This window comes from Mastigoproctus giganteus, chromosome 4, assembly GCF_048544385.1.
Source record: "Mastigoproctus giganteus isolate SK-2022 chromosome 4, ASM4854438v1, whole genome shotgun sequence".
Lineage (NCBI taxonomy): Eukaryota > Metazoa > Arthropoda > Arachnida > Uropygi > Thelyphonidae > Mastigoproctus > Mastigoproctus giganteus.
Genome location: NC_143578.1, coordinates 75,822,236 through 76,051,096, shown reverse-complemented (window position 1 = coordinate 76,051,096; position 228,861 = coordinate 75,822,236). Strand labels below are relative to the sequence as shown.

Sequence of the window (228,861 nt, the reverse complement as noted above, 5' to 3'; positions counted from 1 at the left end):
TCTGATTATCAGTAGTGATTCTTCATGCATTAAGAATCTGCAGATAAAGGAACCACTAGGTGGCAGTGATCACAGTGTGCTGAAGTGGGATTTACTCAAGGAGGTAACTACCATCAGAGGTAAATGGAAGGGTTTTTGCTTTCGTAAAGGCGACTATGATGGTCTGAGACAGTATTTAAATTCTATACAGTGGGACCAACTGATGATGTTACCAACAGCAAATTCAAAATGGGAAGCATTCAAGGAACTAATCTTGGAAGCTACCAGGCTTTACATACCAACCAAGAAATACTGTTCAAGGTTCAGGCCTAAATGGTTGTCAGATGAACTAATGAGACATATGGCAGAGAAGAAAAATGCATGGGATACATACAAATTAATGGGTGACATAGAAGCCTATGATAGATATAAGTTGGTCTGTAACCAAGTCACAAAGGAGATTAGGCAGGGAAAGGCAGATTATGAGAAATCCTTGGCAAAGGATGCAAAGAAAAACAGAAAAGAGTTCTTTACCTATTTAAACTCAAGAAAGAAAGGGATGAATCAGATTGGTCCACTGGATGTTGATGATTCAACAGTTGAGGATCCTGCTCAGGTGGCTAACAATCTAAACGAGTATTTTGCATCTACATTCACACATGAGGAGTTATTCAGGAAGGGGAATGTCGTAGGTGAAGTAAACATTGGCAGTGAGCTAGATGATTTTCTAATAACTGAGAGGAAAGTGGAGGAGAAATTGTTGAGGATAAACATAAAAAAGGCAGCCAGGGTGGATGGGATCTATCCAGTTATATTAAAGGAGGCAGCAAAGGAAGTAAGCAAACCCGTAGCCATAATTATGAGAGCTTCTTTGGACTCAGGGGAGGTACCCGTAGACTGGAGATGTGCAAATGTAACCCCAATTCACAAAGGCTGACAAAAGTAATTATAGACCTGTTAGTTTAACTTCTGTTCCAGGAAAATTAATGGAGGCACTGGTTAAAGAAGCACTGCAGGATAGCTGGACAAGAATTCAGTTATAGCTCAGACACAGCATGGTTTTGTTAAGGGCAGGTCTTGTCTGACCAATTTGATTGGATACTATGATGTAGTCACAAAAGAACTGGATGCAGGGAATAACTTTGATATTATATATTTGGATCTTAGAAAGGCTTTTGATACTGTTGCACATGGAAGACTGCTGCACAAATTGCAGCAGCGTGGCATTGGGAGGCAAATTGCTGCTATGGATAAAGGGATGGTTGAGTGGCAGAAGACAGAGAGTGGTAATCAATGGACACTGCTCATCGTGGACTAATGTTATTAGTGGAGTTCCTCAGGGTTCAGTGTTGGGTCCATTGTTGTTTTCTGTATTTATAAATGATATAGATGATGGTATATCAAGCTTAATGTCAAGTTTGCAGACGATACAAAGGTTGGCAGGGTTGTTAAGGACACTACTGATGCTATGCTGCTGCAACAGGATCTGGAAAGGTTGAGCAGATGGGCTGAGAGGTGGCAAATGAAGTTTAACATTGACAAATGTAAAGTACTACATATGGGAAACAGTAACCCCAGATCAACGTATCAACTCTGGTACTAAGCTGACAGTGGTAGAGAATGAAAAGGACCTGAGGGTAATTGTGCAGGCAGATATGAAGTTCTCTGAGCAGTGCAGATGAGCTGCACTAGTAGCTCATGGTGTCTTGTCAATGATATACAGGAATTTTTCTAAAAGGGATAGGGATGTGATTATTCCCTTGTATAAGGCATTGGTCAGGTCACAACTTGAGTACTGTATGCAGGTCTGGAGGCCTCATTTCAAGAAGGATGTAAAGCTGCTGGAACAAGTACAGAGAAGGGCAACAAGATTAGTGAATGGAACAAAGGGTTGCTCTTACGAAGAAAGGCTTAAGTTTTGCAAATTACAGAGTCTGGAGACAAGGCATCGGTGAGGTGATCTGATAGAGGTGTATAAGGCTTTGAATGGCTTGAGCATGCTCAATGCCGATGGGATTCTTTCTCTTGCTCAGAATAATCACCTGAGAGGGCATAAATTCAAATTGAGGAAGGATGGATGTCGGATAGATGAGTGGAAATTTGCCTTTAGCCAGCGGGCAGTTGGTTTGTGGAATAGACTTCCATGACTTGTTGTTGAAGTTGATTGCCTAAACAAATTTAAGGCTCAGCTGGACAGGTATTTCAAACGAACAGAGGGGTGAAATGGAAGTAGTGGTTGTGCTTTTTTTTTTTGGCTGATGCTGAATAAGCTTGCTTTCTTGCATCATATGCCTCTACTAATGTTAATCTTATTGTTTAGAGGTATATTTAAGTGCATGTAGCTATAGCTAGAGAAAGTATGGTCAAAAAATCTCAACAGCCTTCTGAAAAAGCTAGATTTTAGTGTACAACTACAAGCGTTTGGTGTACAACTAGGCCAGACATACAATGAGGGGGCAACAATGGGAATGGCTGCTGAATTAAATACCAAGTTCGTTGTAATTTTAGGCCTTAGCCAGCTGCAGCCTCAATTTCAGTTAACAAATCCTTTAAAGCAGTGATGAACAAAATACAATCCATGCCCTCCTAATTTTACAATGCAACCTGATTTCAAGAACTAGAAACAAAAAATATTAAGCTCAGCAAATAATTATTATATTCCTATAAAAATATTAAACAATTTTATGTAAATATTTTAATACTAAAATAAAATATAAATCAAACAGAATCTTTCATAAAAATAACTATCACTATTTGATTTAAGTTTTCCTTATAACAAAACGTTACAGTGAGTGATAAACTCTTTGCCTCATTTTCAGCAATAATTTTGGGCTGAGTACTGCCCATCTCCTATCAGACTACACAACATGTGGACAAAATCTTCTTTCCTTAAAGAGATAAAACTCTGTAACGCACTCTAAACTTCAACCGCAATCCAAATTAGAAAAAAAAAACCAAAGAGCATTAAAAACTTTACCATATGTTAGATGCATTATGGCCATGTTGCTCTGGCACCGTAAATCCAACACAAACAAACATATAACAAAATTCAAGTACTTTCAATATTTTTATAAATCTTATTTTATATATAACAGTGACCGCTTTATTTTTTGGCACAACAGCCTGAATATATGCAAGTTGGCCTCTTAAAAGGAAGTAAGAGTTTGAACCATAAAATTAGCAAAGATGACTGTGACAGTAATATTGGCAAATTTTTGGAAATTTGTGAAGAGTAAAGGGTTCAAATTCTACACTGGCATTTTGTTTAGTAAGCACTCATGGAGCTACATTACAGATGCAATAAATCGTTCTAAAACATGGTTGCAACCATGTTTTAGAACAAATGTTCAGTTCTTTCTCCCACTCTTTTCCTCTTGTATATTAATGACCTTTTTCCACTGACTAGAAATCCTATCCATAGTTTTGCCGATGATAGCACATTGCATTCCAGTTTGAGAAACCTTGCCCTGCTCAACCAGCTTCAACTTCTCAAATATCCACTACCAATTCCTTAAATGCCAATCTCCAGTGGGGCAAAGACAACTTAGTTGATTTCAATCCTTCTAAAACTCAGTCTTTCTTATATCTTGCAAAAAGGATTCTTCAGCTCCTGTGCTTATCTTTGGTGATACTAATTTCTAGGCAAGATGATATCTCTTTTGGGGATTACCCTAACTTCTAATCTCTCTTAGCACAAGCACATTACAATTGCTTCCTCTGCTTAAAAAAAAAAAAAAAAAACACTTGGTTTCCTCTTTTGCTCTCGGCATTACTTTTCTCCCAAACAACAAATCTGTCCTACCATGGAATATTGTTCCCACATCTGGGGTGGCACCCCACAAAACCTCTCAGGCTTCTAGATTCCATTCAGCAGAGGGCAGTTAAGTTAATTAATAACTCATCTCTAACAGTGTCTCTTTACTCGCTGTCTCATACACTTTCAACTGCATGCCTTTCTACAAATACTTCCACTGTTCTTCTGAATTGGCTTCTATAATTCCCGCTCTTTCAACAGTCTGAACACGTGCATCACCAGCCAACATCCATTTACTGTCCAATTTCAAACTCACAGAACCAACTTTATCTTCCTCGTTTATTCATTCAATTGCCATTTTCTAGAACAACCTTCTTTCATACGTATTTCCTGAAAATTACAGTCTACAGAAGTTCAAGTCTAATGTCAACAAATATCTTTCTTCTCAACCTCCAACCCAAGCACGGTACTAAGTACTATAGGTTCTAATACCTCTCATGTTTGAGATTTTCATAAAAAACTGCTGTTTGCAGCAGTTTGCTCTGATCAAACAAATTGCTCTGATCCAGTGCACCTTACCATCCAAAACATATGGTACATCTCTCCTATTGGCATATACCAGTAGAACTGAAAATGTCTCAGAACTCATCTGTTATAATTAACAAGAAGAATATTTACCAAGACTATAATATTGAGAATTCGTTCCTCTATAAGTAGCAAAAGTTTTTTTGGCCCAGTTGGAAAACTGCTGTTTACATCATGTTTAGAACCACATGGGTTGGTGATATCCTTGACTTAGTCATAGGGACCGATCCATTAGAATCTAAAGTGAAGGCGCTGCTGGCATAGTGACATGAAATACTCAAAGGTTACCATTGTCATAGGTGAGGCAAGGGTATCAGCTCTTCTGGAGGAGGATTTTAAAGATGTCTTTACCCATTTAAATTCTATTTGGTAGAGGCAACTAGCATCACTTTAACATAGCAACTAGCAATGTTAAAGTGATGCTAGAAAGAGGCCACTAATAAATTGTCCTGTGCATGTGGGATTGGACTCTACAGAAGAAAAGGAATAATTCAAATAAGTTTTTAATTGTGACATGATGAATCTAAGGAGGTGGCTAAAGAAGTAAAAAAAAATTCACAACATACTTTTAAACCTGACAGTTTCAGCATTCTGGACACCAATTATGGCAAACAATCTGTAATCACTGAAACGAAGTTGGGTTCACCTCTTAATTATGAAAATGAATGCATCATTAAGTTCATATAAAGTCCTATGGCCTTAAATGATTCGAAAAGGTGGTTAGGATTTTCCTAGTGGTTAGAATTACTGGTATAATGAAGCTTTTATTCATGCTAGGTGCATCTACTTCCATTTTTTTTTTTTTTTTTTACCATCCAAAACTCCACAGCCATTTTTTAAAATTCTAAACAGCTATAATCCATAATCATTCAGAATCAGATGTATGTTTATTTTCTTACTCTGGATTTTAGGAAGCATCATGGAATAGGAAATTTAATTATCACTATGCATAGTGATAATTAAAATACTAAATTTGACTTTAATCAAATTTTTGATTTAAGTGGTTGCCCATCAGTATCTTGAAACAATCACTATACCAGTGAAGCCTGCACTACCATTCATTTAGATAAATGACTGACCATTGATAAACTGCTGAGGAGATGACTCTCTCTCTCTCTCTCTCTCTCTCTCTCTCTCTCTCTCTCTCTTGAGTGAGAATGTGTTCCACACATTCTCACTCAAGATCAGAGACAGTATCAAGCAAGCTGGGTAAAATTGAACATTTTAACAAAAATTATAACAGGCAATTAGTCTCAAGGGTATGGATATGACCTAGAGACAAAGATTCAAAGTTACCAACAAAAAACAAAGTTATGCTAAAAAAAGTATACCCCCTCATTACTATTTTTGATGAGGGGGAAAGTGTTATCAGAATCTGTTCCAAAAGTTTTCAGTTAGTGAAATGATTTGCTCTTTCACCACAATGTGCCATATCACACTCACCAACAGCAATTTCTGACTGATGAAAACATTCCCATTGTGCTGTACCCATCTTATTCATGATTTACACCATGAGACTTTTAGCTATTCTGAAAATTAAACAGCAGTACAAAATTAAAATGTTACTTTTTTGTTGTGTTAAATGGATAAAAGACACCACGCTATTTTTTTTTTTTTTTTTTCAAATGTTTTTATTAAGGGATCGAGAAACACTGTATACATTACCAATTTCGTTAGCTTTTCATGTGAGATAATAAATGAATAAATTGTACTCCTCAGACTTAAACTAATGAGCAAAGAACGTTCAGTCTTTCATCACATACAAATAAGAAGCTTAAATTCATCACAGGAGTACATGTTTTGACACATACCTCAGTCGTAACAAGAGCACATACCACAAGCAATGCATAACCAAAGCTCAAGCGATTCGTATTCGCCTTTAATTCGTCACTGGTAAATCGAGAAACATGTTACTTAACTGAAAAATAACGGAGATTAAAGCTCCATCAGCATTTCCGATTGAAAACTTAACATCAGAATTTCTTAACCAACAGGGAATGTTGAGAATTTACTATCAGGTGCGCAATTCTTCACAAATGCTTCACAGAGCTATTAAAAATATCGATCTCCAATCCCTCACACAATAATCAAGAAAGAGAAATTACTTTTGTGACCTCCCATATATGTAGCCTTAACTTAGGATTATCACTATATAAATTAAATTTCAGCCTTTAATCCGGTTTAAACTATTCAAACTATATTTCAGTTAAAACAAATGATTATATTATTAAAATAACCCACAAAAATCTCGAATCTCAATCTTTACTGAAAAATATATTTTAATGTAGAAAGCAAGGAGCGATACTAGTATTCATAATTACTTATGACACAAATTTAATACTAACCTATTATAGCCTATAGGAATATTTAAAAAGAACAAAAGCAACTATCACCGTAAATGAAGTGAAATTAAATTAAAAAAAAAAAAATCGCATAACCCTTACATATAAACTAGAAGCAGCTACTCAGAAACAGCGCTGGATAAAAATAAAGAATCCAACAATCGCTCAACGGATATGCTATATAGGTGACCCCAATGTCGCTGCTAACACATGACGAATCTCTCCCTAGCGTCAAAGGTTCAACAGCAGAAATGAGTAAAGAATTATTATTATTATTAGCCACATGGTGCAGGGAAGCCTGAGGCTTACGTTGCACCAGCCAAAAAAAAATTGCTGAATTACCCCAAGAGAGAGAGAAGTAGAAGGAAATCATCAAGAAAGAGAAGAATGATGATATCCAGCTGGGGACCCTGGGTGTGCCAAGCCCATACTCACCAGATGTGAGTCCCCTGGGGTTCATCATCATCAGCCATTTTCAATCCACTGCAGGATGAAGGCCTCTCCAGCAACTTTCCAGTTCCTTCTGTTTTGAGCACTGGCCATCTATTTCCTACTCAAAAACTCATGAATTTCATCTATCCATCTCCGCCTTTGTCTTCCAGGTTTTCTTCTAGCTCCTCTTGGGTACCATTCTGTTATTTTCTTAGTCCATCTGTCATCATGTCTTCGAGCTATGTGTCCTGCCCAAGACCATTTTAGTTCTTTAGTTTTGATAAGAATGTCCTTTACTTGAGTTTGCTGCCTAATCCATGTGTTTCTTTTCTTATCTAACAGTCTGATTCCCAATATAATTCGTTCCATTCTTTGCTGTGTAGTTCTTAGCTTCTCTTCCATTCTTTTGTTGAGTGCCCAAGTTTCACTTCCATAAGTCATGGTGGGGAGTATACATTCATTCATTATTTTACGTTTCAGACAAACTGGGATATTGCTCTTCAGTATGTGACTATGTTTCCTGAATGCTATCCATCCAAAATTTATTCTTCTCTTGACTTCCAGCCATTTATCATTATTACAGCTAATAACTTGTCCCAGATAAGTATATGACTCCACCTTTTCAATTACTGCTCCTTCAATCATTATTTCCCTTTCCGTGGCATACTTGTTCATCATTACTTTTGTTTTAGCCATATTCATCTTTAGTCTTACACTGCTTCTTTTGGAATGAGCCGCAGCCTTGAAAATAAGATGCAGGATATTTCAGAGACTGCTGGGAATCATTGGGGTACAAGTAAACACATGGGTTGTGTTAGGGTAGCTAAGAAAAAGAACAGGTGCATGTATACTTGTGTGTACACCAATGCTAGGAGTTTAGTAAATAAATTTGATGAATTTGAGGTATTGCTCAAAACATCAAAGGCAGATATTGTGGGGATTTCAGAGACGTGGTGTCACACAGATATAAGAAATGCAGAACTGGAATTTGGGGAGTACAATGTCTACAGAAAGGATAGACAGGATAAGAAGGGAGGAGGGGTTATGCTATTAGTTAAAAAACACATAAAATCCAAGGAAGTGAAGCCAGTCGACATCGCTGGACAGTGCAGTGTCGAGTCAGTTTGGTGTGACATAAGCATTGGGAGATCAAAATTGAGAGTAGGAGTGTGCTATAGGCCTAATGACTCTGATGAGTATAATAAGAAACTGTTCGGAGAAATAGAGTGGGCCAGTAAATCAGAGAGTCTTATAATGGGGGATTTTAATTTCCCAGATATTGACTGGAATTTGGGGGCTGGTCACTCACACAGTAGCAAGGCTTTTGTGGATTTATTGGATGATTGTTTTCTACATCAGCATGTTCGGGAGGCAACTAGAGGGAGTAATACTCTTGATTTGATTATCAGTAGTGATTCTTCATGCATTAAGAATCTGCACATAAATGAACCACTTGGTGGCAGTGATCACAGTGTGCTGAAGTGGGAGTTACTCAAAGAGGTAACTACCATTAGGGGTAAAGGGAAGGGGTATTGGTTTCGTAAAGGCGACTACAATGGACTGAGACAGTATTTAAATTCTATACAGTGGGATCAACTGATGATATTGCCAACAGCAAATTCAAAATGGGAAGCATTCAAAGAACTTATCGTGGAAGCTACTAGGCTTTACATACCAACTAAGAAATATTGTTCAAGGTTTAGGCCTAAATGGTTGTCAGATGAACTAATGAGGCATATGGCAGAGAAGAAAAATGCATGGGATACATACAAATTAACACGTGACACGGACGCCTATGATAGATACAAGTTGATCTGTAACCAAGTTACAAAGGAGGTTAGGCAGGCGAAGGCAGATTACGAGAGATCCTTGGCAAGGGATGCGAAGAAAAACAGCAAAGAGTTCTTTACTTATGTAAACTCTAGAAGGAAGGGGATGAATCAGATTGGTCCACTTGAGATCGATGGGTCAACTGTTGATGACCCTGCTCGGGTAGCTAACAAACTAAATGAATATTTTGCATCGACATTCACACATGAGGAGTTATTCAGCGAGGGGAATGCCAGAGGTGTATTCAACTCTAGCAGTAAGCTAGAGAAACTTGTAATAACTGAGAGCAAAGTGGAGGAGAAATTGTTGAAGATAAACACAAGAAAGGCACCTGGGGTGGATGGGATCTATCCAGTTATATTAAAGGAGGCAGCAAAGGAGGTAAGCAAACCCTTAGCCATAATTATGAGAGCTTCCTTGGACTCAGGGGAGGTACCCATTGACTGGAGATGTGCAAATGTGACCCCAATTCACAAAGGGGGATCAAAGGCTGACACAAGTAATTATAGACCTGTGAGTTTAACTTCTGTTCCCGGAAAATTAATGGAGGCACTGGTGAAAGAAGCACTGCAGGATCATCTAGACAAGACTTCAGTTATAGCTAGGACACAGCATGGTTTTGTTAAGGGGAAGTCTTGCCTGACCAACTTGATTGGATACTATGATGCAGTCACAAAAGAACTGGATGCAGGGAATAACTTTGATATTATATACTTGGATCTTAGAAAGGCTTTTGATACTGTTGCACATGGAAGACTGCTGCACAAATTGGAGCAGTGTGGCATTGGAGGCAAGTTGCTGCTATGGATAAAGGGGTGGTTGAGGGGGAGAAGACAGAGAGTGGTAATCAATAGACACTGCTCATCGTGGACTAATGTTATTAGTGGAGTCCCTCAGGGTTCAGTATTGGGGCCTTTATTGTTTTCTGTATTTATAAATGATATTGATGATGGTATATCAGGCTTAATGTCCAAGTTTGCAGACGATACGAAGGTTGGCAGGGTTGTCAAGGACACTATTGACACTATGCTGCTGCAACAGGATTTGGAAAGGTTGAGCAGATGGGCTTCGAGGTGGCAAATGAAGTTTAACATTGACAAATGTAAAGTACTACATATGGGAAACAGCAACCCCAGAGCAACGTATCAACTCTGTGGTACTACACTGACAGTGGTAGAGAATGAAAGGGACCTGGGGGTGGTGGTGCAGGCAGATATGAAGTTCTCTGAGCAGTGCAGACGAGCTGCAAGAGTAGCTCATGGTGTATTGTCAATGATATATAGGAATTTTTCTAGCAGGGATAAGGAGGTGATTATTCCCTTGTATAAGGCAATGGTCAGGCCCCACCTAGAGTACTGTATACAGGCCTGGAGGCCTCATTTCAGGAAGGATGTAGAGCTGCTGGAACGAGTACAGAGAAGGGCAACTAGATTGGTGAATGGGACAAAGGGGTTCTCTTACGAAGAAAGGCTTAAGTTTTGCAAATTACAGTGTCTGGAGACTAAGCACCGGCGAGGTGATCTGATAGAGGTGTACAAAGCCTTGAATGGTTCGAGCATGTTTAATGCTGATGGGATACTGCCTCTAGCTCAGAAAAATCACCTGAGAGGGCATAAATTCAAATTGAGGAAAGACAGATGTAGGATAGATGTGCGGAAATTTGCCTTTAGCCAGCGGGTGGTTGGTGGGTGGAACAGACTTCCATCCCTTGTCGTGGAAGTTGATAGCCTAAATAAGTTTAAGGCTCAGCTGGACAGGTATTTCGAACGAACAGAGGGGTGAAGTGGAAGTGGTTATTTTTATTTATTTATGTTACTTTTTTTTTTTTTTTTTTTTGGCTGATGCTGCATAAGCTTGCTTTCTTGCATCAAATGCCTCTACTAATGCTAATGCTAATGCTAATGCTAGTCCAAAATCCTTACTAACTGTGCATAACTGATTAAGATTTTCCTCTAATTCTTTGGGATCGTGGCTTATGACCACAATGTCATCTGCAAATCGTAAATGGTTTAGGTACTCTCCGTTCACATTGACTCCTTTCTGCGACCAGTCTAATCTTCTGAAAGCTTCCTCAAGGGCAGCAGTAAACAGCTTCGGAGATATTGTGTCTCCTTGTGGAACTCCTTTCTCGATTTTAAATTTGCTACTGTCTTTGTCTAGTCTAATAAAGGATGTAGCACTCTCATATATTTTCTTCAAAATCATAATATATGGAGTATCTATGCCTTGTCTTTCCAGTGCCCGAAACATTGCCTTATGCCGTATGGAGTCAAATGCCTTTTCATAATCCACAAATGCCAGACATAATGGTGTTTTGTATTCATTTGCTTTCTCCATTAGCTGTGATATTACGTGAAGGTGATCCATAGTTGAGAATCCTGTCCTAAAGCCAGCTTGCTCTTTCGGTTGATTCTCATCAAGTATTCTTTCTAATCTGTTAGTAATGACCCTTGTGAACAGCTTGTAGATGTGGGATAACAAGCTAATTGGTCTATAATTTCCAATTTCTGATTTATCTCCTTTCTTATGCAGCAAAACTATAATTGCATTATTCCACTGCTTAGGTGTCACACCTTTTCTAATGCACTTTGTGAAGAGCCTTGCCAGTTTTTGTGTTATGTCTCTTTCTCCCAATTTTAACAACTCTACAGTAACTTCATCTTCCCCCGGGGCTTTCCGATTCTTCATTTTCTTCAATGCATGTTGTACCTCATCAGGAAGAATATCGGGTACGTCGTATGTGTTGCTACTTTGCAATCCACCTTCCCCACTGCTGGTATCATTCCCTCGCTCTTTGTATAATTCTCTATAGTAGTCTTCTGCTATTTGAATTATGTCTTCTCTGCTGTTTATAAGTACACCATCGCTATTCTTCAGTTTCAGTATCATTTGTCTTTCTGCGTTACCGCTCATGGCTGCTGATTTAAATCCTTTGTTTTCCCTTAATGCTTGTTCTACTTTTCTTGTGTTAAATCTTCTTGTGTCCTCTCTGAGTCTCTTTCTAATGGCTTTGCATAACTCAGTATACTCAATTTTCTCCCTGTCAGTGTTTTTGTTGCTCTTCATTTGTCGTCTTTGGTTCATCATGACAAGCGTTTCTTGACTAATTTTTTCTTCTTTGGATTTCTTTTTCCCTATAGGTTTCTTGGGCTTTATCACTTTCAGAAAGTTGTAATATTCCTCGTCGATATCTGGGTCCTGAGCGGTCTGCAGAAGCTCAAACTTGTTCTTAAGTTCCAGTACATACTGCTTTTTCTCCTCTTCTCTTATCTCAAAAACCTTTGTATTATTTACTCGAGTCAGTGTTTTCCTTTCCTTTCCTACATCTATATCAAGTGTACATCTTACCATTCTGTGGTCACTTCCAACATTTACCTTATTCAGGACGGTAACATCATTCACAATATATCTTCTGTTAGTGAGGATAAAGTCGATTTCATTAGTTGTTATCCATTTGGACTCCTCCATGTTCACTTTCTGTTCACCCTTTTCTTGAAAAAAGTGTTCATTACTGACAGTCCCTGAGATTCTGCAAATTCCACAAGTCTTTCACCTCTTTTATTTCTTTCACCAATTCCAAAATTTCCTATAGTTCCCTTTCTGCGCTGTTTTGCCTTTTTCCAACCTTAGCATTGAAGTCCCCCATAATAATAGTGTAGTGGGTTTTCTGCTCATCTAGAAGACTCTCAATTTCAGTGTACATTTCTTCAACCTCTTCATCATCATCATGGCTCGATGTTGGTGCATAAATCATTATAATCTTTAGCTTGTACCTCTTAGAAATCTTGAATATTAGTCGTGACACCCTTGGTGATGTACTTTTGAATTCCAAAATGTTGTTTTTAAAATCTTTATGGACCAGAAACCCAACTCCACCTTCACTCCTTTCACTGTTTCCATTGGTGTACAGCAGATTTCCACTTGATAAACTTATAAGTGATTCATTTCTTTTTCTTGTTTCGGCCAAACCGATGATATTCCAATTCACATTTTCTAATTCCTTTTCCAGCTCTAATATCCTGTCTTCACCGATGAGTGATCGTACGTTATAACAGGCCAAGTTCAACTTTGAACTTGCTACTAATTAACCCCCTGGGGTTAATTAGTAGCAGTACTGGCAAATGATTCACCGTCATCAGTCTAATAATATGTAAAATGCTTACTTAAATTTATTCCGACTGTCCACTGCCACAACACCATATGGTAGTTTGTTCCAAGAATCAATAGCTCCCTAGTTGAAATAAATTTCAGCAAATTACAATATCTCGTTCCTCAGGCCACACTGTCCGCATTTATACAACAGTCTTTCGTACGGAATAGTGTCAAAACCATTACTGAAATCTAAATATATAATATAAAAATTATTTGCATCCACTCCCTTTGTTACTGCTTCATAATAGCTAACCAGATTTGTCAGACAGGATCTACCACACCCCCTAACAAACCCATGCTGTGATTTCTATATACTGTAGTTCCATTCCTGTTAAAATAATCCTCCAATACTTCTTTAACCTCTGATTCCAATATTTTTTCCCTGGAACAGCAATTATATAGGTTTATAATTGCTCACGTTGCCCTCTGTTCCTTCTTTGCAAAGAGGAGACACATTTGCACATCTCCAATCTATAGAAGCCTCCATGAATCCAAATATAGTCTCATAATTTTACCATGGGTTGCATACAACTTTTGCTGCTTTAATATAACCTGTTAGAGCTCATAAGCAGAGCATTGTTTGTTTAAGCCTCAGCATAATTTCTCTTCCACTTTCTTAGTTAAACAAAATAATTTAGTCCTAGTTATAACTTAGTATACTTTTGCTGCTGCCATCTCTAAAAAAATTGTCATGGGTGAATCTAGATGTAAAATTTTTATTTAAATTGTCGCCAACTTGAACTGAACAGTCAATAGTTATGTCATTCATATCTAGTGAGCCAATATTGTTCATCATTTCTTCTTAGTGTTAATATGAGCATGTAATTCTTTGCTACTTTTCTTTATATCTGCTTGCACAATTACCCCCATGTCCTTTTCACTCTCTACCACTGTCGGTGTAGTACCACACAGTTGATACTTTACTATGGGATTTCTGTTACCCATATGCAGTACTTTGCATTTTTCAATATTAACTTTTAGTTGCCACCTCTCAGCCCATCTGCTCAACTTCTCTAGATCCTGTTCAGCAGCGTACTGTCATTAGCAACCCTTCCGACCTTCGTATCGTCTGGCTGATATATCATCATTAATATCGTTAATGATTACAGAAAATAACAATTGTACCCAACACTGAACCCTGGGGGACTCCACTAATAACATTAGTTCACGAACAGCAGTGTCCATTGATTACCACTCTCTGCTTTTTCCCACTCAGCCATCCCGTTATCTATAGCATTAGCATTAACATTAGCATTAGTAGAGGCATATGATGCAAGAAAGCAAGCTTATGCAGCATCAGCCAAAAAAAAAAAAAACCCTTCCACTTCACCCCTCCGTTCGTTGGAAATACCTGTCCAGCTGAGCCTTAAATTTATTTAGGCTATCAACTTCAACAACAAATGATGGAAGTCGGTTCCACCAACCAACCACCCGCTGGCCAAAGGCAAATTTCCGCACATCTATCCTACATCTGTCTTTCCTCAATTTGAATTTATGCCCTCTCAGGTGATTATTCTGAGCAAGAGGCAGTATCCCATCAGCATTAAACATGCTCGAACCATTCAAGGCTTTGTACACCTCTATCAGATCACCTCGCCGGTGCTTAGTCTCCAGACACTGTAATTTGCAAAACTTAAGCCTTTCTTCGTAAGAGCAACCCTTCGTTCCGTTCACTAACTTTGTTGCCCAAATAGCAGCAATTTGCCTCCAATGCTCCACTACTCCAATTTGTGCAGAGGTCTTCCGTATGCAACAGTTTCAAAAGCCTTTCTAAGATCCGAATATATAATATCAAAATTATTCTTTGCATCCAGTTTCTTTGTGGCTACATCATAGTATTGAATCAAATTGGTCAGACAAGACTTTCCCTTAAAAAACCCATGCTGTGTCTGAGCTATAAATGAAGTCTTGTCTAGATGATCCGACAATGTTTCTTTAATCAGTGCCTCCATTAATTTCCCTGGAATAGAAGTTAAACCAAAAAGTCTATCATTACTTGTGTCGCCCTTTGTCCTCCTTTGTGAATTGGGGTCACATATGCAGTCCATGGGTGCCTCCCCTGAGTCCAAGGAAGCTCTCATAATTATGGCTAAGGGTTTGCTTACTTCCTTTGCTGCTTCCTTTAATATAATTGAATACATCCCATCCACCCCGGCTTCCTTTTTATGTTTATCTTCAACAATTTCTCCTCCCTTTCTCTCAGTTATTACAAAATCATCTGGCTCACTGCCAGAGTTTAATGCACCTCTGGCATTCCCTTCCCTTAATAATTCCTCATGCGTGAATGTAGATGCAAAATACTCATTTAGTTTCTTAGCCACCTGAGCAGGATCATCAACAGTTGAAACATCAATATCGAGTGGACCAATCTGATTCCTCCCTTTCCTTCTAGAGTTTATATAGGTAAAGAACTCTTTGCTGTTTTTCTTTGCATCCTTTACCAAAGATTTCTCATAATCTGCCTTTGCCTGCCTAATCTCATTTGTGACTTGCTCACATACCAGCTTATATCTATCACAGGCTTCCATGTCACCCATTAATTTATATGTATGTCATGCATTTTTCTTCTCTGCCACATGTCTCATTAGTTCCTCTGACATCTAATTAGGCCTAAACCTTGAACAGTATCTCATTGTTAGTATTTAAAGCCTAGTATCTTTCAAGTTGAATGCCTCCCAATGCAATTGAGTCTGTTAGGGTGATATAAACACTGGGAAAGGAAAAATGAGAGTACATGTGTGTTATAGGCCTAATGAATCTCATGAGTATAATGAGCAATTGTGCAGAGAAATAGAGTGGGCAAGTAAATCAGGGTGTATTTACTTGCCCACTCTGGGGATTTTAATATCCCAAATATTGACTGGAATTTGTGGGTTGGTCACTTTCACACTACCAAGGTTTTTGTGGATTTATTGGATGATTGTTTTCTACAGTATCATGTTCGGGAGGCAACTATACGGATTAATATTCTTTATCTGATAATCAGTAGTGATTCTTCATGAATTAAGAATCTGCAGATGACGGAACAACTAGGTGCATCCATGCGTACCCTCCTGGGTTTAACTTGATCCGGACAACGACCGAAAACTGGAAAAACATGACTCCAAAGACACCTGCGGCAGGCATGGCAGACCAGTTGGACGGCCTCGACAAAAGGGGAGATCCTAAAAATTTCATCCCGACAGCTGACAGGTTATATCTCAACTACCCGACCGACTCCACGCGACGTTCCTCCTCACGGGCCATGGTGCATTTAACGGGAAACTCAACTACTTTGGGATCATCCAGGACCCTCCATGTATCTGTGGAGAAGTGGAGAGTTGGCATCATTTGATGTTTGACTGAAACTCTACGATGACATCAGATGCATTCTCATCACGAAAATAACATACCTGCCACGAAACATGGAATCGCACCTACTGGACACTGCGGATGAATATAAAGCCTTTACGAAGTTTGCGCAAGCACTATTGTGCAAAGAAAAGCCCTCATAATGACAAACTCGTAACTCCCGAAAACGACCGCCCCCTTATCCCCGCTGCTAAATTCCTGTATATAATTGACAAGACACCATGAACTACTCTTGCAGAATTAGTAGAGGCATACGATGCAAGAAAGCAAGCTTATGCAGTATCAACCAAAAAAAAAAACCGCCCATTTCACCCCTCCATTCGTTCCAAATGCCTGTTCATCTCAGCCTTAAATTTATTTAGGCTCTCAACTTCCACAACAAAAGATGGAAGTGAGTACCACCAATCAGCTACTCGCTGGCTAAAGGCAAATTTCCGCTCATCTATTGTACAACTGTCTTTCCTCAATTTGAATCTATGCCTCCTAAAGTTCTTAATCTGAGGAAGTGGTAGAATCCCATCAGCATTCAGCTTGCTCATCCCATTCAAGGCCTTATGCACCTCAATCAGATCATCTCGCAGGCGCTGCAATTTGCAGAACTTAAGCCTTTCTTGGTAAGAACATCCCTTTGTTCCCTCACTAATCTTGTTGCCCTTCTTTGCACTCGCTCTAGCAACTCTACATCCTTCCTAAACTGAGGCCTCCAGACCTGTACATAATGTGTAGCCTGACCATTGCCTTGTATAACGGAATAATCACCGCCCTGTCCATTTTTGCACTGCTCAGAAAACTTCATATCTGACTGCACAATTACCCCCAGGTCCTCTTTATTCTCAACTACCCGAGTGTAGTACCACCCAGTTAATATGTTACTCTGGGGTTATGCAATACTTTACCCATATGCAGTATTTTACATTTGTGAATGTTAAACTTCAGTTGCCACCTCACAGCCCATCTATTCAACTTTTTCAGATCCTGTTGCAGTAGCGTACTATCATTACTGTCATTAACCACCCTGCCAACCTTCGTATCGTCTGCAAACTTAAACATTAACCCTGATATACCTTCGTCAATATCATTGATAAATACTGAAAACAACAATGGGCCTAACACCGTACCCTGGGGATGACAGTAATAACATTAGTCCAGAAGAGTAGTGTCCGTTGATAACCACTCTCTCTCTTCTCCCATTCTACCATCCTTTTATCCATTGTAGTAACTTGCCTTTAATGCCATACTGCTCCAGTTTGTACAGTAGTCTTCCATGTGCCACAGTATCAAAAGCTTTCCTAAAATCCAAGTATATGATATCAGTCTTATTTTTTTTGCATCCAGTTATTTTCTGACCACATCATAGTATCGAATCAAATTTGTCAGACAAGATTTCCCCTTATGAACCCATGCTGTGTCTGAACTATAACTGCAGTCTTCTCTAGACGATTCTGCATCCCTTCCTTAACCACTAATTCCATAATATTCCCTGGAATAGAATTTAGACTAACAGGTTTGCAATTACCCGTGTCACCCTTTGTGAATTGAGTACACATTTGCACATTAGGGGAGTTCCCCCATGGCTTCCTTGAACCCATGGGGAACCTTCCCTGAGTTCAAGGAAGCTTTCATTAATATGGCTAAGAGTTTGCTTACTTTCTTTAATATAAATGGATAGATCCAGTGGTGAGCTGTGAATATTTTAACAATGGGCTGGCAGTTTTGCAGACTTTTTGATGTGAAACATCCTTGCGGATTACGCCACTTCCGCGACGTCACCCGCTTCAGGCTCCCGCCAGTGGCACTTCCCACGTTCACACTATTAGTCAGCGCCGAGCACTCACTATTAGTGTGATTAGAGTGCGTGGCGCATTTTTGTGACCGGTATGATATCTGGAATCAGTTTGGTCATCCCCCCCCCCCCAACGATAATACCTGGATACGATAGTATCTCGATTTCTAACTTTTTAGAATTTTTGAATAGTATGACGGCACAATCATACTTACTTCAGGAAGTATCATGTGCAACAATACAAGTATTTGTCATATAAAAATAAATAAATTTTCTGTTTATACTCCAGGACGACCAAACAGTCAGAGGAGTTCACAAAATAGACAGAATACACGAAACAGCACCATATTTAGCAGTCACAGGCTTGAATCCGGGTTATTCAAGGCACGTGTACTTATGCAGTGTGCACTCACCACTCGGCTACGGCCGCCAATGTGACTGCAACAATACAAATATTTGTAAACAATTTATTTTTTCGTCTGGCATTAATTTTCGTAACATTCGATTGTTAGGTTCTCCGAACAGCTGCGTATGTCGTTTCAACTACAAGATCGGTATTTCAATCGACGCTGTTTTCTAGACATTTAGATACATTGCACTCTCAAGTATACATCTCTTACTTTAGTTGTCATAAATCCACTGTATCTTGTCTTCCAGAAATTATGAAAATCTGCGAATGTTGAATAAAATATTTACAATACAAAAGCTCTTTTATTTCGTAATCAATATACAAATCAAAATACAGGCAGGCCTCGCATAATGCGAGTTCGATTAACGCAATTTTCAGTTAACGCTATTTGAAAAATTATACCACTTTTCACTTTACACAATGCAAATTTTCAGTTAACGCAATCTTTTTTTTTTTTTTATGCGATAGTTGAAAAAGATTTGAATCGCGCATTAAGCTTACCGCGAGTCGTACGGGCAATAAACAAACGCTTGCCTGCTGCCCTCCCCGGTGTGTTCCATCAACCATCAGAAGACGTGTAACTTGTTTGTCTCCTGCTAATAAAGTCAATGCAAACTTGCATAAAAATTCAAATTTTTAAATGATCCAGATGAAAATGTTACCGCGAAGGAGATAACGGTAAAAGAATTAGATGAAATCTTTCGTATCGCAGAGAACCTCAAACAAAAGGTTTGAGGTTTTCTGCGATATTTATTTCGCCAGGGCCCAGAGAAGATTGTTGTCGGCTATCGGAAATTGATTGACGAAAAGAGAAAGTCAACACTGTTCAAATATTTCCGCAACAGTCATTTCTTCATTGTGTGTTTTATATCAGAAGTTCCCAAACTTTCTCGGTTCACGGCGCCCTTAGTGTCTCAGTAATTTTTTCAAGGCGCACCCAGACCAAAAGAAATACCTAACAGTTCCGTTTAGTAGTTAGGTCCAAACAATTTAATAAGAAATGCTGAAACTGTGAACTACCTCGAGCTAGTAGTTCGCGCGGTGTCCGACAGATGTCGAGTATCGCTGTGTTTCCCTCGAAAATTTAAAATATTCCGCGGCGCGCAGTTTGGGAACCGCTGTTTTATGCAATAAACATTTAATTCCATAATTATTTTCATTATCTTTTACATTGTATACAGTTAAAAAGTTATTTAAAAGGTATTTTTAAAATTCTTTATGGACATTCCAGAATATCAAGGACCAATTATAATTTTTCCTATTGATTATTATATTCGATTAACGCGTTTCCGTTTTGCGCGATGCATTCGCAGGACGAATTAATCGCGTTAATCGAGGCCAGCCTGTACCTAAAAGAAACGCAAAGGATTGACATAAAACCATCTACCGCGCGTGCTCAACACACGCGCCACTTTTTTTTAACAACTAAGGAAATATATTGGATACAATTTTTTTTTTTCATGATAAAATCTTAATATTGCGAATAAAAAATAACACTAAATTTTTTTCATATCACAAATAACAAAAACTGTCACAAAACATTCTACAGTATAAAAAAAATATTACATAAAAAACAAACTCTTCTGGAAACGGTACACAAAAATCACAGATTACATGAAAAAAATTATTATTTTATCCCCCACTTAACGATGTTTTCAAATCGCGAACTGGTTTACCGATTTTAAAACAGCTGGATGGGGGGGGGGGGGGAAACACTCTATCTCAGCTAAAGCCCTCTGAAAAGGACACAAATCAATCAGAAAGAAAGCGCCTTCACCGAATCACAAAATTCGACCCTGCAATCAATCCGTTCTACGACAACGCATACTGCACGGAGACAAGTGTTACCCAAATAATGGAGTTTAGCATTTGCTTTATTATTAATATTAAATATATTTTCTGTTTATACTCCGGCACGGCAACCAAGTCAGTAGAGTTTACAATAAATCGTCAATACAAATATTTACCGTATTTAGTGGTGCAGGGCTTGAACCCCGGTCCATTTAAGGAACACGTACTATGCACTTTCGCTTCTGACCACTCGGCTACGTCAGGCCTGTTATTATACTACTTAAACGTTTGATTATACGGTAATTTGTATGATTTTTTTGCAAATTTAAATTTGTGATTTTGATATAATTAAACTGTGATTACTGTCAGCAATGTGGTGTTTGTCAAATAATTGTATACTGTCATTATTTTAGCATTAAAAAATAAATATTTAATTTTGTTTTCTCATATTACCGTCCGCTAGCTGCAAACTACCCATCGTGGCCCAAACACACGACCGAGCTTTATGCAGTAGTTTCCACATCAAGTACTTTAGCAATAATCCTTAATTGGATATATAATATATCCTTAATTGGTGATATAATTCATACAGTTTTTTTTTTTTTTTTTTTTTTAATTATTGTCTGCATGCCATTATATTTTGGAACATTTTCTTCACAGTGAAAACCTCGACGCGGTTTCCAAATCTGCCAACATTTCATCTTCGGAAACTTTACCTCAAAGTTGTCTCATTCATCCCCGTCACCTCGACGTCGCTACTGCCACTAGTTCTTTGAATACTGTGCAAAATATCGGAATCACTCGGATATTCAGCTACTGTGACCGTGTAAATGTAGACAGGATAAATTTACTGAAACGTGTGGATCACTCACTTCTCCAAAAAACATATGACTTCTTGTCGGAGTAAAGGGGAAACCGTAACACAGGTTGACCAGAGGCTATTATCCGTGTCGGGAATATTTTTAATCCTCTGACTAGATAATGGAAAGCATATTAACTGGTGCGACTTCTCGGAATGTGGATCCATAGGTTTTACGGACACTACTAACATTGCGGAACGGTAGTCCCTTTCACCCTTAATTCGCACTTTCTAATTGCCTAAAGGCCAGAGGTGGGAACAATGCGTACAAAGTTGTCTCTCGTAATTCGTTATTCTACAGAAATTATTTTATATGTTTCGGTAGAAACCAAGGGGAATTCAAAAAAATTCGCTATGTAAAATAATTCTTAGTTAACTGTAATTAAATCAAAAATGAAGCAATTTTAAAATACATAACTGGTCGATTGTGCTATTAAAATGCTGGGGATGGGGCCGTGCTTGCCCCACCGTAATTCCGGCTCTGGATATTCAATAATTAAATTTAAGATTTCGTTTGTAAAATAAATAATCGTTTCAAAAATGGGCTCGGAAATTTTCAAAAAAAAAAAAATAAAAAATAACAATGAGCTCTCGCGAGCCCATGCGAGCCCGCTATAACCCACCACTGGATGGATCCCATTTACCTCAGGTACCTTTCTTATGTTGAATTTCAACAATTTCTCCTTCACTTTGTTCTCAGTTATTACAAAATCTTTTTATCCTTCCAGAGTGTGATAAGCTTCTGGTCTCCACTTCCCTACGGACCTCCTGATGTGTGAATGTAGGCGCAAAATACTCATTTAGTTTATCAACTACCTAAGCAGGTTCATCAACAATCGAACCGTAGATGTCAAGTGGACCAATCTGATTCATCCTCTTCCTTCTAGAGTTTACATAAGTAAAGAAGTCCTTACTGTTTTCTTTGCATTATTTGCCAAAGGTTTCTCGTAATCTCTGGAAAATGATGGTGGGGCAGGTCAGACCCAATAGATTTTTATGTACCCTGGCAGGCCCTTCCACCTAGTTTCTGAAGATTTCAGTGGCAAAGACCTACAGAAAAAGAAAAGGGAAGCATTGAGGTGAATTTACAGCAGAATTGGGGTACAAATGAGAGGGGTTATATTTTGTGCTAGTTCAATTAAGTTACTTTATGGGCATACTCCTTAAGTGAAGTTTGAGTAGGGGAGAGACTGAATGCTGGGGGAACAGACAGAGGGGACAATAAGGGAGGCGTCCCCGTGAAGATCAGTGGGGACAGCCCCACCAGGAGAAGAGGGGAAGGGAAGAGAAGGGAACCCGTCTACTCCCTCCTGCCAGGGGATGGGGATTTAAAGAAACCAGGTTAGGGCACCCGGTTTAGATCGCTAAATGGTGGAAGGTCAAATTCAGGATATGGTTCCTAACACCCCGACTGGGGGACTAGAGGGTTATTCCATTAGTTAGCATTTGTCATCCTTCAGTTGTATTTCCAGTTCTTCCATTTGCTAGTTTCAGTTTTGGTGGGGAATCTTGTACTACTACTTGGCGCATTGTGGGTAGTCAGTTCCAGTCCATCAGATATGAAGCTGATTTGGGACGTATCCATCAACAGTGTCGGGTCGCCATAGGCATCCTCCTCTTTGTTCATTGCCTTCTCTATTTAGTAGCGTCAAGTTTAGGTGTCATTTCTGGGTGTTCAGTTAGTAAGGATTTGTTGATAGGGCCATACCCTTATGTTCCTTGCTGCTCTTTTCTTGCTCGTTTGGTGCGGGTCTACGGTCTGCTTTGTTAATCTCCTGCATTGTTATGCAGCGCAATCAATGTTCTCCTCCTTCCGAAAAGATCCTGCGCGAACTTACTGAATGCTTTGATTGTTCTTCCGTGTCCAGTAAAAGGTGTTCTCGGTTATGGGGAAAGTATGTAGTCTTAGTTATCAGGATGCTTTGGAGATCCTCATACCCTGGTGTGCAAAGCTTAAAGACCAACACTATTTCTAAAGGTTACAACCACAAAATCTTTACTTAAGGTACTCTTTAGAGTAGATTCAGTCTCAGCAGCGATTCTGGACGTCAGCTAATCTGGCGAGAGATTGGCACACGGTATCACCCCGCAAACATCACTGAAATGTATAGATATGGCTGTCGAGGTGTTCTCGTCTGGGGAGGCGTTATCTTGGATGGACGTACACAACTCCAGATACTGGAAGGCGGTATTGTAACCAGTGCATGCTACTGTACTGAGGTATCCTTCCCCATGTGCGTCTGTTCCGAGGTGCCACTGACCCTGAGTTCGTGTTTATGGATGATAACGCCACACCCCATCGCACTGCAGCTGTGATATGCTTTTGGAAAGTGGAGACATTGTTCGTATGGATTGGCCTGTCCGTTTCACCAATCTAAATCCCATCGAACATTATATGGGACTCTCTGGGTAGGCTACGTCCACACCCACCAGAACTTATTCACCAGCTGAAGATGGGGCTGACAGAGGAATGAACGATATTACCACAAGAACTTATCAATAACATTGTTCTAAGTATGGACAGGCGATATAAAGCCTACATCGACATCAGGGGTGGCCATATCTCCTACCGAACACCACCTCCTCCCTTTGTTCCATCTATTGCTGTATCATTGCAGCCAGTGCTATGTTGCCATTTTTGAATAAAGTCCCTCTGTACCGTTTTGTTTCCGTTGTTGTGTCGGTGTTGTTTCTTTCATCATTTCTGTACCTCACGAGGATCTTTTGGCATGCTTTTTCCATATCCAGGCCACTCCTATGAGAAGCTACAGGTGAAAACCTGACTGGTCCTTAAATTTGCACAAGTGTATAGTATTCACATTCATACACTACGTGTTGCCAAGTCCCTAACCCTCCGCATCCACAATTTGGATCGTGTACAATTGTCATATTATTTAGTTTGGCATTATTGGCACAATAGCTCGTTAGTAGGTATGTAGTGTGTAATCCTGGGAAGAACCAATGTGGGTTTCTGGGTAGATTCTGCTACCCCAGTAGTAACACTCCAGCGTAGTGTAAATGTGTTAACTGTTTGACGGCTCCAAGGGTTCCCTCATCTCCGCGTTGTATACTCTGTTTGTGCGTCGCAGTACTCTGTGGAGGCCAGAGTTTTAAAAGTGTGTAGGGAGTGGAATATCGTGTAATGTTATGTTCTGTTGTTCTTCTGACCTTTTAGCCATTGGGTCCCTAATGGGACCCACTATTGCCCACAATTTGCCACAAGGAAGCAGGTCAGGCTTCTGGTAGATTTTTAAGTACTCTGGCAGACCCTGCCACCTAGTTTCCGAAGATTTCAGTGACAAAGACCTATATATATATATATATATATCCTTATCCTAACTGTTCCCCCCCATATATATATATATGGGGGGACAGTTAGGATAAGGGAACAAAAGGGAAGGCGTTCCAACGAAGATCAGCGGGGTCAGGCCTCTACTCCGTGATTCCAGCGTTTCGCTGGAATATCTCAAAGCTTCTTGTTATTCCCCCCCTCCCCTTTAAGTCCGATAACACCTCTTGGGAGGAACCTTTGGAACTTTGTGCTCACAGAGTAGTAATATTTTATTACTCTGTATTTGTACTAAAGTAGTCCCCTAAATTTATATTGTTGAACACTGTATATTCGGTATTCGAAAATAATGTCCATATATTTCGTGCAGAATTAAATTTAACTTTCGAGGCTATTTTGCTAACAGTTAATCGCATTCGCTTTTACCGGCTACGATGGCATTGGTTTACGTGTGTTCTGTGGCTTTAATATTATTTGCTACTTTAGCTTCAGGTTTGTATATTTTTTATGAAAATTTGTTCTTTTTTATTTGTTGTTTATACAAATATGAAATCGTAAAAGAAAAAAGAGTTGCACGTTGTGGTGAAAGTTGGACTTGGCTAGTTGAACCACGTTCCTCGGGAAATGGTTAGCCTATTGCATGTGCTCTCTAGACGTGGCAGTTTACGTGGTTCTTTGAAATATTGTATTACTCGATCTCAAGACGAATCTTCTTGAGATCGAGTTGTCAGAGAGAGAGAGAGAGAGAGTATTAATATTGTGGTGCAAAGAAGCCCCCACTTTTGGCTTCAGCAGTATCAAATAATAATTATAATAACAGTAAAATAAATAATATTAAATAAATGTACTACTGATGTGCTATCTTCCTCACCTAGATACTCATCCAGCCGACCTTTGAATTTCCCCAGCAATCAATCCAACACCAACCAAGAAGACAACTTATTCCAATAATTAGCAACTCTCTAGCTAAAAGAAAGCTTCGTAGGAAGTTTTCTTTTTCTGCGCTAAACCACTCAACTCTTACCACTCTGAACCCCTTCCCCCTGTAATTTGAAATTATGGCCTCTAGTTCCAGAATCATTTATAACGTGAAAATTTCACCTCCTTTAATTTTATTTTCTTCTCTTACGGCTTATAAACCTCAGATTTCCTCAAAGGCGCCTAGTTACCAAGGTCATAAGCCCATATTCAGTGTTTTTCCTTATATGAGCACCCTTTTTGATGATCTCACCCACTGGCAGATCCAGAAAAAAATGACAGGAGGGTCACCATTTGTGACACAGGGAGGGCACCATTTTGTGCCTTGTTTGACTATCCTCTATAGCAATGGTTCTCAACCGGTGATTTGCAAACCACTGGGGGTTCGCAAAAGTTCCAGGGGGTTTGCACTAAAAATTCCGTAATGGTGTCTGCTTAGATTTACATAGGTATATTATTGTAAACTACAAAATATAACTAATAATAAACAGTAAAGTAAACTAAAATTAAATAAAAAGTAAATAATTGCCAAAGAAATAAACCACAATTCCTTATAATCACTTTACTGTCTTACAGTATATCATGTTAAATAAATATCTAAAATTATTTCTTGACTAAAAAGTATGAAGGAAGGTTGTTCAAGAAAGCAGAAGTTGAATGAATAAATGAGGAGGAAGAAAAGTTGGTTCTGTGAGTTTGAAGTTGGACAGTAAAAGGATATTGGCTGGTTGCATTTGTTCAGACTGCTTTAAAAGAGAGAGTGGGAATTATAGAAGCCAATTCAGAAGAACAGTGCCCATGGAAGTAGCCATCGATAGAAAAGACGTGGGAGAAACAGAACGTGCATCAGACAGAGAGTGGACAGGCTCTGTTAGAGATGAGTCATTAATTAACATAATTGCCCTCTTCTGAATGGAATCTAGAAGCCTGAGAGAGGTTTTGGGGGCACTGCCCCAGATGTTGGAACAATATTCCATGGTAGGGCGGATTTGCGATTTGTACAGAGCGAACAGCTGTTTGGAAGAAAAGTAAACCCGAGAGCGAAAGAGAAAACAGTTTTTTAGATGCAGAGGAAGCAATATTTGTAATGTGCTTGTGCCAAGAGAGATTAGAAGTCAGGGTAATCCTCAAAAGAGATATATCATCTTGCCTAAAAATCAGAGTTTCACCAAAGATAAGCATAGGAGCAGAAGAATCCTTTTTACAAGATGTAAGACAGGACTGGGCTTTAGAATGACTGAAATTAAGTTTTCTTTGCCCCACTGGAGAATTGCCTGAAAATCAGCATTTAAGGATTTGGAAATGGATACTCGAAGTTGAAACTGTTTGAGCAGTGCAGGGTTTCTCAAACTGGAAGGTGGAAAGTAATGTGTTATCCCCAGCAAAACTATGGATAGGATTTCCGGTCAGTGGAAAAAGGCCATAAGAGGATATGAGTGGGAGAAAGAATTGAACCTTGGGGAACACCAGCATTAGTGGAGAAGTTAGAAGACAGAGAGCCGTCTACCATCAACCGCAGCGAGCAATCAGAGAGAAACCTGGATACCCAATCACAATGAACAGCTGGCAAACCATAGGATGGAAGCTTATTTAGAAGACCTTTATGCCAAACACGATCAAAGGCCTTTGAAATGTCAAGAGCAACGGCTTGAGTTTCACCAAAAACTTTCCCATTGAATTTGTCCATAGATGAACATCTTCTTCAAGAGGAGTGTTTCTGTTTACAATAGGTTTCCTCAGCCTACAAATTATTTTTTGGTAGGAATTTTTTCCTGACATAAAGTGCGGTTCAGTGTGTGTTTGTCAGTTAAACCTCTGGCTGTCATGCATTCCCGTACTCTATCTAGGTCTTCCTCTTCTCCTTCTTCCAGGATGTATCCATTCCAGGATAGCCTTTGAATATCTGGTTTCTTGCATCCGTTTTACATGTCCATACCACATTAAATGCTTTTCTTTGATAGTGTCAATAATATCTTTTTCACTTCCACATTCTCTCTCTTATGTCTTCATTCCATTTTATGTCTCTTCTAGAAGTTCTTGCATAGATGTACATAAGCCAGAATATCACCAGTGGAACGACACTGACAGAATCCATACTGGCGATTGTTAATCAGATGAAAGAATTCCAGATAGTTTGAGTTGGCAGTTAATTGATTTCTCCATTACTTTGGAAAGAGTAGCAGTAATTTGTCACCCTTTTTAGGAACTGCCTGGATGTGAGAAAATTTCCAAGCAGAAAGAAAAATATCTTTGGAATAAGAAAGTGAAACAAGACGAAACAAAACAGGAGTAAATTCACAGGCACAAGTTTTGAGAACAACTGGAGAAATACCATCAGTACCTGGAGCTTTCGTAGCATCAGATTCATTAAAATTCTTCTGACATTCTTTTGACGGAAAACCACAGGATTTATTGAATGGAGTGTACTGGAAATGGTTTGAGGTGATTTACCAAGATCATCAATATGTGAATTGGAAAAAAAAATAGGTTGCTAACAGGTCAGCTTTATCTTTGGCTGATGTGGCAACAGAACCATCTGGTTTTGATAGAGGCGGGAACAGAGATGGGCAAAAATTGTAGCCAAGCTTTGAAAAGACCAGAATGCTCAGCTACCATTAGGGCAAGAAGCAGGTTTTCTACTCTTAGCCTGTTCAAAATCTAGTTTGGACTAATCAATAACTGCTTTACAAAGTATAAATAATACTTTATAATAATTTTTATTACTCAATGTCGCTTATAAAAACGTAGTACTGGAAATATTTTATAATGAAAATTCAGTACTTTTATACGGTTTCAGAGAACATAGGCTCGGCAGTTCGCGATAAAAATATGTTGACAGGGGTTCGTGAGTCAAAAAAAATTGGGAACTTCTGCTCTATAGGATCTCATTTTAATAGTTTTCAATAAGTTTTTAATGATACAAAAGTAGTATTTGAAAACTGTTCAATTAAATGTTAAATCATAATCAAAAAATAAATTAAATAAATTCAGTAATAATCACAGTGTTACTTTTTTTTGTAAACATATATTTACAGCAAAATCTAGTTTCAAAGAACTTCTAAAAGGAAACAAATAATTTTGTTGTATTCACATGTCATTCTGTTTACTGTCACACAAAATTATTTTAAATGAACCATTATTTGTTGAAATAAGTTTTACTGTATTGTCAGTTTTGTGGATTTCTTTTTCTGAGAAAAAGCAATTCATATACATGTATGGAGTGAGAAATCCATAGCATGTGTAGATCTTCATTACAAATTGATCCCTTTTCTGAGAGCATATGAATAATGAAATTATAAAAATAAAGATGTTAATTCAAAAAAAAATTTATGAAATTATTAAAGAATGAAAAAGTCAGTTTGGTTTTTCCAAAGTGACTGCATGGTTCATCAAGAAACAAGCATCCAAATGATGTATATAAAAAAAAAATATGAAGATAGAAATTCACTCAAAAAAATACATACAAATTGCACGCACACAAATCCTACAGTAACATAAATCCATTCATATGATTATTTTGTGGGTAAACTTAAGTTTGGGATTTAGTTCACAAGAATTGGAATACCTTATGGTTTTGAATGGTTTGAGCAAACTCAATGCTAATAGGATTCTTTCTCTTGATTATGCATTTGAGGGGGGATAAATTCAAATTGAGGAAAGACAGTTGCAGAATAGATGTGTGGAAATTTGCCTTTAGCCAGCAGGTGGTTGATTTCTGGAACAAACCTCCATCTGTTGTAGAAGTTGATAGCTTAAATAAATTCAAGGAAGAACTGGACAAACTTTTGGAGTGAACAGTTGGGTGAGGGAAGGTTGTGTTTTTTTTTTTTTTTTTTTTTGGCTGATGCTATATAAGCTTGCTTTCTTGCTTTATATGCCACTACTAATGCTAACTTATCTCCTTACTGCTTGCTTTTGGTTAGAATGAGATTAAATTAGAAAGAAAAGTGTTCATAATAGCCTTCTATATGATTTTAATACTGAGAAATTTTCTATGATGAACACTAGAGAAAATTGCATTATGCTGTATAGGATTTAATTTTAATAGTTTTCAATAAGTTTTTAACATCCAAAATTCTTTCTAATTTAATCTCATTCTGTCCAAATGCAAGCAGTAAGGAGGTAAGTTTCATTAAATAAGGTGTTACAATTCTTCTTGTTATAGATTCCTTCATAATTGCAAATACATTCACTTTGGAAGACATACTATGGTTTCCTCTTATTAAGCAATTTTAGTGTCTTTCAGTAGACCTGGGTTTCACACCCCTGGTTGCTAAATATAGTCTTGCCAACCCACACCGGACCAGCGTGGCGGATTATGGTCCATTTCCCTCAACATGAATTGTTGAGGAGGCTTCCATCCTGCAGTGGGTTGATAATGGCTGCAGTTTACCCTTTTTTTTTTTTTTTTTACCTTTAGTGTTTGTTCCACTAGGATCTGCAAAATTTCAGCTGTTTTAACAGTTTGATGATTGTCATTTTGGAGGCAAATTGGAAATGCCTTTTAGGCTCTTCGTTCATCAGATTTATTGTAGGATATTTTTTGGTGTTGTATATAATTTTTAAATAGATTTTTGAATGCAATATGAGTGAATTTCTATATATGTGTGTGTGTGTATATATATATATATATATATATATATATATATATATATATATATATATTTTTTTTTTTATGAAGACCCCACACACGAGAGGTATTACAACCTATAGTACTTAGTACTGTGCTTAGGTTGGAAGATGAAAGAAGATATTTGTTGACATTACACCCCAGGGGCTCACATCTGGTGAGTATGGGCTTGGCACACCCAGGGTCCTGAGCTGGATATCATCATTCTTCCTTTTCTTGGTGATTCCCTACTACTTCTCTCTCTCTCTCTCTCTCTCTCTCTCTCTCTCTCTCTTGGGTAATTCAGAAATTTTTTTTTGACTGGTGCAGGCTTCCTTGCACCATATGGATAATAATTAGACTTGAACTTCTATAGACTGTAATTTTTAGGAAATACATATGAAGGAAGGTTGTTTCAGAAAACGGCAGTTGAATGAATAAACGAGGAAGATGAAAATTTGGTTCTGTGAGTCTGAAGTTGGACAATAAATGGATGCTGGCTGGTGGCGGCACGCATTCGTACTGTTTTGAAAGAGAGCGGGAATTATAGCAGCCAATTCAGAAGAAGAGTACCCATGGAAGTATCTGTAGAAAAGGCATGCAGCAGAAACAGTACGTCTATGAGACAGTGAATGGAGAGTCTGTAAGAGAGCAGTCATTAATTAACCTAACTGCCATCTTCTTAAAGGAATCCAAAAGCCTGAGAGTGGTTTTGGAGGCACTGACCCAGATGTGGGAATAATATTCCAAGGTAGGGCGGATTTGGATTTGTACAGACTGAACAACTGTTTGGAAGAAAAGTAACATCGAGAGCGAAAGAGAAAACAAAGTTTTTTTTTTTTTCATATGCAGAGGAAGCAATATTTGTAATGTGCTTGTGCCAAGAGAGATTAGAAGTCAGGGTAATCCCCAAAAGAGATATATAATTTTGCCTAGAAATCGAAGTGTCACCAAAGATAAGCATAGGAGCAGAAGAATCCTTTTTGCGAGATAAGACAAGACTGAGTTTTAGATGGCTTGAAATCAACTAAGTTGTCTTTGCTTCACTGGAGAATTACCTGGAGATTGACATTTAAGGAATTGGTAGTGGATATTCGAGAAGTTGAAGCTGATTGAGCAGGGCAAGGTTTCTCAAAATGGAAAGTGGAATGCAATGTGCTATCATCGGCAAAACTATGGATAGGATTTCCAGTCAATCGAAGGTCATTAATATGCAAGAGGAAAAGAGGGGGGGGAAGAACTGAACCTTGGGGGACACTGACATTAGTGGAGAAGTTAGAAGACAGAGAGCCATCTACCATCACCTTCAGTGAGCGATCAGGGAGAAAACTGGCTAACCAATTACAAAAAACAGTTGGAAGATCATAAGATGGAAGCTTGTTCAGAAGACCTTTATGCCAAACACGATTATAAGCCTTTGAGATGTCAAGAGCAACTGCTTGTGCTTCACGAAACTTTTCCATTAAATTTGTCCATAAATGAGTAACATAAGCCAGAATATCACCACTGGATCGACACTGACAGAATCCATACTGCCGATCATTGATCAGACAGAAGGTTTTTAGGTAGTTTAAGAGTTGGCAGTTAATTGATTTCTCCATTACTTTAGAAAGAGTAGAAGTAATTGCAATGGGACGATAATTGGATGGGAGGGATTTGTCACCCTTTTTATGAACTGGCTGTATATGAGCAAATTTCCAAGCAGAAGGAAAATCACCTTTGGAATAAAGGTGTTTGTGTGAAAAAAGTGAAACAGAAACTTTTTTCTCAAGAAAGTGAAAACAGGCGGCAAAGAACAAGAGTAGGTTTTGGAGCACAGGTTTTGAGTACATGTGGAGAAATACCATCAGGACCTGGAGCTTTCCTTGCATCAAGATTCGTCAAAATCCTTCTGACTTCCTCTTGATGGAAGACCACAGGAGGCATTCAATGGAATGTGTTGGGAATGGTGGGAGGTGTTTTACAAAAATCATTAATACAGGAGTTGGAAGGAAAACAGGATGCTAGCAGGTTAGCTTTATCCTTGGCTGAAGTGACAAAAGAACCATCTGGTTTGGACAGAGGTGGGAGCAGGGATGGGCAAGAAGCAAGTTTTCTACTCTTAGTCTGTTCAAAATCTATTTTGGAATGATTAATAACTGCTTTACAATTGTTGCGAGCTTTGGTGTAGGAAGAAAATGAAACTGAAGAATTGGAAACAAGCCAATTACAGTATGCAGCATTCTTCTCCTGAACAGCCTTAGCACATTTATTGGAAAACCAAGGTTTAGATAAAGGACAAGATTTTAAAGTGGGGTGTGAAATAAGGGATTCCATTCCTACAAGATTGATTTCACTGACACGATCTGAGCAAATGTTGATATCAGATGTTTTGAAACAGTAATCTGACCAATGAAAAGAAGAAAAGAAATCTCGCAGGTCATCCCATTTTGCATTCTTGTAATGCCAAACAATACAAGGTTGGGAATAGCCACAAGATAATGGCTCCATTGGAGAAGAGACAATCATCAAGTTGTTATCTGATGTGCCCAAAGGACCACTCACTTCGACTGTGTACTTAGAAGGGCTGTTTGTGAGAAAAAGATCAAGCGTATTGGCTGTATTGTTAAGATTGTCTGGTATCCTTGTAGGTAAATGAACAATCTGTGCAAGGTCATTAGTAATTGCAAAAGCCTCAGCATCTCGACCAGCTGAGTCAGTGTGACCAGAAAACGGAAACCAGCTGGATTTGTGAACGTTAAAATCACCAAGGAAAATTACCTCACTGTTAGAAAAGTTGGACTGTAGAAAGTCAAGTGACAAAGAGAGGAAGTTAAAGAGCTCCAAGTGATTAGTGGAGTTGGGAGAATGGTAGAGACAACAGATGAATTTGACACAAGGAGGTAGAGAGATTTTAAGCCAGAGAAGATCAAAAAGAGGAGATTCCAAATTACCAAGTCTCTGACAGGGAATGTTGGAACGGACATATGCACAAGCATCACCTTTGAGGCAAAAGGAATCATACAGTGAATAATTTGGGCAACTGAGATGAGCAGTAATTGAATTAACCAATAACTGAGATTCTGTCAGAAAAAGTACATGGGGTTTGGCAGACTGCAAGTGGAAATGGACATTGTTGAGATTAGAATTGAGACCACGTATATTTGTGAAATGAACTAGGAAGTTTTTGGGAGGTTTAGATATTTTCGCAGATAAGCTTACTCCATTAGTTTGACAATTCATGGTGTATTTTTTAATAGTAAGAAAAAGTGGGTGGGGCATGCTGTATGAAGTAATGAAATTTTTAGCTATGGCGTACACATATTCTTACACATGGTAAGAATATACCCAGGTCCTTGATATAACGTGGCCTCGACAATGCCCCCCACTTTAGCATTAGTAGAGGCATATGATGCAAGAAAAAAAGCTTATGCAGCATCAGCCAAAAAAAAAAAAATAAAAACAACTCTCATTTCACTCGTCTATTCGTTCGAAATACCTGTCCAACTGAGCCTTAAATTTATTTAGGCTATCAACTTCCACAACAAAGGATGGAAGTCTTCCCCCAACCAACTACCCGCTGGCTAAAGGCAAATTTCTGTACATCTATCCTTCATCCGGTCTTTCCTCAATTTGAATTTATGCCCTCTCAGGTGATTATTCTGAGCAAGAGGAAGAATCCCATCGGCATTGAGCATGCTCAAACCATTCAAGGCTTTATACACCTCTATCAGATCACCTCGCCGGTGCCTAGTCTCCAGAAATTGTAATCTGCAAAATTTAAGCTTTTCTTCATAAGAGCAACCCTTTGTTCCATTCACTAATCTTGTTGCCCTTCTCTGTACTCGTTGGAGCAGCTCTACATCCTTCTTGAAATGAGACCTCCAGACCTGTATACAATACTCAAGGTGTGGCTGACCATTGCCTTATACAAGGGAATAATCACCTCCTTATCCCTGCTAGAAAAATTCCTATATATCATTGACAAGACATCATGAGCTACTCTTGCAGCCTGTCTGCACTGTTCAGAAAACTTCATATCTGCCTGCACAATTACACCCAGGTCCTTTTCATTCTCAACCACTGTCAGTGTAGTACCACAGAGTTGATACGTTGCTCTGGGGTTGCTGTTTCCCATGTGTAGTACTTTACATTTGTCAATGTTAAACTTCATTTGCCACCTCTCAGCCCATCTGCTCAACCTTTCCAGATCCCGTTGCAGCAGCATAGTGTCAGTAGTGTCCTTAACAACCCTGCCAACCTTCGTATCGTCTGCAAACTTGGACATTAAGCTTGATATACCATCATTAATATCATTTATAAATACAGAAAACAACAATGGACCCAACACTCAACCCTGAGGGACTCCACAAATAACGTTAGTCCATGATGAGCAGTGTCCATTGATTACCACTATCTTCTCCCTCTCAACCATCCTTTTATCCATAGCAGCAATTTGCATCCAATGCAACACTGCTAGGTGCCTCTGTAGCCAGGTGGGAAGGAGCAGCAGTGCGTAGCACCCGGTTCTTGATTAGACCGGGGTTCGAGCCTGTCACCACCAAATACGGAGGATGTGGAAAGGTCAGTAATGACCACCGCATATTCACGGAGCAATATGGCCTTAGTTGCTAATGCTCCTAAAAATCAAATAACAAACAAACAAGCAACACTGCTCCAATTTGTTCAGCAGTCTTCCATGTGTAACAGTATCAAAAGCCTTTCTAAGGTCCAAATATATAATATCAAAGTTATTCCCTGCATCCAGTTCTTCTGTAACTGCATCATAGTATGCAATCAGATTGGTCAGCCAAGACTTTCCCTTTACAAAACGATGCTGTGTCTGAGCTATAACTGAAGTCTTGTCTAGATGATCCTGCAGTGCTTCTTTAACCAGTGCCTCCATTAATTTTCCTGGAACAGAAGTTAAACTTACAGGTCTATGATTACTTGTGTCAGCCTTTGATCCTCATTTGTGAATTAGGGTCACATTTGCACATCTCCAGTGTATGGGTACCTCCCCTGAGTCGAAAGAAGCTCTTATAATTATGGCTAAAGGTTTGCTTACTTCCTTTGCTGTCTCCTTTAATATAACAAAATAGATCCCATTCACCCCGGGTGCATTTTTTATGTTTATCCTCGACGATTTCTCCTCCACTTTCCTCTCAGTTATTACAATATCATCTAGCTCACTGCCGGAGTTTACTTCACTTCTAGCATTCCCCTTCCTGAATAACTCCTCATGTGTGAATGTAAGTGCAAAATACTCATTTAGCTTGTTAGCTACCTGAGCAGGATCCTCAACTGTCGAACCATCAATATTCAGTGGACCAATCTGATTCATCCCTTTCCTTCTAGAGTTTATATAGGTAAAAACTCTTTTCTGTTTTTCTTTGCATCCTTTGCCAAGGATTTCTCATAATCTGCCTTTGCCTGCCTAATCTCCTTTGTGACTTGGTTACAGACCAGCTTATATCTATCATAGGCTTCCATGTCACCCATTAATTTATATGATCCCATGCATTTTTCTTCTCTGCCATATGTCTCATTAGTTCATCTGACATCCATTTAGGCCTAAACCTTGAACAATATTTCTTTGTTGGTATGTAAAGCCTAGTAGCTTGCAAGATAAGTTCTTTGAATGCTTCCCATTCTGAATTTGCTGTTGGTGACATCATCAGTTGGTCCCACTGTATAGAATTTAAATACTGTCTCAGACCATCGTAGTTGCCTTTACGAAAGCAAAAAACCCTTCCCTTTACCCCTGATGGTAGTTACCTCTTTGAGTAAATCCCACTTCAGCACACTGTGATCACTGCCATCTAGTGGTTCCTTTATCTGCAGATTGTTAATGCGTGAAGAATCACTACTGATAATCAGATCAAGAGTATTACTCCCTCTATTTGCCTCCCGAACATGCTGATGTAGAAAACAATCATCCAATAAATCCACAAAAGCCTTGCTGGTGTGTGAGTGACCAACCCACAAATTCCAGTCAATATCTGGGAAATTAAAATCCCCCATTATAAGACTCTGATTTACTGGCCTACTCTATTTACCTGTACAGTTTCTTATTATACTCATCAGAGTAATGAGGCCTATAGCACACTCCTACTCTCAATTTTGATCTCCCAATGCTTATGTCACACCAAACTGACTCGACACTGAACTGTCCAGTTATGTCGACTGGCTTCACTTCCTTGGATTTTGTGTATCTTAACTAATAGCATGACCCCTCCTCCCTCCCTTCCTGTCCTGTCTATCTTTTCTGTACACATTGTACTCCCCAAATTCCAGTTCTGCATTCCTTATATCTGTGACACCACATTTCTGATATCCCAACAATATCCCTTTGATGTTTTGAATAATATCTCAAATTCATCAAATTGATTTACCAAAATCCTAGCATTGGTGTACAAGCAAGTATACATGCACCTGTTCCTATTCTTAGCTACCCTCACACAACCCATGTGTTTACTTGTACCGCAATGACTCCCAGCAGTCTCTGAAATACTCCGCATCTTGTTTTCCAGGCTGCTGCTCATTCCAATTGAAACAGTGCAGGAATCACTTTCACCTCTGCCAGTGGCTACTGTTAATTATTCACTTGGTGGAGTTCAACTAAACTCAGTACTGGAGGAAAGGGACTTGTGTGTTACGATACGATCAGACATGAAATTCTCTGAGCATTGTTAACAGGTTGCAAGGAAGGCCCATGGTGTCCTATCGATGATCTATCGAACTTTTGCATGTAGAGATAGGGACGTGATAATCCCATTATATAAGGCCTGTGTTAGACCAGACTTGAAATATTCTGTTCAAGTATGGAGACCACACCTAAAGAAAGACATCAAGCTTCTTGAAAGGGTGCAAAGACGGGTAACTCACCTGGTGAGATCGGCAAAAGGGCGTCCTTATGAAGAAAGACTTCAAATATGTGGGTTGCAGAGTTTGGAAACTGACACCTTAGAGGAGATTTGATTGAGGTGTTTAAGGCTGTGAGAGGCATCAGTAAAATGAATGAGGACGAAATTTTCAAGATTATAAATGATGCTAGAACTAGGGGACATAAATTCAATTTACGGGGAGAAATGTTTAGATTGGACTGCAGGAAGTTTTATTTTAGCCAGCGAGTTATAAATTACTGGAATAAGTTGCCTACATGGGTGGTTGAGTCATCTGGATAGTACCTTTGGGTCATTTGGCGCATAGGATGATAGGTTTAATTTCCTTTTCTTTTATTAATTATTTATTTATTATTATTATTTTTTATCATTGTTTTATTCAGGATTTTTTTTTTTTTTTTTTGTGCTGGTGCAGCGTAAGCCATAGGCTTTCTTGCACCATGCGGCCATTACTAATACTAATAATATTCCTCTTCAAAAACTTTATTTCTGAATTATTCTGATTAATGAATTGTGTTGAAATTTGCTTCTTGTAAGCAATGTTTTCACTCTCAAGTTGTGTAATTTCACATAGCTATATTTTCTCCCTGTACATCTTGTTTTTCCATGCATAGATTGAAAAATATTGTAATAAGTCTCCTGAAGTATTGTGTTAGCACCCATACTCAGTAGATTTCAGTTTCTCATATCTTATTTCCTTCCTTATCCTTAGAAATTGACAGCATTGAATAAACTGGAGTTTACTGAATTTCAAATCATAACTGTCCAGGGGCTGACTGGCAATAAGACTTACCCGAGACACCGATGGAGGGTGGTGTGATTTGGGCCATTAACAATACAGTCATAAACACTAGTATTATTCCCCTACAAGTTTTCCCTGGTAAGAATTTTTGATCCTCCCCCCGTAACTGACTATTGCTTCTGCTCCTGAAGAACAGTCATGCAGGACATTTAAAAATTAGAGAAAATGTTGCTTATAAGTATTAGTTACCATAGATAATAAAAATTGCTATTTGAAGGAGTTCATAATTATACCTGTCCTCTCCAACAATTTACAAACGTGTTTATAATTTAAATCTTATGTTTTATTTTGAATCAGGTCAAATATGTGAAAATCCATCCGTCAAATCTCATGTATATTCTACTACAGATGGAACGGTCATTACAAATGTTGCCTTCATTGCTGAATTTTCAGTGACATGTGCAAATGGAATTAAAGTAAGTAATTATATGTTTGATATGTTTGAATGTGCATTTGTAAAAAAACATAAAGGAAAGCCAAACTGACCTTGGCTGTGCTGTAATATTAGAATTACAGCACAGTAGAATAAATCATTAGCATTTGGGACACATGATGCAAGAAAGAAAGCCTATATAGCATCAGCCAAAAAAAAAAAAAAAAAAATCCTTCCCATTTGACCCATCCTTTTGCACAAAAAGTTTGTCCAGTTCTTCCATGAATTTATTTGAGCTATCAATTTCCACAACGGATGGAAGTTTGTTCTAACAATCAACCACCCACTGGCTAAAGGCAAATTTCTGTACATCTATTTTGTAACTGTTTTTCCTCAATTTCAATTTATGCCCCTCAGGTACATAATCTGAGCAAGAGGAAGAAACCATCAGCTTGCTCAAACCATTCAAGGCCTTATACACCTCAATCAAATCATCTCGAAAGTGCCTAGTTTCCAGATGCCACAATTTGCAGAACTTAAGCCTTTCTTGGTAAGAACAACCCTTTCTTTCCCTCACCAATCTCATTGTCCCTCTCTATACTCGTTCCAGCAGCTCTACATTCTTCCTAAAATGAGGCTCTAGACCTATATGCAGTACTCAAGGCACTTGTCTGCACTGCTCTGAAGACTTCATACCTGAGTGCACACTTACCCCAGATATTTTTCATTCCCCACTTCCCAGTGTAGTACTGCATAGTTGGTACATTATTCTGGGATTATTGGTACCCATATGCAGTACTTTGCATTTTATAAACCTGCTACACCTTCATCAATATCATTGATAAATATAAAAAAACAACAATGGTCCCAACCCCAAATCCTGGGGAACTCCACTAATAACATTAGTACATGATGGTCAGTGTCCATTGATTACTGCTCTGTCTTTTTCCCACTCAACCAACCATTTATCCATAGCAGCAATTTGCCTTTAATGCCATACTGCTCCAATTTGTACCAGGCTTCCATGTGTAACAGTATCAAAAGCTTTCGTGAAATCCAAGTATATGATATCAAACTTAATTTTTGCATCCAGTTCTTTCTGACCACATCCTAGTATCCAATCAAATTGGTCAGACAAGACTTCACCTTAACAAACCCATGCTGTGTCTGAATTATAATTGCAGTCTAGTTTATATGCTCCTGCAATGCTTCTTTAACCAGTGACTCCATTATTTTCCCTGGAACAGATGTTTAACAAGTCTAATTGCTTGTGTCAACTTTCGATCCCTCTTTGTGAATTGGGGATACATTTGCAGTCCTCAGGGGGTGGCATCTCCAGTCAATGGAGACACCATCCCCTAAGTCCAATGTTTGCCCTCATAACCATGTATTGAACCACAGTTCCTGATACGTGGCTAAGGGCCTACGTACTTCCTTTGCAGGCGCCTCCGTAGCCAGGTGGAAAGGAGCAGCAGTGCGTAACACACACTTCTTGATTAGACCGGGGTTCGAGCCCGTCACCACCAAATATGGAGAATGCGGAAAGGTCAGGGAATGACCACCGCGTATCCCGGAGCAATATGGCCTTAGTTGCTAATGCTCCTAAAAACCAAATAACAAATAACTTCCTTTGCTGCCTCCTTTAATATAACTGTATAGATCTCATCCACCCCAGGTGCCTTATGTTTTACTTCAGCAATTTCTCCTCCAGTTTGCTCTCAGTTATTGCAAAATCATTTAACTCCCTGTTAGTTTGATAAGCTTCTGGCCTCCACTTCCATACAGAATTCCTCCTGTGTGTGTGAATGTAGAAGCGAAATACTCGTTCAGTTTGTCAGCTACCTGAGCAGAATCATCAACAATTGAACCAGTGATATCAAGTGGGCCAATCTGATTCATCCCCTTCCTTTTAGAGTTTACATAAGTAAAGAAGTCTTTGCTGTTTTTCTTTGTATCCTTTGCCAAAGATTTCTCATCTGCCTTTGCTTGCTTAACCTCCTTTGTGACTTGATTACAGACTATCTTATATCTACCACAGGCATCTGTGTGTCCTGATAATTCCCCTCTAGCTCAGAAAGATCACCTGAGAGGGCATAAATTCAAATTGAGGAAAGACAGATGTAGGTTAGCCAGCGGGTGGTTGGTTGGTGGAACAGACTTCCATCCCTTGTGGTGGAGGTTGATAGCCTAAATAAGTTTAAGGCTCAGCTGGACAGGTATTTTGAACGAACAGAGGGGTGAAGTGGAAGTGGGTTTTTTTTTTTTTTTGGCTGATGCTGCATAAGCTTGCTTTCTTGCATCAAATGCCTATGCTAATGCTATGCATCCCATGCATATGTTTTCTTTGCCACAAGTCTCTCTCTAGTTCATCTGACATCCATTTAGGCCTAAACCTTGAACAGTATTTCTTAGTTGCTATGAAAAGCCTAATAGCTTCCAAGATTAATTCCTTGAATGCTTCCCATTTAGAATTTGCTGTTGGTAACATCATCAGTTGGTTCTACTGTATAGAATTTAAAAACTGTCTGAAACCACTGTTGTCACCTCTGTGAAAGCAAAAACCCTTCTCTTTTCCTCTGATGGTAGTTACATCTTTAAGTAAATCCTATATGAATACAATGTGATAACTGCCACCTAGTGGTTCCTTTATCTGTAGATTCTTAATGCATGAGTAACTGTTGATAATCAGATCTAGAGTATTACTACCTGTGGTTCTCTCTTTAACATGCTGCTGCAGAAAACAGTCATCTAATAAATCCACAAAAGTCTTATTAGTGTGTGAGTGATCAACCCACGAGTTCCAGTCAATAATTGGGATCCGCCACAAATTACACTTCGGACTCGAAAACAACCCAATGTGTGCATGTGGATTTACTGGCCCACTTTATTTCTCTGGACAATTGCTCATTATACTCATCACATTCATTAGGCCTATAACACACACCTACTCTCATTTTTCCTTTCCCAATGCTTTTGGTGTCACACCAAACTGACTCAACATTGTACCGACCACCCATGTCAACTGGATGCACGTCCTTAGATTTTGTGTTTCTTGACTAACAGTGGAACCCCTCCTCCCTTTCTATCTTGTCTCATTTTGAAACAAAAAAAAAAAAAAAAAAAACTCCCCAAATTTCAATTCTGCATTACTTATATCTGTGTGACACGACGTCTCTGATATTCCAGCAATATCTGCCTTTGATTTCTTGACTAGGACTTCAATTCATTGAGTTCACCTTGCTTTCCTGGCTGCTGCTGCTCATTCTAATAGAAGCAGTACAAGAATCACTTTTACCTCTGCCTGTGACTAGTGTTAATCTGTTAGTATGTGAATCTCCCTAGCCAGCAGTTTCTGACCCACCTAACTAGCATCAACGAATATTCTTGTACCTTTTCTATTTAAGTGTAACCCATCCCTGTAGAAGCTCTTTCTCCTGCTAACAAGCACAAACCATACTGAGTGAGAAAAATTCTACTCTATGAGCTGTGCAGAATCTGTCTAGGGCCGAATTGATTGACAAGGCTCTCATCATATGCTCCCTCCTGTCATGTCTCGGCAGAATTGCAGATACTTTCAAATTTATCCCTAACTAGCAGTTTTTTTAATATCATTAGTGCCATGTGCAACAATATCACCTTTTATGCCCTTAACGGATGATATCTGCTCTACAACGTCATAAACATTTGCCCCTGGTAGACATACCTTGGTCGTATTCCACCTGTCCTTTTTGCACAATGTATTTCCCATTTCCCTTACAATAGAGTCAACGACAATAACTAACTCCTATGGGACTAGCACATTCTGCTTTGAAGATTGCCGGTGTGTTGCCTGATGCACAAGAGTGAGCTCTGGCATTGAGTTAGACTTCTGAGAGCTTAATGACCCCCCCCCCCCCCCAATTGTTATTCCTGTATACCAACTGGTGACATCAGCTAGAGCATACCAACTGGCGACATCAGCAGTATGATTAATATGTAATGAAATTAAAATTGAAAAGACAGACGTATATTTTTTTTTTTTTTTTTTTTTTTATGAAAACCCCAAACACGAAAGGTATCAAAACCTATAGTACTTAGTACCGTGCATGGGTTGAAGGAGAAGTATGAGGGAAGGGGAATGCCGGAAACTTTGCTCTAGAGACTAAACATGGGTTTCACCACTTCAAGCCTCCAATAAGCAAAGTGGTGGTATTTCACCGGTTGATGAAAGTCATCTACCACCTACAATTAGTTTACCAAGGTTATTTTAGAGGTGTGAAATAGAAACTCATCAGTCATTAGGCCTATAACACATTCCTACTGTCACCCTTGCCTTCCCAGTACCTATGTCACACCAAACTGACTCAACATTGTACTGACCACCCATGTTAACTGGATGCACTTAGATTAATCAAGATACAATAGAATTTGAGGCTAGAAAATTGAATTCAAATTAACCCAACAAAATTAATTAGGAAATTGAAATTGCGTAAATTAGGAAATTGAAAGAATATAAAATGTGAGAACCAAATAATTATAAGAATCTAATTAAAAACCAAAAGCTAATTGAAGAGCTGAGTTAAAACCACCAAAAAAATGGAAAATGGACTGCCAAAACTGTTAAAAAAAAAAAATGAATAAATAAAAAAAATGGATGCATATAATTTCTGTCATCATTCAGAAAGTGACAAGTGGTGATGGGTTAAGAGTCTTTGTTAGTAGACTCAGCCATTATGAGGGAGGTGTGTGCCTATTTGCCAGATGAAGTTGTATGAAGCATGAGAATAATATTTTTATTACTGATATTGTAAAATAAAAACAAAACACTTAAAAACAATTATAGGATCAGGAATCACAGCACAAGCAGACAATGTTTATATAAATATAATATAGTATACATAGTAAATATAATAAATGTAAATATAGTTGAGCTAGGTTCCAATCAATTTAAGTTGAAAATATTCAAAGCAACTCCAGAGTGAACGGTAATTGTGACTATTGGAACATGACACATTAGACTAGTGACAAGAACTGTTTTTAAATGCTTACTGTATAAATTGTGTAGAAATGGTTTTTGTCACTGTTCTAGATGACATGTACAGAAAATAACTTTAGTTTGATGTATGGTTGCATTGATAAAGTCAAAGTGTCCATGAGTTATTGTGAAATCAGGTGCCACTCTTGTGTAAGTGTTATAGGCCAAATAACCTTGATGAGTATAGCAAACAACTGTACAGAGAGATGGAGTGGGCCAGTAAATCAGAATGTTTTATAAAGGGGGATTTTAACTTTTCAGATATTGACTGGAACTTGTGGGTTGGTCAATCACACATTAGCAAGACTTTTGTGGATTTATTGGATGACTGTTTTCTACAACAGCATGTTAGAGAGGCAAAAGGAGGAACCAGTACTCTTGATCTGGTTATCAGCAGCAATTCTTCATGCATTAAAAGTTCTGCAGGTAAATGACTCATTACGTGGCAGTAATCACAGTGTACTGATGTGGAATTTACTTAAAAACATAACTACTGTCAAGGGTAAAAGCAAAGATTTTTGCTGTCGTGAAGGTGATTACAGTGGTCTCAGATAGTTTTTAAATTCTATGCAGTGGCAAAAAAAAACTATCTGATATTACCAACAGCAAATTGTAAATGGAAGCATTCAGGGAAACAATTATAGAAGCTGCATTTCTCAGTATTTCATACTGAATCACAAATCACATTGGGCTACTTGAGTTAAATGGTTTAACTGTTTGATGATCCTGCTTAGTTTGCTAACAAACTGAATAGGTATTTTGCATCTACATTCACACGAGGAATTCTTTAGGGAAGTGGATGCCAGAAGTTAAATGATTTTGTGATATCTGAAAGGAAGGTGAAGAGAAATTATTGAAGCTAAACATAAAAATGTGGCTGGGATCTATCCAATTATATTATGATAGACAGCAAAGAAGGAAGTAAACTCTTAGCCATAATTATGAGATCATCTTTGGATTCAGGAGAGGTCCCTGTTTACTGGAGAATGTATCCCATGGAGAATGTATCCCAATTCACAAAGGAAGATCAAAGGGTGACATGCATAATTACAGACCTGTTAGCTTAACTTTTGTTTCAGGGAAAATAATGGAGTCACTGGTTAAAGAAGTAATGCTAGATCAAGGAGACAGGAGTGCAGTTATACTTCAGTCATGGCATGGGTTTGTTAAGTTGAGATCTTGTCTGATCAATTTGATAGGATACTATGCTGCAGTGAAAAAGGAACCAGTTGCAAAAAATAATTTTGTTATCATATACTTTTAGAGGGGAACTTGATAACATATCCAGTGTTCTCCCCCAGAAAATTTTGCCAGCCAGGTGGCATTATGAAGTAGTCGGGTGGGGAAGTGTAATACTTTGCAATATTATAAAATTTTCTGTTATTTATAAATGTGAAAAGTGATACAGAGCAAAAATTAATTGTATAATTTAACATTATATTGATTTGATGATAATTTGTATAACAAACATTGAAAAAATTTAATATTGGCTAGTGTTATATTTTTTAACTGAAAAATGAAAATTCCAACACATATACATAAACACACTAAATTTAATAAATAAGGTACTTTTTATTTAAAAAAGTAGGATGTTTTAATAACAAATTTAAAAAAAAAACAATTTTATTAGAATTAGATTTAAAAAAATAATGAAAAGTGTTTAAATCCTTATACTGATTTTAACTCAAGTTTGACATTTTGTATATTAATTCTTCTCTTCTTCTTAGAGGCCCAGTTGTCTGCAGCTTTTTTATAATCAAATTTTGAAACACTGTTTCACAAGATAGAACAACCTCTGCAATGTCCTTGTCGGAAATTGTGGGCTCTGTTGTTGTTTTCCTAATTTAATTTTTCTTAAAGAAACTTAAGAGTGTTGTTTTCTGATTTAACTTCTTACTCATTATGGGTTTTTATTTTATTGCAATATATATTATTATATTTGTGCACCTGTACGGAGACTAAGACAAACAACGCATCCAACTGTTCACAGAATTTAACATGGTGTACTAGCTTGCCATAGAGATAGCTACAGAGTGAGTGAGTCGATACACTGAGTCGACCCAGTGAATCACAGAATTCAACCAACACATTGACGGCATCAGCTGACTGGCATCTGATATCTCAATATAAAGCACATGACAGTATTCTCGGTAATCTGGATTTTGCAGCGTCAAACTATACGATAGCTGCATGACATCGGTGTGATGGTTGAATAAAATGTTTGGTGCCTTACATTGTGATGGGTGTGCCAGTTTACTGGAAATGCTAGAGATTTAAGTGTGTGGATATTGTACAGTGTACTGTTATGTACCGTTCATCTGGCCGTTTAATCGCTGGACCCCTGCTAAGGCCCAACGTTGCCCTACTTTTGCCCCTTGGAGGCAGACAATGAAATCCAGTAGTTTTAGTTGTACTTTGGCAGGTCCTGCCACCTAATTTCCTGAGATTTCAGTGGCTAGGACCTAAAAAAAATTATGCACTCGCGTGGAATGGCTGGTTTTTGCTGCATTTGACACATCCATTCAAGGTTTGCAGAGGAAGGAATGGTCGTCTGGCATACAGGTTCTTGGAAAACTTGGTGAGTGTTATATATGAGGCTTTGTCTTCCAGTAAGTAGTGTTCCCGGTTTTTGGGGTTCAGGTGCACTTGGGTGATTAATTGAACACGAAGACCTTCATAAAGTTTGCAGTCGTGCATCTGGTGTCCCCAGGTCTCCACGGAACCACATGCACAAATTGGGTTGTCCTCAAGTCCCAGAAGGTGTAGTTTGTGGCGGGTTGCTCTGTGTTCTGTTAGGAGATACGTGCTGTACAATCCATTGAAAAGCCATGCTGGATACTGTGGGTATATTTGCTCTAAATCGGGGAGGAACTTCCGCATGACTTCCCCTTTTGTGGAGGTTGTCCAGCGCTGCTACCATATTGATCGCAATAGATCTGGAGTCTTTCCTTCTCTACTGTCCGATTTGCAGTTGGTTCTGTGTTGTGATCCTGGAAGGTAGTTAGATTTCCGCATCCAAGCTGCTGTAACACGCCTAGGCGAACCACTTCAAGATCAAGGGGGAGGGTTCCAGTGAGTACTTGCAGGGCATGAGTAGATACGGTGCAGTGCGTTCTGGTGAGAGTTAATAAAATCGGTCGGTGAATGATATTGAGTAGCTGAAGATTTACCACAGTACAGGCCTTATGGTGCCAGACACCAGAAGCATACGCAATCACAGGGATGATGGCTGCTTTGTAAAGAATTGCTAGGGTTTGTCTTTTCAGCCCCAAGTTGCAGCAGGTAATCTTAACAAGCATGGCAACATATTTTTTCATTTTCTTCTGGATGTATTTTAAGTGGGGTGTAAATGATAAATTTCGGTCCAGGATGACTCCTAGGTACTTGAGTTCTGTGGCCAACGTGATCGTTCTGTTGTAGATCTTCATCTGCAGTAGTCTGGTAGGGGTTAGACATCCCTTTAGTACAATAGATTGGGTTTTGGTGGCAGAGATATTAAGGTGATGAGTTTCAGTCCACTCTCATAGTGCGGAAAGTGTTGAGTTGGCAAGAGTTTCCAGTTATCTTGAATCAGCAGAGAGGATTAGGGAGAGATCATCTGTGTATGCGAGCACTTGCATACCCCCAAGTTCCAGGGAAAGGAACTCATCCAGCATGTAGTTCCATAGGAGGGGAACCAGTACATAACCCTGAGGGCAGCCCCTGTGTACCTGGCACTCAATCTTGCAGTAGGGAGCCTGCACTAGGACCCTCCTATTGTTCAGGTAACTCTGAATGTATTCATATAGGTTTGTTGGCAGGTTGGCTGCTCTTAGTCTTGCGAGAACGCTCTGCCACCGGAGGGCATCGAACACTCCCACAAAGTCTATAGAGATGAGAAAAAGGTACTTTTGTTGGCAGTTTTCTGCGGCATTCTTGATATATTCTAGTGCATCCAGAGTGGATTTCCCTAGTTTGAAGCCAAATTGTTTATTTATTGTTAAATTTGCTGCGCCGTAATGTAATTCAAGCCTCTGTCTAAGAATTTGTTCCAGGACTTTGCTGAATGCAGACAGGAGGGCTATAGGTCGGTAGGACTCTGGTATATGATGGTTGAATAAAGTGTAAAGTGTGTTTGGTGTCAAGCGACACCAGGGGGGTTCCCCATCTCCATGTTGCTTGCATTTGTGATGGGTGTGCCAGTTTACTGGAAATGCCAGAGATTTAAAAGTGTGTGGATGTTGTACATGTGTGGTGTTGTGTAACATTGTTCATCTGGTTGTTTAGCTGCTGGATCCCTACTGAGGCCCAATGTTGCCCCATTTTTGCCCCATGGAGGCAGACCAGGAAACCCAATAGTTTTAGTTGTATTCTGGCAGGTTCTGCTACCTAATTTTCTGATATTTCAGTGGCTAGGACTGAAAAAAAAAAAAGAAAAAGAAAAATTGTGTTCGGGTGGCAGGGAGGCACTAGGAATGGGAGGCCGAAGGTAGTGGGCAAAGGAGATTTTAGATTGTGTAGGGCATTCACTTGTGTGCAGGTATAGTGGGGGGAGGAAGGCAGAGACGGGGAGCTTATAGGGAAGACAGCTCCAGTTTACAGTAGGGTATGCCCATGCCTCACCAGATAGTAAGAATGGCGGTGGTGGGGGGGAAATGGCACAACCATCACCTCCCCCCACCCATGTGGAAAAGGTGAGCCAGGCAAGGGAGCTGGCTCAGGTTGCCAATAGGGTGCTGCGTGCAGAGACTGCGATTTATCCATGTGGCATTTGGTAATAGACCAGTAGGATTCATTCTCTTCCAGGATTTAAGTTCTCTTCTCTGATGTCAAGTTTTGTGAGCCAAGTTTGGCTGCCTATTTGGAGGTCGCTCATTGGAGCTGGGTACTGTCTAGTTAAATCAGATTTTAGCATCCATAGGATATTGTGTAGAGGGCTGCTTGTTGCTTTTGGTGTATACTCCATCTGTAGGTCAGGATTGAGTATTCAAGAACCAAGTCCAGGTACATATGATGCTGGAAATGTAGGATCAATAAGTCCAGGTCCATACAGTGCAGTCAATGCAAAGCCATTTGTTGAGTAGTCGCTCGTGGGACCTGTGTCCTGTTCATGGATATTTGGAAGGGTAGGATTTATTCGCCATTGGGGCTAATTCCGTTGATGTTTGGGAGAACAGAGCTGTCAACTAGGATGCAAGTCCAAGTTGTATATTGTGCATGGAGGCTATGCTTGCTCTTTTGTTTGGAGGTTGCACTTGGAAGCCATGTCCTGTCCATGAGTCAATTTGCAGTGGAAAAGAATTGGGTGAGTTCCAGTTCTGCCATGATGTCCAGCGTTGTCCACTGGGGTAGAATTGGGTGGTTCTCTCCCACACTTTCCCTGTGATACTTATTCTGTTTGGTTATAATTGGTGAAGAGTTTGGGATATGTTATGGTCCTAACCCAGTAGTCTGGTATTGATGGAATTATAAGTTTCCACTTGAATCATGGAGCTTTCAGATTTGGAGTACTACATTTGTCCTTGTTGTACCTGGTTTGCAGGCAGTGGAAGGGTTAGTCGTCTGGTGCATAGGTGCTGAGCAAATTCAGTTAAGGATTTGTAAGGATGCGTAACAGAATCTGCTTGCACTTTCATGCTAGCAGAACTGTTAGTAATACTCGCTATATCCACCATGTGTAAAAACACTATCTGCTAAGCCACACTTTCTGTTTCTGACAGATTCTTGGTAATCGATTGTCTCAACCACCACTCTTATTTGTCCTAATTATTCACCTTGATTCTTTTTGCTTTAAAGGTTGTACTTTTGCACATGTCTATTCTGTTAGTTTTCCTAATGTGGAAACTCCTTTATTTGATTTCCTTTGGCTTAAAATCTCTTTACTCTGTTAAGTCAAATTCATTTGTCCCGTTGTTCTCCCAACTCTACAGTCGCTTAGACTTTTTGGACTTTGTTTGAAACGCTGCTTTCTACAGTCTAACTATCCTAACAGTTTCCTTCTTCAATGTTACTTCTTGTTTCCAGTCTTACTCAAGGATTTCCTTATTTTTGTACAGTAGTAATTCTGGAAGAATTTCTTAAGTCACCTTCAATCGAGGCTGTAATTAGCTGATCCTAAGCAGAGGGGACAAAGTTCCCCCAAGTTATTCTTTGTTTTTCAGCCTACACACAACATGCAAATCAGCCTATAAATGCCTACTTGTATACATTTAATACACAGCAGGTAATATGGTCTAAATCATTAATGCACTTAAAACCCAACAATCGTAGTAGTAGGTATTGCATTTTCAGTGTAACAGTGATTGTAAAATAACTGTTAGGAAACATAATGATGAAATAAATTTGTTAATAATGATGGTGATAATAATGATGAGACATATCTGTTAGTAACCCAGGATATAACCCCCGTGTGCAATCCCAGTTATCGGTTGATTCAACCACTACTCATCTCAGTTGTCCGAATTATTCGCTGCTGTGGTTCCTTTTCTTCAAAGGTAGTACTTATGCATATGTCCGTTCTTATATTCCCTGTCAGAGACTTAATAGTAATTTGGAATCTCCTCTTTGATCTTCTCTGGCTTAAAATCTCTCTACCACGTTCTGTAAAATTCATTCTTCCTCCCAACTCCACTAATCACTTGGAACTCTGAGTTTCCTCTCTTTGAAACTTTACTTCTTAACAGTCATGTAATTTTTCATGCTGATTTTAATGTTCACAGCTCTAGCTGGCTTCCATTTTCTAGTTACATGGACCCAGCTGGTCGAGATGATGAGGCTTTTGCAATTACTGATGACCTCGCACAGATTGTTCATTTACCTAACAGAATATCAGGAAATCCTAACCATGCAGCCAGCATGCTTGATCTGTTTCTCTCACACAACCCTTCTAAACACACAGAAGTGAGTGGTCTCCTCAGATCACAAAGTTGTGATCTGAGGAGCCTAGAGGGCCACTGCCTCGGACTACTCTTTTTCCAATGTGAAAGACATTCTTCTACAATGAAGTAGTCTTTCTCTCATGGCCATTCTCAACCTTGTGTTGTTTGGCATTACAAGAATGCAAAATGGGATGACCTGCAAGATTTCTTTTCTTCTTTTCCTAGGTTCTTATTATTGCTTCATATCAGCATTAGCCCAGATTGTGTCAGGAAAACTATTCTTGTAGGGAAGGAATCCTTTATTCCACACTCCACCTTAAAATCTCATCCTTTATACAAAGGGTACTAGGAAAGTTTTGCAATATGACGCAACAATGAATCACAGGAAGCTGCTTGTTGCTGCATGTTGAGACATGTTCATACGTGCATAGTAGCCGCCACGCCAAGTCGATGGGCTCAGTTATTCATTAGTAGTGAGAGTGTAAAGTGCTTGCGATGGCATCGTGGTCACGAAATGAGATAAGGACAGTTTTGCGGTATAATTTCGTGCGTGGTTTAACCATAGACCAGTGCTTAGAAGAAATGACTCTTGCACTAGATGATGATTGTCCACATCGTACAACGATATTCAGGTGGTATAGAGAATTCCAAAGGGGAAATTTCACTCTGGAGGATTCTGAGAGGCCGGGAAGGCCACGAACGTCAGTTACGGAGGAAAACGTTACTGCTGTGAGGAAAATGCTTGACGAAAACAGGCGAGTGACCTACCAACAGATAGAGGATACTTTGGGCCTAAATGCACCAGCAATTCGTTCGATTCTGCAAGATCATTTGCACGTGAAGAAACTTTGTTCTCTCTGGGTACCGCATCAACTGACTGAAGAGCAGATGACACGACGTGTGACTTGGTGCCGGGAGATGTTAAAAAAGTTTGATAAGGGACAATCTCGGTATGTGAACAACATCGTGACAGGTGACGAGACTTGGCTGTACTATTACGATCTGCCGACCAAGGCTCAAAACAAAGTTTGGGTCTTTGATGATGATGACACACCCGTAATTGTCAGAAAATCCCGATCTGTAAAGAAGAAAATGATAGCTGTATTTTTCAAATCGAGTGGAATTGTGGAACGTGTCGTTTTGGACACGCAGAAGACAGTCACAGCTAAGTGGTATACTGAACAATGCCTACCTAAAGTCATTGGATCTATGAAGAACCTGCGGCCAAAGTCAAGAATGGACACCTGGTACCTCCATCACGAAAATGCTCCAGCTTACCGCGCCAAAGCCTGCACCGAATATTTGACCACGACAGGACTGAAACTTCTCGAGCACCCTCCCTACAGTCCAGACCTTGCTCCCTGCGACTTTGCACTGTTCCCGCATGTGAAAATGAAGCTAAAAGGGCGGCGGTTTTCCAGTGGTGAGGACCTTCTACGGGCTTGGGACAACGAGTGTGCTTTACTCCCTAGTGTAACTTGGCAGAACTGGTTTAAAGATTGGTTTCGGAGGATGGAGAGGTGTATTGAATGTAGAGGAAATTACTTTGAAAAAATTAAATAAACAAAGCTGTATTGCAAAACTTTCCTAGTACCCTTTGTATAAACCTTGGTTTTCCAATAAATGTGCTAAGGTGTTCAAGAGAAGAATGTTGCATATTGTAATTGGCTTGTTTTCTGTCTGCACCAAAGCTTGCAATGATTGTAAAACAGTTATTAATCAGTCCAAACTAGATTTTGAACAGGCTAAGAGTAGAAAACTTGCTTCTTGTCCAAATGATAGCTGAGCATTCTGGTTTCTTGCCAAAGGTATTGGCTGCAACTTTTGCCCATTTCTGTTTTCACCTCTCTCAAAACCAGATGGTTCTATTGCCACTTCAGCAAAAAAATAAAGCTGATCTGCTAGCATCCTATTTTTCTTTTAACTCATGTATTGATGATCTTGGTAAACCAGCTCCCACCATTCCCAGTACATGCCATTCAATGCCTCCTGTGGTCTTCTGTTAAAAATTATGCCAGAAGGATTTTGATAAATCTTGATACTGAGAAAGATTGAGGTTCTGATGGTATTTCTCCACCTGTTCTCAAAACCTGTGCTCCTGAACTTACTCCTGTTCTGTGTTGCCTTTTTTCAATTCCTACTATTAGTTCACACTCTCCCTATATATATCTTGTTCAAATTTTCAATCATTAATAAAATACTTTTTATTCATCCACTCAAGTTCAAATACATTTTTTTAAACTTGTAGTGGATGACACTTGATGTTAATACAGTTTTTTCAAATATTAATTAATTAATTTTAGTTTTATATGGGAGAAAAAAAATTTCTCTTATATAAGATATTTAGCAGGATATAAATTTAGGAATAAAATTGAAATCAACAGGCAGTAGCTCAATTGGTAAAATGCAAGGATTTCAGTATTTTTCACGTGAAGGTGAAGAATGCGAGTTCAATTCTTGTGAAAATCAATAATTTTTTGATAAATTTTTGAAGTCGAAAGTCGAAAGTTCGTTGTTGACCTAAGTAGGAATTGACTTTTTAAAAAAAATTTTTTTATATTACTTGTTCAGTTACTTATTCCAAAGCTGTTTTTCCTTCTGCTTGGAAATTTACTCATAACCAGCCAGCTCCTAAAATAGGTCACATATCCCTCCTGTCCAGTTACCATCCCATTGCACTTCTATTCTTTCTAAAATAATGGAGAAATAATTAACTATGAACTCTTAAACTATCTAGAAACCTTCCATTTGATCAATGATTGGTAGTATGGATTATTTCATTGTCAATCTACTGGTGATATTCTGGCTTTGGTGAAACAAAACTCAAGCAGTTTTGTTTCACCAAACATTTCAAAGGCTTTTGATCATGTTTGGCATAAAGGTCTTCTAAATAAGCCTCCATCTTATGGTTTGCCAACTCTTTTGTAATTGGGTATCCAGTTTTCTCTCTGACTGCTCACTGCAGGTGATGGTAAATGGCTCTCTGTCTTCTAACTTTTCCACAAATGCTAGTGTTCCCCAAGGTTCAGTTCTTTCTCTCACTCTTTTCATCTTGTATATTAATGACCATTGACCGAAAATCCTCTCCACAGTTTTTCCTGATGATAGCACATTGCATTCTACCTTCCATTTTGAGAAATCTTGCCCTTCACAAACAGCTTCAACTTCTAGAATATCTGCTACCAATTCCTTAAATGCTGATCTCCAGTGGGGCAAATAACTTAGTTGATTTCAATCCTTATAAAACTCAGTTGTGTCTTATATCTCGCAAAAAGGATTCTTATGCTTATCTTCGATGATACTCCGATTTCTAGGCAGGATCATATAACTCTGTTGGGGATTACCCTGAGTTCTAATCTCTCTTCACATAAGCACATTACAAATATTGTTTCCTCTCCATCTAAAAAACTCTTTTGCTCTTTGTTTCTTCCAAACAGCTGTTTACTCTGTACAAATCCGCCCTACCATGGAATATTGTTCCCACATCTGGGGCAGGGCCAGCAAAACCTCTTTTGGGCTTCTAGATTCCATTCAAAATATTTAATTTAATTAATGACATTTCTAACAGAGTCTCTTCACTCTGTCTCATAGATGTTCTGTTTCTGCTGCATACTTTTTTCTATAGATAGTTCCATGGGCACTGTTTTTGTGTGAATTGGCTTCTATGATTCCTGCTCTCTCTTCCAAAACAGTCCGAACGCATGCGACAATCAGTCAGCATCCTTTTACTATCCAGCTTCAAACTCACAGTACCAACTTTTCTTCTTCCTCATTTATTAATTTAACTTCTGTTTTCTGGAACATCCTTCCTTCGTACGTATTTCTCAAATTACAATCTACAGAAGTTCAAATCTAATGTCAGCAAATATCTCCTTTCATCTTCTCAACCTTCAACCCATGTATGGCACTAAGTACTGTAGGTTCTAATACCTCTCGTGTTTGGGGAATAAAAAGAAAAAAAAAAAAAAAAAAACACTAGGAAAACAAATGAATGGAAAGATCAGACATTTTAATGGCAGATTAAATTTTCGTGATGTTATTTGTTGGAAAATAATGCAATAGCTAGGCAACTGCTATTGTTATTTAGGAGTTTCTTTGTTGTGAATACTAAGACCATGTAATTGTCACAGGTTTCATACTTCTGTTTTTCATTTATTGTTCATTGTGTCATCATGTAGACAATTCAGTCATTGCATAAAGTCCTTTCAACTGCATTGAAAATTGGAATCTTGGGATTTTCGTTTATGATTTCCTTTTCATAAAATTCCATTACGTGAGAAATAACCGTGACAATAGTGTTATATTTTTAACTTTTAATAAAATCAGTTTTTGTACAGAATTCCGGAACAAATAATCAAATAATCACTCCTTTCAGCATGAATGAACTGGGCTACAGACTCAATTCTGATTGGGTTTACTTCTGTATGCTTTTCTTTCTCTGCCAAGAGAAGTTGCACTACCTGTACATGAGATGTGGCCACCTCACACAAATTCAAAAAAAAAATAGAAAAAAGTAAAAATAATGTGTCTATTAGGTGCTTTTTGATCCTACTTTGTAACTTTTATCAGTAAAGGTTAAGATCAAAAACTTCCTGGACTGAATTTGTTAAAAATACCTGAATATAGAATATGGAAAAACTTTTTATTTTGTAATCCAGAATGTCTAGAAGCCATGATGAACCAATGGTACACATTCTGCTAAAGACATGCATAGGAAGATATACCAGCATGCGTCAACCTGGTGGCACCTCAGTAGCCAGGTGAGCAGGAGCAGTAATGCGTAGCATACGCTTCTTGATTAGACTAGGGTTCGAGCCTGTGACCGCCAAATACGGAGGCTGCGGAAAGGTCAGGGAATGACCACCTCATATCCTCGCAACAATATGGCCTTAGTTGCTAATGCTCCTAAAAACCAAATAACAAACAAACAGTGTCAACCTGATAAATATTTTTTTAAAAAAAAACCTGTTTTATTTGAAGAAAATTTGCTTTATGGTCTGTCAGATTCATCTAACAGTGTAAGTGTGAATGTAATTGTTTGCAAAATTATGCAGCAAGAAAATTCTTGTTAGAAATTTTAAAATATCATTTTATAATATCAAAAAAATTTTCAAATCGTAATTTCAAATTATTATTTTTATATTGATATTTATCAATCAGTAAAATAAATATTTTATCAATACAGTGAAACTTCCCTTTAACGGACAGCCATGGGGAACGAAAATGTGTCTGTTAGAGAGAAGTGTCCGCTAACAAGAAGTCTGAGGGAGAAAAAAAAAAAAAGAAAGAAAAATCGTTAAACGTTTAATGTAAAATTAAATTAAAATATATACAGATTTTGAACAATATTTTTGTAAATAATATACAATTACATACATAAGAGATAAAGAAAAATCGTTAAACGTTTAATGTAAAATTAAATTAAATTATATACAGATTTTGCACAATATTTTTGTAAATAATATACATACAATTGTGCTATGCATATCATGACTTTATCTTAAGAAAAATGCATACAGTAATCACTTATTTTCTTCTGCACCTTCTTCCGGCTGATAATTTTGTTTTCAACATTTGTTTGGTTTGGAGTGAAGAAACCATCGAAAGTCCTTCAGTATCTTCTTCAGCGACGAAAAACATTTTTAAACAATTGATTTGTATGAGCGCTTCTTCTATTTTCATCGGTGGTTCGTCATTAATATGTTCTTCAACAGAATGACCTCCTTCCATTTCTTCATCCTCATGAGGAACTTCTTGAAAAATATCGATGATAATGTCGTTGATATCTAGAGCACCATCTTCTGTAGTGAGGTTTGAGTCTATATCTTTGTAGCCAGGGTCACTTGTAGCGGAAGTATCGTACATTATCAATAGATGTTGAAGTTCTTGTTCTTCTTGGTGCTCCACATTGCTGTTCACAACTTCAATTTTTGCGTTTGAGAAGCTTTACAAAACAGTTCACTACAGTTTGTTTTCTAATTGCGTTTACTGAAGAGGAAATCCATTGAATCGCATCTAGGATGCTGATTTTCTTTGCAAGGTCACTCGCACATGTTACATCGTTCATGTTTGCAATAAGATGTCTTAAAACATGTTTTCTGTAGTGAAGTTTAAAATTTTTTATTATCCCTTGATCCAAGGGCTGACACTCTGCAGATGTGTTTGGTGGCAGAAAAATGATTTGAATGTTGGACAATTCAATGTGCGGGTGAGATGCAGCATTATCCATGAAAAGAATAATTTTTCTGTTTTGACGAATCATATTTTGGTTAAAGTGACTTATCCATTCGCTCATGATATCTCGTGTCATCCACGCTTTTTTATTAGACTTCCAGTCAACATCCAAAAGATTCGACTTTATGCCCTTGAAACAACGAGAATTTTGTGGGTTTCCTATAACAAGAGGTTGTTCAAAGTCTCCTAGCATATTTGTACATAATAGTACAGTCAAGCGTTCCTTAGAAATTTTTCCGCCCTGGCACTTTTCGTTTTTTAGACTCATTGTTTTTTCAGGAAGAGCTTTAAAAAAACAACCCTGTTTCGTCACAGGTGTAAATATCCTTAGCTTCAAAATCACGACATAAATCTTCCAATTTGATGGTCCACTCTGTTACAACCCCAGTATCAACAGATCCACCTTCACCACTTATGGTTTTCCAAGAAATTTTATGCCGAGTTTTGAACTTGTCTAACCATCCCACAGAAGCTTTGAACTCATTTACTCCCATAGATTTCGCAACCTCCAAAGCCCTTTCCCTAATAATAGGCCCATTAATGGGAATTTTTTTAGCACATGCGCGACAAATTTGAAGTCCAACAGTTTTCGGGAATGATTTTTGAACCCGATCATTTCCGTGTTGCCAAAATTGTTTGAGCAGTTCATTTTTTTCCTTCAGGATGTTGCTTACCTGCGTCTTCCCGATTTTGAATTTTGTAGCGAGATTGCGAACACTATTTTTTTTCCGATCATACGCATTAATGAGTTCGACTTTATCTTTTAAAGTTAAATGTTTACGAGAAGACATTGTGCACTTCACACGACACTGAACAAAACTGAAAAGACGAAAGGCCGGCCATATTCTCCCCCCCCCCTGCACACACCGAATTCATCAGAAGTTTTACACGTGCCTTAAAATTCTTGAAAAAGGGTTTAGAACCGCGACGTAAACCTTGATAAAATTCAGAGAATCGGAAATAGAAAATAAACACACGATTGAGGCAATACGTGGAAGAAATGTTCCTAGAAAAAAGGGCCGTGAGCTCGCCTGCTGTCCGTTATGGGGAGATCAAATTAAGTGCTAATCTAAACGAAACAGTGCAGATTGCCTGTCCGCGTCCGTTAAAGAGAATGTCCGCTAGACAGAAGCTGCAAACACGTTAAAACCAATGGAGGTGAGTTGGGAAATTTGAAAATGTCCGTTGTAGAGAGATGTCCGTTAACGAGAGGTGTCCGTTAGGAGAAGTTTCACTGTATTTATAATATCATATCAATAAAAATAAAAATATCACAAACAGTTTTTATTGATATTATAATATCAATAAAAACTGTTTTGCTAGTTTTAGTCTGTCTGCCTCTATTCCTCCTACCTTCCCATGGCATGTGAAAATTGTTTGTTTCAATTTGTTTTTGCCATGCAAAAATTGTTACTTTTTTATTTGTCTGTTTTTGGCATGTGGAAATTCTGTCTGCCCAGCCAATCATTATATATATATTTTTTAACATTATTTTTGGAATGAAAGCTGAAGAAGGTTTACCATTACTGGCCTAGAATTTTTTCCTGTAGGTGAAATTTTGGTTGCACACATCCAATGGTTTATTTTTATTGCTTGTTTATGGTAATTAATTTTGTAACATTATTTTTTAGCGTTGGTTTAAAAAAAAAAACTATAACATTGTCATTTTGTTGGGGAAAAAAATCAGATGAAGAGTATAGGAATTATTTCTGAAACACAGTGAAGAATCTTTATCAAGAGGTAGGATATCTGAATGGTACAAGTTCTACAAAGGTGAATGAAATATCATCGAGATTGATGCTGCTTGTTAAGAGACCTTGCACGTCAACAAATGATGACCTTGTCCCATCCATTAAAATAATTAATTCTTTGTTCTCAAGTTTTTAACTGCAAACTGGATGGAACTTTCAAATAAACTGATTGATATTTCTAGTTGTGATCCATGATTTCTGAAAACAATAGTGACAGGAAATGAAATAAGAGTCACAAAGACAATGTATTTCATTTCCCAGTAGCCCAGTTTTCGAGGAAGAAAAAAACTGGGATTACACAGGTCTAAAGGTAGCAAGTTATGCTAGAATTACATTTTCACTATAAAAACATTCATACTTGTTAATAAGATTTACATACTCTGAAATCATTAAGCACTTGAGCTATGCAATCTGAAGGAAGGGATCTTAATCTGTGGGCACAAAAAAATTGAAAATTACTCCACAACAGTGCTCTGCTCATCATGCAGTTACAATTTCTGAATGCCTTTCTGAATACTCTGTAACTGTCTTACAGCATCCTTCTTGTTTATCTGACATTGTGCCATACAATTTTTATTTCTTTTTCCAAACTGAACTCATAAGTGACAATTTAAGTAGCTACAACAAATGTAACCCATGAAACTTTCAAATAAAGGACTTCAGGGAAGTTTTTTTTTTTTTTTTCTGCAATTGTATAACTGATGGAAACAATGTGTAAATAGTCAAAATAGTTATTTTATAAAATTCAGTGCATAATTATTTGTAAATTATAGTTGTTTAAATGAGAATTAATTTCTGGAACTCTGATTTTCCCTTCTGTATTAACTAAGTGATTTTTAAAATTAGGATTTGACATTATATGCTGACATCAATGGCAAAACAGTACCTGCTACAAAATCCTTGGATAATAATAAATATCAAGTAAGTTTTTTTTTTTGTTTTTTTTTTATTTTCTCTTTTTTGTATAAATTTGGCATTATATATTTTTAACTTATCCATTGTGACCGTAAAATTGACATAGCTATAACCAGTGGCTTACTCATTCCATAATACAGTTCTGGAACAATGTGTTACAAAACAAAATCTGCCTGAAGTGACCACTTGTGGGACTGCTCAAAAGTGCTCACCTGAGGCAGAGTGTTACTACATGCAGGATCTTTAATTTTTATCCAGAAAGTTACTTTTAGGAATATTATATGATAGCCAAGAAAAAATAAGAAAATGTGATTCTGTAGTGTGTTTCAAAAGTCTGGCATAAAATTAAAAATCTATTATGGGAGAGCTATTAGTTGAAGAGAAAAATACAACTTTTACAAAATACTGTACAAGGGATATTTTTATGAAATAAAAACTTATTTCCAAATATCATAAGTGGATACTACACAAAATAACAAGGGAGGGTATACAGGTTACTTTAAAGGGCATATCAGCCATTCGTTTTCCATTAATCACTATACTAATTTAACCAAGCTTACAGAAATTTGTTCAGAAAGACACGACAAGTTGAACCTAACCAATATCTGGATTATCCAGACTAAAGAGGTTAGAAGAAACTGGCACTTGGCAGCTCATTCACAAAATGGGTAACTATCAACATCCAATATAAAATGCAGGAAGAACAAAACTGATATGGCACTGTCTTGAAAGTAGAGATGGGCAAAATCAAGTCATAATCAAAATAATTGATTATGGAATTTTCATAATTGATTCTATGCAAATTAGGTGATTGCAAAATTGACAAGAAAACTGGGGGGGGGGAATAAACAATAGAAGAATTTGATCTGACATTATCAAAACTGAAGATAAAGTGCTGTTACCATTCAACCAGTAGTTCCATTAGTCATTATATATATATAATGGTAACAGCACTTTATCTTTATTTTTGTTATGTATATATAATCAATTATTATAGATTGTTATAGATTTCATAGTTGACTAATTTGTATATAATTGATTATTTCGATTATTAAAATAATTGATAATTAATCATTGATTATGAAAATCATTCAATTGTGTCCACCTCTAGTTGAAAGAGCATAATAAAGTGAAACTGGATATCTCAGGGAATGCTCCTTCTCTGGGTACTACATAACTGCCATATTAAAATGTTAACATGGAAAAAATTTCGAAAACTGAATTCACACTGGCACTACATGTTGCTACCTCTAGCTAAAGACAAAAAATACTACAAGGTACAGAAACAACAGAGTCAGTTAGACAAAGGGTTCACTTGATTAAGGAGAATACTTAATTGGTAGCCTGTGGGTTGTCGGGAGCCATATCCTTGTGGCAGCCCGGTGTGCCAAGCTTCTGGGATGCGGTAGATGTGTGAATTTTTCATTGCTGTTGTGTGATGGCTAGGCTCTGGGAAGTCAGTGTATCAGTTGTGCAGACTGGGTTTGTGATCTAGTAGATTCTTCAGTTATTCTTTGTCTGGCAATGGATTCCTGTAGGAGCTGAAGTTATGGAACAGGACCAACAGCAATATAAGCAGAATTACCAACCACCCACTCAAGGATCACTCTTTACTGAAAGAACTCGGACACAATCAACAGGCATAAACTTCTCCATTGGAGTAATGTTTTTTTATTTAGAGTGGTGCAATACTAGGTAACTTGAGGCAAAGTGTCTCTACAATTGAGTAGTAAATGTAGTTTACTCATTGTTAAACATAGAATGAGGCTGTGCCCTATTTGTATAATGATTTAAAAAATAAACGTTATGGTGCAAAGCTCTCCGGCTCTTGGTCACTTTGAAATTTTTCCATATGGCCACCTGCATAAAATTAATTGCCCACTTCTGAGTTAGACATCGCAAAATTGAGTGTAGAAACTTGAACATAGAGAGATAATGGCGATATACCACCACTGAATGCCCAGCATCCCAGGCTTGCTGCCTAGAAATAATTGATTAGTGGCTACTTAGCCAGGTGCACAAATATCAAATATTTTAATGATGATGTTCATTTTGATGCAGCCTCACTACAGGAGTCAATAGATAGTCATACAATTAGATCATTCTGACACGTCGTGCTATTATTATAACAAATAACATTCTGGATTTGTCAAAATTACTAGTTTGACTGGTCAATTTGCAGTCTGCATCAGTGTTTCAGCTCATTTCGTTCACTGTTCCTTGTATCTCTCTAGTTTTTAATTTCCAATAACTTTACGTGCTTAACCTTAATCATTATATATTAATTTACACTATGCATCATTGTATTCCCACCCACCCCAGGTGTGTGAGAAAAAGGATGAACGAGTGGGAAAAAAACAGATAATTTAACAGAAAATGTAAGAAAAAAAGTTAAAATTATTATAAAATGTAAGAAAAAAAGTACAAAATTGGAATGAAGTAGAGTGTGAATGAGGATTGAGTGCAGTAAGTGTCTCCCCCCCCCCCCCCCCCGGATAGGATGATTACACCAAGCAGACACCATGCTGTGGCTATTTAGCCAGCCTGGTGTGGGATGCTGACACTGGCTGGCGTGGCCTGCCTCTTGGCCAGTGTGGGATAGAGCACCAATGCAGGCACTCCTACGTAAGGATCCTTTCCCTATGTTCTTTCATTTCTACCACCTGAGTTGGTTGATTTCACTCTCCAATCACCTTCCCCCCCCAACCTGGGTGGCACTAAGCATTTCAAAGACTTTTGATCGTGTTTAGCAAAAAGTTATTCTAAATAAGGTTCCATCTTTTGGTTTGTCAACAACTGTTTGTAATTGGGTGTCCAGTTCTCTCTGGCCACTGACTGCAGATGATGGTAGATGCTCACATCTGGTGAGTATGGGCTTGGCACACCCAGGGTCCTCAGCTGGATATCATCATTCTTCTCTTTCTTGGTGATTCCCTTCCCTTCCCCTCTCTCTCTCTCTCAGGGTAACTCAGAAATGTTTTTTTTTTTTTGCTGGTGTATCATAAGCCTCCAGCTTCCTTGCACCATATGGCTAATAATAATAATAATATCTCTCTCTCTCTCTCTCTCTCTCTCTCTCTCTCTCTCTCTCTCTCTCTCTCTCTCTCTCTCTCTCTCTGTGTGTGTGTGTGTGTGTGTTTTCTAATTCTTCACTAATGTTGGTGTCTCCAAGGAAGATGATAGCACATTGCATTCTACCTTCCAGTTTGAAAAACTTTGTCCTGCACAAACAGCTTCAACTTCATGAATATCCACTACCAATTCCTTAAATGCTGATCTCAAGGTAATTCTCCAGTGGGGCAAATATAACTTAGTTGATTTCAGTCCTAAAACTCAGTCCTGTCTTATATATCACGAAAAGGATGTTTCTGTTCCTATGCTTATCTTCAATGACACTCCAATCACGGTACTAAGTACTAGGCAAGATCATACAGCTCCATTGTGGGATTACCCTGACTTCTAATCTCTCTCTCTCTCTCTCTCTCTCTCTCTCTCTCTCTCTCTCTCTCTCTCTCTCTCTCTCTCTCTAAGAAGCATAAGCACATCACAAATATTGCTTCCTCTGCTTCTAGCAAATTGGGTTTTCTCTTTCTTTTGCTCTCAGTGTTAGTTTTCTTCCAAAATTGGAATGAAGGAGAGTGTGAATGAGGATTATGAGAGCTGTTCACTGTACAAATCACAAATCTGCTCTAACATGGAATATTGTTCTCGCTTCTGGAGCAGTGCCCCCAAAACCCTCTCTCAGGCTACTAAATTCCGTTCAAAAGAGGGCATTTAGGTTAATTAATGACCATCTCTAAGAGTCTCTCCACTCTGTCTCATAAATGTTCTGTTTCTGCTGCATGCCTTTTCTGTAGATACTTCCATGGGGCCCTGTTCTTCTGAATTGGCTTCTATAATTCCTGCTCTCCTTTTCAAAGCAGTCCAAATGCATGCCACAACCATTCAGCATCCTTTTACTGTCTAACTTCAAACTCACGGAACCAACTTTTCTTCCTCGTTTATTCATTAAAAATCTTTTCCGGAACAACCTTCCTTATGTATTTCTTGAAAATTACACTCTACAGAATTTTAAGTCTAATATCAACAAATATCTTCTTTCACCTTTCCAATCTTCAACCTAATCACGGTACTAAGTACTATAGATTCTAATACCTCTCATGTTTGGGGGTTTTTATTAAAAAAAAAAAAAAAGAATCCTCAAGTCACTTTGGGCATTCCATATGGGATAGTTGGGTTCGACAACGATTCACGCTTAGTTGTGACCCACCTTGTGGTGTAGATGGGCAGTAGGCAGACTTTACAGGTGATTGCCTTCCCAGTGGCAAAGTGGCTAGAAACAACTGAACAAAACAAACACACTGCATAAACATAACATCACACGCATTTCTGGCCATTTTACAGAGTTATCTATTACCACAGTGAACCATGGTAGGGGTGACTTAGTAATGCTAGGATATCTGTGTTGGATATTTCGATATTACTAATTAAAGAGCGGATGTGGGTAGGCTGTATTCTGTGCACTAAACTTTGAAAATTTTGAGAGAGGTGATAACATTTTTATGATGTAAGAGGAAAGTTAAGCAAATGCATAACTTCTGTACAACACAATAGGTCGCAGTGGTTTATCTGGTTTATGTAGTTTGATAGTACTGAAGATATGTGGCATAATATTGTTCCTAATATCCTATAAATTTTAGTGTGTAAATTAATTTATTTTTTGATAAGTAAATAAGTAAACCATAGTTAAACCCAAACTTACAAAGCAATACATTTTCTAACAAATCCATTTTCACAAACATATAATTAAAAATCAAATGTCTTCATTGGAATTAATCTTTTTAATTAACCTCATTCATTAATACATAAGCAGTTGAGAGGTAAGTTTCAATATTTTAGGTTTCTGATCTTTTTATTGCCAGTTTATTATTCCTATTAAATAATGCAGTAGCTCTGATTCCTATAATTTCCATAGAATGATAGTTGCCACCATTAAGCTAAAATATTAACCTATACTGTCTGATTGGTCCAACGAGTAACATACTTGCCTGAGAAATAAGTTTGTGGGTTTCAGTGCTGTCTCTGGGTGGTGCAATTGTACAGTATTTTTTAATATGAGTTATAAATTGGGATATGATTTCAGCAATTGAATTCCTAAATATATACTACTGTACTATTAGTATTAAGTACTATCCGCAGAACTAGAATTCTAGCAAAATGAATGATTTTATACACTGTGAATTCATTGTAATGATGACATATAATTTAAGAAATATGTAAAACAGAAAGAAACTGGTGCCGAAAAATTGTTAAAGAATAAATCCATTACCTGTGGTACTTTTTTTTTTTAAGCATGTCTAGCCTACCCCCACCCCATTTAAACAATTGTTTTTGTTGTGTTTATTTTGAAAATTATATATCAGTACTCATAATATAACCAATATCACTAAGATGTGTTTATTGCATTCGGTATCAGACACTGGCAACCAACAATTGATCCTGGTTCTAAAAACATGGCAGCATACCTTTTTTTTTCCTTTTGTAAACACTTTGTAAATATTACTAATAAGAGTGAAATGAAACTGAAAATTATTAAATATGACCCTAGTATGGCATATTTATAATTATTCTGTTATATATATAATATAAACTGTTTATTTAATTTAAATTAATGGGCATTAATTTCATTTAAATAAGTAATCCTTTTTTTTTAATAAAGACTGGCTTACTGGCACTTTCAGTGTTTCAACCCGTTTGGCATTTTGCTAAAACTGTGTAGTTACCAGTCCAGGGAACATTTGTATATACAGTCAGTCCTTGTATAACCCAGGTGGGAAGGAGCAGCAGTGCGTAGCACACGCTTCTTGATTAAACCGGGGTTGGAGCCCGTCACCACCAAATACAGAGGATGCGGAAAGGTCAAGGAATGACCACCGCATTTCCGGGAGCAATATGGCCTTAGTTGCTAATGCTCCTAAAAACCAAATAACTAACAATCCTTGTATAACACGTGTTTACACTACACTAATTCGATCATACACGATTTATAAATAGGGGAACAATATCTTATATAACACGAACCGAATTCGCTTATGCACAATTCGCCTTTGTGTTTACAAGAAATGACAGTCGAACGCGGAATCACCCCAACTGAACGCAACACAACGTAAAAACCAACACAATTCCAGCTAGGCGCCTCCGTAGCCAGGTGGGAAGAAGCAGCAGTGCGTAGCACCCGTTTCTTGATTAGACCGGGGTTCGAGCCCGTCACCATCAAATACGGAGTTTGCGGAAAGGTCAGGGAATGACCACCGCATATCCCGGAGCAATATGGCCTTAGTTGCTAATGCTCCTAAAAACCAAAATAACAAAAAATAAAATTCCAGCTATCGGTATAATCGCAAATGCAATTAGATCAAGTTTACTACCAGTTTATAAGATTCCACTAGCAGAAACGCAACTGGAAATTGTTTTTATTGTTTTATGGTAGTAACCCCTAGAAATGTGCTTTAGTAAAATGTGAGGTGTTAATAGTGTATCTCTGTGTATCAAGCGTGCCTCCTCGTTTTGTAATTGTGCTTTATTTCCTGAAAATGAGTAAAATACTTAAAAGGTGTGAAAAGAAAGCGTCCTCTTGAAGACACTGCAGATTCAGAGAGAAAAAGAAAAGCGATATCAATAAACAGAGGCGGACTGGGTCAAAAATTATTACCCGGGAAAATTTGTAGTGGCTTCATACTAGCATTTAAGGCCAAAATCACACCGGCCTCCAGCCCACTGGGGTTTCCCCCGGTAAGGTTTATGGCCAGTCTGCCTGTCGATAGAGAAAAAATATGAAATTGTGAAACGCTTTGAGCGAATTGAAAGACCATGTGATATTGCACGTGCTACAGACCTAAATGAGGCAACGCCAAGAATTAGAAAGAATGCAGAGAAAATAAAAACAACTTTCATAGCAGGAACAACTCAAAGTGTAATTAAAATCCATTAGATTAAGACACAAAGAATTGGAAAAGATGGAATGGCTGTCATCTGTTTGGATAGAAAATCAAACAAAGTACAAGTTTGTTTACGATAGAAGCAAAAGCATTAGCAATATTTTATTACGTAATAGTCATAATAAAATACGTAAGTATTTTATTACGATTATTTATTGTGTTTGGTTATGTTTTGGTTTCAAATGTGTGTTCAATTTTGGGTGGCCGGCACCTAACCTTATTTTTCCCATAGGGCCTGTTGTTTATATTGCACGATTTTGCATTGCATGAGGGTTTCTAGAAACACAGCTGTCGTGCTATACTGTACAAGGTGTGTTCAAAAAGTGGACTATGAAGTAGTGACAGTAAGCACACTTACAGGTTGGATAACTTAGCACCCTTAAAAATAGTGTCCGTCTGAGGTGATGCACATAGCCCAACAATTTTCCCCCTCTTGGAAGTGTTTCGGGAAGATTGATTTTGAAATAATTTTATTTGTTGCTTCTCGTGTTATCATTTGTCATCAAATTAGCATCCTTTCTGTTTTCTTTCAGTCTGGGGGGGAAACAAGTCTCATGGCTCCATATCTGGAGAATTAAGGGTTGTGAACTGGAGCATTATTGTGGTGAAGCAACCAGTCTTCTACTTTTCCAGCCTTTTCTTCAAATTACATCATGAAGATGTTTCAGAACTTCAACATGGATTCTTTGTTAATTATTTACTCCTCGTAAGTATATTTGTGGATAGAAAACGCCCTACATTTAAAAAAAAAAAAAAAAAAAAGGCTTTATTTTGCTGCATTCTTTTGGGTTGGGGAAAGAGTCTTCCACTGGTATGGCACTGTTTAGTTTTAGGATCATACCTATAAATCCATGTTTCATCTTCAGTTATGATACATATGAAAAATGTTTCATATTCACTTGTTCCTTTGTAAACAGCCACAGCATGAACTTTGTGAAAACTTCTCATTTTCAAAGTTTTTGTTAAAATGGAATGGCATTACTCAACAGAGAAACAAGTTTCACCAGAAATTTCATAAACAGTTAATCTTTGGTCATTTTATACCAGAATTCTCACCTGAGACATGATTTTGTTATTTGTTGAAGTTGAGGGATGTCAGATTGCAGATCACTTTCAAAAGATTCCCTGTCCTCTTTGAAATGATGGTGCCAGTCAAAACTTTGTACAGCCCATTATAGTTTCATATGCTATTGTAAGGTCTCGTGATTTTTCCAGTTTTAAAACAAAATTTCACAAACACGCACGTTCAGTGTATTCCAACCATTTTGAAATATGACAAGATGTGAAACCACATCTTCGTTATCAGCTGAAAATAGACTACCTTAAGTGAATGACTTACTGTGTTGGAGGTAAGGATGAGAAATGTCTAAATGTGTTATTTGTTGCAGTGCTTTCTATTGTACAACTTTGAAGAACAATCTCCATAACTTGGATACTTTTTGAGCAGATTTCATATTGTGTTTATATTATAATTAGCATCCATGAATGGAATGTGGTAGGTTAATATAGACAAAAAAAAAAAATTAGATAGATATATATTTAAAAAAATATATATATACATATATATATAAAATAAAAGAATAATATTAAGAAGCTAAGTAATCATTGAGTTTAGAGAATATGAAAAGGAAGATAGTGGATAAAGGAAGAAAGTGGAAACCTTTACACTTTCTTCATACTGTGTGTGTGTGTGTGTGTGTGTGTGTGTGTGTGTGTGTGTGTGTGTGTGTGTGTGTGTGTGTGTGTGTGTGTGTTTAAATAATGGCTTAAACGTTTAACATAAAATAAGAAAATAAATAAATAAATATTAAGCTATCATTAGAGGCAGCAAAATGCACCTCCTACACATGAAGCCCATATATATCCGATAATTCAAAATAAAACAACATAAAACATAAGCCAGTAGATGGCAAAAAATGTAGAGCAAAAATTAACATAAAAGAACGTAAAAATAAACAAACAGGGAGGGGGAAGTAAAGGTAAAATATAAACAGTAGCCGATAGTCCCCTATATAATTTAGCACTTTAATTCCAATTAATAAAACCGATTTAAAATAATGCCAATTATAATATGATTTAGCGGTACCCCCCTAGAAGGTACCAGTTCCGAAAAACGTGAAATATCACCAAAAAGGGGTTAAAAAAACTACTGAAAGATTATCAAAATAATAGACTGACCATTATGCCCCATATCGACAGAGGACAACGAGGCCAATAATGGTCATGGAATTGCTGCATTTCGTTTGTTATTTGTTATTTGTTATTTGGTTTTTAGAAGCATTAGCAACTAAGGCCATATTGCTCCGAGATATGCGGTAGTCATTCTCTGACCTTTCCGCATCCTCCGTATTTGGTGGTGACGGGCTCGAACCCCGGTCTAATCAAGAAGCGTGTGCTACGCACTGCTGCTCCTGCCCACCTGGCTACGGAGGCGCCCACTGCATTTCAATTGCTATACAAATCATCGCAAAGGCGAAAAGATCGAAGAACCTAACCACCCATTCCTCCTCCGATCAATCCACCAATGCAGAGGATTTGCACAGCGGTGGTCCTTATGCAGCGAGAAATAATTTATAGAACAGACAGCACTCTAGATCAGAGCCACACCACTGACATAATGTAAGCTTAGCCAGCTTATATAAAAGAAAAGAAAGGGAATAGATGGCGGCACAGGCGCTGCTTATTTAGCATATCATGCTGTCTGTTCTATAAATTATTTCTTGCTGCATAAGGACCACCGCTGTGCAAATCCTCTGCATTGGTGGATTGATTGGAGGAGGAATGGGTGGTTAGGTTCTTCGATCTTTTCGCCTTTGCAATGATTTGTATAGCGACTGAAATGCAACGATTCCATGACCATTATTGGCCTCGTGGTCCTCTGTCGATATGGGGCATAATGGTCAGTCTATTATTTTGATATTTTGTTTTTCTTTCAGTAGTTCTTTTAACCCCTTTTTGGTGATATTTCGCGTTTTTTGGAACTGGTACCTTCTGGGGGGGGGGGTACTGCTAAATCATATTATAATTGGAATTAAAGTGCTAAATTATATAGGGGACTATCGGCTACTGTTTATATCTTACCTTTACTTTCCCCTCCTTGTTTGTTTATTTTTACGTTATTTTATGTTAATTTTTTGCTCTACATTTTTTGCCATACTATATTTTGAATTATCGGATATATATATATATATATATATATATATATATATATATATATATATACACACACACACATAAATTAGCCTAATGAAGTAGTTAAAGTAAAATAAAAAATGGTAAGAATATAAAGCTATCATTAGAGGCAGCAAAATGCACATTCCTCCACATGATGCTCAATATATAACTGACATTAATGATATCAAATGTACATCAAAATTAATGCTAGTAGCATGGCATTAATTTTACCATGTTGAGTGAAAAATAATAAATTAAACATAATAATGAATCAACAGGGAGGGAGAAGAAAAGGTAAGACTAAAAATTGTAGCAGAAAATCTCCAAATAAGTTTAGAAAATCCAATTCAGAATAATAAATCAAATTTTAAAATTTAGAGCCAATTACATAAGAATTTAGCACCATCCCCCTCGTAAGGAGTCAGTTCCGAATTACGTGAAATATCACAAATTTCACATAATTCGGAACTGGCACCTTACGAGGGGGATGCTGCTAAATTCTTATGTAATTGGCTCTAAATTTTAAAATTTGATTTATTATTCTGAATTGGATTTTCTAAACTTATTTGGAGATTTTCTGCTACAATTTTTAGTCTTACCTTTTCTTCTCCCTCCCTGTTGATTAATTTATTATTTTTCGCTCAAGTTTTGCCATGCTACTGGCATTAATTTTGATTTATATTTAAAAATCATTAATATCAGTTTTTTATATATATACAGTCCATTCCGGTTATTTGGGACACATCGGAACTAGTGCATTTTGGCCCGATTAAGCAGCTGCCCCAATTAACCAAAGTTTCACGTAAATAGTTAAAAATACAATGTACCCTTCCCCCTTTTTTTACATTTGGTTCACAGTACAATCAAATCACGTTACAACAAACTCAACATAGTAAAGTACCGCTCACTATGCAATGTGCAGTAAGCGCCGGTCATTGTGATCACGTTTGTGAATTGAATTTTAATTCTATTACACAGCGATTCTAATTAGTGAAAATAGGGGGAATATTATCCACAGGCTATAAAAGCAAAGATATATTAAGCACAAATTTACCCTTTATTACCTTACCAATTAAAAAATATGTGAAAATCGGAAGAATATACGTGATAATCGGAATAATTAATATGTACTGTAATATGTACATACAAACTAGTTGACATTTCTGTTCACTGACATTTGTGGGTGGGGGTTAAAATTTAAAACAGTAAAAAGATAAGCAATCAATAACAAAGAACACAGCACACACACAAATTGCAAGTAACACGATACGCACAAGTGAGAACGGAGTAATGAGTTACAAAGCTTTAAAAATAGGAATGAAGAGAAGATTTGAAAATTAATTTTTTTATTTGATTGAAAATTTCATGGAAGTGTAAACACATTTCACCATAATAACCCACAGAATTCCCAGCTGTCTGTATTATCGCAAATTCAATAAGATCGAGTTTACTGTCAGTTTATGATAGATTTCACTAACAGAAAAGTGCAATGAGAAAAGTGAGGTGACTGCTAATTGTTTTATGGTTGTGACTTCCAGAATTTCGACCAAACCATGTGGTACCGTCGGAGACAGTCGTAGGGTAATCTCCAGTGCTGCGGTCTCCTGCTCCAATTAAACAGCATGCTGTCCCAATTAAGGGAAGTAAACCCTGGCTATTTTCTCGATTGGTTTCTGTTTTTTAAGATTTGCCCCAAATGAACGGCTGCCCTGATTAACCGGTGCCCCAAATAACCGGAATCCAGTGTGTGTGTGTGTGTGTATTCAAAAACCTTAATCTAAATGGATTTCAAGGTTTTAGAGCACAAAAAACAGAAAATCATTTGTACTTTGGTATAAAATGTACTTTGTAGATATAAATAAAAAGATATATTCTGCTTTTAATTATGTTTTTGATTCAAATTCTCTTTTTTTTAAACACTGGATATATATAAATATGCTTTTCTAGGTTAGTTGGACTGAGGAATCTGGAAATATACCTTCAGGAAATTATCCTGTGAGAATATATGATGATGAAGGGTTTTCAGTATTAAGAAAGGTAGGAAAACAACGTTCTTTTACTCATAGAAGTTTAGATTTTAATTCAGCCACCACAGAATTTTATTTGTTACTAATTCATCATAAAATTTAATTTAAAGAATGATGATTATGATGATTAACATTGGAATTATTGAGGTTCCATACTTGACTCCCATTATTGTGCTAGGTATAAGTTTATTAACCTTACACCAAGCACATTGGCATATAGAATACAGTAAAATAATAAGTTGAGCTTAAAAATTAAAATGTATTAGAATCAAAACAAAATAGAAATAAAATTACACTGGTGTCAATTTTAGTATTTCTTCAGTATGGTCTTGTCTTCAATCTGCATCATTGATTGTTGTAGAATTGCAGAAGTATAGCTCTGGAAAAAATAAATAAATAAAAATCGGCCTTCTCAGTATTGTACAAAAGTAAACCTCAGTATTGTACAAACCTAAACATGGTTGATATGCAAAATGGTGATAAATGTCCCTTAGAAGAATATCAAGATGCATAGTATTTGCTTAGTTTATAGAAGAACCTCTAAAAGAGGATGAACCACAATGAAGTTCCAATACATGTAAAGCCTCTTGACAGTTGGCAGGAGAGCTCTGTCATCTAGTGAATTGTGTTTTCAAGGATTGTAGGAGGTTTGGGTTAAGAGTTGGTAGATTAATTTTTTTTTTTTTTTTTTTGCTTAATTTTGGTAATCTTTTAATTGTTTAAATTTTATAAATTTAATTCTTAAGTTAATTCTTTTAAGTAAGTTTTAAGCATTCTCAAGTTTGATAGTTTTATTTTTTGTTAGTTTGTAAACTTAATTCTGTAATATTTTGTAAGTTTAATTCTTACCTCAACAATGGTTGCCGCAGATCCACTTTGACTTTGAATATTTTGTCCAAGGATATCATTACTCAGGCAGGAATAATTGCAGAGAATACATGAGTCATGAGTTCATCGCTTATGTAGTCTGTGACATGTATTCCAAGATCAGTATAATAAATAATCCTAACGGAACTGACAATTATTTTCTTTATTCTTGGTGTAAGAAGTATACTGATCTCAAATTAAAACTTGATGCATTATTATATGACATTATCACTGCGGGAATAGATCGATGCCCTAGAGACAAATAAAACTGGGGATTTATCAGAAACACAAATGTCTAGTTCAGTGGTTCCCAATCTTTTGTCACTCAAGTCACATTTTAAGTTATGAAATGAATATTAACAGCACACCGAAATAGTGATTGCCATTGAACTCAGTGAATTTTTCCTAATCTTGCAGCACACTTGAAAAGAGTTGTGGCACACTGGATGGTAACCATTGAGGTTCCCAGCCGGTGTGTAAATCTGATGGTATGGGATGCAAGCTGCAAGCTGCATCTCTGATATGAGTCCTCAAGAACAGAATAGTCAATGCATACTGTTCTGGTTAAAGAGAATTTAGTTGTGTTGGGAGATTCCACTGCCAGTGAAATGGATAACATTTTTGTAATAAAGATAGGCAAATTACAACCATAATGTCTCTGCCAGCCACAGTAATTAGTGATGTTACCAGTAGATTGTCAGATTTTAAGAGGTATAAAGAGAACATTATTATTCCTATTGGGGGAATAATGGTATTAAGCACACATGAACTGACAATTTTTTGGATGAATATATAACAATGCTGAAAAAGTGCCATGAGTTAGGTCAGAATGCGTATTTTCCTGTAGTTCTTTTTAGGCATGATAGGAGGGCCTGTATGCTAAAAGCCTTGCGAATTAACACAAGATTTGAGGTACTCTGCAAGGCTTCTTTCGAGAAGAAATTTTTATCAGCATCGTCCACCATAGTAGATAGAAGAAATCTCTTTTGTAGAGGTGGAATACATTGAACAAAGGTTGCAAAAATCTGTGCCAATATCATTGAGAAGACATTAATGGTTCAGAGAACTGCTAGTTGGGAGAAGGGTTAATATTGATGTGTAAATCTGATGACATCTCAAGAGTTCTTGTTTGTGGCTGCAAAAAGCTGCCCTGAATTCAAGATACCCTAAAGGTATTAATTTTTCAAACAAACTGAAAGCTAATTCTAAGCTTAAATAACTTCAAGGAGTTTATTGGGATAGTAAATTATACAAGAACACTTAGTCTTAACTGGGTCTGCAGTAATATCAGGAATGTTGTCAATAAAATGATTTAATTCAAACTCCTGGTTAGGAAAACTAACACTGACATAATAAGGCTAATGGAAAATGGAAATGTCAACAAGAAATTGGGGCTAGTGTGTTTCACTATGGTATGTAATATGTATTTAGGAAGGAGAGGGACAGGCAAGATAGAAGTGAGCAAATGTCACTGTATTATTGTGTGTGAGATTAATATGGGCATATTAAATGATTGTTTTCTGCTGCAGCATGTTCGGGAGGCAACCCAGAGAGGGTAATACTCTTGATCTGGTTATCAGCAGTGATCATTCGTGTATTAAGAATTTGCAGATAAAGGAACCACTAGGTGGCAGTGATTACAGTGTACTGATGTGGTATTTACTTAAAGATTTAATTACCATCAGGGGTAAAGGAAAGGGTTTTTGCTTCCATAAAGTTAACTATAGTGGTCTCAGACAGTTTTTAAATTCTGTACAGTGGGATCAAGTGATGATGTTACCAACAGCAAATTCTAAGTGGGAAGCATTCAAGGAATTAATTGTGGAAGCTACTAAACGTTTCATACCTATTAAGAAATATTGTTCAAGGTTTAGGCCTAAATGGTTGTCAAATGAACTATTGAGACTCGTGGCAGAGAAGAAAAATGCATATAAATTATCAGGCTACACAGAAGCCTATGGCAGATATAAGCTAGTCTGTAATCAAGTTACAAAGGAGGTTAGGCAGGCGAAGGCAGATTATGAGAAATCTTTGGCAAAGGATGCTAAGAAAAACAGCAAGGATTTCTTTACTTATATAAACTCTAAAAGGAGATGAATCTGATTGGTCCACTTGATATCGATGGTTCAACTATTGATGATCATGCTCAGATAGCAAACAAACTGAATGAGTATTTTGCAGCTACATTCACACATGAGGAGTTATTAAGGTTTGAAAATGGCAGAAGGTTATCAAATTATAGCAGGGTGCTTAATGATTTTGTAATAACTGAGAGCAAAGTGGAAGAGAAATTGTTGAAGTTAAACATAAGAAAGGCACCTGGGGTGGATGGGATCTATCCAGTTATATTAGAGGCGGCGAAGGAATTAAGCAAACCCTTAGCCATAATTATGAGAGCATCCTTGGACTTGGGGAAGATCCCCACGGACTGGAGATGTGCAAATGTATCCCCAATTCACAAAGGGGGAATCGAAGGGTGATGCGAGTAATTACAGACCAGTTAGTTTAACTTCTGTTCCGGGTAAAATAATGGAGTCGCTAGTTAAAGATGCACTGCAGGATCATCTAGACAAGACTGCAGCAATAATTCAGACACAGCATGGGTTTGTTAAGTGAAAGTATTGTCTGACAAATTTGATTAGATATTATGATGTGATTACAAAGGAACTGGATGCAAAAAATAATTTTGATATCATATACTTGGATTTCAGGAAAGCTTTTGACACTGTTGCGCATGGAAGACTACTGTACAAATTGGAGCAGAATGGTATTAAGGGTAATTTGCTACAATGGATAAAAGGATGGTTGAGAGGGAGAAGACAGGGTGGTAATCAATGGGTGCTGCTCTTTGTGGACTAATGTTATTAGTGGAGTCCCACAGGGTTCGGTGTTGGGTCCACTGTTGTTTTGTATATTTATCAATGATATTGATGAAGGTATATCAGGCTTAATGTCAAAGTTTGCAGATGATACAAAAGTTGGCAGGGTTGTTAATGGCAGTGTGCTACTGCAACAGGATCTAGAAAATTTGGGAAGATGGGTTGAGAAGTGGCAACTGAAGTTTAACATTGACAAATGCAAAGTACTGCATATGGGTAGAAGTAACCCCAGAGGAACGTACCAACTGTGTGGTACCACACTGAGGGTGGTAGAAAATGAAAAAGACCTGGGAGTAATTGTACAGTCATATATGAAGTTTTCTGAGCAATGCAGACAGGCTGCCAGAGCAGGGCATGGGATTTTGTCAATGATATACAGGAATTTTGTTAGCAGGGAAAAGGAGGTGATTGTCCCTCTGTATAAGGCAATGGTCAGGCCACGCCTTAAGTACTGCATAAGGTCTGGAGGCCTCATTTTAGGAATTATGCAGATTTGCTTGAGAGTGTACAGAGAAGGGCAACAAGATTGGTGAGGGGAATGAAGGGATCCTCTTACCAAGATAGGCTTAAGTTCTGCAAATTGCAGCGGCTGGAGACTAGGCACATGCGAGGTGATCTGATTGAGGTGTATAAGGCCTTGAAATGGGAGCACGCTGAATTCTGATGGGATTCTTCCACTTGTTCAGATTACGAACCTAAGAGGGCATAAATCCAAATTGAGGGAAGACAGGTGTAGAATAGATGTGTGGAAATTTGCCTTTAGCCAGCGGGTGGTTAATTGCTGGATCAAACTTCCATCTGTCGTTGTGGAATTTGATAGGTTAAATAAATTTAAGGAGGAACTAGGAACTGGACAACATTTAGAGTGAATGGTTGTGTGAATTTTTTTTTTGGTGATGCTACGTAAGCTCATACGCTTGCTTTCTTGCATCACATGCCACTATTACTATTATTGATTGGGCAAATTGAAATCACAGTGGAACAAGTGGGTGGGAAACTTTCCATGAGGAACAAATTTTTTTAAATAAACTAGATAATTATTATTTGCATCAGCATGTTAGGAAAAATACTAGGGGCAGAAATATTCTAAATCTGATCACCCACAAACTGGATGATGATTTAGTGGCAGACAGCAAGGAGTATTAGGAAGGAGTGATCATTAATTTCTTAGTTGCATAATAGGGGAGAAGTCACAGTTGTTAAAGAGAAAGAAATGGGTTTTAATTTCATGAAAGGAGACTGTGATGGTTTAAGATGTTACACAGATCAACTAAACAGTTAGCACAGGGAGGCAACGTACATTAGAATTGTAGAAGCTACAACTATACAGAGGATGGACAAAATAATGGAAATACTTGATATGAAAGTAGTAGTTTTTGGAATGGCTGTGATATATTTATGAACATGCAGTTATGATTTTTTTTTTTTTTTTTTGTTTGATTGTTTCTTTTTTGCAGGTAGTAGTGTGAAGAAAAGATGATAAAATCTGATGTTTATTTAGAAGTGATATAAAAAGGTACATGATGAAAATGACCAACCTGTCTGAATTCCATAGGTCAAAACGTTGGCATGTATTTAGCATGCCAACAATTAGGCATCGGTGACTAAAACTACTGTTTAACATATCCAGAGCAACTGTGTTGAAAGTGGTGTCTGCATCCACCAAGAATGGAAAAACAGAATTTGATAAGACAAAATGTGGCAGAAAATCAAAGCTGACTGAAAGTGACTACTTTACTGCCAGATGCTGAAATGGATTGGAGCCCAAAAAAAACCCCATGAAACTACTGCCTTAAAAATAGCTGCAGAATGTAATGAGTCTTAATCTAGTTTCTAGCAAAGCAGTTCAGCAAGAACTTCATAAAAACTGAAATTTTTTTCAGTTTTTATGAAGTTAACTTTTTAGGTAGCAATGTCTTGGTATTCTTTAAGTCAAACCACTTTCAAACCACTCATTACTGATGGTAATAATAGAAAGAGGATGCATTGATGTAAGGAGCACAAAAACTGGACACTTGATGATTGGAAACAGATTTTCAAATGAATCATCATTCACACTTTTTTATTTTTCCAACATCAGGGAGAGTTTACATTTAGTGAATGCCAAAAAAAAGCATCATCCTGGCTACCTTGTACCAACCATCAAACACGGAGGAGGAGGGTTATTAACGTTTTAGGTAGCAATGTCTTGGTATTCTTTAGGTCCTATCATCACCTTGAATGGGCAAATTATTGCCACTGATTACCTTGATATTCTGAGTGATCTGGTTCATCCCATGGTGCAAATGTTGTTTCCCACAAATAGTGCCATGTGTTAAGAAGATAATATTCCAATACACACTGCCAGATGTGTCCAATCATGGTTTGAGGAGCATACAACTGAGGCTAATCATATCCCATGGCCTGCACAGTCACCAGACTTCAACTGTTATTGAGAAACTGAGTGTATTTGGAGAGGACAGTGAGAAGCAGATTTCCTCCACCTACATCACTGTAGGAGCTTGAAATGTTCCTCCATGAAAAATGGTCCAACATTCCTCTTAAAACAGTTGAAGATTTATTTGAACTGTTTTAAAGTTCAAAGATTTACTTGAATCTATTCCACATAGAATACATGCTATTTAAAAAGCAAAGGCTTTTAAAAAGTTTTAGTCTGAATACCTGTAACCCTTATCATATTTGTTTCCATAATTTTGTCCACCCCCCCACATAATATTCCATTAAGAAACCATAGCACAAGGATGGTGCCAAGGTGGATGAATATATAGCTGACAAGTTTAGTAGAGAATGAAAAGTACTGAATCCTATAGCAGCTCTAAGTTGGTCTATAATAATACCACAGAAAAGTTAGGCTGGAAAAGACTGCATATGAAAAATTGCTGACTAAGAAAGCAAAGAATGGGAATAAGGAATTTTTCATGTATACAAAATCTATACAAATAAAAAAAGAAAGAATCAGATTGGACCCTTCAAAATTTTCCCATGCCTTTTAATGAGTGTGGAAGTCTTTGATAAAGTCAGATAATTCAGATGTTGCTGATGAATATTGAACTTTTAATTTGTATTGACCTTTACAGATGAAAGCCCTTCATAGTGATGTGATGAGAGGCTATGTGAATGAGTCTGAACAGTATGAAATTAGTGATATTGAAATTGCAGAATTTTGTTTACTAGAAAATATTTTTGATCCTAAAAGCAAGTTATGACTCCTGGAGTTGATGGCATCTACCCAGTAATTTTAGGAGAGGTGGTGATAGAATGCATTGAATTATTAAGCTTAATTAGCAGGGTATCATTGTTGAATGCAAGTGAGATTCCTGTGGATTGACAAACTGTTAATATATCACCAGTATGACTGCTACTGTTGGTGCTGTACAAAAACTCGTACAGAATTCCACAAATAACAGTAAATTACCAATAAACGTACTTTTACCTGATGGCTTTCACTTGCCTTCATCTGTATCCATGCTTTGATATCCATAATAGAAAAGCATTGAAAATCCAAATCTGCAGCGTTCATGATCCTGGTCGATATTTGCCATCTACTATCAGGCCGAGCTGCCCAGAGACGTGGACAAGTGTAAAGTGTATTAGTTGTCTGATGGCACCAGGGGTTCCCCCCATCTCTGCATTATATTCTTTGTATGTATGACACAGAACTCTATGGAGGCCAGAGATTTAAAAAATGTGTGGGGAGTGGTTTGTTGTATAGTATTCTGTTCTGTTGTTTCTCTGACCATTTAGCCGTTGGGATCAACCATTGCCCACACTTTGCCACGAGGAGGTGGGTCAGGCGCCCAGTAGAATATTTAAGTACTCTGGCAGGCCCCGTCACCTAATTTCCGAGGATTTCAGTGGCAAGGCATATATATATATATATATATATATATAGGCGCCTCCATAGCCAGGTGGGAAGAAGCAGCAGTGCGTAGCACATGCTTCTTGATTAGACTGGGGTTCGAGCCCGTCACCACCAAATACGGAGGATGCGGAAAGGTCAAGGAATGACCACCGCATATCCCCGGAGCAATATGGCCTTAGTTGCTAATGCTCCTAAAAACCAAATAACAAATAAAACAAAACAAGCACAAATTTTCCGCAAGCCGAATTCCTCCGTCAAAATATTGTGAACGGTTTGGTGATTCAAATTCAACTCACTACCGATCATTCTGACTGTCAAACATTGATCAGACCTCAGACGAGCCCCCTCACTTTGGTCACATTTTCGTCCATTTCTGACATGCAAGGTCTTCCAGAACGAGGAAAACCTTGCACGTCTTCCAGACTCTCACGACCACCTAAAAACCCGTGCCTTCAATAGAGCATGCTCTCCATAAGCCTGTTTTAATTTTTCATAAGTTTCTATTGCGTTTTTGTTAAGTTTGATGCAAAATTTGATCGCGCAATGTTGCTCAAGATTTAGTTTTTCCATTTTCGTAAAGCATCACTACTACACACACACAACTTGCTGTCAAGTTGAAACTCACTGAACATCAAGTGAAAATGTACGTCTCAGTTGTTGTCAGAGGCGTGGCTACAGTATTGCCAGTTTTCGAGCCACTCATTCAATCTCATTACTTTTTAGACACACCTCGTATATTGTTTGATTATGATTGGTTGGTTTTGGTTAGTTGCAAAACAGCCACTCCCCGATTAACGTATGGATTGCATTCCACAGAACTATGTAAGTAAGAATTTCCCCCATGCTTGTGCAGCACTCGCAACTCTGCTCACTGAATTGATTGAATCAAAATAAATGCTTTATGAACATGTGAATAGAATTATTTATTGCATTTATTCAGTTTTTTATCTCATGCACAGGAAAAATTACAAAAGCATGCAATTTAAAAATTATAAAATTACCAAAAAAGAGAGGAGACAGGCATAACATAAGTTTTACCTCTTGAGCATTGTTGCCAGAATTGATGTCTTCAGCTGTTAAGTACGCTGCTGCAGAGGTTGAGGGCTGTGGAGATTTAGAAGAGGTTGGTCGCTCAACCTTACAAAAGAACATATTAATGGATGACTGGACAGTGGCTTTTTTCTTTTCATCATAGATTTCTTTGTAGCAAGCAAGCATATCATTTACCCTTTTGTTAACTTTTAAGAATTGTCCGCTGTCAGGATCCTTCTTCTCAAACCTCACCATTACCAATGCAATTTCACGAAATGCCATTGCCATCTCTCTGGTGATGAAGTGTCTCGGCTCCTCATTTGGTTCATATTGAGCTTTATCGGCATTTTAGAAGAACTCTTTATTGCATACAAAAGGTCACATTCCGCAGCTATAAGCCAGGGTTTACAGTAAAAGCTAATACAATGTAATAAACAAGGATGAGAAAAGAGAAAAAAAAAAACAATATTATTACTAATTATACAAGGGTAGGATTAAACATTTGAGAAAAAAATTACATTTATATATGAAAATATATACACAGCAGCATGTTATCAAGTTAAATTATTCTCCGGGGAGCAGTCCTTTTACAGTACTGGAATCATCTGAGCAGGCACAGAAAGTTGGAATGATGTAGTGATAGATCCATGGCAGTGATGGACAGGTCCTCTGGAGCAGGTTCTAATATCCTGTGATGTGGTCCTGAGAAGGAAGCTGATGGAATAATTTCTGCATATTTTATCGATGCAAACTTGTAGAGGTCGCCGTCCAAGGAGTGTATGAACTGCAGTATTTGCACGGGTAAGAACCGATTGGATAACTTTAACCAGTTTGGGGTCACCCCAAAGGACTGGATTGGCCTGAAGGCTTGGTACCAGGATTCTTTATCCGCAGTTAGCCCAGGAATTTGGTTCCAAAATACTGCTAACCGTTATTTTTACGGCAAAGATGTGTGTTCTCTCATGGATAATGGCAGGAAGATGTCTAATGTTTAGAGCTACCGCCATTTGAGTGGTCCTTAGTGCAGGGGGGGGGAGGGGGAAGCCGAAATTTCCATATAGCCCACTTCAATAGCAAAATCCATCTCAGATGCATTGTGGCAGTTGAGGACCAGACTTCTGCACCATAAAGTATGACCGGATAGACATGTCTTAATATAACTGCACCCAACAGCCTGGTCATGGACATGCATAAGTTGTTACTTAAGCATCCACCGTAGTCAACAGAACTTTATTTGCAGGTGGTCTGTTGGTAGAAAGGAGAACTTATGGTCAAAAATAACGCCCAGATCGGTGTGTTGCTGAATGGCAGAAATTGCAAATCCTCTTAGATTGGGTTGCATTATTGTTGGGTTCCGTTTGAGCGAGAAAGTCAGCTGTTTCAACTTCTCAGGATTGATGTGAAGGCAGAAACCGGAGAGGAAAGCTTGAGGTTCCGGATTTTCTTCTTTCACTATCGCTGCCTACAAGTCAATAAGTTCTTTGTTAGATAATTCCTTCTCTTCTTCCTCTATTAACTCCTCTGTCTTTGACATCAACCTCCAACTGAAGTAAGTAGGTGCATTATAGCCATAGTAGCTTATGCACCATTAAACTCCCATAACAACAACCAACTGAAGTAGCTCTGCAACCTTTACAATCTTATCTGTAACCTCTTCATATGATTCGTCTTTTTCAAAGCCTTTTACGTGCTGTGGGCATATTTTCTTTCATGTGCCATTTAAACAACTTTTAATAATTTCTGCCCAAGCCTTATTAATGTTTAAAATGGTGTGGTAAATATTGTAAGATTTCCAAAAGTCTCTTAACATAATTTTTCTCATTGTCTACTGCAGACAATGCCTGAGCAAATGTTGTGCATAAATAGTATGCTTTTCAATTCAAAATAACATCCTGATCCATAGGAGGTTGGATGAGTGAAGTCGTGTTTGGCGGTAGAAATATGACTCTCACGTTCGAGTTGAAATCATCTAGATTCTTAGGATGTCTAGAAGCAAAATCTTGAAAGGAACGTCATTGTCGTTATAATATTTTTCAACCTCTGGAATTGAAGCATCATTTAAACCAATCATCAAAGAAATATTGTTATCCATGCTCTCTGGTTCGATTGGAAATGCACGAGTAGGTTGGCTTTATTGATGCCCTTAAATGCAAAAGGATTTCCAGAATGTTACACAAGCAGTGGTTTTAATCTGTAATCTCCCACTGCATTAGCCCCAGGCAAGAGCATGGCCCTATCTTTTGATGCCTTGAAACCTGCATTGTATTTTCCTCTTTGGCAATGTATGTTCGATCCGGCATTTTCTTTTCTTTTTTTCAATACAGAGCAATCTCGTCTACGTTAAAAATTTGCTGCATTGAATAGCTGCCTTCATCAATAATTTTTTCCAACGCAGAAAAAATTTCTCTGCAGCTGCAGAATCGGCACTGGCAATTTCACCTCATACTTTAATGTTTTGGAAACCAGTGCAATGCTTGAACCTATTAAACCAACCGTTGCTTGCCACAGATTTGGCTAGGGGTTTGCCATACTTATCCTTAATATCTTCATAAATACTTCTTGCTTTTGCTTGAATGGCCATTGGACTCAGGGGCATTTGCTTCTGAATCTGATTTTCCATCCATATTATTAATAGCCTTTCCATCATCGATATAGCACCTGAACGCTGTTTTGTGATCAATGTTGATCTTAAGTGCATTGATCCTTTGACATGTGTGTTCTTTTATATGCACACTGTCCCTTAAAATACTATTCACTGTTGAAGCAGCAAGACTTAATTCTGTGCAATAGATGACAAACTTTGTCCTGCTTCGTGCTTCTTAATTAATCATCTTCATTTCTAAATCAATTTTGTTTCTTTTCCTAGCACTGCCAGCACTTGCACTTTCCGTTGGTCCCTTTCCCTTCACCATTTTAATAAGTACAACAGGCCCCCCCCCCCGTTATAACACGGTTACGCTTTACACTGATTCGCTATAATGCTGTTCCTATATTATAACCCATATCTGACTATAATGCTGTCACAGATCACTATAACGCTCTTTTACAGATTGCATTTTTGGCATATTTAACGAAATCGTTTCATTTGATGAAACGATTTCGTTAAATATGCCAAAAATGGCATATTTAACGAACTTGTTTGTTAAATATGCCATTAAATTTAACGAACCAAAGAACTTGTTTGATGGAGTCAATAGCTTGAAAATGAATAGCAAAACAGCATTAAAACGTTTCCCACGTTTTTCAAACATTTAAAAAAATGTTTTTCAACATTTTAAAAAATTATCAAGTATATTGCTTGTAATATTTGAATTATATGCATTTATCTGAAGTCTAGTCATCACTCAGTACAGTATTAGACATCGTGCGTAATGGACGGTTTACTTGAACATTGTATCATAATTAATGCAACCAACGCAGTTACATTTTCAAAGAGTTAATAATGGCCGATAAGAATGAAAAAGCAACGTCTGGGCACAGTGCGAAGATATAAATGTCAGAAAAAGACTGAATTTGAAAATTAAATTAGACATTTTGAAGCGAATCGATTCCGGTCAAAGACAAGCGGATGTGTCCCATAATTTAGGACTTGCAAGTTTAACTGTAAGAACAATTATAAAAAAAAATAAGGAATTAATTTTAGCAGCAGGAAAGATAGCTGTTCCACTGCAAGCAACTAGGGCTAGGCCGGCTATTAGGATTGAAATGGAAAGACATTAACTAATTTTATTGAAGATAATATCCAATGCAGAATTCAGTTAAGTTAAATATTATAAAAAAGAGAGAGAGAGAGAGAGATTAGCCATTATAATGACCTGAAGAAAACTCACCTAAAAAAAAAAAAATGTAGAACCATTTAAAACTAGTAAGAGCTGGTTGAATAGATTTAAAATCCAGGGAGAAGCTGCAAGTGCAGTTCAAGGAGCCGAAACTTTCAAAAAGAACTTGTTAAAATTATTGAAGAGGGGTATATGTGTTATATTTTTCAACAAGTTTTTAACATAGATGAAGCGGGACTTTTGTGGAAACGAATGCCTAAAAGAAGTTTCATATTGAAAGAATAAAAAAACATGCCAGGTTTCAAAGTGGCGAAGGATCGGTTGACTTTATTGTTGGGTGGTAACACTGTGGGGATTTAAAATTAATACCCCTTTTAGTTTATTTGGAAGAGGGCCAAAGTTCAACCCAAATACTTCAAAATCGACACATTTTTCATGATTAAATTTATCAATTAAATTAAATCAATTTAGATCAATTGAATTCATGATTTTAATTGGAATTTTGAGTTTAATTTTGATACGTAAGTAGTTACCACATAATTATATACGTATGTAATGCAGAATATTTTATATGTACAAATATTTGAATATTAAATATTTTGACCGACATTTGTGCATCTTTTCACTACCATTTATTATTGATTAGGAAATATCCTATGGCACCGACCGCAACTCACAAATACATATGCTACCTTATGGGAATGCGGCGCTCACTTAATGCGGATTCACTTAGCGCTCTGTTTTTCCGGAACAAATTATCAGCGTTAAGGGGGGGGGGTCACCTGTAAATAGGAATGAAGAGAAGATTCTGAAAATTTGTTTTTTATATGATTGAAAATTTCAGTGAAGGGGAACTCATTTCACCATAATACCATAACATAAAAACCCACACAATTCCAGTTATCGGTATTATCGCAAATGCAATAAGACTGAGTTTACTACCCGTTTATAATGGATTGCACTAACAGAAAAGCCCAATAAACCAGAAAGTGAAAATTGTTTTTATTGTTTTATGGTAGTGACCTCACGAAATGTATTTTAGAAAAATATCACGAAGGCATTCAAAATCGATCCTTATAATGGAATAAATGATAATGATGAAAGTGTAGTGCAATTTTCATTATAAAAATGACCTTTTAGAGTCATTAGAGTCATAGCAAAATTTTCAACTTCCAAGGACTTGGAACGAATTTAAAAAAAAAAAAAAAAAAATTGTGTTATTGGGTTCACAGTACAATATTTTCACAATACCTACAAATTTATCCCTACAGATGCAAAATACATTTCCATATTTTTTCAGTTTGCACCGGCTGGTGCAAAACCGACCCAAAAATGTACGTAAAGTCAAATATTATGTAAGTCTGGGAGTTCCTGTACTTACTGTGTCTAGAGTTGCTAAGTAGCCCTTGGGAATACAAATTGATTTGATTTGTATTAGCTCTTTTAGTTTTTATTAATTAATTTCTGTTCCTGTCTATTCATTTCTGGTTATATTTCAGACTACTTCATTTTTATTTAAATTAAAGGAGTTAAATCTTTATTATAACAGCAAGAATACTGCAAAGAGATTCCATTCTTCTTCTGCCGTATTATTTTCAGCCTTTTCTCCATTTCTTTAAGGTAAACAGAAAATATACAGTAAACAGTAAACATATACAGTAAACCCTCAATTTAATGGACTAATAGTGCAGAAGGGGTGTCCGTTAAATCGAATGTAACCTGGTGGGGCATTTTTTTATTGTTCTTAATGAAAAGCTTTAATACAATATACAGTACTGCACAATATAAAATTATGTTGCAATTTGGCCTTTGATTTACGGATATCAGAAACAGTTTTTTTACGCCATAAATTTACACCTTGTTCTAATTTCTCAATTAGCTCTAATTTCTGTGCCACATTTAAGTTCACATGCTTTCTTTTAACTCTTCTATCACTTGATTGATGCCATTTTAAATTGTAAAGATTGCAAAATTATTTAATAAATAGTCACAATTCAGAAATCACAGAAACACTCTGTATATAAAACCTAACTGCACGATAGGTTGAGGCAGACTGATACCGAAGTGAGTCGGTAGACCTGCAGTTTGGTGTCCTGAGTCACGTTCAGCTTGCAAGTCATTGCTTGCTCTTATCTGTAATCTGGGAAAACAGCTATACGAACATGTTTTCAGAAAGAATAAAAAACAATTTCCTGAATTTGATTATAAGATAAAAGGTAATTATAAAGTAAATTATTTTATTTATTTAAAAAGTTACAATTATATTATAATGGTAATTATAAAATAAACGGTAGGTAATTATCAAAACAATGGAAATAGGTAATTTTATTAATTTTTAATTAATAATAACACTGGAGTTTTGTATGGCACCTCCATAGCCAGGTGGGCAGGAGCAGCAGTGCGTAGCACACTCTTCTTGATTATACCGGGGTCCGAGCCCGTGACCACCAAATATGGAGGATGCGGAAAGGTCAGGGAATGACCACCACATATACCCGGAGCAATATGGCCTTAGTTGCTAATGCTCCTAAAAAAAAAAAAAAGTTTTGTATAACCTAAAAAAAATAATATGGTCGAGATTAATATGTACATTACTGTATTATTATTTGTCAGGTCTGTTATATCGGTCCATTAAATTGAGGGTTTACTGTGTGTGTGTATTTTTTATTATTATTATTTTTTTTTTTTTTTAATCCAACTATACTGTTTGTCCTTTTCAGTTGTCTGTCAGTTTGAAGGTCAGCTCTTCATATTTTAGTATTGTAATTCAGAGTAAGCTTTTTAATTCATTTATGATACTTTTTTTTTTTCTTTTTTTTTTTCATTTGAACCTAGAGAAAACCATATATTGGTTTTATTTTTGCTTACCTCTTATTCTGTCCAACAACAGACCCTACAGGTATCGGAGACTAAATTTTTGGCGATCATAATCAATGGTAAATTGAAATTTAACATAATTCTAGCTTCATTTAAAAAGAAAACTTATGACTTCAAATTAAATCAGGAGCTTCATTTGAAGAAGAAATTATATCAGCTGAATATTAGAGAGAAGGATATCTTCTAAAATATCATAGTCACTGTTTGCTTGTGATACTGTGATTTGTTTTGCTGTTAATATTGATAAGTTAAGAAGCCTCTTGGGTTGTGAATCCTTGATTTTGGAGTAGCATAAAGTCAGGTGGCTCCTTTTCTAAATTCAGAAGATATGTCATTTCAACTTGGTTTATTCCAGTTATTTGCAGAAGAAATTTCTGTTGGTTCTTCCTCTTGCTCAGATTCTGCACCTGATGGGGCATAAATTCAAATTGAGGAAAGACAGTTATAGAATAGATGTGTGGAAATTTGCCTTTAGTGAGTGGGTGATTGATTGCCGGAACAAACTTTTGGACAAACTCGATAGCTTTTCTTGGGACTAATGCTTACATAAAATTACATAAAGTCTGCTGTTCAATAGGTATGTGGGTTATTAACCTTGCTTATAGTCAGATCAAATACCTATTTGATGTGACTTTAAGTATAATAGTTAAAATTATGATTTATATATGTAATTTTATACTGTATTCATCATAAATTTAGTTGCTGGGCACTCTGTATTTACCTTGTAATCATCTATAAAAAAATGTGTAGTATACACATTACTGAATGCATTACTGTGATCTGAATTCACACCAGAACAAAATTATTGGTCATGACTCAAGTTTCATGCAGATAGAATTCCAAAAATTAAGAAATTTTCCATTACCTTAAATAAACTATAATATAACAGCAGACCTGCAAACACAAGTTGCCATACAGTTATTTCAAAATATTATTTAGCCAGTAATATAATTTTGAAAAACAAATGTTTTTGAAAAGTTACATAAAAGAGGATAAAATTATTCACATTTGGGGTTTACCACTGGCATTGCTGCCTCTGCCAGATGGCAACACAAATTAGATGGAAGTTAAATTTGGACTAGTTACAATATTTCAGATGATGTAAAATAAACTGTTACAGTATTAATGATTCATCTCTAACAGAGTCTCTCCACTTGCTGTCTCATAGATTTACTGTTTCTGCTGCATGCCTCTTCTACAGATACTTCCATGGGCACTGTTCTTCTGTACTGCCTTCTATAATTCCCACTGTCTCTTTCAAAACAGTCCGAACACATGCTGCCACCAGCCAACATCCATTTACTGTCCAACTTCAAACTCGCAGAACCAGCTTTTCATCTTCCTCGTTTATTCATTTAACTGCCATTTCCTGGAACAACCTTCCTTCATACGTGTTTCTTGAAAATTACCATCTACAGAAGTTCAAATCCAATGTCAACAAATATCTTCTTTTGTCATCTCAACCTCCAACCCAAGCATGGTACTTAAGTACTATAGGTTCTAATACCTCTTGTGTTTGGGGTTTACATAATAAAAAAAAAATAAAAAAAAAGTCCCAAATCCAGCAACTTTGAGAACTAATCTCATGAGATCTAGGAATTTGCCAGATTTCTAGATACAGTCACATCCTTTAATTTCAATTGGTCATATTATTAAATTGAGGGTTTTCAATATACAGTTTTAAAATACAGGCAGTTCTCGGGTTTACGAGTTTTTTTTTCCCAAGTATCAACAAAATCGAAAATATTAACATTAATTGCAAAAAATGAATGTTGAATATTCATAAATACCGCATTCCAAACCACGTGCATAGCTATACAATACAGTGTACCCTGCTTTACGATATTAATCAGTTCCAGAGACACCATCATATTGTTAAAATACCGTAATGTGAACCCAATAACACATTGTTTTTTGGTAATTCATTTCAAGATCTCGGAAGTTCAAATTTTCGCTGTATAACTAAGCTATTTATCTCTCTAAAATGTCATTTTTAAGGTCACGAGCATGGTTTGTAAATTGTATTAGTTACCAATTCAAATCATTAAAATGCACTATCCTTTCATTGTTATATTTTCTGTTATAAGAATAAATTTTAAACAGCTTTGTGATATTTTTCTAAAGCACATTTCTGTAGGTCACGACCATAAAACAATAAAAACAATTCGCACTTTCCAGTTTTTTTTGCACTTTTCTGTTAGTTCAAGCAATTATAAACGGGTAGTAAACTCTATCTTCTTGCATTTGCGAAAATATCAATAGCTGGAATTGTGTGGTTTTTTATGTTATCATGGTGAAATGTGTTTCCCCTTTACTGAAATCTTCAGTCATATAAAATATATAAATAAATTTTCAGAATCTTCTCTTCGTACTTTTTTTTAAAGTTTCATAAACTTGTTACTCCATGCGAATCTGTTAGTTGCAATTTGTATGTGCTGTTAAAAAATGCTTATGCATGCAATTATGAAATTTATAATTAAAAGAAGATTATCTTGGAAACAAACGCCTCTTGAAACATTTCTGAATAAGGTGACTCCTTGTGCAACAAACCAACGAGTGCAGAGCCAATAATGAGTGATCAATGAGTGTGCATTTAGTCGATGATGAAGAATAAACATTCTTTAACATTTGTAAATCGTAAATAATTTTCTATTATTATAATTTGCTTGATTTTGCAGGCTACGTTTTCATTTTTTTTCGCTAAATCAATCATTCTTTAAACATAAACTAATTAGCTATTAAATTTCATTGTTGAGAACATAACCCCTATTTTTAACCTTATGTCTATGGGAAATAAATTCCCACTTTACGGTTTTTCGCTTTATGAGCGTGCGCTAGGAACGAATTAACTCGTAAAGTCAGAACTACCTGTACTGCACCTTATTGTAATTAATATTATATTGTACAATACAGTATAAATAAAATAATTTCTCTTTCCATATTCTGTACACAGTTGATGAACTAGTGCATATTTTTTAAGCATATATTTTACAGTAAAGGTAATCTCAAACTGTAAAGCCCCAGACAAGTACAAATAATGAATGTAATTTCTTAGCATGTTATTTTATTACAGTATAACCCCAAATAATGCACATGAATGAACTTTGCCATCCTGCCTTATTTAAATAATTGGATGATGAAAGTTGATGTGGGGATGTTATTTCGTGCTACTGTTGGAGCAAACAACAAAATATTATCAAACCTAGATAGGCTATACTATATTTGTGGTTGCCGAGTAGCACAGAGTTGTTCACTTCCCTGCCCCACAGAAATTTTTTAAGATGTGTCTTGTTAAGAAGTGTGTATCTTGTTTGCTTGTAATATTTATACATTATTATATTCTTTTAATTTTTTAAATAAGAATTTTTAACAAAATTTAAGAATTAAATAATTTCTAAAAATGTTTATGCTTACAGGCACAGCGCAGTGGTGAAGACACTTCAAATATTAAAGCACTTTTCACTGTTGACATCAGTCATCCCGTAAGTAGTTAGTTATTGTTATCAGTGAGCTGCCACTTATTGAAATATGGTAGAACCCGGATAAGAAATTCCCACATAAGTTTTCCCCTGTACTAGGTTTGGTTTCTTAAGTCCCAATTTCAACTCTACATGTTGCAATGTATTATTTTCCCACATTAGAAGTTTCTCGGGTAAAAAGTTTTCCCACGTAAAAAAGTTCATGATAAAGAATACACAGTGTATTATTATAATGATGTTTTCCCACTTAATACGTTTTTTAAATATAGAAATTATTTATTTTTAATATTAAAAAATATTAAACAATATAAACATTTGGTAATCGAACAGGTTAGTGCCAAGCATCGTTTTAGTTCATAGTAAACCACCAAAATAGGTGGAATTGGCATCGTTTTTGATATACATTTATCCATATTGTGAATGCCTTCACAGTGAGTTGCCCTGATATTGCAACAATGGAGCCCCCACTTCCGATGGTAATTTGTTCCTCACATAAATTAGGTATTTCTTACATGTTATACTTCATTTTTAAATTAAAAATGAGTGTTTTATAAAGATTATTTAATAGCCATAAAACATCTTAAAATAAAAAAAAACAACAATAAATTAGCATTTACCTTAGACTTGAAGTTTAAGCTGATGAAATCATTGGTGGCGTAGTGGTGGTGGGACAGTATCAAGCATCAGGTGTCTTTTCAGTCTATTGTCTTTTGCTGTTACTTGCAAAGAAACAGAGTGGACTGTTTTTGACAACTTTTTTGTAACTTCTTGAAGTAAGAAATGACTTCGTCTTCCATTTTGTCCATCATGAGTTCAGTGTTTTCAATGCTGGGGTGCTTTTTGCTTCTTCTCTTAAACGCTCCCAACAAGAAATGACAAGTCTTCAGCTGACACTTTCAGGTGTCTTTCTTCCTCTTCCTCTCCAGTGTCACTCTCCGTAATTTATTTAAATTCTTGTAGCTTTTCTGTTGTTAGCTCATACCCATAAGGTCAATAAGGTCCACATCTTCTTTGCCAACCTCCAGACCCATTGATTTACCAAGACTGACAATATCATTTGTCAAAGGACCATCATATTCAAATCCGTCAACGTTATGGATAATTAAAGGCCAAATGTTTTTCCAGGCTGAATTTAAGCACTTGGTGGAAACATCATTCCAGAAACTTACAATCAGCCTCACAGTCCAGCATGTTGAACTTCGACCTCCAAAAATCTTTGAGGGTGACAGCATTTTTACCAGAGGTCACTTCAAAGCAACTTGTGAACATTTTCATGGTGTAGATTTTCTTGACGTTTATATTTTTTTTTTTTTTTTTTTTGTAAACCCCAAACACGAGAGGTATTAGAACCTATAGTACTTAGTACCGTGCTTGGGTTGGAGGTTAAGAAGACGAAAGAAGATATTTGTTGACATTAGACTTGAACTTCTGTAGACTGTGTAATTTTCAGGAAATACGTATAAAGGAAGGTTGTTCCAGAAAACAGCAGTTGAATGAATAAACTAGGAAGATGAAAAGTTGGTTCTGTGAGGTTGATGTTGGACAATAAATGGATGTTGGCTGGTGGCGGCACGTGTTCGGACTGTTTTGAGAGAGAGAGAGAACGGGAATTATAGAAGCCAATTCAGAAGAACAGTGCCCGTGGAAGTATCTAGAAGAGGCATGCAGCAGAAACAGTATGTCTCTGAGACAGCAAGTAGAGACACTCTGTTAGAGATGAATCATTAATTAACCTAACTGCCCTCTTCTGAATGGAATCAAGAAGCCTGAGAGAGTTTTGGGGGCACCACCCCAGATGTGGGAACAATATTCCATGGCAAGGTGGATTTGCGATTTATACAGAGTGAGCAGCTGTTTGGAAGAAAAGTAACGCCGAGAGCGAAAGAGAAAACCAAGTTTTTTAGATGCAGATGAAGTAATATTTGTAATGTGCTTGTGCCAAGAGAGATTAGAAGTCAGGGTAATCCCTAAAAGAGAAATATCATTTTGCCTAGAAATCGGAGTGTTAGCAAAGATAAGCATAGGAGCAGAAGAATCCTTTTTGCGAGATATAAGACAAGACTGAGTTTTAGAAGGGTTGAAATCAACTAAGTTGTCTTTGCTCCACTGGAGAATTACCTGAAGATCGGCATTTAAGGAATTGGTAGCAGATTTTCGAGAAGTTGAAGCTGATTGAGCAGGACAAGGTTTCTTAAAATGGAAAGTGGAATGCAATGTGCTATCATTGGCAAAACTATGGATAGGATTTCCAGTCAATGGAAGAAGGTCATTAATATACAAGAAGAAGAGTGGTGGAAAGAACTGAACCTTGGGGGACACCGGCATTAGTGGAGAAGTTAGAAGACACAGAGCCATCCACCATCACCCTCGGTGAGCAATCAGGGAGAAAACTGGATAACCAATTACTAAAAACAGTTCGCAAACCATAAGATGGAAGCTTGTTTAGAAGACCTTTATGTCAAACACAATCGAAAGCCTTTGAGATGTCACGAGCAACTACTTGTGTTTCACCGAACCTTTCCACCGAATTAGTCCATTAATGGGTAAGAATATCTATCACCAGTAGATCGACACTGACAGAATCAATACTGGTGATCGTTGATCAGATGGAAGGTTTCTAGATAGTTTAAGAATTGGCGATTAATTGATTTCTCCATTACTTTAGAAAGAGTAGAAGTAATTGCAATGGGGTGATAATTGGATGGAGCGATTTGTCACCCTTTTTAGGAACTGGTGGGATATGAGCAAATTTCCAAGAAGAAGGAAAAACACCTTTCAAATAAGAAAGTGAAAAAAGGCGGCAAAGAATAGGAGTAAGTTCAGGAGCACAGCTTTTGAGAACAAGTGGAGAAATACCATCGGGACCTGGAGCTTTCTTAGCATCAAGATTCTTCAAAATCCTTCTGACATCCTTTTGACGAAAGACCACAGGAGGCATTGAATGGAGCGTGTTGGGAATAGTGTGAGGTGTTTTACCAAGATCATTAATACATAAGTTGGAATAAAAATGGGATGCTAGCAGGTCAGCTTTATCCTTGACTGAAGTGACAACAGAACCATCTGGGTTGGACAGAGGTGGGAGCAGAGATGGGCAAAAGTTGCGGCCAATAACTTTGGCAAGAGACCAGAATGCTTGGCTAACATTAGGGCAAGAAGCAAGTTTTTTTACTCTTAGCCTGTTCAAACTCTAGTTTGGACACTGATTAATAACTGCTTTACAATTGTTGCGAGCTTTGCTGTAGGCAGAAAATGAAACTGAAGAATTAGAAACAAGCCAATTACGATATGCAAAATTCTTCTCTTGAACAGCCTTAGCACATTTATTGGAAAACCAAGGTTTAGATAAAGGACGAGATTTTAAAGTGGAGTGTGGGATAAAGGATTCCATTCCTGCAAGAATAATTTCACTGATATGATCTGAGCAAATGTTGACATCAAAAGTTTTGAAACAGTAATCCGACCAAGGAAAAGAAGTCTCGCAGGTCATCCCATTTTGCATTCTTGTAATGCCTTACAACACGAGGTTGGGAATAGCCATGAGATAAAGGTTCCATTGGAGAAGAGACAATCACCAAGTCGTGATCTGAAGTGCCTAAAGGACCTCTCACTTCAACCGTGTACTTAGAAGGGTTGTTTGTGAGAAAAAGATCAAGCATATTGGCTGTATAATTAGGATTGTCCAGTATTCTTGTAGGTAAATGAACAATCTGTGCAAGGTCATTAGTAATTGCAAAAGCCTCAGCATCTCGACCAGCTGGGTCAGTGTGACTAGAAAACGGAAGCCAGCTGGAGTTGTGAACATTAAAATCACCAAGGAAAATTACCTCACTGTTAGGAAAGTTGGGCTGTAGAAAGTCAAGTGGCAAAGAGAGGAAGTTAAAGAGCTCCAAGTGATTAGTGGAGTTGGGAGAACTGTAGAGACAACAGATGAATTTGACACAAGGAGGTAGAGAGATTTTAAGCCAGAGAACATCAAAGAGAGGAGATTCGAAATTGCCAAGTCTCTGACAGGTAATATCAGAACGGACGTATGCACAAGTACCATCTTTGAGACAAAAGGAATCGTACAGCGAATAATTTGGGCATCTGAGATGAGCAGTAGTTGAATCAACTGATAACTGAGATTCTGTCAGAAAAAGTACATGGGGTTTGGCAGACTGCAAGTGGAAATGGACATTGTTGAGATTAGAATTGAGACCACGTATATTTGTGAAATGAATTAGGAAGTCTTTGGGAGGTTTAAATCTTTCTGCAGATAAGCTTGCTCTATTAGTTTGACAATTCATGGTGTATTCAATAGTAAGAAAAAGTGGTGGGGCATGCTGTATGAAGTAATGAAATTTTTGGATATGGCGTACAAATGGTAAGAATATACCCAGATCCTTGACATAACGTGGCCCCGACAAAGCTCCCCTTGACCACATACACAATACTCGGACTCCCTCCAGTCACTATCTGGCAGAGTAGAGGTAGTAAGATTATACACTAGCTGATCTGGAAGCCTCCTAGAGAGTTACCAATAGGTTCGGTCTGGTGTACTAACTAGCGCTGGCCTGCGAACACTGTTTTAGAGCTGCACCCTTGAAATGTAAGGAATATTGGATCTTGCCACAATGTTCATCATAACCTCAAAAGTCATCAATCATACTGCATGATGGAAGAGATAGGGAAGGGGTTGACCGGAACTTGGCTTTAGAGACTAAACATGGGTTCCACCACTTCAAGCCTCCAATAAGCAAATTGGTGGTGTTCCTCCATGTGGTGTGGCCGCCACACCTTGACCCCTGCTTGCGTTGGTTCACACCTGGGTTGTCACCCATCATGTACTTGTGCATTGTGCAGGATTACCAACACAGTCCCACCATCATGAAGGTGCAAGCAGAGGATTTGGCTGTCGCAGACCATTCAGACTTCGCCGAAATTGGGTCCACTTGACTTGAGTGTCACCCGAATATCAGTTCCATCAGCGTTTTAGACTCCCAGGTAGTAAGTACAGCTTGTCTGGCATATCTGAGAGAATGTCTGTGACAACCTCAAGGACCAATTACTTGCTGGTACATTGTTTGAAGAAGAAGAGTGGTGTTTGGTGGCAAAAATTTGACTTGAACAAATTCAAATTGTGCCTCAAGAGATTGAACAACTTTGGGATCATGGCCTGTCTTATTATCCAACAGGAGCAGTGCCTTCACAGGAAGCTTATTTTTCTCAAGGTAACACTTCACTGAAGGACATAACTTCAAGCTACCATTGATTGAAGACATAACCGGTAACCCAGGCCTTTTTGTTACTGTGCCAAAACTCCCAGCATGCCTTTGTCAAATCTGGGGATGTTAGTGATACACAAGCAAAGGCTTCAGCTTAAAATCTCTAGAGGCATTGGCACCCAACAGGAGAGTGAGCCTATCTTTCATAGGCTTATGTCCAGGTAAACTGCCTCATCCTTAGTGATGTACGTTTTCCTGGGGATTCGGTTCCAGAAGCGGCTGGTTTTGTCAATGTTAAAAACCTGGGGAAGATAACCCTCCTGATAAACAAACTCTCGGAATTCAATTTTAAATGTCTTAGCTGCTTTTTTATCAACACTGAATGCCTCCCCATGCCTTTTGAACACTTGATATTTGCCCCTTTTTTTAACCGCTCGAACCAGTCCCTGCTGGCTTTAAAGTCTTCAAAGCACACAGCACTACCACTGGTTGACGGAGTTTTAAGTTTCTGATCATCATAGATCTGAAACAGTCTCATATACTAGTGATGTATTAGACCGGGATTCGAGCCGGTGACCACCAAATACGGAGGATGCGGAAAGGTCAAGGAATGGCCACTGCATATCCTCCGAGCAATGTGGTGTTAGTTGCTAATGCTCCTAAAAATAAAAACCAAATTATTCCGCACGCCACACATTGAACAATAAAAAAGACACTGATTGGTTGAGAACAATCATACGAGTGATGTTCTGTGCGCCACGCATATGAAAATTTTCACCCAGGTATCGTTTCAGCTATATCGGAAAGGCATCGGTCCCTAAAATAATCGATCGTATTGAAGGTATATCGGATGTCGATGTCATCGTAAGTCGAGGCCCCACTGTATCTCCAATAAGTAACACTTCGCCAATGGAAAAGACTAATGTTACTTATTCTAGGCGGATACCACCACCCAGGAATGGTGGGGGGTATCCGCTGAGAATCCATTGTCGAAGCGTTGCTTATTCGAGGTAGTTCAATATCAGGGCAACTCATTGTAAAGGCATTCACAATATGAGATATAACAGAAATTATACCATTTGACCTACTTCGGTGGCTTACTACGAACTAAAATGATGCTTGGCACTAACTTGTTCAATTAGTGAATTTTCCATGGTTTGAGGCTTTCGGCTCTAAAACTATTTTAGTATAAATATTTTGATATAATGGAAGTGACATTACAATTGTTTTCATCGATAACCATAATTGGATATGTTGACCATGTTAAGCTTTAAGTTGTGATGGTAGTGAACAGTTCTGAATTACTTAGTTGATTATTGCTCTGTCTTACTGTAATTATGACCTTTTAAGGTATATTGAAACTCCAAAGGAGCTCATTCTTCTAACTTGGTAATAAGTTTAATGGACAGAATGTTAAGAAATCCTCAGTTTAAAAATGTTTCCCATAGGCACAGTAAAATGTTTGTAAATTCTGAAATAGTACTTAAAAATGATCTTTAACTTATGTATGTGTATCTTCATTTTTCTTTGTGTAGTCAATATTTCATACCCTTAGGTCATTTTACCTTCTAAGACGTTTTCCCGCTTAAGAAGTTCTAAACCTCCAGTCCCTTGGAAAACTTATTATCCTAATTCTACTCTACTTTCAAATAAGTAGCACTCTCTATAGTGAGGAGTATGTTGTTTTAAGAATTTAACTGCACAGCTGTTTTGGCAGTACTATCACCACATTAGAGAAACCGACAACAGTGAAATTTCCCTCAAGATGGGCACTAGTGCATCAACAATTTAGGCCATTTTATTCCAGGGACACTTTTGTAGCTTTGGGTTATACCACTTGGCATTTTAAATTTGTTCATAATTACAATTAATATAATTGTAGTTATGAAAATCCAAAGTACAGTTAAGCAAGTAAAGATGTAAATTCAAGTAGAATAATGTGGCTGTTTTAAGCCTGGTATGGAAGGGGGGGGGGATTCTTAACGTGGTTTCACTTCTGACATACTTTTGATTACACCATTAAACAACATATTTTTTTTCTAATAAAATATAAGGTTTTTAAATGGATTTTTCTTGCTGATTACAAAAACAGCTGCGAAATATTCCTACCACATCAGGTTTTTGAAAAATTTCATTGGTTTCTATTAAAAGTTATGCTAAGTGACAGAAAATAAATTATAATTTGCATTTAAAAATTTCATTTTTATTAAAAACTGACATCACATGTTAGCCTTAAAATCATTAAAACTTATTGACTCTAGGTGACACTCATTACTGTGTCTGTTTGCAACATGTGACATATTCTGACCAGTCGGGTTACAGATTACATTAGCACCAAACTCTAAGGTGGAAGTACTACATTAAATTCTATATTTGAAATTAATGATTTGTATTTAATATACAACTTGAGGTCAGTTATTTCTGTCTGGTTCATGTGTGTATGAAATATTTATTGTGTGAGAACTGAAATGACTTGTCAGTGTGTTAATAAACCCCTTAGTTTCTGTTATATTAGTGGCAAGTATATAATTAAACATACAAAAGAACAGTTACTCCTATGATCAAAAAAACTTATGATTTGTATTTTGGTTGCAAAATAGGGGATCAGGATAAATCTTGGTCCTTGCATATCTTTTTGCACATTGTACAGTGATGTTTCAAGAATGGTTAAATGGAAAAATTAAATGCCTGATGTTTGTAGTGCCAAGAATATCATGGGAACAAAAAGATTGTTGTGAGGAATATACTTTTCTCCACCATTGGCTTTTCATATATTAAATTAATAAGATTTAATATCCCAATTTGTGTTCTATAATATGTCCAGTGGCTCATTCTCACAACATACCAGTTCGTAAATGGAATTGGGTATGTTGTCATTGAGTAATTACACACCAGTTAGTTTAACTTCTGTTCCAGATAAAATAATGGAGTCACTGGTTCAAGATGCATTGCAGGATCATCTAGACAAGACTGCGGCAATAATTCAGATACAGCATGGGTTTGTTAAGGGAAAGTCTTGCCTGACAAATTTGATTGGATATTATAATGTGGTTACAAAGGAACTGGATGCAAAAAATAATTTTGATATCACATACTTGGATTTCAGGAAAGCTTTTGACACTTTTGCACATGGAAGACTACTGTACAAATTGGAGCAGAATGGTATTAAGGGTAAGTTGCTACAATGGATGGCGTCTCCGTAGCCAGGTGGGAAGGAGCAGCAGTGTGTAGCACACGCTTCTTGATTAGACTGGGGTTCGAGCCCATCACCACCAAATACAGAGGAGGCGGAAAGGTCAAGGGAATGACCACCGCATATTCCCAGAGCAATATGGCCTTAGTTGCTAATGCTCCTAAAAACCAAATAACAAAAACAGCTAGAATGGATAAAAGGATGGTTGAGTGGGAGAAGACAGGGTGGTAATCAATGGGTGCTGCTCTTCGTGGACTAATATTATTAGTGGAGTCCCACAGGGTTCGGTGTTGGGTCCACTGTTGTTTTCTATATTTATCAATGATATTGATGAAGGTATGTCAGGCTAAGCATTGAAGTTTGCAGATGATACAAAGGTTGGCAGGATTACAGTAATGGCAGTGTGCTACTGCAACAGGGTCTCGAAAATTTGGGCAGATGGGCTGAGAAGTGGCAACTGAAGTTTAACATTGACAAATGCAAAGTACTGCATATGGGTAGGTGTTGTTGTTATTTGGTTTTTAGGAGCATTAGCAGCTAAGGCCATATTGCTCCGGGATATGCGGTGGTCATTCCCTGACCTTTCCGCATCCTCCATATTTAGTGGTGACGGGCTCAAACCCCGGTCTAATCAAGAAGCGTGTGCTACGCACTGCTGTTCCTTCCCACCTGGCTACGGAGGTGCCCCCATATGGGTAGAAGTAACCCCAGAGGAACGTACCAACTGTGTGGTACTACACTTAGAGTGGTAGATAATGAAAAAGACCTGGGAGTAATTTGTGCAGTCAGATATGAAGTGTTCTGAGCAATGCAGACAGGCTGCCAGGGAAGGTCATGGGGTTTCGTCAATGATATACAGGAATTTTGCTAGTAGGGAAAAGGTGATTGTCCCTCTGTATAAGGCAATGGTCTGGTCACGCCTTGAGTACTGCGTACAGGTCTGGAGGCCTATTTTTTAAAAGGATGTAGATTTGCTTGAGCGTGTACAGAGAAGGGCAACAAGATTGGTGAGGGGAATGAAGGGATCCTCTTATCAAGAGAGGCTCAAGTTCTGTAAATTGCAGCGGCTGGAGACTAGGCACCTGCGAAGTGATCTGATTGAGGTGTATAAGGCCTTGAATGGGTTGAGCACGCTGAATTCTGATGGGATTCTTCCACTTGTTCAGATTACGAACCTAAGGGGGCATAAATTCAAATTGAGAAAAGACAGATGTAGAATAGATGTGCGGAAATTTGCCTTTAGCCTGTGGATGGTTAATTGCTGGATCAAACTTGATCTGTTGTTGTGGAAGTTGATAGGTTAAATAAATTTAAGGAGGAACTGGACAAACATTTTAGAGGGAATGGTGGTGTGAATTTTTTTGATGCTGCATAGGCTCATATGCTTGCTTTCTTGCATCACATGCCACTATTACTACTACTAAACCTCCACAAAGTAAACTTCATTTGATCACTCAAGATCAAATGGAACTGAATTATTGATTTAAGGTTTAAATTTTTCTAAGAGTCGAGCTGAATTCTTGCATTCTGGATTATAGGGATGGAACTTGCTTGCATGACACACACAAGCATATCTGGATATTGCAATCACCAAAAATTTAATACAGATTTTCTGTGAGATCTCACTTTCTGCAGCATTTCCCAAACTGTGTTCCGTGAAAAATCGTAATTAATAATTAAAAAAATAAATAAATTTTGCATATTTGTAGCGTACACCACTTTAAAACAGAGGGATGGGGGAAAGTTACAAATTATCATTATAATTTGTAACTTTTTTTTTTTTTTTTTTGTTATTAATATACTGTCATAGACTAATCAAAATAAACCACGGAACACTTATTTTAGCGGGCTTTTGCATAGAGAAGTATGCATAGAAGTAATGACATCTACGAAAAAGTAGCAATGTAGTGATCTAATATGCCATTTGTATGCGAATTAGCCTGGAGTACGTGGGTTGAAGGAGAGGGAGAAGCGAACCGATATAACTAAACTTGGCTAAACTCCATTATTTGGGTACCACCCTCTGTGCAGTGGGTGTGGTTGTAGAATGCCCATTGCACCGAGTGATTGTATGGGTGAGTTCTGTAATTGGATGATTATTGTGAAGGCGAGGTGGGGGATGCTTAGCTTAGCTTAGGTATGGTGTTCATCCCCCATCCCTCTGTTTTAAAATCAGAAAATATGTTCCTGATAAATTTTATTTCATTTATTTAATTATTAAATAATTTAATACAAAATCAGCAAAAAGCAAAAGCACATTTCTGATATTGAGCTGAAAGTGTCAAAAATTCTTGTTACACTACACATGGCATTTCTAAAGGTTTACTTGATTCCATAATACTTATATGAAAAGTGATTGAGATAACACTAACAGGTCAAGTTTGTTAGGAAAGTTTTTTTCGTGACATGCAATAATTCAAGTATGCAGCTCGTTAGATTCTTTACAAAAATACTGCAAGTCTCCATGAAATATAGCTGGTATGAGATTTGCAACCCAGTGATTTGTGATACATTCTGAATTTTTTAGGATAGCAAATCAGGTCTGAAAATAGCTACCCAAGGTTGTCTTTGCAAATGAAACCATTTATCTGGCTAAGGAAATGTTCACAATCTTCCATTTGGGTGGAAAAGGAATAGAGAAGCCGTGCTCTGTGCACTAACATGTAATAAATTTTTTTATTCATTTCTCCCTCCCTCCAATGGTCATTTAAATGAAAATTGCAAAACCAACATAAAATGCATATTGTTCAAAATATAATTATAATCTTGTATCAGATTGAAGTCTTTTAGAAACACAGTGCGTGATGACATCCCTGACAGTCATGCATCAATGTTGTGTGTGCGTGCATGCGTGCTCCATGCTTCTTGGACAATATGACTAAACAAGATGCCTTCTTAGAACACACAGAAGATAAATCCTTGGGTACAGTGTTACACACCATAAAGCAAACACTCAAGTTCAGAGTGGCACCATACAGGCTCGCCCCGGCCACAGAAAACCCATACCCAAACATCAACTGGGAAAGTTTCTCACTATATTCTGAGATCATAAAGGGATAATTCTGGAATGTTATCTGGAGAGAGGAGAAACAGTCATGAATACTAAATACGTGCAGTTCTTTTTTCAAGTATCAACAAAATCGAACATGAACATTGATTGCAATTAATGTTCATGCAATGCACGTAGCTATACAATACTATGATAGTATTGTATACTTCTGTGCACTCGTTTGTTTGTTCAGGCAAATCAGAACTCTGACTGACTTTACATAACATAAAGCAGTTACCACACTGATGTTATGAAGAATGGTTTTGTTGCTCTCATTTTCGCTGTCTTATTTCAAATTTATCCAACTTTTTAATACTGTACAGTATGCCAAAATGAAGTAATACTATGGAGAGTGATATTAATAAAAAGAAACAGCTAAGAAGAATAACATTCTTCTTCTTCTTGGAAACAAAATATGAGATCATAAGCAAACGTGATCTTATTATTTTTCATCATCGTCAGTCGATGATGAAAAAAATAATTTGTATGATATAATTTCTTTATTATTATAATTTTTCTTGATTTTAAAGTCTATGTTTTCATTTCTTGGGATAAATTAATCATTGTTTAAGCATAAACAATTGTTTTGTTGACCTTTATTTAACATTATTATGGTCAAATTTCATTGTTGAGAACATAACTCCCATTTTTAACATTACATCTATGGTAAATGAATTCCTGCTTTACGAGCGCGCTAGGAATGAATCAACTCGTAAAGGTGAGAATTACCTGTACTGTGATGTATCATGAACAAACTAAAAAGCCAGCAGTTCAAAAGAAATGTAGTTTGTTGTCCACAGTTGTGTGCCTGCAACATGATAATTCCTGTTCTGAGTGAATCAGTTACAGATGAATTTTGAGGTATTACCCCATCCTCAATATTAATCACACTTAGCTCCACGTGATTATTATCATCATTTTTGGCCACTGAAAGATGCACTAAGAGAATATCGTGTTTGTCAGATGTAGAGGTCAAGATGGCAGTCCACAAATTTGTTTCAACACCAACCACATTACCACAGAATTTCTTTTCATGAGGAATTAAATAAGGAAATAAGCCATTAGTGCAGAATTAGAGGAAATGTGCCAAATTGTAATAAGTGCTACATTGTTGAACTGATATGTATAGCATTAGTAGTGGCATATGATGCAAGAGAGCAAGCTTATACAGCATCAGCCAAAAAAAAAAAAAAAAAAAAAAAAAAAAATTCTCATTTCACCTATCCATTCATTCCAACAGTTTGTCCAGTTCTTCCTTGAATATATTCTACTGTTGGCATTCTTGGCGAGCAGACGTCATTCATAGAGACAGTAAAGAAGATAAGATAAGAGGGGATTAGAGCAGGATTTCAAAGGTTATTTAGTATATTGTAAAGTTTATTTCAATAATTTTTTTTTTTATTATTATTTGAAAGTTCTTTTATTAATAATTAGTAAATTTATAATGGTTATTACAAGATCTGCCTTGAACACTTCATCAGAGGGTGCTTATATGGAAATAGCTGATGGCAATTTCCGGGTGAGTCATGATTTTATCCTTTGCAGAACCTGTGGCATATATTCCAAGGTCAGTCTAGTGGATAATCTTAGCTCACTTGAAGATTCTTTTCTTTGTCACCATTGTAAGGCGTGCACTGATCTTAAGTTACAATTTGGTGCATTGCTAGAACAATTTGAGTCACTGAAAAAACAGGTGCTTGCCCTTGAGAATAATGTAACTGGGAGCTCTTTAGGGACTCAAGACTCTAGTAACATACCAAGTGATACTCTCCTGATTTGGGCCCCAGAACAGAATAACCAAGTGCAAACTACTCTGGTTCAAAAGGACTTAGTTTTATTAGGAGACTCCATTGTTAGGGAAACAGGGAAATATTTTTTGTAATAAGGATAGGTGGACTAGAATCAGGGTATGTCTACCGGGAGCAACTATTAATGATATTAAGCATACACAATCTGATGATTTGTTAGACAAATGTAGGACTATGCTGAAGAAATGCTGTGAGTTAGGTCAAAATGTCTGTATCTGCAATTCTGCCCAGGCATGATAGGAGGGATTATATATTTGCTGAAAGCCTTGTGAATTAACTCAAGACTTGAAGAACTTTGCAAGGCTTTGGGGGAAAATTTCTATCAGCTTGCCCTGCACTCATAGGTAGAAGTAATCTGTTTTGTAGAGACGGGATACATTTAAACAAAGGTGGTGCAAGAGTTTTTGCCAGTATTATTGAGGATAACTTAAAGGTTCAGGGAAACTGCTGGTTTGGGGAGACAGGGGTAATATAGATACAATTATATAGATACATTTATCTGATAATATTAGTCAAATTAATGCTTGCACATATCTCAAGAATTCTTGTTTGTTACTGCAACAGAACATATTAGTAAGATGTTCTGAGTGTGGCAATGTTTCAAATGAGCGGGTAGCAAATTCCAGGAAAGCGAGCTTAAATAACTTTAAGGGGTGTGCCAGGGTAGTTAGCTATACAAGAACACTAAGTCTTAATTGTTTATACAGTAATGTTAGAAGTGTAGTCAATAAAATGAGTGAATTCTAACTGCTGGTTATGAAAAGTAACGCTGATGTAATAGGGCTTACAGAAACATGGTGCCACCTGGAGATAGGGGATGATGGTTTCAATATGGTATGTATAATGTATTTAGGAAGGATAGGGAAAATAGAAGGGGTGGTGGGGTCATGCTTCTTATCAAAAGCAGCCCGAGCACGGTGAAAATTTTCCCGGATTCAGATGTTTTGCATGCTAGTATAGAATCTGTATGTTGTAAGATAGTTGGAAGCAAAGGTATAATGAGAGTGGGAGTAATCTACAATCCAGGTGATTGTGAAGATTATGATGAGAGCCTTTACATGCAAATGGCATGGACAAGTAAGAATGAATGTCTTATGGGTGATTTTAATTTTCCTCTAATTGATTGGTGGAAATGGGAAGGAAACTCCACATGGGGGATAAAATTTTTAAATCAACTAGATGATTGTTATTTGTATCAAAGTGTCAGGGAAAGTACTAGGGAAAAGAAAACTCTAGACCTCATCACCTGAATCAGATGACATAAGGCTGACAGTACAGGAACCGGTAGCAGGAAGTGATCATGGAGTTCTACAGTGGACGATGAAGAGAGGGGTAGCAGTGGTTAAAAGCAAAGGAATGGGTTATAATTTCAGGAAAGGAAATTATGACAGCTTAATATGCTACATGGCCTCTGTTAGCTGGGTAGATATCTCACAGATAGTAAATACAGTTGAATTATGGTATACCTTTAAAACATTAATCACAGAAGCCTTGAATGCGTATCTCTCTCTATACATTAAAAAAGTTTTCCTCCTAGTGATATTTATTTGAGCCAGTGGGAGAAGAGAGTGAGGCAGTTACATCACTACAAATGCAATTTAATTATTGACAACTGCCTCCATAACGTTCACCAACCTCGTGCTTCACTGTCTAACATTTGATGTTCCATTGTAACGTTTTTATATATTAATGAATATTGTATATATGTAAATACAGTAGTTTAATATTTTGTAAATATTTCAGCTAAATGTTTTAGTCCTGCTCTTTGGGATGCAACAATATTCCTCATGCATTATGAAACCCCGAAGCAAAAGGCCTTTTCCTAAGTGACCTATGTAAATACAGGTAAATAATTACATAGTAGTTGAATGCTGCACACTACAAATGCACAGGTAAATAATTACACATTATTTCCTGATTAGGTATCGATCATAGTGACATAGTGTTTTTTGTCTGGCGGCACCGGGGCTCTCCCCAACTCAGCATTTTTACTCTGTGTAGAATACAATACTGTGCATAAGGCCAGGGTGCATGTTAGTGTGTGTGTGTGTTTTGTGAAGTATTAGTGTGGGTTGTGTTGTTCCTCGGGCCACTTTATTTAGTGGAGAGCCACTAACACCCACACCCCGAGGAGTCGGGCCAGAACACATTAGGAGAGACGAAAGCTCTGGTAGGGTGAATCCTGGTGTAGCCTAGGCATCCAAGGAGAGCCCAAAAAAAAAAAAAAAAAAAAAAAAAAAAAAATTTATTGGAAAGGAGATAATGGGAAGATAGGAAGAGGGTAGGATAAAATGGGCAGAGAACAGAAGGGGGGGGGCAGTAGTTGAGGCACTTGCCTGATTTGAAAGGGGAGACAGTAAGGGGACCCCCCTGGTACAGGATGCCCATCCTGTTCCAGAGGGTGGGAGTTGAAAGTGGTTGATGGGATGAGCTGCCACACAAAAGGGGGTAGGGGCCACCCAGGGTAGGGGAAGGACACTCAATCACCCCAGGTGGTAGGAATAAAAGAACATAGAGAAAGATTCTTATGGTGGAGCTTGCTTTTTGCAGCTCTGGCCATTGGGGGTTACCCTAATGGCCAATGTCAGCATTTCACCGCACCATACCATCTAGGAAAAGATACAGCATGGTGTTGGCTTGAATAACATTGAGGTTCCTGAGGGTCTGTATAGCCATCAGTCTGTCCATTGAAGAGGCTAAGATAGAATTTCCATTTAATAATAACTTTCATTCACTCAACATTCACACAATTTTACTTTTTACAGTTTTTTCTTACATTTTCTGTTTTCTTTTATATATTAGATTAGATATCGATTGGTGCATTTCGACAGGTGTGTTTTTACGTAGAAAACATTTGACTTACTCTGTCATACCTCTACATATTACGTAGAAAAGCATGCACGAGGAGGATTCCAAGTTGGATGAATAATTAAGTTGCCAAATTACTTGAGCAGAAAAAGAGAGCATGGAAAAGTTGCAGAGCAATAAAAAGTACTGAAGCCTATAACAGCTACAAATTTATCTGAAATAGTGCCACAGAAAGGGTTAGGCTGGCAAAGGCAAATTATGAGAAATCGCTGGCAAAGAAAGCAAAGGAGTACTTTGCTTGATAAGGAATTCTTCACATATATAAATGCAAAGAAGTACAAACTAGATTGGATCCTTATGTAATGAACGTTGGATAGTATTCAATACTCCAGCTGAAGTTGTAGATGAACTCAGCAGTTACTTTGCATCGATATTTACAGAAGAAAAACCCTTTATGTTAACGAGAAATTATGGGAATGAAGGGGCTTTCGAGCCTAGAGGCCAGTAAGGCTCCTGGGGTTACTATTATTACTATTATTACTATTAGTAATGGCCACATAGTGCAAGGAAGCCTATGGCTTATGCTACACCAGCCAAAATAAAAAAAAAATAATGAAATAAAATAAAATAATAAGAATAAAAACAAATTAATAATAATAATAAGAAGAAGAAAATTTAAAAAAATAATAAATAAAAATTAATAAGAGAAAAGGAAATGCATTTCCCTCTTCCCTTAGGTAATTATCCCGCTGACCTTTGAATTTCCCCAGACTGTGAGCCTCTACCACCCATATAGGTAACTTATTCCAGTAATTTATAACTCGCTGGCTAAAATAAAACTTCCTGCAATCCAGTCTAAATAACTCCTCCCTGTAACTTGAAATTATGACCCCTAGTTCTAGAATCATTTATAACCGTGAAAATTTCATCCTTGTTCATCTTGCTTATGCCTCTCAGAGCCTTAAACACCTCAATCAAGTCTCCTCTAAGGTGTCTAGTTTCCAACTCTGCAGCCCACATATTCAAAGTCTTTCCTTACATGGACGCCCTTTTGCCGATCTCACCAGGCAAGTTACCTGTCTTTGAACCCTTTCAAGAAGAACAATGTCTTTATTTAGGTGCAGTCTCCATACTTGAACACAGTATTCCAAGTGTGGTCTAACAATAGCCTTATATAATGGGATTATGATGTCCTTATCTCTACTAGCGATTGTTTGATAAATCATCGATAGGACACCATGGGGCCCTCCTTACAGTCTACAATGCTCAGAGAACTTCATATCTGATCATATCGTAATACCAAAGTCCCTTTCCTCCACTACTGGTTTTAGTTCAACTCCACCAAGTGTATAAGTTATTTTGGGGTTACTGTTCCCCAGGTGCAATATCTTACACTTTGCTGGATTAAAGCATAGCTGTCATTTTTCTGACCATCTCTGAAGTCTGTCTAGGTCATTCTGTAGAAGTTTGGCAGAATCTTAACTACTCTACCAATCTTTACATCATCTGCAAATTTAGACATCACGCCCTCTATCCCTTCATTGATGTCATTTATGAAAATCAAAAACAACAATGGTCCTAATACTGATTCTTGGGGAACCCCACTTCTTACATCAACCCAACCTGAGCAATAACCATTTATCATAACCCTCTGCCTCCTGCCCTGAAGCTACCCTGCTATCCATCTAAGAATTTTCCCTGTGATTCCAACCTGCCATCTTATAAAGTAACTGCTCTTTTGAGACTGAGTCAAATGCTCTGCTGAAATCCAAATAAACATTGAAATTATTCCCTAAGTCCTGAGTGCTCTTGAGTGACCCTGTCAAAATAGTTAAACATGATTTTCCCCTTTACAAAACCATGCTGAGTATCATTCAGAATTCCATTTCTAAGTGATCCTGAATTCCACCCTTGATCATAGTCTCCATGATTTTCCCTACTACTGAAGTTAGACTAACCAGCCAATAATTTCCCACTTCACTCTTAGAACCGCACTTATGTATTGGAGATACTTTGGCACTTATTCAATCCAACAAAATCACTCCCGAATCCAGTGATGCTCCCATAATTAGCTTCAATGGTTTAATGCACTCACTTAAGATTATAGGGTAAATGCTATCAACCCCAGGAACCTTGCTGGCCTGTGGGCTCAAAATTTTTTCATTCAATAAACTTGTTAAATTACAACATCATTAATTTTCAATCCACTGCAGGATGAAGGCCTCTCTCCAGCAACTTTCCAGTTCCTTCTGTTTTGTGCAATGGCCATCCATTTACTACCCACAAACTGATGAATTTCATCTGTCTATCTGCGTCGTTGTCTTAAAGGTTTTCTTCTAGCTTCTCTTGGATACCATTCTGTTATTTTCTTAGTCCATCTGTCATGTCTTTGAGCTATGTGTCCTGCCCAAGACCATTTTAGTTTAGTTTTGATAAGAATGTCCTTCCTTTACTTGAGTTTGCTGCCTAATCCATGTGTTTCTCTTCGTATCTAACAGTCTGATGCCTAATATAATTCGTTCCATTCTTTGCTGTGTAGTTCTCACTTTCTCTTCCATTCTTGTGGTGAGGGCACAGGTACATTGGTTTATTATTTTACATTTCAGACAAATTGGGATATTGCTCCTCAGTATGTGACCATATTTGCTGAACACTATCCATCCAGAATATATTCTTCTCTTGACTTCCAGCCATTTATCATTATTACAGCTAATGACTTGTCCCAGATAAGTATATGAATCCACCTTTTCAATTACTGCTCCTTCAATGATTATATCCATTTCTGTGACATACTTGTTCATCATTATTTTTGTTTTAGCCATATTCATCTTTAGTCCAAAATCCTTACTAACTCCACATAACTGATTAATATTTTTCTCTAATTCTTTGGGATCATGGCCAATGATCACAATGTCACTGCAAATTGTAAATTATTCCTCTGAATAATTTACAATTTGGAATAATTCCATCAGCATTGAGCTTGCTCAAACCATTCAAAGCATTATACACCTAAATCAGGTTATCTTGCAGGTGCCCAGTCTCCAGAGGCTGCAATTTGCAGAACTTAAGCCTTTCTTGGTAAGCACACCCCCTTTGTTCCCCTCACCAATCTCATTGCCCTTCTCTGTAATTATTCCAACAGTTCTACATCCTTCCTAAAATGAGGCCTCCAGACCTGTATTCGGTACTGAAAGTGTTGCCTGACCATTGCCTTATACAAAGGGATAATCACCTCCTTATCCGTGCTAAAAAAGTTCCTATATATCATTGGCAAGACACCATGAGCTGCTCTGGCAGCCTATATGCATTGCTCTGAAAACTACATATCTACACAATTACCCCAGGTCTTTCATTCTCCACTACCCTGAGTGTAGAAATGCAGAGTTGGTACATTACTCTGGGGTTACTGCTACCCATATGCAGTAATTTGCATGTGTCAATGTTAAGCTTCAGTTACCACATCTCAGCCCATCTAGCCAACTTTCCTAAATCTTGTTGCAGCAGTGTACTGTCATTAACAACCCCACCAAACTTTATATCATCTGCAAACTTGGACATTAAGCCTGATATACCTTTGACAATATCATTGATGAATGTGGAAAACAACAATGGTCCCAACACTGAACCCTTGGGGACTCCACTAATAACATTACTCCATAAAGAGCAGTGTCTTGATTACTGCTCTGTCTTCTCTCACTTAACCATCCCTTTATCCAAAGCAGCAACTTGCTCTTAAAGCCATACTGCTCCAATTTGTACAGCTGTCTTTTATGTGCAACAATATCAAAATCTTTCCTGAAATCCAAGTATATAATATCAAAATTATTTTTTGCATCCAGATTCCACAACGCCGATAATCCAATAATAATCCAATTTTAGGTAATATTATATATGAGGGGATAAAAGTTCTTCGGATAAATGGTCAGTGCTGCAGACTGGCAATGGATGAGATTAGAATAACAGCATTTGAAAATAATTTTGATATTATTTGCATACAGAAACCCTTTCTGTATTTGCATACAGAAAGCCCCACAAAGTTATGGGTTTTCCCACCTCAGCAAGAATTATTCATTTGCTTGACAAACCTCCAAAAAGTACCATAGTTGTTATAAATAATGATCTGGTCGTTACCAACATTACAAGTATGTGCCTGGACACTGACCTGTTTAATGATTTCTACAACTTTCATAAATTTTTACATTGCATCTGTTTACTGTCTGCCAAGTGAAGACATACAATTGACTCTCCATCATTTGGACAATATATGTACTAATTTTGCTTCTAAAAATCTTATAACAGCTGATCTAAATGCCAAATCCAACTTCTGGCATAGCGGTTTGACCGACCCTAGAGGATTAGCTCTCAAGGATTTAATTTCATCCTACAACTTAAGTGTGCAAAACTTGCCTGACAAGCTGTTCACATTCTCTACTGTGAATGGTGAATCAAACATAGATGGAATTCTAACTGACTGGGATGTTATTCCAAGCCTTGTGAATAGCGACCACTGCACTATTGTATTTGGTTTGAAGCCTCGACAGCAATATTAATGATTCACAACCACACAATCTTAGACATTTCTTATTGAATACCATTAAATGGAACAAATTCAGAGTTACCTTCTCACTGTTTTCTCTGCAGATGTTGTAGATAGTTTAAATGATATGACAGCAATGGAATTTACAAATTTCGTCCAGACCCACCTGTATTTGGCAGTGGAGTACTCAGTCAAAAGAAAGCAAACCAGAAGAACTTCTGTTCCTTGGTGGTCTTTAGACTTAAGTAACCTGCGAAAGAAAGTTCAACAGGCTAGAGAAGAATTCCAGCAATATAGGCATCTTTCTGCCTAGGATGTTCGGACCTTCAGGGAAGCTTAAGGTACTCCAAGGAAAAACTATCAAAAGGCAATTTCCAACTCAAAAGAAAGTCATTGGAAAAATTTTGTAATGGATATAGGAAATAAAGATGGGGCTTGGCTTACCAGATATCAAGGAACAAAATGGCTTGCAGAGATGTTTATAACACAGTTAAAGTAGATGGTCAAGAGACTCAAGACTGGATGCCTACAGTGGATTCCATAATTAACAACCTATTCTCCAAAGATATATTGGATCTAGATTCACCTGAACAAATGCAAATATGTCATGATAATGAAAAGTATGAAGGACCATCAGGCATTGAACCCTTTTCACTGGATTTGGGCTCTGCTGTGGCAAGGCCTGATTGAGAATACAGTCATAGTTAAATTTTTTGAATTTTTTCCACACATTCTTTTAAATTTGATGAATAAGTGTTTACTAGAAGGAATATTTCCTTGTCAATGGAAAATAACTCTACTAAAGATACTGCACAAGCCTGAGAAATTAATATCAGATCCATGGGCCTATAGACCTATTTCACTTTTAGCAAACCTGGGGAAATTGTTTGAGCGAATGTTAGCCCCAAGAACCCAAAAAATGCTAGATCATCATCAGTTATGTTCAGAAGCACAATATGGCTTCAAGAAAGGACTGTCGACTGAAGACTATAAATTTTCTGACCAACTATGTGTCCAGCTCACTTACTAAATATGTACTTGCTGTGTTTGTGGACTTTCAGGGCACGTTTGACACTTTATGGTGGGAAAGTGCCCTCAGGAGCTTGAGATCCACAGAGTGTGATGCGTATATCTACAGTATTATGGAATCGTACTTTAGCGACAGACTTATTAAGGTCGTGGCAAAACATCTTATGTACTGGGCTCGGATTTCAAGAGGATGCCCCAAGGATCAGTATTGGGACCTCTCTGGAACGCTGTGCTGGATCAGTGGTTAACGAGGGAACACAATGGTATCAGTAAGTTAGCCTATGCGGGTGACTTGGTGATCGTTGCTGATGGAAGCACAAGGAGAATAACTGAAAAGAAAATACAGCCTATCTTGGATGACTTGATGTCATGGGCTACAGTCAACAAACTGAAAATATCCCCCAGTAAAACCAGTTTTATGACTTTTAAGAACCATTTTAACCACAACAGATCGCCCAGAATCCGACTAAATAATACCCAAATCCCCTATGTATCCCAAACTAAGTATTTGGGTATCACCTTAGATGATAAACTGTTTTCTGCCTTATGTGTCAAAATTCAGGGACAAAATCCGTTTTTTCAGATAACAGCCTCAGTTATCAACGTCTCCAGGAAAGAGTGGGGATTATCAAAGAAAACCTTGAACCTTTACTATAAAACCATATTTTTGCCTGTTATATCATACGTAGCAAGTGTTTGGTACCAAAAAGTATCAAAGGTAAAAGTGAAACAGAAACTTATTTCCATGCAAAGATCAGTTCTTCTGACGATCAATAATATCCAAGGACTGTTTCAAACAATGCACTCCAAATACTTGGCGGTACGATTCCTGTAGATTTATACATTGCTTTTCGGGATTTGATTTACTATCTAAAAAAGGGACAATCTAAGACAATGCTTGGAATTACAATTGACCCAGCCAGCGACTTTAAAAGGGAGAAGAAAAGGCTTTGGAAGGAATTTACTGTTGTCTGGCAAAAAAGATGGGATGAGAGCGAATTTGGGCTTATAACAAGAAAGTATATTGCGCAAGTGGAATTCTCAACAACCCCTGGAGTTATTTTGTGGTTTAGACCTTCTACAACTTCTTATCTGCTAACAGGGCATGGGTCCCTCCGGGCTAAATTATTTGAGCGTGGCCTGGAGTCTGGTCCGTTCTACATGTGGGGAATATGAACGTGGATTCATGTACTTCTGAACTGTCCATTGTACTCTCAACTTAAAGCGGATTTAATGTCGGTTCAAAACTTACTGGAGAACAATGTAAATATCTTAGTTGAAGACCATACTAACTTTACTGCTCTGCAAACCTTCTCAAGATCAGTTTTCATATTGAGGACTCAGCTAAGAACTTCAGCTTCTTCTGGAATTGACTTCACAAATCACCAAAAGACAAAAGGTTTTGTGTAAACAGAAGATTTAAGTTAATTGTTATTGTATTGACTTATATGGATCGTTATTGTGTTGATTTATGTTAATTAATGTTGCATTGATTTTGGCCAATTGTTATTGACAAAATTGTTATTGTAAAGATTGGTTTCTCAGAAACACAAGGTTTATGAGAATCATTTCCTGTTAGTAGCTATCTCGGTGTGCTTGTCAACAGATTTGAAAGTTCCAGCGGGCAGAGCAGACAGTGTTGTTAATTGTCTATTATATATTGTTTTCTTGGTTCTCAGGAATTCAGAGACTGAGCATATTTAAAAAAAAAGTATTGTATATATCTGTTTAATACAATAATTACTGGGTGTTAGTGAGGATAATTTGTGGAATTTCTCCACTAGTAATTCATTTGTTGACACCCACTGGTATTGCACTACATTTGGTGGGTGCGGGACTTGTGCATTCGGTACATAACGTAAACCCGGGCCTAGAGAAGGGCACCGAGCAATAGCTATTTTATATTGGCGGTGGTAAAATACCTCACACATGTTTTTAGACTAGATTTGTTAAGTTTACAAAAGCCCATCTCCACCTCAACTAGGTGGAGATGGGCTTTTGCCTAGGAGCCACCCTTGACTCTGGGATACATGTATGCAGTGCACCAGGAAGTCAAATATATGTCTTATATATGTGTAACGAAATGTTAATGTATATAAAATTGTATATATATATCTTTTTGTAAGTATTGTATGTATATTTATGTAATAATTGTGTGTACAAATAAATGGAAATGACTCTCTCTGCCTTCTAGCTTAAATCTTATTGTCGTATTGACCACATTGTATCCAATAAAATTGGTCAAGCAAGACTACCCCTTAACAAACCCGTGCTGTGTCTGAAATATATAACTGCAGTTTTGTCTAGATCAGGGGTGGCCAACGGGTCGATCCCGAATTTAATTTCGGTCGATCACGACGAATTTTAAATATACAGTCATCTCTCGATTTGTGCACCTTGTGCAATGAAATTTTTGAGATGGTAGATCGCATCACAAATTATTGGCCACTTCTGGTCTAGATGATTCTGCAGTGCTTCTTTAACCCGATTTGTAGTGGCCTCATACTAGCGTTTATGGCCAAAATGACACCGGCCTCCGACCCACTGTGGTTTCCCTGGTAAGGCTTATGGACAGTCCACCTCTGTCAATAGAGAAAAAAATATGAAATTGTGAAACACTTTGAGCGAAATGGAAGACCATGTGATATTGTACGTGCTACAGGCCTAAATGAGGTAACGCTGGGAATTACAAAGAATGCAGAGAAAATAAAAACTTTCATAGCAGGAACAACTCAGTGTAAAATCCATTAGATTAAGACACAAAGAATTGGAAGAGGTGGAATGTCTGTCATCTGTTTGGATAGAAAATCAAACAAAAAAGTTTGCTTACGATAGAAGCAAAAGCATTAGCAATATTTTTTGTTACATAATAGTCGTAATAAAATACGTATTTTATTACGATTATTTATTGTGCTTGGTAATGTTTTAGTTACAAATGTGTGTTCAATCTTGGGTGGTCGGCATCTAACCCTATTTTTCCCATAGAGCCTGTTGTTTATATTGCACGAGGGTTTCTAGGAACACAACTATCGTGCTATATGAGGACTGACTGTATGTTCGTGTTAACTGAAATGATCAAACTTATCAACTGGAGCAGTGTTCCAGAGTGTTCTGGCTTATTGGAGTACTGTTCTAGATATTAAATCTTGATTGTTATTCTAAGCACAGTTTCACATAATTGTTGTAAAAGTATGTTCTTTAAATGTTGACATCATTAATGTTAGAATTTATCTGATTTTGTTCTAATATAACTTAATTTTTTTTTTGTTTTAGGGCACGTATATGGGTCCCTGGGTACAAAGTGAATTTGTTGCAGTTCTTACGTCAATTATACTGTGGTACCTTGCATATTCTGCTAAAGCAAAATTACAAGCATGAAATGCAGCTTAAGTGAAGTGCACTATATGAAAGTGGATAGTGTAATTGGACTAATAAAATTCTCATTTTATCATGTTAAAAGTGATCCAGCACATGTATCAAGTATGTGTTACATCAAAAACTCACGTAGTGTTTATAAAAGAAAAATTTGGCCAATTTCACGTATACCACCAAAAATAAATGAGGTGTAGTTATACTTATGTTTCAAAAAAAAAAAAAAAAAAAAAAAAGCTTTTCACTAATATGATTTTGGTCCTCTAGAGTAGCAGTTTCTGCACTTGTCACTAATTGCAAGGAGTAGCAGTTTCTGCACTTGTCACTAATTGCAAGGAGTGGGGGGGGGGGGTCTGAGTTTGAATTCCATTGAATACTGTCAGAATTCTTGAACTCTTTAGTCAGAGCTGTAGTTAGATCTTAGGTGGCGAGAGTAGACTCGGTGTCATGAGTTATTCTATGCTTTTCAGCTCACATAATCTGCAAATTGGCTTATGGGGGCTGAAAACAAACTGAACTGTAGTGCCATAATGGCCTGCACAAATTCTGAAGTCAAGACATAGATTTTCAAATCCAGCAGGTGTGTCCAAAAAAAATTGCACCTACAGATGTGTATGAGTACTCCATATAATACCAATGAAATATTTGGAATAAAGGCACAGTCATTTAAAATTGGTTTTTACTACACATACTTGGAAATAATGCAAATTTTGAAGCATTGTTTAGATACTTGAAGAGCATAAATGTATATAATGGCCTCTGACAACAATTATATTAATAACTCAGTCATAAGTTAATAATGAAAAGGCACAATATGGCCCAGGATTCCCTTGTACCAAAAAACCCAAAACAACAACATTTAAAATTGGGCACTTTTTAATATTTGCAGTATCTTGGCACAGTAGATTTAAAAAGGTGTGTGTGTGTGTGTGTGTGTGTGTGTGTGTGTGTGTGTGTGTGTGTGTGTGTGTGTGTGTGTGTGTGTGTGTGTGTATTAGTAATAAAAAAAAAAGTTAATAATTATAATGACTGTAACTAATATTTATGGGTCAATCCAGTTGCAGAGCAATCATGCATTACAACCATAATGCGTATAAAATATTGAGGATAATAATAGAAAAGGAAATCAATCAAATAATACCATTCAAGGATTTAGGAAAACGCTAAGGATTTAAAAAAAAAAATCCCTTTTTACCCACAATCCAGATGACTTCAGCTGGGGCCAACCACCCAGACTGAAGGAAAAAACGACAAGAAGTTCTCTGTTTCTGTAATGATCAATATATGCTAAGTAATTTAAATCTAAACCAAATATAATAATTAAATTATTATGCTTACATTTATAATTTATTTATAATTTACTTATATTTTCTTACTTTTGATTCTAAAATCCCTAAAATTTCTTAACCATTTTTAATTATTATATTTGTTTTATATTTAAATTACTTAGCATATATTGATCATTACAGAAACAGAAAACTTCTTGTCATTTTTTGCCTTCAGTCTGGGTGGTTGGCCCCAGCTGAAGTCATCTGGATTGTGGGTAAAAAGCGATAATAATTTTTTTTTTTTTAAATCCTTAGCGTTTTCCTAAATCCCTGAATGGTATTATTTGATTAATTTGCCTTTTCTATTATTATCCTCAATATTTTATATATATTACATTATTTACTGATGATATTTTAAGGAGTCCTTATGTGCTGTGATGTAATGACTGTATCGTAGATATAGCTTAGCTTAATTTTTCAGCACTCACCTTATAGTAATCCGCTTAGTTGGTTGATAGTTTTACCAAGTACATAGTGGTTATGAGATCCTAATAATTTACGGGGATTATAAATTTAAAAACTAAATTATGGGCTTTAAAAATTTTTCTAAGAAAAGAAAGTGCACCTTCCATTCTATGGTTGTCTAATTAAAAAAATTAGATGAAGGGAGATAAAAGCTGATAGCCGCGCATGAGTGACTTTCAAAATCATCTTCAGTTAGATATGGTAGGGAGGGAAGAGCGCGCGAGTGTGTTATATACAGGTTGAGTTCCCGAAATGCATTTCAGTGCGCGTGGAAACTTAATACGTGCTAAATTCCAAATAGGGGAGAAGTTGGCGGGAATCTTTTTGTTTAATATGTTAAGTGATGTGTGGCGCTTAAACCACTCAATGACGAGGGCTTTGTTTTGAAGGATTTTTATAACTGGAATTTAGTTTAACTATTGTGACACTTAAGTCAAGACATAGACAACAATCTTATAATCATAACCCACTCATCGATTCAGCAATCGCAATATGTAAACTAAATTCCAGTTATAAAATCCTTCAAAACAAAGCCCTCGTCATTGAGTGGTTTAAGCGCCACACATCACTTAACATATTAAACAAAAAGATTCCCGCCAACATCTCCCCTATTTGGAATTTAGCACGTATTAAGTTTCCACGCGCACTGAAATGCATTTCGGGAACTCAACCTGTATATAACACACTCGCGCGCTCTTCCCAACCCATTATAGCTAACTGAAGACGATTTCGAAAGTCGCTCATGCACGGCTATCAGCTTTTATCTCACTTCATTTAATTTTTTTAATTAGACAACCATAGAATGGAAAGTGCACTTTCCTTTCTTAGAAAAAATATTTAAAGCCCATAACTTAGTTTTTAAATTTATAATCCCCGTAAGTTATTAGAATCTCATAACCACTATGTAATGTGGTAAAACTCTCAACCAACTAAGCGGATTACTATGAGGTGAGTGCTGAAAAATTAAGCTAAGCTATATCTACAATCTAGACATTACATTATTTATTAAACAATACTAAAGGTAACTATACAACTGATGAAATTTAATAATAATTTGGAATATAACTATTAGAGGTGAAAAAATATGAGGCCATAGAGCCAAGTATTTTGGTAACCTAAATTAATTTCATTGTTGTACCCTATAAATAAACACACAGATTATAATACAATAGTAAAATTAAAATGATGTAGCAAATTATTGATAATTGGATACATTGAATGGAACATTAACTAGGGCTAGATCTACTCAATATATCCTAACAATAATTGGCTGAGGCTATCTGTTTCTATTTGCCAGTTTGTCTAGGTCAAAATATACTGAGAATATATTTTCAATATAGTTTCTATACTCTAATATAATAATTCAATATACGTTAAATTTAGCAGCAAACTGGCAGAATAACCGCTAGCCCAACAGATAGCAGTGAAAATTAATAATAAAAATAATGGAAGTGAATCAAGAATAATAATAAAAGGGAGTAACAACTATTGATTAGTACAATTTATTTATGTAGTGAAAAGGAAAGGCTTATGCCAAAATTAAGGTTAATAGGAGGAGGAATAAGGATAGCAATAGACCTCAATCTCCCTCGAATTGCTCTAATAGATTTGAGGTTTAAAAATTTAGAGTTAGCAAGCTGAAAGCAAAAGCATAGAAACAGCATATTATATAGATACTTCGGATTTACCGGGAATGTAACTGCCTGACCTTATAGTAAGGATCCTGGTATTACAGTGTGTAGTGATATTTCAAGTTAATTGGAAGAAATTTTAGAATACCCGACGTACATTTTATAAATCCAGTAATGAATAGAAAATTACCAGATATAATAGTTTTATAAATAAGATAAAAATAATTTTAAATTCCTGATATAATAGAAGTTTTATGAATCTTATTGCAATATCTTATTGCATTTGCGATAATATTGATAACTGGAATTCTGTGGGTTTTTACGTTATTATGGTGAAGTGTGTTTCCCCTTCCATGAAATTTTCAATCATATAAAAAACAAATAAATAAATTTTCAGAATCTCTTCATTCCTAATTTTTAAGCTTCATAAACTTGTTACTCTATATCTGACTTGCACATATCATGTTAGTTGCAATTTGTGCATGCCGTGTTCTTTGTTATTGATTTTATCTGTGTTAAATTTTACAACCCAGAAAAAGAAAGTCGGCGAACAGAAATATTTTTATTTTGCTAACCTGTGGAAAATATTCTTCCGATTTTCACGTATCATTTAATTTTGTTAATTGGTAAGGTAATAAAGTGTAAATTTGTGCTTTTATATCTTTACTTTTATAGCTGGTGGAAATATTCCTTCTGTTTTCACTTATTAGAATCGCTGTTTAATAGAATTGAAATTCAATTAGCAAACGTGATCACAGTGACTGACACTTACTACATATCGTATAGTAGAGTTCATCGTAAAGTGATTTGATTATGCAGTGAACCAATTATAAAGCAGGGTCCACATAAGTTTGAAACAAAATTACATAAGCTAAGTAAAGCTTTAAAAATTTTAAAAAGTATTTTAATAAAATTAAGTAATATATATGAATTATAAATTTAATTTATTTATTTTTTGTAAATAAGCACTAAACAGAATTAGTTGATTTCCACACATAAGTTGAAATAAAAGTAAGTGATACAGTTTAAACTCTATATATTGACTCCCCCCCCAAGGGGAATGAGAAAAACAGTCATTATTATATTGGAAGAATATGCAATCAGCAACAAAACAAGTAAAAGCTTGAATATTTAATATAATTCTACTAATACAATATAGCATAATCTTATTTATACTATGTACTACAGCAGTGGTCTCAAACTGGCGGCCCACAGGCCGCATCCGGCCCCCAAAGCAATTTTACACGGCCTGCGAATACATTTCAGTTATGTATTTGTTGTAAATACGGTGCTTATAGTTTTAGAGACAGAGAGATATGGACTGAGCTTATGTGCATGACTGCTATTGAAGGAAAAAGAGATAGAATGAATAGGTTAGGGCTTTGTCTTTGTCACTATGCTTGTATATATTTATATATTTTCCTTGAGTCAGTCCTAGTTGGTTAGCTGGATGCACAGCTGCGATGTCATATTGCTATATAGATTAAGACAAACTAACGTATACAGCTTATAAAACCTGTTTATTTGTGCTTGTTGTTAGATCTACAATGTAGATCTAATGATAAACGATAGGTATTGATATAATATAGATTCTACATTATATCAATACCTATCGTTTAGAATTGTGTATAACTTTTGAGTGTTGCTTTCATACGAAAATTCATCTTGTTAAATTAAAGTTGTAAATAAAATTATAATAGTGATTTTTATTAAGAGATTAAACTGCAAGCCATGTCTTTAATAAAGGGTAAAAGAAAAGTGAACGAAGGACATGTTTTTCAAGATAAATGGGAAATTATGTACTTTTGTGGTGTTGTGCGCAATAAAATTGTATGTTTTATTTGTAATAAGGGAATATCAGTTCCAAAAGAATACAATTTACGTCGCCATTACAAAACAAATCATAAAGAAAAATTTGAAATGTTGGAAGGCAAATTGAGGGAAAAAAAATTACAGTTTCTGAACTCTGACTTATAACGACAATTTTTTTACTGAAGCAAATAAATCCAGTGAAGCAACAGTTCACGCAAGTTTTGCTCTCGCACACATCATTGAAAAACGATCAAAACCATTTACTGATGGCAAATTTCTTAAAGATTGTTTGATTAAGTCTGCTGAACTTCTTTGTCCTGACAAACAACAGTTATTTAAAAATATTAGTTTGTCAGCCAATGCGGTAGCAGAACGTATTAACGAAATCGCTAGTAATTTACTATGTCAGTTAAAAGAAAAAAGTATAGATTTTGTGGCATTCTCAATAACAGTTGATGAGAGTACTGACATCACAGATATAGCACCACTTGCCGTTTTCGTATGAGGTGTTACTGGTGAATTTGAAGTAATTGAGGAATTATTGGAAATAATTCCTATGAAAGGAAAAAGTGGTATACAGGATATTTTTTCTGAAATAAAAACTGTAATAGATAAATATAAATTAAGTTGGGGTAAAATTGTTGGATTTGCAAGTGATGGTGCAGCTGCTATGGTTGGTAAAAAAAAAAAAATGGAGTAGCAGTAAAATTAAGAAATATAGTGAAAGAAGAAAAATTTCAGAATAATTTTTGCACTATACATTGCATTATTCATCAAGAAGCACTTTGTGCCAAAAGTTTGCAGATGGATAAAGTTATGGGAACAGTAAACTTTATCCGTGGATGAGCTCTGAATAATCGAGAATTTGTTGCATTGCTTTAAGAAATTGAAAGTGAGTACGGAGAAATGATTTATTATAGCGAGGTGAGGTGGTTAAGTCGGAGCTGTATTAAAACTGTTTTTTGATTTAATAAATGAAATCAGAATTTTCATGACACAAAAAAAATAAAACCATTGATGAGCAACATAATGATACATGGATAACAGATTTAGCAGTTCTTGTTGACTTAACCGGCCATTTAAATATTCTCAATAAAGAGCTGCAAGGAAAGAATAAACTTATCATTGACATGTATGCTTGTATTAAAGCTTTTAAAGTTAAATTGCAGTTATGGGAAACACAACTGGAATCAAAAAATTTCGTACATTTCCTACATCTTAAATCCTGCCCTATTATTCAAATGAAAAATCTCAAGAATATGCAAGAAAAATAGCATTATTACGATAAGAATTTGAAGAAAGATTTAAAAATTTTAATGATTTGGAGTCCGATTTTACATTATTTTCATTACCATTAAAAACGAATGTGAATAACGCAGCAGAAAATCTACAAATGGATTTAATTAATTTACAGTGTGATATAAATCTTATTCAAAGATTTGAAGATACAGATTTGATTAACTTTTCTTCGTACTTGTCAAAAGATAAATACTCACAGTTACGAATTTTTGCAATAAGAATAATGGTAGTACATTTATATGTGAACAGGTTTTTTCGCAGTTGAAAATTAATAAGTCTAAGAAAAGAACCTGATTGACCGATGAGCATCTACAATCCGTGATGAAGATAGTTTCTAGTAATTTTTCTCCAAGGCTACATTAAATGGGATAGCAATTACAAACTTTATCAGAATTGAAACGCCATCAAGTGTCAAGTTGTAGTAAGAAATAAAGAAGTTATAATTATTTACATACAAACATATGTATTTTTTCTGTATGTGTCGAAATAAATTTTCAATTAAACCATGTTCGAGGCAAATTAAATTTTAAAAGTAAAATTCCCAAACTTATTATAAACTTACATGCAACACACACGCCCGTGTGCATCACGGCAGGTTATAAAGGGGTGGTATCCATACATTAGGGGTAAGTGCGGTGCAATATATATATATTCACTCTCATTTTGTTAAAAAAAAATTCCGACCCGTCAGCTGCTTTTAGATCATGCATTCGGCCCGCATGCAATTTGAGTTTGAGACCACTGTACTACAGCATTGAACAAGAAAATCATGATTGTAAATTTTGCATTGATTGTAGAGTGCAGTATGGTTACAATTAAATTGTTAATTTCAGTACATTGGCTACATACCTATCAAGGTCTAACAAGAGAATTGTTTGATACTTATCTGTCAAAACATGCTGTTGCAATGGTAGAGCATGAAGGTGCACGATAGCAGTTATTTCACTTTCACTGTTAGGCCACGCTTTAAAAAAATCAATGTACAAGTTCTAATCCTTGATGAGCATCTTTCACTGAAACTTGTTCAACCACAGCAGGTTCCTCATCACTGCAAATTTGAAGATTCCATTATGTCTGCAATGAGTTCTTCAATTTTACTTATCCTGAAACATTCAATGTCCACATCCACTTCTGTGTAACCTTTGGAGCTCAAGTTTTCTGTAAGTTTGGGTGATGATGCATATGCTCAAATACTCATATTTCTTTCATGTTATTGGACCGTTCTTCACAATTAATAGAGGAAGAGGCATGCAAAACTTCACAAATTGCATCATTCAAGGCAGTAAATCCAGCATGTTTGAAGCAGTTGGCGATCACTTTTTCATCAACTTCATCCCACTGCTTTAAAGACATCGCATAATTTTGTTTAATTTCATTCTCTGGTAGTTTTTCTTAAAACATTGGATTACTCCTTGATCAAGTGGCTGAAGAACTGATGTCATATTTGGTGATAGGTGATTGCACATAGGTCATTTACTTGACAATGAGGAGTTATCCACAAACAGCAAAATTTTTCTCACTCATCCTGCAGTCTAAGCCTCTGATCCATTCTTCATAGATTTGTGATGTCATCCATGCCTTTTGGTTGCTCGTTACACAGTCAGTAATGTCTTCAAACTTTTAAAGCATCAAGGCTTCTGGGCTTTCCCAATGATTAAAAGAGGAAGCTTCTCTGTGCCAGACATGTTTGCTTCTAGGAGAACGGTAATCCATGTTTGGCCTTTTTTCCAGCACTACATTTCTCACCTTTAAATGGGATAGCAATTTAAAAAAAAAAAAAAAAAAAAAGTCCAGTTTCATCACCATTGAAGATTTCACTGTAGTTGTATGTCAGAAAAACATTTTTTAAACTATTTTCCTTCCATTTTTTTGTAGTGTCAGTGTTCACGGCTGCACTTTCACCACACTTTTTTGAAAGACAGACCATGACAGGTTAAATTTCTGGAAACATCCATCTGAACTTTAAAATTTTTCAGTATCCATCCAGTGCACAAAAGATTCAGCCTCAGCTTTTAAAATACCATTTACATGAACGTTTTTTGCATGCATTGTCATTAGCCATTACAAAAGTACCTTTTCAAGATCCAGATACTTTGCCTTTTGTGCTTGAATCCTACCCAGTGCAGCAGATTACTCTAAACTTTCAATCTTTTCCGATCTTTCAGAAAGTGAACAGAGTACTCTTAGGAATGCCGAGATGTTTTGCGGTGTCAGTCTTAGAATGTACACCATTATCTACAGCTTGCAAAATCCTAATTTTATCTGTGATCGGCAGAGCTATCTGCTTTCTTGGAGCCATTCCAATAAACATACACTCTAACTAATGAAATTAAATTCTAGCTGATGTTCATTATATTACTTCACTGCAAGAAAAGAGCATGGAAAATCTTAAATGATTTCTCACAGTCAGGCTGCAAGCTTGTCAATTACTTCAATATAATTCGAAGGATTCTGTCATTAAACACGAATATTGTAATAAAAAATAAAAATTCAGATTAAGAAGTAAAAATTTATGGTCATTATAGAGAAATCCTTTTATTTTCAATGTCATTATACAGAATGTAAAATAGTATTAGGTTAATGAGGAATTGGCCAGATCAACCACACAGGGTGTTATAACATGTTGAGACATTAAAAAGAGGGTTGCTGTAAAGAGTTTTGACTAGTTTTAAAACACTTGTTTCAGCACTCTAGTTGCATGCATTTACAAGCCACTGAGTGACTGCTTGTACTCACAGTAATGTCTTTTTTTCCTGCATACAGATTTTTGACACACTGACTGCATTTCAGTATGGTATACATATTTTTGGAGTGATCATAGATGATTGCTCCAAAAATATATCAGCCTACTGCATTTTCTCATTGGTCACTTCTGTTGATGTTAAGTAGAGAAATTTTTTTCTCTTGGCAAAGTACTTATCTCACACATTCTCTTAGGTGTGATTTCATTAGACAAGTTTTTCCGAAATGTTTTTTGAAATGACAAGTTTTTCCGAAATGCTTTTCTGTCCACTTTTTCTAATGAAAAGTACAGAAGAGCATTTCTGAATATCTCATTTATGTGATAGAGAATTTCAGCATTTTACCTACTGTGTCCATTAATGGGGAAAAATATAGCCAGTAGCCATATTTGGTACTGTTGTGCTTGATGATCATGTCATGTTTACTTGTATCACTGCTAATTGTGCCAGAGTTGTGCATTGTTGATAAAAGTAGCACTGTTTTGTTTGTTTCTTAGTATTGTAAGGCATGTTATTTTCTTCTCTACAAAGATTTTACTGAAGGGTAACTTGTATGCCAGCTATTGATGGTTAAATTTCTTTTGGAACCTTTAGTGTTCTCTGTTGGTCTATTTACAACTTCAGCTAGCAAAATTTATACATCATATGACTCTTTTGGCTGCATGTTGCGATAAACATCTTAAGTTGTGAATAAAAATACCTTGGCATCTCAGTGAAAATATTTTGATCCCATGCTTTACCAGTTTACTTGGCATGTAATGCATGGAGCTACATCAGCCTCTAAATTGTTATAAATTCACTTAGTGTGCATCTCATTCTCAAAAATGAGTCCAGTGTGCTATTTGCACTGGAGCAAGTTTGTTTGTTTCTTTCTCTTTTATCCTTGTATCACCTTTCTGAATCTATTCCATCCACAGTTCAACAGTTCTGAATCTGTCCACAGTTCAACAGTTCCAAACATTCGTGTCAAGCATGTTTTTTGCACTGAGAATTGTACAATATTTCCAGCAACACCATGATTTCGTATTTTCTAGTTTCCTTGAAATCTCTCTCTCTCCCTAGTATAATCAATTTTCCTCCATGTGAATTTATTATCATGTATAGCAAGAAAGAAATCAGTTTTTCTTCTTTACTGACAAATCATTATGATCTCTTGGGTTCAAAGTAATGTGTTTAGTTTGGTGATAATTTCCTTATCACTGGCATTTGATTTGTTACTAGTTTCTCTTTCTCTAGCTTGTGACAGATACTGAGCACATCAGCAGTGACCATTGAACTTTTTTTGCATTGAAAAGTCATTTATTTTTAGAATATTTGCTTAAATAAATAGCAAATCAAATAAAATTGATAATCTTGGATGCAGATATAAAGTAAGGTTTACTTTATTTCTTAGACTTCTGGATAATGACTAATATATGCAAAATGAAGTTTTTTTTTTTTTTTTTTTTTTTTAATGTAAAGATATCATTTGATATTTTTACAAGTGCATTTTAAGGAAGAATTGAATGATTTATGCAGAGAGCTGTGCTTATAAATAGAAATCCTGAGAAGTCCTTTAGTTTTAGTGCTCATAGATCATTCATTGCAGAAATGGATTTTACCCTAGTAAACTCCCTAAGGTTGTAATTATGTGAACATACTTCCCTTACTTATAGGGGAGATAAGCAAAACAATGTGAAGTTTGTTTGGGAGCTGTTAACAAAATAATCAAGCTGAAACATGAGAAAGGCTCAATTTCAACTCAAAATAAAGGTCAATATGAAAAGAAAAACAAAACCGAAAACTGTGACTCAGAAGCAAAATAGATTATTTCTGACTTACAAAAGGATTTGGCTGGAATTAGTGTGAAAATACATGTGTTAACAATCTGTTGCAGTCTTTTATAGGTTGGCCAAAGAACTCATAAGCCAGTCATAATGCAACTTTTGACTCAAGCTATGAAGATAAGAAGACTGAACTGGGCCAAAAGGCATAAAAGCTGGACTAAAGAAGATTGGAACATTCTCTTTCTGATGAAAGCCATTTTGAAGTACAGGGAATGATACTTACATATATAAGGAGGTCAGATGGAGAAAGTGAAAATATATGCAGCAGACTACTAAACATCCTATTTAAAAAATGTGGGTTTTTTTATTTTATTTATTTATTTATTTATTTTTTTTGTAACAGGGTATCGAATCCCTTGTACTTAGGTGGCATGATGAATAGCAACAAAACTACTAGATACAATTGGAAATTCCATTTCTAGAGGAATCAATATAAAGTGCCTGGAATGTGCAATGACAGAGAAGCTGATTTTTTTTTTTTTATGTTCCATTATAAAAAATAAATGAATTTGCAAAAAAAAAAAAAACTGATTTCATGCCAAAACGAGTAAGATGGTTATAAAGACCAAAGGATATAATATTGAAAAGTGATAGTTCTTTGTTTTTTGTATTTGAATTATGAAATACATGTAACTATATTTTTCTCATGGAAGTTAGTCTTGACTGGTGATGGCTATAATCTAGAGGTCATAATTGATTATCTTGCAATTAAAATAATCAGTTATGACATTTGCATAATTAGTAATGGATATTTGATAATCAAATGGAAAGATATAATCGGAAATATGGTGTTGGGGGGGGGGGGGGAGAACGCACATTTACACAATTAGCCGTGTGGTAAAAGGAACAGAACTTAGCTTAATTTTGATAACATAGTTTGATTCCATTCATTGGCATGTTTTTATCACAAATTTAAGATTTTAATAATTCATTATGAAATTATCCGATTATGCCCATCACCAAGGATTTTTACGCCTTATATCTCTCAAATATCTACTGCAAAATTGAAATTTGGGATCATTCCTATATTAGGCTTGCACTTTCAGATATCTGCAATTAGATTTGCATGTGTGTATTCTGCTAAGTCTGGGGATGGTGTCTGTTATTAGTACAAAATACGGTACTGTTTCTTATACTCTCTCGATCTTGTGAACTCCTCTCACCGTGTGGTCGTCCCGGAGTATAAACAGAAAATTTATTTAGTGAAGAAGGAATGAATAACTAATATTGTGTCCTTTTTGCTACATGAACACATGCACAGACATGTGTCCACTTTAAGACCAAAATTTGAATATCATTCGTATCTTTCGTTTATTCAACCGAGCAGGTTCCGGTTGAATAACCAATTTTTATTTTCCCCACCGAAGCGACTAAGTGACGCTTTGCTTAGCTGTGCATGTCATCGAATGCCCAACAGCGAAAGTTTTACGAAAACTTTAGTGTATATGATCTATTTTCAGTGAGCAGCGAATCTTGGAGAAAAGACAAGGCAATTAAATACTACCCCATCAAAAGAATCTTCTTAATATGACCCGGGAATTATTTGTTACTGAACAAACAGAAGACAGTTCGAGTGAAAACAATTTGTATTTAGGTGAAAAGGTAAGCATTACTAATATTTTTGTGTATGTTATTTATATAGAATAGCCAGCTGCACTAACGATTTGAAATGCACGTTTCGCGATTATCGAAGTTTATATATATAACTATTATTTTTGTCATGTCTGTTAATTGCGTGTGTTCGTGGTCGATTTATGTTTTGCTGGGCGAAAAACCCCAGTTTCTGGGGGGGGGGGGGGGACTTGCTGTCTACTCCTGAGACGGAATAACTCAGCCACGGAGTGAAAAAAAGCTCATTGAAGTTTTTCGCGTTAATAACGATTATAATGACCAGAGGCCGGGCACACTCATGGTGATGGACTAGCGGTATGGTGTTTTTTCCCCCATTGGATCTAATATTTCATGAAGATGAAAAAAAAAAAAAAAATTATACATGCCAATAGCACAATATTATATATAATGTATATAATAATTGATAAGTACTTTTTTTTTTTTCACTAGAACGTTAAAAACTGAGAAGCCGACAACGAATTCTACAATGCCTGTAAATATGACTTCTAAAATGATGGGTCGCAGATTTCTTTAAAATTAAGTGGAATGCGTTGTAAAAATAAATAATAAAATAAGAAGCACTGGGGTACGGAATGTTTCAATTTATTACATAATGGTCATCAGTTGTAACATCAGTGGCACCAATGAAAATTCCAGGAAGTTCATCATTAATAAGCTCACGGATCTACTTACGGCTCTGCATAAGGTCACAGTCTTAGCATAACTGTCTTTTCGTGTTAGGCATTATTATTAGCCGTATGGTGCAAGGAAGCCTGAGGCTTTTGCTGCAACAGCTAAAAAAAAAATTTGAGTTACCCTGAGAGAGAAGTAGAAGGGAATCACCAAGAAAGAGAGGAATGGTTGTAGTCTTCGATTAGAGTTCGTAGGCAGTAGATACCCTTCATTCCGAAACCTCACTACATTATATCAAACATGAAAATGCCCTTGCATTAAATCTGATTTTTAAAAAATTCGAAAGTCTTTCTGTAAATTTGGTTTTGAAATTATTTCCAGAACATTTATTCCAGAGCTAACTTACTCGCAATAACGAACTTTGATGACATTGTTAATGCTAACTGAAAAACCGGAAGAAGAATTTATCTTAGAAATCTGTATTTAAAAATTAGTTTGTAGAATTTTATTGTTGGAATAAAATCGTTCAATTATATTTTTTCGGGTTCCTGTTATTTCCCAAGCTCTAGGCACAGTGCCTAATGAAAAAAATGACCCTGGACTTAAGATGTTATTCGTATTTGTTATTTAGGTTACAACTGGCTTTGGTGATGCAGTGTATAGCGTCCTGCTCCTGAAAAAACAGTGTTCGATTTCCATGTCTACGGAAGGAACTTTTATGGGCATTTTTCTGGTTTTGTTTTTCCCCGACTAACCCTCTTGGAAATTTCGGCTACTCATTCTGCAAAACAAGCAAAGAACACGCAAATTACAGACACGATATACTGATACTTCATCCCTTATTTGCCTTTGTTTATATTCTGAGGCAACCAGAACTAACAGATGCCCCTGCTCTGGGACAAAATAAAATTTGCGACCCACCAGCTGCTCATAAATAAACATTCTAAATGTAACAAAAAAATAAATAATATACTGCAAAATGGGCGTCATGCTCTGTAGTCACCCAAATCCTGTCTAGAAGTGGTCTGCCGTCTGCATCACAAGAAGTGATTCAAAGAATTGATCAGGTACAACAATAAGCCGGTTGAATATTTTTTGAGATTATTTAGTGCTCTCCATACACATCTGTTGTGACGACTAGTAGAACACTGAGCAGGATCCAAAATGTTTATTTGACAACCTAAGGGCGGATGAAGCACCTTTCACCTGTACGATATGCAAGAATTGCCGAATTTCGAGTAGAGAAAACTGCCATGTGCACGTCGAGGAATTGCTACACCCATTAAAGTGGTGTGGATTTACGATAATACTATACTGGTCCCGGTAATACTCCAGATCTTGGGTACAACTCCATATTTCGACTAACGGTCAGAAACATTGACTGCTGCCACTCACTGTTTTCCACGCCAAAAGTCACGTGATATCGTAATAGATCAAAGCCTGAATAAACAAAGAGAAACTACAATACGTTATTAAAATACGCAAAAATAATTACAAATTTTGAATAATTCCGTTTTTTAATTAAATCTCTTCCGAAGTTTCGTAAAAACCTAATCTTTGGTTAAAATATCTTCTACAGCTCTTTTTTTTTAAATAGGGATCTATTTTTTTCGCTATAAAAACAACGTTGAAGAGGGGAACAAAAAGCTTAACTAAGATTCCAGATAGCGAGGGTTCGGCATAATCTTTGGTTAGAATATCCGTTACCGCTGTTTTTAAATAGGGAACTCGTTTTCCGCTATAAAAACAGCGGTAAGGAGGAGAATAAACACTAACTAAGACTGCAGACAGCGAGGGCTGGGCATGTCAATTACTGCTAGTCACAACGATCAATCAACCGGAAACAAATTAAAACAACCCCAGGGGCTCACATCTGGTGAGTATGAGCTTGGCACACCCAGGGTCCTAAGCTTGATATCATCATTCTTCTCTTTCTTGGTGATTCCCTTTCTACTCTCTCTTTCTGGGTAACTCGCGAATTTTTTTTTGTTTTTGTTTTTTGTTTTTGGCGGTGCAGCATAAGCCTCAGGCTTCCTTGCACCATATGGCTAGTAATAATAATAATAATAACTTACCTCATCAATCCTCACATGCAAATGATAACTTCATACTTCCCTCAACCAAACTAAATTCACATCCAATAAAACAATCAGAAACAAAAATTACATTCACAGTAATCACAGAACTCAAACACACTATATCTCCAGTGGGCGTGGTTTAACACCGCGCAGAGAAAACTTGTATCCAAATTCTGGATTATAGCCCTGGTTCCTTTTTTGAAACCATTAACAGTCGAAATTTTTACATGAAAAAAAATCACAGCCTACTGGCGCTTGTAAATCGATGTCAAAGTACTGGTATCTTTGCGACGATGTTAACTTTATGGGTGCTGCCCTGCCTGCGTAATTATGTCGCCTCTACTCAATATACACTATTGTTTCTGCGTTAATTCGGTAAACCATAAAATCCGGCACAGTTTTACAAGAAAAAAAAAAAAAAAAATCGACATTTTACAATCCATAAATATTACAAAAGTATTCGTGTCAACGACTGCATTGTCTTTAAGAAACCGTATAAAAAGGGTGACAAATCTCTATAACATGCAGTACTAAGAGTACCTTATCTTGAATCCCGCTAGGACTTTGCTGCCCATGGTCAGATGATGATCTCCAATTGAATGAATAAATAATTTGCTTTTGCTGCCAGCAAGATTTAAATTGCATAAATAATGTAACGGTCTTAGTTCTCACAGCAGAACAAACTTGCCTTTGCAAAAAGTTACTCTGTTATTGCACTGCCATCGCAAAAAGATTAACTGGCCATTTACTGCCATGACAGCCTGTTTCAGGACGAACTGGTCCCTCATTAGATAACATGTGGACTATAGTGACAACGCACAAGGCTACGACGTAACCGAGTGATCAGGAGCGAGAGTGCAGTGGCACGCGCTCTTTGAGTGGACCTGGGTTCAAGCCTGTGACTGCTAAGTACAAAAATGTTCGCATTGATGTTGGATGAAGGAAACACCAAAATAAAACCGAGTAAAGCCTGGCCAGCTGGCCAGGCCTTGCACTCGGCTTGTAAATATTCGGGTGGGCAAATCAACATGGTGGAACGACAAGCTTTCCATTCATCTACCTCTAACCCGGACAGACAGCGCAGATATTTTTTTATTTATTATTATTATTATATATATTTATAGTGACAACGCGCGCAAGAAAGTTGTAAAAGAAGTTGTTCAGTGTGGTCTGCAGTGCCAATTTTTCAAGTTGTAATATAGCTAAATCTTAAATTGAAAGTTGTACAATACCAGGGAAACTCGTTACAAAGGCAAGTTTGTTACATTGTGTGAATTAAGGGCGATGCAGTTTAAATTCTGCTGGCCAAAAATAGGTGAGAAGGTAAGATAAATGGGAAATTATAAATGTTAACAGATGTAAATAAATTGTTTGTGCTTAATCTCATTTTGATGTGCATCTCTAAAACTATACCATGTCTAAAATCTCGCACCTCTTAAACCTCGAAGGCGCCAGATTTTAAACATTTTACTGTACATATAATGTGACACCCTTGTGTACCGTACTTTCCGGACGCACCCCATACATGCCATAAGTTAATGTAAAAAGAGCCGTGAGATAACGAGTTCGTCCCTCTAATGGCAAGTATATGTATGACTCATTAGTGAAACAGGATGGAGGAAATGTATTTAATTTCTTTATACTTGTATGTTCATTTCTAATTCAGTGAAATCTGCGACGTTGTCACCTATCACAGTTAATGGAATCTTTTGTAGTTAGGGTGTTTAACAAACCCAACTCTCAAACAACGCTAAGATTGAGGGCGGCCATGAGGCGTCATCATAGGATGTTCAGTAACATTGAACACCCAATGGCCGTACTTTCAGGATCAACTCGGGATCTGAAAACAATGAAAAAAAAGTTCGTGTAAGCATGTCCTGTTCTAAAACGATTATACTGTCTGAATTTTAAAAAATGGGCCATGGAGGTTTCAGTGGTAAAAGTAACAAAACAATAAATAAGAATAAGCAGACATACCCAGTGAAATTTTTATTCATACAAATTTTGCATTTTCTTTTTTAATTTTTTTTTTCTGTTTTTGAATTTAAAAAGCTATAGCTCCGTAACTGCTTATAATTGGACGCATGTTTATACTTTTTTTTTTTTTTTTTATTGTTTTCAGGTCCCGACCCGCGTGTTATAGAACACCCTGTACATTATTGCTTTGTAATAACTGCGCATTGTGTAGGTGGTTTTCTACATAAACAGGTTAGTTAATACACGCAGTGGCGTTACATTTCAGGCGTTCGAATTTTTTCTTAAATTATTTATTTTATTTTTTTTTTTTCCTGTGATATTAATAGAAATGAAAAGTAAATGTAGTTACCTCCCCATCAATTAATTACTAAGATTATAACTTTATAGAAGTAAATTCTGCTGGCCAAAAATAGATGAGAAGGTAAGATAAATGGGACATTATAAATGTTAATAGACGTAAATAAGTTGCTTGTGCTCAATCACATTTTGATGTGCCTCTCTAAAACTGTACCATCTCGCACTTAATAAAACTCTAATTTTACGTTCGCCGCCAAGCTCTTTTTTTTTAAAGTTATCTCTTCACAAACGACACCACGTTTACAAGCCTTTATGTACACTATGGCTTTATATACGCGAAGCGGCGTGCACAGCTGCCTAAAGCCAATAATACTACATTAAAACTACATTTAATCTATGACTATCTTTTTTTCCATACGAATTGTATGGCAAAAAGAATTAATAATGGCTTGACAAATATTTTTAAAAGCCCAAATATAAAATTTCATAAAAAACCACTGGAAGTGAAGCTGTTACATGCGGACGGACATGGTGAAGACAATAAACGCATAGGCATATATCATATGTGCTTATTATATGCAAACATGCCTAAAGTAACTCAAGTGGAACCATGCAGTCCTCTCCCAAGATTTGGCTTGTAGAGGGAAGGGGGAAAAAAAAAAAAAAAAACTGTCCGTGTTTTTTTTTTTTTTTTTTTAATTGCCGTTGCTTATTCTTTATAATTTGACGACTGTCCTGAATCCCGACGATCCATCCGATACAACATGATTTTTGAACATTATTAGCTCTTTAAGTTTTCTAGTAAGAAAATAAGGAACTCGTCACTTCGTGGAGAACAGCTATAATGAAGAAAAAGTCGATGGTGGTTGTGCAATTTTGTACGCAGAAAAAGATGAAGTCCAACGCAAAGGAAGAAAAGGGAATGGGTGGCGGAGACGATGATCTTCAGGTGTTCTTTTAGCTTGTTTGCGATCCGAAATGCAAGTGTTAAATGCCTACAACAACTTTTTCCACTGTATTTGGATTTGCATTTATCTAATTCATTATTATTAAATAAAATAAAATAAAAAACATCTCATCACATAATCAGTTAGCCGAATTAGTTTAGTGAACAGAAAAAGAAGCTTCGGAAATAATTGATAAGCGTTTAACTAGCGCTGGCTAGCAAAAGAGTGGAATCGCGTTGGAAACATTAAAATATTAGTTTTGTTTTAAATATTTGGAAGGAAAGATAGCAATAATAACAGAAAACAGTCTAATCCTTGTTTCTAGAATCCGTGCACAGTAATCGTGGTTATCTGTCGTTTGAGTTTTTACTGGGGGGTGGGGGATATGAGTCATTTTCACGAATTTCATATGACATTACTTTTCGGATTTCTGCGTACGTTTTGATAGCCCGCCGAACGCACAGATAGCTTTCATTTCGCAGATGTCCTACTGCATTCATGAGCCTACACTGACAACAGGTAGCTAACTTCACAGATTTCACTAAATAAAGTTTTCTGTCGAATTATTGCATACTTTTATGAGGAATAATATAATTTTGAGATTTTTTTTTTTTTTCCCCTTTAAGCAATGTTGAAAGAAAAGACACTTCTTCTGCTTGTATTTTCCATTTGTTTTTTCGGAATGACAACACATGGAACATCGGATCAAGAAGCTCAGCATGATCCAAGGCCTGTTATTTATTCGGGACAAATGAACATCGCCCTTCTCACTGATATGCATTCATCTAACGGAAATAAATCTGGCTGTGGCCCTCTCCGTCAGCGAGCCGTACAGAAAGCAATGGCAGCGTTGTGGGCAGTGAACCAAGCTAATTTTCGAAAGGATGCCCATGATTTAATTCTGGGTAGGTGATAGTTGCTATTGCAACGCTGATAAGTATCGCTTCTTATTCCATTATTTTCCTTATAATGATGTGCATTATTTGCCCCAATTACTGTTTAATTTTGGAAATGTTATCATTAAGTTTCGGTATAAATTTAGGTACCTCTTCCGGAACCTTTTCGCTTTTATATTTCAGAGTTTCCTACGGAAAGTACCATCATGTACAAGGGAACGTTGATTTATTTTCAAGTAACGACATTTTTCCACATTCAGGTCAAATCTCTTTGCATTGAATTCCCTCACAACAAAAATTCTTTAAAGTACGGTTGAAGTAAGAACGTATGAGAATGGCATTCCCTCAATTAAAACAGACAGAGGTTTCTTAAAATAAGTCGTATGCTAAAAATTAAACTACTTGTATTAATAATACAGCTAATAATTAATGATGTCCATTCCGTAATAATTCATTCTGTATAAATAATTCCGAATGGACCGAGCGCAAGGAACGCCATTCTGGTCACACTCATGACTAAAATCATGTTACATACGATAATTTAAATTAAAAATAAGATTTTATTTATGAGCATTCCACTCCAGCCCCTCTATATTATTTTATACATTAATGGTTTTACAATATAAATTCACTAACACTATTAAATTACAAATATTGTACAAACGTATCATATGAGAATAGAGAAGCCTACGATATGCATATCTATCAGACTTAGAATATGCATGCCTATAAAAAGTAATGAATCGTATGCCACTAGTTTCCCTTAAATCTTGCATAGTTAGTTTTAGAAATTAAGCCTTAGCCAATTAACCATGGCCGGGGTTATAATTTTTCCCGAACAAAATAACTTCTACTAAAAATTATGAATTGTTATTGTTGTTGGGAGAGGCGCGTGTTTGTTAAGCGCCAAAGCGATTAAGGCTATGAGGCGTTCGTATACGGTGTCTGTATATTGCGTGCATTCTGTGGTCGATTTGCCCATCGTGGTGTCGCTAGTGTTGCTGTTTATGTTTAGTGAATATGTGCTCTTCAAAATGATCTATTTTTGGACGTCTTTTGCCTGCCTAAAAAGTGTCATTATGCATACATAAATATTTGGTTGGGCAGCCTGAGGGCTCCTGGCGTTTGATATTGCGCTGCTTCCATTGGACGACAAATTGGTGCAGCAGCACTAGATAGAAGAACCGGGCACGGCTCATCGACAGGGTGTTGATCGCTCACTGCTGGCGTAAAGGCCTGAACACAACGTAAACCTACACATACACAATATATGAGGAGGTGCACGTCCACCAACAACGCTACCGCGAAGTCAGGAACGAGTACAATGCCAAAATTAAGCTCAGAAAGAAATGCTCCTGGGAGGCATTGGTCTCCACTGTGGGGAACACCAACCCCTGGGGTGAGGTATATAGAGTAACCACAAACAAACTCCCCAAAGGAGAGGTGGTATCAGCGACTAGAACACCACACGGCACCTACACCAGGACTTGGGAATCCTCGATTGAGAACATCCTGGACCACATACTCTTGCCATACAAGGAGCTGCAGACAACAGAACAAAAATACTATGTTTAATGTTTAAACAACGACAAATACTGGACAGCAACGGAAGAACCTCCGTTTACTTTAACAGATCTCAATTTAGCTGCTGCAAGAATAAAAAACTGGAAAACTTCGGGAGAAGACTATATTGAACCTGAAATAGCCAAGAAAACAGTGGAATACATACCTCACATAATACTGGACCTGTTCATCACTGCCTCTCTGAGGGCGTCTTCCCCGACGTTTGGAAGTCTGCCAGGGTTCGGCTCGTTCTTAAGAGCCGAACCCTGGCTCTTAAGAACGAGCCAGGGTTCGTTCTCACTAACCAAACCACAAGACCAACCCGACTCATATAGGCCTATTGCCCTGCTATTAGTGCAAAGCAAGCTCTTCGAAAGATTGCTACACGACAGGATAGAAGCACATTACCAGCAACAGGACTCATGTCACAGAAGCAATTCGCGTTCAGAAGAGACCGATCCACCATAGACGCACTAGAAAGAATTGCGGATGTCGCCAAACGCTGTAATAGAAAATACTTTCTCCTTATCTCGGTGGATTTTGCTGGTGCCTTCAATTCTTTATGGTGGCCCAGCGTGCTGGAAAGACTCCGACAGGCAAAAATCCCGAACAACCTGTATCGATGCTTACAATCTTACCTCCAAAATAGAAGTGTCCATTACTACTCCTTGCATTCTTCCAACCTGGCTGCAACCCGGACTTTACACGACCTACCTCCTTACGGGTCATGGGGCTTTCAATGCAAAGCTTACAGCATTGGGAATAGTGGAGGATCCGCGTTGTACTTGCGGGGAACAAGAAAGCTGGGTGCACATTATGTTTGAGTGTGTCCAATACGAAGACCTTAGATGCAGACTAATAACTAGAGTTCACTATTTACCGAGGGATCTCGAGTCACATCTACTAGATACACAAGAAGAATATTTAGCCTTAACTGATTTTGCCCAGGGATTATTTAGCAGGCGCCAAACACTAGCCGCCATATACCGAAGACCTTAACGGAATGAGACAAAACAAAACTGCAAATAGCTGCGAGACGACACAGAGGAACCGACTATACAGACCTTGGACTGACTACAAAATGCACTAGGAAAAGACAAGTGACAATAGATTGTCGAACTACAAGAGTCATGATTACCGCCAATAGAAGCGAAAAAACACCTTTAAATAGTCGTGACATCAGAACAAAGGGACACTGCCCCAAGTCCATGCAGCATAGACCCACTACATAATGACAAAAGGTAGTGTAAGGACTAGCAAACATCACGGAAGGGATAAAACCCCATAATGACAGCCAGTAGACTTGATTATGACCCCAAGATAATGACCAGAAAATTAGCCCCAGACCACATGCAGTCTGGAAGGATGACATCCAGATTTAATCCCCTATTAGTGTCCCACCTAGATGAGACTCAACGGCCAATTTTTTAGGGCCTGCAAACTGATGGAGACGACATACGTGGCACTCTCCCGCCGGAACAGCCTATTGGCGACCCAAATCCGCACTCTCTTGAGCGGATCTTTCTTTCCAAACTCCTGGGGAGGAGAGGCTTGCCTCTCCTTGCCTCCCCAATTTTTTCACTCTGGTGGGGCACGGGCATGCCTCACTACCTGCAGGGGCCATCTACTCTGTCGGCCCCTTATTTCCAATTTCTTCCCCCCAGTCTTCATCCTCCCCCCAAACTTTTGTCTTGCACAGCGTTTAGCCCTACATGTCAAAATCAAAAGAGAACATCAAAATTCTTGCCCGAACCTATTTGGTTTTTAAAACTCACTTTCACCGCACAGCCCCACGTCGCGCAATATTAATACTAACTTGTATCACTAATATCAACCTCGATTTTTTTTTTTTTTTTTTTTTGGTCCTAGCCACTAAAATCCCAGGAAAGTAAGTGGCAAGACCAGCCAGAGTACAAATATTGGTAACACCCGGCCGGCCTCCCTGTGGCAGGTATTGGTAACGTCGGGTCTCACTAGGGGCCCGGCGGCTAACAGGCCGGACGAACAATGGGCACAACAAACTACACAGTACATATCCCACACACTTTTAAATCTCTGGCTTGTCCGATACAGAGAACATACGCGGAGATGGGAGAAATCCCAGGTGCCGTCAGACCCCGAACATACCTAATACCTAATACCTAATAATAATACTACTCCTTGCCAAAATCAAAAGATACTCTGGATTGGTGGCTAGGATCGTCAGGCGGGACTGGGGGTTAAACCAACGCACCCTGTCATTGTTTTATAAAACAACCTTCCTACCGATCATCACTTACGCCTCAGCAATATGGTTTTCCAAAACAGGAACTGTAGTAAACCGACGCATCCTTGATGCAACGCAAAGAACAATCCTACTGACAGTTACACGTGCTTGTAGGACAACCAGTACCCACGCGCTGCAGGTCTTGGCCGGAGCTCTTCCCCTTGACTTAGAGATCATGCGTAGGGGAATAAACTACCACATAGAGAAAGGAATACCTTGTACATACCATGGCTATACTGTGGACGTTAATGCACCACAAAAAAATGAAAAGACAAGGCTGCAAAAACACCTGATGCAAGTTTGGCAGGAGCGTTGGGCCAACTCAAATAAGGGAAATATCACCAGGAAATTCATTCCGAACATCGACAGGATGTACCCCAGTCCCCCAACTTGGTTTCAACCTGGCTTATACACCACCTATTTATTGACTGGTCACGGGGCCTTTAAAGCCAAGCTGGCAGCGCTGGGGATTGAGGTGGATCCGAGATGTGCCTGTGGGGAGCTTGAGTGCTGGGAGCACATTATGTATGATTGCACCCATTATGAGGACCTCAGGTGCAGACTGATCACTGCAATACACTACCTCCCCAAGAACTTGGAATCACATCTATTGGACTCACTTGAGGAATACAGGGAGCTAAAGGAATATGCCCAAAAACTATTTGGTAGGCGTAAAACACTGATAGCCATCTACAGAAGAAGATTAAAAAAAAAAAAAAAAAAAAAGGAGACACAGAACACGAGTGGAGAGGACTCAAGGAGAACCAAGCCCAGGAACCTGCTTACTACTAATCATCTAAAACCAGCGATCGCAAGAATAACCCCATGGAGCTGCGGATCTTTCCATGATGAAGAGAACCACAGCCATAGCTAACAGACCAACAATGGACCTGACCAGTGTTCCTAGCTGAGGAAAAATATGGCTATCAATGACAGAGAAGACCAACGAAGATAGAGAAACTCCAAGTTGCTGCCTCAACGGAGCCATATTGGCTCTATGCTCTGCACTCTCTTGTGCAGTGCAATTCTTTTACTCCCACTCCCGGCAGGGGAGAGAGGTGACGGCTTGCTGTCGCCTCTCTTCCCTGCCACACCATTTCTTCCCTCTGGTGGGGCATGGGCATGCCTCACTGAAAAATTGGGGGTAACCTACCCTATCGACCCTCTTCTTCCTATTTCACCCCCCAGCCTTCACTCTCCCCTCCCAGCACTTTTTCTAGCACAGCGTATAGCCCTACACGTCCAAATTTAAAATACACCAAAAATTTTCGCCCAACCTTTTAGGCACTTTAGAAACAGGCTTTCAGCGTCAAACCCCATATTAGTGCTTTAATGTAAGTGATTTAAAATCAACCGCGGTCGTTCCAATTTTATTTTAGGTCCTAGCCACTAAAATCCCAGGAAAGTAAGTGGCAGGACCTGCCAGAGTACAATTGACTCAATGGTAATACCCGGCTAGCCTCCACGTGGCGAGGTATGGGCAACGTCTGGTCCCATTAGGGGCCTGGCGGCCAATAAGCCGGATAAACAATGGGCACAACATATAACACTACTCATGACCCACACACTTCTAAATCTCTGGCTTTGACAGGGTACTGTCACCGATACATAGAACATTCGCGGAGATGGGAGAAATCCCAGGAGCCGCTAGACCCTCAATACCTCATACCTCATACCTCTCCTTACTGCCGTGTTACCAGACCGGTTCACGGATTATGCCCCCAGGGTTCTGTCCTGGAGCCACTCCTGTGGAACATGGTTCTGGATGGATTCCTCAATCTGGATCTTCCCCTTGTTGCCTCCCAGGCTTATGCCGATGATTTGGTGCTGCTGACAGCAGGGCACAGCTGGAACTAAATGCAAATCGCACAATTAATATACTCCAGGAATGGACCAAGCTGCACCATCTATCTCAACAGTCAAGACAAGTTCTATCAAATTGCAGACACAACTGAAGTACTTGGGGATTGTACTAGATAAAAACCTATGCTACACCCCACACCTAGAGCACCTTAGAACAAAAATTAGAAAACTATTAGCACTTATAGCCAGAATAACCCGCAGAGACTGGGGCCTAAAAAAGATCCCTCACTCTCTTATATAAGTCAGTCTTCATCCCAGCCGTGACATATACTGCGGGGGTGTGGTACACCAAGGCAAATACGGCGGTGAACAAAAAGCTTGAATCCATTCATCGTTCCATATTACAACTACCAGAGCTTGCTGCACTGTCAGCACCCACGTGCTCCAGGTCCTGGCTCGATCCCTTCCCCTGGACCTGGAGGTTTTGCGCTGTGGGCTGCTGTACCAACACTCGAAAGGAAGAGCGGTAATCCACTTGGATTTCACTGTTGATCCAGCAAAACCTTACAACACAAAAGGCTTATGGAACACCTAAAAGACACCTGGCAGAACCAATGGAATTTATCCACCAAAGGAATCATTACCAAGAAGGTCCTCCCGGATATCAGCAGGGTGTATCCACTCTCCCCAGCATGGCTATCTCCCGGATATACACCACATTTTTACTGACTGGGCACTGCTCCTTTAGAAGAAAGCTACATGAATTTGGTCCCACAGACACCCCATTCTGTGCCTGTGGACAAGAAGAATCCTGGGAGCACCTCCTTCACGAGTGCGACCTCTTCGAAGACCTGCATGCACAACTATACACGCCTATCCACTCACTACTCAGAAATGAAGAGTACGTCATTTTACAGGAGCAGGACAACTACAGGGCCTTCACCCACTTTGCCCAGCTGCTGTTTACAAGACGAAGAACCCTTTTACCTCCCTAAAGAAAATGACACAACGTAATAGGCATAGAGCCCATCTTTTGGACCCAAATGCTGGACAAGACACTATCAAGGTAACATCTTGCGACGTATAGGCCATTTGTCGCTCTCTACCCCGCACTAGCAAGCAAGGTTTTAACCCCTTCCTCCGGTGGGGGGAGAGGAACTTGTACCCCATCCCCCTGCCTCTCCCATTTTCCTTCTGGTGGGGCACTGGCATCTCCACTGCTAGCAGGGACCATCTACTCTATCGGCCCTTACTTCCTTTTCCTACCTCCCCCCCCCTCCCCCGGCCTTCAGTCTCACTACCCTTCTTTCACTTCACACCCCGTCTTCTCCACACGTCCAAATTAAATTAACACCAAAATTCTTGCCTGACCTATTAGGCCTCAAATCTTGATATTTCCAGCGCATAACCCCATCTAGAGAAATTTCTAAAGTTATCGGCAGAATAGACCGCGTTCATCTTTTACTTCTTAGGTCCTAGCCACTGAAATGTTAGGAAAGTAGGTGGCAGGACCAGCCAGGGTAGATTTCTCCTAATGGTACACCTGGTCGGCCTCCCCGTGGCTGGGTATGGTAACATCGGGTTCCACCAGGGGCCCGACGGCTAACAGACTGCATGAACAATGGGCACAACGCACTACATATCACATGATCCATACACTTTTAAAATATCTGGCCTTGACAGGGTACTGTCACTCGATACATAGAACATACGCGGAAATGCGAGAAATCCCAGGAGCCTTTAGACCCTCAACATACCTATATCTATATCAGGCCCGTAGACTTACTTTTAAATGCAGATTTTCCAAGATGGAGTTCGACTAAACGTCTAGGGTGCCACCCAAAACAAGTAGACATACTACATGGTACGAGTATATGTTTTTTTGCTTTTCATGGTTTGTAAGTCAAGCTTTATAATTGAGTTTCTTACACAGAAGCGCATGATTGTAAATAGAAAGCGTTTATATCTATTTGTATATGTAATAAAAATGTATGTAAATGTAATGTGGTCGATTTGCCGTTATTTGTGTTTCCACGTCTGACTGGGGTTTATCCCACAAGACTTGTTTTATTATCAGGCTGTATTTCTCCCCATGACAACATACTGTATATGCAGCAGGTGCTTGGTTTCATCGTGCTGTGGTGGTGAGGTTCCAAACAAAACTCAATTCCATATAACGATCAATGCTTCTCAGCATGTTGAGGGTGTGTAGGACAGTATCTACTGCAGCTATTCAAGTGTTAGCCGGGGCTAGTCCTTTGGACTATGTTATAGGATTAAAAATAAGATACCTGCCACGTTTCATAACATTACACTTGATACCCAGGTAGATATTAAAAGGGAAAAGATGCGTTGTATGAACGAGATAATTAACCTATGGCAAACGAGATGGGATACTAGAACTGCGAGAAGAGTGACAAAGTTTTTTTTTTTTTTTTTTTTTTTGTCCTGCAGTAACGTTTCTCCTAGACAAGAGAAGCCAAATGGTTTATCCCTAGGTTGGAGTTGCTATATATAATAATAGGCCATGGCTCATTAGATGAGAAAGTATTTGCCCTCGGATTAACAGATACTGAATTGTGTTTATGTGGAGTCAAGGAAAATTGGTTTCACTTTTGTTTGAATGTAGTATCTATGATAGTGCGCGATCTCTAATTATAGTGATCTCCTTGTCAGTGTGATTCCTGGATGGGAGTTTCATATTTTGATTGGAAGGAGATTACAAACTTTCGCTAAAACCGCATTTGATCTGAGAAATATGCTTCCACAATTAATTGTTTTACCTTCGGTTAACTCTGATAACTTGGTATTTGTAGTTATGGCGAGTTTTATTTTAACTCTAGAGGATTTTTTGTTTTGTCTCAAACTGAGACCTTAGGCATTCCATCTACTGGAACTGGCCCACCTTCCCGTGGTGTGGACAAGTATCTGGAAGCAGACTTCCTGATCCCTGCTTCTAGGTAGCCAAGAGGCAGCACAAATTAACAACACAACATACATAAAATACACAAACATTACACTACTATTCGCCTGGCCTATTTTACAGAGTGTTAAAATCTACAGTAATACGAGGCGGATTTGAACTGACATTCTAGGAACCGGCCTAACAACAAATGTCCATATGGTCGATTTGCCTGTTTGCTGGACAAAAAAAAAAAAAGTTTTCTGGAGAAAAAACATGCAGCCTTCGCCCGAGATCAACTAATTCAGCCACGTTGTGAAAAAAAAAAAAAAAACCCATACATTCCTCGTGTCATTGACGGGATTCTAACCAGACCGTTTCCACCTGGTGTGGAGAGTGGTGATTTTTATTCAATTGCTACCGGTGAGAGCTTGTGGTTAGAACGGCATTAAAGCTGTAAAGACCATACTGCGCTTGCCCTTGTCAGTCCATGTTTAAAATAAATGGGAAATCAGATTAATTATTTATAGGACTGAATTCGTTGAGATTGATTTAGTCTCCAATGGTATACTGTTAAAGGGTCTCCTACGGTTGAAATGGTTAATAAAGTTGCATTTTTATATTTCTGATAATTGTGGACATTCAAAAATTACGGCCGACCGGTCTAGCCGGGTGGGTAAAGTGCCTGCCTGGCAACCCAAAGGTCGCGGGTTCGATTCCCGCCTCGGGCTTGGATCAAAGTACTGCATAAACATTGGGAGGTGCATTATGGCCACAGAAGCCGATGCGCCAACGACTACAAAAAAAAAAATTATTACATGCTCGACTGCTAGGGTGGAGTTACAGTTGGGTACATTGAGGCAGTTCATTTCGAATTAGCTGGTAAAGGCATGTAAGATGAGTATATCCAGTATTTTTTTCCTTGAAAGAGTACCTTTTTGTTGGCTTGGGTGTGAATTGGATACCCAAACTGCGGATCTTGTTTGATCTGCTTAAGTTTGTTATTTATATGTGTATGCCATATACTCTTGCACAATAAAGACTGCTGTAAATTTGGAGCACTGTGGCATTAAGGGCAAGTTGCTCTTATGGATAAAGGCAATGTGTTTAGTGGGAGGAGACAGAGTGGTAATCAATAGACACTGCTCTTCGTGGACTAATGTTATTAGTGGAATACCCCAGAGTTCGGTGTTGGTAGCATTGTTATTTTCTATATTTATCGATGGTATATCACGCTTAATGTCCAAGTTAGCAAATTTTTACGATACTACTGGTAAGTGGATGGTGTGATTGAGAGGTTTATGGTCTGAAGGATCGTTTCTGCAGAAGTGTATAGCTAGTGTTTTTTGTTGAGTGAATAGCCATTGTACTCAGTTCAAAAGTAATTCATTTAATGAGTTTTGATGGTGTCTCTTTATGGTAGACCCCTTTAGAATAGCAATAAATAGACAAATTATCTGCATCGCGGTAGGTTTCTATTGTGCTTGAGAGTTGGTGTGTCATATAGTTTATTTCAAGGACAAATAAAGTGGTACATTACCGATCCATGAGGTAAATCTTCCTGGATAAAATTACGTGATAGGGACTTTTGGTAATGGACCTAGAATGATCAAAAAACCCCAGACCCTTTTCATTCTCCACTAGCCTATCTTGCCCCTAGGCAAACAAGGCAATTGCCTAGGGTCTGTAAAATCATGGGACTTGGTCCCCCTCGAATCATAAAATAATTTTTTTTATTTACAATTCAAAAAAACAATATTCTACCATAGTGCCTTCTGCCGCTGCGAGAACTTAAACTTCGGATAAGAAGACGCCAACTGTTCTTCCTCGGCAATTACGGCCGCACGAAGTGTCTTCCATATTCATTCTGCACAATTTTGTTCTAGCCATCGGCGAGTCCGCTAGAGTCTAGAAAAGTGCAAAAACCGAGTTATTGCTACTGCTTGTATACGCCAGTGGCGTTATCGGACTTTAGCCCAGGTGTCCCAACTTTTTCTTACTCGCGACTCCGAAATTATACATGATAATCACACGCGACCCCATATATTTGCCTTTGAATGCGCCATGACTTCACAAAACGGCACCAGAGCTTATCCATTTATTATTATTATTATTAATCCAAGAACATTAAATGTCCTTTCATAATAAACATTTTTACAGGGGCCCCAAAAATACTTTTGCCTAACATATCCTCAAGATAGGCCCTGCTCAGAGTGTAGCACCGCACAAATGGAGCACTATGGCATTAAGGGCAAGTTGCTCTTATGGATAAAGGCAATGTGTTTAGTGGGAGAAGACAGAGTGGTAATCAATAGACACTGCTCTTCGTGGACTAATGTTATTATTGGAGTCCCCCCGAGTTCGGTGTTGGTAGCATTGTTGTTTTTTATATACTCTGGTGTTACTTCTACCCATATGCAGTACTTTGCATTTGTTAATATCTTCAGTCTCCACTTCCCAATAGAGTTCTCGTGTGTGAATGTAGATGCAAAATATTCATTCAGTTTTTCAAGTGGACCAATCTGATCATCCCCCTTCCTTCTAGAATTTACATAAGTAAGAAGTCTTTGCTGTTTTTCTTTGCATCCTTTGACAAAGATTTCTCGTAATCTGCTCTCGCTTGCCTAACTTCCTTTGTGACTTGACTAGCTTGTATCTACCATAGGCTTCTGTATCGCCTGATAATGTATTTTCATCCCATGCATTTTTATTCTTTGCGATGAGTCTCATTTGATTGCAACTAATCTCCATGCTATAAAATTCCGTCGCAACGCACGTGGTTTCAATTTCCTCTGATCATGACCCTGGTCGAAAAGCCCCGTTCGTTTCAGGAAAGTAACAAAATTGTTTAGTTTCTTAATGTTTTAATATTAGTTCCTAAAGTGCTAAAAGTATGGATTCATTATTTATTTGGTTTCCAAGCATTTAAATTGTTTTAAAAATACGGACGTATTGTATTCTCTCACTCAAAGATTAGTTAGGGTTGGTGGTTCGATGTATTTTGGGGTCCGCGAGCCTCGGAATCTGGGGTGCATTGGATCATTGATTTTGTCTATGAGGGTGTGGAATACATGTAAACTATTTGTATAGTTGTCCAACAACGGAGAGTATCAGCACTGGAGAGATGTTCTACAAGACATCATAGAGGTAATTCCTCCATTTCTTAACTAATTGATTTTTAACTTAGAACGTATTGAGCCTTTGCTGCTCTGTTATCTATTAAATAAATAATAATTAGTATTATTGTACTAAATAATACATATCAACATGTCAAAGTTTGCAGAATAGCCATAAATGGAAAGCATATTACATTTTAGAATTTGTGGACCTTTTTATTTGTGGACCTTTTTATTTGTAGACAAATGCAATATTCGAGAATACCGTGTGGTGCTCTTAATATTCCTGATAACCGGGAAACGGCCGTTACAAATTGAAATTATTTTTCAGTTTATTACTGCAAGTGTATATATACAGAACTATCACGTTGACAGCACAATAGCAGCATACACGAGTTTTGAGTAAGTATATTTGTTATCATATTTACAGGCTTATATATTTACGACACATGTGGAAAGGAAGAGATCTCTCAGAGGCAGGTTTTTCGTTTAATACAACGCGTTAGATCATCTACTTCTTTAGGCTGTTTAGAGGAGAGAAATGGCCCAGTATTTGGTAAGTATCATCGTTTATTACACTATTTTCCCAAATGTCATGATACGGAATACCCATATGGTTGCAGTAAATTATGTGCTATTATAAAATATTCAAATATTTTGACTTATAAACGTGATCAGCAGTTAGCCTGGAATTGATTTCAAAGATCTACACTGAACGATGAGCATACGGAAAGAGCTAACGGAGTTTCGAAGGGGAAATGGTCGATGTATGTCATTTGGAGAAAATGTCTGTGCCTGTGCATACTATTGTTTAGTAATTAAGCATTCCCAATTCAACAACTGGCAAAGTGCTGAGGAAATGGAAGTCCAGAGGTGACACTGAACCCGAAGAAATGAGCTGATACTTGTAAATACTAAGCGACTGGTTAACTCTTCATCAGACTACTGAAAACTTCATCAGAAAACCTCAACTGATGTCACGAACGGTCATAGGTAAACTTTTATGGCTTTCACGACACGTAGCGGGCTGCATGCCATGAACTTTCATGGAAAAGCCGCAACACATAAGCCTTTAATACCAAAAATGAATAAATTATATTTCCACCAAAGAGGGGTAAAAATACAAAGGAAATGTTGCCCCCCCCCGCCACGTCGAGCAAATCTGGTGAGGTGGAATTCAACAAAAATAAAAATAGCTATTAATCCGTGTGGATCTACAAAGTATCCATATGTGTGTTACAAATTTGATAATATATATAATTAAAATCAGTTATCTTAATTATCTCTTTGTAGTCCTTAGAAATAAATCATAAGTATAAATCAATGTTAAACTGGTTAAAATCCAGTACAGCACATTTTATATATGTAAAGTCAAACATTCTATAGAGGCCAGGATGGAGCGTTGATTTTGATCCGACAGTTCTTAGAGGGTGTATCCAAGAAACCATATTTCGGATGGGGCAACTGCCAACAACTCCATACAAAAGATTAAGCAGCTTTTTGATAGTAATGATTATCCATCTGGTATGTTTTGGCATAATTTGCAAGTTCAAATATTAACTTAAGAGAAATCGCTGGAGAAAGGTGAAGCGTACAGTTTATCCACCAAAGAAGAAAGTATTCAGCTTTAATAAGAATTATTAAAAAGAATACAGGTTGAATCACATTCATTGGAGCAGTAGAGCAAAAATTACAACATAGAGAAACACTGGAATAACGTAGATTTCCATATATCGTAAGACAACTTTTTTTGATTCATATCGTACCGTTTTAGATTTCGAACTGCAAGCGGCATCGTCACTTAATGCAATGTTTATTAAACTGTAACTTGGCATTCAATAACACACTCAAAAATGGGAGAAATAAAAATTTGAAGCAGCCTAGGAACCACAGAAAGAAGGAAAAAAAATATCTATATCCGTAGCCGAGTGGGCAGGAGCGGGAGTGCAGTAGCACACGCTCTTTGAGTAGACCGGGGTTCAAGCCCCTGACTGCTGAATACGGTCGATCTGCCGACCCGCACTGGACCAGCGTGGCAGATTATGGTCCATTTTCCCTCAGCATGAATTGTTGAGGAGGCTTCCACCCTGCAGTGGGTTGATAATGGCTGCACTTAACTTTTGGGGTAATCAATAACCCAGAAAATGAAATGTATTTGACATTAATTAATTGTTGAACAGTATCCGAACACGTACCATATCAGCACTCTTCCATACGACTTGAAAAGAAATGCACACCGTCGATTGGTATGATGCAAAATACCAAAAATTTAGACTGTGGCCAATAGAAAACGGACTTATGTATTGAAAGAGGAGTAACGTTGCACGCCTTTCCAAACTGATGGTCGGTTATGGTCGGTTTCCTCTGTGTGTGTTGTTTCAAACTGTGAAGTTGAGAGGAAGAACAGTCATTGTCTGGGTGTGTTTCTTGTGGTATGGACTAGGTCGCACTGTACAGAACCATGAATGCTGAATCTTACAGTGATGATCTGGACGATTCTGCGTACCCTACAATTGCGACACTTTCACCTTCCAGTACTACGACAATGCTTCATATTGTAAAGCAGTTATTGTGAATACGTGATTTGAAGATACTGGAACATTGCAGAGGCAGCACGGTGAAACTAGTTCCAAATCGTTCTGGATTGAATTGGATTACACGAAGGATAGCCATCGTGGCCTTTAGTGTAGCTTGAGAATGCTTTAAAGATTGAGCACAGTACCTTCAGCTTTCTACCAGAAATTAATAGAAAGTCTTCCACCACGCATTGAAGCAGTCGTATGGCCACAGGCGAGTCGACACTATTAATTTCTTTGAATAAGTACGCTTTGTTCATAACTACAAGTTTCCTATAATTTTTGGCATGATATAGCGTATTTCACTGTGTGATTTCTTCATCAGCTTTACAGCCTTCATAAATGAAAACAGTATTTTTTTTGTTTTGTTTTCTTTTCTTTAGGAGTTATAGGACAAGGAGACATACACATCCTCAAAATACCAGCAAAGACATTGGAGGCGTTTTCCGTTCCACTCATTGTAACTTCAGATCGAAATGCAATGGAACTTCGCCACCTAGACAATGTGTTCAGCACCGCGCCATCTTTCATATCCTTAGCTCGGGTGCGTAAAAACAATTCATATATTTTATTATTTTACTTGTACCGGACGTTCGTGTAGCTTTGATTATGTCTTATATGCATTGCTTCTCTCTCTCTCTCTCTCTGTTTATAGTTTCTGCGTGTTCAGGAATATTAAAAAAAAAAAGAAAAAGAAAAAGAAAAATCAAATTCTCTCCTGGATAATGTTTTAAAATTAAGAGATTCGAAAACTGATTTAGATAAACTAAGCCTGTAATTCCATCCTCTGGGAGTACAACCAGTATAGCGAAGTCCAATTCAAAGATGCTACTCCAGGGGGAAAAAAAAATAATAATAATAGGCAAGTGTGATTTATCTTTGTCTTCCATGTCATAGTTAAATTTAGAATCGTACGAGCCTGCTTAACATTTGATTTTAAATTCTCTTCATTTTAGGTTTCCCTTACAAATAAAATGAATTTCTTTTAAATTAAATGAAATATTTTCTTTTTAAAGGCTGTAGTGAAAACTGCAACTTATCTGGGTATAACAGACATTGCAGTTTTTGTACCCGAAGAGACACTTCCAGTGGAATTATTCCAAGAAGAGGCGAGCAGAAATGGCATGGAGATCTATGTGGTAAAGATAACTTCCAAAGAGATGAGGGATGATGACATCATGACGGCAATAGGTAATCTCCAGCGGAGAATAAAGGTAAGGTTAAAATAAGCAAAAACGCCCATCATCTCAGGCTAGATTGTGTCAGTGTTTGTTAAAGTGGAGAGGAAATATGAATATACAGTCAATTTCTATCTAATATTTCTCATTGAAATTTTGTATTGAATATATCTCAAACAAATCAAATTATTGTTGATCTGAAAAACTCAGTATGGGAATTCTGTGAGCTGTGTAGGATTTGGCATCGAAAGTAATATAATGACAGGATACATAAAGAAAATAAACACAGATATAATAACTCGAGAGATGATGTAGGATAAGCTCTGTGATAATCAATGTACAATGTAATATAATCAAATGAAATATCCAATTACCATCAAAAATATTTGCAATATTTGTGGCTTACAAATACTGCAAAAAAAAAGTGTTGGGAATTTGCATTTTTTATATGTAGCCTGAAAATAAAACACGGTATCATGAAAACAAACTTCCTTTTACATGTAACAAGGTATTGAAAATGTAGTTGGCATCTACATATCACCCAATCCTACAAAGGAAACAATGCAAGAGGTGACCAACTGGATCCTTCACCACCTCCACACCTCACCAATGAAATTTGTCTGTGGAGACTTCAACCGCCCTCCATGTCTGGATCATATGAAAAGATTGCTCCTATCATGGCTAAGCATGGCGGGCCTAATATAGCCAATGAGGGTCCCACAAGGGGTACAAACCAACTTAATCTGATCCTCACATCAATTCCATATACACTTGAGACTCTTCAAGATGGTTATTTTAACTCAAACCATGACCCAATCCTAATACAATTGGAACCACCAATCCAAATTTTTAATGCAAAACAATAGGTGATACGGAGAACAATTTGTAGTCAAAAATATCTCGATGTTTCCGAATGCATTACGGCGGCATCTCTCATCCCATGGTATGTCCTTGAGTCATGTGATACCCTACTAGCAGCCGACCTGTTAACTAAATCGATTTATCACGGTAGCTCAATACATGGCTCAAAGACAGTCACAACCGCTCCCCACTCTAGAGCATGATAGACTCCACATCTAAACTCCAGCTTTCAATTAAAACAGCAACTCCATAAGCAGTGGAAGCAATCTGGCGAAATTAATGATAGGATAGCCTTTTCAAGAGCACAAGCCATTTTCAACCACCAAAAATCCCAGTCCATCAAGAGCTATTTTGAATGATTGCTAACAGATGGAAAGACACCATACACAAAAGAAACTACTAGTTTCCCAGAGAAACTTTACCCCCAGAGATGGATTGACTTCATTACCCAATATGAAGACGTTGCGGCATCCATCAATAATTTCGACCACATATTCAATCGTAGTAGACAGACTCGCTGACATCCATCACTATATCTAAACACCAAATCTTAGCAGCGTTGAACTCAACCCCATCCTCTACAGCTGTAGGTGCAGATGGAATACCCCAGTTCATGCTGAGATGCCCGAGTCCATATGTCATCCAGCCCCTTGTTAGCAAGTTCAATGCAGTACTAACTGAACACCTTTCCCCATCAATGAAATGTCTATTTGGTAAGGCTGCACCCTAAAATAAGAACACCATAATTAGAGAAACACTTCAGACCCATCTCCAATATCTCATGTCTCCTGAAATTACTAGAGAGTATCCTCCTGTCAATTCTAACAGCTCACATACTTTCAGATGTGCCACCACAAATTCATTCATCACTACTAAACAGGTCCACCATTACCAATCTCCTTGCCACCACCCACAGCATCCTTACAGCTTTTGAGAAGAACTCCTCATAACCTACCTCGACATCGAAGCAGCATTTGATGCTGTTCAAGTACCTGCCCTCCTACGACTGCTTCAAGACCACTACTCCATAGGTGGGGATGCATTGCATTTCCTCTCATCACTCCTTCAGAACCATACAATCATACTCCATAATTCTGACAAAAGCTATACTAAGCAAATATCTACAGGAGTACCACAAGGGGAGTCCTCTCCAGCTTCCTCTTTACTGCCATTATCTCCCCTTTTATAATTCAGAGACCGGATATATTTTCTTATGCTGACCACCATCCAAACAAATGCAGACCCCAATATGATCACAGAGGAAATTAACAGTGTGCTCCTTGCACTAGTAGGCTATCTCAAACAATTTGCCCTTAATATCAACCCAGCAATGTCTAAGTGCATGCTCTACTCCTTGAAGAAAGAGCCCCCAACATGGGCGTCCACAAAAAATTTTCCCGAGGGGGCAAAGCTTGGAGACGAATAATTACGTCAATAAGTTTTTATTTAATTATACAAGTAGATTATAGAATACAGTATTGCATCAATACAAAAACACATACATAATGTATATACATTTAAAATATAAAGGAAACAAGAATTAATATAGATAGATAGATTCTTTTCTTCTTTACCGCTTCCTCTTCTAGTTTCTTCCTGTGCACACTAATCATACATATACATAAACCTGATAAGCGAGTTTCTGAGACAGTGGATACCTTAACCATGTTTTAACACTGCTGGAGGTGCTGAAACTTCTTTCAATGGTACAGGTCGTAACAGGTAATGTCATACCAATAGTTATTGCCGAATTAATAGAAGGGAAATAGTCGCAATGTTCCAAAACTTTTGGTAAAGTTTGGGGAATATCAGTCGATGAACCAAAAACAGGAACACGTGTTTTATTGCTGCAATAGGTGAAACACGTGTTCTATAGTTACCCCGCCAAGGACCTAAACCGGCCAACCCGGAATAAAATTTTAAGGCAGACAAAGCGTCCCATGGTCGAGGGTGTACGGTTACATATCTCAATCACTTTTACGATTATAATTTGTGGAATTTTTTACTCGATTCCAGGGAGGGGGCAAGTGTCCCGTTTCCCCCCTCTGCGGACGCCCATGGCCCACAATCATCTCGCCAAAGATTAATGCAGTATCCATATTCCTGTTTCATATCATTTGATTTGGAGGTGGTTTATAACACAAAGCTGACATTTAACCATCACATTGAAAACTCATCAGGCGAGCGGCGCACCTGAAATGGAGGCGAAGCAGCACTTTCATTACGCCTCAGACAAGGTTACTGCAACAAAATATGTCAGGACCGTCATATACCCCCCGCTACTTTATGCAGCAGAAATCTGGGCGTTGGCAGCACCCACGAACACAAAACCCATCTGGGCAGCAGAGTACTGGCTCCTCAAGTGGGTAACCTACAAACACAGGATACCACCCCAGGCCGATACGACTGAAATGGCTCTGGGAATTCCCAGGCTGCCCTCTCTCATTGAACAAAGGAGACTGGTAATCACGATAAAGATGTTGACCGGTCTCATCACATCTCTTTCCTTCTGAGATCTCTGTGCCCAATTTGCCTTCTTCACTCACGCCTCCATTTATCAGATTGCTTCCTACCGTACCAGATGCTCGGAATAATCCAGGGTATCGATGCCGACTTAGAGAAATTTGCTGTTAACCGACACTATAGGAAGAGGATTCTGGATACCACACATCCCATGCTCTCCAATCACTCAGCGTAGACAGAGGGCGTTCTCGATGCAATCTAGTGACATGCAAATTCATCCCAGGTTCCCTCCGGTAAGGAATAGTCAACGACTGTCCCAACAGTCTGCAAAATGAAAAGCCTTGCCTTCTCTTCATCGCATCCAAGCCAACATGCCCTGCACTCGCCACTTTAATGCTCCGATTAATTACTGAGCATACTGGGAAAGGAGCCGGCGGTGTGTGCATCAACTGCCTCTGTTCATGCTGTTCTGTCCCACGAGCTGCGAAAACGAAATTCGGGACTTTCAAGTGTCATTTTGTTAATTTAATCTAAATGTTACGTTACACCAGTATTTATTTAATGTAATTTCATTTCATTTAATTTTTATGTAATCTTAATATTTTTATGTAACTTAATGCCATTACGGAAGTCATTGTATTGTCTTATTAATGTTTTATTTCACTTGATGTTATTTCATTTAATTTGTTTTATGTCCTATATCGCTTAATGGAAATTTATTTATTTCTGTTATATATCTGCTTGTTATCATCTCTATAAGTGTTAACTCCTGGCTTTTTTGCCGTGAAGTGACATTGCAACACGATCCAATCATGTAACTGTCACAATTGAAGGTGGTGCAACAAAAGATTCTCTCTCTTTCACACTAATTTTCCCGAATCACACAGTGCGTACCGCGAAACAAACCTGACTTTAATTATGGCCACTCTACAGGAAAAGGTTGGACACCACTGGTGTAGAGTACCATAATAGCCATTAGTTGAATTGGCATTGTTTATTGTTAATCCTATAGGCTCTATCTAGTTTAGTCAACATAACTTTCTCCGATTTTCCTTCAGGATCACACTGAGTATTCGCACAGATACAATCCTGAGAAAAAGCGGTAAGTTAGTCCCACTCGTTAACATCAACTATTGAATGACACTGAATGTTTCTATTATCTGTATTTGATGCCTCAGAACTTAAAAATAAAATTTCTCCAATAACTAAAATTAGCTGTTTATGAAATTTGTAGCTTTAACTTTGTATAGTTAATTTTTTAAAAAAAGGTGATTCTATACCATACCATTTAAATTATTTTATTGCATAAAATAATAGCTAGATTAAATATAAAATAAATAGCATATATAAAAAAAAGCACAAATCAAATTTTGGGTTACTAAATAATTTTTTTTAATATCAAACATTGACTAGTTGATAAAGTAATACTGTATAGCAGCACTCTACCACTCAGCTGAAAAAGCGTGTTGACCGATCGTTTGGTTTTTCAAAAATGTATCGTCATGTGCACCCAGAACGCTAGATGCAGGTGGTATCCTCCAGACGCGGATGCCACCCGGCTTGTCGTTTTTAACGGTCATTACACTCCAGCGTGTAAGACGCGATTATTTTTTGCTTGTGTTGCATTGCCTTAAAGCATAGTGTGGGTATTCCTGTCTTTCTCATTTTGCTTGTGTTGCATTGCCTTAAAGCATAGTGTGGGTATTCCTGTCTTTCTCATTTTGCGAGGAAGAAACTATAATATTAAGGGTAATGTGCTGAGCTTTCTGAAATCCCTCCTGCAGAATAAATCACTGCAAATGATAGTTAAAATTCAGATAATCACAAATCCCATTAAAACTGGTGAAAGAGGAGTCAAGATAACTTCTCCTTGTGAAAAAGTTATCTGGACTCCTTTTCATAGTTTTAATCATTCCTTTGAAAATGTGTTATATCGATGATTTTGAAGTGTTTGGTCCAGATGATCATGATAGTTACCAAGAAAGTTAAGCTCAGCCTAGCAGACCTGGCAAAATACCTTCAGTTTAATTTTAAATTATTTCAAAATAGGTCACTGCGAATGACAGCTAAAATTCGGTTGATCACGAAGCCCATTAAGACCGGTGTTCCACAAGGAGAAGTTATGTGTACAAATGCTGTTTTTTCCCCTCAAGCCTGTCCACGCTGTTGATGAAATTTCACGCCATCATGGACGATGATGACGACAGTGTTGGGTGATGATGATTAAATTGACAATGAAATGAATTCAATTCATCCCATTATCAATTACAAATGACATATGCTAGTTATTTGGAATAACCCTAGCTGTCGAGAAATACACAGAACGTTGGATAGTGTTTTATCCAAAGTTCCAAATTAACTATCATCTCTAGTGTCTACGCTTAAAGGCCAGATGCTTAAGAAGGCAAATAATAATAATAATAGCTTAAACAACAAAATCCTTAAAGCAAAGCTTCGTTTTTTTTTTGTTTTTTGTTTTTTATATACAATTTTTTTTTTTTTTTTTTTTTTTAATACAAAAGATTCCATGGCGTCAGACTGCAGATTCAAAAGGACATGCTCTTATCACTCTAAACAAGTCCTAGCCAGTGCAAAATGTCCAATTACATATGGACTCCTGCTCACAAAAGTCAGTCATGTTTCAGTTATTTTTACTATTATATTATATTATATTATATTATATTATATTATATTATATTATTCAGTTATATTATTAAGCATGATTATGGTAATCTGTCTTACATGCCATCATTTTAAAAGATCTTTAAAGAACAACATAATTACCAGAAGGTAGTGCAGAGCTTCGGAGGTTTTAAAGGGACATTTTTGGTTAACTTCATTTATTGCTGCGTTACTTTGAATTTTTCATAATCAAATGGGCGTTATCATACTTTTTCTGACAGAAGAAAGAGGTTGACAAAACAGTCCAGAAACGACCAATAGTCGTAGAACACTTACAGAGGGAACTGGAAATCCTTGCTTGAGGATTCATTTGGCGGCCTGGACTATCGATAGAGCGTTTCTAACTGTAAGAAGTTAAATAATGTCTTTTCTACGATAGAACTGCAGCTCCTAAAGCATAAAAAAAAAAAAATTGAAAAAAGCATTAAGTATTATATAGTATGATGTATTATATCGTTCGTGGACTCCAGAGCAATGGAAAGAATTCCTTAGAACAAGTTACACTAGACACTGCTCAGATTTTATGGTTGCTTGTGGATTTGTAGACCGTTTGCAAAATGTTGTTGGGAACGTGTTATGTGAGGCGTTTCTTGGGGGAAAAAAAAATCCATTTCTTTGCAAAATAATGATATCCGAACACGTGCGCGCGCGATGCTTATATTCTTGTAGTGCATAAATAAATCATATTATTACTAATTAATTCCTTTTATTTTTCATGTTAATTTTAGGGCATAGTCCTCTTCCTTAAAGAAAAGGAAGCGACAGAATTTTTGGGTACAACAAACCTCACTCAATCAAAAGAGTTTACCTGTATCGTGGCGACTCCAGCTGATATGTCCTTCGTTTCGGAAAGTGTAAATAAACCTATTCGCAGAATGCAACACGAAACAAGAGCAGTAATGATTTCTCCATCTTCTAACCCAATGCCGGAATTCAGAAGATTCGTTGAGCGTGTGATGAAAGGGGATAGACTATCAGACCACACAGCGCGAACTGGATCATCTGAACGGTTACATTTATCACTGTTCATGGAGGCAGCAGAGAGTGCGAGAGGTCCAAGTATGGCTATGGCGAAAGACATGAATAATGAGATGAAATATTTCGTTGATGAGGAGGAAGTTGATTTCGGTACGAATAATGACATCCCGGCAACTATACAAGCAGTATGGGCACTGGACAAAGCATTGAAAATAGTACAGAATCTCTCATCCAGTCCCAAGATAGACTGTATTCCATTCAGTAGTCGGACATTAGCAACAACAGTATTGCATGCAATGAAAAACGTCAGCGAATCATCCAAAGATATGATGCTAAGATTTGCAGATGACAGAACTTTACTTACACAGTTTGATGTATTAGAGGTCGTGCATTATGGTGATGTTCGTCGAGTAAGTATTAATCGGAGAAACATATGCTAGAATGTCACTGGCTAGAATAGGTCCATTTTCCCTAATAAAATCTCAATTATAATTTACTTTTAAAGTTTCGAACTTTGAAGCTGTTTATTATAATTAATTTTCTTCATTTTATCATAAAAAAAAATTATGATGCTAACAGTTCTTAAGTGTAACTTATGTAGTATAAATATAGTGTGTATTCACAGACAAATTTGTACTTTGTGCGGGCTGAAAAACCCCGAATAACTCACGGGGTTTTTCAGCCCGCCTTCGACTAGCCTCGATTAAAGAGGATTTTAGAAATTCCTCTAGTCGGCGACGGAAATCGTACCCAAATCTCTCTAAACGGTGGACTAGTGGGGAAAGCACTATAGTAGTTACTGTAATGTGTGTGTGTGAACTACTATACACATTACGGGTTCGTGAAGGATTTTTTTTTTTTTTTTTTAATTTCCTCCTCATAAGGAAGCTGTAATGATTCTGGAATTAACATAGCCATTATAATTATGAGGGTACTTAAATAAGGGGGGGAAAACGTGTCTCGTGGTCGGGTATATCAGATAAAAGGATGGTAGATCTTCCGTTTCTTCATGTTTGACATCATGCAATTGCACCACATGCGTGGTATTGCCGCACCGTCACTCACGACGGTAAAAAAAAAAAAAAAACTATTAGGGTCACTCGGAAAGTTATTTCATCTACCCACATGTATTGTGTCTGTAAATTGCGTGTATTCTCTGGTCGATTTGCCTGATTTGCTGGACGAAAAATCCCGGGTTCTGGGGGAAAAACTTTGCTATCTGCGCCTGAGACCGACTAACTCAGCCAAGAAGTGTAAAAAGCCCATAAGGTTCTCGCGTCATTCTTCCACACCGGGTAGATGGTGACGATACCACTGTCTACCGCGCAGACTCGCACGACGGTAAGATTACAACAAACTGGTTAAACGCAGAATTGAACAACGCAATTTGATTTCTGCATATTAAGGGTTCCGACTGGTTGATGTGACAAATGTAATGTTATGATAACAGGTTTGAGTTTGATGAACTGTCTTTACTAACTCCAGACCATAAACACTGACAGTCGCAACAGTGAGTTCGTAAGACTCTACAGTCAGGAGTTTAGGATTACCCACCACACAGACCCGATTTCGCACCGAGTGATTTCCAACTCTTCTGGGGGGGGCGGATCTGATGACAGGCGATTTGCAATGTACTGTATGTAGATTTGCAACACATTGTCATTTTCTGGCTAAAGGTGCTTGACATTTATTTCTTCAACACCACACACTGATGTTACAGATGGATAAATTTTTAAATGTGTGACTGTATAAAAGTAGTTTGCATCAAAATGTTCTTCCTCACGGGTAGTATATATAGTGGCTATAATCGCTGTCTTCCTACATGGAAAAAGTAATCGGACAGTTGATGTAGATAATCCAACCCTATTTAAATACAGTAATGCATTGTAGAACTAGCTGATTTCATGTGTTTGTAGACTAATTTATAATATAAAATAACAATTGTAATTTTAAAAAGAAATTTAATATAAATTATATCAGAGTAACATTTCTTATCATTCGTAAAAGTAATTAAAAGTTGAATTTTAAAATAGTCACTTTATTTCAATCGACAGAAATGTAACAAACAATTTTCAATTTATTTTTCAGACAAACTTTCTTCTTTTACATCTAACTGTAACCTGAGTATCTATCAAACAGCTACACTTTAAATTGAACTCAACTGATTAATTTCTAGAGTGAAAGATGTTATTTGTAGAAATGTTACCTCTCTCATTGATTTCAAAATAATAACAATAATAATAAATTTCTTCCCGCAGATTGGTTGGTATAGTGACGAAAATGGACTTGTCCTTGGGAGTGAGAAAAAGGTGAATACAATGAATCCCCACGCTATGGCCCCAAATAAAACGGAGAGAACTTCAACGTTTTCCGAGAACCAGAAGGAAATCGAGGATTTCGAATTTAAAACCACACATAGCAATGATGAAGCTGCCAACATAAGTGACATTCGGATTCAAGAAATGGGTAATCGGCCGATCGTTTTTATAGCAGACAATTCATCACTAGCTGACTGGATAAGTCGCCCATGGTCGATATCTGTTTTAGTTCTATGCTCCTTAGGAATATTGTTTGTCATATACGGTTTTGTTTTCTTCCTGTTGAATTTATGCGAAGGAAAACTGAAACGAACCCATCACACCTTGGCTTTCATCCAACTCCTAGCGCTGTTTTCGATGTATAGTGGTGCCATCATATTAACTTTTAAGCCCACAGCGGTAATGTGTGGCATCAGACGCGCAGTACATAACGTGACGTATGCATTCTGTTTTGGGTGTCTACTCCTAAAAGCTTTCCATTTGCGTTCAAAGAAATTCCTTGGACTGGGTGGTCAAGTAAGCCATTTAAATCACATCCTCACCTTAACTTTTATTGTCGGTCTACAAGTGGCTCTTGAAATTCATTGGTGGATGTTGCAGCGGCCGTCCCAAGTGAATTCTGCTATCTCAATTTTTTGTTTTCTTTCCAGTTTCGACTTTTTGGTTTCTCAGATATACATCATAGTGATTCTAATGGTGACTCTCTTGTTTACTGCTATTGTATGTCGTGCGCCTGGTAGTTATCTAGAGGCCAACAGTCTGCTTATAACCGTAATTGCGTGTTTATTAATTTTTCTTGCTCGTATTGCTGCTTTCTGTTTAGTTCATAATGGTGAAAGTCAAGATATCACTCTTTGCTTTGCTCTAATAATAACTGCAGCTATAATTTACATAGGAGTAACGGGACCTTTAATTTATGCTCTTCAAAAACAGGGACAAATGTTGGAATCACTTTCCAACGCCGAATCTTTACCTACTATCTCTACCACAAATCGCGATTCAGACTCTAATATGGACAGTAGGAGAAGGTTGTCCCTCGCAACAATGCCACTCCCTCATCCAGATGATATCATAATGACTCGTTGTCCTCTCCACAATTTTGATAGGCTAGACCAATTCAACGGACCAAGAGCAGAGTTTTCATTCTGACCCCTTGATATTATATTTTTAAGCAAAAAAGGCTTGTACGAGTGAATGCGACATTTTCTGTAGTGTTGCGAAGAATTTGATTGTATTCTTAATCTAAGATTATTAAATATACTGATGTTTCTTTGGCTTAATTTTCCTTTACTGCTTGGTGGTCAACAAAATTATGTATACTTATTTAATTTAAAGGAAAACCATATAAAATTAATTTTTTTTTCCTACCTGTGGTCTTTGATTTGCGAAGTAATGACCAAATTACGTAACCAGCCGAAATTTTAGAAACGCTAAAAATACAAACGTAATAATATAAAATTTTAAAAAAATTTAATCAAAATCGACTTTCTTCAGAAATAAACATCATTAAGAAATTCGAACACAACTTTAATTCTGTGATAGTATTGAAATCCAAAAATCGTTTTGCCAATTCTTTTAAAATTTATGCCTAAGTAGGTCGAACCGAAATTCGAAATATTCGATCAACCATTGTTATAAACCCTTAACTAAGTAAGGTGCCATCCGTTTAAGTAATCTGTGGATTCCATTAAGATGCCCATTGTATCAGTGAATACCTACATGATATGTTTCGGGATAAAGGGGAAAAAAAAAAAAAGTAAGTGCCTTGTAGGATATGGCGTATATGGATTGGTTTGTAAGTGTGTGAGGTCGTTCGTATCATTGAGCGAGTGAATAGTAAGTAAGAGTTGTATATATGAGGAGCCGACCGGGCTAGCCAGGTGGGTAAAGTGCCTGCCTGGCAACCCAAAGGTCGCGGGTTCGAATCCCGCCTCGGGCTTGGATCAAAGTACTGCAAAAACTTTGGGAGGTGCATTATGGCCACAGAAGCCGATGCGCCAACAACTACCAAAAAAATATATATATATATATGAGGAGTGTATGTGTGCGCATGTGTCTCTCTTTGGGTGAATGACAAAATCTTCCCTTCCCCACTAACATCTGCTCACGCCAACCATAATCGGTTTTCACTCCTTTTCTGAATATGACATAATCTAAGCAGTTTTTTTTTTTTTTGAAAAATATATCACGTTTTATGCACAAATTCCTTTGCCATGTTTGCTCACAAAGATCACCGTCCTCGTCGGCCTCAACTCACTAGGCTGTATAAGCTATGGAGGAAAGTATTTCCATGTGGCTGCTTCTCCCTACCCCGAGTGTCAACTCACCTTCTATAACAACATGTGAGAATTGACAATGCTGTGAAATTAAATATATTTCCGGAAGTTATTTCAATTGTGAAGGTCCAAAGCTTCTCATCACCTGCCGGCTACAAGCCCAGTCTGGAAAAGTGCATTTTCAAAGTTGACGCTCGTTGAAACCGACCTCAGTATGACATATAATATGTATCTCACTAGCAAGAAAATTTTATTTTATTTATTATTATTATTATTTTTTTTTTTTTCTGGAAATGGATAGTAGTTTGTTTTCAACCTCGGCCAAACTTCCAAGTGAATCATATTAATTACACTGTTAACCAAAAAATGTAAAAAATAATAATATAAAATAAAACTATGCATATCAAAATCAATGATTATCTATCTGCAAGCACTTTCGGGCTGGAGAACAAACGTGGTTCTTAGTACTGTTTTTTTGGTTCGCGATGCCACTTTGCATTCTGCGCAGATTGAACTCCTCCCAGGGGGTAGACTGCTATGTATGTATGTATATAGATAAAGGCGGTATCCAGAACAGAAGTTCAAATCCGCCTCGTGTTATTGTGATGGTACAAACTAGATAAAAAAAAAGGACAGACATGTGAATTAAAGTGTAGTGCTCGATGTCTAACGGCTCCAGGGGTTTTCCCCATCTCCGCGTTGTGTACTCTGTTGAAGGCCAGAGGTTTAAAAAATGTAATGTGTGTGTTAGCTTTGTGGTGTGTCGTGTTATGTTGTTCTTCTTCTGACCATTTAGCCGTTGGGCCCCTAGTGGGACCCCCGTTGCCCAGACAGCCCCGAGGAGGCATGTCTGGCAGTAGAGGGATCGCTTAAGTACTCTGGTATGTGAATTATGTTGTATCGTTGTGCTGGCCTCTGGGTACCTTGAGGCAGCAATCTCCTGGACCGCTGCATCGTGTTCATCACAACAGGAAGGTGGGCCAGATCCAGTAGCAGGGACTCCTACTGTCAAGCTAGGCGAAAAACTCGCCAAAGTCTGACTCCCACCACCCACCTCTGGTGGACGAAGCCAGAATGGAAAAAAAGAGGGAAGAAAAGATGGCAGCCAAAACTTACCTATTTGTAGAAATAAGCCATTAAATTAATATAACACAGGATCCTCAAAGTTAACCAACAGACTTCCTAAAAAATAAAAAGAGACGATTATAAAATAAATTTGAAGTACAATTAGTAATATATTCCCTTGAATGTCCAACTTAATCTTCTGTCAAAGAAAAAATTTCATTTTAGTTACTTCACAGTTTCACCTGACGAAGAATCTCTTCATATTGACCAAAAAATATCTTCTTACGATAAACATCTAAGATATGAAGCATTATTTAATGAGCACCTTATAAGATCAAAAATCATCCGCAATAAAAATGTGAACAACATGAATATGTAACCTCTTGGAAGTATAGTATAAAATACAAGTATGATGTGTTACACAAACTAAAAACAAAACCCCGACAATAACCATAGTGGTATACACGCAAAATATCATGCAGCAAATAAATTAAACCATTATATTAAAAACTAACAGAAACCTTCAATACAACGAAAGTAAATAATAAAATTTGTATGCAGCAAATAAATACAAAAATCACGAATACGCAATGCATCCATGCAATACGAACATAACTTAACTGAGTGAGATGAATACCATATATAAAACTTAAACAACATAAGTAGGTAACCAAATTAACATTTTACATAAGACTTTAGTAAAACATTATTTAAACCATACATCCAGAACGTAAAACTTCCAATCAGCTACGAAAAAATTTCAACTATGATAGTAACCAAAAACATCATAATAATGTAATGAGTAAAACAAATAAAAGATCCAAACCATATCTATATACGCCGATGAGCCATAACGTTATGAGCACCTACCTAATATGATGTAGGTCCTCCACGTGCAGCCAAATCAGCTCGTACCCGGCGAGGCATGGACGCTGCAAGATTTCTAAATGTGTCTTGTGGTATCTGGTACCAACACGTAACCAGCAGATCCTTTAATAAGCCCGTTTTCCGAACAAGTGGAGAAGTATCCCCCATTAAGCATTTGTTGTACAACAACAACATGAGAACATGCATTTTCAGTTTAATAAATCTTAATTATAAAAATATTCTCCACCAAGTCTATTCCAGGACGCTTCTTAACGCTATTTTTTCTAGCAGCATTACTTAATTCATCACATCCAAAGAATCAGAAATATATTGCGAATTGTAGAATGTTTCTCAAAGTCAATTACAGAATTATCCATAGGAACTAATTTGTCCAAAATATGATTCACTGTGTCGTTCCAATCAGTTGTTTCTTCTGTATTACTAATAACCTTTTCAAAGCTATTAGTATTAAAAGTTCTATTATTTTTGTATAAAAGAACCCATGGGTTCTTATTTCCAGAAGTTTGAATAAAATTAGTCAAGTTTAATCTTTTCTGAGATGCAATAGTTTTAACTATTTATTAGGGTCATCCAGAATGTTAATTCGACTACCCATGTGTAGTATTGTGTCTGTGAATTATATTCTCTGGTCGATTTGCCTTCTTTGCTGGATGATAAACCAGGGTTCCATGGGGGGGGGGGAAATCTTGCTATCTACGCCTGAGATCGACTAACTCAGTCATGGAGTGAAAAAAAAAGCCCATAAAAGTTCCTCGCGTCATCGACGGGTTTCGAACCCAGGCCTTTCCCACTCGGTGTGGGGAGAACGGTGAGGATACCAGTCTGCTATACGCGCAAACATGCAATGGCTTTAACATAATTATTTTTCAAATTGATATAATGCCTATAGAAAACACCAACCTTATAAAACGGCAAATGAGGTTGATGACGATACTTCCTCCTTGCCTGATGCACCCTTTTGCGCAATGAAGATAGTTCGGTTGACCACCAGAAACGTGTGATGATGGATACATTGTATCGTACTTTTATGTATAATAAAGATTAATTAATATGCACGCTTTGTTCTAATATTCTTACGTTAAGACTTATGCACTTTTCATCAGAGATTTTTGAACCATCTCAGCAATTTGAGATGCGGACAGGTCATTAAGGACTTGCAAGGAATTTTCGGGATAATCCACAGTTATAGAACTATCAAAGGCTATGCAGTCTATATTCTTAATAGAAAATCTTATCGATTGTGGAGCAATCAAAGATCTGGAATCAGCAGACAATATCTGTAATATGTTAAAAAGCAAAACCCGATGATCACTGTCCAGTGAGAAACTACATCTCATTTCAAAGTTAGCACCAAATGCCGCATTAACAATAGTAACATTAATGTTGGTTCCCCTGAACAACTAAAATATGTGGAAAGTACAGGAGGTTTATTAATAACTAATAATTACGAATGATGAAATCTTGCAATAATTGACCACACGTGTCAATCCCACTATGGAACCATAAATTGGGTTTCGCATTTCACATCTAATTGTTGTTATTGTTAGCAGAAAGGTTTTTAGGAGCAACAGCGACTAAGGCCATATTGCTCCGTGTGTACTGCTTGCAAATTGCGCGTGTTCTATCGTCGATTTTCTGTTTGCTGGACGAAAAACCTGAGTTTGAGAGAACAAAAAACTATGCTACCCTCGCCTTAGACAAACTATCCACTGGCAATATTCTTGCTTATGTTACCCATTTATGGACTAATTCAATGGAAAGGTTCGGTGAAACACAAGTAGTTGCTCTTGACATCTCAAAGGCTTTCGATCGTGTTTGGCATAAAGGTCTTCTAAACAAGCTTCCATCTTATGGCTTGTCAACTGTTTTTAGTAATTGGTTATCCAGTTTTCTCTCTGATCGCTCACTGAGGGTGATGGTAGATGGCTCTCCGTCTTCTAACTTCTCCACTAATGCCGGTGTCCCCGAAGGTTCAGTTCTTTCCCCCACTCTTTTCATCTTGTATATTAATGACCTTCCATTTACTGGAAATCCTATCCATAGTTTTGCCCATGATAGCACATTGCATTTCACTTTCCATTTTGAGAAACCTTGTCCTGCGCAATCAGCTTCAATTTCTCGAAAATCTGCTACCAGTTCCTTAAATGCCAATCTTCAGGTAATTCTCCAGTGTCTTTGCCCCAATTGTCCAGTAGGGCAAAGATACCTTAGTTGATTTCAACCCTTCTAAAACTGTCTTGTCTTATATCTCGCAAAAAGGATTCTTCTGCTCCTATGTTTATCTTTGGTGATACTCCGATTTCTAGGCAAAATGATATATCTCTTTTGGGGATTACTCTGACCACTAATCTCTCTTGGCACAAGCACATTACAAATATTGCTTCCTCTGCAACTAAAAAAAACTTGGTTTTCTCTTTCGCTCTCGGCGTTACTTTTCTTCCAAACAGCTGCTCACTCTGTATAAATCGCAAATCCGCCCTGCCATGGAATATTTTTCCCACACCTGGGGTGGTGCCTCCAGAACCTCTCTCAGGTTTCTTGATTCCATTCAGAAGAGGGCAGTTAGGTTAATTAATGATTCATTTCTAACAGAGTCTCTCCACTCGCTGTCTCATAGACGTACTGTTTCTGCTGCATGCCTCTTCTACAGATACTTCCATGGGCACTGTTCTTCTGAATTGGTTTCCATAATTCCCGCTCTCTCTTTCAAAACAGTCCAAACACGTGCCGCCACAGCCAACATCCATTTACTGTCCAACTCCAAACTCACAGAACCAACTTTTCATCTTCCTCGTTTATTCATTCAACTGCCATTTTCTGGAACAACCTTCCTTCATGCATATTTCCTGAAAATTATAGTCTACAGAAGTTCAAGTCCAATGTCAACAAATATCTTCTTTCGTCTTCTCAACCCAAGCACGGTACTAAGTACTATAGGTTCTAATACCTCTCTTGTTTTGGGGTTTACATAAAAAAAAAAAAACTAACTCAACCACATAAATGAAAAAGGGCCTGTGGTACTGGATACCATGACTAAAAGAAAATAACAATACAGTATACATCCAGTGACAAATTTGTCACTGGATGTATACTGTATTGTTATTTTCTTTTAACTCAGCCCCGTTATGAAAAAGGCCCATAAAAATTCCTCACGTTATCGACGGACTTTAACTCAGGTCTTTTCGTCCCGGTGTGGAGGACGGCGATTCTGCTAACTGTGCTACTCACGAGGACTCACATCTGATGTTATCACAATATTCTTCAGGCGGCGGACCAATCATAGTAAGAGCAAAATCTAAGAAATTCATAGTATCATTAATGTCCTCAGAAGGAGAGAAGTATATGGACAAAAGAGAAAATTATAATAAAAAAATTAGTAATGAACACGTAGCACAACTGTTGTAGAGACCATTAATAACTGTGACATCGAAATTGTCATTCATAATAACTATACAAGCTTTTGGATTTAAAGATTCAGGTTGTATTACCCTCGTGGTAATGGCAAAACCAATGATTTTAGTTAACTGTTATGAAGGCAATTTAATATGGCTCTTGTATCGGCATAATGTCAATTGAGTTTTGTTGCGCTTAGATTCTAATCTCATTAGTCACACTTTTTGACTTTTGTCCATTTATCTCCATAAATAAATTTTAATTGCTTACAGATAATATCACCATTGTTAACATCTCTACAAAAATTAAAAGGGAAACTAATCATAATTAACCTTCAGGCTTGCCTATTCTAGTGCTCTGATATATTCTGGACAAAAGGTATCTCTTATAGAATGTTGGTATTGCCTTTTACAACACTTACAGTTAACACAACACGACGATTCCTCTTTTATCTAAAAAAAAAATAATAAATAAAATAAATGTCCATTCCTGGAACAATGACCGCAAACTGGAGACTCGTGAGTGCAACGTTGTGTTGCATGGTCAAAGCACAAACACAAATAGCACTTTGTAAGTACTGTAATATTTCAACATTTGTGTGATCCAAAAGGAAGACAGATTCTGCTCATAGAAGAAATACATTTTGAAATTTTTTGTGGAGAAACTAATAACCCAGTTAGTATTAGTAACGGCCGCATGGTGTAAGAAAGCCTATGGCTTATGCTGCACCAGCCAAAAAAAAATCCGAACAAAACAATGATAAAAAAAAAAATTATAATAAAATAAAATAAATAACTAAATAATAATAATTAATAAAAATAAAAAAGGAAATTAAACCTATCATCCTATGCGCTTCCCTTACCCGAAAGTACTATCCAGATGACCTTTGAATTTCCTCAAACTGTCGTCCTCTACCACCCATGAAGGCAACTTATTCCAGTAATTTATAACTCGCTGGCTAAAATAAAACTTCCTGCAGTCCAATCTAAACATTTCCCCCCGTAACTTGAATTTATGTTCCCTAGTTCTAGCATCATTTATAATCTTGAAAATTTCGTCCTCATTCATTTTACTGATGCCTCTCAGAGCCTTAAACGCCTCAATCAAATCTTCTCTAAGGTGTCTAGTTTCCAAACTCTGCAACCCACATATTCGAAGTCTTTCTTCATAAGGACGCCCTTTTGCCGATCTCACCAGGCGAGTTACCCTTCTTTGCACCTTTTCAAGAAGCTCGATGTCTTTCTTTAGGTGCGGTCTCCATACTTGAACACAGTATTCCATGTGGTCTAACATAAGCCTTATATAATGGGATTATCACGTCCCTATCTCTACTTGCAAAAGTTCGATAGATCATCGATAGGACACCATGGGCCTTCCTTGCGACCTGTTTATAATGCTCAGAGAATTTCATGTCTGATCGTATCGTAACACCCAAGTCCCTTTCCTCCAGTACTGGGTTTAGTTGAACTCCACCAAGTGAATAAGTTTTTTTGGGATTACTGTTTCTCAGGTGTAATACCTTACACTTTGTTGGATTAAAGCACAGCTGCCATTTTTCTGACCATTCCTGAAGTCTATCTAGGTCTCTGTGAAGAAGCTCAGCTTGACAGTGATCATTAACTACTCTACCAATTTTAACATCATCTGCAAATTTAGACATCACGCCCTCTATCCCTTCATCAATGTCGTCTATGAAAATTAAAAACAACAGTGGTCCTAATACTGATCCTTGGGGAACCCCACTTCTTACATCAACCCAATCTGAGGAATAGCCATTTATCACAACCTTCTGCCTCCTGCCCTGAAGCCATCCTTCTATCCATCTAAGGATTTTCCCAGTGATTCCAACTTATAAAGCAACCGCTCATGTGGGACTGAGTCAAAAGCTTTGCTGAAATCTAAATAATATCGAAATTATTCCCTAAATCCAGCTCATGAGTGACCCTTTCGAAATAGCGAACCAGATTTGTTAAACATGATTTTCCCTTTACAAAACCATGCTGAGTATCCTTGAGAATTTCAATTCGATCCAAATGATCCTGAATTCCACCCTTGATCATTGCCTCCACGATTTTCCCTACTACTGAAGTCAGACTGACAGGTCGATAATTTCCAACTTCACTTTTAGAGCCACCCTTATGTATGGGAGACACATCTGCATTTTTCCAATCCAAGGGAATCTCCAAGAGTCTAGTGATGCTCGCTTAATTAGCCTCAATGGTTCAATGCAGTCGCTTGCCGCCTCTCTTAAGATTATAGGGTATATTCCATCAACTCCAGGAGCCTTACTGGTTTGTAGGCTCGAAAGTTTTTTCATTAAATAATCTTGCGAAATTTCAATATCATTAATTACATATTTTTTAACTTCGCTCCCACAATTTCCCATTGCCACAAAAGGCTTTTCATTTGTAAATATCGATTCAAAATAACTGTTGAGTTCATCTGCAACGGCAGCTGGTGTATTTATTACTATCCCCTTACCCTTACGTAAAGGTCCGATCTGGTTTGTCCTGCTCTTCTTGGCATTTATATATGTGAAGAATTCTTTATCCCCCCCCCCTCTTTGCTCTGTTTGCTAGTGATTTCTCATAAACTGCCTTTGCCTGTCGAACCTTTTCTGTGGCTCTATTGCACATCACCTTGTAGCTGTTATAGGCTTCAGTACTTTATATTGCTCTTTAACCTTTCCATGCCACCTTTTTCTGCTCAAGTAATCATCCACCTCGTCATCATCCACCAGTTCACAGTTGATAGAGATCTGGATTTAATGGTAAAGCGGAACTGTACATCACGTTTAACTTCTTCCTCCTTAAAACCATAATCCATTGAATCCTTGCATTATATATCTTTAATGATTTATTCATTCCTTTGACAGTTCTTTAGGGATATCGTAAATAAGAAGTGAAGGACTTTCTTTTCTAGCAGCACTAGAAGTAATACCAGCAGAAGCATATGAGCCAAAAGCTTAATTATGTTCAGTGTCAGTTTTATAAGCTTTCTCAAAATAATTCCATAGTTTCTAGGTAATTTAATTTTAAAGATTTCACCTTTACATTTTTAAATTCGGATTTAAGTGTTTTGTTAACTAGATTCTTAACATCCATTCTTGTCTTCAAATCACTACTTTCATTAGCTCAAAGAATAAGGCTGTTTTCATTTATATTTGATTACTTTTTCTGAGAAGGAACTCATCACACTATCTAATAAATTAGCTCTATAAAAAATAGCATTTTAGCAACAGTCTCAAGGTTTTACAACTTTTCCATTGTCAAGTTTCTTGTAACTTTAGTTACCTTATTAGTTTTACTAAACAAAACAAAACAACAAAAAAAAAAAAAAAAACCTCCTGATATCTATTCTCATACGAGAAATTTCCCATATACCAAGGATACATCCCGTACAATATCAATCCCCAAAGGCTACAGTCCTGTATCAATACCTGATTTAGAATTAATATAGCGGAAGAGTCCAAGGAAAAGTGTTTATCTAACAACAATTGTGACTGTGTATTTATACCTGTAACAGTCCTTCTAACCTCTCCAATAACGGGTCCTCGAGCATATCTAAACTCAGACAGTTTTCTTAAGTCAGATTGAGATGAAGGCACTTTAGGGGATAATAATGGAGAGGTCCCCTCTACCTTCCCCTCTGACCTTATATTGCCAGAGTTTGAATCCACTTTAAACCAACTACTACTACAAAAGAGTATCTATAATATTAAGCAAATTGAAATTAAAATATAATTATTATAATCAATGTACAAAATATTGCCAACTAATTCAAGCACACTAAGTAAGAAAAGCAAAAATAAAAAAAGTACAGCAGAGGGGATATATTCCGACCTCCTCAAAAATACCAAACAAACATTTTTAAACCTAAGCAAATTTATAAATTCCCAAAAGCTAGCAGGATCAAATGAATCCCACACAACTACAAATTAACTCAAAAAAATAATTTAATTAAATATAAATATTTAAATATTAAACAAATTTACTAGATATTAACTCTGATATCAAATATAACGGGTGCTTGGGCAGAGTGGTAGTTGTAACCAACGGCTCCCCACAATTCGGCTCCCTTCTTTTTCGATGGTAACCCACAGCAAATGCTACTGGCCCCGGCTGCGATAGCTGTCAGCCGCCCGGTCCAGTCTGCCCCTGACCTCTTCTCCTTTAACACTACTACTACTACTATGGGTTCTTGAGGAAAGACAACAGTTTCTCTACGAGTCTGCGCAATAGTACAGTGGTTATAGTTACCGTCATACCCACAACGGGTGGAAAAAGGCCTCGGTTCGAATCGCATCAATGACGTGAGGAACTTTTATGGGTTGTTTTTCATTATGTGGAGGAGTTAGTCGGTCTCAGGCATGTAGATTGCATCATAGCAAGGTCTCAAACGTAACAGGTCGATTTGGCAAATGACTTGCCAAATGATCCGAGAACATGCAATTTATGGGCAAATAGGCTTGGGTGGTCCTAATGAGACCGTTTCTCTTACGAATTGCTCTTCCCCATGGCTAATTTTTATAATTATTACGGTTAATATTTCAACAAAATAATTGTTGCTGTGGACACTTCTTTTCACTAGCCTATGACAGTTACTTAATGTCAATACTGCCTCTGTCTAGTCTCATGCCAAGGAAATTACCCTACCTGAGCAGTGTAGACATGCTACCAGGACGGCTCATGGGATATTGTCAATGATATACAGAAACTTTGCTAGCAGGAATAAGGAGATGATTATCCCTTTGTATGAGGCCATGATTAGGCTGCATCTTGAATACGGTATATAGGTCTGGAGGCCTCGCTTTAAGAAGGATGTAGATCTGCTGGAACGGGTGCAGAGAAGTGCAACCAGATTGGTGAAGGAAACAAAAAGATGCTCTTACCTAGAAAGGCTTCAGTTCTGCAAATTCTAGCATCCCGAGAGCAGGCACCTGCGATTAGATCTGATTGAGGTGTTTAAAGCCTTGACTGGATTGAGTAAAGACAAATTCTTAGAGGGTATGGATTGGTGAACCTGGTTTTTTTTTTTTTTTTATTTGGCTGATGCTATATAAGCTTACTTTCTTGCATCATTTGCCATTACTAACTACTACTACTATTTGTTTAGCATCCCTGTAGAAGTAAAGTCCTAATTTTCTGAAACACAAAAAATTTCAATCGCCAATGTTGTATAATGGAATAATGTGAAAGAAAATAATAATTTTAGAACATACGAAAGAAACAAATAAACTGTTTTCTTCAGGGTTTCTAGACATATTGCTGTCTGAAATGTAATATGAATATGGTTTCCCTTATCTGAAGTCATCAAAATTTTGTACGACTTAATTTTTCTAAAAAATACGCGTATGCAACATTTTTCCACGTTTCCAAAAGTTTCCCACGATGATATGACAGTGTTCCAACGTCCTTGATACTTCTAGAAGAATCGATGGAAGTTGTCCACTATAAACTGATTGAGCTCCTCTTCAACACTATTATATCTTTGCCGCCTCAGCTTTATTTTTGGTGTATGAAAGAGAAACCATCACATGGGTGGAGCAAAATCAGGTCATATGAAAGGTGGATATTCGAAGAATGTTTGGCCAAAAATTCTTGAAGGGAGAGCACAGTATGAGCAGAAGTATTGTCATGGTGGAGATATAACCCAGCATTTTTAAACGGTGGCGGATTGTTCTAACCTTTTTTCTCAATCGACTCTGAACCTCTTTATAATAGATGTAGTTTATCATCTGACCATTCTGAACCTAATCATAATGAACAATATCCAGAATTTCGAAAAACAAAAAAAAAAAAAAAAAAACAAGCAATATTGTTATCACATTTGACCAAATTTCTCTTACTTTTTGCCGATGGCACGAGTTGGATGATTGCTACTAGGTTGACTGTTAGTTCTTTCTGTATCGTAGCTGTACATCAGTATTGAACCAATAACTATGCAAAGTAACAAAGTAATGAAATCGAAGTCCGTTTCTACCCCATTCTCTTTTACTCTTTTCCTAACATAGTTCTTGACGATAAGCCTTTTGGTCATCAATCGACAGTCAGTCCTTGATACATGCCAGGGGTTTCGGGAAAAATCGCTTACAACAATCGAAATGCTCAGCTCATCGTCAATTTCGAATGTTAACGACCGGCCGATTGAAACGAATGTTTTTCACGTACTCCGGGACCATTTCTTCAATGCTTAAGGTTGAAGGTCAAACTAAATGTCAGCCCTCTTCCTTTCATCCACTGAAAAAGGAAAGCATCATGAAATGCAGTTCTCAACGTTTGAAGAATTTTCGTCCCGTTCTTCACACAAACTTATTATGCCTTGTGCTTTTAGTCTTCAAAATATTATCATTATCTTCACCATTTGGCATCTCTCATATTGTGGAATTAACTTCGCAATCGTGATGGCATGTATGCATTATCAGGGTACCTGCCAACCCGCCGATGAGTGCGCCAACAAGCTCCGAAACGCGTCTTAGTGCTGCCTACTGAGAATAAATAACAATAGTCTCTTCTACTAGAGAAGCGTGATTTATTCGAAGTAGTGCAATACCTAGTATCTCGTTGTGAAGGTAGCTACAATATGAAATTAGCATTAGCATTAGCATTAGTAGAGGCATTTGATGCAAGAAAGCAAGCTTATGCAGCATCAGCCAAAAAAAAAAAAAAAAAAAAAAAACCCACTTCCACTTCACCCCTCTGTTCGTTCAAAATACCTGTCCAGCTGAGCCTTAAACTTATTTAGGCTATCAACCTCCACCACAAGGGATGGCAGTCTGTTCCACCAACCAACCACCCGCTGGCTAAAGGCAAATTTCCGCACGTCTATCCTACATCTGTCTTTCCTCAATTTGAATTTATGCCCTCTCAGGTGATTTTTCTGAGCTAGAGGAAGAATCCCATCAGCATTGAGCATGCTTAAACCATTCAAGGCTTTATACACCTCTATCAGATCACCTCGCTGGTGCCTAGTCTCCAGACACTGTAATTTGCAAAACTTAAGCCTTTCTTCGTAAGAGCACCCCTTTGTTCCATTCACTAATCTTGTTGCCCTTCTCTGTACTCGTTCCAGCAGCTCTACATCCTTCTTGAAATGAGGCCTCCAGACCTGTATACAGTACTCTAGGTGTGGCCTGACCATTGCCTTATACAATGGAATAATCACCTCCTTATCCCTGCTGGAAAAATTCCTGTATATCATTGACAATGCTCCATGAGCTACTCTTGCAGCCCGTCTGCACTGCTCAGAGAACTTCATATCTGCCTGCACAACCACCCCCAAGTCCCTTTCATTCTCTACCACTGTCAGTGTAGTACCACAGAGTTGATACGTTGCTCTGGGGTTGCTTTTTTCCCATGTGTAGTACTTTACATTTGTCAATGTTAAACTTCATTTGCCACCTCTCAGCCCATCTACTCAACCTTTCCAGATCCTGTTGCAGCAGCATAGTGTCAGTAGTGTCCTTGACAACCCTGCCAACCTTTGTATCATCTGCAAACTTGGACATTAAGCTTGATATACCATCATCAATATCATTTATAAATACAGAAAACAATAATGGATTGTTTTCTGTATTTATGGAAATAAAAATCAAACGATGCCTTTACACTACTTATGTAGTTAAATTTATGGGTAAACTATGGTGTATTTACATCGATATTATATAGATAATTTCAACCCATAACTTATTATGCCTTGTGCATTTAGTGTTTAAAATATACCCATGTGTGTATGGTGTCTGTAAATTGCGTGTGTTCTCTGGTCGATTTGCATGTTTTTCCTGGACGAAAAACCTTGCTCTCACGCCTGAGACCGACTAACTGAGCCACGGAGTGAAAATGCCCATTAAAGTTCCTCGTGTCATTGACGGGATTCGAACCCGGGCCTTTTAAACCAGGTGTGGGGAGGACGGTTACGATTCCACTGTGCTAGTGTTACCCTCACAGACAAAGGTAAAAGACACGTCTGAACTGCAACAAGCACTGTTGAGTTATGTTTTGGTGGAGTGGTAAGAGGCTCGAACCAGTAAAATCTAACTCCTCCTCTGCACATACTCATAATCTTGCCTCTACCTCCATCTTTTTGCTTTTATAATAATTTAAAATTTTTTTGATCAGACCTCACACAGACATTTCAAATCGCTCTCAGGAATGATATACGACCAAGAGTTTTAGTGCCTGTGACCAAATACCAGAAATACGCCTTTGTTTTTTCATTAATTGCTTAATTAGGACAAGTACTGTATGCAGAAAAATTCGCAATGATAATGTTTTGTTCGTAGGACTGTATATTAATTTATTCAAGTGCCAGTCATAATCATAATAATTTACAAATTCTATTATTTTGAGCGTCGTCTTTAACTCCATATGACGCTCTATAATGGTTGGCAGCTGAAATGCCGACAACCACTATTGTTTATCAAATACCCATTCGTCATATCCTAGTTATACCACTGCAAGTCATCACTTTTTTCATGCAATGCCGAAAGTCGCTTTGTTGCCTCACCCATACACAATTTTATCGCATTTTATAAGCGAATACACGGAGACAAGCCGATAGGTGTAGCTGTAGCAGAAGATTACTAGTGGCTCCTCTGGCCGCCCCACTTGTTAAAGGCGCCAAACTTTTAATGTTTAATTAACAGTATATTAACAGTACAATAATGTACAATCTGCCAATAGTCTCGAATCTAACTGTAGCTATGAGCAAACTAAATTTTAATTTTCCTGCGAAATGCATTTATCTCTTATTACGAAGGAAAGTTGCTATGAGTTACCTCTATATTGCTCTTGCATTTCGAATAAGAACTCTGTTACCATGGGACTACTGCTGATACCGGTTGTCTTTTTGCTTATTGGTGTCTCATTACCGAATAAGCAAGTACAGCCAGTAAAAATAGGTGATAACTCAATCTCATCACTTGATTATCACTGGATTAATATACACTATCCAGACAAAACATTACGACCACGTACCCAATAGTGGGTATGTCCTCCTCTTGCGGCGCACCGTAGCCAGGTGGGCAGGAGCAGCAGTGCGTAGCACACGCTTCTTGATTAGATCGCGGTTCGAGCCCGTGACCACCAAATACGGAGGATGCGGAAAGGTCAAGGAATGATCACCACATATCCCCGGAGCAATATGGCCTTAGTTGCTAATGCTCCTAACAACCAAAATAACAAACAACAAACAGCAATCCTCCTCTTGCCGCTAATACCTCCGCCACACGGCGAGGTATGGGCTCTCTAAGCCCTCTGATCTTTGGAGGAGGTATACTGAACCACGTGCGGTTCCCGTAGCTCTGCGACAGGGTGTGTTGGGATCCAAACGCCGGATCTGTCGATTCATATAATCCCAGAGATGTTTTATGGGATTCATATCCGGTGAACTGGGAAGGCTATCCTATAATGTCATTTTTATTTGCAGCTAGCTGGACCTAAACCGCTTACATTAGTGACTTATACCACATTGTGCGTGTGTTCTGTGGTCGATTTACTTCTTTGCTGGATGAAAAGCCCGAGTTTCCGGGAGAAAAAAGTATGCAATTCTTGCCTGAGAACGATTAACTCAGTCACGTTGTGAAAAAAGCCCAAAAAATTCCTCACGTCTTTGATGGGATCGAGACTGAGTGTTTATATGCACTGTGCTACCGCGAGGGCAACTGCTAATTAAATTCAATGGATTAAATGCTCACTACAGAAGAACTGTGCCTTCACAACGAATTGCCGTGGTATTGCACTACTTCCAATGACATTTGTTTGAAACTTAGAGCGTGCAATTGGCAGATAAACCTTTTAGAAAATATATTACATCGCCAAATGGCTAATTTAGCCATTCTATCATCTTTTAAATAAATGGCAGACCAACCTTTTGGTGACGTTATTTTTTGAGGAGAGTGCCGTAATTCGTTGTGAAGACAAAATTTGTTCTGCTGTGAGTATGAAGTGCGAGTTGAAGACCGAAGCAACTCCTGACCACGTTTAAATCGTACCGGTTGCAAAGAAACATCAGAAATAATCCGCCAAACTTTATATAGTTTAATAATTATTTTACATTATTTGATTTGTATAATCTCTTGATTTTACCTTTATAAGTTAATTAATTTAATATTAATAACTGAACTAAATTAATATTAATTAATTAATTTGTTAATTATTAATGAAATAAACTCATAATTTCGTTTATTTAATAATAATTATTATTATTAGGTATTCCCTTCAAGTAAATAAATGGTATACAGTATGTTTATTTTTAATATTCTTTATATTGAAGTCATTTTGTCCCCTGATTTGAAAGAGGTAACTCTAATTTAGAAGGCAATATATTTGGAATTGTATAGATGTGCAACTGTATCCACCAGGGTGTGCATGAATATACATGTGATCACAGAGTTGTAACGTCTAGCTTCTCTGTGTATGCGATTATGTCTGATTTGAAGCTTATTTTAGCGGGGTTTTATTTTAATTTCATTATGCTTATATTAAAGAAAACTGTATCTTTAATGTTACATGAGTTATGATTGTGATTAGTTTTCGTTGCTTTTCCAACTTTTTTTAATGCATTTTGTGCGGTGCAAAGTTGGAGCGTTTGTACAAAGAAATAAAAGAACTCTAGCTAAGTGTGAATGGCTATGCGTATATTAAAGAAAACTGTTACTTGAGTTATGATTGTGATTAGTTTTCTTGATACTTTTGACTTATAAATTCTGTGATGCTGCCAGAGCTGGAGCGTTTGTACAAAGAAAAAAAGAAAGCTGAAGCTAAGTGTGAATGGCGGGAAGTTGCTACTATTTGCAATTATATGGGTGAAATTTTATGTCGTGCTGGACGCTTTGAAGAGGCACTTACTGCACACGAAGAGGAACTTAATTTGAATAAACAATTAGCCGATATTCTGGGTATTGCGGTTGCACATAGGCGCATTGGTGAGTGCCTAAGTGAGTTAGGCCGGTATAAAAAATCTTTGAGCCACGTTAAGAAATATCTGGAACTTGTTGTAGATCTGGGAAATACAGTTGAAGAACAACGAGCATGGGCTACACTTGGCAGAATATATTACTTTATTTATCAGCACCATGTGGAAAACACTGCCACCACATCATCTGATGATAGTGAAATTGTTGTCACTCTACTTAACAAAGCCGAACAAGCATTTTTGAAGGCTGTAGATTTGGCACACAAATTGAAAGATAAACTTTCAGCAAAAGAATATGCAGAAATGAAGGGGCGATTGTTACTTAATCTTGGCCTAGTTTATGACCAGCGAGAACGTTTATCTGAATGCGGAGAGAGTATTCGTCATGCAATTTTTCTAACTAAGAAGCACAACCTTACAGAAGATCTCTACAGGTGTCAGTTCTCATTAGCATCAATATATCAGCGTAGAGGACAGCTAAATATAGCATTGAGACTAATAGATGAGGCAATTGCATCGGCAAAAGTGTTACGTGATAAATCAATTATTTGCGAGAGTTACCTCTTGAAAGCACATGTTTTAGTTACATTGAAAGATTTTGATGGTGCTAAATTATATTTAAAAAGAGCTTATAAAATAAACTCACCTGTAGCTGAAGACAGGGACAAAGCCGAAAAACATTTAAAAATTGTAACAGGATTATGCATTTACCAGGCAAAATTAATTAAGTTAAATCAAGATAATTTTGAAGAAAAAAGTGGTTTATTTGAAAAATTAGGTGATGGCTTAGCCTCCTTAGGGATGTTTAAATTAGCCCTGCAATATTATTATAGCCTGCTTGATTGTAAAAAATCTCTTAAAAAGGTAGATGAGGAACTAGCACCAGTTTATTATTCTTTGGCACAAACATATTTGGATGATAACAAATATAAAAAAGCTTTGGAGTTTTTTCAAAGAGAATTAGATTGTTATAAACATAATTATGAAGAACAGATTAAAACATTACTTAGAATAGGTGATGTGACAGAACAGCAACCAACCTTTGGCAGCTGTGAGAAGTTTTACAATGATGCATTGTCATTAGCACAGAAAATAGAAAATCCTAAACTTCAGGTGTTATGCCTGAACAGAATACAGCAAATTCAAAAAAATTCTGGAGAGAAAGAGAAATTAAAAGAAATCACTGAACAGTTAGCCTTATTGAAAGAACAATATAATTCATTTTCAGATGATGAGATTTCAGATATTGAGGAAAGTCAAGATCCATTTCCAGATATAGACATGGAGAATCTATCTAGCTGCACAGATAGTGAGACAGAGGAAATGCCAGAACGGAAGCGGAGAAGCAAGCGGCCTGAAGCTAAACGAAATGAGCTTGGAGAGACACCACTCCATCGAGCATGTATTACTGGAAACTTCAGGATGGTAAAACAACTTATAGAAAGTGGCCATCCTGTAAATCCTCGTGATAACTGTGGTTGGATACCACTTCATGAAGCATCTAATTACGGATATAGTGAGATAGTAGAATATTTACTGGAACATGGTGCATGGATTAATGACAAAGGAAGTGAAATGTGTGAAGGAATAACACCTCTTCATGATGCAGCATCCTGTGGGCATGTTGAAGTAATGGAAGTACTTATTGATAAGGGTGCTTCTGTTACAGCTATTTCCAGCAAGGGAGAAACTGTCTTAGATAGTTTATTGAAATGGAGAAAGAGAACTGAACGTGATCTGGATGCTTCAACACTTGAAGAATGCAAATTTATGGAAAAAAGGCTGCATAGTTTGATGAAAAAGGTAGGTCAGGTAACAGAAAGTAATTTGCATCCTGAAAAAGTAGTGCCTTCCTTCTCACAAACATCCGAAGTGTTCAGTACTTCACAAGATGCAGTTTCAGATGTAATTGAAGAATATTTTTCTGATGATGAATATTTACATTCAAATCCTTATATACCAGAAACTGCAACAGAGAACTGGAATGATCCAGATAAAGCAAAAGCAGAATACTGTGCTGCTATATCTTCTGTTAGAAAGAGTGCAAATGATCCATATCCTCAGGTGCCACCTCTTCCAACTCATACTCCTGCTCTAATTGAAAATGAATTTGTTAGGGATTGGTTAGTAGATGATACTAGTAAGAGGAAACAGTTACCAAAACGAAAACGAGGAAACAGTGCTGATCATAATAAAGCAAAAGCTTTTTGTTCTTATCGGGAGGGGGAAGATGCTCTGTGCAACACTGTAACCCAGAAGAGCACAAAGGATAAAAAAAGTGAGAATGAACAGTTTCCCTCCAGTACCCCAAGCCACCATTCATTAAATTCAGATGAGTGTGAACAACCTCAGGCCATTATTACAAACCAGCAAGAAGTTCTAGAAGCATTTTGTGCAAAGATTCGCATAAAAGATAAATTAATCTTGATTCCTGTTGACATTCAAAATTCTACAGTCGATTGGTTAGCTAAAGAAGCAGCAGAGAGATACTTTGCCCTTACAGGTATTAAACCGGAAATAACGCTTAATACTGTAGATGGGGCAGTGATGTCACCTGGTGATTTAATCAGATCCCTTCTCAAACATGGTGAAGAGGTAGTTGCACAAATAAATTCATGGAACCTTCCTTCATTAACAGTAAATTATGAACAAGCTTGCCAGAGAATGAATACCATTCAGTGTGATTATTTCAAAAAAAGTCTTCAAGATTGTGAAGTTTCTGGTAAATTAATCTTGGAGAATGCTTATTTTAATCCTACCCAAATCAAGCCACTATTTTGTACGCTTCAGATGTTTGAGAGACTTACATGTTTGAACATTACTGATTGCCCACTGGGAGATGAAGGTCTCATTTTATTAGTTGATTGTCTTCCTAAACTTTGTGGCTTGTCAACTCTAATCCTCAGGTGCTGCTGTTTGACATCATTTGCCATGAATGAACTTGCAAATTCAATTACAAAGACAAATTCTTTACAGCAATTGATAAAACTAGATTTATCTTTTAACGTTTTTTCTGATGTAGTTTCTTCACTTACAACCATTTTGGGACTTCCTTCATTATCAGTCCTAAAACTATCAGCTTGCCATTTATCCAATGATTTATTTCAGGATAAGTCACTTTGTTTTGCTTTAAAAACTAAAATTAATTTACAGGAAGTGACATTTGCAAATAACCTTCTAGAAAATAATGCACTTCATTCCCTTTTGGATTCTCTCCCTATTAATTCCTTGAAAAAGCTGGATATTTCGCATACTGTTTGTCGTGAAGACCCGCACAAAGATTATTTTGGAACATTTTTTAAGCAACAGTTTCCCTTTCTTAGTTACTTAAATGTAAGTGGGTGTGAACTGCAAGATTTTGATCTTAATTGTTTAGCAAACTCTGTTGATTTGTTTCCTTGTCTAAAGGAATTGGACCTAAGTGCTAATCCAGCATTACATGCTGAATCGTTAATAACACTAATTTCCTCCGCACATAGGCTTAGTGTACCTCTTAGGATCTTGAACATTTGTGGGTCTTGTGTATGGACTACAGAAGAGATTGTAAATTTCTGTAATGTGCTGAAACTTGGTATACTCTTGCAAGTCTCACTGAGTGGATTTGAGATTGAAGAAAAAGCAATAGCAGTTTGGAAAGAATATTGGGGTGACAAAGGCACCTGTATGCATTTTCCTGGAATTATGGTGAACCTTGGAATTGAAAGATGATCATCTAAGTATTTATATCTGTGATCCTGTATCGAATATATAGTATATAACAATTTTTTGTTGTTGTATATTATATGCTGTTTTGCCATATAGAAATATGCATAATGCTGCCAAGGTTTATCTGTGATCTTATCTTACTGAAGGGTAAAATAGTTCTTTTATTTCATTATCCAATTTCATTACCACAATGTATAAATTAGCTTTGAAAATACATATAATGGTGTGTGTGTATATATACGTATGTATATATGTAAATATATAGCATTTTCTTCATGTAAAGTACTGTTTTGTATACAGTTGTACATGATGCAGCAGTGTTTGGAAGTGACGTTAAGTCAGGGTGTTAAATACATAGGCCATGCTTGTTATACAGACCAAGTATTATTAACTTTTGCAAGTTCATAAGTACTATACTTGTATGAAAATGCAGTATGTAGTACTTTAAATATGATACAATAACCTGTATAAAAATTTACAAATACAGATTATGATTTTGCTAGTTAGAGAATCATGCATTTATTCACAGTAGTCAATATATTAAAATACTGTAAATTTATCTCAGGAAAGCCACACTCGTATGTGCATCCTTGAACAATGAAGTTGCTGTGACCTGTAAATACATCTGAGTTTGATATCTATGCTTTAAATTATTGTACATTTTAATAATGCTGTCTAAATGCACATGTAGACAATAGTAAAATTATTAGGAAAGTTGTATTAATGGAATCTAGAATATTTTCATAGATATGGCTCGGTATAATTGCTATTAAGACTGTCTTTTATAAATTTATTTTCTTGAAATTTTTAAAAAAGGAAATGATCAAAAATTGCATTTCATAATCATGCATTGTGTTCTGTTATAATTTTATTGCTTAAAATTATTCTAATAAAACCAAAAAAAGTTTTAAAGTTATCACAATTTTGGAATTGTTTATTTAAATGATATGAATATATATGTGTATGTGTGTGTGTATATATATATATATATATATACACACACACACTCTCAGTGATCACTGAATTATGGCCCCATCCGTAATGGACTATGCTGCATAATCTACAGTATAAAAAGCCGAACAGCTTCCTATGCTATAGAAGTGGTAATTTGCATCTGGTCAAAGATAAAGCAAAAATGATAAAGCAGCAGCTATGGAATGTAGTAAAGGTACCACGAAGTTTCAAAAGGACATGTTGTGGGAGCTCGTGTGTCGGATGCTTCCACATCAAAAACAACGTCTTAGTTGCTCACAGCCCACTGTGGTTAGGTGTACAAAGAATGGTGTTGATGGTGTTGAAATGTTGCATTTTTTCCCAGACAAACAGAATCTTTCAAGATGATAATATGCCATGTTATCAGGCCTACAATATGCTGCTGCTGTTGTTATTGTTATTTGGTTTTTAGGAGCATTAGCAATTAAGGCCATATTGCTCCGGGGATATGCGGTGGTCATTCCCTGACCTTTCCGCCTCCTCCATATTTGGTGGTCACTGGCTCGAACCCCGGTCTAATCAAGAAGTGGGTGCTACGCACTGCTGCTCCTGCCCACCTGGCTACGGAGGCGCCATATACAGCATGCACAAGTGGTTTGAGGAACACTGAAGATATCACCCATCTTGATTGATCTCCAAATTCACCCGATTTCAATCCAATTGAACACCTGTGGGTTTTTTTTTGAACAGGAAGTGAGGTGTATGGACATTCAACTATCATCTATTCAAACACTGGAAAGCCTTGCAGGCAGCATGGCTGAAGATTCCTACAGATGTCTTCACGCATCTAATGGAGTCAGTGCCTTGGTGAATAGCAGCTATTATCCATGCGAACAGTGGCCCAACACAGTATTAGGTAGGTGGTCATAATTTAGTGATCACTCAGTGTGATCAGGAGATTGCAGCAAAACAGTAATGAGACTGAATTAAAGTAAGGCAAAATATGCACAACAAAAATATTTTCTTACTTGCCTTGCCCAAAATAGATCTCCAAGGGACTGAATACACCTGTTATAGTGTTCATACATGCTTTGGAAAGACGTGGAAATTTCGTCTGCTGTCACATTATTCTGAATGTCATAAACTATTAAATTGGCATCCTTTCAATCTCAATTTCAACTTTTAAAATAGAAAAAAAAAAAAAAAAAAGTCTGGTGGAGCCAAGTTAGGGGAATAAGAAGGGTGGTTTAGCACTGCAACCTGCTTGTGAACCAGAGATGTGTGCATGTTGTTGCACAACAGCTACTAACCAGACTGCTGCTAAATTTTGTTGTAAACAGTTGATTCTCACCAAAAAATGCTTCAATACTTCTCGGTAGTAGACACTGGTAAAGACCTTCATTCTGGAGTGAATTCTTTATAAATTATCCCTTTGTGATCAAAGAATGTGAATCAGCATGGTTTTGATATGTGATTTCTGGAAATGAACTTTTTTTTTTAGTTTTGGTGATCTTTGTAATTGCTATTCTGCACTTTTTCGTTTGGTCTTGGTTGTTGTTTGTTATTTGGTTTTTAGGAGCATTAGCAACTAAGGCCATATTGCTCCGGGATATGCGGTGGTCATTCCCTGACCTTTCTGCATCCTCTGTATTTGGTGGTGATGGGCTCGAATCCCGATTTAATCAAGAAGCGTGTGCTACGCACTGCTGCTCCTTCCCACCTGGCTACGGAGGTGCCTTTGCTCTTGGGATCATACTGGAAACTCCAACTGTCTTCTCCAGTAACAATGCTGTTTAGGTAACCAGGTTCATTTAGGTAACCATTAGCTGTTTGAATAAATTCTTTACATGCACCCAATCATTTGAGTTTTTCCTTATCACGCAAACAGCTTGGGACAAATTTCACAAATTTTCATCATCGTCAGCCATTTTCAATCCACTGCAGGATGAAGGCCTCTCTAGTAACTTTCCAGTTCCTTCTATTTTGCGCAGTGGTCATCCATTTACTACCCACAAACTCATGAATTTCATCTGTCCATCTCCGTTGTTATCTTCCAGGTTTTCTTCTAGCTCCTCTTGGGTACCATTCTGTTATTCTCTTAGTCCATCTGTCATCATGTCTTCGAGCTATGTGTCCTGCCCAAGACCATTTTAGTTCTTTAGTTTTGATAAGAATGGCCTTTACTTGAGTTTGCTGCCTAATCCATGTGTTTCTCTTCCTATCTAACAGTCTGATTCCCAATATAATTCGTCCCATTCTTTGCTGTGTCATCACGAATTTTGGACCACATTAATTCCTTGTTCACATTTAATTTGCTAGCATTCTCAGTGGCAATTGGTAGTCACTTGCTGGTAAATTGCACACTTTGTCCACAATCCAGTGCTACAGGTTGTTTTTGGTTGTTCACTTCGAGAATCCTCTGCTCCATCCTCTCTGCCCTCTTTAAAATGCTTAAACCATCAAAATGTTTGTGCTCCGGATATAGTTTCAATCGCAGAAGTTCATCATCATCATGAATTTGATCCAGCTTAGGTCTTTTAAGACCTGTTCCATTGTAGCTCTTGGAGGTGGTCTTGATCTCGCCATCATTGTCTTGTTTGTAGTTAAAGGCTAATTTTGGGATACGGTTTGGGTTCATTTTTTTCTGTGGCTGATCCATTTTTTCTGATACTGTTTGATGTTTGTCCATTGTTCCATTCTTTGGTTTCCGACGGTGACATTAGACCCAATATAAAAAAGCAACTAGGAACAACTGGTTCAGGTTGGCAGAACTGCCACCAGCAAATATAATTTTTAATTAATAATTTTTTTAATTCAGTCTCATCACTTTAACATAAAATAAACAATTCAAGTATGACAAGTGTTTATGGAAATTTTGTGTGAATTCTCTAAGCTGACTTCATTTTGAAGGTGTTTTCTGAAGTTCATCCTCATCCAATTTCTTTTGGAGTATATTCCAACTACCAGTTGATGCTTGATCAGTGTAGTCTTTCTGTCCACAGCAACTGCATCAAGTGTTATTGACTGTTAGTAAACATTGTGGTATTGGTTTGTTATTACACTTAAGACTTGTTTTTGTGTATGGTTGCCTGTGCATGCCCATTTTAAAATGCTGAAATGATCTGCATCTTACTCAGAACCATGGAAAATAAGAATGCTCTTACATAAAAATAATAGTAGAGGTCAACATTATGCACATTGCTTATTGTGTAGTTGTTGATACTGGAGTATCAAATAAAGGAAAAGGTGACTTTATCAAACATTGTAATTACTGAAAAATGTAAACTGAATCAAAGTGCATCCAGTTCACATAATATAGACTTTTTTAAAATTTATTTTTTTCAATATTGTTTTTTTTATATATATTTTTAAATAAATAATTTTTTATTTTATTATGTTATATATCCAAAATCCATATTTTGTTCTGAAAAAGTTTGTCCACCTCCTTGGATTTTAAATTGTGACAACCTAACACTGCCCTATCAAAAGCATTCAGATACTATCATGGTGGGAAATCAGTTTTAATGAATATTAATAAGGTGTATGTCCACCTTTGGCCTCATTTGCATCACTTATCCTCACTGAATGCTTTTGACCAGTTCTTATTTTATAGCAGGAATTTCATGTGACCATTCCTACTTCAGTGCAGTCCCCAATTAACATGTTAACTGTGACAATAGTGAAATTATAGTAACCTTATAATACCGTGATAAATCTGACTAAAAAATGAATAGCAAATGCTTAGAAAACGGTACTCACCTTGTATAAATCTGCAATAATTTTTTTTTGGTAGATGGTGGTTAAATTTAGGTTGGAAGAAGCATTAAAAAGAACTAAGGCGGGGAATGGGGTGAAAATATTTTAAACAGATTTTAAAATGAGTGCAAGGAAGTAGAAATGCAGATCTCCAATCCTTTGTTGTCATAAAGAGGTTAAAAGACATAAATGAACATGTTAACTGTATATTGCTGAACATGTTTGTAAAAGGGTTTTTAATCCACTTGGATGAAAAAAGCCACCTGACTTTAATAACTATTTTCTTCCAATTTGACAGAATGAAAACCAGATATTTTTGTCAAGCAACTATTGCAAGTGGCTGACTAATTTAGCCACAGTGAGAAGAAAGCCCAAAAATGTCTCTCCTCTACCCAAATCCAGATTGACTCAATCCCATTATTTTTGAATTAAGGTCAGCGAGTTGGTATGAAGCTGGCAGCGAGCATGTTAAGCCATAGAAGAGGGGCATATTGGGCAAGCCCTGATCTAGTATTCCAGATCATCCCAGAGATATTCAATCTGATTTGGGTACGGACTCCGGATTCGTCAGGACTTCGTTGGGTACGGACTCCATCACCTACAAAATAGGTTTTTGTCCTGCTCTCTGTATGCAGTGGAGTTCTATGGAACGTGGAGAGCCCATTTCCATAGAACTGTCAGAGTGTAGATACCACAGCATTGACCAAGATGCTAGTGTGTCAGAAAAAAGAACTACCCACCTCATCTGCTTATCCCCTCTAATAATCTAATCTTTCTTTAAATTTCTTCAAACTGCCCACTTCCACAACATGGAAATTTATTCCAACATTCAAACATCCTTTTTCAATTTCAGTCTATGCCCCCCCCCCCTTATGTCTATGGTCTGAGAACAAGTAAGGGTGCATTTAGTTTACTTAATCCATTTTTAAGCCTTACATACTTTAATCAGGTCTCCTCGCAGGTGTCTATTTTCTAGTCACTGCAGTTTGCTGAATTTAAGTCTTTTGTAGTAAGAATACCATTTTATGTCATTGACTAATTGTGTTGTTCTTCTATTCACTCCTTCCAATTATTCCATACCCTTCTTAATAAGTGTTTCAGAACTTATGTAGTTCGCAAGATGCAGTATAACCATTGCTTTTATACAATGAAATAATTTTCTTGTAGCATTGACAGAACTCTGTGCTGTCCTAGCAACCTGACTACACTGCTCAGGTAGTTATCTCTAAGACTTTATCATTCTCAATCACCTTGAATATGATACCATTCAATTGGTATGTTATTTTGGGTTTACTGCTGCTCGTATGTAGTAGCAGTGTGCATTTCTGGGTATTAAACTTCAATTGCCACATCTTAACTGTCTGCCTAATTTTTCTAAGTTTTGTTACACTTTGATTCATATCATTAACCATCCTGTCAGTAATTAATTGTTTGAACAAACTTCCATCTAGTGTTTTTGAAGTGGACAGTAAATAAATTTAAGGAAGGATTAGACAAATTGTTAGAGGGTAAGTACAGATGGGGTGGGTAGTTTTTTTTAATTTTTATTTATTTATTTTTTTTACTTATGCTATATAAAATTGCATCATTTGCCAATACTAATCCATACATAAACATGGGTTAGCAGCACTTTGGAATGCTTAATGTACTAGTGGAGACTGGCTGACTTGTGCCATGAAATTGGCTGCAATTTCTTGCCGTGCACACTTTAATGTTTTTTTTTTTTTATGAAAACTCCAAATATGAAAGGTGCAAAAACCTATAGTACTATAGTTCATTAGCATGGCATAAAGGAGATGGGGGGAGCGGCGGATACCAGAAACTTTGCTCTGGGGACTTAGACATGTGTTTCACCACTGAAAGCCTAGTGGTGCATTGCACTGGTTGAAAGTCATCCACCACCTAGTTGTTAGTATTAATAAGTATTGATATTAGTACTAGTAGTAATGTGCATTAATTGGAGATGGAAGTGGGGGGGGTGATGCCGGAAACTGCTCTGAAGACTAAACACGAGTTTCACCGCTTCAAGCTTCCAATAAGCAAAGTGATGGTATTGCACCAGTTGATGACAGGCATCTACCACCAGAGTTTTTCACAATGAATAAGATAAGTAATTTATTTTAAAAAAATCATTTTGTTACTGTCATGAAATGATAAATTTGAAATTTAAATGATTAGGCAAATAACTACATGATTTAAATTTAAATAATGTGGGAAAGCAATGCTCTAATGAAAAAAACTAATTATTATTATTATTTTTTTTTTTTAAGAAAATCCAAAACACAAGAGGTATTAGAACCTATAATACTTTAGTACCGTGCATGGGTTGGAGGTTGAGAAGGCGAAAGAAGATATTTGTTGACATTAGACTTGAACTTCTGTAGACTGCAATTTTCAGGAAATACGTATGAAGGAAGGTTGTTCCAGAAAACGGCAGTTGAATGACTAAATGAGGAAGATGAAAAGTTGGTTCTGTGAGTTTGAATTTAAAGTAAATGGATGTTGGCTGGTGGCAGCACGTGTTTAGACTATTCTGAAAGAGAGAGAGGGAATTATAGAAGCCAATTCAGAAGAACAGTGTCCATGTAAATATCTGTAGAAAAGGCATGCAGCAGAAACATTGTCTATGAGACAGAGAGTGGCGAGACTCTGTTAGAGAGGAGTCATTAATTAGCCTAACTGCCCTCTTCTGAATGGAATCTAGAAGCCTGAGAGAGGTTTCGGGGGCACCATCCCCAGATGTGGGAACAATGTTCCATTGTAGGGCAGATTTGCAATTTGTACAGAGCGAACAGCTGTTTGGAAGAAAAGTAACACCAAGAGCGAAAGAGAAAACCAAGTTTTTTAGATGCAGAGGAAGCAATATTTGTATAATGTGCTTGTGCCAAGAGAGAGATTAGAAGTCAGGGTAATCCCCATAAGAGATATATCATTTTGCCTAGAAATCAGAGTGTCACCAAAGATAAGCATGGAGCAGAAGAATCCTTTTTGTGAGATATAAGACAACTGAGTTTTAGAAGGATTGAAATCAACTAAGTTGTCTTTGCCCCACTGGAGAATTACCCTATAGATTGGCATTTAAGGAATTGGTAGCGGATATTTGAGAAGTTTGCAAGGTGATCTGATTGAGGTCTATAAGGCTCAATGCTGACGGGTTACTTGTGCTTGCTCAGGCTAAGAACCTGAGGGGGCATAGATTCAAATTAAGGAAAGACAGTTGTAGAATAGTTGTGTGGAAGTTTGTCTTTAGCCAACAGGTAGTTGATTTTTTTTTTTTTTTTTTTTTTTTATGAAAACCCCAAACACGAAAGGTATCAAAACCTTTTACTTAGTACCGTGCATGGGTTGAAGGAAAAGTATGAGGGAGGGGGATGCTGGAAACTTTGCTCTAGAGACTAAACATGGGTTTCACCACTTAAAGCCTCCAATAAACAGAGTGGTGGTATTTCACTGGTTGATGAAAGTCATTTACCACCTGATTGCTGGAACAGACTTCCATCTGTTGTTGTGGAAGTTGATAGTTTAAATAAATTTAAGGCTGAACCAGACAAACATTTGGAGTGACCAGAATGGGTGAAATGGGAAGGGTTTTTTCTTTTCTTTTTTTGGCTGATGCTGTATAAGCTTGCTTTCTTGCATCATATGCCTCAACTAATGCTAAGTTGAATCTGATTGAGCAGGGTGAGGTTTCTTAAAGTGGAATGTAATGTGCTATCATCAGCAAAACTATGGATAGGATTTCTGGTCAATGGAAGAAGATCATTAAAATGCAAGAGGAAAAGAGTGTGGTAAATAACTGAACCTTGGGGGACACCAGCATTAGTGAAGAATTTAAAGATAGAGAACCATCACCCTTAGTGAGCGGTCAGAGAGAAAACGATAACCAATTACAAAAAAAAAAGTTGACAAGCCATAAGATGGAAGCTTGTTTAGAAGACCTTTATGCCAAACAGGAGATGTCAAGAGCAACTGTCTAACTGTCTGGTGTGTTTAACCAAATTTTTCCATTGAATTTGGCCATAAATGGGTAACATAAGCCAGAATATCACCAGTGGATCAACACTGACGGAATCCATACTGGCGATCGTTGATCAGATGGAAGGTTTCTAGATAGTTTGTGTTGGAGGTTAATTGATTTCACCATTACTTTAGAAAGAGTAGAAGTAATTGCAATGGGATGATAATTGGATGGGAGGGATTTGTCATCCATTTTTGGAACTGGCTGGATATGAGCAAATTTCCCAAGAAGGAAAAACACCTTTGGAATAAGAAAGCGAGAAAAGGTGGCAAAGAACGGCAGTGCAGGTTTTGAGAACAAGTTGAGAAATACCATCAGGACCAAGAGCTTTCTTAGCATCAAGATTGGTCAAAATCCTGATGTCCTTTTGAGGGAAGACCACAGGAGGCATTGAATGGAGCATACTGGGAATGGTGGGAGGTGTTTTACCAAGATCCTTAATACGAGTTGGAAAAAAAATTAGATACTAGCAGGTCACTTTATTCTTCGCTGAAGTGACAATAGAACCATCTGGTTTTGATAGAGGTGGGAGCAGAGATGGGCAAAAATTGTGGCCAGTAGTTTTGGCAAGAGACCAGAATTCTTGGGGGCTGCCTCCGTACCCAGGTGGGCAGGAGCAGCAGTGCATAGCACACGCTTCTTGATTAGACCAAAAATGGAGGATGCGGAAAGGTCAGGGAATGACCACCGCATATCCCCAGAGCAATATGGCCTTAGTTGCTAATGCTCCTAAAAACCAAATAAACAAACAAAATTCTTGGCTTCTAATAGGGCAAGAAACAAGTTTTCTACTCATAGCCATTTCAAAATCTAGTTTAGACTGATTAATAACTGCTTTACAATTGTTGTGAGCTTTGGTGTAGGAAGAAAATGAAACTGAAGAATTGGAAATAAGCCAATTACAATATGCAACATTCTTTTCTTGAACAGCCTTAGCACATTTATTGGAAAACCAAGGTTTAGATAAAGGACGAGATTTTAAGGTGGAGTGTGGAATAAAGAATTCCATTCCTACAAGAATAATTTTACTGACGTGATCTGAGCAAATGTTGACATCAGGAATTTTGAAACAGTAATCCAACCAAGGAAAAGAAATCTCACAGGTCATCCCATTCTGCCTTCTTTTAATGCCAAACAACATGAGGTTGGGAGTAACCATGAGATAAAGGCTACATTGGAGAAGAGACAATCACCAAGTTGTGATCTGAGGTGCCTAATGGGCCACTCACTTCGACTGTGTACTTAGAAGGGCTGTTTGTGAGAAAAAGATCAAGGGTTTTGGCTGTATGATTAGGATTGTCTGGTATTCTGGTAGGTAAATGAACAATTTTTGCAATGTCAGTAGTAATTGCAAAAGCCTCAGCATCTCGACCAGTTGGGTCTATATGACTAGAAAATGGAAGCTAGCTGGAGTTGTGACATTAAAATCACCATGGAAAATACCTCACTGTTAGGAATGTTGGACTAGAGAAAGGCAAGTTGCAAAGAGAGGAAGTCAAAGAGTTCCAAGTGGATTAGTGGAGTTGGGAGAACAGTAGAGGCAGCAGATGAATTTTATACAACGAGGTAGAGAAATTTTAAGCCAGAGGAGATTCCAAATTGCTAAGTCTCTGACAGGGAATATCGGAATGGACATATGCACCAGTACCACCTTTGTGGCGAAAGGAATCATACAGTGAATAATTTGGGCAACTGAAAGTGAGCAGTAGTTAAACCAACCGATAACTGAGATTCTTTCAGAAAAAGTACATGGGGTTTGGCAGACTGTAAATGGAAATGGACATCATTGAGATTGGAACTGAGACTACGTATATTTGTGAAATGAATTAGGAAGTGTTTAGGAGGTTTAGATCTTTTCGCAGATAAGTTTGCTCTATTAGTTTGACAAGTCATGGTGTATTTAGTAGTAAGAAAAAGTCGGGGGGGGGGGGGGCATGCTGTATGAAGTAATGAAATTTTTGGACATGGCGAACACATGGTAAGAATATACCCAGATCTTTAACATAACGTGGCCTCGACAATGCCCCCACAATCACACTACTCAGACTCCCTCCAGTCACTATCTGGCAGAGTAGAGGCAGCAAGATTATATGCTAGCTGATCCCAGAAGCCTCCTAGAGAGTTACCAATAGGTTCGGTCCAGTGTACTAACTAGTGGCCAGTCTGCAAACATCGTTTTAGAGCTGTACCATTAAAATGTAAGGAAGTTTGGATCTCACCATGGTGTTCATCATAACCTCAAAGGTCATCAATCATACTGCATGATGGAAGAGATGGGGAAGGGTTGCCTGGAAGTTTGCTCTGGAGACTAAATATGGGTTCCACCACTTCAAGCCACCAATAAGCAAAGTGGTGGTATTGCACTGGTTGATGAGAGTCATCTACCACCTAGAACTTTTATTTTGGCACTACAAGTTGAAATCACCAGCAGCCACTACTGCCCTATAATGTCAATGCCTGTTATATATGGTGATATGTATATAAAACTAGTGTTAGCATTGGCATTAGTAGAGGCATTTGATGCAAGAAAGCAAGCTTATGCAGCATCAGCCAAAAAAAAAAAAAAAAACCACTTCCACTTCACCCCTCTGTTCGTTCAAAATACCTGTCCAGCTGAGCCTTAAACTTATTTAGGCTATCAACCTCCACTACAAGGGATGGAAGTCTGTTCCACCAACCAGCCACCTGCTGGCTAAAGGCAAATTTCTGCACGTCTATCCTACATCTGTCTTTCCTCAATTTGAATTTATGCCCTCTCAGGTGATTATTCTGTTCATCCAGCTATAATACACAACACTTTATAATAAGATTTTTACCTTTGATCCTCTGTTAAGAATTGAGGCTTTTCTATAGAAAAGCAGTCAAAATAACAAAGCCGCTTTGTTATTTTAACTGCTTTTGGGAAAACAAAGATCCTCTTACCACACTTTTGCCAGAAAATGATGTGTTTCAACGTCTGCTATGCAGCATAAAATATGCATATCATTTAGGGTAGAAAATCTCAATAGTTAAAAGTTTTTCATTTAATGCACGTGTTTAGTCCTCTGATGGTATAGTGAGTTCAGCACTTGTTTCAATTGGAGATTCCTAAGTTCAAAGCCTGCCAGTAGAGGAATTCTTAATCTGTCAATGAAAATGTGGTGGTAAATTTCCATCCCCCCACCCTTAAAAATGTATTTTGTTTATATATATAAAAAAAAAATTCCAATCCTACTGTACTCTTAGTACCTTTCATGGTAATTCCAAAGGATAGTCCAGTAGTAACAAACTCTGTTTAAGTTTAACCTGGATAGAGCTGTGATCAAGGTGCCTTCTGGGTAAAATCTCAACCCCATGGCACTGTATGTCTGTATTTTCAAACTCATGTAACTTTTTGTAAACAGACTTCATTATACTTCCTACTGAGGATTGTTTGTGCCAGTGATACTTACTGCTTCTCTCAATGTTGTTTCAAATTTCTTGAAGGAGTATATAATACTGCTTTAGGTAAATATCTTTTCTTCCAGCAGTTTCATTTCCATTTGTTTTTTTTTTAGAGGAAGTTGTCTATGTTTTTTGTGCTGCTCATTTTAATTGAAAGTTGTTTTAAGAATTTAATTAGAAGAGTGGAAAAATGATGAAAATAGTTTTTAAATGTATAGGAAATGAACTACTCTAACTATTAACATACAATTTGTTTAAGGTAGTTATAACATTAAGCCAGAAAAATAAAAGTTTCATAGAGAAATAATTTGTGTATGGCAGCATTAGCTTTTGAAGGGTGATGTGTGAAAATCAACATTTTAAACCATTTAGATTTCAAAAAAGAATAAAAAAAAGGCAACGCCATTATGATTATAACCTAACTTATATAGAAAATCAATTAGATAGTATGAATCAGAGCTGTAATACTCAATACGTTCTACATTGATATTAATATTTGTAAAATAATAAGAGGAGTTTACTTCAATATAGTATGTAGAACATGCCATATGATGCTCTCCAGAAATTAAAACGAAAAAATCGAAAACTAACATTAGAGTAAAAAATAAATAATTAAAAACCAATTTAACACAATTCAAATCAATTTAACACAATTAAAAATCAATTTAATGCAATTAAAAATTAAAAAGAATCTAACAAAAATATTCAAAATGATTTTCCTTCATGAAACTGACAATGCTTTTCGACTGTATGTTTTGATCACAGGAAGGAAAATTACTGAATAGGGTTGAACCTGAAACTTAAATAGTGATTATTTGTCTTCACGCATGTGTGTAAATGTTCATACATCGGAGATCAAATATGGCCGCCGAACATTAACAGAATTCTCGTGTAATTTAATTTCTATGGTTTCTGCAATTAATAGTAGCGTATAATTATGTTGGACATTAAGTATTTTGGCCTTGTTAAATAAAAAAGTATGTTTTTTGTTAATGGCATGAAAGGCTAATTTTGATGCTGCTGAACGAGAAGCATGAACTGAGGCTTCATGTTGATTTACACGAATATTCAGAGAAAATTGCGTGGAACCTTGGTAAGACGAGTCGCAATCACCGCAAGAAATGTTGTCTACCAGATCATTAATTTGTGTTGCAAACATGGAAAGAACCGAGCGATTGTTCAGTATAGTGTGTAATTTCCATATTGGCCTGACCACAATTTTAAATTCGTTATCTTTAAAGAATCTATTAAGCTGTTTGTGCCACTGTTCAACATATGGGACAGAAATAAAGTATTTTTTGATATTACTATTGTTGGTTGGTGTAGTATTTTGTATCCTATCCTTAACCTGTACCCTAATTCGGTTTATTGTGGCAAGGGGATAATAACCCCTGTTTAAGAACCTGCTAGTTAATATTTGTATTTCTGAGCCCAAAGCAGATTTCATCGTTGAATATTTATAGGCATTTAGAAATTGATTAAAGATAATCAATCTTTTGTAGGTGAACGGGTGATAGCTATTATAATGTAGAAGCATACCGGTGTTTGTAGGTTTTCGATAGATGCTAAATTGGATTTTATTCGAGTCCCGAGTAAGCGTGAAATTTAGAAAGTTTAATGACTTTGTATCCGTATCCTCCCTTTCCAGTGTAAATTTGAGTCTAGAATGAATATTATTAAACGAATGTAAAATTTCTTGGATAGTACTACTATCAGTAATAACTAGAACATCGTCTAAATACCTCTCATAGTATGTAATACAGGGTCAAAAAGGTGTCAAATGCATATGCTCAATCGTTGAGAGATAGATCTCTGACATTAAGCCACTCAGACTCCAACCCATTGTCAATCCAAAAATTTGTTTGTACACCTTGTCTCAAAAGGTGATATAGTTGGCCTCAACTAAGAGTTTAATTAAGTGAAAAATGTATTATTAAATACATTTTCCACTTAAAAATGTAAAATGTATTAAGTGTATTATTTTTTTACAGAGAAAATCAATGTAATGAGCAGGGAAAAATAAACTTTTCTTTTTCTTCAATGATAAGTGTCAGAAGCTGCTTACACTGTAAGCATATACACTATAAGTTCACCCCCACCAACAGTGATGCCACAGAATTTGTTTATAATGCATGCCCTGTGTTAAAAATAAATAGCAACATAATTCATTCTTAGGGAGCAGTGCTGTTTACTTGAAGTGCAAGTTGGAAACTGAGACAACTTGTACTAACATACTCTGCAATTGAGATTGATGCATTTTGTAGTAAACATGATTTGCTGCCAGCAGTAATTGGAGACTTATCTCAATTTACACATTAATATTTATTGCTCTCATATTCTTTATTTTTTCTCTCTAAATTTAATTGGGTAAATAAAATGTGTTAAAAAGTTTTCTTGAGAGGAATTTAGGTACAGATAGCCAAATAGTGATTTCAGAGTATGAAAGAACAAAAAAAAAAAGTGTGGGATTGATGAGATGACCCTCTGCACAGTTAACAAAAGGTAATGAAATCATTTAACTTGAACACTGTGGCCCTTGGAGACATTAAAAATATGTATGACTAAATATTTTGTTTTAAAAATATTTAGTCATATGATCCATTAGCCTTGTCTGTCCCCCGACATGATTTTATTAGCCCAATGAGCTGCTCACACTGGATACCTTTTTTATCCATATACTGTAAGTATATTTGGGTTCACCATTATCAGTACACATCATACACTCCAAATTTTAATTTCCTTCCAATCTGAGTGATTGTGCCTATGTAATATGCAATTGCTTCTATTCACAAATAATTAAATTTTTAAAAAAAAAAGTATTAAAAATTATTTAAGAGTAGCTTTAACATAATATAATCTACTTCAGAAAAATATAAGAATTTTTAATTTTGTTCCAGTTGCTTTATCAAATATTAGTATTAATAAAGGCAAATTATTAGTAAAGAAGCAAGGCTCACAATTGTGCCTAGTATTTTCTAGATTTTAGAAAGGTATATATATTTTTTTGCACTAGCTCTTTCAATATTTTTTTTTTTTTTTTTACTGATGCTCTATAAGGTTGCATCACTTGCAACCTTATACAGCATCAGCACTAATACTAATATGAATACATTCTGATTTGGCGTATGTTCCAGAAAGGCTGCACATGGCCGATTTTAATATATCATGCTCATAAGATTTAAACTCTTACTGTAATCTATTATCGTTTTAGTATAGTCTGTGGATTTCAAGATCTTAAGCATAAGAAGTAAAATCTTTGTCTACCTGAACTACTGATTACTACTGGCAGCTATCTGAAAAGTTAAGGGGATTGTGTGCTACTTAACTTCCCAACTTATAACCTCAGAACCTTTATCATCCCTGCAGAGGCAAGTAAAAAATATCGCCATGATTGAAATAAATTTTAATAATCAACTGTTTAGTTCATTCGTATTTTTCTGAATGTTATAATTGTATATATCTCTTTGTTTTTTTAAAATATGAGTTGAGACATATTTCTGATTTATAACTTGATCTCTATAATTTAGTTTAATAAGTGTTGTGAGAACAAGGAAAATTTAGTGTACACTAAATAACCTAAAATTGGAAAAATTTGTATTTGTATATCTAGGAACAGTCTAAAATAAAGATGGAAATAAACAATTTAATTAAGCCATGGAAATAAACAATACATGTGAAGAAAGAAGTGTAGGAAGCAGTGAAATTTATCTGGAGCAAAGCAAAATTAGCTGCTTATGACTTTGTTTTTAAATAATTTTTTAAATATTTTAATCTATAGAGCCAACAGTTGGGTAAGAAATAAAGGAATTAATCAAAAATTAGAATCTTCAGAAATCAGAGTTTTAGGAAAACTGGAATTAATAAATGGAAGCAGTGGCAAAACCACATTGAAAATGAGTAAATAAAAAAAAAAAAAAAAAAATTTGGTCATAAATGAAAGATAAGTGAGCTGCACTTATGATAATATAGGCATGTAGAATGGATATGAGAAGGAGGAGTAGCTAAACAGATGTTCGAAGCAAAAAAAAAAGGTCTCAAGCTAGACAAAAAGAAAGTGGATTGATGGTCTCAAGCAAACATTACAGAAAAAAAGAGCTTACTTGGGCTAGGGCTAAAGACTTAATATTTTGTTGTTTTATAGGTGTATCAGCAACTCGGGCAATATTGTGTAATTGAGTGTTATGTCTTATTTTTGTGTCCACAGGCCAATTTTCATTCTGTGCAGGCTCAAAAACCCATAATAACCCATGGGGGGCCCCACTCCTTCTTCTTGAGATTGGCTAACCATAGCCCCAATTTTTAGAGGCCTTTGGAAATTCCTCCAATCTGTGATCGGACTTGAACACAGACCTCTCCCAATGAGTGACAAAGGGTGAAACCACTATACTCTCACAGGATGCTAAAGATCAAATAAGAAAATATGTTGGCATGTTTGAAAATAGTGAGCAGAAGACATCAGTCTTCCCAGAAGATTTATTTGTAGTGTCATAGTCAACTGCACACGTGTTGGGTATCAAAGATGTGGATGATGATCACATTTTCTGAATATTTTCAGAAAGGATGTTCTGAAAATATGTTTTACATTTTAAGTTAAATTTTCCGTACCCGTTAAGTAACTCTTTGATTTTGTTGGCTTCCAAGACAGTCTAATGACTTTTCCAGTCATTAGACTGTCTTGGAAAGGTCTGTGTTTAAAGGCCATGAATGATGGGGGAAATATTTATGGAATTTTTTCATTCAAGGATGGTTCTGCTAGAAAACCTTTAGAGCATATGTAGTTTAGATGCATAATACACTGAAGCATCATGGTATTATGTTGTCTTTGCACCAAAGTTCCACATTTATTTAATGTTTATTTTGATTGCTCAAAGGTTTTTATGGCTTAATGTTTAAGAACTACTTTATTTTTCTTTAATTTTTTAAAAGCTGATACATAAGTTTTCCTACTTTGCCTCATTTTTTCACTACTAATAAGTAACACTTTGATGTCACTAATTTTTAATTGGTTTCAGGTCATAAGCCATGTCAGATGAGGATCACTATATTTTATTTAAAATCTACAAAAAGTAATTGTACTTGAGTAAGTAGATTCATTTCCATAAACCAAGTCAGAACTAGGCAAGAAAAATATGTAAAATGAAGAGGATTCCAGGATGGATGAATACAGAGTTGGCCAGTCTAATAGAGCAGAAAAAGACATGGGAAAGTTATTGATCAACGAAAAGTACCGAAGCCTAGAACGGCTACAAATTTATCTGTAATAGTACCACAGATGAAGCCAGGGCTGAGTATGAGTGCTTTCCTTGACTAAAAGAGTAAGGTCCTTGAGGAGGATGTCACAGACATTCTCTCAGACATGCCAGACAAGCTGTACTGGCTACCTGGGAGTCTAAAACGCTGATGGAACTGATATTCGGGTGACATCCAAGTCAAATAGACCCAATTTCGATGAAATCCGGATGGTCCACGACAGCCAAATCCTCTGCTTGCACCTTCACGATGGTGGGACTGTTAGTAATCCTGGGTATGACCTACATGCACAAGCACACTGTGGGTGACCACCTAGGTATGAACCAACATAAGCAGGGATCGAGGTGTGGCACCCACACCACATGGAAGAATGCCGTTCCTCTGTGTTACCAGGCAATACTAGGTAGCAGATGACCCATCAACCGGTGCAATACCACCACTTTGCCTATTGGAGGCTTGAAGTGGTAGAACCCATGTTTAGTCTTCAGAGCTAAGTTCCGGACAACCCTTCCCCATCTCTTCCATCATGCAGTATGACTGATGACTTTTGAGGGTATGATGGACATCATGGTGAGATCCAATCTACCTTACATTTCGAGGGTACAGCTCTAAAATGGTGTTAGCAGGCTGGCCGCTAGTTAGTACACCGGACTGAACCTATTGGTAACTCTTTAGGGGCTTCCAGATCAGCTAGTGTATAATCTTGCTACCTCTACTCTACCAGATAGTGACTAGAGGGAGTCCGAGTAGTGTGTATTCAGGGGGGGGGCATTGTCGAGGCCACGTTATGTCAAGGATCTGGGTATATTCTTACCATGTGTATGCCATATCCAAAAATTTCATTACTTCATACAGCATGTCTCCTCCCACTTTTTCTTACAATTGAATACATCATGACTTGTCAAACTAAAAGTAAGCTTATCTGTGAAAAAAGATCTAAACCTCCCAAACACTTCCTAGTTCATTTCACAAATATACTTGGTCTCAGTTCTAATCTCAACGATGTCCATTTCCACTTGCAGTCTGCCAAACCCCATGTACTTTTTCTGACAGAATCTCAGTTATCGGTTAATTCAACTACTGCTCATCTCAGTTGCCCAAATTATTCACTGTATGACCACCTTTTGCCTCAAAGGTGGTACTTGTGCATATGTCCGTTCTGATATTCCCTGCCAGAGAATTGGTAATTTCGAATCTCCTTTCTTTGATCTCCTCTGGCTTAAAATTTCTCTACCTCGTGTCAAATTCATCTGTTGCCTCTACCATTCTCCCAGCTCCACTAATCACTTGGAGCTCTTTGACTTCCTCTCTTTGCAACTTGATTTTCTCCAGTCCAACTTTCCTAACAGTGAGGTAATTTTCCTTGGTGATTTTAATGTTCACAACTTCAGCTGACTTCCGTTTTCTAGTCACACTGATCCAGCTGGTCGAGATGCTGAGGCTTTTGCAATTTCTAATGATCTTGCACAGGTCATTCATTTACCTACAAGAATACCGGACAATCCTAACCATACAGCCAACACGCTTGATCTTTTTCTCACAAACAACCCTTCTAAGTACACGGTCGAAGTGAGTGGTCTTTAGGTACCTCAGATCACAACTTGGTGATTGTCTCTTCTCCAGTGGAGCCTTTATCTCATGGCATTCCCAGCCTTGTATTGTTTGGCATTACAAGAATGCAAAATGGGATGACCTGCGAGATTTCTTTTTTTCTTTTCCTTGGTCAGACTATTGTTTCAAAACTTGTGATGTCAACATTTGCTCAGATCGTGACATGAAATTAATCTTCTAGGAACGGAATCCCTTATTCCACACTCCATTTTAAAATCTCTTCCTAAACCTTGGTTTTCCAATAAATATGCTAAGGCTGTTCAAGAGAAGAATGTTGCATGTTGTAATTGGCTTGTTTCCAATTCTTCAGTTTTATTTTCTGCCTACACCAAAGCTCGCAACAATTGTAAAGCAGTCATTAATCAGTCCAAACTAGATTTCGAACAGGCTAAGAGTAGAAAACTTGCTTCTTGCCCTAACGGTTGCTGAACATTCTGGTTTCTTGCTAAAGCTATTGGCCGTAACTTTTGCCCATCTCTGGCAAAACCAGATGGTTCTGTTGTCACTTCAGCCAAGGATAAAGCTGACCTGCTAGCATCCCATTTTTCTTCCAACTCACGTATTAATGATCTTGATAAAACACCTCCCACCATTCCCAACACGCTCCATTCAATGTCTCCTGTGGTCTTCCATCAAAAGGATGTCAGAAGGATTTTGACGAATATCGATGCTAAGAAAGCTGCAGATCTTGATGGTATTTCTCCACTTGTTCTCAAAACCTGTGCTCCTGAATTTACTCCTGCTCTTTGACGGCTCTTTTCATTTCTTATTCCAAAGGTGTTTTTCCTTCTGCTTGGAAATTTGCTCATATCCAACCAGTTCTTAAAAGGGCAACAAGTCCCTCCATTCCAATTATCATCCCATTGCATAAAATAATGGAGAAATCAATTAACCACCAACTCTTAAACTACTTAGAAACCTTCCGTCTGATCAACGATCGCCAGCATGGATTCTGTCGGTGTCAATCCACTGGTGATATTCTGGCTTATATTACCCATTTATGGACAAATTCAATGGGGAAATTTGGTGAAACACAAGCAGTTGCTCTTGACATCTCAAAGGCTTTTGATTGTGTTTGGCATAAAGGTCTTCTAAACAAGCTTCCATCTTATGATTTGCCAACTTGTTTTTGTAATTGGTTATCCAGTTTTCTCTCTGATCGTTCACAGAGGGTGATGGTAGATGGCTCTCTGTCTTCTAACTTCTCCACTAATGCTGCTGTCCCCCAAGGTTCAGTTCTTTCCCCCACTCTTTTCCTCTTCTATATTAATGACATTCTTCCATTGACTGGAAATCCTATCCATAGTTTTGGAGATGATAGCACATTGCATTCCACATTCCATTTTGAAAAACCTTTCCCTGCTCAATCAGCTTCAACTTCTCGAAAATCTGCTACCAATTCCTTAAATGCCAATCTCCAGGTAATTCTCCAGTGGGGCAAAGAGAACTTAGTTGATTTCAATCCTTCTAAAACTCAGTCTTGTTTTATATCTCATAAAAAGGATTCTTCTGCTCCTATGCTTATCTTTGGTGACACTCCGATTTCTAGGCAAAACGATACATCTCTTTTGGGGATTACCCTGACTTCTGATCTCTCTTGGCACAAGCACATTACAAATATTGCATCCTCTGTATCTAAAAAACTTGGTTTTCTCTTTCGCTCTCGGCATTACTTTTCTTCCGAACAGCTGTTCACTCTGTACAAATCGCAAATCCACCCTACAATGGAATATTGTTCCCACATCTGGGGCGGTGTGCCTGAAACCTCTCTCAGACTTCTAGATTCCATTCAGAAGAGGGCAGTTAGGTTAATTAATGCCTCCTCTCTAATAGAGTCTCTCCACTCTCTGTCTCATAGACATACTGTTTCTGCTGCATACCTTTTCTACAGATATTTCCATGGACACTGTTCTTCTGAATTGGCTTCTATAATTCCAGCTCTCTCTTTCAGAATAGTCCAAACATGTGCCGCCACCAGCCAACATCCATTTACTTTAAATTCAAACTCACAGAACCAACTTTTCATCCCCTCGTTTATTCATTCAACTCCCATTTTCTGGAACAACCTTCCTTCATACGTATTTCCTGAAAATTACAGTCTACAGAAGTTCAATTCTAATGTCAACAAATATAGTCTTTCATCTTCTCAGCCTCCAACCCAAGCACGGCACTAAGTAGAGGTTCTAATACCTCTCGTGCTTGGGGTTCTCATAAAAAAAAAAAAAAAAAGTATTTTTCATGTATGTGAATACAAATAAGAAAATAATTAGATCGAACCCTTGTGCACTGGGTGTGGGAAAGCCTTAGATAACCCAGCTTATGTTTCTGATGAATTGAATAGGTATTTGTATTTGTCTTAACTGACAAAAGACCCTTTTTGCTAAAGAGAAGCCATGCAAGCAAGGCTGAGACGTACAAAATAAGTGATATTGAAATTACAGATGGCTGTTTATTAGAACTTTCGAGTCTAAAGGCAAGTATGGCTTCTGGAGTTGATGGTATATACCCAATAATTTTGAGGGAAGCAGCCAGAAAATATATGAACCATTGAGGTTAATTATGTGGGCATCTTTGGATTGGAGAAGTGCTGATGTATCACCAATGCAAAAAAGCAGTTCTGTTAGCGAAGTCAGTAGCTATAGACCAGTTAGTCTGACTTCAATAGTTGGGAAAATTTTAGAGGCAATGATTAAGAATGCAATCCAGGGACATTTAAATATAAATGGCATGCTGAAGGACACACAACATGGTTTTATTAAGGGAAAATCATATTTAACTAACCTAATAAGTTATTTTGTCACAGTTACTCATGAACTAGATGTAGGGAACAATTTTGACACAGTTTTCAACACTCAGTCACTCATGAGAGGTCACTGTATAATCAGGAACATAATCAAATCACTGAAAAGATTCTAAGATAGATTGCAGGGCAGAAGGCAGAGAGAGGGTTGTGATTAATGGATATTCTTCAGATTGGTATAATGTCAGAAGTGGGGTTCCCCAAGACCACTATTGTTTCTGATTTTCATAAACAACATTGATAAAGTGTGTGATGTAAAAATTTGCAGGCAATGTAAAGATTGGGAGAGTTGTTAATGATCAGTGCCAAGCAGCACTCCTTCAGATGACTTGAACAGGCTTCGTGTTTGGTCAGAAAAGTGCTGTGTTTTACTGCAGCAAAATGCAAAGTAATTTTTCACTTGAGAAATAGCAATCCCAAAATAACTCATACACTTGGTGGGGTCAAGTAGAGAAAGAAAGGGGTCTTGGAGTTACTTATAAGCTCAAACAGGTGGCCAGGAAAGCCTATGGTGTCCTATTGATGATTTATCGAAAATATCCTGCAAGATCAGAATCCGACTATAGAAGGTATTTGGAATACTGTGTCCAAGTATGGAGACCTCATCTGAAAAAAGATATTGAGCTTGAAAGGTCCAAAGAAGGACAACTTGCATGGTGATATTGGCAAAAGGCAATTGTGTGAGGAAAGACTTTGATTATGTGGGCTGCAGAGCTTGGCAACCAGAGGAGACATCTATTTTCTTATGTGCTCTGAGAGGAAAATTTGTTAGAAAATAAAGGTGAAATTTTCACTCTTATAAAAAATTTCCTGAACTAGGAGCCATAAATTCAAATTAAAGGGAAAGAGGTTTAGACTAGATTGCAGGAAGTTTTCTTTTAGCCAGTGAGTTGTTGATTACTCTTTGCCTTCATACGTAGTTGAGGCTCAGTTTGAAAAATTCAAAGGTCAACTAGATAGTTACCTATGTGAGGAGGGAAGTGTATAATTTGTATTTTCTTATGTGCTCCTTTTTTTTTCTTTTTCTTCCTTTTTTTTTTTTTTTTTTTTTTTTTTTTGCTGGTGTTGTAAAAGCCTATGGCTTCCTTGGCACTATATGACTAATACTAAAAACAAGTATAATTGGCTTACTGCCAGTGCTTGTCATAATGTAAAATTTCGGCCCTTCATTGGTGGGTGAATACTGATATCTTGAACCATGGCATAAATTCCAGGAGATTTAATAAAAATCTGCAACTATTTTATCTGGTAAAATCAAGAACTGTTAACTGTCTTTTTCCTATCATTGGATCAATCTGATGATTTTGCTGTCATGGGTCCATATCCGTTTGGTGCATGACAATTTGGCAAAAGACAATTGGTGGCTATGACAATTTGGTGAGAATGATAAAAGAATTCTATGCAAGTATTTGGTGTATGATAAAGGTCTGCACAAGCCTACATTTTTTATTTTTACCCGACCTGGCCCAAACTCTAGATGGCCCAACCCAAGCCTGAATTTGTTTTTCAAATTCATCCCCCCCCAGAATTGATTTTTGTCCCACCCCAATTGAAACTTTTTTATATAAATAAAATCGCTAGCATTACTTTGAAGTTTCATAATGATAAAAAAATAAACTTTCAGATTCAAAATTCAATATTAATAGATATAACAATAATAATTATCCAAAATAATTATCAGTTTACCATATTTATTTTAATTCCAAAATGAATATCGATGTCCACCTCTGCTTGAATTAAAAAATTAGAACTGACTGTCACTGTCAATTCTCACTGTATGAATGATGTGTAAGCATTCCCCTTATCTGTATTTCTAAATTATTGGTCAGTATTGACCAATTATTTAGAAATACAGATGATTACAAATGAATGTTCTTAAAATTGAAAGTAGGTCAACCCAAAATCTCGGATGCAGTAGAACTAGGGATTAGCAGTATCACACTTTTAATAAATACTGTACGCATACAACCAAAAAAGGAACCCATTGCCAGGGGACATAATGACTCATATCATGCTCTTGATGTTATGTAAATTGCAACTTAATGCCTGCTAAAGGGTAAAGGCTACTTTACTAAACAAAAATACAGACTGGGTCATTTCCATGAAAGAGTAAAAATTTTGGAGATATTCACAAAGTTCCCCTTATTGGTCAATAGACAACTAATACACATTTTTTCTAAAAAACCTTTAAGAATTTAAATACATAAAATAGTATTTAAAAAATATATATATATATATGTAGAAAAAAGTCTGAAATGTTTGGAAATAACAATTCATTATGTTTATTTGTACTCAAACTGAGCCCGAACATCCTTCATGTTACCCAACCTGAGGGCCAGGCCTCGACTCGTGCAGACCTCTAGTATATGACAAAGCAAGACTGAAAATGCAAACTTTTTAACATGCTGTGCTGTGTAAATATTAAATTAGTTCTAAGGGAATTTAGTTCATATTTTTGGTAGAGTGCATTAACAATTTTCATTTTTAATCACATTAGTGTATATGCATAAAGCACCTGTTGTCTTCACCATGTTTGGTAGGTAGATTTGATCCATGTGTAGCAACTCAATTCCTAGTGAATGGATTTTCATAAAATTTTATATTGTCTTTTAGAAAGATTTCTCAAGCCTTTTCAAATTTCTTTAAAATCAGACAAATTGAAATGTAGTAGTTATTAGTTTTTGTCCATTCGTCTGCATTATATGCAGATGGATGGACAGACATACACTCGACTCCCAGTGGATGGATTTTCATGTAATTTGGAATTGCTCTATTAGAAAGAGTTGTTGAGCCATCCTGAATTTTCTTAAAATTGGGCTAGTTGAAATCTGGCAATTATTTCTTTCTATGTCCATCCACATGTAATACTCAACTCACTATATGGGTTTTCACAAAATTTTATAGTTGATGATTTTAGAATGATTTGTCATAAATAATTTGCCATTTAATTAAATTTTCATAAATTTAATTGAGCAGTTATTATTTCTTTTTGTCTTGCATATTGTATAGGTTATCCATATTATAAACTAAGCTCATTAACATTAAATTGACAATATTTTTCTCTTAATAATACTGTATCTTTTAATAATAATACTATCTCTTTTCCTTTCCTTTCTTTCTAACCGTCAGTCAGTCCATGCTGCTATTTTAGCAGCATGGACTAATTGAAAGTATATGTGCTTATTGTCTTGCATAACTTTCTTTCCATATGATGTAATTGTTACAATATTTATGGACAGTCATAGATGATAGATGCATATAAGCCTTCCAGCCTACCTATGAATAGGAACAGCTTGAATACTTTTACACAAAATAAATTGATATTTATTAATTTATTCTTGTCTGTTCTTTTATTATTTTCAAAATTTCTGTATTCCTCCTTTAAGTGACCAAAATTTCTCTTGGTTTCCCAAACTCTTTACTTTATTGATTTTCTAACTGCCCCCTGGACATACATTTTGGTGTATATCTCGTACACCAAATTGTCTCTTACACTGAATTGTAGTATGATGAATTATATTACTCTAATTTGAGGTGATCCCTGCTCTCATGTATTCTGTGTGACAATCAATCAACTGAAAGTGGCACTCATATATGCCCATTGCAGCTATGTTTCTCTGACCTATTTTTCAGACACCTGTATCTCCTCACTTGCATAGAGTAGTATTACCAGAGTGCTAATGGATAAGACACTGTCTCACTAGTGATTTAAAACTTGATTTGAGAACATTACTTTCACTTAAAGAAATACAGTAAAACTAAGGCATTTACTGACTGTTTAAAAAGGAATATTTTGGATAGAGATCTACCCATAGCTACAATTTTTATGCCAATTTACTTTGTTGTTTTTTATGGGGAGACCTTATAAGGGATCTCTGTACTCCCTTATAATGGGTTCCTTCATGACTCATCAGTGGGCTATGAAGGAATTTGAAAAGGGGCCCCAAATAAAGTTTTCAGATTACTCAAAAATGATTATAATATATATTTTAACATATTCAGCTCCATGTCTCAGTGTACTCAGGATAACGTCCTGAGTACTGAACTGCTTGGTACTCCCAAATTATGCTCATTTCAACAGAGGTATATTTTCGAGAAAGGATGGAAACTTGAGCATAGCTGATGATACCATTTTGGAGGGGAGTAATTCTCTCAACAACAGCTTTTAAAAGATTTTGACACTTGAACCATTGCTTAAAATTTGCAAATAAATTGTGAGTGTAATCATATTTTGCCCATGGTTCTGATAATTGTAGAGTGAATCACACATAGTTGAGAAGCAGAAATAGACTTATTTGTAAAATTTGGTGATAAGATTTTTACAGATAGTCCACACTTCTTTTTCAAGTTTTCATTGTTCTTTAGAACTGGAGTCGATTTCCTTATCCAAAAATCCCTTCAAGTTTTGCTTTTGAATGAGCAGGTATCCAATGTTTACTTTATGCTTTGCTGTTGCATTTGCACATGAAATATGGAAACCTGTTATATTTGGATTTTTGACTTAGTGACATACCAAGGACTTAGTCCTTACAAAGTAGCTGGTTGTGTTCTTTATATTTGGCCTTATTTGGAAAACTGGTTCAGCTTTCTGTATGTTTCCCTCAAGCAAACCAAACGAGCAATGGAAATAGATGTGTATAAGTTACCATTATGAAGGAAGATTCCTTTTAGACTTCCTTTAGCAGAATCAATGTAATCTACATTCACTTGCTTCATAGTCTGCAGTCTTCATAGACTGCAGTTCCTGGTATTCATTTACATGTACAGTCAGTTCTGCTATAACACGTATTTTTGCAATGTGAATTTGCTCCAATGTAACTGATATATTAGGGAACAGTGCAAAGTATAGCACGATTTTCACGTTGGCTCATTGGGTGCCTCCGTGGGCAGGAGCAGCAGTGCATAGCACACACTTCCTGATTAGACCGGGGTTCGAGCCTGTGACCACCAAATATGGAGGATGCAGAAAGGTCAGGGAATGACCACCGCATATCCCCAGAGCAATATGGCCTTAGTTGCTAATGCGCCTAAAAACCAAATAACAACAACAACAACGTTGGCTCGTGCGATTTTGTCTGTGAATAACACCAGGTGAATGCAAAACCCGGCACAAAGCTGAATGTAGCAACCTGCACTACGTTCAGTTTACAATACAGTTTACGAAGCTTAAAAAATGTCAAATGTGTGAGAGCTATATTTCCCATTTACTGTAGTTGTATTGGTTGGAGACACTGTTGTCATTCGATGTATTCACAAGATAACATGTGATATTGTAGGCCGACTCATGTTTTCAGGAGTTCACATTTTTCTGTTCAAACAGAAATTTCGTGAGGTGTGATAGCATGAGCGGAGGTGCACATTTCCGGAGGTCACTACCATAAAACAATAAAACAAATTTGCAGTTCGCAGTTTATTGGGCTTTTCAGTTAGTGCAATCTAATTATAAACGGGTAGTAAACTCGATCTTACTGCATTTGCAATTATACTGATGCTGGAATTCTGTGGATTTTTACGTTATTAGGGTGAAATGTGTTTCCCCTTCATTGAAGTCTTCAATCATATATGTAAATTTTCAGAATCTTCTCTTCATTCCTATTTTTTAAGCTCCATAAATTTATCTCACTTGTGCAATTTGTGCTTCCCATGTTCGTTGTTATCAATTGCTTCTCTTTTTTAACTGTTTTAAATTTTACAATCCAAAAAAAAAAAAAAAAAAAGTCAGTGAACAGAAATATCAATCAAGCAAACTTCATATACTGTCAAGGTAAAGTGCTATATTTATTGTAATATTCAGTGCTTTTTTTGGGATGGTACGCAACGGTACGGCGTACCGGCACCTTTATTAACAGTGAAGTGTGACATTTGGATGCAATGCACTTCGAAATTTGTAATATTCCGCAAACTTTTTCACATGTTTACCTACTATTCAAATAAGCTTAAAATTATTTAACTAAATTTGCATTTTTTACTGTCTATTGTTAAGATATTTTCTATATAAAACCGTATAACCGTTTTTATAATTCTAAATTACTCAGTTGGACCTCCATTTAACGAAGTGCTTTTATAGCGAATTATTTTGAATTCCCCTTGGAAGTTACATTTAAAATAGTTTCCATTGAGTGAAGAAAATTTTCATATAGTGAACGGATTAGGAGAGAATTAACTCGGTACGCACTGTTTGCATTTCTGGCCTTCAGGCAATTTGTGTTGCTGCACGAATTAAGAGAGCTAAAGTATTCTACAACTTAGTGGTACCTGGTCAAACCTATACGACCACCTGTCCCACATACGGAGGAGTTGCGCTAGTCAAGAGTGAGCAGATCAAGGGGTATTCCCAATGGCTCTGCCTACCTACTGCAGTGGTGTCCAACCTTTTCCCATACAGGGGCAATATTCAAAAAAATTCAAAGTTAGATTTCTTTAGTGTGTTACATTTTCCATATCTTGTTGCATGTAAAAGTAAAATTAAAATATTCAAATCGTTTATTAAGTACAATACACAATTACATTTATTGAGAATTTTTTTGATAATTAACAAAATTTGAAATTCTGTTTTAGTTCACTTTCCTCAGTTGGACACCTTTGTGAATCAACTGTAAGCGCCCCGTTCAAGAATTATAAAAGTGATTTTCTTTTACCCCGACAAATAACCATCTGTTGTTTCACGGAATTGCATTATCCACATTTTTCCATAAATTTTCCTTATCTCTGTTTACATGATTACAGTACCTGAACATCCAAATGACACCGACATTTTGGACAGTTTCAAAAAAAAGAAAAGAAAACATTCAAATTTAAGAACTAGTGAGAATACCAATGACGAGAGATGGAAAACGAGGACTACGAAGGTATTAATCCTTCTAAACATGAATTGTTGGCATTTGGTGAAAGTGAAATTAGAAAATTGTCAATTAGGTTACAGTTAAATCAGTGCTTCTCAAACTTTTTTGGATCACCACCCCCTAAAAAAAAACCTGGCGAGGGCTTTTTTTTAGCCCACCAATGTAAAGTGAAGCGAAATAACTGAAATGAATATTTGTCTCTTTGCCTCCAAAAATATAAGTGCAGCTCTGCATGTATGTGTGTGAATTATAAAGAAAACTATTTACTGCACTTTATTACTTCTTCGTAAAAAATTACAACTACATAAATAAAGTCAGTTATAGTCACTTAAATTAAGTCATAAAAATTAAAGTTAATTACATAAGTCATGATATTAATGGAAATAGTTAATTATATTTTAATAGTTAATGCGATGGATGAGCTTGGTGGAGATTTATTAGCTTATCAATATTAGGTTTAATATCTGTAAGTAGAAGTCGTAAATCGCCACGTTTAACAACGTCCAGACAATTTATTTGTTTTGTCAGAAATTGAGATACAGTACTGAAACCGGTTTCGACTAGATATGATGTTGGAAAAGAAATAAGTAATTTTTTTACAATTCCCCACAATGCAGGATAATGGTCTGGGATTTTCTTTTGTAACCAAAATTCCTGATATGAATTTTGAAATTTTGGCTTCAGTTCAACTTCATTTTGTAACTCGATCAATTAATTCTTCTTCTACAAAATGTTCACCATCGATCGTTATTATTTAAAAAAGGATTTATAACCCAATCTGGAATTTTCAAATTAAGGAGATCTTCAAACCTTTCCTGTGCAACATTTCTAGATGATTATAAAAAGTTAGAGTTTCATCAGCTATTTTTTTCTTTTTTCTCTATTTCCAACAGATTTGGAAATTGATACAATTCACGTCATCTTACGTTGCACATAAAAAGCTTTAATTTTGAAATAAATGCTGAAATTTGAGTTTTCGCCTTAATAAGAGTTACATCTTGTCTTGTAAATGTAAGTTCATTGAGTTGAATCTAGTAAATAAATCTGCAAGATAAGCAATATCAGTTTTCATTTTCTTGAGGTCATTACTAAGGTTGTTGTTCCTATCTTCAAAAAACTCGACAACAGTATCAAAGAGTTCATAAAATCTGTTGAGACAGTTGCCTTTTGACAGCCACCGAACCCCAGAGTGAAGTAGCAATCGTTCAAAATCTTCACTGTTTTGATCACAAAGCTTTCGAAATATACGATCATTCAAAGAATGTGCTTTAATTTTGTTTATAGCAGTAATAACAGTTTGTAGAGAATTGTGCGGTTGATCACCAAGTTTTTTCGCAACTAAATGCTTATTGACACAATGAACAGTAATAATATTTGGCACAGCATTTTTTAAATAAGCCATAAAACCCTTGTAACGGCCAATCATTGATGGTGCTCCATCTGCCCCTTTCATGCCTATCGCCCCCCCCCTGTTGCCCCCTTTCATGCCTAACGCCCCCGTGGATAATTCAAATGCCCCCCAGGGGGCGATATCGCCCACACTGAGAAGCACTGAGTTAAATGAAAGTGATGCAATTTGTGGATACTTAATTGATAAGGTTTTGGAAGAATTTGATGAACTCTCTGAGTATGATACCAATTTCATTGAGTGAATGTGAACGACGATTTTCACAAATGAATCTGATTGCCAGCCCAACCAGCACTTTGTTGATGACAAAAACAGTTTCTTCACTACTGTTTCTTAAAATAGTAGGCCCACCACTGACCCGCTTTCTACCCAGCAAAATATGTCGATTCGTGGCTGCTTCGGAAATATCATTCAGCAACCGACATACAAAGAGGAAGAGGAAGAAGTCGTCATAGGACAGGAGTCTGCAACCCGTGGCTCGCGAGCCACATGCAGCTCTTTTAACATGTAACTACAGTTCTTTAACTTTACAGCTCAAATGAAGCACGATTTGAAATGGAGTTAGAGGACTTAAAAATCAAGGACATGTGGAGTGCAAGACTAAAATGCCTTAAAACTGAAATTGAGGATTTAGAGAGGCAAAAGGCTACCCTTGCAATTCTACACAAATGGACGGCAATAGAGGAGTTTAAAATACAGACCAAATTGTGTTCGATGAGTGGAGTAGCTTACCGGACCCATTTGAAAATATTTGCATTTGGACTTCTCTCAGTTTTTGGTTCAACGTATTTCTGCGAGCAAATATTTTTGAACATGGACTTTATTAAAAATAAATCAAGAAACTGTCGTCTGAACAATGCAAGAACATTTAAAGCTCAGCATGTATAATTACTCACATGATATTGAGAGACTCGCTCAAGAAGTTCATCAGCAAAAGTCATTAATTTGTATCTAATTGGATGTTTGTTACATTTTTTCAGTATTAATAAATAATATTTCAAAAAATATATATATTTTTTAATAAACATCTTCCCACTCTATTCCATTTCTTAAAAAAACTCTCGCCTTCCCCCTCCTCCTAGCTTGAGCTGAGGTGCAGCTCTTCGGATTCTCTCTCTCTCTCCCTTTTTTTTTTTTTTTTTAATTAGATCAAAAATGGCTCTTCACTCAAAAAAGGTTGCCGGCCCCTGGCATAGGGTGACGGATGAGAACTTAATAAAAATTTGAAATATTCTACAAAAACTTTATTATGAAATTATTTTTTACTTATTTTACTCACGTTTTACTTATTTTTTTATATACTTAAATAATAAATTTATGCTTAATAAACTGTGTTAATATACTTAATTTATTGCTCTTATTCAAAAAACATTACTACTAAAGTAACAATATCAGGAGAAAAAAAAAGTTTTGGAGTACTTTTCATATCCTTTTAATTTTCAATTTTTCCTGATAGCAAAGAATAAGTACCAACACCTATTTATTTACAAAAAAAAGCACTGGTAATATTTATTTATTTATTAGAAATTTAAGATGTTTAAACCTGTGTTAGCAATTTTATTGGGTTTCTAACTTTTTTTGCAGTGGTATTGGTAACGGCAGCAATGATTGGTGAATCACTGAAATTTTCACATGTAGCACTAACAGATGCAAAAGTACATGGAGAAAGCCACAGGAAGCAATGGATTCTGAATGCATCCAAACCTATGTATAAACTGCTGGTGATGTTCTCACATGGAAGACTGTACTGTAGTGTAGTGAGTTCTCATTCTATAATTATGATATATAGCTGGATGGTGAGACTTCCAAGATAATGCTATGATCCACAGATCACAGAATTGCAAAGGAGCAGCATGTAGACCATTTCAACAATATGCAACAGTCGTCGTAATTGCTGAACACATCTCCTGATGAGAATCTAGTATCTGGAATAACGTATGCAAGAAAACTCTCACCAACCAATGAATTGAACACAAATGAACCAATATCACCAAGAATACCTCTGCACATCTAGTTGGATCCACATCGTTCTGCTTTCATTGCCACCTAAAGTGAACTGTGTTATTAGGTGTATACTGTAATAATTTGGTTGGACAGTATGTGTTTTATCTGTGTGTATTACATATACAGCTTCCTAACTGGAACAAAAAACAGCTGTAGTTATTTTCTATTCCAGATGTAAAGTCATGTAAACAATAAATAAGTAGTGCACATATAGGTTAGTGCAAAAGCATAATTTTAACGTAGCCATCTACCAAAGTAGTTAAATTAATTAATTAAATTGGCATTGTTTTGGTTATATCTCATGCCAATTTAATTAATTTAACTACTTTGGTAGATGACTATGTTAAAATTATTCTTTTGCACTAACCTATATGTTAGTCATTCTACCTCGTAGCATGAGGCCTTTTCCTTTAAATATTTTATAAGTGGTCCACTTATGCCCTGGAGGAAAGGACAAATCCAGGGGGTGGTAATCTGAGTAATGTCCCCCTCCAAGATTATTGTATTCAAATAATTGTGTGGAGGAAAGGCCAGTGATGAGCATATGGGCTTGTGAAAGGCCACAAAGTAATAAAACCAACAAAAAAATAATGATTTCAATGCCAGATTCAATAAGGCAGAATTAACAAAGAATATGGACATAGTATGCTCGGGGAAGAAGCTATTTAAAACTGGTTTCATTAAGGAAAGATCATAGTTGAGATGGAAATATAGGTGCATGGAAAGGAGCAAAGCAATATGCAGGCATGAGTGTATGTGGATTGTTCACTGAAGAAATCATTTCAGAAATGATCCCAGAAACATGGAGTCCTTTTTTCTGCAATAAGAAAGATGTTGGCATGAAACCATATTGCTTTTCAATGAGGTAGGCAATGAAGACATTTAGAAAAGTATAAACCCAGCAAACAGTTCCTGCAAAAGGGAAAATTGTTCTCCACAGAATGTGCAATTTACTTTAGCATAATGAAGAATCTTTATTGCTGGAGCAAAGAGAACCTATACATTGAGAAACTGGAACATGACCTACCACATTTCATTTTATGAAATAGACTGATGCCTACCATGCATGTGTTCAGCCCATATTTGAGGGGTACAGTCAACCAAACATGTTACAGGAATGGTTTCTGACTTGTTTGGAATGTTACGACTACTTTCTCAGGAATGGTTTCTGACTCGTTTGGAACGTTATGACTACTTTCTCAGGAATGGTTTCAACAAAGTAAGGTCTTCCCATGGCTCATGGCATCAGTATGCAGGAATTCCTCAACAAAAACTCATTTTGATAAAGAGAATACAAATTCTCACTGAAATGATTTCTTCAGTGAACAATCCATATACACTCATGCCTGCATATTGCTTTGCTCCTTTCCATGCACCTGTATTTCCATCTCAATTATGATCTTTTGAACCCTCACTGGCCATCCTGGAAATCTCTTGTAATAATGCACACCATGAGGTCCACAAACAGAAAATAGCCCAGAAGAATTAACAAAAAGCTTGAGGTCAGAAATAAGCAGTCTGAGCAGGGCTGCCTATTCCATTTGGCACTATGCCTGTGGCCTAAAAAAAAAACAGGGACCCAAAAAATATAATTCAAATAGAATTCAATGACTTTATTCCAACAGTAATATTCTACAAACAAATGTTTAAGGTAAATTCTTTCTTTGGCTTTTTCTGTTAGCAAAATCATTATCAATGTCATTAGAGTTCTCGTTGTAAGTGCTAGACCAAGTGTTATGGAAATAACTTCAAGACCAAATTTATAGAAATGTTTTCAAATTTCTTTTAAAAAAATATTAGATTTAACACAAGGACATTTTGATTTGTATGCTATAATATAGTGAGGCTTCAGAATGAAGAGCACCTAGGGCCTATGAACACCAAAGGGCTCTGTAAGCCCAAGGTGCATTTGATGCCTTGCCTGTGTGATGTCAATTCTCACACACCCAAGAAAACTCATGATTTTTATCAAAATGTGATACACCCACACACAAGACACTGGAGTTTTATTTAGGTGGGGAAAGGTAATGGGAATTTCCAAGATAACCCCCAAATATTCCCTGCTGATCTCATCTTGTACTAATATATTTTGGTTTGAGATTAATAGAATGTAGTGTGCTATAAAAGCACTAGCATTAGCCTATTATTAGTTTCACAATATTAAGTGGATCAATCATAGAAAGATCCTCAGGTTCGTTCGAAGCTGAGGCACTTTCTAATGGTCTAGTTATATTCTCTTTCCTCTTCTGTTTCATTCAACACCCCCCCCCCTTCCAATAACAGTGATTTCAGAAAAGTGACTTCAAGATCAATAAAGTTTCAAATGGCTACTTCATGTGGTCCTGGTCCTGTCTGGTCATTAAAATGTATATTTCTTTTCCTAGTTCTCCTACTGGTACGGTACTTTCATATGCCAGTGGATGAATGTATTGACCTTCATTTTGAAGGTCAGACTTCCGCGAACTATAATTGAATCATGTCCAAAGGGCTAGAGATAACGTCTGTTGGGAATCAGAAGGTCGCTCAGTACCATAACGCCTGACGTCTTAACCCCAAATTTGGAATTTAATAATTTCGTTTATTGTTGAAATATGTGACTGCTTCGCTATATTTTAAACAAACTGCATATGCACAGGTTAAATTAAACGCGATAGGAATTTTACTTATTGTTCAGTTTATAACTTGTTTTTACCAGTTCAAATTTAAAAGTACCACAAAATAAAAAATAAATTTCCCTTAAAACAAGTTATTCGTTGAAAAGGGGGAAATTCGAAATCAGAAAATAAAATTATCACATCTGATAATGCTATATTAAATAGCAATACACATAGCATCGATTTGCATAAATATGACAAGTAAATGTATTTTGCTTGTTAAGCGTCAAGGCAATGAGGGCTGTGAGGCGTCATGTTTGTAATCGCGTATATAACAGTCGGTTTGCCTGTTTGTTGGATTAAAAATCCAAGTTTCCGGGCGGTTAAACCTGTTATAGCCTGTGTATATATTTACGTAGATAATTATAATTAGTATGAGTCATTCAAAATTTTGACGCGCGAGTAATATAAAATGTTAATGGTATCCGGATGCGTGATCTTGACATGAACTTGTTTATGCGTCAATAACTAAAATAACAGAATATTTTTTAGGAAACCGCTTTAGATTTTCGAATAAAAAAAAAAGTATAAAATTCATAACAATACGGCCAACAAAAGTAAAACGTATCTAGAAAAATTCACACAGAAAGAATCATATTACTTTTTTCAGACTAAAAAGCTTGTCATTGAATATAATTTCAAGTTTGCGGTTTACGCGGCAAAAACTCACATGCCCAAGTGTATTTGCGATTTTACAGGAAAAATAAACTTGCTACCCGCACGAAACCGACTAACTCGGCCACGTTGTGAAAAAGGCCCATTAAAAGTTCCTCGCATCATTTGACAGTGACAAGATTCGAACCTAGGCCTTTCCCACATGGTGTGGAGGCCATAATTATAATCACTGGTATCCGCGAGGTCAGTATCACTTACAGTCCACAAACCACATTGCTGACCAGGCTAGCCGGATGGGTAAAGCGCCTGGCAACCGAAAGGTCGCACGTTTGAATCCTGCCTCGGGCTTGGATCAGAGTAAATGCAAAAAAGTTTGGGAGGTGCATTATGGCCACGGAAGCCGATGCACTAACAACAACAGCAAAAAAAAAAAAAAAAAACACGTTAAATATACATGTACTATCTGGTCTTTAAGGGTACCGTATATACGTCACAGAGTAACCATTGCGGAGTCGTGTAAACCGCGGCAGCTAAACAGTATGTTTACTTTCGCAGTAGTTGCGCATATGTATTCATAGAGAAATTTATGGAACAGGCGAGGTTCGCCATCACTGGGATTTTCCCGAGGATTAAATAAAATAAATAAATAAATAAACAAACAATAAACATTACGGTAGAATCTAAAATTGTATCATAATTATGTTTGCTGTGGCGATCCTTTTCCAAACAAAGCTGGATATCATCATTCTTCTACTTCTGACTTGTTCTTCCTGGCCCCTCTCCCCCAGGGTAATTCAGAAAAATTTTTTGGCTGGTGCAGCATAAGCCTTCCTTGCACCATGTGGCTAATAATAATAATTGTACAAAGGTTAATTTCAGGTTGATGCAGATACTGCTACTACTGTATATGTATTAAATTATGTATGGCAGCTCCCGAACTCAAGTTCGTCATTGCTTATAATCTGTGAAGATTACGTACATTAACGCGATGTATTTATGGCACATTGAGGCCTCTGACTGCGGAAATTTACTCATGTAACATGAGTAGTTTTCAAAAGCACCATTTTAATACGCAGTAACTCATGAAGAGTGCAAATGAAGTTTACAATACTGCATCTTTACCACAACATTTCAAAATATGAAATGTTATAGTAATGATTCAGTATTGAAAACTTGGTATTGCTCTCTTCATTAGCTTAACTGCATATTAAAATGATACCTTTGAATACTACCCAATACGCATTTCGGGTGCGCTGTAAATACCAGCATATATGTGATATCATGTTCGTGTGTATAATGTGAACAAAATATCAACGTGTTGATATTTTGTTCACTGGCCACTTAACTACCAGGAAGCAACGATCAACACGAAGCTTCCTGTTACTAGGAGGCAAGCCACTACCATTCTTATGGATCACAGAGCACCGAGGTACCCAGTATGCTCTGATGGAATCGGATAATCTCAACAGTGAGAGAGAGAACATCAGTGAAAGGTTCGCACAATCTTTCAATCTAGAATAGAAGAAATGGAAATGAGAAAAACAAGACAAGGAAACAACACAGATGATTCCCTCACTGAAGCATAGTTCGTTGCCAACAGTATGTAGAGGAACGATCTTATACAAACTTTAAAGTAAAAATCAAGGAAATGAACTGGAGAATCAGAGCAGCTAAAAAAATGCCAAGTGGTGATCATAACTAAATCTTCCAGGAAGAGACATCTATAACTGAAGATTGTTGGGCAGGAGAGATTTCTTATGAGCAAAAACAGATCGTCAGAAGTCTTGAAGTACTTGTAGAGAAGAAAGCAGTTGATCTGTTGCCAGAGAAATATTTCAGTGAGAATCGTAAATGACTGTCGAAGATCAGCATGGGGGGGAAATCAAAGCTTCAAATTTAGCGCAGATTTATGACGTTGAATTTGATAGTTTAAACCAGCGGTTCCCAAACGGTGGTTCGCGAAAGTGATCCAGTGGGTTCGCACTAAAAATTCTGTAATGGCGTCTGTTTAGATTTACATAGGTATATTTTTTGTAAACTACAAAATAGTTTAATATTAATTTATGCGATTCGGTTCAAAATTTATATTTAGTTGTGGTTTTGGTCACGCGCCTGTGCATAGCGAGCATGCGCGACAGGGTGCGAATGTGCCGATATGTATCGCACTGTTCGGCTGTGGCAAAAGGATTATACAAAAATTAAGATAAAGTAAAATGAAATTAAATATAAAGTAAAGAATTGCCAACGAAAGGAACCACATCTCCCACAATTCCTTATAATTAGTTTATCTTACAGTATATCGTGTTAAATAAATGTTTTCTATACTAATTTTTTTTTTTTTTTTTTTTTTCATTCTCAAAGACCATTGTTATGTATAGGTTCTTAATAATAATTTTATATTATTAAGCAATATCGCTTATAAAAACGTAGTACTGGAAATATTTTATAATAAAAATTCGAATTATTATACGATTTCAGAGAGTATAGGCTTAGTGGGTCGCGATAAATATGAAAGGGATTCGCGAGTTAAAAAAAAGGTTGGGAACTGCTTTTTTTACATAAAGACTCATACATATTTACACATAAACTTCAGTATACTTATAATACTTTGTATATTTAAAAACTCACTATCTAGACATAAAATCTCTGTATAAATAAATAAGCCCAACTTTTACATTATTTACACAATTCCTGTACACTACACTTGTCTGAAATATGCTATGTAAAAACTGTATGAACGCAAAGTAATTATCCAAACTATCGGCTTCTCTCTAATTGAAGGAGAGTACTATGTCCCATTTGGCAAAACAGTTCGCTTCTGCAGTGGCTATACCTCTCACACTAAAAGAGAATATGTTCACTGTTCTCTCCACATACAAATAATGAATCCTGATCAAGGGTAAATCGCTGAAGCTTATTGAAGCCTTGCTTTTTGAAGCGTACCAACCTTAGGCATCATAGTATGTGTAACCCGGCTCTTGTTGGAACCGTCCCGTCACTGTCAGATTCTGAAAATTTCAGTGTCACACAGACGTATAGGGTTCCACAGCAGACACCCAGAGAGATATCCTCTCTTCACCGCTGATATTCTACGGCGAATGCTATGGTGTCAGCCACACTCTGATTGGTCACTGGAAGACTGACAACAAGTGTGCTGGTCGGATGTTCCCAAATACCTACGACATGCCGACGGGCGCCTTCGTGTGTGGTGCAAGCAATATGAGTCCACGTACCCATCGTGCATGGCGCTTACTATGCCGGCATGTGGCGGTGGTTTGCCATGTAATACAAACATCAGCAAGTAGCTATATCCAAGACTCAATACTACTTTAACTGGCGAATGACTAAGCCTATATATGTATATATTCTCTGAAATCGTATAATAATTCCGAATTTTTATTATAAAATATTTCCAGTACTGTGTGTTATGGGTGTTTAATGGCGCATAAACTACACTGGCTATAGTGCTAGTGCGCCTATTTCCAGCACTACGTTTTTATAAGCGATATTGCGTAATAATATAAAATTATTATTAAGAACCTATACATAACAATGGTCTTTGAGAATGAAAAAAAAAAAATAAATAGTATGGAAAACATTTATTTAACACGATATAGTGTAAGATAATAAACTAATTATATATATAGGAATTGTGGGAGATGTGGCAATTCTTTACTTTATATTTAATTTCATTTCGCTTTATCTTTGTTTATTATTAGGCATAATTTTTTTATAATCCTTTTGCCACAGCCGAAGAGTGGGATACATATTGGCACATTCGCACCCACGGCCCCCCACTAACATTCTGTCGCGCATGCTCGCTATGCACGAGCGCGTGACCCAAACCACAACTAAATATGAATTTTGAACCGAACCGTATAATTTAATATTAAACTATTTTGTAGTTTACAAAAATATACCTATGTAAATCTAAGCAGACGCCATTACAGAATTTTTAGTGCGAACCACCGGTTGGGAACCGCTGATGTAAAAGAATGTTCTGTATTGTGAGAAGGTTTTAGACTGATTTTATGTAAAGGGTTTGATATTCTAGATAGTAAAATCCCACCTTGCCACGGTAGGAGCGGGAACCATGCCATCAAGCTTGACTGGTTCAAGTTTTGGAAGGGGCTAAGTGGGTTAAAGATAAAGTAAAATGAAATTAAATATAAAGTAAAGAATGTGTATGTACTTGTACGTCTGGGTGCTGCGCATCGTCGCTTGGGATATCTCTTTTGCATTATCCCTATTGTATTGCGATGTCAACTCTTGCATAGTGACCTGCCGTGGAACCCGTACAATGTGCTGCATCCATTGCTCAGTACGAACAGCAATGTGCGTAATCTTTTACAGTTCTGTCGGCGGGAGATAGTTTTACCCGTTCAACACTATTTGTACACTTTAACCACAGTGGGTAGTGAGCTACCAACAAGACATTTCGTTCCCAATATGGAAGCACCCTGCCTGGTTCTTGAAGGCAGGAACCACAGTCAACAGATGGCTACTAGAGACAACCCAAAGAAACGTCCTCCTCGCGATCACCAGGGCAAGCAGAACAAGCATTACGGCTCTTCAAGCCCTGACGGGAACTCTCCTGCTGCACCTTGAGGTGCTCCGATGTGGACTGATGTACCACCTTTCACGAAAAATTCCCATAACAAATGGATACACAATATATATGACTAAGGAGTATAAAAAGAAAAAAGCAAGAATATCGGATCATCTGACGCAACAGTAGCAGACTAGGTGGAGCAAGACAAAGGCAAGATCACCCGTAAATTCATATAAAGTGTCACAAAACTATATCCAAAAGCTCCAGAATGGCTTTGCCCAGGACAACGCCACCCTCCTCACAGGACACGGACCTTTTAAAGATGAGCTCCACAGTATGGGTATTATCGAGGAACGTCACTGCTCCTGTGACGAGATAGAAACCTGGAAGCACGTTATCCATGAGTGAGAATTATATGAAGACCTAAGAGGAGAACTCATCACGAGAATAAGAAGATACACTCCCACAAATCATGAATACTGCCTACTTGACTCCAAGGAGGAATTTGCTGCCCTCAGCAAATTTGTGCAGGCATTATTCAGTAGACGAAAAACGATAGCAATTTATCAAGGAATGCACTGAGACAAATATCAGATGTGGTGCTTCAACTGGACAGGACTGTTGAAATGGGTGATCTCCTAATGATAGCAATCCAAACAAGGAATACTCCAAACAGAGAAACCTGAGATGAGAGGACATGACACCTGAATAGGACTGGTAAGACTAATGAATCCCCATTGAACGTAAGCCATCAAAGAATGCACTAAAGAGGCAAAAACCAGATGTGAAGACATGCCACTCAGACCTACATTAAAGACCGCTGATTTCCCAAAAACAGGAAATCAACTAGGAATGCATTAAAGAAGCACATCAGATCTGACGAATAGCCATATGGCGAACTGGGCTGGATACCCTTGTCTCAGACTGCTTTCTTCCCTCCTACCTGGCAGGGGTGACAGCCCTGCTGTCTGTTCCCCCGCCTGCTGCCCTACTCTTCCCTCTGGCAGAGCATGGGCATGCTCTGGAGGCCATCTTCCCTGTCGGCCTCCTGTTTTCCACCCACTAAGCCTTCTGCCTCCCTACCCACTACTTTCTCCTTACACACAGTAAATATCTTTCCCCAACGGCCCACATTTAAATACACCTGTTTATTTAATTTCTGTTTTTACAGAAAAAAATTTGACTATATATATACATTTATATACACCCCAAATTATTTTGGGGTGTATATAAATGATACAACGAACACAGGCGGAGATGGGAGAAATCCCAGGTGCCGCTAGAACCTAAACATACCTCATATGGAAGCACCCAATGCACGAGCACCCAGAGTCATGCCTTTTGAAGTCCCGTGATATCCAGGATTTAATGTGCCCTATAACTACTACTTTATTATTTTGATTTTATATTTTATCGCCACTAGCTGCAAATTGCCACTACTCTAGTGTACGAAGCTGTTCTGCTTTTTATACTGGAGTCTATGTGGCATAGCCCATTACTAAAGGGATGTTCATAATTCAATGATACCTGAGTATATGTACGACGCAATGTGGCCTAAGTTGCTGATGTGCCTAAAAAAAAAACCTTACAAGAATTGTCCCAAACGTCTAAGTAGGTCATAGAACTCATGGCTTCTCCACAAATGGATCAAGTAAAAACCAGCTGAAACAGCTCTGTACCATCAAACCAATACCAGATATCATGGTTTTGAGGTGATATACTCCAATGGGAAATGACCCCTATGGAAACTCGACTTTTCGCCCAGGAAACAGAAAATCTACCCCAGAACGCACGCAATTTACTGAAATATACACGGAGCAACATGGCCTTAATTGCCAATGCTCCTAAAACCTAACAACAACTACCAGTGAAGTCAGACTGACCAGTCGACAGTTACCCACTTCACTCTTTGTAACTTCCTTTATCTATTGCCGTTACATTGGCACCTCTCTAATCCAAAGGATTTCCGAGTCCAACAGTGCCCTCATGATTAATCTTAATGGTTCAGTGTACTCCCTTTCTGCCCCCTCAAAATTACTGGCTGGGGCGGGGCGGGCCGTCCCGAGGGCGTTGACTGCACCCTGGTGTCAACGTTCAAGGGGCGTCTGAAAACTTGAAACTTACAAACGCATATGAAGAAAATTTTAAAGGTGAGTGTCAAATTTCAATCAAGGGTATATGCATGAACTGCAGGAGTTGTTTTTTTTTTTACACCTCTTCTTTAGGCTCGAAAGTTTTTCAAACAAATAATCTTCCGAAATTTCAAAGCACTCATTTCATGCTTCACTCGCGCAGAGTCCCCTTGCTATGAAGGTCCTTTCTTCTGTAAATATCGATACAAAATACCTGTTAAATTCTTCCTCAATATCATCTATGTTAGTTTAGACTTTCCCACTCCCATTGCACTAAGGTCGGATCTGATTTGTTATTTTTGTATTCGCAAAAATAAGCTTGTCCTCGTTCTTTGCACTCATGGCCAACGATTTTTTTATTATCTGCCTTTGCTGTCTTACCCTTTCTGTGGCACCATTACAGATCAGTTTGTAGCTTTTATAAGCTTAAGTATTTTTTATCGCTCTGTAACTGTCCCATGTCATCTTTTTTTTTTTTTTTTTTTTGCTCTATTAGACTGTCCAATTCAATATTCATCCATCTCGGCATCCTCATGAGATATTTTCTTAATGGTATATTGGTATATATACACATTCAATGCTTCTGTGATTATAGCTTTAAAGGTATACCATTATTCTAATCTTTTCGCGCCCTGGTAGAGGTCATATAGCATTTTAAGCTCATATGGATAAGATCCTGAACGTTTATTGATCGAAATTATATTACACTTCTACTTTATCGTTTTTACGTTTTAGAAACGTTTTCTCGATATTAGAGCTTCTGACTCTCTCTCGTGCTTTCATTTCAAATTGGGTGAGGTCGATAAAGCCATCAGATTTATGGACCCATATCCATCCACTGTCCACGAAATGAGAAATGCTACCGGTGCGCATGAGTGACTTATAGAAAAACGTGAAAGACCGTCACTGAGTACATGCTAAGGCAGTGGTTTTCAACCGGGCTGCTGTGGCACCTAACGATACCGCAACAACATTCCAGGGGTGCCACGTAATTTGGGTTTAAGTTACTTAAACTTATATTTTTTAATTTGTATATTTATTTCATTATAAAAAGGTGTGAGGTATCTTTTTATTTTTGTGGTGATCTATAATTGATGTTTATTTAATTTCTCGATATAAAGAATAAAATTATTATATACAGTATATATATATAATTTGTATTATGAATTGTTATTTTGTTTATAGTTATATTATTGTAATAACTATCATATAACTTTTTTTAATATTATATATATATATATATATATATATATATATATATATATATATATATATATATATATAGCATATTATATAGATACTTGGGATTTACCAGGAGTGTAACTGGCCGACCTTTTAGTAAGAATCCTGGTATTATAGTATGTAGTGATATTTGATATGTTAGAAGTTTTAGGAATAAAATAAAAATAGAAGTATTATGAATAAGATATAAAATAAAGTAATGAATAGAAAATATCTGATACAATGGAAATTATATGGATCAGATAAAAATATAGAAACTCCTTAGGAAATTATAAAATAAATCCGCATTTACTTAACTAGCAGTTCAAATAGTTAATCGAAATTTTTTCTATAAAAACAGAAATTAAATAAATAGAAAATGAACTTATACCTCCTTGTTGTGGACAACATGTGGACTGTTGTCCACAACAAGAAGATCATTTTCTATTTATTTAATTTCTGTTTTTACAGAAAAAAATTTCACTATATATATATAGAGAGAGAGAATAGGATCTAATAGGCAGAAAATTGAGTAGGGATGCCACAAAATAAAACACACTAAATTACTTAGGGGTGCCGTTATTAAAAAATGGTTGAAAACCACTGTGCTAAGGGGTAAAATCGCGGTAAACCTTTACATTTTTGGCTTCGCCCCGTTACAGTGTGACAATGTTGGAGTTCTACTGCTCCAACCAGTGACTGAACCTGCGATTCCAACGTGGTATCCTGACTGGAGCAAATGTCACTCACTCTTATGAGCCCGTCTCTATGCTGGGAAACTTGCTATCCGGTGCTTGTGTCTTACACCCCTCCCCCAAAGTGTGTAAGATATTTACCTAATTTTTAGAAAGAAAGGATTAAAAAATGTATATTTTTTATTGTAATGAATTTTAATTTGCTGCAAAACTGACAACGTTAATTACAGTAAAAACAAAAAACTGTTTTTATTCTTTCTTACAGAACGACAAATCTTACACACATCGAGGGAGGCGCCAACACGCAAGCTCTGAACAGAAAGTTTAAATTTCCAGCATACAAAAGTGCAAATAGAAATTAAAAATGTTAAAAGCATAAAAAAAACAAAAAACTTTTTGATTCTTTCTGAATTACTGAAAGTAGGTCGAAAAGCATAGTGATATGCTAATAGAGTGAGCGATACACGTATCAGAATAAGAGGGCGCTTCGGAAGCGCTGTGATCAACTTTTAGTGGATTTTGTTCTGGTGTGAATTTTATTTATTTCAGTGAAATAAGTAGTTTTATCACGAATAGTGTTTGTAAACTGTAGTTAACTAACCCGAAATACCCGTAGTGTCAAACGTCCACAGATAAGTATATTTCCTTATTTTGATTTGATTACTTATCGTTAGCTCTAGCCAGCTTGCAATTACTTACTTATCTGCCTCGTTAGGAGATGAGGTTGAAACCCGGGGAACAAGATCTTACCAACCGGGGCTAGAGGAGACTCATGGACTTTGAAAACTTTCCACAGTTCAGTATTCAAATAAATGTATCCAACGACCTTTCACCTGGCAGTTCGAAGAGACAAAGTAGAGGCAGCAAATCAACATTACCCTACTTTTTTAATATTTCACTTCCTCACCAGCTAGCCACCGAGTAAAATCCCCCATTAGTTATCCGGCGATACTTGGAGAATGCTGCAGGCTCACTAAAAATGGTCAGACGACTTAAATCTGGAGAGCTCTTGGTGGAAACACTCAATCAGTAACATGCTGGCCCCATGTTTGAAACTCTCCTCTTTCGGTGGAGTAAACATAAATTACACCTCAAGCGACGCTAAATAGCTGTAAAGGTGTCATTACGGAATGGGACCTCATGATTGTCAAGAATTTGTTCAAGGATTAAGGGATCAGCAGGTAACACAAGCTAAACGCATTATATATATAGGTGGCATTCTAGTACCCACACGGAACATTATTCTTACCTATAGAAATCCAACTTGACGCTGGTTACTTAAATTGCCGATTACGTCCTTATATTTCCAACCCACTAAGATGCTACAAATGCCAAAAATACGGTCACTTCCAAAAAGCATGCCGTGGAGTACCTGTCTGCCCAAGTTGTGGATCCATAGAGCGTAATCAAACAATGCTCATCAGAAATAATGAAATGTCCAAACTGCAATGGAAATCATGCAGCATACTCTAAATCTTGCGAAAGCTGGAAGATCAAGCAAAAAAAAAAAAAAAAAAAATCCAAAAACGTAAAATAGAGAACAAAATAACTTATCAGGAAAAATAGCGACAATTGCTATTCCCAATTTGCCTATTAGAAGACTTTAGTGGCCACCACCCTTTGTGGGGTTCTTCGGAAATAGATGGATGAGGTCGATTAATTGAAAGGTTATTAGATGGCCTCCACCTCACTTTCCTAATACAGGTATCAGCACATACACCTGTCCATCTGCTCTCCCCCGCTATACCCAAGCTTTTGTATGGTCAGTTTACCAAGATCCACTAAACATCGACCATTGCCCAATAATCTGCAAGCAAAACACAAACGTTGAACCTTGCAGTAAGTGGCAGTTGACAAAAGCAAAGCGGTCAATCTTTAGTTTTCATGTGAAACTAGATCAGTAATTTGACAAAAGTATCTATTGTCTATCAAAACAAAAGAGAGTAGCCATACATTTCTCTAAAAAACGAAGTCTACATCCCGACATTCAATTTTATTTACATGACCATATCAACCCATTGTGCCATGTGCTTCATTGGATTAACACTTGACAAAAAAACTGAACTTCTTAGCACATACGTATAAAGCAAATCCGAAACAACTGAATAGAAAAAAAATTAATATTCTTAGAGAAATATCTGCCAAAAAGGTGCCGTTCGTGTTAGACTTCTGAATCTTTATAACTTTAATTAGATCGCGTCTGGACTTTGCCAGGAAGAGTGCTCTAGAATGGCTTGAACCTATCCAGCACAACGCTCTCAGAATTGCGTTAGGAGCCTTTAGAACTGCCCCATCTCAAAGCTTATGTAGAAGCTCACGAACCACTGTTACATGTCAGAAGGAAAATTTTATTAGTAAACCATGCATCCAAATATTTGAACCTGCAAACTCAACCTCAATATAAAGGACTGCTCAATATAAAAATAAACCGCATTTCAACAAACCTGCAGGCATTAGACTCCATAAGATCACTTCAGACTGGATTGTACAGATCGAAAAAATCTTTCAAGATGTGTTCCTCCCTAACTCTCCGTGGGCTACAATTATTGTTAAATGTGATAATTATTTCAGTTAGCTGGGTACGCATTTTCTGGCAAGCTTAAATATAAGACAACTTCATGCTACCCTCACCTAGAGTTATGCTGGATATAATCAGATATACACTGATAGTTCTAAAGCAGCAAGACAGTAGGTGCTGTGGTAGTGTTACCTGCTGTCACTGTTTTTGCTTCTCTACAACAGAGTTCAGCAATTTTTGTGCAGAACCTTCCATCTACCTAGCTCTTATAATCACCTAGATTTTCAAACCAGCGCACAGCGTATTATCTATACCGGTTCTTTAAGCTCTATCAACTCAGTGCAGAATGAAATGCACAATTACCATCCCCTGTTGAAACCAGATCTGAACTGATCCAGCTACAAAACAACACACAGTGTTATTCTGCTGGATCTCAGCCCATTGTGGAATACTCGGAAGTGAAAACGCAGATCAGGCAGTAAAACAACAAATGAATTCAAATGTAATTGATACAAAGAATCCTGTACAACACTACCAAACTATTATACGAAAACCCACTACTTCCAATGGAAATATATATGGCAAGAACATAGCAATAATGAACTTATAGATATTAAGACACAGCCATCCTTTTGGACTTCCAGCACCAGGAAAGTAAGAAAAGAAGAATTGGCTCTTGCAAGAGCACGCATTGGATACTCTCATATAAGCCATTTTTACCTTCTAAGAAACGTATCCTCACTGCCGTAATGTTCTCTCAGTAAAACATATTTTACTTGACTGCTATTATCAGCCAGAAAAGCTAAAATCATTCCTATCTCACAGAACTTATAAGACAGTTGGACAGACAACTTGAGTAGTCGAGACCCGCTAATTTTCGTAAAGTCGGACAAATGCTAATAATTTATTGTAATTTTTCCTTGTAGAGGATTTGCGATCTCATTATGGATTTAAAATAAACTTTGTGGATTTTTTTTAAAAAAAAGGATAGTGT

At 37.2% G+C, this 228,861-nt stretch overlaps 3 protein-coding genes across 3 annotated transcripts; all 3 read left to right on the top strand.

Moving 5' to 3' along the window:
• Positions 1 to 24,924: 24,924 nt before the first annotated feature.
• Positions 24,925 to 115,036, top strand: Tapdelta (Translocon-associated protein delta). Its single transcript, XM_090371621.1, has 6 exons — positions 24,925 to 25,048; positions 38,127 to 38,245; positions 58,905 to 58,979; positions 71,093 to 71,182; positions 89,885 to 89,950; positions 114,849 to 115,036. Exons 1-6 carry the CDS (start codon positions 24,991 to 24,993, stop codon positions 114,951 to 114,953), a joined length of 513 nt encoding a protein of 170 aa, XP_090227747.1. The 5' UTR covers positions 24,925 to 24,990; the 3' UTR covers positions 114,954 to 115,036.
• A 19,238-nt stretch (positions 115,037 to 134,274) lies between these two features.
• LOC150086846 (metabotropic glutamate receptor 3-like) lies at positions 134,275 to 160,343 on the top strand. The gene is made up of 6 exons (XM_090372296.1): positions 134,275 to 134,497; positions 146,569 to 146,694; positions 149,098 to 149,258; positions 149,731 to 149,928; positions 156,627 to 157,286; positions 159,135 to 160,343. Exons 1-6 carry the CDS (start codon positions 134,275 to 134,277, stop codon positions 160,341 to 160,343), a joined length of 2,577 nt encoding a protein of 858 aa, XP_090228422.1.
• Positions 160,344 to 177,517: 17,174 nt separating this feature from the next.
• Positions 177,518 to 181,438, top strand: LOC150086845 (tonsoku-like protein). Its single transcript, XM_090372295.1, has 2 exons — positions 177,518 to 178,781; positions 178,959 to 181,438. Exons 1-2 carry the CDS (start codon positions 177,527 to 177,529, stop codon positions 181,436 to 181,438), a joined length of 3,735 nt encoding a protein of 1,244 aa, XP_090228421.1. The 5' UTR covers positions 177,518 to 177,526.
• Positions 181,439 to 228,861: the final 47,423 nt, after the last annotated feature.

Bases quoted from the DNA above. Each gene is read 5' to 3' on its own strand.
- Tapdelta (XM_090371621.1), top strand. From the start codon at position 24,991: ATGGCATTGGTTTACGTGTGTTCTGTGGCTTTAATATTATTTGCTACT. The intron at 71,183-89,884 runs GTAGGAAAACAA...TTATGCTTACAG, and splicing joins GGTTTTCAGTATTAAGAAAG to GCACAGCGCAGTGGTGAAGA. The intron at 89,951-114,848 runs GTAAGTAGTTAG...TTTTTGTTTTAG, and splicing joins CTGTTGACATCAGTCATCCC to GGCACGTATATGGGTCCCTG.
- LOC150086846 (XM_090372296.1), top strand. From the start codon at position 134,275: ATGACAACACATGGAACATCGGATCAAGAAGCTCAGCATGATCCAAGG. The intron at 134,498-146,568 runs GTAGGTGATAGT...TCATATTTACAG, and splicing joins TGCCCATGATTTAATTCTGG to GCTTATATATTTACGACACA. The intron at 149,259-149,730 runs GTGCGTAAAAAC...TTCTTTTTAAAG, and splicing joins CTTTCATATCCTTAGCTCGG to GCTGTAGTGAAAACTGCAAC.
- LOC150086845 (XM_090372295.1), top strand. From the start codon at position 177,527: ATGCTGCCAGAGCTGGAGCGTTTGTACAAAGAAAAAAAGAAAGCTGAA. The intron at 178,782-178,958 runs GTGAGAAGTTTT...ATTCATTTTCAG, and splicing joins GCAACCAACCTTTGGCAGCT to ATGATGAGATTTCAGATATT.